Source organism: Giraffa tippelskirchi, chromosome 4 (genome assembly GCF_054371585.1).
Source record: "Giraffa tippelskirchi isolate mGirTip1 chromosome 4, T2T-mGirTip1v1.2.pri, whole genome shotgun sequence".
Lineage (NCBI taxonomy): Eukaryota > Metazoa > Chordata > Mammalia > Artiodactyla > Giraffidae > Giraffa > Giraffa tippelskirchi.
Genome location: NC_137278.1, coordinates 176,416,947 through 176,705,304, shown reverse-complemented (window position 1 = coordinate 176,705,304; position 288,358 = coordinate 176,416,947). Strand labels below are relative to the sequence as shown.

The 288,358-nt window shown below is 38.8% G+C and overlaps 2 long non-coding RNA genes and 1 other non-coding gene across 3 annotated transcripts; 2 read left to right on the top strand and 1 right to left on the bottom strand.

Annotated features, from left to right (window-relative positions):
• The first annotated feature begins 65,099 nt into the window (after positions 1 to 65,099).
• Positions 65,100 to 65,172, top strand: TRNAS-UGA (transfer RNA serine (anticodon UGA)). The gene has a single exon. It is a non-coding gene; the product is annotated as a tRNA-Ser (tRNA).
• Positions 65,173 to 77,537: 12,365 nt separating this feature from the next.
• LOC145546036 (uncharacterized) lies at positions 77,538 to 104,055 on the bottom strand. The gene is made up of 3 exons (XR_014082438.1): positions 102,451 to 104,055; positions 78,835 to 80,987; positions 77,538 to 77,792 (listed from the first exon to the last, which is right to left on the bottom strand). It is a non-coding gene; the product is annotated as an uncharacterized LOC145546036 (long non-coding RNA).
• Positions 86,444 to 186,020, top strand: LOC145546037 (uncharacterized). The gene is made up of 3 exons (XR_014082439.1): positions 86,444 to 86,903; positions 97,175 to 97,242; positions 184,207 to 186,020. It is a non-coding gene; the product is annotated as an uncharacterized LOC145546037 (long non-coding RNA).
• The last annotated feature ends 102,338 nt before the right edge of the window (positions 186,021 to 288,358 follow it).

Genomic DNA, 288,358 nt, shown 5'->3' with positions numbered 1-288,358 from the left:
GAAATGGCAACCCACTCCAGTGTTCTTGCCTGGAGAATCCGAGGGGCGGGGGAGCCTGGTGGGCTGCCGTCTATGGGGTTGCACAGAGTTGGACATGACTGAAGTGACTTAGCAGAAGCAGCAGCAGCTCTTTTATATCACACTCTTTTCATTGATAATGTAACATGAACATTGTCCCATATCATTATTCATTCCCTGAAAATATGCACCATGATTTATCATACTATTCCCCAGTTGTTAGACAATTAGATTTTTCCTTGTTTTCAGCATTTTACATAATGTTGCAATTAACATTCTTATATAAAAATTTGTCTAAATCTCTAATTGTTTCCTTACTATCTTATGGTGCTGACGATATGAAATTTACAGTCTAGCTTTAAGGTTTCTTTTTTTTTTTCCTTCAGTTTAAAGTTATTAGGTAGCAAAGCATAAAAACCTTTTAGACACTTTCCAGTTACTTAGGATATGAACAAGTCTTCCCTAAGTTAAGTTACCACAAGAACTTTTAGTCCAGGACTAAAGACTCTGCTTATTAAGAAGTATAAACACTCAGGGGCAACATTCAGAAAATAGAGTTTTGAGACACTATCAATGTCTGTGTGGCTACATACGGTGGTGGGGGATGAAGATGGCAGTGTAGTCTAACAGTAGTGGTGGTAGCACTGCTAGTGGAGGCAAAGGCACTGACTGTGGTACTCACTGGGGATGTGGAGGTGATGCTGGAAGGTGGTGGTAGCAGTGGAGGTGGTGGTAGTGGTAAGGGAAATGATGGAGGTGGTTGTGAGAAAGATAGATGGTGGTGAAGGACTGGTAAGGCTGGCTGGTAGTGGTCGAGGTGGTGGCTAGAGATGGTGAAGATATTCTCGTTATAGGCTATTTCATATGCACCTTTCAAATCCTCCCTCAGAGTTAACTTCTTTACTGCAACCAGCCACTGTTGTAGCAATAAGTTCCATGGAGGCTTTAACACCCTACAAGTATAACTTGATGTAATTCAAGAGTACTTTGTATAGGATCTTCCTGCCTACTTTGACTTTCTGTCCTGGAGCTTCTCTGATGCTGCTGCATGGGATGCTTATTAACCCAGGCTTGGTATTTCTGTGTGTAGACTCCAGAAATGCAAGGAAGTTAACATCCGTGGAGTGATCCTTGATCAAAATGGGATATGAACTGATGGGATAAATGCTTCCTAACTTTGCTTCTTGGGCAAGCCACCCAGATATGTATTTCATGAAGCGCCTTCAGAGAATTCCACAGAATCAAGTTTCATTTTCCCACACTGGGGGCCAACTCAATAATACATCCTTCAGTTGATTTTTTTTTCTCCTTCCTTGCTCTCCTTTATTCCTGCTTTTTATTGCTACAGCCTAGGATCACATCCCATAATTTAATACCTGATCATAAGCCTTTGTTTTAGGTTCAGTTTTTAAGGGAACCTGGTTAAGGCCAGGAAAGCTATTTAAAGAAGGGCTTTACAGAATGACACTACCTAGGTTGATCATCCATGGTTCAGAAATGTATTTTTATTTATTTAAGTATTGCAAATTTGATCCATGGGAATTTATTGCACTCGAGACAGTATATCTCCAGGACCTAACATATTATTTAACACAAAGCAGATGCTCAGTAAAGCACCAGGAATGAATAAAAGAATGAATTAAAAGCAGCCAATTTTAAAGCCAAAGGGCCAAGCCCACACCAATACATATATCTCAATCAGAATTGGTATCTACTAGTGAAACCAAATAAAATTAGAAAATTATTTGGTGAATCAGAATTAGAAGAGAGTTAGCTAATATAAGAAATAAGCCTGTGAAGCAAAAGCTAACTAAAAGACCAAGCAATCTGACAAGCACAGTATGACTCATTCTGGGCCTCTTCTCTGGAAAAAACTATATCAATCTAAAATTTTCTTACTCTCAAATGCTCTGTTTTATTTTTTCTATTTTACAACTCCATCAACCAATCATGTGTTTTTGCTGCCCAGTGGTAGTAATATCAAAATTTTCAAGCATAAATTGACCTTCCTTAACCTTGGCTACATTTTAAGGACATCTCTGTTGGTCTCTATACAGTGTATGGGGTCGCAAAGAGTCAGACATGACTGAGCATCTAAGCACAGCACACTGCATCATAAGGTGACTCCAAGCCACAATACAAAATGGCCTGTCTGTAGGTCCACTCCTGCAGAAAGCTCATCCTATAGACCCTACTTGGGCTTTTGTATCTTGCCCCAAATTTTGACATAAAGCTCACTGTTGAGTCCTCTGTAACTGATAGTTTTAGTCTTATAGCCCTGAATCACCCTAAGCTGAAGGGGATAAACTCTGTGCTTTCAATTTTTTCCAAGCATAGAGCATGAAGATTGGGCAAACACCCATTGGACCACCTACTCTACCACCACACACACATACAAATCATGAGAAATCTTTTCTCAAATTAATAATCATTGCTGAGGTTACAATTTAAAAATATTGATTCTTACATTTTGATTTAAAAGCAACAAGCAAACTAAATTTGAAACACGAGTTTAGGCTGATTTTTAGAACATATCTGTAATTGGCCACAGGACCACCTAGGACATAGAGGACCACCAGTGGCCCTGAGATCACAATTTGAGAACCATTTATGTATACCACAGCAAATGTACATCCTGGCAGAAACTGAAATGAAATAAACATGTTTAATTTTTGCTAATTTCACTTTCATCTTTAGAAAAACAAACTCTTTTTTACCCTTCTTGATTGGGTTGCAAGGAGTCAGACTTAACATTGTCACCTCCTTCCGTTCTGGGAAAACAGAATCTAGAAAAACAAGAAAAAGTTTAACAGTAGGCTTAAAGATCCAGTTTATAGCTGACTGGTGAATCTGAGAGTAGTGACTAAATCATCTCAGGGAGCTGGCTGAGGCAATTTGCTGTATATGTTTCTGAAGGTGATAAGATTTTTTTCCAGTAGGTGTGTTACTGCACTTCATATATGTTTGCTCATTAAAATACTCTGAAAAGTGTTAAATGAGTTGTGGCCAGGAGTGGTATGTGCTACTCTAACATTCATTTTCCCATTCCTTTTGATATTTTGCCTAGTTGAAAGCCTAGATTTCCCAGCATCGCTTTCCCCATTCGGTTGGGTGACTGTGGACCCAATAAGAAATACTAGGTCATGTTGTGTGGGGGTTCCAGGAAGTCTTCTTGAAAGGAAAAAAAGAGCAAGAGAACTCCTTGATCACCTCCTTTCTCCTCCCTGAAATATGAATATAAAAATTAAAAGGTGAGGATCACAAGGATATACTCCTGAACCTTAAAAGCATGTCCAAGGATGCTAAGGATGATGGAGAAGCAAGTAAAAAGGAACAGAGTGCTAGTAAAACCACTAGTAAATGGGAGGGAAACTTTTATCTGGTTTCCCTATTTCAGTTTTGTTGACCTATGCAGTCAAACATAATCCTACAAAAGACAGTGAATTTAGAACAGTCTTATGGACTCTGAGGCAGAAGGTGAGGGTGGGACGGTGATAATTTCAACCAAATTCAACCAGGACTTCCCTGGTGGCTCAAGCGGTAAAGCGTTTGCCTAATGTGAGGGACCAGGGCTTGATCCCTGAGTCAGGAAGATCCCCTGGAGAAGGAAATGGCAACCCACTCCAGTATTCTTGCCTGGAAAATCCCATGGACAGAGGAGCCTGGTCGGCTGTAGTCCATGGTATCGCAAAGAGTCTGACACGACTGAGCGACTTCACTTTTACTTTCAACCAAATTTGGTTGATAAGATTGAAGAAAGGAGGGTTCACTCTTGATAGGATACTGTCAGAACCTGGGGGCAATTCTGTGATGGTCTCAGTAAATCTTACTCACAGAGAGGGCAGACCAGAGCAAGGATAAAGCTGTAATCAATAACAAAATAGTAGGTACTCATTCAGCCAAAGGGGAGATATTGGGTATTTTGTGCTGCACAGGGACCTTGCCTGAGAAGGCTTTACTGTGAGCAAACAATATGCTTTAATTGTGCACATCAGATCAGATCAGTTCTCAGACATCAGGGACTGCTTGTTTCTTGTGAGCAGTATCTGATGTCAGCAGTAGCAGTGGTAGAAACTGTTGTAGCATCTGGTGTTTGGTGCAGTGTACTAAACAGACAGATTCTATTTTCACCATGGTTTCTTCTTCCTGCCCATTTCATGAGGCCAGTTTCCTAATCTTCTTCATAATTATGTGAAGTACCCAATACCCTATGAATAACTTTTTTTCCTACTTAAATCAATCAGAGCCAACTATGACCCTTATCATTTGCAAAACTCTTTCCTTGTGTGTAATAAAAGTTATTTTTGCAACAGAAAATGAAAGTAACATAGCTATAAATTGCTTTAGAGCTATTCCCTATGTAGGAATATATCTACATATTATTTTTATGCTAAAACCATTTTGCCATTTTAAAACTACAGTTATATGATTCTGGAAAATGTCTATCTTCATATGAATGATGAGTCTTTCAAGACAATCTGGGTGTGTATTTGGGACTATTAAACCGGAACTGATCCATCTGGGTTTCAAGGAATGTCCCACTAACCCCTGCATTAACAGCAGACACTATGCCTTAGACAGGAAATACCAGTGTAGAGTATCACCCTTAAAAGCATGCAAGGATTTGAGTAAGAAAGATTTCAGAGTTTGTTCCAGCTTTTAAAAGCAAGTTCAATGTTATAAAACTTATATTTCCCTGTGCTGTACCTGCAGTCATGTTACTCCCACGTAAAGTGTGTTAGTTGCTCAGTCGTGTCCAACTCTTTGTGATCCTAGTGACTGTAGCCCAGCCCAGGCTCCTTTGTCCATGGGCTTCTCCAGGCAAGAATACTGGAATGGGTAGCCATTTCTTTCTCCAGGGGATGTTCCCCACCTAGGGACTGAACCTGGGTCTCCTGCATTGCAGGCAGATTCTTTATCATCTGAGCAACCAGGGAAGCCCACTCCCATATAACCTTGCCCACTAATCATGACTACTGGTACCAGGATTCAGCACTGGTAGTGGTCTCAGTCAGTCCACAGACTGGATGGAAATACCAGAGATTCCTGTTCTTGGAATCTCATGGGATTTCTTTTTCTTGTGTTGCCTCATCTGAAGCTGTATAACTTCCCATACTTTATTTGAGTTAGCTTAAGTGGTTTGTTCTGCCAAAGCAAAACAGTTAACTAGAATCCCCTACTATGGGCCAGGAAGTGTTCTAGGACTGGACTGGCACCCTTGAGTGAGGGGAGGGGAAGACCATCTCCTTGCTTACCCCTCACCCCACCCCTACCTGCTTACAGGCCAGTGGGTGAGGAGGTAGAGGACAGATGACAAGGCCATAAATACAATGAAGTGACAGAAGTGTCAGGAGCTCTGTCATTCAGTTCCCCCATCTTCCTAAGTATGAAGCTCCTCTGCCCCGGGGGTTGCCCTCCCCTTAGGCGTATGGCTCTGGGACTGAGGTGAGAGTGCAAAGGCCTATAAAGGATATATCGTCCGATGAGGTCTGTGTGGATTTTGGAGGCCCATCCGGCAGTCATGGCCACCGACCCGGCAAGAAGAGGGGATGTGGAGCCAGGCCCTCCTCTCTGCTGCTGGGGCAGGCTCACCTGGAGCAGAGCCAGAGCTCAGGATGGACTCCATTTCCCGCCAGTCCTTGCTGGGTGATATGGGGCACCGTAGCCTCCAGGGTCCTCCAAGGATGCCTCTCACTTCCTTTCTTCTGGGCACAGCTCCCTTCCTTCTTGGGCAACCTCCTGGGCTCTGCTGGAATCCTCTGTCATCTCCTCAATTCTTTTCCTTTCCTCTGATATTGGGGAAAAATTCCCCCAGCCTGCCCTGCTTCCTCCTTGCAAACCTTCCTTTATCTTCTGGATCTTTCACAAAAGATTTGAAGCCTGCCCCAAGCCTGAGCCACATCTGGGGCCAATGGAAACCTGCTTCTCTTTACTCTAGGCCAAGGAGGGCTGGTTTTTCTAGTCTTCTCAGGAGGTCAGAAAATAGTTGTATTCCATCATTCAAATGTAGAAAAGAAATTCAAGAAAAGCAAAAGAGCTTCATATATATATATATATATGAACTGGAACATATAAATAGTAGTTACAGGAACTACCATAATGGTAACTGCACCATGAGGACCTAAAGAGAGGACGCCAGGTGAACTGACCCATGTAGAAAGTGATGATTGAATGGAAGAATGGCTAGGTGTTTACAGACAGGAAAACAATCTAAGAAATTTCATTACAGGAAGAGAAAAGATAAAACTGCATGTTTTTAAGCAGAGAGGCTTAATGGAATGGACATTAGCTCATGAGAGCACAGTATAAACTACTTTGGTTGAAAACAAAGAAGCTAGAAAATATGAGTTCTGTTGTTACCAACTGTGTAATCTGATTTGAGAATGCACAAGCACACAGACATAACAACTAACATTTGTTAGGCATTTACTAAGCATTTAAAAATATTGTCCTTTCTCTTTTGCACAGTTGAATATGTGTAGTTGTGTTTTATGTCAGGCACTCTGCTGCAAAACAGTAAAATCAAGACACAGACAAAAATATATATAGTCTTAAGTATAAAAGATGCTCTATCTCCCTTAATCCCCACAGCAACTGAGATGGATGCTGTTTATTATAGCTATTTTACAAATGAGAGAACTGAGGCTGGAGACAGTGGGCCCTGTGGCCATTCTTATAAGGATGGCAAATGTAGAAATTACCTCTAAGTGATCCACATGTTGACAGGTGAATCAGGGCACGTTTGAAGAACATTTGGCTTTACTGAACTTTCAGATCATATTTCAAAGGATGCAGGCAAGATAGAGAACTTTGGGGGTCCCTGAGGAGCTGGCTGGACACATCAGGGTAACTTGGCTGACAAAATGTGTCCACATGGTATTTGCTAGTTCATTTCACCCTTGCTGGCAAGGTTATGAGGAGAGGTCACTGAGTGTGAAGGCCACAGAGCCTGGCACGGGAGCAAAGTTTCAACCATTAAACACAGAAATGTGTTTCAGTCTTCTGGCTCTGTTCACAAGCTGTTGCTGTTTTTCAGTCACTAAGTCATGTCCGACTCTTTGCGACCCCACGGACTGCAGCATGCCAGGCTTCCCTGTCCTTCACTATCTCCTGGAGTTTACTCAAATTCATGTCCATTGAGTTGGTGATGCCATCCAACCATGTCATCCTCTGTTGCCCCTTCTCCTCCTGCCCTCAATCTTTTCCAGCATCAGGGTCTTTTCCATTGAGTCGGCTCTTCACACCAGGTGACCTAAGTATTGGAGCTTCAGCTTCAGCATCAGTCCTTCCAATGAATATTCAGGGTGCTCACCTTTAGGATTGACTGGTTTGATCTCCTTGCAGTCCAAGAGTCTCTCAAGAGTCTTCTCCATCACCACAGTTTGAAGGTATCAATTCTTTGGTGCTCAGCCTTCTTCATGGTCCAACTCTCCCATCCATACATGACTACTGGAAAAACCATAGTTTTGACTAGATGGACCTTTGTTGGCAAGGTAATGTCTCTGCTTTTTAAGATGCTGTCTAGGTTTGTCATAGCTTTTCTTCCAAGGAGCAAGCATCTTTTAATATCATGGCTGCAGTCACCATCCAGAGGGATTTTGGAGCTCAAGAAAATAAAATCTACCACAAGGCAATCAACCAACTCTAACATTAGGTTTTTCTCCTCAGTCCTGACCAAGAAGGAAACAGTTGTGGCCAAGAGTCATGGAAATTCCAGCTCTTTAGACTGGCCTTGTAGAAGAACAGCTAGACTCGCTCTTTAGGGGAAGTAGAGTGGTTGATACCAACACTTTCCTTGAGCACACCTGAAAAAGGATACCCAGGAGCTGAGGATCTCAGGATAAAATTTAAGATGGGTTCTACCTGAAGCACACTCTGGCCCTTGAAGACCAGTCAGATACAGACAAGCAGGGGAGCTGAGGAGACTAAGTATCTGCCTCATGGGAGCTTTCTCTGTTCAACACTGTTTTTTCCATTTAGTGTTTATACATTATAATGTTAGTATGATAATAATAACAAATAACAACAACAGCTGCTACTATACTATACTTACTGCATAAGGAAGGTGGTGTTCTAAGCAGTTCTCACAAATTAACACAATCTTCAAAATGAATTCTTGACATTATCATTATAATCCCCATTTTGCAAATGAAAAAACTGAGGCATAAAGCAGTTAAATACTCTCTTGTGTTCACTCATCTAATGTGAAGGCAGAATCTAACCCAGGCATCCAGGTTCCAAAGCTGTCAACAATGCCTCTTTTTAAATACTTTCTAAGTATTACTCAAGTAATACTTAAAATTCTTAAATACTTTTAAAGTATTACTCCGGGGACTCCAGGAGTAAATACAACCATAATGGAGACAGTTTCCTTTCTTATAATTCAGGTTTGACTCAGTTTCCCCTTCCTAAAATGGGTATATATTATATATAATATAAGCACCATCATGGGTGATTATATTATATATAATATATAATATTATTTATAATCCATCATGGGAGTTTTGGAAATGTATTTAATGTTGGTATAGCACTTGGAGGCCCATTAAATGTGCTATAAAATGTAGACAAAGAAACATTTTCAAATTGCTTATTGATGATGGCAGTGGAAGTTGAAGTTTCCTTCAAAGTTTCCTACTTTAAAGGTTCTCCAGTGGTTCCTTCTTTGTGGTATTTCCTATGGCCCCTTTTTCTAGCTCTCCCATGGAGAAGAAAATAGAATGGCAGAAGGGAACTGCCCACCCACATCAAGTCAGCCACTCATAATTAGCTTCCTTAATCAAAGGCAATCCTCCCTTTTTGATTAATCATCATTTTACAGTACAATTAAGAGGAAAAAGAACCAAATGAAAATATTAAGTTGGAGGCAATGCAAACTCATTTGATAATATTGCCATTACACTGAGCAAAGAAATACACAGAGCTCCCCTGGAAATATTTTCCCTGTCAAAATTTATGTCTTTTCTAAAGGGTGTGTGCGAGGGGGTGTTTTTCTTCACTCACTCTATGTGGATGTAATGAGTAAATGTTAGCTTTGTGTCTTAGTTTGGCCCATTAAGGGTTATGCACCATGGCAATTTACAAACAAGAGTGTGACCAGGTAAGCAGAGCCAACAGAAGTTTGATGAATCAGGAGAAAAGGACAAATTATTGACAAAACATAATCTAGGAGCTGAGATTGCCATATTGCACTTTAGGGAAAGGCAATCAACCCCTAAGTAGCCACCACGACGATCAGGTTAGGTTGGCTCTTATCTTTAATGACTAGGGGCCATGGATTCACCCACCATTTGCAACAAAGCACACCAATATTTTTCAGGAGCAAAAGCACTTTTCACTGGATGTTCCAGAGTAGCTCATTGAAGTAAGAGCCAGGCGTGTAAACGACCTCCTGAAAGAACTGGCAGGCTTGGGGAACACTGAGCCCCGGAGCGAGAGTTGTTTGTGAGGCGCTCCTCCAGCTTTAACTGGGGAGGGGAGGCCAGCAGGCAGGGAGGCAGGCAGAGGTGGGCGGCTGAATGAGGGCGGAGGCGAAGTGTTTACACACAGCAAGTTAAAAGGTGGAGAGCAGACAGATCGCTGTGTGGGGCTGCTGGAAGGGTGAATTCTGGCGATACCTACTGGGCTTCCAGGAGAAAAGGAGAGATGCTAATGCTAGCTGCGTTGCAACCTAAACTCATCTTTCCCATCTGGGGTTAAAATCTTTGCTTCTTCGCAAAGAAGGCACAGGCTCTCCTGCCCCCAATCCCCCTGGGCACAGGGAGTGCAGAAAGTTTTCCTTGGTAGGTAAGTTGTTTTTATGTGAAACCATTTTGGCCAAGGTGGGGATTTTTCACTTGGGTGTCAGTGGTGCCCTTCTGATGTTTATAAAACGTAGCAAATGTACAGTTTGAACAGTTATTTTAGGTAAAAACGTCAATTTCTTCATAGAGTCAGGCACTCTAAGTTCTGTGTTTGAGACAAATTCTTAGATTTTCCAGTGTTGAGAAAACTTTCACCTTGCTTCACACGGTTCTCAAGTTGAGTTATGACCCCGACAGCCCTCGGCTCTCGAAAGTGCGCTGATGGGGGTCAATTAAAAACAACCGAAAAGAAGAAAATGTAATTTTCTATCTCATGAAGGAGGGGGAACGATACAGACCCGTTCGAGGTGGAATTTCTGCTGTCAACTGATCTTAGCATTCATTTCTCTTTGAGACTTGGTCCCCTTGCTAGGAGCCCCCTTGATGGGGGTGGAGTGGGATGGTGGTCACTGCCTCAATGCTGTGTCTTAAACCTAACTTCCAAATCTCTCTCCACCTCAACTTCTACCTACTGAAATGCATTTATAGTCACTAAAATGTCCAGATAAATTTGATATAAGGGGATATTTGTCTGAATCATGACCATTATCCCTCTGGGTTTGTGGTTTGTGACCTCTTTCCTTCCACTTTGAATGCCTTTGTTGGTCTCCTGATTCTCACTTCCTTTCCTTTCTCTTTTCACTTCCTCCCAAAGCTGTTCAAAATCACCCTAATTCAATTGCATGATTATCTTGGGACTTGAGCTGTTTTAGCATAGAACTCTGCAAACTCCATGCCATCAAGACTAGAGATGTCAATCTATTCAGTATTTCAAAAATTCCTGAGAGAATTATTGCAAGGCATCACTCATTCCTATGACTGAGAGCTTCTCATATTCAGAAACTCAGGTGTTCTTTCTAAGCGTAAATCTATTTTCTCATAAGGATTCATGGAATGGTTTTTCATTCCTTTTCCCATACCATTTATAAATTTTGAGAGTGATTAGAGTTCTTAATTAGCCTTTTTCACATAGAATGATTCCATTTTCTTTTTTCCTTTTACCACATAATTTATTTCCTGCTTCAAACCTTGCAGTATATTTTTAGAGAATCTAGACAGGTGTTGAATAAAGGGTTGTATCTCACTTGATCTTTTAAGTTTAATTTTTATTTTATATTACAGTATATTTGATTTCCAGTATTGTGTTGGTTTCAGGTGTACTGCAAAGTGATTCAGTTATATGATATATATATCCACTCTTTTTCAGATTCTTTTCCCATATAGGTTATTACAGAATATAAAGTACAGTTCCCTATACTTACACAGTAGATCCTTGTTGATTATTTTGTATAAAGTAGGGTATATCTGCTAATCCCAAAGGCCTAAGTTATCCCTCCCCCTACCTTTTCCCCTTTGTAACCATAAATTTGTTTCTGAAGTCTTTTTTGTCTTGTAAATAAGTTCATTTTTATCTTTTTAAAAAAAGATTCAACATATAAGTGATATCATATATTTGTCTTTATTGGTCTGACTTACTTCCCTTAGTATGATAATCTCTAGGCCATCCACATTGCTGTAAATGGCATTATTTCGTTCTTTTTTTATGGCTAATATTCCATTGTGTGAGATATATATATATATATATATACATACATATATTTATTTATCCATTCCTTTCTCAGTGGACACTTTTGTTGCTTCCATGTCTTGATTCTTGTAAATAGTGCTGTACTGGGGTGCATGAATGTTTTCAAATTGTGGTTTTCTCTGGATATATGCCCACTTGATTTTTTAAATCTTCCTCCTTCTTTTTCAAAGAGGTTCTCTATAGGAATTGTTGCCATTTACTGATTATCTTCTCTGTTTTTATATTTAAGGGCTTCTTGGGTAGCTCAAATGGTAAAGAATCTGCCTGCAATATGGGAGACCTGGGTTCAATCTCTGGGTCAGGAAGATTCCCCTGGAGAAACGCATGGCAACCCACTCCAGTATTCTTGCCTGGAGAAGTCCATGGACAGAGGAGCCTGGCAGGCTTGAGTTCATGGAGTCACAAAGAGTTGGATACAACTGAGTGAGTAACACACACACCATTTACTGATGATCTTCTCTGTGTTTTATATTTACCACCATATTTGCTCCTCCCAACCGTTCCTCAAGATATATGTAAAATATAGCTATTTTGTAGGAGAAGAAATGTGTTCAAAACGCTCAAAGTACTTACCAAGATTCCTGGCTAGAATGCAGTGCAGTGGGGGTCACAGCCAGACCTGCCCACCCCCAGTCTCTGCTTCTGCGCACTTGTAACGGATAAGACTCATGTGTGACCAGAAATGTTTATAGGCAAGAACTCTTCCCCTGAAGTTCAGTGGTGACCCTCTGACCTTCCCCCAGACACTTGAGTGATTCCAGCTGTATTGTCTCTCCTACTGTATAGGTTTTTACTTGGCTGCATTTTTCTCTTATTATCTTTCTTTGGTCCTTAATTGTTCACTTTACCAATCGGTCCAATTTGATGTCTCATCTTGTTCTCAGAAGTGAGGAGAAAAATCAAATACAGGGAGAAAAGTCTACCTTGTAGCCTTTTAAAGTTTTCAAAAATTAAAATCCCAAAGTAGTACATGAGTACATGCCCTTTGTACAAATTTCAAATAACATCGAGGCAAAAGGAAGGAAAACATGAAGTCCTTCTTTACCAACCTGGGTACCCATGTAGTTTCATAAGGATCATTTTTCTATGCCCTCAAATTATTTGTGGAAATGAGTAGGGAATAAACAAACAGCAAATACTCCATTTGAACTTTCCAATCAAAACTAACCACAAGAGATTTGAGGGGCCTCCAGAGCTGTTTTATTCACCTATTAAATGAGAAACCAGTAATGTCATCTTTGACCACTTGCTGAGCTTCTTTACTTTTGGTTTAAAAAAAAGTCTGCTTTGCTGCTGCTTCTGGAAGTTCTAGGACACACTTTTTCCAAACTCATCCTTGGTTATCTCTCTGATCCTGTCCCACCACAACTGATTACCGATGTCTGTGAGTTGGATGCTATAGTTGGAGACCTATGCCTTCCAGAAAATGGTGGGAAGGCTTCTGAAGGGATGTTCTTCAGTTTTCAAATAGAATGAATAGTCTCTGTATTAGAAAATCATGACCAGCCTTCATCTCCATCTTTGCTGCTGTACTTTCTTGTTTATTCTTGTCTTTACTCTGAGTGCTCCTCTGTTGATGTCCCCAATCATGCACACACTCGCTTGAATTGTATTTGGACTCATGTCTTGTTAGAGCTTCCCTGCTGGCTCATATGGTAAAGAATCTGCCTACTTTAAATGTGGGAGACCCGAGTTCAGTCCCTGGGTGGGGAAGATCCGCAGGAAAAGGAAATAGCTACCCACTCCGGTATTCATGTGACCCTTCCCGTGCCTTTCTTTACAATTGCAGAGTCTAAGTTTTAATATGAGGCCAATAAACATTGCCATCTACACAGTGGTAATTTCCCCCATTGCTTTGTCTCTTTGAAACCGTACAATCTCCAGAGAAAATGAAACCAATTGTTCACTTTGCAGTGTAAACAGCATTCAGAAGCTGTGGCCGTATATTTTCTCTTCGCTATATAGTTACTTCCTATGATAACACTTCATAGGAAATAGATTTATTCTTCACCCTTGTTGTATCAGTGAGGATAGGCCCAGTTTTGCTGCAGTGATGCGCAACCCCTATGTCTTAGGGGCTCAGAGAAACAAAGGTTTCTCTCTTGCTCATGCTGCATGTCTATGTAGGACCATCTAGGGACTCCTATCATCCACTAGCTCTCCAAACACCTGCTTTGGTTGTGATAATTTTATCTAAAAGGAGTAGAATGTGGACTGCTGTGGTGATTCTTGTTGGAGATCTTGCGCTTAAACTTGCAAATAGCTTATATAATCTTACTTTTGCAAAAGTTGTTTCCTACACCCTATCCCTTAGGATTCCCTCATTCAGCAGTCATTTTATTAACTTTTTCTCATAACATAAATACAGCTATAAAAGAAAACAAAAACTCCAGTCTTGCTTTGTCAGAATCTTAAATGTTTCCTTGTCTCTCTTTTAAGGCATTTCCATATTCTTCTCTATCTGGTTTATTAAAGTCATGAAATATTTTGACATTATCACAATTTTTGCTTTTCAATCTTTTTATGCATAAATACTTTCTCATTATTTATACCCTTATGAGGATACATGTCTTGTTTTATTTTTTCACATTCTTGTTCTAATTGGAACAAGTTTTTCTTATGTCCTGAATATCGTGCCATTGAAGAATATTCAGCTAGTCTAAAATCTTTTTTGACACTTAGACTTTTTCCTCTTGAAATGGTTTCCATTTCTTGGTATTATTGTTTGTTCCTATTTCTTTCTTCATGATCATTAATTTTTCTTGTTTTAGAAATTATTCTTTCTTTGTAGCCAATGTTGTTTCTTTCCAACTATAGACTGTCATAGTGTCATAAACAGAATGATGTATAATAAGTGTTATGTGTGCATAAATATGGGCTTCCCTGGTGGCTCATATGGTAAGAAATCGCCTGCAATGCAAGGGACCTGGGTTTGATCCCTGCTTTGGGAAGATCCCCTGGAGGAGGTCATGGCAACCCACTCCAGTATTCTTGCTTGGAGAATCCCATGGACAGAGAAGCCTGGTGGGCTACAGTCCATGGGATTGCAAAGAGTTGGACATGACTGAACAACTAAGCACAACACAGTGTGCGTAAATACTTATCTTGATATTCTCAAAGATATGCACATGTACCTGGCATGTTCCGAGAATGGTTCACTCAGATAAATATTTGGGGTGATAGTTAAAATATTTATAAATATTCCTTCTCCTGGTCATTGTCTCTACTTATACTTCCAGTTCTCAATGAAGTAGAACTTACAGTTTGATCACTTGTATTTTATTTTGTAAAAATGGCATCAATGTATTAATTATATAGTCGTGAACCAAAGACAGAACATCCCTGCCTGGAAACTGAAACATTAGGCCAATGACATGAAGATATGTCGCTGCTGTAATTTGCTGATTAAAAAGTTATATTAGAATAATATAGATCACTTGGCTATTTTCAGATTATATATATATATACACACACATATATACAGCTAATATTTATTTTTCATTTAATACATGCTTCATAATATGAATAAAATATTAAGGCTGAACAACTGAAAGGTGTTTTGAATTCATTGCCAGTCCACTAGCAGGAGTTTAGGCCTTCTACTGAAGAATACATGTGGGATAATCAAACACAATTTAATCAAACACAATTTATGCCCTTTATGTGCTTTATTGTATAATTCTATACATGTATAACATACACCAAGGCAGAGAGATAAGTAGGTGTGATTGCAAGAATGTCGAGCATGGGTTAATAGCTCCATCATAGCATAATGTCCTCCTGCATAGCAATATACATAGTATGCTCTGTGTGTGTGTGTTAATTTGGAAATGCCTGAGGATGACAGATGGAGACCAGCTACAGAGCAGTAGTTATTGCTCTCATGGCCAGAATGATTACTGAAGATGGTGCCTAGTGGGAAGTTGGTGGTCGGGGGTCATAAGAGGTAGGATCTTCAACGTGCATCACATCTTTTATCATCATCATCCATCAAGACCACTGTGTCACATATGACATTTTCCATTCTTTTTGCCTCTGTGTTCTGGTTCTGCTCAACAGCAGCAACCTGTTGATTCTGGACTGCTAAGTGCTCCTGGCTGGCATAGGAGGCTGCAGGGTGACTTAACTGTGGGAGACAGACAGAATTGTTTCCAATGTACACCTAAGGAGGCCCTCAGCAAAGCAAACATTGATTTTGGAGGAGCAGTTTTTTTTCTGTATTTGCTTGCTGCCAGGAGCCTCTAAATAGGATCCCTATTTTTTTTTCCTGTTAATATTAACCCATTTAAAGGCTGGACGATAAAGTTCAAGCCAATAAGTCTCGCAGGATGTTGTAAGACACCATCAGCTCCCTAGACAGAGCACCTCCTGGTGAGGATTCAGTAGGTGATTGAACATGAACTAAAACCTTGGAGGCCACCCTGAGTGCCTGGGTGGCCTCTGGTTTACTGCTGGTTCACTGGGTTCCTTCTGCCTCAGTGGGCCAACTCCCAGTATTATAAATCATATAGATGTGAACTTCTTCCTGAAGTAACTTGTTTGCTTTATTTATTTGGAAAATTTCGGTAACTGCTCTCTGAACGGCCAGGCTGTTGAACTTGCCATAACTGAGGCTTACTCAAGAATGTTTAGTCTTAACACTGTGTGGTTTCCTTTAGTGACTCCCGGGCCACATTTTGAAGAGAGACGTGCTGGTACTAAAGTATGGTGAATTCACTTCCAGGTAACCCAGGGGCACCTCAAAATACCTTGGGTTTTGAGACAGAGTGGGTGGCAATGGTGAAGTGGAACCTCTCCCTAAACAAACCAGGCCCACGCAACCACAAACACACCCACACCCACATACACCTTGATGTTCGAGGGGTTGAATATGCAACAAATGAATGCAGTTCTCAATGGGAGTTTTCGACAGAGTAATTTTTAATATTTTTCATGTCAAGGTCGTCATGTAAGTCTGCCTCCTGAAATTAAACCTCTTCCACTTCCTCTTGGGGCACTGCATGTCTTAAAAAGTGTATTTGAATAAAAAAAAGAAAAGAAGTACCTAAAAATGAATAAAATCATTCATTGGTAGCAGTGATGTGAGTTTACATTTGGGGCTCCCAAGCCAAACTGTCAGAAAAGACCACATTATTCTTTGTAATTTGCCAAACAGCTTTCTGGTGGAGAGCAGAGTAAGATGCAGGGGTAGAGGTCGGGGGAGTGAGGGCTTTACTTGAGGATGTGTCTGAAATGCAGTAGCTACTCACATGGCTTCTTGACTTGGGATTAGGACATAAATGAGGACACCTTGGAAAACACTTTAAGTCTATGAAAAATGAGGTAGTCAGTTTTTAACTTCATGTGGAGGCATAGTGACATTTTTTTGGTGCCTGGATTTGGGACTTTTTCATGGATTCAGTTGCGTTAGGAAAGCAAAATGAGTGTGAAGGAGGGAGGGATTTGGTGCTTCCCAGAGAAGGAGATCTATTCCAAAGGACGTCACAAGGACATGCCTTTTGTTAATTTTTATGGTTAAGGATAGGGAGTGCTGCTGCCCTTCTCCTCACACCCCCCAGTACCCCCAGCAGCCTGCAGTTTTTTTTAGATGATCTATTTGTATTGTATGCTCAAAGACTGAGTATCTTTATAACTGCTTAAATCCCTTCCCTAACTCTTTTAAAATGCATATTGCTGTCCAAAATGCTATGTTCTAATAGCCAAGAGCACAACATGGAGAGAGTTAGAAATGCCAACTTTATGGTTTATCAAGCTCTGTTGGGTTCCTGGCGGGGGGGGTAGATTGTGTTACACAAAATATTCTTTGTTTTAAGTATATAGGATGACAATAAGAAGGCAGGGCATACATGGCAGAAGAAATGAGGATTTTTTTAAAAAAATGACTTGAGAGGATTCCTGCAAAGAGTGGAAGATGGCAGTCCAATCAAGAGTAATGGCTTCCATTACTTATGCTCAAATGATGCAATAAAGTGAAAGTCAAAGTCACTCAGTTGTGTCTGACTATTTGCGACCCCATGGACCACACGGTCCATGGAATTCTCCAGGCCAGAATACTGGAGAGGGTAGCCTTTCCCTTCTCCAGGAAATGATGCAATGAAAACTGATGAATGACTCAAGGGAAAAGAGAATTTTCTCTTGTGTGATCCCTTGGATTTTCACATGTATACATGTTTGTCCAAGGGTGAAATTTTCTTTCAGAAGATGGCTACACTTTTCAAATCTTCCTACTACTAAGAGCATAATTAAGGAATTACAGAATACAAATGGGGCTCTTAAAGAAATAGAATAGCTCCTTGGCCGAGTGAGAACTATAACCTGTTTGAAAATATTAACATCTATTCTCGTTATAGGCAAAGATATTAAAACAACTTAAAACAGCAAGTCTAACTTTACTGTGCCTAAGAATCATCTGGAAAGCATGTTCAACACAGATTCTTAGTTCTATTCTTGAGCTTTTCAGTCAGAAGTTTAGCAGTTGCAAAGGTTAGCAGCACTTCCTTGTGGTCCAGTGGCTGAGACTCAGAACTCACAATGCAAGGGGCCTGAGTTCAATCCCTGATAGGGGAAGTAGATCCCATATGCTGCAGCTAAGACCCAGTGCAGCCAAATAAATAAATAAAAATAAATATTTATTTTTTTAAAATGAAGGTTACCAATTAAGCAAGAGAATTTTCTACAGACTCCTAGGTAAAACTAACATGCTGTGGGTACTTGGACCACACTCTTAATAGTGCGTCTTTAAAATGCTTTTGTTCAAGAAAATGAAAGGAGGAGGTGTAATGGAGTGGTGATGGATCAATAGTTGGGGTTAAGTAGTATTTGTTTTGGGCTTCCCTAGTGGCTCAGATGATAAAGAATCTGTATGCAATGCAGGAGACCTGGGTTCCATCCCTGGGTTGGAAAGATCCCCTGGAGAAGGGAATGTCTACCTACTCCAGTATTCTTGCCTGGATAATCCCATGGACAGAGGAGTCTGGTGGACTACAGTATTTGTTTAGGTGTGTAACTCAAGCTCACGTCATGATACAAAGATTTAACAGAGGGGCCCAATTTTAGCATAGTGTGTGTCTAAGGCTGGAAGACTCTCCAAATTGTCCCCCACAATGACTGTTCTTGGGGAATACGTCGTTGAGCTCTGGTTTGTGAATTTAAATAGTCTTCACCCTTTATGGGCTCTTATGCAGCCTGGGTGTGAACCTTCCCTTGAGTATGCAGCAATAATGGGCATATTGACTGCAGGACCACTTTTGGATTAGGGCATCACAAGGCAGCCAGAAACAACAGCAATGATGACCTCTAGTTCTTTCGATGGCTTGCATTGTTTTTGGAAGCAAATTAATTGCATGGAGTGAGCCCCAAAGGTCTTAAATTCTTAGATAATTTGCAAATGAGTAGGAAGAAGAAAAGTCTTCGAAGAATGACTTCCTGCTAATAAGATTGGGGTTTGGGACAATAAGTTGAATTATTAGTTGGAATTCAATGTGGCCTTGTTTGCACCCCGAGTTTGCAGAGCATAGCATTCAAATTTGGAAGGGATCAACATGTCAGTCAGATGGGAGATTAGTTGCCATGGAAGAAAAGAAAAGAATAGAGAAGCAAACATGAGCATAGCATCTTCAGTGGTGTCTGTAGAAGAAAGCATGACCTGATCTGCAAGTAACAGTATTTGTCCCTTCTGGAAATGCTTTTCCCAATGTAAGATAAAGTCATCAGGTAATTTCAGATTAATAATGCCTGCCATTTTGATAACCCAGTTCTACCCTCTGACTCAGACTGCAGACTCATCAGCAGTTTTGCTAGTCTCCTTAAAGGGCTTGCTGAGATGTTTTTAAATTGGAATTGCATTAAACCTATATATCAGTTTGGGCTTCCCTGGTGTCTCAGTGGATAAAGAATTTGCCTTCAATGTATTAGATGCTGGAGGCATAGGTTCAATCCCTGGGTTAGGAAGATCCCCTGGAGAAGGGCATGGAAACTCCTCCAGTATTCTTGCCTGGAGAATCCCATGGACAGAGGAGCCTGACAGGCTACTGTCCAGAGGGTTGCAAAGAGTCAGACACGACTGAAGTGACTGAGCACACATGAACACATAGAGTATTTGATGATAATCTAGGTCTTTTTTTTCTTTCTTATTGAAGTATAGTTGAGGTACAATATCACATAAACTACAAGTTTACAACATAGCAATTCACAGTCTCCAAAATTATACTCCATTTGTAGTTACCACAAAATGTAACTATATTTTGTGGTAACTATAAATTATAAACTATAAAAAATATACCTTGTGTTGTACAGTGTATCCTTGTAGCTTATTTAATAAGCTACATAATGGTTTCTACCTTTCCCTAATTCCCTGTCCCTGTATCGCCCTTCTCTTCTTCCCTTTCCCCAGTGGTAACCACTAGTTTGTTCTCTACATTTGAAATGTTTCTGTTTTGTTTTATTCACAAGTTTATTATATTTTTTAGAGTGCACATATCAGAGAAATCACACAGTATTTGCCTTTGTCTGTCTGACTTATTTCATTTAACAAAATACCCTCCAAGTCCATCGATTTTTATCACTGAGTAGAATTCCATTGTGTGTATATATATATATATATATACATATATATATATATCTTACATCTTCTTTACCTATTCATCTGTTGTTGGACACCTAGTTTGATTCCATATCTTGTCAATTGTAAATAATGCTGCTATGAACATTGGAGTGTATTATCTTTTTGAATTAATGTTTTTACTTTTTTCAAATATACACTCAGGAATGGAATTTCTGGGTTATATGGTAGTTCTATTTTTAGCTTTTTGAGAAATTTGAATACTGTTTTCCACAGTGGTTGCACCAATTTACATTTCTACCAAGTGTGTATGAGGGTTCCCTTTTCTCCACATCCTTGCCAACATTTGTTATTTGTGTTCTCTTCAATGATAGTCACTCTGACAGGCATGAGGTGATATCTCATTGTGGTTTTGATTTACATTTCCCTGATGATTACAAATGTTGAGCATTTTTTCATGTGCCTGTTGGCCACCTGCAGCTATCTTTAGAAAATGTCTGTTCAGGTCTTATGCTCCCTTTTCAACTAGGTTGTTTGGTTTTTATGATGTTGATATCCTGATATTAGCCCCCTATCTGTCGTATCATTTGCAAATATTTTCTCCCAATAAGTAAATTGTCTTTTTGCATTGTTGATGGTTTCCTTTGCTGTACAAAAGCTTTTAGGTTTAATTAGGGAAAAAGTTGACTTAAAACAACATTCAGAAAACTAAGATCATGGCATCTGGTCCCATCACTTCATGGCAAATAGATGGGGAAACAGTGGAAACAGTGACAGACTTTATTTTAGGAGGCTCCAAAGTCCGTGCAAATGGTGATTGCAGCCATGAAATTAAAAGACGCTTGCTCCTTGAAAGAAAAGTTATGACCAACCTAGACAGCATATTAAGGAGCAGAGATATTACTTTGCCCACAAAGGTCCATCTAGACAAAGCTATGGTTTTTTCAGTAGTCATGTATGGACGTGAGAGTTGGACTATAAAGAAAGCTGAGCACTGAAGAATTGATGCTTTTGAACTGTGGTGTTGGAGAAGACTCGAGAGTCTTGTGGACTGCAAGGAGATCCAACCAGTCCATCTTAAAGGAAATCAGTCCTGAATATTTACTGAAACGACTGATGCTGAAGCTGAAACTCCAATACTTTGGCCACTGATGTGAAGAACTGACTCATTGGAAAAGACCCTGATGCTGGGAAAGATTGAAGACTGGAGTAGAAGGGGACAACAGAGGATGAGATGGTTGGATGGGATCAACGACTCAGTGGACATGAGTTTGAGTAAACTTCGGGAGTTGGTGATGGATGGGGAGACCTGCCGTGCCGCAGTCCATGGGGTCGCAAAGAGTTGGACACAACTGAGTGACTGAACTGAACTGAATTAAACTCTATAGTTTTGCTTTTATTTCCTTTGCTTTAGGACAAAGATTAAAAAAATATATTGCTATGATTTATATCAAAGTGTGTTCTGCCTATCTTTTTCTCTAGGAATGTTATGGGTTCTGGTCTTACACTTAGGTCTTTTGTATTCTGAGTTTGTTTTGTATATAATGTTAGAGAATGTTCTAATTACATTCTTTTTATATGGAGCTTTCCAGTTTTCCCCGCACCACTTACTAAAGAGACAGTCTTTTCTCCCCTGTTGTATATACTTGCTTCTTTTGTTGTGATTAATTAACCATAAGTACATCTTAACAACATTGAATAACCATTAACATGTAGCATAGCAGTTTCGTTCATTTTCCCCAGTAATGTTTAGCAGCTTACACAGTGGTGCTAGTGGTAAAGAACCCGCCTGCTAATGCAGGAGACGTGGATTCAGTCCTAGAGTTCCAGGCATGAGGTGATATTTCATTGTGGTTTTGATTTGCATTTCCCTGATGATTAGAAATGTTGAGCATTTCTAATCTCCAAGGAAGATGCCTTGGAGGAGGGCATGGCAACCCACTCCAGTATTCTTGCCTGGAGAATACCATGGGCAGAGGAGTCTGGTGGGCTACAGTCCTTGGGGTAACAGAGTCAGACATGACTGAAGCAACCTAGCACACACAACATATACACACACACACAACTTGCACAATATAAAGATCTTTCCATTTTCGTCATTGGGTTTATTCTATGTTTTGATGCCTTTTGATGCTCTTATAACTAGCAGTCCTTTTACATTTCCTTTGTATGTTTTTTGTTTGTTTGTTTGTTTTACTGGTACACAGAAATATGGGGCTTTCCAGGGGGCTCAGTGGTAAAGAATTAGCCTGCCAATGCAGGAGACTCAGGAGATGCGGGTTCAATCCCTGAGTCAGGAAGATGCCCTGGAGGAGGAAATGTCATCCCACTCCAGTAATCAGTCTTGCCTGGAAAATCCTAAGGACAGAGGAGGTCGCAAAGAGTTGGACATGATTGAGCACCACACAGCAGCAGTATATATAAATATGATTGATTTGGGTTACTTAACGAAGTCTGACTCCATGTTTTGATGTTTGCCTCCTGACTTCTTATAAGCCCCAATTCCCTCTTCCCCTTCTGTTCTACATCAGCACAGAACTGAGAGAAAGCCCAGGTAAGCACCTTCTTTTGGCACATGTGGCCAATCCCTAGGCCTCTCCTTTGTTCCCTTGCCCCTAGAAAGGCCCACCCACTCACTCTGCTATGCTTAAGCATGCTTGGACCTGTTTGTGCCCTACCTGCTCTTCACTGCAGTTGCTTGCGGGAGTAATGCACTCTCAAATTCGCTAGGTATATGGAATGTCATCTCTCTCAACATCCTATCTGTTCTTTGGGAAGAGTTACATCCTGCCTCTCTGGGGTAAACATAAAGAAGGATATAGTTACCTTGTATCCAGCTTTCTTCCTAAATATTCATTATTTCTAATTGCTTGTAAATTATTTTAAATTTTTCATACACACAGTTATATCATCTGTGAATAACAGTTTTGCTAATTATTTTCCAACCTCTTGTTCTTAAAAGCATCTTTTTATATTGCTTCTCTGAACTAGTTAAGACCTCCAATTTTTAATGAAATTGGTGGTTGTGGATTTCTGGTCTTGCCATTCTCAGTGTGTGGGGAAATGGTCAATATTTTACCATGTTATATTAAAATTTCATTTTGTAGATACCTTTTACTAGATTAAGAAGATTCCTGGTTATTTCAGGTATGTCAAGAATTTTTCTTTTTAATAAATATGTATGTTTACATATTTGTACACATATTTTCTCTATTTTCTGAAGTAATCAGATGGCTTATCTCCCTTGTTCACCTACTAGATGAATTGTATTGATTGATTTTCAGATTTTTGAAAATAGTTTCACCTAGTTTTGATGTACTATGCTTTTATATAAAACTAGTTTCTGTTAGCTAAGGTTTTAATATATTCATATTTATATTAATAAGAAATATTGACTTATATTTACCTTTTGTATAAGTCCTTTTCAGGTTTTGGTGTAGGATTTTGCTGGCTCATAAATTGAGTTGGGGGTTGGTAAGTTGCCTATTTTTCTATTCTTCTGGAGAATTTATGTAAGATTGATATTGTTTATTTTACTAAACGGAATAATTCACCAGTGAAATAAATCATCAACATCTGGAATTTTTAAGAAAAAATATTTTTATAATGAGTTTGATTGATTTAATATAGGACTATAAAGATGCCTCATTTCTTCTGGGTCATATTTTTGGTAAATTATATTTTTTCAAGAACTTGCACACAGTATTGCCATTTGTTGACATGAAGTCATTTATAATATCCTCTTATTATTCTTTTGATGTGTATGGAATATGTAGGGATGCCCTTTTTTTATTCTTTTATTAATTATTTGTATTCTCTTTCTCTTACTAAGAGTTAATCAGTATTACTAACGTGCTCAAAGAACCAACGGAGAAGGCAATGGCGCCCCACTCCAGTACTCTTGCTTGGAAAATCCCATGGACGGAGGAGCCTGGTAGGCTGCAGTCCTCGGGGTCGCTAAGAGTCGGACACGACTGAGCGATTTCACTTTCAGTTTTCACTTTCATGCCTTGGAGAAGGAAATGGCAACCCACTCCAGTGTTCTTGCCTGGAGAATCCCAGGGACTGGGGAGCCTAGTGGGCTTCCGTCTATGGGGTCACACAGAGTCGGACACAACTGAAGCGACTTAGCAGAAGCAGCAGCAGCAGCAAAGAACCAAAACCAAAGCTCTGTTGATTTTTCTATTTTATTGATTTCACCACTTTTTTCATTACTTTTATCCTTATTTCTTTGAGTTTAATTTGAGTTAGAAGTATAGTTAGTTTAGTATAGTTAGTTTGAGTCGCTCAGTCATGTCCGACTCTCAGCGACCCCGTGGACTACAGCCTACCAGGCTCCTCCGTCCATGGGATTTTCCAGGCAAGAGTACTGGAGTGGGGTGCCATTGCCTTCTCCGTTGGTTCTTTGAGCACATTAGTAATACTGATTAACTTTTAGCAAGAGAAAGAGAATACAAATAATTAGTAAAGGAATAAAAAAAAGGGCATCCCTACATATTCCATACACATCAAAAGAATAATAAGAGGATATTATAAATGACTTCATGTCAACAAATGGCAATACTGTGTGCAAGTTCTTGAAAAAATATAATTTACCAAGGGTTTGAAATCTTCCTGCTTTTCTAATATTTACATTTAGAGCAATAATGTATGTTTACCCTTCGAAGCATTTTTTTTTTGTATCCCACAAATCTTGATATGTTGTGTTTTTATTATCACTTAGTTCTTTACATTTTCTAAATTTTTTATTTCTTTTAAACCTGTGGGTTTTTAAAAGCATGTTGCCTAATTTCCAAACATTTGGAAACTGTTGAATGTAATGTTCTCTGTTTTAAGTTAAGTTGGTTTTCTTCAAATCTCTTATATCCTTACTGATGTGTGTGTGTGTGTGTGTGTGTGTGTTTCATCAGTTACTGAGGTGGTGAGAGTCTGAGAATTTATTCTGTTTGCAATCCAACAAGGTAGCTTTCCACAGTTTCATGCATAGGATTATTGGCTATTTGGATTTCCTCTTCCATAAACTGCCTGTGCATATTCTTTGTGCATTCTTTATTAGGTAATCTCTTTTTTTAAATGAGTTTATAAGGTGTTGTTTTGTTTTATATTGAATACTGTTCTTTAACACATATATGTACTATAAATTAGCTTTTTTCCAAGCCATGATTCATTTTAACTTTTCTTAAGATGTCTTTTATTATTTTTTAAATTATATTTCAATCTATTTAGCTTATTTAAATTTTCCTTCATGGTTTGTGTTTTCTGTATCTTATTTAGGACCTTCCTCCTTTATTGTAACATAGTTATGGCTATTTGTTTTTCTAACATTTTAAAGTTTGCTTTTAATTCTGTCTAAAATCTGCCTAGAATTTATTTTTGCATATCATGTGATTTAAGGTGTTTTTGAACATAATCAACCACTTTTAATAACTTTTAATAATCTCTTTTCCATTTGTAATGATTGCACCTCTGTAAAAATTGTTTAATTTATGCATAAATCTGGAACTCCATATTCTGTTGCCTTGGCCTTTATATCTATCCTTCAACCCTTTATGCACTGTCTTAATTACTAGGCATCTATAATAGTTTTTCATATCTGCAAAGTCTTTTCATTTTTGTTCTTAAAAATCTGTTTTTAGATATTCTAGTCTAGGTCTTTCCACATGAAATTTTGGATCATCTTGTCAGATTTTACACAAACAATGATAATTTACTGGAATTACATTGGTTTTAAAGACTAGTTTGGGAGAACATTTACATCCTTAAATTATCAAGTAGGACCATAGCTTACATCTCCATTTATTTGGGCTAATCTGTGTCCCAAATATACATCACCCAGTGTAACTACCCATTTTCCTCATTATTTTGCAATACAGGTCAAAATTCTTATTCAATCATTTTGTCTTCTGATTGATGTGTCCACAGAATTGGTCCACTGGAGAAGGGAATGGCAAACCACTTCAGTATTCTTGCCTTGAGAACCCCATGAACAATATGAAAAGGCAAAAAGATAGGGCAGTGAAAGATGAACTCGCCAGGTCGGTAGGTGCCCAATATGCTACTGGAGATCGGTGGAGAAATAACTCCAGAAAGAATGATGGGATGGAGCCAAAGCAAAAACAACACCCAGTTGTGGATGGGGCTGGTGATACAAGTAAGGTTTGATGCTATAAAGAGCAATATTGCCTAGGAACCTGGAATGTTAGGTCCATGAATCAAGGTAAATTGGAAGTGGTCAAACAGGAGATGACAAGAGTGAACATTGACATTCTAGGAATCAGCGAACTAAGATGGACTGGAATGGGTGAATTTAAATCAGATGACCATTATATCTACTACTGTGGGTAGGAATTCCTTAGAAGAAATGGAGTAGCCCTCACAGTCAGCAAAAGAGTCCAAAATGCAGTACTTGGATGCAATCTCAAAAATGACAGAATGATCTCTGTTCTTTTCCAAGGCAAACCATTCGATATCACGGTAATCCAAGTCTATGCCCTGACCAGTAATGCTGAAGAAGCTGAAGTTGGACAGTTCTATGAAGACCTAAAAGACCTAGAAGACCTTCTAAAACTAACACCCAAAAAAGACGTCCTTTTCATTATAGGGCACTGGAATGCAAAAGTAGGAAGTCAAGAAATACCTGGAGTAGCAGGCAAATTTGGCCTTGGAGTACAGAATGAAGCAGGGCAAAGGCTAATAGTTTTTCCAAGAGAACGCACTGGTCATAGCAAACACCATCTTCCAACAACACAAGAGAAGACTCTACACATGGACATCACCAGATAGTCAACACCAAAATCAGATTGATTATATTCTTTGCAGCCAAAGATGGAGAAGCTCTATACAGTCAGCAAAAACAGGACCGGGAGCTGACTGGGGCTCAGATCATGAACACCTTATTGCCAAATTCAGACTGAAATTGAAGAAAGTGGAGAAAATCACTAGACCATTCGGGTATCACCTTAATCAAATCCCTTGACTATACAGTGGAAGTGAGAAATAGATTTAAGGGACTAGATTTGATAGACAGAATGCCTGATGAACTATGGGCGGAGGTTTGTGACATTGTGCAAGAGACAAGAATCAAGACCATCCCCAAGAAAAAGAAATGCAAAAAAGCAAAATGGCTGTCAGAGGAGGCCTTCCAAATAGCTGTGAAGAGAAGGGAAGTAAAAAGCAAAGGAAAAAGGAAAGATATACCCATTTGAATGCAGAGTTCCAAAGAGTGCAAGGAGAGATAAGAAAGCCTTCCTCAGTGATCAATGCAAAGAAATAGAGGAAAATAATAGAATGAGAAAGACTGGAGATCAGTATACTAATGCATATATATGGAATTTGAAAGATGGTAACGATAACCCTATATGCGAGACAGAATAAGAAACACAGATGCGTAGAACAGTCTTATGGACTCTGAGAGAGAGGGTGAGGGTGGGACGTTCTGAGAGAATAGCATTGAAACATGTATATTGTCATATGTGAAACAGAATACCATTCCAGGTTCGATGCATGAGACAAATGCTCAGGGCTGGGGCAATGGGATGACCTAGAGGGATGGGATGGGGAAGGAGGTGGGAGGTGGGTTCAGGATGGGGAACACATGTAAACCCATGGCTGATTCATGTCAATGTATGGCAAAAACCACGACAATATTGTAAAGTAATTAGCCCCTAACTAAAATAAATAAATTAATAAAAAAAAATAAAATTGGAGATACCAAGGGAACACTTTATGCAAAGATGGGCTCAATAAAGGACAGAAATGGTAGGGACCTAACAGAAGCAGAAGATATTAAGAAAAGGTGGCAAGAATACACAGAAGAACTGTACAAAAATATCTTCACGACCCAGATAATCATGATGGTGTGATCACTCACCTAGAGCCAGACACTCTGGAATGCGAAGTCAAGTGGGCCTTAGGAAGTATCACTATGAACAAAGCTAGTGGAGGTGATGGAATTCCAGTTGAGCTATTTCAAATCCTGAAAGATGATGCTGTGAAAGTGCTGCACTCAATATTCTAGCTAATTTGGAAAACTCAGCAGTGGCCACAGGACTGGGAAAGGTCAGTTTTCATTCCAATCCCAAAGAAAGGCAATGCCAAAGAATGCTCAAACTACCGCACTATTGCACTCATCTCACATGCTAGCAAAGTAATGCTCAAAATTCTCCAAGCCAGGCTTCAGCAATATGTGAACCATGAACTTCCAGATGTTCAAGCTGATTTTAGAAAAGGCAAAGGAACCAGAGATCAAATTGCCAACATCCACTGGATCATCGAAAAAGCAAGAGATTTACAGAAAAACATCTATTTCTGCTTTATTGACTATGCCAAAGCCTTTGACTATGTGGATCACAATAAACTGTGGAAAATTCTGAAAGAGATGGGAATACCAGACCATTTGACCTGTCTCTTGAGAAACCTGTACGCAGGTCAGGAAGCAACAGTTAGAACTGGACATGGAATGACAGACTGGTTCCAAATAGGAAAAGGAGTACGTCAAGGCTGTCTATCGTCACCCTGCTTATTTAAATTAGATGCAGAGTAAATCATGAGAAACGCTGGGCTGGACGAAGCACAAGCTGGAATCAAGACTGCCAGGAGAAATATCAATAACCTCAGATATGCAGATGACACCACCCTTGTGGCAGAAAGTGAAGAAGAACTAAAGAGCTCTTGATGAAAGTGAAAGAGGAGAGTGAAAAATTTTGCTTAAAGCTCAGCATTCAGAAAACTAAGATCATGGCATCTGGTCCCATCACTTCATGGGAAATAGATGGGGAAACAGTGGAAACAGTGTCAGACTTTATTTTTTTGGGCTCCAGAATCACTGCTGATGGTGACTGCAGCCATGAAATTAAAAGACGCTTACTCCTTGGAAGGAAATTTATGACCAACATAGACAACATACTAAAAAGCAGAGACATTACTTTGCCAACGGTCTAGTCAAGGCTATGGTTTTTCCAGTGGTCATGTATGGATGTGAGAGTTGGACTATAAAGAAAGCTGAGCACCGAAGAATTGATGCTTTTGAACTGTGGTGTTGGAGAAGACTCTTGAGAGTCCTTTGGACTGCAAGGAGATCCAACCAGTCCATCCTAAAGGAGATCAGTCCTGAGTGTTCATTGGAAGGGCTGATGCTGAAGCTGAAACTCCAATACTTTGGCCACGTGATGCGAAGAGCTGACTCATTTGAAAAGACCCTGATGCTGGGAAAGATTGAGGGCAGGAGAAGAAGGGGACAACAGAGGATGAGATGACTGGATGGCATCACCAACTCAATGGACATGGGTCTGGGTGGACCCCAGGCGTTGGTGATGGACAGGGAGGCCTGGTGTGCTGTGGTTCATGGGGTCACAGAGAGTCGGACACGACTGAGCGACTGAACTGAACAAGAAAGACTGGGTGCAACTTGGATGATTTACATTAACTGAGGTTTTATGGTAATCATACTTTTATATATAAAACAGAATTTCTTCAACTGAGTAATATATTCTTGTAAAATTTAGAGAGTATTGCTATCATACTATATAATCACATTTTCATAAAACAGTTTCCAGGCAATCAGTTAGTTATAGTTAATTGGACTGTAAACATGGAAATGAGACAAGATCTGGAAAATGAAAGATGAAGTGAGTGGTAAGGCAAAGCTAATTGCCAGCTGGGTATGTAAACAAAATGAGCAGTCTTAAGAAAAAATGACATCTTCTTGATTAATATTCCATTACCAGAAATAAACATGTCAAAATTAACTCTGGAATCTGTTTTGATGAAAAACCACTATAAACCAATATGACTAAGTTAGCAGACATTTAAATAATTTGCTCCTTGGCCAAAAGGGATGCTGTTTCCTTTCTTTGATCCCCAAATATTTATGATTCAAATGTTCTCATAACAATGATATGTTTATTTTTTCTTAGACATTTTATACCATTGTCCACATTATTTAAGAAGATAATTTCTAGGTTACTATTTTCTTCCAACACTGAGATAGGGCAATCTCTTCCTCTTCATCAAGATTCCTAACCATAAAATAATTCCAATTTTTTCAGCCCTTAAATACTGTCTGGGAGTACATGGTACCAACTTTGCTCATAGTCTACAAGAATTCCCTGAACGACCCTGAAAGCATATTATTAAAAATGAGTTAGAAAGCTGGCTATTTAACACTTTTGTATATAAACCCTCAAAGGATTAGATGAAGTTCTTTCCTACTCATAGATTTTAGGCTTCTAACAGATAGTAAACACGAATTTACTCTCAAAGGGAAAAGTTGGAGGTCGTCATAGTATCATTTATCTGGCGGGTGACTGAGCTTTTAATTTATACAGTCATATTATTATTTTAAAAGAAAAGTATTTGGTTGACCAAAAAGTTCATTTGGGTTTTTCTGTAAGATATTATGGAAAAAGTCAAGCAAAATTTTTGGCAAAAAACCCAATACATTGAATAATCTTTTCTATTCATCTGCTTTACATTTATTACCTTCTTATACTTTTCTATTATTTTGGCTTCTCTTTTTCATATCTGTTCCTCTTTTTATTACATTTTGCCCCCATTTTAATGCTTTCTCATTATTGTTCTCCTTTTATTGTCTATTTGGATGAATTTTCCTTTGGAAAAGAAGGTGAAAAGCATTCTTTGATTTTCACTAATGTTTGCAATATGTGTCTTCCTAGACAGTTTCTATAGAATGGTATTCTGTGGATAACATGTGGGAAAACAACCCTGGGTAGAATTGGTGTGCTCTTTCTAGGTAATGGTTAAGTCCTGTCTCTGCTGGTTGCTGGCTGTATTGTTACAGCTTAGATTATTTAACCCCTTTATTCTGCAGATGATGTTAGTGATTATCATTTGGATCACTAAGAAGGATAAATAAGTTAACATATGTAAAGCGTATATTCGCCATGCAGCCAGGTTTTGATTAATCATGTGTACAGAGATATTCCTAGCTTCTTAAGTTAGCTGATGGAATTGAAGATCTTTCACCCTCATAATGTTGACACCTTCAGCTTTAAGCAAAAAATTCCACCTCTCTTCTAAAAATCCTTGGAATTCATTTCTGCACATATTCTCCAGTTTCTCCTCTGATATGAATAAGTAAATCCTTAAAATTCCTTTAGAGTCTGAACCTTTCCTCCCAAGTTTGACTTTCAGATTGGTCCTCTGAGGAATGCTGAGGTCTGACTCTCAGCCTAGATGTGGAGGTGACAGGTGGAAGGATGAGGTCCTGGGGAAGTGGCATTTCCTTGGAAGTAATAATCTCCAGTGAGATTGGTCTGTGTCTTCTAGTTGGGAAGGACTTGTTTCATTAGACAGCACCAGGGAGACTCAGTGGATTTAGAAATTGAAGATACTCTCTGTCTTCCACATCTGGCAATATTTGTAATTCTATTTCTTGGGGTTTCATTTTTTCCCAGTGTCCTAATTTTCACAATTTTCAGCTGATTAAATCTCCATTGTAAGTTAGGTATATGAAAATTTTTTTCTGACTGATTTTTTTTCAACTTTTTATTTTATACTGGGGTATAGTCAATTAACAATGTTGTGATAGTTTCAGGCCGACAGTGATTGGGCTTCAATCATACATATGTGTATCCTCGGTCACTCAGTGTCTGACTCTTTGTGACCCCATGGACTGTAGCCTTCAAAGCTCCTCTGTCTGTGGAATTTTCCAGGTAAGAATACTGGAGCAGTTGCCATTTCCTACTCATGGGGATCTTCCTAACCTAGGGATTGAATTTGCGTCTCAGGTCTCCTGCATTGGCAGGCAGATTCTTTAGCACCCCTGGGAAGCCCCAAGCATACATATACATGTATCCATTCTCCCTCAAACACCGCCCCCCCCCCACCACCAATCAAGGCTGCCACATAACATTGAACAGAGTTCCATGTGCTACACAGTAGGTCCTTGTTGTTTATCCATTTTAAATACAACAGTGTGTACATGTCCATTCCAAACTCCCAAAGTATCCCTTCCCCACTTTCTTCCCCCTAGAAGCCATAAGTTCCTTGTCTGTGATTCTGTTTCTGTTTTGCAAGTAAGTTCATTTGTATCATTTCTTTATAGATTCCACTCATAAGGGACATCAAATGATATTTCTCCATCTCTGTCTGACTTACCTCAGTATGACGACTTCTAGGTCCATTTGTGTTCCTGCGAATGTTATGCCTCTGATTTTTTATTACTCCAACACTGGGTCATTAGAGATAGATTTTTCTGGACAGTCATAAAAGCTTCCTCATTTTCTGATCATTCTTGTTACTAAGAATTTAAAACCCCAATTCTGCAATTTAAAAAGTTTCACTGGGGGTTTTGGAAGTGACCACTCCATCTCATAGTCCTTATACTCCACATGCCATATGTATTATGTAAAGGCCATCACCACTTGACTGGCCAACAATACCACACTTTTAATTAGCATTTTATTCCATATGAACACAGGTAATGCTTTAAATTTCCTTAGATTATCTGTATCTTATCCTTTAATGCTACCCAGATTGCCACTGCTCAAAATCAAAAGGTGAGATATAAATAATCTAAACAGATTTTCAACCTTAAAAATCTGTTTCCTACAGCCACTTCTTAGTATCATATACTGTATGTGTTAAGGTCAGCTGCAGATAATGGATGTTTCTAGCTAGTTTAAGATATAGAATATTAAATGTTTTCAAAATAACTGAATGATCTAGAAAAAGCCAATAGGCTGGGCTTCTATGAAGGATTCCCAGGAGAACATTACCCTATTGGCCCGCCAAGGAGGCTGTTGCTTCTACTGTGGTTAGTTAGTTGGGAAATCAGAAATCTGCTGCTACAAGTGTTGCTCCAGGATTTCAACACTGCAACTATGGCCCATGCCGGAAAATCAGATGCCCTGATTCACCTCTTAATAGGCATAAAGCCCTGTGACCAGACACTGGGCAGACAATGCAAATATCTCAGTCATTGTGCTTGCAAGCAGGAGGTGCAGAAGTGGGATCTCACTTCTACCTTCTACCTTTCAATAAGGTACTTTACCCCTATGTCCACGTAATACATTTAGGCCAATGGCATTTTTTACAACCAATGTGGAGCAATAAACTAGAGTTTATTTAACTACTCCCCTTAGATAGATAAAGTCTGCTAGGATAGACAAAGGTCCCAAAGGATAGACAAAGGTCCCAAAGGATAGACAAAGGCCAACAAAGGTCCGTCTAGCCAAGGCTATGGTTTTTCCGTAGTCGTGTATGGATATGAGATTTGGACTATAAAGAAAGCTGAGCGCCGAAGAATTGATTCTTTTGAACTGTGGTGTTGGAGAAGACTCTTGAGAGTCCCTTGGACTACAAGGAGATCCAACCAGTCCATCCTAAAGGAAATCAGTTCTGAATATTCATTGAAACGACTGATGTTAAAGCTGAAACTCCAATACTTTGGCCACCTGATGTGAAGAACTGACTCATTTGAAAAGACCCTGATGATGGCAAAGATTGAAGGCGGGAGGAAAAGGGGACAACAGAGGATGAGATGGTTGGATGGCATCACCAACTCGATGGACATGAGTTTGAGCAAGCTCTGGGAGTTGGTAATGAACAGGGAAGCCTGGTGTGCTGCAGTCCATGGGGTCACAAAGAACTGGACACGATTCAGCATCTGAACTTAACTGAATGAATAGACATTTAGATTGTTTTTTTTGTTTTTAACTAATATAAAAAATACTGAAATGAACGTCTTTGTACAGACCACCTCAATCACATATTGAAAGCTTTTATCCAACATAAAAACAACCAAGTGCAATCACAGAGAATACTCATCTATAGTTTTAATAGATAGTATATGATTATTAAATGGCTTTCTCAAGTTGCCATATCAACTTACTCTCTCACCCATAATATCTAGCAAGCCTAGACAAATTTTGTAATTCTGTTTCTTGAGATTTTATTTTCTTACCAACATTTTATGCATTCTTGCCCAACACTTGATATATTAATTTGTTAAAACTTGTTAGTTTCAGGAGTAAAATGTTCCACCTTATAGACTGAATTTGTTTGAAGTGTCCAACTCTTTGTGACCCCATAGACTGTAGCCCTCCAGGCTCCTCCTCTGTCTATGAAATTCTCCAAGCAAGAATACTGGAGTGAGTAGCCATTCCCTTCACTAGGGGATCTTCCCAACCCAGGGACTGAACTCATGTCTCCTGCATTGCAGGCAGATTATTTACCATTTGAGTCACCAAGGAAGCCCCTGAATTTGTATATTACTGATCATATATGAGATTGAGCATTTTTTGCTTATTTAATATTTTACTTTTACTATGACTTTCCCAATTTACATCTGTTGCTTCTTATTTTTTGTTGGAATGCTTTCTTTTTCCCCCTTGATTTAATTTGCCTTTAATCTGGACACTAGTTATGTATACCTTTTAAGTTTTATAACTTATTTAAGCAGGCCCTATATACCCTGATGTCATAAACATTGTCTGTATTTTCTTTTTTTTTTTTTTAACACATTTATTTATTTTAGTTGGGGGCTAATTACTTTACAATATTGTAATAGTTTTTGCCATACATTGACATGAATCAACCATGGGTTTACATGTGTTCCCCTTCCTGGTCCCCCCACCCACCTCCCTCCCCATCCCATCCCTCTGGGTCATCCCATTGCCCCGGCCCTGAGCCCTTGTCACATGCATCGAACATGGAATGGTGTTCTGTTTCACATATGATAATATACATGTTTCAATGCTATTCTCCCAGAACGTCCCACCCTCACCTTCTCCCTCAGAGTCCATAAAATTGTTCCATGCATCTGTGTCTCTTATTCTGTCTCGCATATAGGGTTATCGTTACCATCTTTCAAATTCCATATATATGCATTAGTATACTGTATTGTTGTTTTTCTTTCTGGCTTACTTCACTCTGTATAATGGGCTCCAGTTTCATCCATCTCAGTAGAACCGATTCAAATGTATTTTTTTTAATGGCTGAGTAATATTCCATTGTGTATATGTACCACAGCTTCCTTATCCATTCGTCTGCTGATGGACATCTAGGTTGCTTCCATGTCCTGGCTATTGTAAACAGTGCTGCAATGAACATTGGGGTACACGCGACTCTTTCAATTCTGGTTTCCTCGGTGTATATGCCCAGCAGTGGGATTGCTGGGTCATATGGCAGTTCTATTCCCAGTTTTTTAAGGAATCTCCACACTGTTCTCCATAGTGGCTGTACTAGTTTGCATTCCCACCAACAGTGTAAGAGGGTTCCCTTTTCTCCACACCCTCTCCAGCATTTATTGCTTGTAGACTTTTGGATAGCAGCCATTCTGACTGGTGTGAAATGGTACCTCATTGTGGGTTTGATTTGCATTTCTCTAATAATGAGTGATGTTGAGCATCTTTTCATGTGTTTGTTAGCCATCTGTATGTCTTCTTTGGAGAAATGTCTGTTTAGCTCTTTGGCCCATTTTTTGATTGGGTCGTTTATTTTTCTGGAATTCAGCTGCAGGAGTTGCTTGTATATTTTTGAGATTAATTGTTGGTCTGTTGCTTCGTTTGCTATTATTTTCTCCCATTCTGAAGGCTGTCTTTTCACCTTGCTTATAGTTTCCTTTGTTGTGCAAAAGCTTTTAATTTTAATTAGGTCCCATTTGTTTAGTTTTGCTTTTATTTCCAATATTCTGGGAGGTGGGTCATGGAGGATCCTGCTGTGATTTATGTCGAAGAGTGTTTTGCCTATGTTTTCCTCTAGGAGTTTTATAGTTTCTGGTCTTACATTTAGATCTTTAATCCATTTTGAGTTTATTTTTGTGTACGGTGTTAGGAAGTGTTCTAGTTTCATTCTTTTACAAGTGGATGACCAGTTTTCCCAGCACCACTTGTTAAAAAGATTGTCTTTTCTCCTGTCTGTATTTTCTTATTTTATTTTCGTAGCTTTTGCTTTTTCATTTTGAGTTTTAATTCAGATAAATTTTTAATGTTGTGAGGTGACCTAACCTTATTTATTTATTAAAAGAATTAGCCTTTTGCCCCAATAGCTTTTATTGAATAGTCCATGCTGACTTAAATGCTACATTATCATAAATTAAACTTTTATATACACAGCCATATTTTCTTTGGTTTGTATTTTATTTCACTGAATAATCCTACAAAATCATAGCCCTGTATTAATTTGCATAGCTTTAAAGTACAGTTTTATATCTGGAGGGTAAATGTTCCCCCTTCTCAGTCTTTTCATAATTATCTATTTAATTCTTGTGTACAAATTTCTTATTTAACATTAAAATTTTCATAATATATTACTTTGAGATTTTGATTGGGATTGTATGGATTTATATATTAATCTTTTATTAATTTTGTATTTTTTAAAATATAGAATCATTGTATCTCTAATAGGCTATAGCTTTTTGAGTAAGTTTTTAAAATTTTATCTCAATAAATATCTTCTATGTGTCAAGTTAGTTTATGTGTTGGTGAAGGTTAGTTACTTTAACTGCTACAACAGACAACCCCCCAGTCTTACACACATCACGGTACAACACGGGCCAAGTAAGGTAGTGTTCTGCTTCATTCAGTCATTTTGGAACCTAGACTGACATAAGTGCTGTGTCATCAATGAGAGACTCCAAGGTTGCTCTGAGTCTTATCATCCAATAGCCAAATAGAGAAGAAAGAATGTGAAAGATAATTTGAGAGATTTATGACCAAACTTAGAAGTGGTGGGCATAACTATTTTCACATTCAAAACCTGGTCAATTGCCCAACATTGCTGGAAGTGAGGCAGGGAAAGTATTCTCCATGTGAGCCCAGGGGATAAATAAGATGATTTTGGCAATCTCATAAAATTGCCTCCCCACTTGCTTGCAAAGTACAAGAGAGTCAACTGAAAATCTATTCAAATTTGTAAGAGATGAGAAGAGATCAAGATGACAGATTAGAAGGACAAAGAACTTACTAGCTCACATGAACACTCAAGAAAACATCTACATGTGAAATAATTCTTGCTGAAAACTAGAGACTGGCAGACAGACTCCCGTACTACAAGGGTTGTAAGAAAGATTCACACAGAATCGAGTAGGAAGGGAAGAGAAGCAATCAGGTCAGAACCAGGGCCTCTGGGAGGGGATTCAGAGAATGGGGGAGATTACACAGACGGAGATACTCCTTGGCTAGCGAATTGTTAGAGCCATATATTGGCTGTCCCAGGTCTGGCGTCTGACACAAGGAAGATGGGCCTCCTTGGCTGGTTGCAGGACAGGTGGGATTAACAGGAGGGCTATGGGTAGCCTAGACTCTGCTTATGAAGAGCACACCACATGCTTTCTTGTTCCCAAAGCAGGACAGAGAAGGTGGGTTGAAAATTGTATGGGTAGTTGGATGGTTTCTCATGACTGCACTGCCATACACGCCACTCTAAGCCAAGTAAATTATCTAGCCCTGATTGGGAGCTCAGCTGTAAGACATGGAGGTGGCTCAGACCTGAACTGGCATCTGAGCAAGATGGGGCAGCCATTGCTGGCACTTTAGGGGCAGCACAGGAGAAGCATCCCAGATCTCTGTGGCCAGAATATCACAACCTGTGCCCACACAGGCCCCACCTGCCCTGCGGGGCAGTTCCATACCAGGGTAAGGACAGCAGGGGTTTAGGGGAGAGATATGCTATAAGGTACAAAGTAGAATCTGAGCAGGTGGAAGCAGTCATTGCTGGCACTTACACAGGTAGTGCATCAGGGACAGTCCAGATCTCTGGCCCTATCTGAACAGCCGTATCCTATACCTGGGCCTGTCCTGGGTACCACTTGCCAGATCCTGTTGCTATAACACTTCTCCTCCCTGGGACTAGAGTGTCACTACTGGGAGCAGGGGATAGGAGGGAAGCACACACTTAATAGGAACTGAGCCAGCTCAGATCCAACCTTCAATGTTTTTGCTTTACTAACTGACCATGCCACCAATAGGACCATAATGGCCACTGAGCAGAGAAGCCACAGCTCATACTTGGTTTTGGCCACAGCCCCTCCATCTCCAGCCCATCTACCACTCACAGGATAGCTGCCAGTAGACCCTGAGGAAAGACATGACCTGTTTTCATGTCGGATCCATACCTCCCACCAAAGCCACTGGGCACATGGAGACTATATAGGAATGCTCCCACATAAGGATATCTTTTCAAGACAGCAAAAGGTAGCAGTTTCACCTAATCTCATAGAGAGAGAGAGAAAGTTAATCAAAATGAGAAGACCTGAATTTTTCACAATTCAAAGAACAAGAGAAAATTCCTGAAAAATACAAAGAAAACTTAGATAATTTACAATATAAAAATTAAAAACTTTAGTAATAAGAATGCTAACTGAATGAGATAAAAGAATAGATTAAAACATTGAGAATTTTTAACTAGTAGATATAAAAAAGAACCAGTCAGCACTGAAGAATACATTATCTGAGATAAAAGACACACTGGAGGAATTATTAACAGACTATGTGACACAAAGAATGCACACATGATCAAGAACATAGAATAATGGAAATTACCCAATCAGAACAGAAAAAAAAAAAAAAGAAAAGAAAAGAAAAGAAAGTAGCTTAAAGAAACTCTGGGACAGCATCAAGCTTACCAACTTTTAAATTATAGAAGTCCCAGAAGGAGAAAAGAGAGAGAGAGGTGTGTATTTGATGACATTTTGGCTGAAAAAGTCTCAAATCTGAATAAGTAAACAGATATTGAAGCAACAGAGAAAGAACAGTTTCAAACAAGATGAACCCAAACAGACCCAAGCCAACATGTGATCATAACTTAAATGGCAAAAGTTAAAGAGAGAACTCTAAAGGCAGCAAGAAGAAAAAAAAGTCCTGCAAAGGAATACCCATGAGGCTATCAGCTGATTTTTCTGCAGAAACCTTGCAGGCCAGATGCAAGTGGCATGATATATTCAAACTGCTGAAAGGAAAGAGCCTGGAATCTAAGACACTCCATCCAGCAAAATTATTATTTAAAATTTAAGATAAAGAACTTTTCAGACAAGCAAAAACAGAGTTTATCAATACTATAAAAACTAAGAGTTTACCATAAAACTAAAAGAGAAGAAATAAATAAAGAACAGAGAAGAAATACAAAAACAAATGGCAAACCAGCAATCAAATGGCAATAAGCACATGCTGCTGCTAAGTCACTTCAGTCGTGTCCGACTCTGTGCGACCCCACAGACGGCAGCCCACCAGGCTCCGCCGTCCCTAGGATTCTCCAGGCAAGAATACTGGAGTGGGTTGCCATTTCCTTCTCCAGCGCATGAAAGGGAAAAGTGAAAGTGAGGTCGCTCAGTCGTGTCCGACTCTTAGCGACCCCATGGACTGTAGCCTACCAGGCTCCTCCGTCCATGGGATTTTCCAGGCAAGAGTACTGGAGTGGGGTGCCATTGCCTTCTCCAAATAAGCACATAATTATCAATAATTATAATACTTTAAATGTCAGTGGATTAAATGCTCTAATCAAAGTCATAAGATGGCTGATTGGAAATAAAAAATAAGATATTTCAATATGCTGCTTACAAGAGACTCAGTTCAGAGCTAAAGAGACACTCAGACTGAAAGTGAGGGTTTTGAGAAAGATATTTCATATAAAGAAAAATGACAAGAAAGTGGGGGTAGCCATACCCATATGAGACAAAATAGAATTTAAAACAAAGTTCATAACAAAAGACAAAGAAAGGTATTATGTAATATAAAGGAATCAGTGTAAGAAGAGGATATTACACTTATTAACACATATATGCAACCAATGAAGGAACACCAAAATATATACAGCAAATATAGACATAAAAGGAGAAATTGACAATAGCATAATAAAAGTAGGGAACTTTAACACTCCACTTACACCAATGGAGAGATCATCCATACAGAAAATCAATAAGAAAATAGTAGTTTTAAATGACACAATAGATGAGTTGGACTAATTATATATCTACAGAACATTCCATCCTAAAACAGAATACACATTCCTTTCAAGTTCACATGGAACATTCTTCAGGATATATAACATGCAATGTGACAAAACATGTCTTAACAAATTTAAGAGGATAGAAATGATATCTAGAATTTTTTCCCAGCAATAACAGTATGAAACTAGAAGTCAATTACAGGGAAAAAAAATGGGGAAAAAATCCCAAATACCTGTGAACTAAACAACATGCTATTAAAAAAAAATCAATGGGTCAATGAAGAAATCAAAGAGGAAATCAGAAAATACCAAAATAGATGAAAATATAAAAATGACTTACCAAAATTTATCAAATGCAACAAATGCAGTCCTAAGAGGGTTTATAGTAATATAGACAAGAAACAAGAAAAATTCCAATAAACAATCTAACTTATCATCTAAAGGAGCTATAAAAAGAAGGACAAACAAACCCTTAAGTTGAGAAAGAAGGAAGTAATATGGATCAAAGAAGAAATAAATAAAATAGAGACTCCTCCAAATAGAAAAGATTAATGAAATCAAGAGCTGGTTTCATGAAAAGATAAACAAAATTGATAAGCCTTTAGCCAGAATCACTAATAAGAAGAGAGAGGACACTTATAAAATAAGAGATGAAAGAAGAGAAATAACAACTTACACCACAGAGATACAAAAGTTATAAGATAATACTATAAATAGTTACCTGCCAACAAATTAAACAAACTAAAAGACATGGACAAATTTCAAGAAAAATACAACCTTCTAAGACTCAATCAGGAAGAAATAGACAATCTAAATGGACTGATTACTAGTAATGAAAATGAATTTATAATAAAATATAAAAATTCTCAGCAAAATAATTCATAACAAAATATAAAAATCCCCAACAAACAGAGGCCAACATTATCCTGATAGCAAAACCAGACATAGAAACTACAAATTAATAAAATTACAGGCCAATAATTGTGATGAATACTTAACACAAAAATCCTCAACAAAGTATTAGCAAACTGAATCCAACAATATATCAAAAGACTCATACACTGTGATCAATTGGGATTTATTCCAGGGATGCAAGGATTGTTCAATAATTGCAAATCAATCAATGTCATACACTACATTAATAAAAAGAAGGATAAAAATCAATCATCATCTCAACAGACTCAGAAAAAACATTTGAAAATTCAGCATCATTCATGAAGAAAACTATCATCAAAGTTGGTATAGAGGGAACATATCTCAACATAATAAAGAGCAATTTATGATAAATGCATAGCTAACATCATATACAATGGTGAAAAACTGAAAACCTTTCCTCTAAAATCAGGACCAAGACAAAGATGCCCACTTTTGCCACTTTCATTTAATACAGTATAATGTTGGAAGTCCTAGCTACAACAATTAGATAAGATAAAGAAATAAAAGTCATCCACATTGGAAGGGAAGAAGTAAAACTGTCACTATTTACAGATGACATGATACCATATATAAACCCTAGAGTTTCCACCAAAATACTATTAGAACTAATAAATGAATTCAGTAAAGTTGCAGAATACATGATTAATATACAGAAATCTATTGCATTTCTATACACTAATAATGGATTATCAGGAAAAAAAAAAGCAAGAAAATATTCTCATTTAAAATCATATAAAAAAATACTTAGGTAAAAACTTAGCCAAAGAGGTCAAATACCTGTACCCTGAAAACTGCAAAACATTGGTGAAAGAATTTGAGACTTCTACAAAGACATGTAAAGATAGTCCATATTCTTACATTGGAATAATTTAAACTGTTAAAATATTTATACAACCCTCAGCAATCTACAGATTTTAAGCAACCTCTGTCAAAATACCCATGGCATTTTTCACAGAACTAGAGTAACTAATCCTTTTGTGGCATACTGGGAACCGCAAAAGAACCTGAATAGCAAAAGTAATCTTGCAAAAAAGAACAAAGCCAGAGGGTTTGTGCTCCTTGACTTCAGACTAAAACACAAAGCTTCAATAATCAAAACAGCATGGTACCGGCACAAAAGGAGATATACAGATCAATGGAACAGAATAGAGACCCCAGAAGTAAACATATGCACTTATGGTCAATTACTCTATGCCAAAGGTGGCAAGAACAGTGGAGAAAACACAATCTCTTCACAAAGTTGTGCTGGGAAATTCTGACTGCTTCATGTAAAGAAATGAAATTGGAACATTTCCTCACACTATATATACAAATAAACTCAGAATGAATTAAGACCTAAATATAAGAACTGAAAACATAAAATTCCTAACAGAGAACATAGAACAGTTTGACATAAATCAGCATTTTTTTTTTTTTTTTTTAGTTTTGTCTTCTAAGGCAAAAGAAATAAAAACAAAAATAAACAAATGGAAACTTCTCTGGAAGTCCAGTTTTTAAGACTCCATGCTTCAAATTCAAGGGGCATGAGTTTGATTTCTAGTCAGGTACTAAGATCCCACATGCTGCACAGTGTAGCCAAAAACAGTATAAAAAATTGGACCTAGTTAAACTTAAAAGCTTTTCTATAGCAAAGAAAACCATTGACAAAATGAAAAGACAACCTGCTGAATGGGAGAAAATACTTGCAAATGATATGACCAATAAAAGGTTAATATTCAAAGTATAAAAGTAGTTTATACAACTGAATAGCGACAACAACAAGAAAAACTAACACCCCAGTGAAAACCTGTATAGACATTTTTCCAAAGAAGACATGCAAATAGCCAACAAGCACATGAAAAATGCTCAACATTGCTAATTATCAGAGAAATGCAAATCAAAACCACAATGAGATATCACCTCACACCTGTCAGAATGACTATCTTCAAAAAGATCACAAATAACACATATTGGTAAGGATGAGAAAAAAAGGGAACGTTTGCACACTGATGGTGGGAATGTAAATTGACATAGCCACTGTAGAAAAATATTCAGGTTTCTCAAAAATCTAAAAATAGAATTACCATATGGCCCAGCAATTTTGCTTCTGGGTATATATCTGAAGACAAAAACACTATTTCAAAAAGATACATGAACCCGATGTTCATTACAGCATTATTCACAATAGCCAAAATATGGAAGCAATCTGTGTCCATCGACAGATGAATGGATAAAGATGTATATATACACACAATGGAATATTGCTCAGCCATAAAAAAGAATGAAATTCTGCCATTTTCAGCATAAGTGGACCTAGAAATATGTCAGACAGAGAAAGACAAATAGTCTATATTATCACTTGCATGCACGTATTCTTAGTTGCTCAGTCATGTCCGACTCTTTGTGACCCCATGCAGTCCACCAGGCCCCTCTGTCCATGGGGATTTTCCAGGCAAGGATACTGGAGTGGATTGTCATGCCCTCCTCCAGGGAATCTTCCCAATCCAGGGATTGAACCCAGGTCTCCCACATAGCAGGCAGATTCTTTACCATCTGAGCCACTAGGGAAGCCCATATGATTATCACTTACATGTGCAATTTAAAAAATTAAATTGATGCATATTAAAGAATAGAAACAGACTTGTAGATAGAAAACAAACTAGTGGCTGCTAGTGGGGAGAGAGAAGGAGAGGGGCAAGACATACTTCTATGTATAAAATAAAGAGGCAACAAGGATGTATTGTAATATTGTATAGCACTGGAAAATATAACCTTATTTTTTAAAATAACTTTAAATATAATATAACCTATAAAAATAGTTGGATCTCTAGTTTGTACACCTGGAACTAATATAATATTGCAAATTAGCTATACTTTGATAGAAAACAAAACAAAAAACTGGTAACAGATTTTTAGCAATGTAATTGGAACAAAGTTTAGCTTATAAAAATAAACTTGCTAAGCAATAGCCAGTAAGAATTATAATAGTTAATATGACAGAATTTTCTTAGTTTTTAAATATTGTCTCCAAATAGTGATTATTTTAGTTCTTTCTTCCTAGAATTTTAAATCCTCAGTTTTGTTTTAAATTTCAAGGCTGGAACATTTCATGATATTGAATTAAATGGGACTAACTCTTGTTTGCTGTAATAAAATTTAAATTGTTAAAGAAAAAAAATCCTGGAATGCCGCTGGCTGGATTTCTGAAGTGTCTGTCTTGTTGGAATTTTCTCTCTTCATAACAAGTCATGATTTTTAGATCATTCACTTGATAATGAACCCCTACTTGTGTGGTTCTGAGCTTTTCCTCTCCAAAAAGACAATATTCTTATTGTTGAAGTAAATTTAACAGTGATTTTGCCTAAAGGTTTCTGGAAATCATTTTTCTTTTCTTGGGTGGTGGGGGGAGTATGGTTTTAGAAACTAACATTAGAACAAAACTAACAGTTGAGTGATAGTTTAAATATTGACTGTCTATCAGAGTTACTTCTGCATTTTAGTTGCCCACAGAGCCTATAGTTCACTCAACTATATTGTTATTACTATTTATTATTTGAGCAAACTCCAGGAGTTGGTGAAAGATGGGGAAGACTGGCCTGCAGCAGTTCATGGGGTCACAAAGAGTCGGACATGACTTAGCAACTAAACAACAAATTGGTGGTGGAAATAGCAAAATTTATAGGATTCAAGCTCTTCTTTAATAATTTATTGTTTTTTGGGGGCCAGCTACATTTTTTACCTTGACTCACTCCATTTTTAAAAGGCATTGAAAATATATTTCCTTCTGAACAACGTGAACTGGACAATGTCATTCTTTGTTTTCTATTATTACTTCATCTTTTTCAAGCTTTTTTACTACCCCTTTTAACACTGATGACTTATCAAATTATGTCTTCAGCATTGATCTCCCTACAGAGATCCAACTCATATTTCAAAAATCCCTATTGGCATCTCCATTTGAATGAAGGACTAACACCTTAAATATACTTTCTCCAACATACAACACATTATCTTATCCCTCAAACTTAATCTTTTCACTGTGTTCTCAAATTTTATATATAACATTACTGTTCAAGTGGCAATGTTGTATATAAATATTTTCCTAAATGATCCTATACATATGAAATACTTTCTTTATTTTTCAATTAAGTAATGTTTACCCCATGCTCTGGCAAAGCTGTTTTTAAACTTTTTCTCATACACATTTTGAGGTATTTTTTTTTTTCTCAATAAGCCTGGAGAATACTCTCAATCTTGATGACTTACAGTTATCAAAATCAAACCTTTCTGTAATTGAATTCATGAGCCAGAGATGCATGATATATTCATTGTTAACTGAATAGTTAGGTTAATCATCCTAGGTCAAGCTTCTTCTCTAAGCATGTTCCCTCTTGTGAAATGACTTTTATCACAGATATAACAACAATCTACTTCATAAAATTATTCTCTTCTTTTCTCACTCCATTTATTCTCCATGCATGATACTGTCCTCTCCTAAAACTTTAATTACTGTGTGCTTACCAAAACGTTCCAAATTATTTCTCCAGCACAGGTCACTCTGACCGCTAGATCAGCATGACCACATGCTGACTGGACACTTAGATGTCCCATAGTTATTCAAGGTATTCATTGATTCTTCTACTCCATTTACTGGATGCTAAAACCAGAAGCTTTCTTGTCAATCTTGACTCTTTAAATAATCCACTCCTTATATCAAATCAATCACCAAATTCCAGTCATCTTTTTCTCACCAGCTTGGAATCAGGCTACTTCTCTCCATCTCACTGGTATTAAATTAATGTTATCATCTTGTCTCATTCAGACTTTCGTAGTAACCATCTAACTGCTTTATTTGGCTCTGATTTGATTCACCTTCAATCCTGTCTCTAAATCTCTCTTCAAGCAAAATGATCTTCTGAAAACTAAAATCTGGTCAAGTTATTTCCCTGCTCAGAGTCCCCAATCCTTCACGTAGCTTATACGAAGTTTTTTATTGTGTCTTCAGATTTTCTTCAAAGCCACATTTTTTACCAGCAACTTAACACATTTTACTAGGTCTCCAAATGTTTTGTGGTCCCTCTCACCACAGGGGCTTGGCTCCCTGAGCATGGCCTTTCTAATCCCCTTCCTCTCATCCTTCATATTTTTTCACTTTCTTTCAATTCAGTTTCCCTGACCAGTCTTTTTGACCCCCTCTCCCAGGACTTAATGTTTTCTCACTCATGTCATCTGAGTATCCTTTATTCAGTCTCTAGTTTAGTATGTATCACACTGTAGTATATAACAAATTGTGATATCAAATTGTGATAACTGTAAACTTGAGTTTCTCTTTTATCAAATTGTGGGACCCTTGAGGAGAAAGAGAGGATTGTATTTTGCTCATTTTATAAACTTAGTGCTAAGGACTTCGCCTGGCATATAGTATTCATTAATTACTTACTAAATAAAAAAATTAATAAGGACTACCTAAAACATTTGCAAACTATTCTATGTAAATATTTCAAGTGGTGGTAATATGAAGTATTTTTTAAAATAAATGAAATTATCAATTTTTACTTATTGCTGCCCTTGCCTAATTTTAAATGAAACCTATGAAAGGGCATGTTCTTTTGGAGTTTTCTCCACTGAATTTCATGAACTTTTTCTCTTAAAGAAGATTTGTAGACTTGAATTCCAACCAAAAATGAAGCATTAGCTCTTTCATGTTTAAAATAACAACTAAATATGCAAAGAAGTTCTGTCATAACTCTTAGGCCAGAACACACAGATTCTGCTAATAAGACTATATTTTTGTAGGGAATTATTAAATGAGAGGAGAGACATCATTTTCTCTTTAAAACCACTGTTTTATTTATATTCTCTGTTAAGGTTCAGAATTTTCATTGGCAATTTTTTCTTTACATATACTTTTATTTTCTATGCTGCTTACATTTCATTTAATTTCTCATCAACAACATGTTGAATTATCTATTTTATCTTGAGTAGAACATACAAATAAAATATGGCCTTTTTATTGCCTAGTATACGAAGTGTTTGAAAGGCATCTAGAGGCTGTATAAAAGGATATATTCCAAATAACCACCTAAGACCATTTTTATCAAATTTGCCATCAATAAAGAAGTGAATGAATATTCCCTTAAATAAGTGAAGTCATTGCTTTTGAATATAAAGCAAAGCAAAAGAAAACAAACCAAACAAGTGAAATCACCAAATGCTCTCCCTGTCCAGTCACCACACTGGGAACCCTATTTGTAGACATGCTCTGTCCCAGAGAGTGTCCACTCAACCTCTTGCTACTTTACTTTAACATAATAGAAACAAAAAGAAGCTTTCAGAAGAAAGGACAAAGTTCATGAAGCAGAATATTTTTGTTTTAAATTTACTTTCATCATGGAGGGAACAGTAGTTATTACATCCAAAACATAGGAGCAGAACACCATGCAAGAGGAATATCTGGGGAACAAGAACTCTTGGAAATTGAAAGCACAAAAGCAGAAAACTTTTTAGAGGAGTTTGGAAGATAATTTGAAGAGATTTCATAGAAAATAGAAGGAAGAGACAAAGATATGAAAACTATGAAGTCTGATATTTAAAATGGAGAATTAGAGAGGTGTGGACCAGATGGCAAAACAAGAAAACTGGAGCTCACCTCCTGCTACAAACACACCAGAATTACAACTATTTACAACATAACTATGTATGCAAATGAACTGAAGACTAGCAGAGAATATTTTCTACAACTAAAGATATAGAGAAAGAATCATAGCAAGACAAATAGTTGGGGCAGAGGTACAGTATAGTCAAGACTCATACTGCTAGTTAGGTGACCCACAAGTGGGAGGATAATCACAATAGCAGATGCTCACAGGAATGAGAGTTTCAAGCTCTACACTGGACTCTCCAGCCCAGGAGAACTGCACCAAGATGAGACCCCTGAAAGCCTGGCTTTGAAGGCCATCTGGGCTTGCATAGGGGAGAACCAGAAAGCTACAGGAAAAGTGACTCCAGCCTTAAATGGCACACACAAAATCTCCAAGTCCCAGAACACAGAAGTAATTTGAAAGGACATTGGGTCAGGCACATTTGGTGATTTTGGAGAGTCTCTGGGAGACTCTGGCAGAAGGTAACTGGGACTCTCCCTGGGGACATAGACATGAACAGCAGCCATTTGGGGGCGCTCATTTTACCACAAGGACACTGGTCCTAGCAGGAGCCATTTTGGAAACTTCCCTCTAGCCTGTTAGCACTGGAAGCCTTCCAACCCATCAGAGGGCCAGTATCAACTCTGAATCCCCCCTTGGCCATGCAGTCAGCTGCCCTGGAACCAGGTTCTACCCAGCAGTAGACAAATACCAGCCTCAGACCCTGTGACCAGCTGCCTTGGGACACAGCATCACCCGGAGGTGGGCAGACACAAGCCCTAAGACTGCTGAGCCACACAGCTAACCACTCTAGGACTGGGTCCTGCTCACCAGCTGGCCAGCAGCTACTACTTAAGGCACACCCTGGCAGCCAGCCAGGCCAGGGACTAGCCTCACTTAGCAGAACATTGGCAGTAGTCCACCTACCATAATAGGAAGGCCCATGAAGCTCACATAGGGAGCAGCCCTAGAGCACAGGGCTCTGGTGACCAGAAGGGAGTGTACTATTGAGCCTCATAAGATGTCTCCTACATAAGGCTTGCTTCTTCTCTGAGACTGGAAAATGTAACTGACCTACATAACACTTAGATGTAAACAAAGAATATTAGGCAAAATGACGAGACAAGAATATATTCCAAATGAAGGAATAAGACAAGACTGTGGAAAAAGAACTAAAGGAAGTAGAGATAAGCAATTTACCTGATAAAGAGTTTAAAGTAATGATCATAAAACTGCTCAATAAACTAGGGAGATGAATGGATAAATGACAATGAGAATTTCATAAATAGTTGGAAAATATAAATAAGAACCAAACAGAGCTGAGGAATACAAAAACTGCAGTTAAAAAATACCCAGGAGGGAATCAACAGTAGACTAGATGATACAGAGGAACAGATTAGTGAACTGGAAGACAGAGCAGTGAAAATCATCCAATCTGAACAGAAAAAATATTTTTTAAAAAATGAAGATTGTGTTTACGAGACCTCAGGAACAACATCAAGCATATTAACATATGCCTTATAGAGGGGCCCAGAAGGAGAAGAAAGAGCTAAAAGGGCAGAAAACTTATTTGAAGAAATAATAGTTGAAAATTTCCCTAACATGGAAAGAAAACAGACATGTAGGGAATTCTGAGCATAAAGGTGAAGGCTGATCCTAGATAACACAAATGGATCAGATTTTCAAAGCAGCCAATCCACACAGTCAGGAAAAGGGACTCTTGTAGGGAAGAAAAAAGAACTTAAAATAATAAACTTTCTAATGTGTAGAGATAAGTTAGAAATCTATCATTTTTTCAAGAGTTTGGGGTAATAATTGTGATAGAACTTCAGTTAAGGTTTCAGTCAAGTTCAGTCACTCAGTCGTATCCAACTCTTTGCAGTCCCATGGACTGCAGCACACCAGGCTTCCCTGTCCATCACCAACTCTGAGGGCTTGCTCAAACTCATGTCCTTCGAGTCAGTGATGCTATCCAACCATCTCATCCTTTGTTGTCCCCTTCTCCTCCCACCTTCAATCTTTTCCAGCATCAGTCTTTTCCAATGAGTCAGTTCTTTGCATCAGGTGGCCAAACTATTGGAGTTTCAGCTTCAGCATCAGTCCTTCCAATGAATATTCAGGACTGATTTCCTTTTGGATAGACTGGTTTGATCTCCTTGCAGTTCAAGGGACTCTCAAGAGTCTTCTCCAACACCACAGTTCAAAAGTATCAATTCTTCAGCACTCAGCTTTCTTTAGAGTCCAAGCCTCACATTCATACATGACCATTGGAAAAATCATAGCTTTGACTATAGAGACCTTTGTTGGCAAGTTAAGGTTTAGAGAGAGAAGAACACCAGTATGATATATGTTCAGGGATAATTACTGGAATTAAGACACACATATTGTGAGACAAACTGGAAATGTAAAATCTAGAAGGGGCATTAAAGATTAGAGAGGAGATCTTCCCAACCCAGGAATCAAACCCAGGTCTCTTGCATTACAGGCTGATTTTTTTTACCATCTGAGCCACCAGGGAAGCCCAAAGAACTAGATAATTAAGCTACTAACCAGCTCTCCTAAAACCCTGGTACATGTGAACAAGTTGGAGCTTGTAGGAAAATCTAACAGGCCAAATATGTCTAGCCACTGAAGTGGGTCCCTGAGAGGGGAGCTCATGGAGACATCTGTGGGAAATTCTTGTAGACACTGTATCTGGTGGTGGACATGCGGTCAGTAAAGCCTGTAGTCTAGAAGGAGAATTGGACAGGGAGCAGAGGAAAGTAAACCCAACCTGTAGCTGCTTGGCACCTCTGTGTGTATCTGTTGTTGTTCTATACATGTAAAGACCTTTGAAAACCAGTGCTTAGAGCTGCATCTCCACCTTCAAGATCTTGCACAAAGTGTTATTTTGGAGGATGATAATCTGTAACCATGCAGAAAAATGAATTCCAGAAAACAGTTTTCAGACATGTCAAGTTAACAGAGGAATCCAACATAGGTAGGAAAAAGAGGTTTAAAAAGCAATTAAGGAAAAAATGTCTTAGGCAACTATTAACTCCAGAGGAAGAAACGTTAATACAGGAAGCAAATATAATCAGAGCATTTCACTTGGCTCATCTATGAATAATAATTACATAATCATCATGAAATTATCTGACATATTGATTTAACCAAAATTCATAGCTATATTGAATGCATGGGAGGGAGGAGAACATTAGTGTAGAGAATGAGGTAGAAAATAAGATTGAAGGCTATTAAATCCTTATATTCCATAATAGGAATTCCAAGTATAATGAGTAAAGTTTTTAAAATCAAGATACAGTGGTATTATCATGTTATATAGACTTAAGCATATAAATGTAAGGAACCAACTAAAAAAGTTGAAGTTGTTTTGGGGGAGGTGATGAGGGGTGGGAGACGAGACTACTTGTTTGTTTTCATAAGGGTTAGAGAACCAACTGACATCTTAAACTTGTACAGATAATACTGTAACAAATGAAACATTTTACAGAAATAATTAGGGAGCTAATGCTGTAATAATCTATATATGTAAACAGGGTTAAAACTATAATGAGATATTTCTAGGAATATTTTAAGATACAATCCATGGAGAAGGGATCTCTATTCAAATCTGTGACGAGGATATCACAAAAAAAGTACATATTAATAAAGGTATAACAGCTAAAGAAATATTTCAGATTCTTGAGGAAAAAATTGCCATGTTCAGGTGCCATTAAATTTTTAAAAATTTATTTATTTTAATTGCAGGCTAATTGCCATTAAATTTTAAGGAGAAACAAGAATTTCATCCAACCAATGAGCAAAATCCATTTAGAACTCAATGGTCAGAACCTAACTTATTCTGTAAAACAATAGCAGACACCATCATAACTTAATTTAAAAAGTATTTTTATGATTTTGCTAGAGCTCATTATTGATAATTAAACTTAAATTACTTAATTGCCTTAAAACAGCAGCTAGCATGTAAATAGGTAATACATTGTTTTGTTCGGTTAGCAGTTTTGAGGATGACCTTTAACTAACACCGAATACATTATGTTTTAATTAAACTCAACTAACCACTTGAAAAATTCTTCTCACAGTGAGAATTTCAGATATGGAAACAAATTCTTGGGTCATCTGTCATTGAAATAATCACAATTTTAGCCCAAATGTTAAGAGATTTGAAGCCAATGTTTTTGAAAAAAATCCTTTACCTCATCAAATGATTGTTCTAGGTTGAATTGCATGTAATGTTTAAAAGTATTCAGGATAACTTAATAAAGAATTAGAACATGTCTGAGAAGAAAGAAGTATTTCCATTTAAGGGCACTTAAAAATTCACTGAGCAGGAAGTTATTACCACAGTATTCAGTAGCCTTTCCTCAAACCATCTGATCAATAAATACAATAATTGGAGTACAGTTTCATATTGTGACCTATGAATTTTGAGACAGTTATGAGCATTTTTAGGATTCTAGTCATTGGGTTAAGCAATGTTCCTAGAAAGACATTAGAACATATTTTTTTGCTTGAGATTCTTGAAGATTATATGTTATAAGGCTATGTACCTCTAAATTCCTTTAAGCTACATCCTTAGTAAAAAGGTATAAGGATGAAAGAATAAACTAATCCGTAGACCGAGTGAGGGAGAGATGGAAAAGTAGAGGAAGAAGGGTAATGGAACATACAGTTGTCCTTCAGTGTCCCTCAGTGGGGGATTGGCTCTAAAATATATCCCACCATGGATACCAAAATCCCCAGGTGCTCAAGTCCCTATTATAAATGGTGTGGTATTTGCATCTAGGTTACTTCCAAGTCCTGGCTACTGTAAATAGTGCTGCAATAAACATTGGGATACATATGTCTTTTTGAACTATGGTTTTCTCAGCCTCTCATATGAAAATGAAGTGAAATGAAACAAAAGTTGCTCAGTTGTGTCTGACTCTTTGTGACCCCATGGACTGTAGCCAGCCAGGCTCCATGGAATTCTCCAGGCAAGAATATTGGAGTGGGTTGCCATTCCCTCCTCCAAGGCATCTTCCTGACCCAGTGATCCAAACCATGTCTCTTATGTCTCCTGCATTGGCAGACCAGTTCTTAAACACTGGCACCACAGGCAGAGATGGGTTAATTGTAAGTAAATAAAGTAATTCAGATTGAGATGATCCATATCAAAAGGAATTTTCCTCAATGGGCTAATCATTAGAGTATATTGCAATTTTCAACTTCTTCTAAATTATAATATTAGGTCACAGAGTGCTTTTAGAATACAAATGTTATCAAACAATGAACTATACTGAAATAATGGTCTTTTTCTTTTCACACTCTGATAATAAAGTCAATCTTTTGCTCTTAACCCATATATATATGCTTCATCAGGGAAGTTGTGCTTTCTAAATTGGTTTTCTGCCCTCAAAATAATTTGACTATCAATATTTGCAGCTACTACAGTTTAATAACTGTAGTATGATCTGCAGGAGAGGTCATCAATGTGAGAGGTCAAGGTCATAAAGAAGCTGATGAGATGATTCCTTAAGAAATGACAGCAGCATCAGCCTAAGCAGCAACAGAAAGACCACCCAAAGAGGCCGCCTTTCAGCCAAGGCTCCCCCAGCCACACCCATGTGAGAAAGAAATGCTGACAGCCTAGTTAAGCGGCACAGCCCTCACAAATAAAAAGACTGTCATCAGCTTTGCAGATGGGCTCAGAAAAACATCTTAGCCTATAAAACATTGATCTTTCCCCAGATATCCCTAGCTTTCTACACCTTTATTACGAGTCGTAAGTAAATGAAGAGCAATGGAGCCTGAAAAACTGTTTTCTAATGTGAATACCTTGTGTCCAGATCTTTCACGAACATTTTATTTGACCCTCTCAACAAACTATAAGAGAGGCAATGGAGTTATAATTGTTCTGTTTTGTTGATTAGCAACCTAGAGACCTCTATTGTTTAGCTCACCTGATTAATGCCACTGTGTTATTACATGATACAACATTTTTACAGCAGTTATGTTAGGCATTGTGGGTTAAGCACTTTAAGTGAATTATCTCATTTCACCTTCACAGAACCACTTTAGAGTAGATACTTTTAAACTGTGGTGTTGGAGAAGACTCTTGGGAGTCCCTTGGACTGCAAGAAGATCCAACCAGTCCATCCTAAAGGAGATCAGTCCTGGGTGTTCATTGGAAGGACTGATGTTGAAGCTGAAACTCCAATACTTTGGCAACCTGATGTGAAGAGTTGCCTCATTGCGAAAGACCCTAATGCTGGGAAGGATTGGGAGCAGGAGGAGAAGGGGACGACAGTGGATGAGATGATTGGATGGCATCACCGACTCGATGGACATGGGTTTGGGTAAACTCCGGGAGTTGGTGATGAACAGGAAGGCCTGGCGTGCTGCGATTCATGGGGTCGCAAAGAGTCGGACACAACTGAGCGACTGAACTGAACTGACTGAATGTTTCAACATTCAGAAAACTAAGATCATGGCATCTGGTCCCATCACTTTATGCCAAATAGATGGGGAAACAATGGAAAAAGTGACAGATTATTTTGGGGGGCTCCAAAATCACTGCAGATGGTGACTTCAGCCATGATTTTAAAAGATGCTTGCTTCTTGGAAGAAAAGCTATGACCAACCTAGACAACACATTAAAAAGCAGAGACATTACTTTACCAACAAAGTCCGTCTAGTCAAAGCTATGGTTTTTCCAGTAGTCACGTATGGATGTGAGAGTTGGACTATAAAGAAAGCTGAGCACTGAAGAACTGATACTTTTGAACTGTGGTGTTGGTGAAGACTCTTGAGAGTCCCTTGGACTCTTCAGTCCATCCTGAAGGAAATCAGTCCTAAATATTCATTGGAAGGACTGATGCTGAAACTGAAACTCCAAAATTTTGGCCACCTGATGCAAAGAACTGACTCATTGGAAAAGACCCTGATACTGGGAAAGACTGAAGGTGGGAGGAGAAGGGGACAGCAGAGGATGAGATGATTGGATGGCATCATCAACTTGATGGACATAAGTTTGAGCAAGTTCCGAGCGTTGGTGCTGGACAGGGAAGCCTGGTTTGCTGCAGTCCATGGGGTCACAAAGAGTTGGACACGACTGAACGACTGAACTGTACTGAATGTTTCCTAATTTAAAGGTGAGAGAACCTGGGTCCAGGGGGTTTACTTGTGCAAAAATGTCAGAAACTAAGCCTGGAGTCTAAAATACATGCTCTTCACGTAGTCCTGACTTGAATGTCCATTGCTTGAATTATTTTACTTAAAAAAATGGTGGTGGGGGGGGCGGGCTGCCAATCTAACTGGTGTTTAACTGTTGTCCTATGAGCTTAATTATTTCAACACTTATTGAATGGGTATATGCTAGGCACTATTATAAGTTTTGAGAAAATATTAGCTTTAAAAAGTCATGTTTTTTCTATTAGCATGGTTATACTTGCTTTTCTTCAATTTTTCTTATAATTATTTATGCAAGGATGATGTCTTCATTTTCACATGTGGTCTCCCATATGGAATAGTAGGACAGTAGTAGGAATCTTGGGACTTAAACAACACTGAAAGGATGTTTGCAGTTAAGAGACCTTCATTAAATATGCAAAAGGTAACCGGAGAAGGGACTTGTCTGTCAGTAAAATGATTGCTATTTGGGAGCGCACTTTTCTCCTGCTCTTCACAGTTCACTGTAAAAGAAACCCACACTGGAGTAGCTCTTCACCTCTCTCTGCCTCTTCACTTACCCTTTTCTGAGTTTAGTAGGAGGAACTGAAATGCCTAGCTCAATATCTTCTGCATTTGGTTTGGTTAGGTGCAGATAGTGGTAAAAAATCCGCCTGCCAATGCAGGAGACATAAGGGATACGGGTTTGATCTGTGGCTCAGGAAGATCCCCTGGAGGAGGGCATGGCAACCCACTCCTGTATTTTTATCTGGAGAATCACTTGGACAGAGGAGCCTGGCAGGCTATAGTCCATGGGGTCGTAGGAGTCGGACACAACTGAAACGACTTAGAATGCACACATGCAAATAAACACATACAACTCTGTGTATGTAAAACTAATAAAATTTGAATAAGATTAGTGGATTGCGTTGATGTCAGTTTCCTAGTTGTGATAATGTTCTATAGTTATACAAAATGTTACCACTGGGGAGACTAGGTGAAGGGTACACAAGATCTCTTTGTATTGTTTCTTACAACAGTATGTGACTCTACAAATACTTGAAGAAGGAGTTTAATTAAAATAAAAAGACCCAAATGCAACTTTCAACAAATAAGTATTGAGAGACTGCACTGCTAAAGAATGTTAAAGAACATTCTTCTGGAAATAAAATGATACTATGTAGAAGCTTGGACCTGTCTAAGCATGAGAATTAATTGTGTCAGAAATTATAAATTTATGGGTAAATATAACATTTTTTCTCATCTTTAATTTTTTATTAAAATGATATTTGAATGCTTAAAGCAAAAGGAATAACAGTATGTTGTGGAATTAACAGTATATACAAGAGTAAAAGGTATGCCAACAATAGGATAAAGACCAGAAGGAAGAATTGAAAGTACAGTATTGGGAGATTCTTCTCTGCATGAAGTTAAAATTAGACTCTGATAAATTAAGTATGTATATTTTCAATTTGCAACCACAAAGGCGACAAAATAAGTAAAAAGATAAAGCTAATAAACCAATGGGGCTTCCCTGGGTGACTGAACAACAACAATCTTTACTTTTAAGTAGAGTGTTTTAATAATTTATATCTTATTTATTATTGATAATGTTGAGTTTAAATCTTCAGTCTAGTTTGTTTTCACCTTGCCTCATCTACTCTTTGCTTACCTCCTTTTACCTAATTCCATGCTTTCTTCTGGATTATCCAGAAAACAAACTAGATTGCAGATTTAAACTCAACATTATTAACAATAAATAAGATATAAATTATTTAAGCACTCCACTTAAAAGTAAAGATTGTTGTTCTTGCTATTGTTCAGTCACCCAGTCATGTCTGACACTTTGTGACCCCATGGACTGCAGCAGACTGGGCCTCCCTGTCCCTCACCATCTCCTGAAGTTTGCCCAAGGTCATGGGACCCACAGAGAGAGACTAGAGGTGCACCCAGAAGAAAGACCATGTAAGGACACAGAAAGAAGGTGGCCATTGGCAAACCAAGGCTCTGTGCTCAGTAATATCTGACTCTTTGTGACCCCATGGACTATAGCCCACCAGGCTCCTCTGTCCATGGGGTTTTCCAGGCAAGAATATTTGAGTTGGGTGCCATTTCCTACTCCAGGGGATCTTCCCAACCCAGGGATAGCATCTGCTTCTCTTGTGTCTCCTGCATTAGTAGGCCGATTCTATAGTTGGATTTAAATCCACCATTTTGCTTACTGTTTTTTGTTTCATCTCTTCCTTGCTTGAAATTTACTACCTTCTCTTGAATTAGTTGATTATTTTATATTATGTTATTTATCTTCATAGTGGACTGTGAATATGTGTATATATATGTACTTATATGGTCTTCCCAGGTGGCTCAGTGGAAAAGAATCTGCCTGGAATGAAGGAGATGTGGGTTTGATCTCAGGATCAGAAAGATCCCCTGGAGGAGGGCATGGCAATCCCCTCCAGTATTCTTGCCTGGAGAATCGCATGGAGAGAAGCCTGGTGGGCTGAAGTCCATAGGGTTGCAAAGAGTTGGACTTGACTGAAGTGACTGAGCACACACAGACACACACACACACACAGACACACACACACACGTTTTATATATACATTCTTTTCCAGATTCTCTTCCCTTATAGATTATTACAAAATATTGAGTATAGTTGTCTGTCCTTATTGGTTCTATTTTATATATAGGAGTGTGCATTAATCACTCCTAATTTATCCTTCCCCTCATTTCCCCTTTGGTAATCATAAGTTTGCTTTCTGAGTCTGTGCATCTATTTCTGTTTTATAAACAAGTTTATTTGTATCTTTTCCTTGGCTCCACATTTCAGTGATCATATGATATATGTCTGTATCTGTCTAACTTCACTTAGTCTGATAACCTGTAGGGCCATATATGTTGTGGCAAATGGCATTATTTCATTCTTTTTACGACTGAGTAGTATTCTATTATATATGTGTATCACATCTTCTTTATCCATTCATCTGTTGATGGATGTTTAGGTTGCTTCCATGTTTTAGCTGTTGTAAATAGCGGTATAATGACTATTTTGGAGCATATATCCTTTGGATAAAGTTCTCTCTGGATATATTCCCAGGAGTGGAATTGTAGAATCATATGGTAACTCTGTTTTTAGTTTTTTTAAGGAAGGAACCTTCCTTCTGTTCTCCATAGTGGTTGTTCCAATTTACATTCCCATCAACAATGTGGGAGGGTTCCTTTTTCTCCATACCCTCTCCAGCATTCATTATTTGTAGATCTTTTGTTAGTGGCCATTTTGACATGAGTCAAGTGATACCTCATTGTAGTTTTGATCTGTATTTCTCTAATAATTAGGGATGCATTTTCTTAGTGACTAATGATATTGGATATCTTCTTATGTGCCTTTGACCATTTTGTATTTTCTTTGATAAAGTTCAAATTTTTTGCCCATATTCTTATTGAGTTTCTCACTTTCTTATAGTTAATTTTGAAAGATTTAAACAATATATTCTCAATACAAATCCGTGATCAGATATGTTTATTGCACACATATTCTTCCAATTTGTGGCTCATCTTTGCAGTTTTTTCATTGTCTTTCAAAGAGAGTATTTCTTAAAGTTGATGAAGTCCAATTTATTATTTATTTCCTTTAAAAATTATACTTTTGGTGTTGCATCTAATAACTTTTCTCCTAACTAAAATATATCAATTCATTCTCTCATGTTTTCTTCTCCAAATTCTAGTTTTACAGCTAGGTCCATAATTCTGTCCAAGCTATTTTTTCTGTAAGATATATGCTTTAGATTGAAATGGATTGTCTTGCTATGGACATTTAGTTGTTCAGTACTATTTGTTGAAAAAATTGTGATAGTAATTTTGTATATCAATTTGACTAGGCCAAGGGATGTCCACACATCTAAATAAAGATTTTTTTCTGGGTGTGTCTGTGAAGATTTTTATGTAAAAGATTAGTATTTGAATTGGTGAACACAGTAAAGCAAATGGCCCTCCTTAAGGTAGGTGGGCATCATTCAATCCTATGAGGGCCTGGGAAAAGAAAATTGAATTTTTCTTCCTGCCTAACTGGTTATTCTGGGATACCAGTCTTCTGCCCTCTTTTGGGACTATCCACCCTCTGGTTCTCAGGCCTTCAGACTCATAGTGAACCACACTACCAGCTTTCTGGATCTCCAGTTTTCAGGTGACACATCTGAGCTCTCTTCTGTTTCATTAGCTTAAAGATTTACCCTTTCTCCAATATGACTTCTAGTTAATTATCCATTACAATGACAAAAATAAGAAAAATATAAATATTTTAAATACATTCATCTTAAATACATTTGTGAACCCTCATGTCTGTGAGCAGCATCCAAGTCTAGTGTCATATTCCTTTTGGCTGAAGAATTACCTTTAATATCTCTTATAGCACTGGTTTCCTTGTAATGAATTTAGTTTTTGTTGTCTAAAAAAGCATTGTGTCTTTATTTCTGAAAGATATTCACTGAGTATAGAATTCTCCACTGATAAGTATTTGTTTTCATTTGTTCCTATCAGTATTTTAAAGATATTTCTCACCGTCTTCTTGGGTACTTTGTTTCTGATGAGGAATTTTCTATAATCCTAATCTTTTTTTTATGTTTGTTTTTTCTTTCAGTACAGAATGTATCTTTCCCCTCTATCTATTGTTAAGATTTTTTAAATCATTGGTTTTCAGCATTTGATTAAAATATGCCTTGGTATATTTTTTTTATATTTTATTTTCTTTGTGCTTGATATTTGTTGAGTTTCTTGGATCTCTTGGATTATATTTTCCATCATATTTAGAAAATTTTCAGCCATTAGTTTTTCAAATATTTTTTCTACCTTCTTCCTTCCGTAGAAACTCCAATTACATGTATATTGGGTTAGTTGAAGTTATCACACAGCTCACTGATACTTAGTTTTTTAAATTCTTTTTTCTGTATATGTTTCTTTTAGTGTAGTTTCTAAAGCTATGTCTTCAAGTTAAGTAATCTTTTCTTTCACAGTGTTTAATTTGCCATTAATCCTATCTGGTGTATTTTTCACCTCAGATATTATAGTTGTCAACTGTGGAGGTTTGAGGCCTTGTCAGTACTCTGTCCTGCTGACTCTAGCTCTCTTGGTTTCCTCAGACTCTCAGCTCTGCATCCTCAACTCAGAGGTGGCCTGGACTCTGCTGCTGTTTTCTTTCCTTGCTCTGAAGCATGTAAACTCATTAAAGGTACTGTGTTAGTCAGTCAGTCACGTCTGACTCTTTGTGACCCCATGGACTGTGGCCTGCCAGACTCCTCTCTCCATGGAATTCTCCAGACAAGAATACTGGAGTGGGTAGCCATTCTCTCCTCTAGGAAATCTTCCCAACCCAAGGATTGAAACTGGGTCTCCTGCATTGCAGATGGATTCTTCACCATCTGAGCCACCAGGGAACTAAGCCCAGGCAAAAATAGTATCCATCTCATTTGTTTCCCATTTTTCATGGATCATTGTCCCTTGTTACCCAATCTTCAGACAATGTTTTGAAAATGTTATTTCATAAATTTAGCTCAGTCTGTGGGGTTACTTTTGGGGAAGGATGATAAATCTAATTTCTTTCAGTTCATATACATTAGAAGTGGAAGTCCCCTCTGTTACTTTAATAACTTCAAGTTATATTGCCGTTTCCATCATACATCATGTTCTCTCCAGCCTCTGGCCTCTGTAGATTTTGGCTATTCCATCTCTATCAAACCCTTCCTTCTTTTCTCATATGACACATTCCTTATCATCTTTCACATCCTACTCCTGAAATCTCTTCATTTACTTATTCAGTTGATTGCTTTTGAAAGCTTACTAGATGTTGTCATTTTATTTGATCCTCACAGCATTCTCAATTTGACTTTCTTAAATTTATCCAGTCAATAAGTGATGAAAGAAGGGTTTGAATTCTGATCACTCTGCCCATGTTCTTTTCATTATGCAATATTTTCCTTCATAATTTTTGAGCTTTTGCAACTTTTCTAGCCTTGAATTTTAGAAGTGATTCTAGTTCCAGAAAACATAGTACCTTTATCCTCAAGTATCTTAAAATATGATTGGCATTAACACACTCAAAACAAAAAGATAATCATGTTAAGAGATTTAGGAAAAACAGTTAAAATGAGTGGCACAGAGAATCCTTGAAGTGCTTCTTAAGAGATCATAATAGACTACAATAGTTGATAAGTGCTTCATGGATGACTTGGGAGAGGAATAAGATTTTGATGGTTAATGGAGATTTGACCAGATCAAATATTCCTGATTGATTTGCTGAGTTTCAATAGCATTCCACAAAAAGATTAAAGATATGTCTAAGATACTGGATCACTCAAGCTCAGGGTGCCTGACCATGACAAGAAATCATCCATTTATCCCTTCAGTTCAGTTCAGTTCAGTTGCTCAGTCATGTCCAACTCTTTACAACCCCATGGACTGCAGTATGCCAGGCTTCCCTGTCCATCACAAGCTCCCAGAGCTTACTCAAACTCATGTCCATTGAGTCAGTGATGCCATCCTTAGTGTCTAATAAATATTACAATCTTTTATAAAGTAAAAAGATTGTGATGTTCTGGGATAGACAAAGGGAAAATGAAATACCAGAAAAGCAAATGAGAACAATACTCAGAATAGAGGGGACAGAGGGACAGTTTGTGATGAACAATCATGAAAAAACTCAGGAAGTCAAGAGTTGTGAGACTGTGGAAAGGCATTTAGGCCAGTCACTGTACAAATACAGTGCCTATTTGTGATACCATTTGCTCAAAAAGAAAAGAAGGAATGGAGAATAGAGGGAAAAAAAGAGAAAAACTGGTACAGTATAGAGGAGGTCTTTCAAATAAAAATAATAGTCAATGAATTCTTGAATTCATCATTTCCAGTCGGTGTCCTTATCTTGTCTCCTTATTTTTCCGTAGTGTTTTATGACATTATTTCTTCGAGGAAAGGGAGAATAGTTAAGTATTTGATTTTTATTAATGACTTTACACCTATGGAATGGCAGTGATGTGAAGTATTAATTAAAATATCTAAGAATATGTGTTTGACAAGTACAAACTAGTTATCATCCCTTTGCCCAACTCTTCAATGAGATCCTTCAGCTTTATTAAGGGGAAGAATAACTAGACAGGAAGAAAGACAATAAACTTCTTAAGCAGATCTTAGCCAGAACTTCACCCTATTATATCCTACCCTATTTCCAATGTCATCTCTGGGAGTGGAGAATGGGCAAGCTCCCAAGTTCTCTGCTCTATTGTGGCATGGGAGGGACAGGAATGTGTCTGAGGAAGATACACATTAGGAATTCTCTGAGTCCCTGAGATGCCCCAAATATTTTACCATGGTAAATGGTCAAATGTGGTACTGAAAATTGAAAGACCTAGAGGGTCTCATGGTGAGGATAAGGGAATACCTTCAGCAGCCGGGAATTCAGACATCTCAATGGATGCAAAAATGGAGGAAGAGTAATAAGGATGGACTAGAATCAATAATGTACATCTCAGCAGATGACACATAACTCTCCTGTCCCACCCATATTCCTTTGACACAACCTGGAGTACACCATGGAACTCAGGTGCCATCATCCGAGTGATGAAATGGGTGGGGAGATGAAATCATAAGGGTAATTCTGAATTTACAATGATAAACCTTATATTACTCTATTTATTTGCAATTGATCAAGACTGTATTTCCTAACACCAGGTGAAATGGGGATTCAGTAGATATTGTACTGATTTGTTAAAAAGATAAAATAAAGTTTTGCACACCTAAATTCAGTTCAGTTCAGTTCTGTCCCTCAGTCGTGTCCAACTCTTTGAGACCCAATGGACTGAAGCACACCAGGCCTCCCTGTCTATAACCAACTCCCAGAGCCTACTCAAACTCGTGTCTGTTGAGTCGGTGATGCCATCCAACTATCTTATCCTCTGTCATCCCGTTCTCCTCCCGCCTTCAGTCTTTCCCAGCATCAGGGTCTTTTCAGGTGGCCAAAGGACTGGAGTTTCAGATTCAACATCAGTCATTCCAATGTATATTCAAGACTGATTTCCTTTAGGATGGACTGGTTGGATCTCCTTGCCATCCAAGGGACTCTCAAGAGTCTTCTCCAACACCACATTCAAAAGCATCAGTTCTTTGGTGCTCAGCTTTCTTTATAGTCCAACTCTCACATCCATACATGACTACTGAAAAAGCCATAGCTTTGACTAGATGGACCTTTGTTGGCAGAGTAATGTCTCTGCTTTTTAATATGTTGTCTAGGTTGGTCATAACTTTCCTTCCAAGTAGTAAGCGTCTTTTAATTTCATGGCTGCAATCACCATCTGCAGTGATTTTGGAGCCAAAAATAAAAAATCTGTCACTGTTTCCACTGTTTGCCCATCTATTTCCCATGAAGTGATGGGACCAGATGCCATGATCTTAGTTTTCTGAATGCTGAGCTTTAAATCAACTTTTTCACTCTCTTCTTTCACTTTCATCAAGAGACTCTTTAGTTCTTCTTCACTTTCTGCCGTAAGGGTAGTGTCATCCGCATATCTGAGGTTATTGATATTTCTCCCGGCAATCTTGATTCCAGCTTGTGCTTCCTCCAGCCCAGCATTTCTCATGATGTACTCTGCATATAAGTTAAATAAGCAGGGTGACTATACACAGCCTGACGTACTCCTTTTCCTATTTGGAAGCAGTCTGTTGTTCCATGTCCAGTTCTAACTGTTGCTTCCTGACTTGCATACAGTCTTAAAATTTGGTGTCCTCTATAACTCTACTCTGACTAGCTGATAAAGCTACCAATGTAAGGAGATGAAGAACAGAGAACCCTACGTTGTTATTCCAACTTTTTTTTTTAATCAGTTCTTTATGATGTTTTGCCTCAACTTCTCTATTCAAAAAAGCAAATTTGGCATGTTTCCTTCTCATAACTAATGGTACCTGGGGTAAGGATACCATGTGGTTTCAATTTTTCAGAGTACAAGTTCAGCTGTATAAGTTTCACTGTCAGCTTTAAAGATAGGAGGGAATTTTAAGTATGACTTTTCCTGAACTTGGCATTCATTTTCCTAATTTTTGCTTACTTGGTGACTTATAATATGGTAATGTATTCCTGTGACCTTGGGAGAGATGTATATTCAAGGTAGAGGCTTGTGTGGAAAAGATCTTTGATTTTATTTTTTAGAAACAGCATAGTGCACTGATTCACTTTTATAATCTGAATACCCTCAATGTGCTGAGTCCTCAGGGTTGAAAGACACTAAACTGGTCCACTTGGGCACCTGCAATTAAAAGCTATTAATGTCTAACATATATCAGATGCTTCAATTGACTTGGTTAGGATTGGCCCCTAGTTTAAAGAGAAAAGATTTCCTTGTACAGAACCTTCCCTGCCTCCACTCAAGTGGGGAGGCCAGCCAGGAGAACAGGCTGTTTATTTTTGAGCCCATGTAAAAGGAGCTCATGAGTAGACATCTCCTGCTGTAGACCAAGCCTGTCTAAGAGGTCATCTTTGTTGCAAGTGTCTGAGGAATTGCCTCCCCTGCTGATGATTGGGGATATTTTTAGCTACAAGCCGAAACTTTTCATTCTTGAAATTGTTTTCATTTCTACTCAAAGAGGCAAACTTCATGAGTTCAGGGGGAAAAAAAAACAAAAACAAAATAAGAGGCATAAGCACTAAGAGGAACCGTGTGTCTGTGTAAAAAGAAACCCGATGAAATTACTTCCCCTGGTGCTGACAATTTCGTCCTGGCACCAGGGTGGTTCTAATAGCTGTAGGCTAAAAGAATCATTTCCATAGTTCAGCTCATAAGGATAATGTAAATTTCACTTAAGTATACATGATTACAGAAAATTGCACAGAATTGCAACAGACTTTGTGCTGTACTGTTTATGGAGCAATATAGATTTACCAATTTTTTTTTCTAAATTCAATGTGAAACAAACTATTTTGACTTCAGGAGAGGATAAAGGTCTACAGCACTGCATTGATGTGTATTAACATTCTAAATCAGGCTTGCCACACATTCTACTAATGAGTTGGGAAGTGGTAGGACTCTACTACCCTACCAGCTCTGAAGTATTTCATGAAATCACCAAGTGTCCTCTCTCTCTATGGGTTCATGGCATATGGGAACTCTCCTAAGGGACTCACCATTCAAGAGTTGCAGGAAGATTCACGTAAGGCATCTGCTAGGCCATGTGCACATATCTAGAGGCACTTCCTTGTCCCATCACATATCACCATGGTTGATATACATGCTGGGCATCTCTATACTTTCTTGTATGTTTCTAAAGAACAAGACAAGCATTGTGTTTTTCTCATTGAGCTCCAGTTCTGTATCTTATCCCTGGTATATCTTCAATAACAATTTGTCAAATTAAATTGAACTGAATGAGATGATGCCTTCCATTAAAAACATAGGCACACTTGTGGTATGAACTATTTAAATCATTATTAATCTTATTTGACTTCCCTGGTGGTCCAGTGGCTAAGACTCCTTGCTTTGAAAGCAGGGGGCCCAGGTTCAATCCCTGGTGAGGGAACTAGATCCCACATGCCACAACTAATAGTTCACATGCCACAACTAAAGATCCCACATGCAGCAACAAAGATCAAAGATACTGCTTGCTGCAACTAAGACCTGGCACAACCGAATAAAGAATAAATATTTAACAAATATTATTGTATTCTTACAATAGCAGGGCTGTTTGTCAGATGTGGCAGAAAGATGTGCTTATGGAGTGTTTTAGCAGGGAACTAAAACCCAAAAAGAAAGGGAAAGGAACTAACCTTATCAAAAAGGATTAATGCTCATTCACTCATTCAATCCTCAGCAATTCTGAAGGAGATGTTTTAATTCTCATTTTATAGATGAGAACACTGAAATTCAGAGAGGTTAAATACATTTTCCAAGCTCATGTAGCTGAGATTTGATTTCATCTCAGAATAAATAACCATTCTAAGAATCCACCATCTTTATCCCACTTTCACTGAAAAAGAGGACTAACTTACCTGTGACCAATGACAGAACCAAGCTTCCATTTCCATTCCAAGTTACTTTCCCTAAAATGCTATTAATCAAGTAAGGTATCTTCAGAGAGAGGATTATAAGATACTGAATCATATTTCAGTCAAGAATCCAAGATGAATCCCATCAACTCCTCTCCCTTTATTGATGATTTGTTCACATTATGGGTGATTCCTGGGAGTCACAATGGCCTGTTGCTCATAGGTGACTGACTCTTCCTCTTCCCCATGAGTTTGCTTTTGGGATTCAACTGCTGTTCCCGGATTATGGTGAATAACAACATTCCTTGGTGGTAATAGCAACAGACAGGGATGCTGAAGTTAGGCAGAAAGCGTCCCTGTGGGTTTGGTGGGATTGAAAAACTCAGGGAGAAGTAGATGAGAAAGGAGCATCATGTAGATTATGTATAGGAGCCTGCTGTAATAGAGAAAGATGACTCCTTGGCCATGAGTGATCTTTTGGAAAAAAAGAAAGGAGAAATGCCAAAGGAGCACTTTCTCCATTCCAACACACATCCCACTGCTCACCTACATACAGTAGTTAGTATGTTCATTTTCCAGGTACAGAAGCAAAGGCCCTGTTTAATTATTCCATAATTAGCTGGAAATTATGTCTTAAGTGAATTTCTATAAATATTTCTAGGATGTTCAACTTGCTTGTAATTAGACTTAGAATCCTTAAAAGAATCTTGGGTCTTTGAAAATGCTTTCCCCTACTGTTTGTTACTGGTGCCATATGAAACAGAGTACAACTGAAATGTACTATGACTTTTTGGTTTTTAGATACATGTATGTATGAGTGTTTGACAGCAACCTAGCTTGTCCCTTGTTTTAAATGAAATCAATAATATTACATATTGATTTAAAATAGTACAAATTTGAGGTATGGAAATGGGACAATATATTCTTCATGATCATAGTAGACACTTTACTTCCTTCTGCATGTGACTCATGCAGAAACCAGTAGAGGTGACCAAGTGCCAAGTGCAGTACAGAGAAGGGGTTTGTGCCAGCCTGTCAGTGATTTTGAAAAGCTTGAACACAACGATAAAATGGATTTATATTCATTTTTGCCCTGAAAAGTTTCAAACTTAAAGACCATCTCTTACTCATCTTCGTATGTATTCTTTGCTAACCATTATACAGTTCTTGCAACCCTGTGATTTCTGACTTTACTAATTTTTACATTTCTCAATTGAGACTAGTTGCTCAATAAATAGTTTTGCAGTGAAGAAAGGAAGGGAAGAAATGAGATGATCAAAAGCAATCCCATTATTTATAATAGGGAGATTGGTATTCTGAAAGTCAATAACTTAAGCCTTTCTAATTTTCAAATGAGAGTTAAAGGTTAAAAGCTTTGCAAAATGTATGAAATGACAAAAAGCAGAGAAGTATCTCTAATCCCATTTTTCTGAGAGTGAAGAATTAAGGAGGGATTCTTTTCTAGAATACCTCATTACTTTTATTTGAAGATAGGTTTCCTGTATCATGTGTATTAGATGTTTCAAAACATTTATTATAAGATCTTAAGTTGAAAATTATGTGCAAATCAGAATCTGACAGGTAATTACATTTGATTATTATATTATTACCAATGAATTTTAGGCAGTGATTCTCAATTTGCTGGTTTGTTTGGTTGAATTACATGGAGTTGGGAAGTTGGAGTATTTTACAAACGTTTCAAATAATTATAGGCATTCTTTGATACTATACCAAAATTTTTTAAATTAATTTATTTATCTATGTTTTACTTTACAATATCGTATTGGTTTTGCCATACATTGACATGAATCCACCATGGATGTACATGTGTTCCCCTTCGAGAACCCCCCTCCCATCTTCCTCCCCATCCCATCCCTCTGGGTCATCCTGGTGCACCAGCCCCGAGCACCCTGTATCATGCGTCGAACCTGGACTGGCGATCCGTTTCACATAAGATAATTTACATGCTTCAATACCATTCTCCCATATCATCTCGCCCGCTCCCTCTCCCATAGAGTCCAAAATACAGTTCTATACATCTGTATCTCTTTTGCTGTCTCGCATACAGGGTTATCTTTACCGATTTACTAAATTCCATATACATGTGTTGCTGCTGCTGCTGCTAAGTCACTTCAGTCGTGTCCGACTCTGTGCAACCCCATAAACAGCAGCCCACCAGGCTCCGCCGTCCCTGGGATTCTCCAGGCAAGAACACTGGAGTGGGTTGCCATTTCCTTCTCCAATGCATGAAAGGGAAAAGTGAAAGTAAAGTCGCTCAGTCGTGTCCGACCCTCAGTGACCCCATGGACTGCAGCCTACCAGGCTCCTCCGTCCATGGGATTTTCCAGGCAAGAGTACTGGAGTGGGGTGCCATTGCCTTCTCCGATAAACATGCGTTAGTATACTGTATTGGTGTTTTTCTTTCTGGCTTACTTCACTCTGTATAATAGGCTCCAGTTTCTTCCACCACATTAGAACTGATTCAAATGTATTTTTTTAATGGCTGAGTAATATTAATACACAATATTCCATTGTGTATACGTACCGTACCACAGCTTCCTTATCCATTCGTCTGCTGATGGACATCGAGGTTACTTCCATGACCTGGCTATTATAAACAGTGCTGCCATGAACATTGAGGTACACGTGTCTCTTTCAATTCTGGTTTCCTCTGTTTGTATGCCCAGCAGTGGGATTGCTGGGTCATATGCCAGTTCTATTTCCAGTTTTTTGAGGACTCTCCACACTGTTCTCCATAGTGGCTGTACTAGTTTGCATTCCCACCAACAGTGTAAGAGGGTTCCCTTTTCTCCACACCCTCTCCAGCATTTATTGCTTGTAGACATTTTGATAGCAGCCATTCTGACTGGCGTGAAATGGTACCTCATTGTGGTTTTGATTTGCATTTCTCTGATAATAAGTGATGTTGAGCATCTTTTCGTGCATTTGTTAGCCATCTGTATGTCTTCTCTGGAGAAATGTCTGTTTAGTTCTTTGGCCCACTTTTTGATTGGGTCATTTATTTGTGTGGAATTGAGCTGCAGGAGTTGCTTGTATATTTTTGAGATTAATTTGTCCGTTGCTTCGTTTGTTATTATTTTCTCCCATTCTGAAGGCTGTCTTTTCACCTTGCTTATAGTTTCCTTTGTTGTGCAGAAGCTTTTAAGTTTAATTAGGTCCCATTTGTTTATTTTTGCTTTTATTTCCATTACTCTGGGAGGTGGGTCATAGAGGATCCTGCTGCGGTTTATGTCAGAGAGTGTTTTGCCTATATTTTCCTCTAGGAGTTTTATAGTTTCTGATCTTATGTTTAGAACTTTAATCCATTTTGAGTTTATTTTTGTGTATGGTGTTAGAAACTGTTCTAGTTTCATTCTTTTACAAGTGGTTGACCAGTTTTCCCAGCACCACTTGTTAAAGAGATTGTCTTTTCTCTATTGCATATTCTTGCCTCCTTTGTTAAAGATAAGGTGTCCATAGGTGCGTGGATTTATCTCTGGGCTTTCTATTTTGTTCCATTGATCTATATTTCTGTCTTTGTGCCAGTACCGTACTGTCTTGATGACTGTGGCTTTGTAGTAGAGCCTGAAGTCAGGCAGGTTGATTCCTCCAGTTCCATTCTTCTTTCTCAAGATTGCTTTGGCTATTTGAGGTTTTTTGTATTTCCATACAAATTGTGTAATTATTTGTTCTAGTTCTCTGAAAAATGCCATTGGTAGCTTGATGGGGATTGCATTGAATCTATAGGTTGCTTTGGGTAGTATACTCATTTTCACTATATTGATTCTTCTGATCCATGAACATGGCACATTTCTCCATCTATCTGTGTCCTCTTTGATTTCTTTCACCAGTGTTTTATAGTTTGCTATATATGCTGCTGCTGCTGCTGCTGCTGCTAAGTCGCTTCAGCCGTGTCTGACTCTATGCGACCCCATAGATGGCAGCCCACCAGACTCCCCCGTCCCTGGGATTCTCCAGGCAAGAACACTGGAGTGGATTGCCATTTCCTTCTGTAATGCGTGAAAGGGAAAAGTGAAAGTGAAGTCTCTCAGTCGTGTCTGACTCTTGCGACTCCATGGACTGCAGCCTACCAGCTCCTCCGTCCATGGGATTTTTCCAGGCAAGAGTACTGGAGTAGGGTGCCATTGCCTTCTCCGTTTCTATATATAGGAGTTTTGTTTCTTTAGGTAGATATATTCCTAAGTATTTTATTCTTTTCGTTGAGATGGTGAATGGAATTGTTTCCTTAATTTCTCTTTCTGTTTTCTCATTGTTAGTGTATAGGAATGCAAGGGATTTCTCTGTGTTGATTTTATATCCTTCAACTTTACTATATTCATTGATTAGCTCTAGTAATTTTCTGGTGGAGTCTTTAGGGTTTTCTATGTAGAGGATCATGTCATCTGCAAACAGTGAGAGTTTTACTTCTTCTTTCCCAATCTGGATTCCTTTTATTTCTTTTTCTGCTCTGATTGCTGTGGCCAAAACTTCCAAAACTATGTTGAATAGTAGTGGTGAGAGTGGGCACCCTTGTCTTATTCCTGACTTTAGGGGAAATGCTTTCAATTCTTCGCCATTTAGGATAATGTTTGCTGTGGGTTTGTCATATATAGCTTTTATTATGTTGAGGTATGTTCCTTCTATTCCTGCTTTTTGGAGGGTTTTTATCCTAAATGGATGTTGAATTTTGTCAAAGGCTTTCTCTGCATCTATTGAAATAATCATATGGTTTTTATTTTTCAATTTGTTAATGTGGTGTATTACACTGATTGATTTGTGGATATTGAAGAATCCTTGCATCCCTGGGATAAAACTCATTTGGTCATGATGTATGATCTTTTTAATATGTTGTTAGATTCTGTTTGCTAGGATTTTGTTAAGGATTTTTGCATCTATGTTCATCAGTGATATTGGCCTGTAGTTTTATTTTTTTGTGGCATCTTTGTCAGGTTTTGGTATTAGGGTGATGGTGGCCTCATAGAATGAGTTTGGGAGTTTACCTTCCTCTGCAATTTTCTGGAAGAGTTTGAGTAGGATAGATGTTAGCTCTTCTCTAAATTTTTGGTAGAATTCAGCTGTGAAGCCATCTGGTCCTGGGCTTTTGTTTGTTAGAAGATTTCTGATTACAGTTTCAATTTCTGTGCTTGTGATGGGTCTGTTAAGATTTTCTATTTCTTCCTGGTTCAGTTTTGGAAAGTTGTACTTTTCTAAGAATTTATCCATTTCTTCCAAGTTGTCCATTTTATTTGCATATAGTTGCTGATAATAGTCTCTTATGATCTTTTATATTTCTGTGTTGTCTGTTGTGATCTCTCCATTTGCATTTCTAATTTTGTTGATTTGATTTTCCTCCTTTTGTTTCTTGATGAGTCTGGCTAATGGCTTGTCAATTTTATTTATCTTCTCAAAGAACCAGCTTTTGGCTTTGTTGATTTTTGCCATCGTCTCTTTTGTTTCTTTTGCATTTATTTCTGCCCTAATTTTTAAGATTTCTTTCCTTCTACTAACCCTGGGGTTCTTCATTTCTTCCTTTTCTAGTTGCTTTAGGTGTAGAGCTAGGTTATTTATTTGACTTTTTTCTTGTTTCTTGAGGTGAGCCTGTATTGCTATGAATCTTCCCCTTACCACTGCTTTTACAGTGTCCCATAGATTTTGGGTTGTTGTGTTTTCATTTTCATTCATTTCTATGCATATTTTGATTTCTTCTGTGATTTGTTGGTTATTCAGCAGCATGTTGTTTAGCCTCCATATGTTGGAATTTTTAATAGTTTTTCTCCTGTAATTGATATCTAATCTTACTGCATTGTGGTCAGAAAAGATGCTTGGAATGATTTCAATTTTTTGAATTTACCAAGGCTAGATTTATGGCCCAAGATGTGATATATTCTGGAGAAGGTTCTGTGTGCGCTTGAGAAAAAGGTGAAATTCATTGTTTTGGGGGGAAATGTCCTATAGATATCAATTAGATATAACTGGTCTATTGCATCATTTAAAGTTTGTATTTCCTTGTTAATTTTATGTTTATTTGATCTATCCATAGGTGTGAGTGAGTTATTAAAGTCTCCCACTATTACTGTGTTATTGTTAATTTCCCCTTTCATACTTGTTAGCAATTGCCTTACATATTGTGGTGCTCCTATGTTGGGTGCATATATATTTATAATTGTTATATCTTTTTGGATTGATCCTTTGATCATTATGTAGTGTCCTTCTTTGTGTCTTTTCACAGTCTTTGTTTTAAAGTCTATTTAGGAATAGTTTCTTAAAGTTAGCACAATGTGAAATCTGAAACCATATCAATGAAATCCTCCTTCACTATCATATTAAAATCAAGTGGCCACTCTTGTGCTTTTTTACAAATTCATGATTTTTTTAATCTTTTGTAGTCATTTGCAGCAGATTGGTTTATTGAGTTAAGCAGATTTTCCAGAGGTGACAGATTTTATTACATAAGGTAAAAAACCACACTGGTTAATAACTTCAACAATTTCATCAGAAAAGTCAAGTTAAAAAATGCTGTTTAATTACCAGTGGTGAAGAAACATTTGCTGGCAACAAAACTATCTATTGTTTTCCTTGTTGTGATAGGCTCACTTGTTTTTCATTTTTGAGAGATTGTCAACCGAATGTCCAAATGTGAATAATCATAGTTTGTCTGTAAGTTGGTCTTTCAGGTAAAAATGGTGTTCCATGAAAAAGAGCTACTGATTCAGTTCACCATTTTAAACATATTTCACAGAAAAGCTTTTATTTTAAGCAACTTTCCTATTTCTATATGTCTATATGTCAATCCTAAAGGAAATTAAACCTGAATATTTACTGGAAGGACTCATGCTGAAACTTCAATACTTTGGCCACTTGATGTGAAGAGCCAGCTCATTGGAAAAGACCTTGATGCTGGGAAAGATTGAGGGTAGGAGAAGAAGGGGGCAACAGAGTATGAGATAGTTGGATAACACCACTGACTCAATGGACATGAGTTTGAGCAAACTGTAAGTGTTGGGCCATAAAGCTGAGCATCGAAGATTGGTGCTTTTGAACTGTGGTTTTGGAGAAGACTCTTGAGAGTCCCTTGAACTGCAAGGAAATCCAACCAGTCCATTCTAAAGGAAATCAGTCCTGAATATTCATTGGAAGGACTGATACTGAGGCTGAAATTCCAATTCCTTGGCCATCTGATGTGAATAACTGAATCATTGGAAAAGACCCTGATGCTGGAAAAGATCCAGGGCAGGAGGGAAAGGGGATGACAAAAGTTGAAATGGTTGGACGGCATCACCGACTTGATGGACATGAGTTTGAGCAAGCTCCGGGAGTTGGTGATGCACAGGGAAGCCTGGAATGTTGCAATCCATGGGGTCACAAAGAGTCGGACATGACTGAGTGACTGAACTTGCAACATGCCATTTTGTTTGCAAATGTCAACCTGATGAATAGGCAAATCATGTCTTAGCATCATCATGAAAATAGTTTTTAACCTTGTAGACCCTCAGAAGACCCAAATTTACTTTGAGAACAGCTGTTCTATAACAAATAAATTTGAATTCACCAAATATGTTTTTGGTTTGTTTTCCATAGAGCACACTGGATTATCAAAGTGAGATTGAGAATGGGCTCTGCTGAGCTACACTTTTATTGAAAGTCACATCAGCTTTATTATTTTTCTTTTCATGACACAAGGAGCTCAAACTTGGTACACTGTGACAACCTAGAGTGGTCAGATGGGGTGGGAGGAAGTCTCAAGAGGGAGGGGACATATGTATGCCTATGGTTGATTCATATTGATGTATGGCAGAAACCAACACAGTATTACAAAGCAATTAAAAATAATAAAAAGAATAAAATCACATTACCTTTAAATCATAACTTTCTTAAGAAATGTTTCTTGGTTTATTGGACTTATGCACAGTGAAGGACAGTGAGGTGAACACAAATATTTAGTTGATGTAGTTTTTGAGATGCTCATGGTTGTGATAAGCCAGACAGCCCCTATAGAGGTAACATGGTATGTGATACATTTTGAAAAAAAGACCCATACAAGACACATCGGTCATCAGGAAAAAAATCATCAGTGAAAGATGGATTGAATGAATTCTTTGGAAATGATTCTGCCCAAAGGACGTAAGGGTTGCCTCTGCAAATCAACCCTTTGCTCTATCCTTATCCCAGGCTGTCTTAGTTATCTCTCCTGTCTCCACCAACTCTGCTCATTCCCTCCCTCCATCTTCACCTCCTCTTTTAGCTGTAATTCACTCTTTGTCTAAACAATGAAAAGAGCAGTGTACTTTTTTCTTTCTCAGTAACCTGATCTTATGCACATATACACACCAGACAAAGTAAGTGGAATTGAGCTTCCAAAACTATATTAAACTCCATTACAGCCTTTCAACACAGTGCTCTCAGAAAATATTCCCTTCTCTATATTCTTCTAAATACCATGGAATAGCTATGAGGCAGTAGGACACAGTTATTTACATCAATAACAAAATAAAGGTTATCATTTGTTTATTTTCATTCCAATATTTAAAAATTAAGATATATTGAAGGAAGATATATATTAAGATATATACAAAGGAAGATAAACTAAATATTAGAATATTCTTTATTTTAAATTGTGATGATTTATTCGGTTTATATAATTACGTATTTCTGTCTTTACTAACTTCTTACACTTTGCTATCTACCTGGTAACGGCAGGCAATTATTTAGAGACTGCCATGGATCTATTATAACAGCAAATACAGATACAAAAAAACATACTTATGTGTATTTCTACATATGTACATAAATAAGGCTTCTCTGGTGGCTCACATGGTAAAAAATCTGCCTGCAATGTAGGAGATCTGTATTTGATCCCTGCGTTAGGAAGATCCCCTGGAGAAGGGAATGATTACCCACTACAGTATTCTTGCGTGGAGAATTCCATTAATAGAGGAGTCTGGTAGGCTACAGTCCATGGGGTTGCAAAAAGTTAGATATTAAGCAACTAACACTTTTACTTTTCATGTATACAAATGGATGACAAGATGATTCATGGCAGTTGCAATGTAAAGCACAAGAAGTAGGTACTCTGTTGAAGATTTTTGTGGATTGAAACTTTAGATATACTTTTTTCTAAGTAGGAAGATATCAATATCACAAAGTCATCAATGTAATTTGGTGATGTTGTTTCTGGGTCCCCCGTGAAGTTTATTATTTAAGAGACTCAAATGGTCTTTACCTCTAAGGGCCTATCTCTGGTTTTTTTGAGATAGACATGGATGGGGAAATTTCCTTGGTTGCTTCTTATCTATTTTCCATTCTGAATAAGGATACATCTAAGATTCTGTTACTCCAGCCAGTGCTTTGTATTTTGAATATTTCTTTTTTAATAATAGAGGCAGATCATGGACAGATGAAATGCTCACTGTAATAATATGAGCCAATATTTTTACTCCTTCATTATACATTTATATTCCCCACCCAACTCGCTTTCTCAAGGGACTGGTCAAGATCATTCACAGAAAAACAAAACTTTGATTGTTGAATTTGGCTTATTTGACTGCTTAGAAGGTGCGACAATTTTATTCCTCAAATGAAAGAGACAGACTTTGTAAGCCAGAACACACAAGGGAAATCCACTTTCCTTGAAAAGTCTGGCTTCTTTTTAACCTGGCACTGAAGTCAGTTCTACAGAAGGTCTACTTTCCATTTCTACACAGTTTCAAAGAAGTTTAAAGTTGGTTCAAAGGCATAACTGTATAGAATGGACTAGGATCATCAAGAAATGAAGAGTATTTGCTCACTACTTAGATGTCCGTAGGAACTTTCTGTGTTTACCTGGCACTCCCTTTGCATTAGGTGTGGAATAGAGATACCGTATGTTTCAACCCCAAAACAGAACATAGGCCTTTATCTTTGTGTGATATTTCAAGACAATTGGATGAGCCTTATTGTCTACCAATGCCAACATTCTTTCCCCAGAAAATTATGCTACTTCTAGTTTTTAAATCTGGCAGTGCTGTGGGGTTTTCTCAAACTTTATTTGATAGATTATTATAATATATTCAAATAGTAGAAGATAGATACTAAAAATCTACCTTATATTTTTATAGCACTTCAAAGGTTGTTGAAATATTCTTAACATTAAACCATAAAATAACTCTCAAAGCATCACTAAAACTTTTATCTGCAAATCCCTGAAAATGGTGATATTTAATAAAGCAACCTCTGTTATCTATCCAAATAGCTCTGAATCTTGGTTTGAAAAACAGTATTTCAAATAAGTTTTTAGTCTGTTATACAAAATAACGTATCAAAGATCTCTTATTCAAATATATAAAAAATATTCATACCCAAACATACTTTAGACACCTTGCCACTTACATATGTGAGGTCAAACAATCAGAAATGTAAAAAGTAACTAAGCTCTGTAGGCATTTGTACTGAGAGGCTATGAATGTTTGTTGGATAACAACCAATGAGGCAACCATTCTTACTAGCATCCTTTTGCAGGAGTATGGAAATTCAATTAAGATTAAAATGTCAAATAGTTTGCTTCCTATTCAAATTTCATTCTTTGTAGACATTTGATTGTGCTAGTGTCTATGTGACATGAGTGCAACTAGTTGAAAAATGAGCTAGTTGCCTGTTTCAGGGCTAGACAACTTGTTTGATGGACACTCTTCAAGTGAATTGACTGACTTGGCTTGTTATTTGGCCAACTTCTTTTTCATGTAGACACAGGCTAAGAGAAAAATAGCCTCACTTATTTCCTTTGGCACTTATCAGGCAAATAGGTTCCTGTAGTCAAGTTGTTCTCAAGTAATAGAACAGCTAATAAATCTGACCTGAAGATTCTTCTTGGGATACCAATTATCCCTGAGTATTTGCATCCTGTTTTTATCCACTCACAGTTTATAGCAAACTTGGTTATTCTACCATTCGTAAATCCCTACTGTTCTTGGCTGTATAGGGATAGAATTTGGTTCTCTCTGAAACTTTAGAGTCTTAAAGAAGAAAATACAGTTTCGAGGAATTGAACATTCACTATCCTAATGGTTTAATTGGTTGGTTTTTTGGTTTGTTTGTTTGTTTGTTTTTTAACTCTCTTGCACTCTCCTTTAACCACTATGCAAAAATTCTCAGTGTCACTTGCTAACTCACCAACCAATTAGAACAATGCAGAAGCCAACTTTTTGTTCTAAATGGGAGTTTTAAGAGAATAACTTTTCTTTTGTCTTAATGTTCCCAAAAGAAAGAAGTGCAAACTCAGCCTGGACAAAGCTCATCTATCAGGAGTCATAGTCTATAAAATATTATATTAAGAAAAGATGAGTTCTGAGAAGCAGAAGTTGCACTTTTAAGGCATTCTGCTTTCCTCATAGTCACTGTCTTAGGGAAATCTAGCATCACAGTGATAATATCAGAGAGCATTCTATTGACATAGTGATTCTACATACCAACAATTGCCTCCGTTTTTACATTAGAAAAGAATTCCATATGTGAGTCTACCAGTTATTTCAATGGAAAGACCAAGTGGTTTGGATAAAATAAGATCTTAGTTGAACCTTTGCCTTAAACTGAAATTGAACCTGAATCTTGTTTGAGGTTCAAGAAGTTGAGTTAACTTTTTCCCCTTTATTTTAATTTTTCGTGCATCTCTTCACTTCCTGATTTTGGTTGGGAGTAGAAACCAAAATACCGCAAGAAAAGCTATTCTTGTTGCATTTCCAGCCTTTCAAAGCCAAAAAGCACTAGAAATTTCATGAAGAAAACAGTTCCCACCTAATTTCTCACCCCAAAAGGTTCAGATAAGTTTGAATAAACTTTGGATAATGTTGTATCTATTACTCTGAGAATATCTAAGATAAGCAGTGATAAAAAGCTTTAAGATATAGAAAGAAGGAAGGAAATCAGATGACAACAAATTGGACGTTTATTCAAATTCGAGTAAGGACGTTATCATAATCAAACCAGACTCTTTTTTGCTTCATGGCACAAAAGTCAGAACGTTATAAATTTTGGATGAAAAATTTGAACTCAGCTTTCTAACTTCTTGATTGTTGACATTCACAAAATACTCTTCCCATTGAGATTATTACCTTTCAACCATTTAAAACATAATCACCAAAAGCCATTTTAAAATAATTTCATTTGTCAGCATATCAAGGATCTGTGGGAATAAGGCATAATGTATAATTACAATGTTTTTTGAGCTTAATTGTCCGACTGTCCACTGACTCATTCAAATCTATGCAATATCTACTCTTTTACTCAACAAGTATTGATTGAGGACTCCCTATGTGTGAAGTGCCTTAGGAAGCGCTAGGGAGATGATGATGAGTAAGATACATACTATGCCCCAAGAACTCACACTCTGGTGGGGTTTACAGGCACCTTAACTAGCCGGGCCTAACAGAGCTTGCTCACTGCTGTGACAGGAATAGGCAGGGAGGATTTGGGGAATTGAACGGAGGTCCCTAATCTGTTTTGAGTGCTCATGCAAGGTTGCCTGAAGGAACTGGTTTTAAGGAGGATGTAGTGAATGGAATAAAGAACTGTTGCTCTGCTCAAAGTCTTTTTTTTCAGTTTTTTTTTTCTAGAGATAACTGAGAATCGGGACTTGGTTGGCAGCCAAACAGAAATGATAGAACTGTGAAGGCAAAATTGAAACTCTGGGAAGGAGTCTGGGGAGGCCAAAGGTCAAGCTGGGGAGAGGGAGAAGCATAGTGTTAGGAACATCTGGCAGTAGGCAGCAACACCGGATAGCAGGGTGGACACTGGGGAGAGGGCAGGGCCGGTGCTAAGAAGGCTGACCCAGGGACAGAGGTCCAACTTCCTTCTGGACACTGCAGGAGCAAGATTGTTATTATGATTATTGATATTCTTATTTAATACAGTTTGGTGTTAGGGAAAATAATGGGTTTTGGAATCAGACAGACAATTGTAATTCCTGGCTCCACATCTTATAAGTTCTGTGGCTTTGGATAATTTACTTAACTTCACTTAGCCTCTGCATGATGGAGATGATGATATCCTGTCCTAAGGTTAATGTAAGAATCAAGTGGGAGCTGTTACAGGAGTGGGCCTGTCATGATCTCTAGGAGACAGCAGTGCCAGTAAATGAGAGTTTCCTTCCTTCTTGCTCCAAGGCCCACCCATTTGGCCTTTGCACAAAATTCCTCTTTGAGCTGCAGAGTTCCCAGTTTACCTACCTCTAGCTATCTGTCCTTAGGGATAGCATTTTCTCTTCTTTTTCACTACAGCATTGGTTCTTGAGGATTCATAGTCATTTCTATTCCCCCAAACACCATTTTAGAATGAGGAAGCAGGTTCAGACAGGTTAAGCAAGTTGCCCCAGGGTACAACTGATAAATTATGGTGTTATCTTCAGAACTGAGCCTCTGTGAATCCGGTCTGTATTTTTTCCAGAAATTTTCTCCTTGTATCTATATAACATGTAAGAGGTACACTTTATTGGGAAATTGCTTTTGTAGTTCAGTGTCTGTGCAGTGAGCTAGACTGCAAGGGCATTCATACTGAGAGGTCCCATTTAGGGAGAAGTCTCCATACATTTCCTTATTTTACCAACCAAGTGAAAACAGGATAAAGAAAATTTTCATAATCTTTACTAACCGGTAGGGATTGAGAATTAAATGATCCACTACACCTTTATCCAGACGAGTGAGTGCTTTAGTCTTTGAAGATAAATACATATCTGTTTAAAAACATTCTGTATAAGTTGGTTCAGATATTAAAAATATGCAAGGCAAATAATCCTAGTCAGTATTCTTGCCAAAAAAAAGAAGGAAAAGAAATGATTTTACCCTAAATACAGACAGCTCATATGTTGGCCACCAAGGCAGATCTGAAATTTAAGTCTGTCTGAATTCATTGCATGAATGTGCAATTTTTGCCCTGGATTTCTCAGCTCCGTTTTAGAGAAGGAGAGAGTTTATCACCCATAGCATGAGGGCTTGCCGTTTTTTTCTCACAGTGGATGGATACTTTGTCCAAGGAACAACATTTTAATTATCTGTGATTTTGTGGCTGAGAAGCTGCCCCAATGGAAAGACATATTCCTAAACAAAGGGTTTGATATACATCTTTAGTCTTCTTCATATATTAATATAGCCCATATTTTTTAATTAATCTTCTCCTATGAGAGAACTCATTCACTCTTGCTAAGGAAAACTTTGTAAGTCAAGAAACACTCATAGTTGTCTGTTTGCCAGAAACTGCCGTTTCAGGTTTCTCCTGGGGAGGATGACCACAAATGCCACTTACCAACCTAAATTAAAGTACTCATCTATAGCTGGTGTTTGAGGTTGAGCCATATACAAATAGAATTAAGGCCAGCCTTTACCAAGATGACTCAAGAGAAATGGCCTGTTTCTGCACTAGGCAGGGACTCTCATCTATAGTGGCCTTCCTCGGTTTTGTGGTATCCCAAGCAGAGTGTTTTGTGGACAGAAGGGGAGATGGTGAACAAATTAAGGGAGGAAATTGCTCCACATATGCAAAAGTCTCACATCTCCAACATTTTTTTTCTGGAAACAATTATAATTTAATCAGATAATAGGTTATAGACTATTCAGTAGTGTGAAATCATGAATAAAGGAAGATCAGATCTCCTATTCTTTTCTCATACCGTAGCCTGTTTTGACTTAAAACAATAATTTCCTCCATTTCTTGGGAACATTTGGAGAAAATAATAATAGAAGGTACTTGTTATGGGTTGAATTATGTCCCTTCAAAATTCATATTGAAGTGTTAAGCCTCAGTACCTCAGAATGTGACCTTATTTCAAGAAAGGGACTTTATGGAAGTAATTAGGGTAAAGCAATATCATCATCCAATACGGCTGGTATCTTTATAAAAAGGAGAAATTTGCAAGCAGAAATATGCACAGAGGGAAGATACAGAGAAAACGGCAAGCCAGGAAGAAAGGTTTGGAACATTCTTCCTCATAGCCCTCAGAGGGAACCAATTCTGCTGACACTTTAAACTTAGATGCCTAGCCTCCAGAACTATTGCTCTTCAGTTGCTGAGTTCTGTCTGACTCTTTGCGACCCCATGTATTGCAACACACTAGGCTTCCCTGTCCTTCACTGTCTCCCAGAGTCTGCTCAAATTCATATCCATTGAGTCAGTGATGCTATCCAACCATCTCATCCTCTGCTCCCAGCCTCCTCCTTTTGCCTTCAATCTTTCCCAGCATCAGGATCTTTTCCAATGAGTCAGCTCTTCGTATCAGGTGGCCAAAGTATTCTGAGCTTCAACTTCAGAATCAGTCCTTCCAATGAATGGATATTCCAATGAATATGCAGAGTTGATTTACTTTAGGATTGGCTGGTTTGATCTCCAACTGTTAAGACAATAAATGTCTGTTACTTAAGCCACCCATTTTGTGGCACTTTGTTTTAACAACCCTAACAAATGAATACAGTACACTTATGAGTTAAGTATTGTCTTACCTGATTCATACACGTTGCATGCGTGTGTGCTAAGTCGCTTCAGTTGTGTCTGACTCTGTGCGACCCTGTGGACTGTAGCCTGCCAGGCTCTTCTGTCAATGGGTTTCTCCAGGCAAGAATACTAGAGTAGGTTGCCATGCCTTCCTCCAGGAGATCTTCCCGACTCAAGGATTAAACCCATCTCTCTACCTCTCCTGCATTGACAGGCAGGTTCTTTACCACTAGCACCACCTGGGAAGCCCTCACATTTAATTTTCATGAAACCTTTTAGGAAAAACTGTTCCTGCTTAAGGAAAGTTGTTACTAAACCGCTTAGAAGTGTAGAAACTGAGGTGCAGGAAACTAAATAATTTGCCCAAGGTCACATATTGGAATTATATGATAGAACCAGGATGTTTCTAAAATCCCTTGACTTCCACTATGCCACGCACTTCATATGGCAAAAGACTGATACTAGATTAGAGGGTGGCAGAGGATGAGGTGGTTACATAGCAACATCAACTCAATGGACATGAATTCGAGCAAACTCCAGGGGATATTGGAGGACAGAGGAGCCTAATATGCTGCAGCCCAAGCGATAGCAAATAATCAGACACAACTTAGTGACTGAAAAACAACAAAGATTACACATATCAAAATAGCTTTACATATCAAGTCGTTTGCGTGCTAGGGAAATTGGTGTTAAGTTCTGAGGACTTGGGAACCACAATTCCTTTGAACTGAAAGCCTGTGATAGTTCTCCAGATTTATTCCCTGATTGGTATTTACCAGCACAGGTTGGTTGATATTAGGGAAGCTATAGTAAAATAATTCTCTAGTTTTAAGTTTTTCTTCTCTTTGCCAGACCTCTTTAAATGCAATACAATTGCTACCTTCCTAAAGGAAAAAATTAGTATATAATACCTTTTTTCCATAAGTTTTCACTGCAGTTACTTGTTGATTGATCCTTTTGAATTTCTGGTTTGCAACTGTATTGAGGATAATGATTAATAGTTGGTTTGGATTTGCTTGTTTACTTTCATGTGATTTCAAGTACAAATTTTCACTCACTAAAATACAGTTAAACTTCTCATTGCAGATCTAATAAACTATACACATGTGGGCATATATAAAAATATATTTGAACTCAATTGCACTTATTGTAATTAATGATCTGTTTGGCTTTATTCCTGACATTGTGTTTTGTGTCTCCTGTTTTCTATGGTTTCTTATTGTGCATTTTTCCATCTTTTGTTGGAATACTTGAGTTTTCTTTGTTCCATATTATTTTTGTTCTAGTGGTTTGGCAGTTGGTATATCACATTCCAGCTATTTTATAGATATATTCAGCATTTAATAAAATATTTATTGAGGATACTGAGGGAGCCTAACCCTTCATCCCTTTTCCTCTTTGGATTTTAGACTCACTGAGAAATAGATAGAGCAGCATGTTAGAAATTAAAACATAGCATTTACCTCAGTGCTAGTAAAACTGGGTTAGAAAAGGAGTGAGTCTGAGTTTGAAACAAAGCTTCCTACTCCTTTCCACACAAATGGAACATAGCTTGCTGTAAGAAGGAGAACAAGGAGCAAGCGACTTGCCCCTATGTACTAGCCCCAAGCCAGTGGGAAGAAAAGTCATGGGCAACTTTCCCCAGGCCAAAATGAAGGGGACAAGAGAACAAGAGAGCAGAAGCAGAGCAAGAGTCCCAAAAGGCTCATTCATGAAGAAACAGTTGTTGGTGACCTCCACCCAGACTCATGAATCAAAAAAATGACTTCTGGGACTGTCCTAAGACCTGTGCAGGTCCTGGCAACTTGTATTCTAAAAGGTCCCTATGTCAAAACAAGTGTATTTATACACATTCACACTACTATATACATATATTTTATGCTTTTGGAAAGTTTTTTGTGATTTTTGATTGTGAAAGTATTTAGCTCTGAATAAATCTTAATTTATGCTCGGGTATGATGTCTTTGTAATTATCATGAAGACTCAGATATTCTGATTAAGTAAAAAAAAATTAATCTATAAGTTGTTTCCCAAAGTGACTAAATTCAAATACCATATTTAGCAGTTAAAAAGGTTAATATGTGGCATGTTGTTAGGAAAATGATTCCATATCCATATCTTTTTAAATACTAAAATCTCAACTTTTCAGTGTTTTTTTGGAGAAAATAGATTTTTTAAAATTACTTTCAACATATCCATGAGTTCTAGACACTGGGTCTATAGTTCCTTATGGGTAACAGTGTGATACACAGTTCTGTGGGGAGGAGCAGTCTGAGAGGGGAGTGGTTTGCATAATGAACATTTTCTAGAACTTCCTAGAACAATTTCTAGAACAATTTCCTAGAACTTCTCTGAGGAGATCAAAAAATTTAGTTTTAGGAACTGAGGATAGGTTAATTGAAGAGTTAGAAAACTTCCAGAGACATCCTTATATTTCTGTATTATCCATTGATTTAATCAGTATCTATTTATTATTGCTCAGATGCTCAGTCATTTGCAGGAGTCCTGCATGGACTGCAGGTTGCCAGGCTTCCCTTTCCTTCACCATCTCCTTGAGCTTGCTCAAACTCATGTCCATTGAGTTGGTGATATCATCCAACCATGTCATCCTCTGTCATCCCCTTCTCCTCCTGCCCTCAATCTTTCCCAGCATGAGGGTCTTTACAATGAGTTAGCTCTTTACATAAGGTAGCCAAAGTATTGGAGCTTCAGCTTCAGTATCAGTCTTTCCAATGAGTATTCAGATTGATTTCCTTTAGGATTGACTGGTTTGATCTCCTTGAAGTCCAGTATATATAGTCTTCCATATATACATCAAAAAAAAATATGTACTTTACTTCTACTCCATTCTGAGAACTCTAGTGTTGAAATTACTTATGATTTTCAAATAAAATGCTATATTTTATTTTTATGTTTTGCATCACCAATTATTTAGACAATGGGAAGATTTACTGAAGGACAAATGGATAAATAGAACATTAGACATATATATGTATATATATATATACATTATATATATATATAGAGAGAGAGCTGAGCTTCCTAGGTGACTCAGAAGGTAAAGAATCCGCCTGAATGCGGGAGACCTGGATTCAATCCCTGGATTGGTAAGATCCCCTAGAGGAGAGCATGGCAACCCACTCCAGTATTCTTACCTGGAGAATCCCCAGGGACAGAGGAGCCTGGTGGGCTACAGTCCATGTGGTCACAAAGAGTCAGACACGACTGAGTGACAAAGCATATATGTGTATATATATATATATGGACTTCTCCCTGGAGAAGGAAATGGCAACCCACTCAGGTACTCTTGCCTGGAAAATCCCATGAATGGAGAAGCCTGGTAGGCTACAGTCCATGGGGTGGTAAAGAGTCGGACACAACTGAGTCACTTCATTTTCACTTTATGGGCTTCCCTAATGCAGGAGATGTAAAAGACCCTGATTCCATCCCTGGGTCAACAAGATCCCCTGGAGGAGGAGGGTATGGCAACCCACTCCAGTATTCTTGCCTGGAGAATTCCAAGAATAGCCTGGCAGGCTATTCTCTTTTTGACTAGTACCACCTGAGAAGCCCATATGTGTGTGTGTAGACGCACACACATACCCACATACCTGAATGGTCTAGTGGTTTTCCCTACTTTCTTCAATTTCAGTCTGAGTTTGGCAATAAGGAGTTCATAATCTGAGCCACAGTTAATTCCTGGTCTTGGTTTTGCTGACTGTATAGAGCCTCTCCATCTTTGACTCCAAAGAATATAATCAATCTGACTTTGATATTGATCATCTGATGATGTGCTTGTGTAGAGTCATCTCTTGTGTTGTTGGAAGAGGGTGTTTGCTATGACCAGTGCATTCTCTTGGCAAAACTCTATTAACCTTTGCCTTGCTTCATTTTGTACTCCAAGGTCAAACTTTCCTGTTATCCCAGTGTCTGTTGACTTCCTACTTTTGCATTCTAGTCCCCTATGATGAAAAGGACACCTTTTTTGGGTGCTAATTTTAGAAGGTCTTGTAGATCTTCATAGAACCATTCAACTTCAGCTTCTTCAGCATTACTGGTTGGGGCATAGACTTGGATTACTGTGGTATTGAATGGCTTGCTTTGGAAATGAACAGAGATCATTCTGTCATTTTTGAGACTGCACCCAAGTACTGCATTTCAGAACTGCATTTCAGACTCTTTTGTTGACTATGAGGGCTACTTCAGTTCTTCTAAGGGATTCTTGCTCATAGCAGTAGATACAAAGGTCATCTGAATTAAATTTGCCCGTTCCAGTCCATTCTAGTTTAGTGGTTCCTAAAATGTTGATGTTCACTCTTGCCGTCTCCTGTTTGACCACTTCTAATTTACCTTGATTCATGCACCTAACATGCCAGGTTCCTGTGCAATATTGTTCTTTACAGCATCAGAATTTACTTCCATCACCAGTCACATCCACAACTGGGTGTTGTTTTTGCTTTGGCTCCATCTCTTCATTCTTTCTGGAGTTATTTCCCCACTCTTCTCCAGTAGCTTATTAGGCACCTACTGACCTGGGGAGTTCATCTTTCAGTGTCGTATCTTTTTTCCTTTTCATACTGTTCATGGGGTTCTCAAGGCAAGAATACTGAAGTGGTTTGCCATTCCCTTCTCCAGTGGACCACGTTTTGTCAGAAGTCTTCACTATGACCCGTCTGTCTTGGGTTGCCCGACATGGCATGGCTCATAGTTTCATTGAATTAGACAAGGCTGTGGTCCATGTGATCAGTTTGATTAGTTTTCTGTGATTGTGATTTTTATTCTGTCTGCCTTCTGATGGATAAGGATAAGAGGTTTATGGAAGCTTCCTGATGGGAGAGATTGACTGTGGGAGGAATTGGGTCTTGTTTTCATGGGCGGGGCCATGCTCAGTAAATCTTTAATCCAATTCTGTTGATGCACGGGCCTGTGTTCCCTTTCTTTGGTTTTACCTGAGACCAAACTATAGTAGGGGTAATGAAAATAATGGTGACCTCCTTCAAAAGGACTTGTGCATGCACTATTGTATTCAGTGCCTGTGATCCTTCAGGACACCACTCTCAACCCACACTTCCACCGGAGGCTCCTGGACACTCAGAGGCAAGTCTGGGTCAGTCCCTTGTGGGGCTTCTTTCTCTCGGGTCCGGTTGTGCACAAGGTTTTGTTTGTGTCCTTCAAGAGTCTGTTTCTCCTGTCCTGTGTAAATTCTATAATCAAATCCCACTGGCCTTCAAGGTCAAATTCCCTCGGAGTTCTCAGTCCCTTGCCAGATCTCCAGGTTGGGAAATCTGTTGTAGGTTCTAGAACTTTCTTAACAATGTGAGAATTTCTTTGGTATAATTGTTCTGCAGTTTATGCGTCATCTGCTGAGTGGCTCTATGGTGGGGTTAATGTCGACCTCTATGAAGAGGGCTTATGCCACATGCAGTGTGACCCAGGTCTGCTGCATCTTGATCCCCTGCCAGTGTGTCAGGCCACTGCTGACCCATGCCTCCACATGAGACACTCAAACACTCAAAGGCAGGTATGCCTCAGTCTCTGTGGTATCTTTGGGTTCTGGTGAGCACAAGGTTTTTCCTGAGCCCTCTGAGCATCTTTGACAGGTATGAGGTTTGATTCTAAACACGCTTTTGCCCCTCCTACCATCTTACTGGGCCATCTCCTTCGCCCTTGGATGTGGGGTATCTATTTTTGCTAGGATCCAACATTCTCCTGTCAATGGATAGAGAGTTACAATTTTGGAGTTCACGCAGGAGAAGATGAGTGCATATCCTTCTACTCCGCCATCTTGCTCCATATATTCCACTAGACCATTCAGGTATGACCTAAATCAAATCCCTTATGATTTTACAGTGGAAGTTACAAATAAGATTCAAGGGATTAGATCTGACGGACAGAGTGCTTGAAGAACTATGGACAGAGGTTCATGACATTGTACAGGAGGTAGTGATCAAGACCATCTCCAAGAAAAAGCAATACAAAAAGGCAAGATGGTTGTCTGAGGAGACTTTACAAATAGCTGAGAAAAGAAGAGAAGCTAAAGGAAAAAGAGAAAAGGAAAGATATACCTATCTGAATGCAGAGTTTCAAAGAATAGCAAGGAGAGATAAGAAAGGCTTCCCCGGTGACCAATGCAAAGAAACAGAGGAAAACAATAGAAAGGGACAAACCAGAGATCTCTTCAAGAAAATTAGAGATACCAAGGGAACATTTCATGCAAAGATGGACACAATAAGGACAGAAATGGTATGGACCTTACAGAAACAGGAGATATTAATAAGAGGTGGCAAGAATATACAGACCTATACAAAAATATCTTAATGACCCAGAAAACCATGATGGTGTGATCACCAGCCTAGCACCAGACATCTTGGAGTGCGATGCCAAGTGTGCCTTAGGAAGCATCACTGTGAACAAAGCTAGTGGAGGTGATGGAATTCCAGTTGAGCTATTTCAAATCCTAAAAGATGATGTTGTGAAAGTGATACACTCAATATGCCAGCAAACTTGGAAAAATCAGGCATGGGCACAGGACTGGAAAAGGTCAGTTTTCATTCCAATCTTAAAGAAAGACAATGCCAAGGAATGCTCAAGCTACTGCACAATTGCACTCATCTCACATGCTAGCAAAGTAATGTTCAAAATTCTCCAAGTGAGGCTTCAATAATACTTGAACCTTGAACTTCCAGATGTTCAAGCTGGATTTAGAAAAGGCAGAGGAACCAGAGATCAAATTGCCAACATCCATTGGATCATAGAAAAAGCAAGAGAGTTCCAGAAAAGCATCTACTTCTGCTTTATTGACTATGCCAAAGTCTTTAACTCTGTGGATCACAACAAACTGTGGAAAATTCTTCAAGAGATGGGAATACCAGACCACCCGATCTGCCTCCTGAGAAATCTGTATGCAGATCAATAAGCAACAGCTAGAAATGGACATGGAACAATGGGCTGGTTCCAAATAGGAAAAGAAGTATGTGTAGACTGTATATTGTCACCCTGCTTATTCAACTTACATGCAGAATACATCATGCAAAATACTGGGCTGGATGAAGCACAAGCTGGAATCAAGATTGCCAGGAGAAATATTGATAACCTCAGATATGCAGATGACACCACCCTCATGGCAGAAAGCAAACAAGAACTAAAGAGCCTCTTGATGAAAGTGAAAGAGGATAGTGAAAAAGCTGGCTTAAAACTCAACATTCAAAAAATGAAGATCATGGCTTCCAGTCCCATCACTTCATGGCAAATAGATGCAGAAACAATGGAAACACTGAGAGACTTTATTTTGGGGAGCTGCAAAATCACTGCAGATGGTGACTGCAGCCATGAAATTAAAGGACACTTGCTCCTTGGAAGAAAAGTTACGACCAACCTAGACAGCATATTAAAAGGCAGAGACATTACTTTGCCAACATAGGTCTGTCTAGTCAAAGCTATGGTTTTTCCAGTAGTCATGTATGGATTCGAGAGTTGGACTATAAAAAAAGGTGAGCATTGAAGAATTGATGCTTTTGAACTGTGGTGTTGAAGAGGACTCGAGAGTCTTGTAGACTATAAGGAGATCCAACAAGTCAATCCTAAAGGAAATCAAACCCGAGTATTTATTGGAAAGACTGATGCTGAAGCTGAAACTTCAATATTTTGGCCACCTGATGCAAAGAACTGACTCATTGGAAAAGACCCTGATGCTGGGAGAGATTGAAGGCAGGAGGGGAAGAGGATGACAGCGGGTGAGATGGTTGGATGGGATCACCGACTTGATGGACATGAATTTGATTGAGCTCTGTGAGTTGGTTTCAGACAGGGAAGACTGTTGTGCTGCAGTCCATGGGATCACAAAGTGTCAGACAGGACTGAGTGACTGAACTGAACTGATACAATGAGATTTTATTCAGCTTTTAAAAAGAAAGAAATCCTGCCTGTTGCAACAACATGAATAAACCTGGAGAATATTATGCTGAGTGAATTAAGTCAGACACAGAAATTCAAATATTGCCAGACTTTACTTATATGTAGAATATTTTTTAAAAAGTCAAACTCATAATAATACAGTTTAGGACACTAATTACCATTGTCTGAGTTTTGTGGGGAAAGGGGAGATTAAAAAGAGAGAGAGAAAAAGAGAGGAAGTAGAATGGTACTTGCCAAAGTTTGGAGGGAGAGAGTCATGGGAAATTATTGTTTCATGTGTACAGAGATTTATTTTTGCAAAATGAGAAGCATTCTGGAGATGGATGGTGGGGATGGGCTTGCCTAGCACTATTAATGTACTTTATACAATTGAACTATACATTTAAGAATAGTTAAGATACTGAAGCTCCAATACTTTGGCCACCTGGTGCAAAGAGCTGACTCATTGGAAAAGACCCTGATGCTGGGAAAGATTGAGGGCAGGAGGAGAAGGGGATGACAGAGGATGAGATGGTTGGATGGCATCACTGACTCAATGGACATGAGTTTGAGTGAACTCCAGGAGTTGGTGATCGACAGGGAGGCCTGGCGTGCTGCGGTTCATGGGGTTGCAAAGAGTCGGACACGACTGAGCAACTGAACTGAACTGAAGATAGTCAAGTTCATGTTCTATATATTTTACCACGATAAAAAAAGAAAAAGTGTTTTATTTGTAAATTAATGGATTTGGTTTACTAACATTTTGATTGGAACTTTTGCATATATGTTACAAATGAAATTGGTCAGTAGTTTGTCCTTTCTTACAATCCCCTTGTCAAATTTTTGTATAAAGAATTGCCTCAAATAAGCAATTGATAATACAGCAATATTCCTACATATAACAATAATAATGATGCTCCTACATATGATAATACATAATAATACTCCTACATATAATGATAATAATAATACCTATGTACCTTCAAGTTAGGAACTTCCAAAGATGCGAACATGCATCTGGTTCCAGCAAGAAACCCAATACCTGTGCCATTAATGTCAGGCATGAGTGAAATGGCAGCTGGTCCTCCATCTCCTATGACTGATGGTCCTTCAGCTCTACCATCTCCCACCACCTCTCTCTCCTCCAGGCAGTAGCTCTTCTTGCCTATTCACTCAATGCTAGCCCCTGTATGCCAGCTGTTAGACTGTACTACTGTACTTTGCAAGGTACTGTATTATATGATTAAAAATGCTTTATTTCTTGTGTTTGTTTTTTATATGTTATTTGTGTGAAACATATTATAAACCTATTACAGTACAGTACTATATAGCTGATTGTGTTAGTTGGGTACCTGTGCTAACTTGGTTGGACCTGTGAACAAATTGGACTTAGGAATGCGGTCTCAGGGGACTTAAATGTTTCATATTGGGAAAGAAAAGATTTCCTGAACTTCTTGCTTTTTACACTAGATTTATTCTTGGGTTTACCATTTGTTCTGTAATTCTTTTATAGAAGGTAGATAAAATTCAGAGCACACAGACTGGGTTTAAAGCTATAGATTCAAAATTACATTTCTTTATGGAGAAAAAACAAATGTTCTGGTGTCTTTTGTATTCAGTGTTGCTAATTAAAAGACTGGTTGTCAATCTGATTTTTCAGTCTTTGGTATATAACATATATTTTGTTTTTCAAGACTTTTAGGATTTACTTTATATCAGTATCTGAAGATGTAAATATTGGTTAATTCCTCTTGCTCAATACTTGGTGGAACTAGAATATGAAGTTCTGGGCTTTCTTTTCATTCTGGTGGGTTTTTCTCTTGTTTCTTCATCTTCAAGTCTTTCTGTGCTCTTCTTTCAGAACTACTGTGAGATGGGTATGGATCATCCTCTATGTCTCCTGACTCCTCATCCACATATTCTTTGATGTCCTTATGCATCAGAGAATTATTGGGCTAAATATTTCATTTATATGTTTTCTCTTTATATCCATTCTGATAGTTAGACCACCTTTGGAAAATTTTGTTAACATTAACAAAACCTTTTTATTTCTGAGATCTCATTATCCTTTTTATAACTTTTAATTGTTGTATTATAAATGTGAGATCTCTTATCCTTCTAAAGATGTCATTCTTTAAAAAATTTTACATGGCTTTATTGGCATAGAATTTAAATGCCATAGAATTAATCTGTGTGAAGTATGCAATTCAGTGGTTTTTGGTATATTCAAATAGTCATGCATCTGTCACCTCAGTTGTTCTGTGGTTATTGTGCAGCATGGTCTATTGTTGTCTCTTAGCCCCAGTTGGTTTATGATGTTGTTCCAGTGTTCCATAACTTCGTTGGTCTTCTGCCTAGTTGTTCCATCCATTATGAAAGTTGCATTGAAATCTTGGGTTATAATTGTTGAATTGTTTACCTCTCTCTTCAATTCTGTCAGTTTTTGCTTCATATATTTGGGGTTCTTTGTTTTGCTTTGTGCATATTTACAGTTATTACATCTTCCCAATAGATTGACAATTTTGTCTTTATAAAATGTCCTTTGTATGTAGTATGACTACTACAGTCCTATAGTAGCTTTCTCTATTCTAGTTCTCTTTTTCTTGTTGTTTGTATGGAAACAGATATTCCATATTTTATATATATATATATATAATATATATTATATCATCTATATGTTATCTCATATTCCATATTAGATATTAATATTAGCTTTCCTATTAGAGGGAACATCACTTTCCATACTTTAGTTTTCAACCATTTTCATCTTTGAATCTGAATTATTCTCATGTAGACTGTGTACAGTTGGATCTTGGTATTTTTTAATCCAACCTGACAAAGCCTACCTTTTGATTAGATTGCTTAATTCATTTACATTTAATGTTGATATTGACATGGTTGCTTTACCTGTAGTATTAATACTGTTTTGCAAGTTATTTTCTATATGCCTCATGTATTTTTTGTTCCTTTATTAGTCCTACTGCTTTCTTTTGCATTAAGTGAAAATTTCTAGTGTAATATTTTAATTCTTTTATAGATTTTTTTCGCTGTACTCAGTTCAGTTCAGTCTCTCAGTCGTGTCTTACTCATTGTGACCCCGTGGACTGTAGAACACCAGGCTTCCCTGTTCATCACCAACACCCGGATCTTTCTCAAACTCATGTCCATTGAGTCGGTGATGCCATCCAGCCATCTCATCCTCTGTCATCCCCTTCTCCTCCTGCCTTCAATCATTCCCAGCATCAAGGTCTTTTCCAATGAGTCATTTCTTCACTCAGGTGGCCAAATTATTGGAGTTTCAGCTTCAGCATTAGACCTTTCAATGAATATTCAGGACTGATCTCCTTTAGGATGGACTGGTTGAATCTCCTTGCACTGCAAGGGACTCTCAGGAGTCTTCTCCAACACCACAGTTCAAAAGCAGTAATTCTTCAGTGCTCAGCTTTCTTTATAGTCCAACTCTCACATTCATACATGACTACTGGAAAAAACCATAGACTTGACTAGACAGACCTTTGTTGGCAAAATAATGTTATACAATTATATTTATATATACTACACATCCAACACCATATTATTAAAATTATCATTTTATTTTAAATTTATTTGTTTTAATTTGAGGCTAATTACTTTACATTATTGTAGTGTTTTTTGCCATACATTGACAAGAATCAGCCACGGGTGTACATGTGTCCCCCATCCCAAACGCCCCTCCCACCTCCCTCCCCATTCCATCCCCCTGGGTTGTCCCAGTGTACCAGCTTTGAGTGCCCTGTTTCATGTATCAAATTTGGACTGGTCATCTATTTCACATATGGTAGTATTTATGCACGTTTCTATTTATTCTCTCAAATCATCCCCCCCCCCCACCACTTGCCTTCTCCCACAGAGTCCAAAAGTCTGTTCTGTATATCTGTGTCTCTTTTGCTGTCATGCATATAGGGCCATCGTTACCATCTTTCTAAATTCCATATATATATACACGTTAATATACTGTATTGGTGGAGAAGGCAATGGCACCCCACTCCAGTACTCTTGCCTGGAAAATCCCATGGACGGAGGAGCCTGGTAGGCTGCAGTCCATGGGGTCTCGAAGAGTTGGACCCGACTGAGCAATTTCACTTTCACTTTTCACTTTCATGCATTGGAGAAGGAACTGGCAACCCACTCCAGTGTTCTTACCTGGAGAATCCCAGGGACTGGGGTGCCTGGTGGGCTTGCTTCTATAGGGTCGCACAGAGTCGGACATGACTAAAGTGACTTAGCAGCAGCAGCAGCAGCATACTGTATTGGTGTTTTTCTTTCTGACTTACTTCACTTTGTATAATAGGCTCCAGTTTCATCTACCTCATCAGAACTGATTCAGATGCATTCTTTTAATTGCTGAGTGATATTCCATTGTGTATATGTACAACTTCTTATCCATTCATCTGCTGATGGACATCTAGGTTGCTTCCATGTCCTAGCTATTGTAAATAGTGCTGCGATGAACACTGGGGTACACTTGTCTCTTTCAGTTCTGCGTTCCTCAGTGTTTATGCTCAGCAGTGGGATTGTTGGGTCATATGGCAGTTCTATTTCCAGTTTCTTAAGGAATCTCCACACTATTCTCCATAGTGGCTGTACTAGCTTGCATTCCCACCAATAGTGTAATAGGGTTCCCTTTTCTCCACACCCTCTCCGGCATTTATTGCTTGTAGACATTTTGATAGCAGCCATCCTGACCGATGTGTGATGGATACCTCATGGTGGTTTTGATTTGCATTTCTCTGATAATGAGTGATGTTGAGCATCTTTTCATGCATTTGTTAGCCATCTGTATGTCTTCTTTGGAGAAATGTCTGTTTAGTTCTTTGGCCCATTATACGATTGTGTCATTTAATTTTCTGGTGTTGAGCTGCCTGAGATGCTTGTATATTTTTGAGATTAATTCTTGGTCAGTTGCTTCATTTGCTATTATTTTCTCCCATTCTGAAGGATATCCTTCACATTCCTTATAGTCTCCTTCATTGTGAAAAAGCTTTTAAGTTTAATTAGGTCCCATTTGTTTATTTTCGCTTTTATTTCCTTTACTCTGGGAGGTGGATCATAGAGGATCTTGCTGTAATTTATGTCAGAGAGTGTATTGTCTACGTTTTCCTCTAGGAGTTTTATAGTTTCTGGTCTTACATTTAGATCTTTAATCCATTTTGAGTTTATTTTTGTGAATGGTGTTAGAAAGTGTTCTAGCTTCATTCTTTTATAAGTGGTTGACCAGTTTTCCCAGCACCAATTGTTAAAGAGATTGTTTTTTCTCCATTGTATATATTTGCCTCCCTTGTCAAAGATAAATTGTCCATTGGTGTGTGGATTTATCTCTGGGCTTTCTATTTTGTTCCATTGATCTATATTTCTGTCTTTGTGCCAGTACCATATTGTCTTGATGATTGGCTTTGTAGTATAGTCTGAAGTCAGGCAGGTTGATTCCTCCAGTTCCATTCTTCTTTCTCACGATTGCTTTGACTATTCGAGGCTTTTTGTATTTCCATACAAATTGTGAAATTATTTTTCTAGTTCTCTGAAAAATACTGTTGGTAGCTTGATAAGAATTGCATTGAATCTATAGGTTGCTTTGGGTAGTATACTCATTTTCACTATATTGATTCTTCTGATTGATCTCATGGTATATTTCTCCATCTATTTGTGTCATCTTTGATTTCTTTCATCAGTGTTTTATAGTTTTCTATATATAGGTCTTTTGCTTCTTTAGGTAGATATATTCCTAAGTATTTTATTCTTTTCGTTGAGATGGTGAATGGAATTGTTTCCTTAATTTCTCTTTCTGTTTTCTCATTGTTAATGTATAGGAATGCAAGGGATTTCTGTGTGTTGATTTTATATCCTTCAACTTTACTATATTCATTGATTAGCCCTAATAATTTTCTGGTGGAGTCTTCAAGGTTTTCTATGTAGAGGATCATGTCATCTGCAAACAGTGAGAGTTTTACTTCTTCTTTCCCAATCTGGATTCCTTTTATTTCTTTTTCTGCTCTGATTGCTGTGGCTAAAACTTCCAAAACTATGTTGAATAGTAGTGGTGAGAGTGGGCACCCTTGTCTTATTTCTGACTTTAGGGGAAATGCTTTCAATTTTGCACCATTTAGGATAATGTTTGCTGTGGGTTTATCATATATGGCTTTTATTATGTTGAGGTATGTTCCTTCTATGACTGCTTTCTGGAGGGTTTTTATCATAGATGGGTGCTGAGTTTTCTCAAAGGCTTTCTCTGCATCTATTGAGATAATCATATGGTTTTTATCTTTCAATTTGTTAATGTGGTGTATCACATTGATTTGTGAATATTGAAGAATCCTTGCAACCCTGGGATAAAACCCACTTGGTCATGATGTATATAATCTTTTAATATGTTGTTGGATTCTGCTTGCTAGAATTTTGTTGAGGATTTTTGCTTTTATGTTTATCAGTGATATTGGCTTGTAGTTCTTTTTTTTTGCGGCATCTTTGTCAGGTTTTTTGTATTAGGGTGATGATGGCCTCATAGAATGAGTTTGGGAGTTTACCTTCCTCTGCAATTTTCTGGAAGAGTTTGAGTAAGATAGACGTTAACTCTTCTCTAAATTTTTGGTAGAAGTTAGCTGTGAATCCATCTGATCCTGAGCTTTTGTTTGTTGGAAGACTTTTGATTACACTCTCGATTTCCGTGCTTGTGATGGGTCTGTTAAGATTTTCTATTTCTTCCTGGTTCAGTTTTGGAAGGTTATACTTTTCTAAGAATTCATCCATTTTTCCAAATTTTCCATTTTATTGTCATATAGTTGTTGATGGTAGTCTCTTATGATCCTTTGTATTTCTGTGTTGTCTGTTGTGATCTCTCCATTTTCACTTCTAATTTTGTTGATTTGATCCTTCTCCCTATTTTTCTTGATGAGTCTAACTAATGGCTTGTCTATTTTATTTATCTTCTCAAAGAACCAGCTTTTGGTTTGTTGATTTTTGACATAGTCTCCTTTGTTTCTTTAGCATTTATTTCTGCTCTAATTTTATGATTTCTTTCCTCATACTAACCCTGAGGTTCTTCATTTCTTCTTTTTTCTAGTTGCTTTAGGTGTAAAGTTAGGTTGTTTATTTGATTTTTCTCTTGTTTCTTGAGGTAAGCTTGTGTTGCTATGAACCTTCTTCTTAGCACTGATTTTACTGAATCCCATAGGTTTTGGGTTGTGGTGTTTTCATTTTCATTTGTTTCTATGCATATTTTTATTTCCTTTTTGATTTCTTCTGTGATTTGTTGGTTATTAAGAAGCATGTTGTTTAGCCTCCATATGTTTGTATTTTTAATAGTTTTTTTTTTCCTGTAGTAGACATCTAATTGGAGAAGACAATGGCAACCCACTCCAGTACTCTTGCCTGGAAAATCCCATGGAAGGGGGAGCCTGGTGGGCTGCAGTCCATGGGGTCACTACAGGTTGGACACGACTGAGTGACTTCACTTTCACTTTTCACTCTCATGCATTGGAAAAGGAAATGGCAACCCACTCCAGTGTTTTTGCCTGGAGAATCCCAGGGACGGTAGAGCCTGGTGGGCTGCAGTCTATGGGGTTGCACAGAGTCGGACATGACTGAAGCGACTTAGTAGCAGCAGCAGCAGACATCTAATCTTAATGCACTGTGATCAGAAAAGATGCTTGAAATGATTTCAATCTTTTTGAATTTACCAAGGCTAGACTTACGGCCCAGGATGTGATCTATCCTGGAGAACGTTCCATGTGTACTCGAGAAAAAGGTGAAATTCATTGATTTGGGGTGAAATGTCCTATAGATATCAATTAGGTCTAACTAGTCCATTGTATCATTTAAAGTTTGTGTTTCCTTGCTAATCTTCTGTTTAGTTGATCTAGCCATATGTGTGAGTAGGGTATTAAAGTCTCCCACTATTATTGCATTACTGTTAATTTCTCCTTTCATATTTGTTAGTATTTGCCTTATGTATTGAGGTGCTCCTCTGTTGGGTGCATATATATTTATAATTGTTATATTTTCTTGGATTGATCCTCTGATAAGTATATAGTGTTATTCTTTGTCTCTTTTCGTGGCCTTTATTTCAAAGTCTATTTTATCTGATATGAGTATTGCTACTCCTGCTTTCTTTGGGTCTCCATTTGCATGAAATAACTTTTTCCCACCCTTCACTTTCAGTCTGTATGTGAATCCATTCGTCCAGTCTTTGTCTTTTGGCTGAGGCATTCAACGCATTTACTTTTAAGGTAATTATTGATAAGTATGATCCCATTGCAATTTACTTTGTTGTTTTCGGTTTGAGTTTATAAACTTTTTCTGTGTTTCCTGTCTAGAGAAGATCCTTTGCTGCTGCTGCTGTGTCGCTTCAGTAGTGTCCAACTCTGTACGACCCCATAGATGGCAGCGCACCAGGCTGCCCCGTCCCTGGGATTCTCCAGGCAAGAACACTGGAGTGGGTTGCCAGTTCCTTCTCCAATGGATGAAAGTGAAAAGTGAAAGTGAAGTCACTCAGTCGTGTCCGACTCTTAGTGACCGCATGGACTGCAGCCTACCAGGCTCCTCCGTCCATGGGATTTTCCAGGCAAGAGTGCTGGATCCTTTAGTATTTCTTGAAGAGCTGGTTTGGTGGTGCTGAATTCTCTCAGCTTTTGCTTGTCTGTAAAGCTTTTGATTTATCCTTCATATTTGAATGAGAATCTTGCTGGGTACCGTAATCTGGGTTGTAGGTTTTTCTCTTTCATCACTTTAAGTATATCCTGCTATCCCCTTCTGGCCTGAAGAGTTTCTATTGAAAGATCAGCTGTTATCCTTATGGGGATCCCTTTGTGTGTTATTTTTCACATTTCCCTTTCTGCTTTTAATATTTACTCTTTGTGTTGGATCTTTGTTAGTTTGATTAATATGTATCTTGGGATGTTTTGCCTTGGGTTTATCCTGTTTGGGACTCTCTGGGTTTCTTGCACTTGAGTGGATATTTCCTTCCCCATTTTAGGGAAGTTTTCAACTATTTTCTCCTCAAGTATCTTCTCATGCCCTTTGTTTTTGTCTTCTTTTTCTGGGACTTCTATGATTCAAATGTTGGGGTGTTTAACATTGTCTTAGAGGTCTCTGAGGTTGTCCTCATTTCTTCTAATTGTTTTTTCTTTTTTCCTCTCTGCTTCATTTATTTCCACCATTCTATCTTCCATCTCACTTATCCTATCTTCTGCCTGTTATTCTACTGTTGGTTCCCTCCAGAGTGTTTTTTTATCTCAGTTATTGCATTATTCATTATATATTGACTGTTTTTTTTATTTATTCTAGATCCTTGTTAAACATTTCTTGCATCTTCCCAATCCTTGTCTCTAGTCTATTTATATGTAACTTCATTTTGTTTTCAAGATTTTGGATCATCTTTATTATCATTATTCTGAATTATTTTTCTGGTAGACTCCCCATCTCTCCTTTTGTTTGGTCTGGTGGGCATTTATAATGTTCCTTTAGCTGCTGAATATTTCTCTGCCTTTTCATTTTGTTTAGATTGCTGTGTTTGGGGTGCCCTTTCTGTAGGTTGGAAGTTCATGGTTCCTCTTTATTGTGGATGAATTCCTGCTCCCTGTCGGTGGGGTTGGGCTAGTGGCTTGTCAAGGTTTCCTGGTTAGGGGAGCTTTCGTCTGCCTTCTGGTGGGTGGAGCATGATCTCCTCTCTGAAGGGCAATGAAGTGTCCAGTAGTGAGTTTTGGAGTGTCTATGGGTTTGGCATGGCTTTGGGCAGCCTGTCTTTTAATGCTTGGGCTGTGTTCCTGATTTGCTTGGGAATTAGCATGGTATGTCTTGCTCTGGAACTTGTTGGCTCTTGGGTGGAACTTGGATTCAGTGTAGATGTGGAGGCTTTTTTGTGAGCTTTTGTCTATTCATGTTCCCTGGAATCAGAAGTTCTCTGATGTTCTCAAGTTTTGAAGTTAATCCTCCTGACTCTGGCTCTCAGTCTTATTCTTACAGTAGCCTCAATACTTCTCCATCCATACAGCACAGGTCATACAACATCTTGATTAATGGTGAAACAATTCTCTATGGCGAGGAACACCCAGAGAAGTTCATAGACTTACATGGAGAAGAGAAGAGGGAGGAGGGAGATAGAGGTAACCAGGAGAAGAAGTTTAGTTCAGTCGCTTAGTCGTGTCCGACTCCTTGTGACCCCATGAACCGCAGCATGCCAGGCCTCCTTGTCCATCACCAACTCCTGGAGTTTACCCAAACTCATGGCCATCGAGTCAGCAATGCCATCCAACCATCTCATCCTCTGTCGTCCCCTTCTCCTCCTGCCCTCAATCTTCCCCAGCATCAGGGTCTTTCCCAATGAGTCAGCTCTTTGCATCAGGTGGCCAAAGTATTGGAGCTTCAGCCTCAACATCAGCCCTTCCAATGAACACCAAGGACTGGTTTCCTTTAGGATGGACTGGATGGATCTCTTTGCAGTCCAAGGGACTCTCTGCAACACCTCAGTTCAAAAGCATCAATTCTTCGGCACTCAGCTTTCTTTATAGTCCAACTCTCACATCCATACATGACTACTGGAAAAACCATGGCCTGGGCTAGAGGGACCTTTGTTGACAAAGTAATGTCTCTGCTTTTTAATGTGCAGTCTAGGTTGGTCATAACTTTCCTTCCAAGGAATAAGCATCTTCTAATTTCACGGCTGCAATCACCATCTGCAGTGATTTTGGAGCCCCCCAAAATAAAGTCAGCCACTGTTTCCTCTGTTTCCCTATCTATTTGCCATAAAATGATGGGACCAGATGCCATGATCTTAGTTTTCTGAATGTTGAGCTTTAAGCCAACTTTTTGACTCTCCTCTTTCACTTTCATCAAGAGGCTCTTTAGTTCTTCTTCACTTTCTGCCATAAGGGTGGTGTCATCTGCATATCTGAGGTTATTGATATTTCTCCCGGCAATATTGATTCCAGCTTGTTCTTCTTCCAGCCCAGTGTTTCTCATGATGTACTCTGCATATAAGTTAAATAAGCAGGGTGACAAAATACAGCCTTGACGTACTCCTTTTCCTATTTGGAACCAGGCTGTACTTCCATGTCCGGTTCTAACTGTTGCTTACTGATCTGCATACAGATTTCTCAAGAGGCAGGTCAGGTAGTCTGGTATTCCCATTTCTTTCAGAATTTTCCACAGTTTATTGTGATCCACACAGTCAAAGGCTTTGGCATAGTCAATAAAGCAGAAATAGATGTTTTCCTGGAACTCTCTTGCTTTTTCAATGATCTAGCAAATGTTGGCAATTTGATCTCTGGTTCCTCTGCCTTTTTAAAAACTAGCTTGAACATCTGGAAGTTCACAGTTCATGTATTGCTGAAGCCTGGCTTGGAGAATTTTGAGCTTTCCTTTACTAGCATGTGAGATGAATGCTATTGTATGGTAGTTTGAGCATTCTTTGGCATTGCCTTTCTTTGGGCTGACCTTTTCCAGTCCTGTGGCTGCTTCTGAATTCTCAAAATTTGCTGACATATTGAGTGCAGCCCTTTCACAGCATCATCTTTTAGGATTTGAAATAGGAGGAGAAGAGGGGGAGTAAAAATGGGAGAGGCCAGTCTAGCCAGTAATCAGTTCCCTAAGTGTTCTCCATAGCCCAAACACCCAGAGAGATTCACAGACTTAAGTAGAGAAGAGAAGGGGGAGGGAGGAGGTAGAGGTGACCTGGGGGAGAAAAGGGAGAGTCAAACGGGGAGAGAGCAATCAAGCCAGTAATCACACCCCTAAGTGAAAATGGATACTGAAGATTAGATTCTTAAAGGTACAAAATTGATTTAAAAAAATTCCAAAAATAAAGATTAAAAATCTAGAGTAGAGGTTAGACTCTGAAAAACACAATATTAAAAATACAAACCAAAATCAATGTCAAAAATTATAAAAAATATATACATATGAAATTTGTTTTAAAATAGGGTATTTTTTTGCAAGGTATTAGTAGGTTACAAAATTGAAATTTAAAGGAGTGATAAAGGACTTAAATTAAAAAAAAATTAAAAAGTGATAATAGTAAAAATATATCTAAGAATTTCTCTGGAGCTCTTGTGGGCAGTGTGGGGTCAGTTCCTTTTCAAATAGTTCCTTGTTCCAGCTTAGGGGTCAGTTCCTTTTCAAATAGTTCCTTGTTCCAGCTTCTCAAGGTCTATAGGCCCCCTCCAATGCTGACTCAATGTTAACTACAGGGTTTTAATTTTTAGTACCTGTCACTTCCAGAGCAGTTCCCTCTTCTTTATTTTGGCTACCTCTGTTTGCAAGTCTCTTTGGTGTCTAATTTCCACCCTCAAACAAGGGGGCAAAGGTGGTCACTTACTTAGGCTTACTTGTTCAGTTGTGTTGTGGGGAGGGAGGGACACTGCAAACAAATATCACTGGCATGTGTGGGGAGTGCTTGCAGTGTATGGACCACACTGGGTTTTCCCCAGCTCAAGAAGGTGTGTGCTTCCCAGGTCTACACTGCTCAGGCTCCAGGGTACTCTGCAGGGGCACTGTCCAAAGTGGGGCCTGCATTTCATGCAGTTCCCTGGTCTAAGTCACTCAAGTTCTTGGGTACTCCGCAAAGGCACAGACTCGGTTGGGTGTGCGTTTTGTGCCCTTTCCAGGCCCACGCAGCTCAGGTGATAAGGTGCTTCGTGAGCGCACTGTCCCAGGTGGGCTGTGCATCTTAATCGCCTCACTGGTCCCAGCCACTTGGTTTCCCAATTGTGCCACAAGAGCACCGTTTCAGGGGTGCCGTGTGTCTCCTCTGGGGAGCTGATCTCTGGCTGTGATGTCAAACATCCAGGATCCCAGGAAAACATGGTTAGCAACTGGAAGCCTGATCACAGTTTGGTGGAGAATGCTGGTCTCTGGGGCTGAGATTGCAGCAGCCCCTTACCTTCTGGCTCTCGTTGTCACACACTTACCTCTCTGCCTCCCGCGGTGGGGGGTGGGGTGGGGGGGTGGGCCTGTAGGCAGCCAGCTAGCTCTCCTTTGGTATTCTCTCAATCCTTTGTTCTTTGAGCAGGCCGGGCTGTGCCTTAATGTTTCACAGGAAAGTTCTCTATTTTTTTTCTCTCTATTCATTCCGCAGTTTGGGTTGCTATCTCTTGTTAGCTCCCTCAGATTGTCCTCAGGGCATTCAGGCCTGGTCCTTAACCTAAGCATGCAGCCTGCGCCTCCGTGTCCAACCCCCACTCTCGCTGGTGGCGGAGGCAAGCCTCTGAGCTACTTCTCTGCTAGTAGCTGCGGTTAGGTGTGTATTCTGTGGGGTTTTTTTTTTTTTTCCCTTTTTCCCTCCCAATTATGTTGCCCTCTGAGATTCAAAAACTCCCCACAGACCCCCTGTGAGAGAATTTCCTGGTGTTTGGAAACTTCTCCTTCATGACTCCCTCCCCGGGATGGGTCTCCACCCTAACTCTTTTGTCTCTCTTTTTGTCTTTTATATTTTGTCCTACCTTCTTTCGAAGAGAATGGGCTGCCTTTCTGGGTGCCTCATGTCCTCCGTCAGTGTTCAGAAGTTGTTTTGTGAAGTTGCTCAGCATTCAAATGTACTTTTGATGAATTTGTGGGGGAGAAAGTGGTCTCCTCATCCTATTCCTCCACCATCTTGGGACCGCCCCCCATCACTTTATATCATTTTATCATTTAAAGAAACCAAGAGAGAAAAGGAGTATAAGTGCATCCTTATATGTGTGTGCACATGCGTGCTAAGTCACTTGTGTCCAACTCTTAGCGACCCAGTGGATCATAGCCCATCAGGTTCCTCTAGCCATGGGATTCTCCAGGAAAGAATACTGGAGTGGGTTGCCATTTCCTCCTCCAGGGATCTTCCCAACCCAAGGATGGAACCTGTGTTCTCTTATGTCTCCTGCATTGACAGGTGGGTTCTTTACCACTAGTGTTACCCTGGAAGCTCATGTGTGTGTATAGGCTTCCCCAACTCAACAAGCAATTCTTGGACAACAGCAGGGTGTCTGACTTTTCATACTGTTCAGGGGGTTCTCAAGGCAAGAATACTGAAGTGGTTTGCCATTCCCTTCTCCAGTAGCCACATTTTGTCAGTGCTGAAGAATTCATGCTTTCGAACTGCATGCCTGGAGAAGACTCTTGAGAGTCCCTTGGACAGCAAGGAGATAAAACCAGTCAATCCTAAAGGAAATCAACCTGGAACATTCTTTGGAAAGACTGATGCTGAAGCTGGAGCTCCAATACTTTAGCCATCTGATGCAAAGATCTGACTCACTGGAAAAGACCCCAATGCTGGGAAAGATTGGAGGCAGGAGGAGAAGGAGTGATAGAGGATGAGATGGTTGAATGGCATCAGTGACTCAATGGACATCAGTTGGAGCAAGCTCCAGGAGATGGTGAAGGACAGGGAAGCCTGATGTGCTGCAGTTCATGGTTTCACAAAGAGTTGGACATGACTTAGCGACTGAACAACAACAAGCAAGTTGCCTGAGATTCAACTCAATTCTGAAACTATCTCCCTGGAGGTAGAATCATATTCCACAGATAAAAGGCTCAATCCCACAAGACTTGTCTCCACTTCAGACATTAGTTGCAAGCCTGGGTTGTTACCTGTGCTCCTGACTGATCAGCTACAAATTAGATTCCAACAATCCTCCCTTACTCAAGATGCCAACTGAAAGTCCAGATTGTTACCTGTACTCCTGATTGACTGGGTATAAATCAGAGGTCCCCACAACCCCCTCCTTGGGTTCTATTAACTTGCTGGGACAGCTCACAGAACTCAGGAAAACTTATTTACCCTCAGATTAGCAGTTTATGACAAAGGATGTCAAAGGATATAAATCAATAACCAGAAGAAGAGAGAGCTAGGGAAGGACCTGAACAAAGGAGTTTATATCCTCATGAAGCCTGGCTCCAATGTGGAAGCTCTCCAAAAAGGCCAAAACACTGTCCTTTTGGGTTTTTATGACAGCTTCATTACATAGCCATCATCAACTCAGTCATGGGTGAATGGCAATTGGTTCAATCTCAAACCCCTTCCCCCTTCCCAGAAATCAGGGGGTGGGAATGAAAATTCCAGCCCTTTAGTCACCTGGCTGATTCTCCTGGCAACCATCACCAGGGATGGAATTCAAAAGTCACCTTCATTAACATAAACCTGACTACATCGGAAAGAGCTTGTTATGAATAACAAGACACCCATTTACCTTTATGGCCCTGAAGAAACTGAGGATAAAAGAACAAATATTATAATAAAGATGCTCCCATTGCTCTTATTGATCAGAAAACTCCAAGGGTTGTGTGAGCTATGAGCCAGGAACTGTGGAAGAAGACCAAATTATCTGAAACTATGTTTTAGTCATCTGAATGACTATATATATTTCTTATAAAAAACAATATCACAAGTATTCATGCTTCTAATGAGATACATACTTAGACGCTCAGTCATGTATGACTCTTTGCAACCCTTTGGACTGTAGCCCACCAGGCTCCTGTGTCCATGGGATTTTTCAGGCAAGATTACTTGAGTTGGTTGCCATTTTCCTCCTCCAGGGGATCTTCCTGACCTAGAGATTGAACCTGTGTCACCTGTGTCACCTGCATTTGAGGCAGATTCTTTACCTGCTGAGCCATTGGGAAAGCCCCACTTATCATGAAGTTAGTTATTAATACTGCTGGGGTTCCTTTGTATGTGCTGAGTCATTTTTCTTTTCTGCTTTCATGATTTTTGTTTTTGTCTTTTAGCCTTTTGACAATGATGTATTTTTATGTGGATCTCTTTGTATTGATCATACTTAGAGTTCATTGAGCATCTTTGACATTTAGATGAATGTTTTTTGTTAAGTGTGGAAAGGTTTCAGGCATTATTGCTTTAAATATTTTGCCATCTCTTTTCCTTTTGATCCTGAAAACTCAGCTTTTCTCTACATCAGTACCAAATGGAATCTTGGAGACAGAGTTTTGGGTGAAGTAGAAAAAGATAACTATTACTTGGCTAGACAAAGGGGGCCACAGCAAGCTAATGGCCTCAAAACCGTGTGTCCCAATGCAGAGAAGATAATAGAGAAGTTTTATATTAATTTTTCAAAGAGGGTGTGATCAGTTCATGGACATTCTTCTGATGGGCTGGTGTTGAGGTAAGTAGAAGTCAATATCATCAGTCTTCGGGTCCAGCTTCTCTGGGGTCTACATGATTGTGAGCAGCATACCATCACCAGTCGTTAACTTCTCCACCCAGAGGGGTTTTCAGTATCTGCAAAATGGTTCAAAGATATTGCATGTATCCATTAATGAGGAAACAGGACCTTGCCCCAAGACTGCTCTTGACTGCTTGTTTCTTCTGATTTCTAATCCCTTCCCTTCCCTAACTAACAGTTCCTTAAATCTGCTCATTGAAACAAAGGGAAGATCATGGAGACTGAATGAAGGCTGTTTCCTGTAATCAAAGAAATGGGGGTAACAGAAAGTCTTTGTGCCCAGGAGCTCCACAGGGCCTTGCTTGGTATCACTGCTTCTTCTTCTCTTGATACTCCCATAACAAATATGTTGGTCCACTTAATATTGTCCCATATTTCTCTGAAATTCTTTCCATGCTTATTTTTTAATTTCTATTCTTCAAGAATATATACTCTTGATCACTCCAACATCAATTCACTAATCTTTCTTCTACTGGCTCAAATCAACTGTTGAGCTCTTCTAGTGAATTTCTCATTTCAGTTATAGTTTCCTGCTATAGAATTTTCCTTGGCTTCCTTTTTATATAAAGTTCCTTTCTTTTTTAAAACTTTATTTATTTATTTATTTATTTTGGGCTGTGCTGAGTTTTACTGATGCACACAGCTTTCTCTAGTTGCAGTGAGCGAGGGCTACTCTTCACTGAGGTGCATGGACTTATTGCAGTGGTGTCTCTTGTTGCAGAATATGGGCTCTAGGAGTGCAGGCTTCAGTAGTTGTGGCCCACTGGTTTAGCTGCTCTGTGACATGTGGAATCTTCTCGTACCAGGGATCGAACCTGTGTCCCTTGCACTGGCAGGTGAATTCCCAACCACTCGACCACAAGAGAACTCCCTTTTGTTTCTTTTTAAAGTTTTTCTTTCTGTTTCTTTTATTTCTTTATATTTTCTTGCTTGTTATTGCCCAAATCTTGGCTTTCTCTGCCCACTGATGCCCAATAAAAAATATAGAGATAGAGTTTGGAGGAAATAGAAAAGTTGGCTTTAATGCTCAGCCAGCTAAGGGGAAAACACAGCAGGCCTAGTGCCTCAAGAACTATGAGTTAGGGGTGATAGGTGCAGGATGTAATTGCATAGTGTCGGGGAGTGAGTGATTAATTCTTTCAGCCCTGTTCATGTTCTTCTCCAGCCCGTTCACTGTTCCCTTTACTTTCCTTGTTCTCAGGAGAGGAATAGCTTCATTTCTGTTTTTGCTGCAACACTTTTATTTGCTATTTTCTATCCATTGAGAAATTATCTTCATATCTTCTTCCACTTATTTTGAAATGTTTTCCTTTTGTTCTTTGAACATACTGGAGAGGATTTCCATTTCCTTCTCCAGAGGATCTTCCCAACCCAGTAACTGAACCCATGTCTCCTGCATTGCAGGCAGATTCTTTACCAACTGAGCTATGAGGCAAGCCCGAACATATCTGCAGTAGCTACTTTTAAGTATTTGTCTGCTAAGAGTGACATCTGGGCTCTCTCAAAAACAGTTTCACTTGCTTTATGTGTATGGATCACATTTCCCTGTTTTTGTATATATTCCTTCTCTCACTCTCTCTCTCTTTTTTTTTTTTGTAAAAACTGAACACTTTAAGTAATAAATTTAACAACTCTAAATGCTGATTTCTGTAACCTCTACCCTTCCCTGGCTTATTCTTATTGTTTTTCTGGCTTGTTTATTTTTTAGCAATTTGGCTGGACTGACTATTTCAGTAAATCTATTTCAACATCAGTGTTTAGCTTCTTCTCTCGCTCCTCAGAGGGCCGAGCCCATGGCCTGTGCCCATTCACCATGACCTTTTCCTCCAAGAGATGACAGTTGTTTTCACTGGGCTGTCTTTTACTGTATCTTTTCTTGATCTTTCTATTAAGTTTCCAGATGTTCTGCCACTATTGGTGTCATACTGACAACAGCCTTTGGCATAAATTGTTTCTCCATTTGATCCAATCAAATGTGGCCCCTCTGCAGGAGTAGTCTTCCAGGGCAGTCTTTGAAGCATGGCCTGACCACAATAGGGCTCTTGTTAGCTGCATTTTCCCCTGGTTTTCTTGATTAAACTCCTCACTTGTCTACTATTTTGCCTATGTCTAGCTGGCAACTCACTCCAGTATTCTTGCCTAGAGAATCCTGTGGACAGCGGAGGCTGGTGGGCTGCCGTCTATGGGGTCGCAGAGAGTCGAACACGACTGAAGCAACTTAGCAGCAGCAGCAGCATGGAGCTATAAGTCTCTTCTTAATTGCTTGCCACCAAAATCTCCATTTCTTTTAACAGTGCCTGGAAGTTTGCACTTCCCTATGCTCTCTTCCTTGTAACATTATACCTTTAAGGGGAGGTACAGAGTTTTCTTTTTTTGTGAATTGCCTTTCCCCTTTAGAAACAAACTTTGTGCCACTGCTCTGAAGCTGGTGATGAGGACAATATTGACCTCATCTCTGCTCCATAAGCAGAAGGATGTGTAAGACCTTTGACCCTCGTGACCCACCTCTCCCATTAGAGAGCAGTCTCTGCTCTGCAAGTGAACTGGAACAAAGGTGAAGAGGGGAAAGAGTGACTGCATCTTGGGTAGAGCTTCCACAAATATGGTCTGGGTGGAAGAAGGGAGCTACAACCCTCTCAGCCACAACTGCTCTTCTGTACACAGAGCTAGGAATAGTAAGAAATCCTGACAATCTGTTTCCTATAAAAGAAGCTATAGCTCTAGACTGGAAACTATGGGGAGAGGAGCCCCATGTTCTTGACTGTACCCTCCTGGAGTAGAGCTACTGTCATGTGGAGCTGAGGGTGGGGGAAAGGGTAGGTTGTGATTCAAACGCCACAGATTTTCCCTGTTCTTACTAAGAGTTAGTGGAATTTCTTGAATAAATATTTCTCCATTTTCTGTATACCCTTAGGACACGTTAAAAAGACTAAATCTTTTTTTTTTTTTTTTTTTTTTTTATAATTTTCACCAGTTACTGTTGTTTTGCTGAGGAGAGGATCCATGAGTTCCTCATGCCTCACAACACCATTCTGGATTGTTATTCTTTTTTGGAATTTTCATATTGTTATTTATGTTTCTCTGTTTTTAGAAGAAATCATTCTTAGGAGAGTGATGATATACCCATGTGTTTGAATGTATAGAGACCACTGGCCTCATCTGTTTGGTTGGTTGTAAAATATACAGAAAATATAAAACAAGAAGGTAATACAAATGTGAGAAAGTAGGTATTTATTAGACAATTACATCCTTTAGGTAACAAGAAATGGTGTTTACCTTATACAATTAAGAGATCTATTTTCTTCATTTTCCGAAAGACTAGGGGAGAAATGAAAGGCTAGCCAGATTGGAAGAGGAGAACCAGAAGTCTTGCATACTACAGACCTAACAATTGTTACTTTTGAAATTCAAACTCTCCTTGGAGTTTAGAGCTTAAAGGGCAATTGGCTGAAACAAAAACAACTTTGGTTAAAAAACAAGTGGTGATTCAGTTTAAATGCTGAGCAAAATTTAACTTCAGGTCTTTTGAGACCAAGCTTAGGCATGTGGGACAATTTGGATATATTAGAAACCTGATCAAGGTCTCTGGTCTTAACCAAAGGAGATCAATCTAAAGAGTTTAACTCTCACCATCCCACTAATTCCCTTGACAAAAGGCAGTGGAGAAATGGAGATTTAGCCAATTTTATGGCAAATAAAATGTTCAAATAGGTTTTGAAGCTATTTATAAAGGCTCAGATTGAGTTTTGTTTGTCAAGGTTGTGAAAAGCATTTGTCTTTTTATTAAAACCTCATGGAATTAAAATGAATAATGGTATTCAGAATCTGTCAGTGGAAAGTTGGGGTGGATAGAAGTTTCTTTTACTATCCCGTATCACATAATTACAAGTTAACCACTTTAGCATTGTGTCTAATAAGTAATGACCATTCAACACAAAAAACTTTGTTAATCTAAACACAGAAATAAATAAGGTTAAGTAGTTGGAAAAATTATGAAATAAATGATATAGTCTTTTGTATGTTCATCTAATTTGTCTGTATTCAACAATTCAGTTTGCTTCATATTCTCCATTTGCCCCATAAGATCCACATTCCACCCTGTTCCATTTTCCTCTGTGCCCAGGACATTGATTTATCTGGAATTAATCAACTGGAATGCTTCCTTGTTCTTTGACTTTGACTTGCATTTGGCCAATGAAAGTCACTGGCAAGAGGTCAGAGGGTAAGATGAGATTCTGGAGTATTTTCCATGCAACCATCTTTCTTCCTGGCCAGTGGCTGACAGGCAGTCCTTTACTGAAGGTACTGTTTCTATCAGCAGCCTCTTCTATAGCCTCAGCAATAGCCACAGTTCTGTCTGGAATTCCCTTTCCCTTTCAGCCCTATGTGACTGTGTCATCTATTTCCTGTCATGCTTGGATGATATCCCACTTAAATGGTACCTCCTATTGCAGACTTAGTAAGTGATCCAGTACTGGTCAAACTGTCCTTGAAATCTGACTTTCACCATTCATCATCTATTTTGTAATTTTGTTCAGGTTTAGTATATAAGTATAGTGGTTTCAGAATAGTTGACTCAGCTCCCATGGTAACAACTCTACCAGCTGAAGTAGAGTGCTTAGGTGTAGTTCCTTTTGTCTTTAGTCTTAATGTCTTCATTCATTTCTCAAGTTATTTAGGTCTTGCTAATTTTAGTGTGTTAGTCATGGGCTTCCCTGGTAGCTCAGATAGTAAAGAGTCTACCTCCAATGCAGGAGTCCTGGGTTCAATCCCTGGGTCGGGAAGATCCCCTGGAGACGGAAATGGCTACCCTCTCCAGTATTCTTGCCTGGAAAAGCCCCATGGGCTGAGAAACCTGAGAAACAGTCCATGGGGTTGCAAATAGTTAGACATGACTGAGTATATATGTGTAGTAGTTTTGCAACAGTTAACTCATGCTCTCCGGGGTGACTCTACCAACTGAAATAGAGTGCTTAGGTATAGTTCCTTTTGCCTTTAGTTTTACTGTTTTCATTAATTTCTCAAGTTAGTTAGGTCTTGCTGATTTTAACTAATCTTTAAAACTTTTTTTTTATTCAAGAAATCTTATTGCACGCCAATTGTGAGTCAGGCATGAAGTTTATAGTCTAGTGGGAGAGATAAAATAATATACCTAACCCTTAACTTTGTGGCTCATTCATTCTCCAAAATTCTGCCATTAAGTCCAAAGCTGTTAAATAAAAAAGAAAAGATTTTCATCTATTTTAATGGAAAATTATTTGCTGCATCTTAACCACAAATGCATAAAAAGTTTTCACAGCTGGAAACACTTACCATTTGGACAATTTAATCAAGTTATATATGTAAACACATAAAGTGAACAAGTGAAGTTTATTTATAAAGTATAAAGTTATAAAGATCTATTGTTCTTGCCAAAGTAGGAATATGAGACTTGATGGCATATGGTGACTTGTAGGGAAGAGTCTTCTTCTAAGATTCTCTAGAGTCGGGTGATGCTCTATCACACGTGTATTTATTGAATACTTAGAACTTTTTAATCTTTCTGCATCATTTTTCACCAAATTCTTCAACTTTCAGATACTTCTACAGTTTTCTTGCTCTTAAATCACACAACTATAAAGTCAAATCATAGAAAATCACCTTTAGGGAAAAATAAAGGCAAAACATGAAAGGATGTCAAAACACATGACAAAAACTCTTGCATACAACAGACTGAAGGGCCCTAGATGATGCCACCTCTTCGTTTTTTTTTTGAAATTATAACACTGTGTAATGTTTTCATCCACTCCTAGCTTCTTTTTTTCATCCTTCCTGCCCCTCCTACCCCATTTTTATTTATTTATTTTTTTTTATTTTTTTTATTTTATTTTTTTTTTTTTAATAAATTTATTTATTTTAGTTGGGGGCCAATCACTTCACAACATTGCAATAGTTTTTGCCATACATTGACATGAATCAGCCATGGGTTTACATGTGTTCCCCCTCCTGGACCCCCCACCCACCTCCCTCCCCATCCCATCCTTCTGGATCATCCCATTGCCCCGGCCCTGAGCCCTTGTCTCATGCATCGAACATGGAATGGTGTTCTGTTTCACATATGATAATATACATGTTTCAATGCTATTCTCCCAGAACGTCCCACCCTCACCTTCTCCCTCAGAGTCCATAAAATTGTTCCATGCATCTGTGTCTCTTTTTCTGTCTCGCATATAGGGTTATCGTTACCATATTTCAAATTCCATATATATGCATTAGTATACTGTATTGTTGTTTTTCTTTCTGGCTTACTTCACTCTGTATAATGGGCTCCAGTTTCATCCATCTCAGGAGAACCGATTCAAATGTATTTTTTTTAATGGCTGAGTAATATTCCATTGTGTATATGTACCACAGCTTCCTTATCCATTCGTCTGCTGATGGACATCTAGGTTGCTTCCATGTCCTGGCTATTGTAAACAGTGCTGCGATGAACATTGGGGTACACGCGTCTCTTTCAATTCTGGTTTCCTCGGTGTATATGCCCAGCAGTGGGATTGCTGGGTCATATGGCAGTTCTATTCCCAGTTTTTTAAGGAATCTCCACACTGTTCTCCATAGTGGCTGTACTAGTTTGCATTCCCACCAACAGTGTAAGAGGGTTCCCTTTTCTCCACACCCTCTCCAGCATTTATTGCTTGTAGACTTTTGGATAGCAGCCATTCTGACTGGTGTGAAATGATACCTCATTGTGGTTTTGATTTGCATTTCTCTAATAATGAGTGACACCTTATCTTTAACAAAGGAGGCAAGAATATGCAATAGAGAAAAGACAATCTCTTTAACAAGTGGTGCTGGGAAAACTGGTCAACCACTTGTAAAAGAATGAAACTAGAACACTTCCTAACACCGTACACAAAAATAAACTCAAAATGGATTAAAGATCTAAATGTAAGACCAGAAACAATAAAACTCCTAGAGGAAAACATAGGCAAAACACTCTCCGACATAAATCACAGCAGGATCCTCCATGACCCACCTCCTAGAATATTGGAAATAAAAGCAAAAATAAACAAATGGGACCTAATTAAAATTAAAAGCTTTTGCACAACAAAGGAAACTATAAACAAGGTGAAAAGACAGCCTTCAGAATGGGAGAAAATAATAGCAAATGAAGCAACAGACAAACAATTAATATCAAAAATATACAAGCAACTTCTGCAGCTGAATTCCCGAAAAATAAACGACCCAATCAAAAAATGGGCCAAAGAACTAAACAGACATTTCTCCAAAGAAGACATACAGATGGCTAACAAACACATGAAAAGATGCTCAACACCTACCCCATTTTTAGAGGTGAAATTCACATCACATAAAATTAATCATTTTAAAGTAAACAATTCAGTAGTATTTTAGTACATTCACAGGAGCTTCCCCGATGGCTCTGTGAATAAAGAAACCACCTGCAATGCAAGAGATACAGGAGACATGGCTTTGATGCCTGAGTTGGCAAGATCCCCTGGAAAATGAAATGGCAACCCACTCTAGTATTCTTGCCTGGAAAATCCCATGGACAGAAGAACCTGGCTGGCTACCACCCAAAGGGTGGCAAAGAGTCAGATATGACAGGACTAAGCACACATGCACATTCATACTGTTACATATCCACTACGTTTATCTAGTTCAAAAGTATTTTTATCAGCCCTAAAGGAAAACAGCCCTAAAGGAAAACTTGTACTCATTAAACAGTTCCTGCCTCTCCTCCTCCTCCTCAGACCCTAGTAGCTTTCTATCACTGTGGATGTACCTATTCTGAATATTTGATAAAATTGGAATCATATAGTGTATGACCGTCTATGTCTGGCTTCTTTCACTTAGCATAACGTTTTTAAGGTTCTTCCACATTGTGTTGTGTATCAGGTCTTTATCTGTTTTTATGGCTGAATAATACCCCATTGTATGTAATACCATACATACCTTTGGGCTGTTTCCACCTCTTGGCTATTGCCAATAGTGATGCGATAACATGCATGTACACGTATTTGTTTGAACACATGTTTTCAATTATTTCAAGTACATCCCTAAGAGTGGAATTTCTATGAATAGATATAATATGAATATTTTATGTTTAAGTTTTTGAGTAAGAATGAAACTGTTTTCCACAATGGCTGAACCATTTTACATTTCTGTCAGCGGTGTACAAGCATTCCAATTTTTCTACAAGTTCACTGACACATTATTTTTCATTATAGCCATCCTAGTGGGTGTGAAGTGGTATCTCATTATGGTTTTGATTTGCATATCCCTAATTATTCATAATATTGAGCAACTTTTCATGCAACTGTTGACCATTAGTATACCTTCATTGGAAAAATGTCCACTTAAGTACTGTATTAGTTTATTTGGGCTGCTATAACAAAAATACCATAAACTTGGTGGCTTATAAGCAACAACTATTTATGTTTCATAGTTTTGAAGGTTGGGAAGTTCAAGATCATGGTGCTGGCAGATTCAGTGGTGAGGATGCACTTCGTAGACAGTCATCTTTTTGCTGTACTCTTACTTGATGGAAAAAAATGAGGGATTTCTCTGGGGATTTTTATATAAGAGCACGTATCTCATCCATGAAGGCAGAGCCCTCCTCAAAGTCCTACCTAATACTACCACTTGGTGAGTTATGAATTTTGAAGGGACACAAACATTCAAATCACAGAGACCACTTTGCCCATTTTTCAGTTGGGTTGTTTGTCTTTTTCTCATCAAGTTTTAAGGATCTTAATATATTTTAGACCTTTATCAACTATAAAATTTTTCAAATTATTTTTCCAATTCTATAGGTTGTCTTTTCAATTTCTTGATAATGACCTTCAATGTACTTACAGCCAGGTAAGTTTGTCTAGACAGACTCTCATCTTGGTGTGACCTAAAGCATAAGTAAGAGTTAACAGGAAAATAATGAGTTGATGGTTTAGAGGTTCCACTGAGCTTTGTTACAAGCAGAGGAAACAGCATAATCAAAGGCATCAAAATTAAAGATCATGGGACAATAGAAGCAAGTGTGTTGATCTAGAGAGGACGAGAGTCAACAGACTTCAAGTCAGATTAAAAGGTTTGATCTTTATGCTGAAGACAGTGGGGAATCACCAAAATGTTTTGAACAGAGAATCAACATAATCAGCTAGTGGAGAGGACAATATATACAGTTAGGGGAGAGTAGACAATTGGGAATTCAACTTATCCTGTGGAGAGATGATGGAAGCAGTAGTGAAGGAGAGATGTCAGTATATAAAGCATATTTAAGAGCTAGAACTGACTGGCCTAGATGGCTGATTTGATCAGAAGCCTAAGGAATAAAACATTAGAAACCACTTGAAACATTAACAACCCAAGAGTATCATTGATGCTTGCAGCAAGGACAGAGTTGGGACTTGACTCTCAGCTATTCATTTACCAAGTAGTTACTCAGGACTTAAAAAGTCATATACTCTTCTAGGCACTGGGGATTCAGCAGTTGGCAAAACAGACCAGATCGATGCCTTTATGGGTTTTTCAGTTTATCGGCATAATATAGTGGAAGAAATGAAAAAATATGACTAGAATGAAAACAGCATGAATGACAATAGTACAAGAAGGGTTAAAGAAAGAGGTGGGGATCAGACTGTGCAGTGAATTCTAGGCCATCAAGGATTTTGGACTTCCTCCTAGAAAAAGTAGCATTTGTGGCAGATGCTGTTAGTTAACCACTAAAATCTTCTTACCTTCTTCCTTAAGATTACAGTTGCAGCTGGACTTGGAGCCATCTTGGAAAAGGCCATATTTCCAGTGTCACTTGAACCTAGGTATTGCTAAGTTATTGCCAAAGCCAATGCCAAGTGATATGTTCAATTTCCAGGTCTGAGCATTAAAATGGGTGCAAATTCCTCCATGTCCTTTCTCTTCTCATGAATTGGAAAACAGAAGAGCCCATGACCATAATTCTCTAGTGTGCAGATAAGAAAAGAGCTCTAGAGTTGAGGTTAGCAAACTATCCCCCATGGTCCAAATTTGGCTGACCAGTTGTTTTTGTAAATAAAGTTATGTTGGAAAACAACCCCACTCACTCATTTGCATATAATATATAGCTGAATTTTTTGTTCCTGTTATAATGGCAGTGTTGAATAGTTGCAACAGAGACCAAAGACCATAAGGCTAAAAATTTGTTGGACCTTCCCTAAAGGAAGGAAATTTCCTGTTTTTTTTTAATATAAAATAAAAGAAACCTCAGCTCTGAATGATTCTGTGAAACCAAGTGGCCTGCCCATCTAGACTTCTCTCTTTGAAGCTGTTATATGAAAGAGAAATATAACTTTGATGTTCTTTAAGCCACTGTATTTTGAAAACTTTCATATACAAGGTTAGTCTTTAATAATTATACTCTTGAACTAAGTGGGAAAATGATAAGCTCTTCTGGTTTTTGTGTAGAAAGGCTTCAGGAAGGATAAAAACAGGTAGGAGTTTGTTGCAATCTTGCAGATGAAACATGAAGTAAGTTAGGTTAAGCTGATGATGGTAGAGATGGAGTGGATTTGTTGGACACAAATAAGTAAATTCATCAAACTTGGGTATACAGGTACTCAAATAACATTCATTGTACAGAACAATGGGGATATCTCAAGAAACTATATGCTCAGATCCTGATGGCTGATCTTGACAGCTTTTTTTCTCTGTATCAGGGAGTTATTGACTATGGGCTGCCCAAGGTGGGCAAGTACCTCCAGTTTGCTCTATAAGCAAGGCAAAGTGACTCAAGCAGCCCAGGGGCAGACCTCCAAAGACAGTCTCTGGTACAGGACAGGACTGTTAGAAGAAAACAGTGCAGAAGCTTGGGGTGTGGTATGTAGAAAGGGAAAAAAAGAGATCTCAGCTGAGCAGTGGAGGTGTTAACTGTACCCTGACAGGTAGGATTAAGAGAGGCTGCAAAGGAAGCATTGTTTGAGGCAGATCTTCAAAGATAACTGGGGCTTTGTGAAGTGGATAATGAAGGAATACATAAACCAAAAAGTTGCAAATATGTGGATATAGGTGCAGATGGATGCATGTGTGTTCAGTTGTATCTGACTCTTTTCAACCCCATAGACTGTAGCACACCAAACTCCTCTGTCCATGGAATTTTCCAGGCTAGAACGCTGGAGTGGGTTGCCATTTCCTTCTCCAAGGGATCTTGCCAACCCAGGGATTGAACCTGTGTCTCTTTTGTCTCCTACTTTGGCAGGCAGATTCTTTACCACTTCACCACCTGGGCTTTGACCACTTGATGCAAAGAACTGACTCATTGGAAAAGACCCTGATGCTGGAAAAGATTGAAGGCAGGAGGAGTAGGGGACTAAAGAGGATAAGATGGTTGGATGGCATCACTGACTTGATGGAGTAAGCTCCGGGAGTTGTGATGGACAGGGAACCTGGTGGGCTGCAGTCCATGGGGTCCCAAAGAGGTGGACATGACTGAGTGGCTGAACTGAACTGAACTGAACACTTGGGCTTCCCCATATAAGTACAGTGAGGACTAACAAATGTTTATACCTGATAATTATACAGTAAGGCTGTAACTTACAACACCCTGTTATTATTTTGAAGCTAGTCTCAGATATCACATAATTTCATCCATAAATATTTCAGTGCTGTGCTGTGCTTAGTGCTCAGTTGTGTCACAGTCTTTGTGACTCCATGGACTATAGCCCCCCAGACTCCTCTGACTGTGGGGATTCTCCAGGCAAAAATACTGGAGTGGGCTGACATCTCCTCCTCCAGGGGATCTTCTCAACCGAGCAATCAAACTCAGGTCTCCCACACTGCAGGCAGATTTTTACTGTCTGAGCCACCAGGGAAGCCCAAGTATACTGGAGTGAGTAGCCTATCCCTTCTCCAGGAGATCTTCCTTATCCAGGAATTGAACCATGGTCTCTTGCATTGCAGGCGGATTCTTTACCAGCTGAACTACCAATAAGACCTCTTTAAAAAATATAACTAACTGTATCACATTTGAAAAACTGAACAATAAATCCTTAATGCCACCAAATATCTAGACAAAGTTCAAATTTCCCCAAGTATACTTTATATATATAGGTATGTGCTGCTGCTGCTGCTAAGTCGCTTCAGTCGTGTCCGACTCTGTGCGACGCCATAAACGGCAGCCCACCAGGCTCCGCCGTCCCTGGGATTCTCCAGGCAAGAATACTAGAGTGGGTTGCCGTTTCCGTCTCCAGTGCATGAAAGGGAAAAGTGAAAGTGAAGTTGCTCAGTCGTGTCCGACTCTTAGCGACCCCATGGACTGTAGCCTACCAGGCTCCTCCGTCCATGGGATTTTCCAGGCAACGGGACTGGAGTGGGGTGCCATTGCCTTCTCCATATAGATATGTAAAACGTATTAATTGATACATATCTACTTTTATACATAAATATATGTATTTGTTTTCAGTCAGCTTGTTTGACTCAAGATCCAAACGAGGTCTACGCATCAAATTTAGTGTTTTCTAAATCTCTAGTATTCTAATTGGTTCTTTGTCATCAATTCTCCTTGCTTTCTTGCAGTTTGTTTGTTAGAGAAGCTAGGTTATTTGCTACAAAGAGTTGTCTGTATTTTGTATTTTTCTAACTGCATCCCTGTATTATCATTAACATGTTCCTCTATTCTGCATATGTGTGTGTTAGTCACTCAGCTGTGTCCAACTCTTTGTGACCCCATGGTCTATAGCCAACTGTAGTCCATGGAAATTTCCAGACAAGAATAGTGGAGTGGGTTGCTCTTTCCTTCTCCAGGGGATCTTTCTGACCCAGAAATTGAACACAGGTCTCCCACATTACAAGCAGACTCTGTCGACCACGGAAAAGAAAGTGGTAGTTGTGTCAGACTCTTTGCGACTCCGTGGACTGTAGCCTGCCTGGCTTCTCTGTCCATGGAATTATCTAGGCAAGAATGCTGGAGTGAGTATCTATTCCCTTCTCCAGGGGATATTCCCAACCCAGGGATCGAACCCGAGGCCTATTGCATTGCAGGAGAATTCTTTACTGTCTGAGCCGCTTTCCTATTACAACCCTCTAAAGACGTGATGAGATTTACTTTTCTTATTGTTTGTTCATTTATTTTACAATAATACCTCCTAATAGCTGGATTTTACAGTATCTTGCCAAATTAAATATGCATTTACTTCTTGCTTTAGTAATGGTACTTTTAGGAATTATCCTCAAAAACACTTCCCAAAATATATAATAACATATGTAGAAGGCACATTTCCAACAGCAAAATATTGGGAACAACCTAAATCACCATGCATAGGAAATGTGTTGACTAAATAATGATACCTCTACACAATAGTGAAAGTGTGAAAATGTTAGTCACTCAGTTGTATCTGACTCATTGCAACCTGATGGACTGTAGCCCGTCAGGCTCCTCTGTCCATGGAATTCTCCAGGCAAGAATATTGGAGTGGGCAACCCATTCATTCCATTCTCCAGGGGACCTTCCCAAACCAAGAATCGAACCCGAGTGTCCTGCACTGCAGGCAGATTCTTTACCATCTGAGCCACCAGGGAAGCTCCACACAATAGCACGTGTCATCATTTTTTTTTTAATGAAGATCTTTATGAATGATATGGAATCATTTTCAAGACTTATTTAGTAAAAAAAAAAAAAAAAATCAAAGAGCAAAACAGTAAATATACTTTGCTAGAGTTTGTGTAAGAGAGAGAAATATATATGCTTTTAAATTTTCATATAGGCTTCCCAGGTGGCGTTAGTGGTAAAGAACCCACCTGCCAATACAGGAGATGAAAGAGACATAGGTTTGATCCCTGGGTCGGAAGATCCTCTGGAGGAGGACATGGCAAGCCACTCCAGTGTTTATGCCTGGAAAATCCCATGGACAGAAGAGCCTGGAGGGCTACTGTCCATAGGGTCACAAAGGATTGGATACGACTGAAGCGACTTAGCACAGTACAGCATACCATATGTTCATATACTTACATGCTTATTTTTACAAAAAAGAAGCAAAGGGCTAATAAACCATAAATTAAAGAAAAGAATATTACCTTTAGGGTGGAAATAGAGTGATAGAGTAGGAAAAGGGCTGACTTCTCAGAGTATATATTTTTTAAGCATATAGCTTTGACTTTTGAATAGTGTAAAGGCTTTACATATTTAAGCATGCCACATGTATACTTTAAAATAAAACCAAATAAAATATATACTATAGAAATGCCTTCTCATGACTGCATAGAACTTTGCCCAATATCCATCCTTTCAGACTATGGTGAAAACAGTTCATATTAAAGCTAACATGTCTTCAGTGATTTCCCAAAAGGGAATATTTGCTTTAACTCACTGTATAAAAAACTTAGAGTTATCTAATAAATGGGTAGCCTTAGGTTGCATGTGTGTGTGTGTGTGTGTGTGTGTGTGTGATTATGATCATTATTTTGTCAACTTGATTAGTGCTCCCAATATCCTAAACTGCTATTTTGACTGATGGTGTTGTATTTTATGATTTTTTAAAAACTGATCTGACATGTAATAGTATCAGTCCAATAGGTCTTATCTGAAAGAACCTTAAAACCACATAGGTGAGGATATGCATATAAAATATAACTTGGTCAAACACTTTAAAACCTCATGCTCAAAGTAGTGCTTTAGGGGACCTCAAAAGGAAGATATTTGTAAATTCAGGCATTTCTTATAGCCCATATTAGCAAGATATTCCTCATAGACCTAAAAGGAAAAAAAAGTCCTAAAACAAAATGAATAGCGTAGCAAAATTAGTGTTGCTTTTCTCTTCTGGATGGTCAGGTCTGTTTTGTGACTGCATTAGGAAGGCATTAGTCTAAAAAATGGACTTCCCTGGTGGCTCAATTGGTAAGGAATCTGCCTGCAATGCAGGAGACCCGGGTTCGATCCCTGGGTCTGGAAGATCCCTGGAGAAGGAAATGGCAACTCACTCCAGTATTCTTGCCTGGGAAATCCCGTGGACAGAGGAGGCTGGCAGTCTACGGCCCATGGGGTCGCAAAGAGTCAGACACAACTGAGCGACTAAACTGCCACCACCAGTTTAAAATTTGGGGAGCTTTAAAAAGTATTCTTAGATAATCTGGACAGGTAGCTAGAAGGAGTAATTTCTTCTTTATAGATGAACATGGAAAAAGGCATGTAAAGATGAAGAGTGATACCATAAAGGGTTTTTTGTGAGCCTACTTTGAAGAGGAAAAAGAACTGCTCCAGTGAAGGAAAAACACAGTGTGAGTATCTCTGAGATGCCTTGAAATGTGATTGAAAAGTTTAGTTTCTGGGACAAGTATGCAGTAGTCAAACATGCCACTTCAGAGATGCAAATGATTTCTGCTCACCTGGGAAAGTCTGTACTTTAGCATCAAAAGTCTGTAGACTGCGGAAAATGTTTTACCCACTTGTTGGCATCTGTGACCTACAAGATGAAAGAATTCTTCGTTGAGGTTATAAAAAAATAAAATATTTGGTTCCTGACTGGAGAAGAGGCTTCTGCCTGTTTGCCACTATCCAACATTTAAGACATCAGAAGGATAGGGGTCTGGCGAAGGATAGGGTTTTGGAGAAGATGTTGGGTCTTTCACATCCAGGGGTTTTGGGTAAACTTGGACCAAGTACTAGTAGCACCAGTAGTTTTTATTCTCATGATTTTCTACAGCTTCTAAAACTAAAGGGCTTCCTTGATAGCTCAGTTGGTAAAGAATCTGTCTGCAATGCAAGAGACCCCAGATCGATTCCTGGGTTGGGAAGATCCCCTGGAAAAGGGAAAGGCTACCCACTCCAGTAATCTTGGGCTTCCCCTGTGGCTCAGCTGGTAAATAATCCTTCTGCAATGGGGAAGACCTGGGTTTGATCCCTGGGTTGGGAAGATCCCCTGGCTATTCACTCCAGCACTTTGGCCTGGAGAGTCCATGGGGATGCTAAGAGTCAGACACAACTGAGCGACTCTCACTTTCACTTTTTTTTCTAAAACTTGCTTATGACTTTTCTTTGAAAGCTTCCTTAAATTTGGCTTTCATGGTCTGGCACTGTCTTGGTCCATTTCTCTCCTCCTTTACTTTTGTTTTTTAAGTGTTTATTCTTTTACTCCCATATTTTATATCTGGTCATATAAACTTTATCACTTTTGAAAATCCTCTGTCAGTTACTATTATGGGAATTTCAGAGAATACAGTCATATGAAATGCAAGTGATAGATTTTTGGTCTTGTTTTCAAAACCGTTTTTCTCTTTGTTGCTCTATTTCTGTGTTATAGAATAGTCTTAATAGAGTTGGGAAGTTTGAAATTCTACCATATTTCTGGTGGAGTGAGACCCACTGCTCCCTGCAGCGCCCCAGCAATTACCCAGAGGTATAGACAACTGTGGAAGGTCACAAGGAGTCCCTGCACCTTAGTAATGCCATAGTCAGCTTCTGCAAATAGCTTGGAGGTGGGGGAAAGTTTGGAGAATTCCTCGTAGAGACCTTCTTTCTAGTGTCTGAAATTCCTGAGTGAAATTCCCCAGCGTTATTAAGGACGTTGCAGAGTGAACCACCGGTGGGAGGGAATCTCTCCAGGAAACTCCAAGTTGGCTCAGCCTCCTTAACACTGAAATGCTGAGTCATGGGTACATGACACAGGGCACCCTCCCTCTGTGTGCTGGGTTTCAGGGAAATTCACAGGATAAACCTCCCACTTGCTCTTCTTTCTAACTTACTCTGCCTTATCTGAACTCTTTACTGCAGATTTGACTCTCTCATCTGTTTGTCACTTTGATACTTTGCTTCCTGAGATGCTGTTTGCAAGTTGCTTTTTTGCTCTGTGTCCTGCAGTCTGGACATGAGAATCAGGACCTTCCCTCCCCACTTCCCTCTCCCAACTAATAACCATTAGGTTGTTTCCTGTATCTGTGAGTTTGTTTCGTTTTTGTTTTATTCACTAGTTTGTGGTTTTTTTTTTTAAATTAGTTTATTTTCTAAAAGTCTGCATATAAGTGAGATCTTACAGAATTTGTCTTTGTCTGTCTGACTTATTTCAGTCAGTGTATCTCCAGGTCTATCTATGTTATTGCAAATGGCAAACTTTTACGTTTTTATGGCTGAGTAATATTCCATTGTATATATAGGCCACATCTTCTTTATTCATCTGTTGATGGACATTTATTTTGCTTCTGTATCTTGACTACTGTAAATAACGTTGTTATAAATATAAAGGTACATGTGTCTTTTCAAATTAGTGTTTTTTGATTTGTTAATATTTTATTTATATTTGAATCTATATTCATTAGCGATGTTGGTCCATAGTTACTTTCTCATAAAGAAGGTTCTATCTTTGTCAATTTTGCTGGCCTTCTAAAGTGGATTATGCTTTTAATCTTTTTCTATAGCTTGGGATAATTTTAAAAGTTTTTAAATTATTCAGTAGTGTGCTGATGTTTGCACACAACCAGCTTTAGGAGCTGGCTGGGTGGCATTGGGGAGAATGCCCTAGTTTGTAGGGAGTGAATGTCAATATCTGTGATGTCAATACTTCCACAGTGTCTGTACTTCCAGTTAGGAAGAGATGCTCAGAATGGGCTCTCACCCACTGGTGCTAAGAAGCTCTGGTGCACCACAGGGATTATCAATTCTTAATAAGAAGTTGTGGAAAAAGCCTCTTTCCTTATTGGGATATATATTAAGATATTAGAATATTGTGGCAAAGACTTGCTAGTTGTTCACTGCAGACTTTCCCCTTCTTTCCCTGCCCATGCTTGTGCTCAGTCACTCAGTCATGTCCAACTCTTCGCAACCCCATGGACTGTAGCCTCCCAGGCTCCTTTGTGCATGGAATTTCCCAGGCAAGAATACTGGAGTGGGTTGCCATTTCATAATCCAGGGGATCTTTCTGACCCAGGGATTGAACCCGGGTCTCCTGTGTCTCTCATATTGGCAGGCAGATTCTTTACCACTTAACCAGCTGAGAAGCCCCTTCTCTCCCTGCCACACAATTATGTAGCCACTTTTGCCCATTCCTTTAAGCATGGCCTAAGACCAGGTTCTGGTCTAGGAAATGTGGAGAGAATTTATGTAAGTTACCCCAAAATCTGCCCAGAGCACAGAGCATTCTTTCATCCAGTCCCTTCCTGCCAAATGCAGAGAGTGGGTCAGCAGAGTGCTCCAAACCTCTAGAGAGTAGTGAGTTCACATGGTAGAAGGGCATATGTCCCTGAAACACTGCTTAGGGGAGTCAGTCACACCTATTCACACTTGATGCAAATAAGAAATAAGCTTCCATTTATTAATATCACCATTTGAACGCAGAGTTCCAAAGAATAGTAAGGAGAGATAAGAAAGCCTTCCTCAGTAATCAATGCAAAGAAATAGAGGAAAACAATAGAATGGGAAAGACTAGAGGTCTCGTCAAGAAAATTAGTGATACCAAGGGAATATTTCATGCAAAAAGGGCACAACAAAGGACAGAAATGGTATGGACCTAACAGAAGCAAAAGATATTAAGATGATGTGGCAAGAATACACAGAAGAACTGTACAAAAAAGATCTTCATGACCCAGATAATCACAGTGCGGTGATCATTCACCTAGAGCCAGATATCCTGGAATGTGAAGCCAAGTGAGCCTTAGGAAGCATCACTACAAACAAAGCTAGTGGAGGTGATGGAATTCCAGTTGAGCTATTTCAAACCCTAAAAGATGATGCTGTGAAAGTGATGCACTCAATATGCCAGCAAATTTGGAAGACTCAGCAGTGGCCACAGGACTGGAAAAGGTCAGTTTTCATTCCAATCCCAAAGAAAGGCAATGCCAAAGAATACTCAAACTACTGCACAAACTATTGCACTCATCTCCCACACTAGCAAAGTAATGCTCAAAATTCTCCAAGCCAGGCTTCAACATTACGTGAACTGTGAACTTCCAGATGTTCAAGCTGGTTTTAGAAAAGGCAGAGGAACCAGAGATCAAATAGCCAACATCCGTTGGATCATCAAAAAAGCAAGAGAGTTCCAGAAAAGCATCTACTTCTGCTTTATTGACTATGCCAAAGTCTTTGACTCTGTGGATCACAACAAACTGTGGAAAATTCTTCAAGATAGGAATACCAGACCACTCAACCTGCCTCCTGAGATATCTGTATGCAAGTCAGGAACCAACGGTTAGAACTGGACATGGAACTATAGACTGGTTCCAAATTGGGAAAGGAATATGTCAAAGGTGTATATTGTAATCCTGCTTATTTAACTTATATGCAAAGTACATCATGAGAAACACTGGGCTGGATGAAGTACAAGCTGGAATCAAGATTGCTGGGAGAAATATCAATAACCTCAGATATGCAGATGACATCACCCTTATGGCAGAAAGCAAAGAAGAACTAAAGAGCCTCTTGATGAAAGTGAAAGAGGAGAGTGAAAAAGTTGGTTTAGAACTAAACCTTCAGAAAACTAAGATCATGGCATATTGTCCCATCACTTCATGGCAAATAGATGGGGAAGCAATGAAAACAGTGAGAGATTTTATTTTGGGGGGCTCCAAAATTACTACAGATAGTGACTGCAGCCATGAAATAAAAGATGCTTGCTCCTTAGAAGAAAAGCTATGACTAATCTAGATAGCATATTAGAAAGCAGAGACATTACTTTGCCAACAAAGGTCCATCTAGTCAAAGCTATGGTTTTTCCAGTAGTCCTGTATGGATGTGAGAGTTGGACTATAAAGGAAGCTGAGCACTGAAGAATTGATGCTTTTGAACTGTGGTGTTGGAGAAGCCTCTTGAGAGTCCCTTGGACTGCAAGAAGATTCAACCAATAAGAGATCCTAAAAGAAATCAATCCTGAATATTCATTGGAAGGACTGATGTTGAAGCTGCAGCTCCAATACTTTGGCCACCTGATGGGAAGAACTGACTCATTGGAAAAGACCCTGATGCTGGGAAAGATTGAAGGTGGGAGAAGAGGGGGATGACAGAAGATAAGATGGTTGGATAGTATCACCGACTCAATGGACATGAGTTTGAATAAACTCCAGGAGCTGGTGATGGACAGGGAGGCCTGGAGTCCTGCAGTGCATGGGGTTGCAAAGAGTTGGACACTTCTGAGTTACTGAAATGAACCGATATTAATGTCACAGATATTGATATTAATATCCATCACAGATATTGACATTCTCTCCCTACAGGGATTTCTACACTTTACAGTAGTTAGCTTATACTGACTAACACAAATACAGCAACTATTCATTTATTTCAAATGTCTTTCTAGGAAATTGATCTATGTTTCTATTTACTTCTTCATGGATTGATTTTAGTGATTTATGGTTTGCTGGAGAGTCAGTCATGTTCTCTAGATTTTTAAACTTGTTACCATTAAGCTAAATATTTGCTTTGAATTCTTTTTTAACCTGATTTGTTTTTATGTCTCCTTTTTTAAGGGCTCCATTCCTGAGTTGGGAAGATCTCCTGGAGGAGGGCATGGCAACCTAGTCCAGTATCCTTGCATGGAGAATCACTATGGACGGAGGAGCCTTTCGGGCTTCAGTCCATGGGGTTGCAAAGAGTAGGACATGACTGAACAACTAAGCACAGCACAACACAGCTCCTTTTTTAAAATTAAATTTCAATTATATTATTATATTTTTGTCTTAATTTTTCTCCTAAAGATTTTATCTATCTTCATTTCATTCTTCATCTATTTCATTCTCTTCAAAGAAACTGACTTAGGATTTCTTATGTGTTTAATGCTGCTTTTGTTTTATTTTTCATTAAATTCACCTTTTAACTTAGTACTAAGGTTCTCCTGCTTTTCACTCTCTTTTATATGGTATTCTCCCTCTAATATATCAAAAAGAATACTAAGAACCATTATTGCTACCATCTCCTGAGGTCATTCAGCGCTGTTCATTTTCTTCTCAGTAAGTTTTAAAATTTATCCTACAGGTTTTTTCATGGATTTTCACTTTTCATTTCTTTTAGATACTTTGTAATTTCAGTTTTGACTTGTTTGGTCTAGGTCTTATTCAGGAACATATGTCTAAACCTCCAAAATATAACTTAATAAATGTACTTTTTAAATTCAACTTATTGTCATTTTATTTTGGTCAGAGAATGTGACCTGTAAAATCATTTTTTCTTTTTTTAAAATGGAAGGCCAGTACCAGATTGAGTTTTCAAAAATAGATGAGAGAAAAGTTTATTCCCAATTTTTGGGATATATATGCTCCCCCAACACAATTTTGTTTATCATATTATATATTCCTTCTCAATTTGTCCATGTCTGATAAAGGTATAATTAAAAAAAAAATCTCACAAAAATAAAGTTTTAAATTAAGTTCTTGATTCTAACAATTTTACACTTTTGGTGCATTTGAGTTTATTTCTGGTGAATTTTCTTCTTAAAAGAAAGTTTTGCCTTTTATCAATAGTCGTATCTCTTTGACCTCCTTAAAGCATTAAACCTTGGAGAAACCAGCAGTGTGATCTTCTTTCTTTTGGCTTGCTTTACTTAATATTTTTTTGCTTTACTTATCTTAATATTTTTCAGTTATATCCCTTAGATTTAAGAGTTTCTGTTTTGAACAATATAAAGCTAGCTTTTGTTTCTTTAGTGTATCTTGATTATATCTATCTTTCAAAAAGGTGATTCAGACCACTGAGATATTTGACTTATTCCCACCTTATTACCTTAACCTTAGTCCTTCTATCACTTAGACTGTTGTTAAAAGTTATTCATTTCAACTTTACCACTGTTTTAGAAGATATATTGTGCTTTTTGGTATCATTAAAGTGGAAGTGGTTGCCTGAGAAGGCTTTACAGATGTCTACAGAAAGAAGAGAAATGAAAGGCAAGGGAGAAATGGAAAGACATACCCAACTTAATGCAGTGTTTCAGAGAATAGCAAGTAGAGATAAGAAGTCCTCCTTAAATGAACAATGCAAAAAAAATACAGGAAAACAGTAGAATGGGACAGACTAAAGTTCTCTTCAAGAAAATTGGACATGTCAGCGGAATATTTCATGCAACTATGGGCACGATAAAGGACAGAAATGGTAAGGACCTAACAGAAGCAGAGGAGGTTAAGAAATGGCAAGAATACACAGAAGAACTATACACAGAAGGTTTTAATGAACTGAATAACATGACAGTGGTGTAGAGTCAGACATCCTGGAGTGTGAAGTCCACACTCCAGGGCCTTAGGAAGCATTACTATGAACAAAGCTAATGGAGGTGATGGAATTTCAGGTGAGCTATTTAAAATCCTAAAGGATGCTGCTGCTAAAGTGCTTCACTCATTATGTCAGCAAACTTGGAAAACTCAGCCATGGCCACTGGGCTGAAAAGGTCAGTTTTCATTCTAAATCCAAAGAAGGGCATTGCCAAATAATGTTCAAGCTACCATACAATTGAACTCATTTCACATGCTAGCAAGGGTATGCTCAAAATCCTTCGAGCTAGGCTTCAGCAGTACATGAATTGAGAACTTTCAGATGTATAAGCTGGGTTTAGAAAAGGTAAAGGAGTGAGAGATCAAATTGCCTACATTCATTGAATCATGGAGAAAGCAATGGAGTTTCAGAAAAACATCTACTTCTGCTTTGTTGTTTATGCTAAAGCCTTGACTGTGAATCACAACAATCTGGAAAATCCTTAAAGAGATAGGAGTACCAGACCATCTTACCTATCTCCTGACAAACCTGTATGCAGGTCAGAAGCAACAGTAGAACCAGACTTAGAACAATGGGCTGGCTCAAAATTGGGAAAGGAGTATGATAAGACTGTATATTTTCACCCCGCTTACTTAACTTATGTGCAGAATACATCATGCAAAATACTGAGCTGTATGAATCACAAGCTGGAATCAAGATTGCTGGGAGAAATATGAGAAACCTCAGATGGGTAGATGATACCACTCTGTTGGAGGAAAGTGAAGAGAAACTAAAGAGCCTCTTGATGAAGGTGAAAGAGGAGAGTGAAAAAGCTGGCTTGAAACTCAGCATTAAAAGAATTAAGATCATGGCATCCTTTGTCAGTTGTTTCATTTGCTATTATTTTTTCCCATTCTGGGGGTTGTCTTTTCACCTTGCTTGTAGTTTCCTTTGCTGTGCAAAACCTTTTAAGCTTAATCAGGCCCCACTTGTTTACTTTTGTTTTTATTTCTGTTATTCTAGGAGTTGGGTCACAGAGGATCTTGCTTTGATTTATGTCATCAAGTGTTCTGCCTATGATTTCCTCTAAGAGTTTTGCTATTTTATTTTATTTTAAACTTATTTATTTATTTTAGTTGGAGGATAATTACTTTACAATATTGTAGTGGTTTTTGCCATACATTGATATGAATCAGCCATGGGTTTACATGTGTTCCCCATCCTGAAACCCCCTCCCATCTCCTTCCCCATCCCATCCTTCTGGGTCATCCCAGTGCACCAGCCCTGAGCATTTGTCTCATGCATCGAACCTGGACTGGCGATCTGTTTCACATATGATAATATACACGTTTCAATGCTATTCTCTCAGATCATCCCACCCTCGCCTTCTCCCACAGACTCCAAAAGACTGTTTTATATATCTGTGTCTCTCTTTCTGTCTCGCATATAGGGTTATCGTTATCATCTTTCTAAATTCCATATATATGCATTAGTATACTGTATTGGCATTTTTCTTTCTGGCTTACGTCGCTCTGTATAATGGGCTCCAGTTTCACCCACCTCTTTTTAATGGCTGAGTAATATTCCATTGTGTATATGTACCACAGCTTTCTTATCCATGCGTCTGCTGATGGACATCTACGTCCTGGCTATTATAAACGGTGCTACAATGAAGACTGGGGTACACGTGTCTCTTTCAATTCTGGTTTCCTCAGTGTGTATGCCCAGGAGTGGGATTGCTGGGCTAAGAGTTTTATAGTTTCTAGTCTTACATTTAAGTCTTTAATCCATTTTGAGTTTATCTTTGTGTATGGTGTTAAGAAGTGTTCTAATTTCATTCTTTTACATGTAGTTGTCTAGTTTTCCCAGCACCATTTATTGAGGAGGCTGTCTTTGTCCCATTGTATATTCTTGCCTCCTTTATCAAAAATAAGATACCCATAAGTGCATGGATTTATTTCTGGGCTTTCTATCTTTTTCCATTGGTCTATATTTCTATTTTTGTGCCAGTACCATCCTGTCTTGATGACTGTAGCTTTGTAGTATAACCTGAACCCAGGAAAGTTGATTCCTCCAGCTCCATTCTTCTTTCTCAAGACTGCTTTGGCTGTTCGGGGTCTCTGTGTTTCCATATTAATTGTGAAATTTTTTGTTCTAATTCTGTGAAACATGCCATTGGTAATTTGATAGGGATCACAGTGAATCTGTAGATTGCATTTGGTAGTATAGTCATTTTCCCAATATTGATACTTCCTACCCAGGAACATGAAATACCTCTCCATCTGTTTCTGTCATCTTTGATTTATTTCATTAGTGTCTTATAATTTTCTGTGTACAGTACTTTTGTCTCCTTAGGTAAGTTTATTCCTAGATATTTAATTCTTTTTCTTGTAATGGGGAATGGGATTGATTCCTTAATTGCTCTTTCTGATTTTTCATTGTTAGTATATAGAAATGCAAGTGATATCTGTGTATTGATTTTGTATCCTGCAACTTTCCTAAATTTACTCATTAGCTCTAGTAATTTTCTGATACTATCTTTAGGGATTTCTATGTACAGTTTCTTGTCATCTGCAAACAGTGAGAGCTTTACTTCTTTTCTGATCTGGATTCCTTTTATTTCTCTTTCCTGATTGCTGTAGCTAGGACTTCCAGAACTATGTTGAATAATAGTGGCAAAAGTGGACACCCTTGTCTTGTTCCTGATCTTAGGGGGAATGCTTTCAGTTTTTCACCATTGAGAATAATATTTGCTGTAGGCTTATCATATATGGCCTATACTATGTTGAGTTAGGTTCCTTCTGTGCCCATTTTTTGAAGACTTTTAATCATAAGTGGATGCTGAATTTTGTCGAAGGCTTTTTCTGCATCTATTGAGATTATCATATGGTTTTTATCTTTCAATTTGTTAATAATCTATGTTCATCAGTGATACTGGTCTGTTTTGTGTTGTCTCTGTCTGGTTTTGGTATCAGGGTGATGGTGGCCTCGTGGAGTGAGTTTGGAAGTGTTTCTTCCTCTGCAATTTTGAAAGAGTTTTAGAAGGATAGGCATTAGCTCTTCTCTAAATGTTTGATAGAATTCTCCTAAGAAGCCATTTGGTCTTGGGATTTTGTTTTTTGGGTGATTTTTGATCACTACTTCAATATCAGTGCTTGTATTTGGGCTGTTCATAATTTCTATTTCTTCCAGGTTCAGTCTTGGAAGATTGAAGTTTTCTAGGAAAATGTTCATTTCTTCCAGGTTATCCATTTTATTGCCAGATAGTTGTTCAAAATAACTTATAATCCTTTGTATTTCTGCATTGTCCGTTGTAACTTCCTTTTTCATTTCTAATTTTGTTGATTTGATTCTTCTCTCTTTTCTTCTTGATGAGTCTGGCTAAAGGTTTGTCAATTTTGTTTATCTTCTCAACAACCAGCTTTTAGTTTCAGTAATCTTTATTATTGTTTCTTCCATTTCTTTTTCATTTATTTCTGCTCAGATCTTTGTAATTCCTTTCCTTCTAGTAATTTTGGGGATTTTTTGTTCTTCTTTTTCCAGTTGTTTAGGTGTAAAGTTAGGTTGTCTATTCAATGTTTTTCTTGTTTCCTGAGGTAGGATTGTACTGCTATAAACTTCCCTCTTAGAACTGCTTTTGCTGCATCCCATAGGTTTTGAGTTGTTGTGTTTTCATTGTCATTTGTTCCTAGAAACTTTTTAATTTCCCTTTTGATTCTTCAGTAACCTGTTGGTTATTTAGAAACATATTGTTTAATCTCCATGTGTTTGTGTTTCTTGCAGTTTTTTTCTTGTAATTGATATCTAGTCTCATAGCATTGTGGTCAGAGAAGATACTTGATACAATTTCAATTTTATTAAATTTACTGAGGTTTGATTTGTGACCCAAGATGTGGTCTATCCTGGAGAATGTTCCATGTGCACTTAAGAAGAAGGTGTATTCTTCTGCATTTGGATGGAATTCCTAAAGATATCAATGAGATCCATCTCATCTAATGTATCATTTAAGACTTGTGTTTCCTCATTAATTTTCTGTTTTGATGATCTGTCCATTGGTATGAGTGGGGTGTTAAATTCTCCTACTATTATTGTGTTACTGTCAATTTCTCCTTTTATGTCTGTTAGTGTCTTATGTATTGAGGTGCTCCTATGTTGGGTGCACAGATATTTACAATTGTTATGTCTTCCTCCTGGATTGATCCCTTGATCATTATGTAGTGTCCTTCCTTATCTCTTGTAATCTTTATTTTAAAGTCTACTTTGTCTGATATGAGGATTACTACTCCAGCTTTCTTTTGCTTCCCATTTGCATGGAATATATATTTCCATCCTCTCACTTTCAGCCTATATGTGTCTTTAGGTCTGAAGTGGGTTTCTTGTAGACAGCATACATATGGGTCTTGTTTTTGTATCCCTTCAGCCAGTCTGTGTCTTTTGGTTGGAGCATTTAATCCACTTACATTTAACGTAATTATTAATATATATGTTCCTATTGCCATTTTCCTAATTGTTTGGGGTTGATTTTGTAGATCTTTTTCCTTCTCTTGTATTTCTTGACTATTTAAGTCCCTTTAACATTTGTTGTAAAGCTGGTTTGGTGGTACTGAATTCTCTTAACTTTTGCTTGTCTGAAAGGCTTTTTATTTCTCCATCAATTTTGAATAAGGTCCTTGCTGGGTACACTAATCTTGGCTGTAGATTTTTCCCTTTCAGTACTTTAAATATATCCTGCCATTCCCTTCTGGCCTGCAGAGTTTCTGATGGAATATCAGCTGTTAAGCATATGGGGTTTCCCTTTTAATATTCCTTGTTACTTCTCCCTTGCTGGTTTTAATATTCTTCCTTTGTGTTTAGTCTTTGTTAGTTTGATTAATATGTGTCTTGATGTGTTTCTCCTTGGGTTTACCCTGTGTGGGACTCTTTACGCCTCTTGGACTTGATTGACTATTTCCTTTTCCATGTTGGGGAAATTTTCAACTATCATCTCTTCAAAAATTTTCTCATACCCTTTCTTTTTGTCTTCTTCTTCTTGGACCCCTATAACTTGAATGTTGGTGCCTTTGATATTGTCCCAGAGGTCTCTGAGACTATACTCAGTTCTTTTCATTCTTTTTACTTTATTCTGCTTTTCAGAAATTATTTCCACCATTTTAACTTCCAGCTCACTCTTTCATTCTTTTGCTTCATATATTCTGCTATTGAGTACTTCTAGAATATTTTTAATTTCAGTAATTGTATTATTTGTCTCTGCGTGTTTATTCTTTAATTCCTCTAGGTCTTTTTAAATTGATTCTTGCATTTTCTCCATTTTGTTTTCAAGGTTTTTGATCATCTTTACTATCATTATTCTGAATTCTTTTTCAGGTAGTTTGCTTATTTCCTCTTCATTTATTTGGACTTCTGTGTTTTAGTTTGTTCCTTCATTTGTGTAATATTTCTCTGCCTTTTCACTTTTTTTTAACTTACTGTGTTTGAGGTCTCCTTTTCCCAGGCTTCAAGAAAACTTGAATTCTTTCCTTGAAGAAGGTTGAATTCTTTTTTCCTTTTGGTTTTTGCCCTCCTAAGGTTGGTCCAGTGGTTTGTGTAAGCTTCCTATAGGGTGAGATTTGTGCTGAGTTTTTGCTTGGTTGTATGTTTTTCTCTGATGGGCAAGGCTGAGTGAGGTAGTAATCGTGTCTGCTGATGATTTGGTTTGTATTTTTGTTTTCTTTGTTGTTCAGATGAGGCATCCTGAACAGGGTGCTACTGGTGGTTGGGTGATGCTGGGTCTTGCACTCAAATGGTTTCATTTGTGTGAGTTCTCACTATTTGATACTCTCTAGGGTTAGTTCTCTAGTAGTCTAGGGTCTTGGAGTCAGTGCTCCAACTCCAAAGGCTCAGGGCTTGATCTCTGGTCAGGAACAAAGATTCCACAAGTGGCTTGTTATGGCATTAAGTGAGATTAAAACAAATACCCCAAAACGAGAAACCAAAGATGAACCCCAGACAAATGGCAGTTACAAAATCAGGCAAATAATAATTAAAACAGTGGAGTATACACATATACATATACACTCATGCGCAAAGTCAAAACAGTCCAACAAATATAAAGTACAGGAGATTCATGCAGCGAACAAAGGAAATCAAAAATTATATTTACCAGTTAAGAACAAATCTAACTAAAGCACAAATTAGAAAACAAAGCTAAAGCAAAGTGCCAAGTGGGGAATAAAGCAATGAAAACAAGGCTAACAAATATGTTGAGAGGAAAGAAGGAAATAAAAGAAAGAAAGACTAGATATGCAAATTTAAATAGAGGTAGATTAAGATTTATATACATTAAAGATTAACTGCAAGGGGAAAAGAAGAGTAGGAAATGCAAACAAAGGAATAAATGTAGAAAAAATGTAGTAGCTTAAAAAATTAAAATTATAAAAAAGAGAAAAGAAAAACAAAAAACAAAATAAGAAAGATAAAAGGAAAACTCTACAGAACTGCTAAAGCTCAATGTAGAGGTGGAGGTTTATAACAAATAAAAACTGTGACTGATTATACACACATACATATACATATACACCCATAAGCAAAATCAAAACAGTCCAACAAAAATAAAGTACAATAGAGTGACCCAGCAATGAAAGGAAACCAAAAATTATATCTACTAGAACAAAACTAATGAAAACACAAACTAGAAAACAAAACTGAAGCAAGGCACCAATTGGTGAATAAGGCAATGAAAATAAGACTAACAAATATGTTGAGAGGAAAGGAGAGAAAGAAAAGCAAGAAAGAATAGATATGTGAAGTTAGATAGAGGTAGATAATGTAGATTTATATATGTTAAAGATTAAGTGCAATGGGAAAAGAACAGCAGGAAAAGCAAACAAAGGAATAAATGTAGAAAAAATAATAATAGATTAAAAAAAAATTTTTTTAAGAAAAAACATAATAGAGGAAAACTCCACAAAACTGTAAGAGCCCAATGTAGAGGCAGAGGTTTATAACAACAATAAAAAATGTGACTGAGGGGAAAAAAGCTCAAAAGCTTAAATGGATTTCATAGTGCCCATAAAATTGACAACTACAACTGAAGGGGAAAAAGAAAGAGCAAAAAAAGAAAAAAAAAATCCAAGAGAATCTACAGAACAAGTTAAAAAATAAGAATAATGAATGTTTTTCTTGAGTTACTGCTGTCAGAGCCCTTTCCCTCGCTGGGAGTCACAGTCAACCTTACCTCCCTAGGATGCCTTCTACTACTCTGCTGATCTCTGAACCTGCTGTGGGAGAGCTCAGATTCTAATCTGGTCCCACTCCTGTGTGTTCTTGCTTCCAATGTCCACAGCTATCAGAACTAGTGCATTTTCTTTTGTGGGAGCTCTCAATGACCTTTTATTATTCCATAGACAGAGTCCGCCTAGTTGATCATATGGATTTAATCTTCAGCTTGTACAGCAGGTGGAAAGGTTTTGGATCTTCTTCCTTAGCCACACTGCCCCTGGGTTTCAGCTGTAGTTTTATTTCCACCTCTACATGTAGGTTGTCCACGGGGATTGCTTCTGACTCTGCCCTGGAGGACTTGGGTTTGCCCCTGTGAGAGCCAGCTGTGGAGGTGGTGCAGCTGCTGGGGTCACAAGGATTCAGGCAGCACCACGTACTCAGGGGAGTTGGCAGCTAGGGCAGCAGGAAATAGCGCTCTAGTAGGGTCACCCAAGACAGATGGGTCATGGTGAAGAGTTCTGACAAAACGTGGTCCACTGAAGAAGAGAATGGCAAACCACTTCAGCATTCTTGCCTTGAGAACCCGATGAACAGTTTGAAAAGGCAAAAAGGTAGGACACTGAAAGATGAACTCCCCAGGTTGGTAGGTGCCCAATATGCTATTGGAGATCAGTTGAGAATTAACTCCAGAAAGAATGAAGAGATGGAGCCAAAGCAACAACAACACCCAGTTATAGATGTGACTGGTGATGAAGAGTCTACACATGGACATCACCAGGTGGCCAACACTGAAAAGAGATTGATTATATTCTTTGCAGCCAAAGATGGAGAAGCTCTATACAGTAAGCAAAAACAAGACTGGGAGCTGAATGTGGCTCAAATCATGAACTCCTTATTGGCAAATTTAGATTAAACTGAAGAAAACAGGGAAAACCACTAGACCATTCAGGTATGACCTAAATCAAATCCCTTATGATTATACAGTGGAAGTGACAAATAGATTCAAGGGATTAGATCTGATAGACAGAGTGCCTGAAGAATATGGACAGAGGTTCCTGACACTGTACAGAAGGCAGGGATCAAGACCATCCCCATGGAAAAGAAATGCAAAAAGGCAAAATGGTTGTCTGAGAAGGCCTTACAAATAACTGTGAAAAGAAGGGAAGTGAAAGGCAAAGGAGAAAAGGAAAGACATACCCATTTGAATGCAGAACTCCAAAGAATAGCAGGGAGAGATAAGAAAGCCTTCCTCAGTGGTCAATGCAAAGAAATAGAGGAAAACAATAGAATGGGAAAGACTAGAGATCTCTTCAAGAAAATTAGAGATACCAAGGGAACATTTCATGCAAAGAAGGGGTCGATAAAAGACAGAAATGGTATGGACCTAACAGAAGCAGAAGATATTAGGAAGAGGTGGCAAGAATGCACAGAAGAACTGTACAAAAAAGATCTTCACGACCCAGATAACCACGATGGTGTGATCACTCACCTAGAGCCAGACATCCTGGAATGCCAAGTCAAGTGTGCCTTAGGAAGCATCACTATGAACAAAGCTAGTGGCGGTGAAGGAATTCCTGTTGAGTTATTTAAAGTAATAAAAGATAATGCTGTGTAAGTGCTGCACTGAATATGACAGCAAATTTGGAAAACTCAGCAGTGGCCAGAGGATGGGAAAAGTCAGTTTTCATTCCAATCCTAAAGAAAGGCAATGCCAAAGAGTACTCAAACTACCACCCAATTGCACTCATCTCACACGCTGGCAAAGTAGTGCTCAAAATTCTCCAAGCCAGGCTTCAACAGTACGTGAACTGTGAACTTCCAAATGTTCAAGGTGGATTTACAAAAGGCAGAGGAACCAGAGATCAAGTTGCCAATAGCTGTTCAATCATTGAAAAAGCAAGAGAGTTCCAGAAAAACATCTATTTCTGCTTTATTGACTATGCCAAAGCCTTTGACTCTGTGGATCACAACAAACTTTGGAAACTTCTTAAAGAGTTGGGGTTACCAGACCATCTGATCTTCCTCCTGAGATGTCTATATGCAGATCAGGAAGCAACAGTTAGAACCGGACATGGAACTATAGCCTGGTTCCTAATTGGGAAAGGAATATGTCACGGTTGTATATTGTCACCCTGCTCATTTTACTTATATGCAGAGTACATCATGAGAAACACTGGGCTGATTGAAGCACAAACTGGAATCAAGATTGCTGGGACAAATATCAATAACCTCAGATATGCAGATGGCACTACCCTTACGGCATAAAGAGAAGAACTAAAGAGCTTCTTGATGAAAGTGAAAGAGGAGAGTGAAAAATTTGGCCTAAAGTTCAACATTCAGAAAACTAAGATCATGGCATCTAGTTCCATCACTTCATGGCATATAGATGGGGAAACAATGGAAACAGTGAGAGACTTTTTTGGGGGGTGTGGGTGGGTCCAAAATCACTGCAGATGGTAACTGCAGCCATGAAATTAAAAGATGCCTGCTCCTTGGAAGAAAAGTTATGACCAATCTAGACAGCATTTAAAAGGCAGAGACATTACTTCGGCAACAAAGGTCCATCTAGTCAAAGCCATGGTTTTTCCAGTAGTCTTGTATGGATGTGAGAGTTGGACTATAAATAAAGCTGAGCACAGAAGTATTGATGCTTTTGAGCTGTGGTGTTGGGGAAGACTCTTAAGAGTCCCTTGGACTGCAAGGAGATTCAACGAAGAATAGATCCTAAAAGAAATAAGTCCTGGATATTCATTGGAAGGACTGAAGCTGAAGCTGAAGCTGAAGCTCCAATACTTTGGCCACCTAATTGGAAGAACTGACTCATTTGAAAAGACCCTGATGCTGGGAAGTATTGAAGGCGGGAGGAGAAGAGGATGAAAGAGGATGAGATGGTTGAATGGCATCACCAACTCAATGGACAAGAGTTTGAGTAAACTCCGGAAGCTGGTGATGGAGAGGGAGGCCTGGTGTGCTGCAGTCCATGGGGTCACAAAGAGTCGGACATGACTGACTGAGCGACTGAACTGAACTGAAGAAGGGCATGGCAACAAGTATGTCCAATACGCTCCAGTATTCTTGCATAGAGAACCCCCCTCCACGATAGAGACCACTGGCTGACCGCAATGTCTACAGGACCGCAAAGATTTGGACACAACCAAAGTGACCCTGCAAGCATAGACACAAGATATCTTTGCCTGTGTCACTCTGCCCCAATGAGAGTTGAGCATGAAGGTGGCGCAGTTGCTTGGCTTGCAGGGTCCCTGGCAGCACCAAGTGAGCAGGGACATGGACTGCCTACACTGCAGGAGTTATGGCCCTATCAGGTCTTTTTTCACGCCTCTTGTAGCTGACAATCAGAAGGCCTCTTTGGCCAGTCTTTCTCTGTAGCTCTTCCCATTCAGGCACTTACAGGGTTCCTTTGCCTGGGGTCCTTCTGTGTTGCTTGATGTGTCAGTCACATAGAGGCACCCCCACCCCCACCCTGGCTGGGGTCCTACTCTGTAGTTCAGTTCATCATGCATTTGATGGGGCAGCCTCTCTATTGTTCAGGTGCCGATTCTGGCATGTGGGGAGAGAGAGGCTATGGTGATGGCGCCATCCCCTATGCGTGACAGCAGTACTATTTTGCTTCCATGGCTGCCTGGCTTTCCTCCACTGACATTTCCAACCACAATCTCCTCCCTCACATACCCTTCACCCGTCTCTCTGCAGTCAACAGCATCCCTCACCCTGGGATTGCTCCACAATCCCTAAACTCCAGCTCCCAGCCGCTGCGCCTTCTAGGGGACCAGTGTTCTTGTCTGGGGTATGTATGGCTGCATCAAGGGCTGTCTGATTCTCATTCCATTTAGGCTGCCACAGATAAGCTGTTTCACTCTCAGCCTTAAATGTTTCTCCTCTGACTCAGACAATTGCCCTGATGAGGGGATCAGATCCCTGCTTCAGTTCCCCCATCCACCCAGTGTAGGTCCAGTCCTACTAACATTCCTTTTTTTCCCGCTAGGTCCTTGGTCCTACCAAGTTTGGCATGGTCTATATATTCTTTTCCATTTGTCAGGTACTTCTGTCCACTCTCAGCTGGTGTTCTGCATGCACTTCTGTGTCTGAAGGTGTATTCCTGATGTATCCGCGGAGAAAGGTGTACTCCATATCCTCCTACCCCTCCACCATCTTGTTCTCTCCCTATGTTCTTTTTTAAAGAATTTAAACCTTGGGCCATTGCTTCTGTGTGTGCTATTATTTCAATCTACTTGTTTTTAATGGATCCTAATCCAACTTCTGATAGCTCAGTTGGTTAAGAATCCACCTGCAATGCAGGAGGCCCTGATTTTGATTCCTGGTTCGGGAAGACCCCCTGGAGGAGGGATAGGCTACTCACTCCAGTATTCTTGGGGTTCCCTTGTGGCTCAGTTGGTAAAGAACCCACCTGCAGTGTGGCAGACCTGGTCTCAATATTTGGGTTGAGAATATCCCCTGGAGAAGAGAAAGCCTACCAACTCCAGTATTCTGGCCTAGAGAATTCCATGGACTGCATAGTCCATGGGGTCTCAAAGAGTGAGACGCGACTGAGTGATTTTCACTTTCACAATTCAATTTCTTAATGTGTTATTTTAGGTCACAGTGAACATGACTTGTATTTTTTTTCCCTCTTACACAGTTATTATTAAAAGTGCAGTTTTCTAGGTCATTGTTCTCAACCAATGGTCATTTAATTCCCCATCCCCATGGGACATTTAGCAATATATTTTTTGGTTTTGCAGGCGGCACAGTGGTAAAGAATCTGCCCAGCAGTTCAGCAGACATAAGAGATTCGGGCTTGATCTGTGGGTTAGGAAGATCCCCAGGAGTAGGACATGGCACCCCACTCCGGTACTGTTGCCTGGAAAATCCCATGGACAGAGGAACCTGGTGGGCTACAGTCCATGGGATCTCAAAGAGTCAGACACAAGTGAGCATTCATGGAGATATTTTTGTTGTCACAGCTAGGGAAGGGTGCTGCTGGCAGCTGTTGAATAGGGCCAAGGATGCTGCTCAACACCCTACAATATGTACAGGGCAAGATCCTTTGTAGAAAGTGAATCTATTTTGCAGATACCAAGGATAGGAATAATTGGGAACCAGGGGGCAGTTTGTAGTGGACAGACTCTTAAGGTGGCTCTCTGTATTCGCTTCCTCATGTTCTTGTCTTTGTGTGATTCCTCCCTTGGATGTGGACAAGAACTATAACTTGTTTCTAACTATTAAAATATGGCAAAGGTGAGGATGTATGTGGCTACATTATACAGGATAGTTGCTCTCATTTCACTGGCATCTCTCTCTACTTTGCTGGCTTTGTGAAGCAGAGTCATCTTGGAGGATCTCACATGGCTGGAATCACAGATATCCACGGAGAGCTGAGAGTGGACTCGCAAAGAGACAGCAAGAAGCTGAGGCTTTCAGTCCTACAACCAGAAGGAACTAAATCTTGCCAGCAACCTAGTGAGCTTAGAAATGGGTCCTTTGCCAGCTAAGCCTCAGATAAGAGAACAAGTTTTGACGAATACCTTGATTGCTGTCTTGTGAGGCACTGAAAAGAGGGCCCATCTAAGACATGCCTGGACTCCTGAACCATAGAAACTATGAGATAGTAAATATGTGTTAATTCGAGTCATTGAGTTTGTGATAACATTGTTACACAGCAACAAATAATTAATACATTAGCGTTTTTATTTTTATGTATTTTGAAATATTATCATTGTTTGTAATTTTATATATATATGTGTGTATATATATATATATACTATATAACATTGAATTATAATTTTTAAATTTTCAAGGATCTTTTTCATTGAATTTCTACTGCTGTCTTTTTGTGGGCTTTACTTATTTTCTTAATTTATTTGCCAATGCTTTATTGAGAAGAAGTCCCTTCAGGCCTGGGATTTGCTGTCAGAGTAGACAAATGTTCTAAACCAATTCTCAGTTTCCATCATTGTCTGTTCTAATGAGGAATTAGAAGCTCCATCCACCTCCATCCCAGGATATCTCCTGACATTAAGGATGCTTTTTACCACCTGTTCAGTGTGATGCCCAGTAGGCATTCACATGTTGTGAATGTGCAGCTCTTAAGTAGGTAGGCAGCTTATTGTACTCACATTGCCTGGCCCTATTACTAAGCTAGAGATTCTGATGCAGCTGACAGCAGTCTTTTAAACAATATATAACTTGAAATACTTCACCCCAGCACCTGCTATGCTCAGTATGCTTCCTCTTTACATCCCTTCTTATAATACTTTTCCTAAGATGACTCAGTTATCCTGACACCAACCAGGGTTCTTGGCCTTCCCCAATCAATAGAAATTGGTAGGAGTCTAGTTAAGAAATTCAGGCAAGACTATATTGGAGCTTCTGTGGCCACAGGAGAGAGTAAAAATGACTAACATGTTCCCTTGCTTGCTCCTGGATGCAGGGTGGGAGTAGTGAGCTGGTGTCTTATATAGGGTGATGGTATGGGTGTGTTCAGGGATTAGGCCACTGGGGTGGCTTAGGCAAGTTTAGGGCTTGCCAACCCCTTTGGTGGTGTTGAGTGCATATGTCATGCACAGTACACTGCTTTTTCTCCCAATATCCTGTTTGTGCTCCAAGCTCTTCAGAAGTCACAGTTGGGGACTTTTTTCACTCTTTTTGTATCTTGTTGTCCAGAATTTGCCCCAACTGTGCTTGCACACAGTTATTTTTAGTCCTTTATAGTTTCTTTGTATTTGTTGCTCAAGGAGATGTTTGTCCAGGTGCAATCTGCAACAAAGGATTCCAGGACCCAGGTCCCAGCCTCTCTCAATCCCAGGATATAGACTTTCTAACAAGGAAAATTTGCTGTTTTGGGAGAAGGAATGAATAGAATGGGGGAGCAGAGAACGATGATTTTGCCTGACACACAGTTCCTAAGCATTTGTTGAATGTGCTGTTGTCTTCCTGAATTTTACATACTCTCACCCTCTGTGTTGGGGCAAAGTTTTATTACCTACTTGGGGCCCTCTGTTTAGTTCTGATTCAAAGGGTGGAGAATATGTTGTGTAATCTGAGAATTATGCAAGTTATTGAAGCCCTTCACCACAACAAGGCTGTGATCCATGAAGGAAAAATAAGAAATATTCTTGCAATGTGTGTGTGCTCAGTCGCTCAGCTGTGTCCAAGTCTTTGTGAACCCATGGACTATAGCCCACCAGGCTCCTGTTCATGGAATTTTCCAGGCAAGAGTGCTGGAACAGGTTGCCATTTCCTACTCCAGGGGATCTTCCTGACCCACAGACTGAACCCGTGTCTCTTGCATCTCCTGAGTTGGCAGGTGGATTCTTTATCACTGCACCACCTGGTAAGCCCCAAGCTATGAGCCATACCATGTAGGGCTACCCAAGGTGGATGAGTTATAGTGAAGAGGTCTGATAAAACATGGATCATTGGAGGAGGAAATGGCAACTCACTCCAGTACTGTTGCCTCAACAACCCCATGAACAGTATGAAAAGGCAAAAAGATATGATACCAGAAGATGAGTTCCCCAAGGTCAGAAGGTGTCCAATATTCTACTGGAGAAGAGTAGAGGGCAATTACTGATAGATATCATATTGATTATGTTCTCTGCAGACAAAGATGGAAGAGCTCTATACAGTCAGTAAAAACAAGACCTGGATCTGACTGTTGCTCAGATCATGAGCTCCTTATTGCAAAATTCAGCCATAAATTGAAGAAACTGGAGAAAACAACAAGGCCTTTCAAGTATGACCTAAATAAAATCTCTTATACAGTGGAGATGATGAATAGATTCAAGGGATTAGATCTGGTAGACAGAGTGCCTGAAGAACCACAGTCAGAGGTTCATGACATTGTATAGGAGGCAGTGACCAAAACCATGCCAAAGAAAATGCAAGAAGGCAAAGTGATTGTCTGAGGATGCCTATCAATAGATGAGGAAAGAAGAGAAGTGAAAGGCAAGGGAGACGGGGAAAGATATATCTAACTGAATGCAGAGTTTCAGAGAATAACAATAAGAGATAGGAAGATCTTCCTAAATGAAAAAAAAAATGCAAAGAAATAGAGGAAAACAAAGAATGGGAAAGACTAGAGATCTCTTCAAGAAAATTAGTGATACCAAGGGAATATTTCATGCAACAGTGGGAACAATAAAGGAGAGAAAGAGCAAGGACCTAAGAGAAGCAGAAGAAATTAAGAAGAGGTGACAAGAATACACAAAAGAACTATACAAGAACCATGTTAATGACACAGATAACCATGATGGTGTATCACTCACCTAAAGCCAAATATCCTGAAGCATGAAGTCAAGTGGGTCTTGAAAGTCAAGGAAACATTACTATGAACAATGTTAGTGAAGGTGATGGAACTCCAGCTGAGCTATTTCAGATCCTAAAAGACGATGCTGTTAAAGTGCTGCACTCAATAAGTCGGCAAATTTGGAAAACTCAGCAGTGGCCACAGGACTGGAAAAGGTCAGGTTTTATTCCAACCCCTAAAAACCAGTGAAGTTGCTCAGTCATGTCCGACTCTTTGAGATCCCATAGACTGTAGCCTACCGGGCTTCTCCATCCATGGAATTTTCCAGGCAAGAGTACTGGAGTGGGTTGCCATTTCCTTCTCCAGGGGATCTTCCCGACCCAGGGATCGAACCCAGGTCTCCCTCATTGCAGGCAGACGCTTTACCATCTGAGCTACCAGGGAAGCCCCAAAAAAGGGCAATGCCAAAGAATGCAGCTAGGCTTTAGCATTACTAGAACAGAAAATTTCAGATTTACATGCTGGGTTTAGAAAAGGCAGAGGAACCAGAGATGAAATTGCCAACATTTGCTGGATCATAGAGAAAGCAAGGAAATTCCCGTAAAACATCTGCTTCATTGACTACACTAAAGCCTTTGGCTGTTTGGATCACAAGAAACCATGGAAAATTCTTAAAGAGATGGGAGTACCAGACCACCTTACCTGTCTCTTGAGAAACTTGTTGTCAGGTCAAGAAGCAACATGAACAAATGACTGGTTCAATACTGGGAAAGGAGCATGACAAGGCTGTATATTGTAACCCTGCTTATTTAACTTCTATGCAGACTACATCATGAGAAATGCTGGGCTGGATGAATCAAAGGCTGGAATCAAGATTGCTGGGAGAAATATCAACAATCTCAGATATACAGATGATAGCCACTCTAATGGAATAAAGTGAAGAGGAACTAAAGAGTCTCTTGATGAGGGTGAGAGAGGAGAGTGAAAAAGCTGGTTTGAAACTCAACATTAAAAGAACTAAGATCATGGCATCCAGACCCATCACTTCATGGCAAATAGAAGGGGAAAAAGTAGAAGCAGTGACAGACTTTATTTTCTTGGGCGACAAAATCACTGTGGACTGTAACTGCAGCCATGAAATTAAAAGACATTAGCTCTTTGGAAGGAAAGCGGTGACAAACCTAGATAGCATATTAAAAAGCAGAGACATCACTTTGCCAACAAAGGACAATATAGTCAAAGCTATGGTTTTTCTGGTAGTTACACATAGATGTGAAAGTTGAACCTTAAAGAAGGCTGAGCATGGACGAATTGATGCTTTTGAATTGTGGTGCTGGAGAAGACTCTTGAGAGTTTCTTGGACTGCAAGGAGATTTAACCAGTCAATCCTAAAGGAAATCAACCCTGAATAGTCATTGGAAGGACTGATGCTGAAGCTGAAGCTGCAATATTTTGGCCACCTGATGCAAAGAGCTGACTTATTGGAAAAGATCTTGATGTTGGGGAAGAGTGAAGGCAAAAGGAGAAGGGGACGGCAGAGGATGAGATGGTTAGATAGCATCACTGACTCAATGAACTGAATTTGAGGAAGCTTCAGGAGATAGTGGAGGACAAAGGAGCCTGGTGTGCTGCATTCCATGGGGTTCCTGGTGTGCTACATTCCATGGGGTTGCAAAGAGTCAGACGAGACTCAGTGACTGAGCAACAAGCTGAGAATATGAATTTCATTCTATTCTTATGGATAATCCATTCATTGGAAATTCTCCCTTCACTCTGAGCTACAGTCTTTTCTTATTTTTTATTTATAGCATCAGTCCCCAACCTTGTGGCACTAGGGACTGTTTTCATGGAAGACAATTTTCCCATGGACCAGCTTGGTGCATGGTTTTGGGATAATTCAAGTGTATTACATTTATTGTGTACTTTATTTTTATTATTATTACATCAGCTTCACCTCAGATCATCAGATATTAGATCCTGGAAGTTGGGGGCCCCTGATTTACAGTGCTGTCTGTTTTGTTTAAACCCATGAATGTTTTAATTTAATGGGAAATCTAGAAAAGTTCTATTAGATATAGTGTTTACTACAATCTTAACTTGTAAATTTATATTTTTTGCTTGTTTTAATGAACAACTATGGGATTGGAAGGACACTGACACACATTTTCCACTGAATCTAGGTTTGCAGCTGTCACTTTTTTTCTACCTTCTTCTTTTGAAAGACAGGTATGAATGAAATGGAATTCCCTAAACATTGAGTACCTCATATTGACTGAAATGGCACAAAATAGATCCACATACATCGTTGAATTTAATCTCACCTAAAACCTTGTGAGTAGGTGTTTTTCCATTTCAATGAGGAAACAAATTTTAGAAAGTATAAAACCTTTTTCTTAAATGCATATGTTGAAAGGGCTTCCCTGGTGGCTCAGATGGTAAAGAATCACCTGCAATGCAGGGACCTGGATTCACCCTGGGTCAGAAAGGTCTCCTAGAGAAGAGAATGGCTATCTACTCCCACATTCTTGAACAGAATTCCAAGACAGAGGAGCCTGGAGGGCTACAGTCCATGGGGTTGTAAAGAGTAGGACACAACTGAGAGATTAACACTAAATTTTCACTTTTGTATGTTGAAAATGGCATTCAAACCAAAATCTTTTGACCTCAGGTGTTATAGTCAGGAAAATCAGGACCCCAGGTACTTGGACAACTTTGAGTTATTTCATCAGCTTTCACATTGATCTTCTATGGATACCATCTTGCCTCTTATGTAGTGGGGCTTTTGAGTATCTTGGTTCTTTGAATTGGGATTATACAAATGGAATAGGATGAATAAGACCATGAACTACATCTGTGGCTCATGTGAGCATTAAGATGAGCTCCACAGAATCTGGATACCTCCTTCATTTGGACACAATGAGGCTGTTGGCCCAGTTAATCTTTCTCAGTGCTGGTATATTTTGCCCAATCCAGATTTTGGAACATAGTTGGCTTGGTGGATTAGAGATATCCTTTGGACATTCTTACATCTGGAAGGGCTCTACCTCCTCCCTTTGTAGCATGTCCAGTTCTGTTTCACATGGACTCTGGCTCCCAGGTGCTTTACCTTATGAGCTTCAAATCATGAGTCCTTCTGGATACTGTTATTCTTCTCTTTCAGCAAGTTCTCATTTAATGTTTAATACAACTTTTCTTCTATTAGGGTTCTTTAAGTCTCAGTCAAATTCCTATCTTGGTAATCATTTTTAACTTGTTACCCCTACCTCCTTTTCCAGTCACATTTTAACAAATATTTAAATCAGGCCACATCTTAGCTATATAGGACTTTTTTCCCCCATTTTTTAGGGAGAAAATTGTTTCTTAAAATACTAAAATTGATTCATCTGAAGCTTCCTGTAAGGTCTATATCAATGACCTTGGTGTTTGTGCTACTTTTGTGTCAACATAGTCCAACCTTCTCAAGGGGAAGGTTTCTATTATGTTATTTTTTTGGTTTTTATTTTAATGAAGATTTCTGCCAGCTTTCCCTCTACTCTTGTCCAAGTGCAGGTTATATCTATATTATGGCATGATAGAGACTCTCATTTCTTACTTGCTCCACAGTAAAATCCTCTTCCTTTCTGTGGGTAAAACTGCAATATAGAGCTCCAAGATTCACATGTGTAATTAGCACATGGTAGTTAAAAAGCAGATGTCACCCAATTTTTGGGTTAATCCTGCCTGGCCCAGGATAAGGTTCAATACTTGATATTTCAAGGCCAAAATCTCCTAATGGTTTACAAAACTGGCTGAGAAGTACAGCAGAGGGTATAAGACTATTCAACCCATTAATCCATGGGTTGATAAACTTCTCTGTAATGGTCCAGACAGTAAATATTTCAGGCTTATGGACCATATATATATGGCCCATTACTGCATGGCAAATGGAAGGGGAAAAGGTGGAAGTAGTGACAGATTTCCTCTTCTTGGGCTCCAAAATCACTGCGGACAGTGACTGCGACCCTGAAATCAGAAGACAATTGCTTCTTGACAGGAAAGTGATGACAAACCTAGGCACTGTGTTGAAAAGCAAAGATATTACTCTGCCAACAAAGGTCCATATAGTCAAGGCTATGGTCTTCCCAGTGATCACATATGATTGTGAGAGCTGGACCATAAAGAAGGCAGAACACCAAAGAATTGATGCCTTCGAACTTGGTGCTGGAGAAGACTCCTGAAATGCCCTTGGACAGCAAAGAGGATAAACTAGTCAATCTTAAGGGAGATCAACCCTGAATATTCACTGGAAGGACTGGTGCTGAAGCTGAAGCTCCAATATTTTGGCCACCTGATGCGAAGAGCTGACTCATTGAAAAAGACCCTGATGCCAGGAAAGATTGAAAGCAGGAGAAGGGGACGAAAGAGTATGAGATGGTTGGATAGCATCACTGACTGAACTGACATGAGTTTCAGCAAACTCTGGGAGATAATGAAGGATAGGGAAGCCTGGTGTGCTGCAGTCCATGGAGTCACAAAGACCCGGGAACCACTGGGTGACTGAGCAACAATGGGCCATATGATTTCTATTGCGACCACTCAACTTTTCCATTATCATATGAAAGCAGACAGAGACTATATGTAAATAAATAGACTTAGCTGGGGGTGGTCCTAAGATGGCTGAGGAATAGGATGGGGAGACCACTTTCTCCCCCACAAATTCACCAAAAGTATATTTGAATGCTGAGCAACTTCCACGAAACAACTTCTGAATGCTGGTGGAGGACACCAGACACCCAGAAAGGAAGCCCATTCTCTTTGAAAGGAGGTAGGACAAAATATAAAAGACAAAAAGAGAGACAAAAGAGTTAGGGACGAAGACCCATCCCGGGGAGGGAGTCGTGAAGGAGGAGAAGTTTCCAAACAGCAGGAAATTCTCTCACTGGCTGATTCTGTGGAGAGTTTTGGAATCTTAGAGGGCAACATGATCATGAGGGAAAAAAAAAAAAAACCCCACAGAATACGCGCCTAACTGCAACTATCAGCGAAGTAGCCCAGAGGCTTGCATTAGCCACCAGCGAGCAGGGACTGGACAGGGAGGCACGGGTTGCATGTTTAGGGTAAGGTCCAGGCCTGAATGCCCTGAGGACAATCTGAAGGAGTTAATGTGAGATGAAAACTGACCTTTACCAGTCCTGTGGCCACTTCTGAGTTTTCCAAATTTGATGACATATTGAGTGCAACACATTAACAGCATCATCTTTTAGGAGTTTAAAAAGCTCAGGTAGAATTTTGTCACCTCCACTAGAAAAGTGAATTTCCTAGTATGGAATTCCAAACTTAGGCATTCTTATCAGCCAAGAAATTTTGCTTCCTGTAGGCAGCTATCATTCCAGAAAATGGAAGAAGGAAGAGCTCTGCTTACATTTCTGTCCACATTTACCATCCAGATAAATAACTCCACCTGGCCTGGGTAGGCGTGGGAGACAGAGACAAGAAAGTCTACAAACGCTGCACCAACTGGTTGAGGTTTTCTGCAAAGAGGGAAAGAAGTATTCTCCACAAATAGTGTCAATTCAATGCATGAGTTCAAAAGGACTCTTTTGGATAAACAGCAAGGTCCTACCATATAGCATAGGGAACCATATTCAGTATCCTTGATTAAATCATAACGGATAAGAATATTAAAAAGAATGTTTATCTGTGTACAACTAGGTCACTTTGCTGTACAGCAGAGATAAACACAACATTGTAAATCAACTATACTTTAATTAAAAATTTAATTTAATAAAAAGACTCTTTTATGTTGAGACTAATAAGGCAACAGATGATTACACAATAACTGATGGAAAAATCCAGTAGAATTTTTAGGCTGAATGACATCCACAGAGCTATTTTAAGTCATCATGTTTGAAACAGTGGTCTTGTTTTGTTGCTCCCCAAAGGATGTGGAAAAGTCAAGAAAATTCTCAAAATAATTTGTTTGATGAAGTTCCAGGTTTCTTATCATTAGAGTAATTTCTTCTATGGTACCCAAAAGCCTTGAGGACAACTCTTATGGGCCTGCAGCAACCCTTTCTCTCCCCTTCTGTTAACACCTAACACAGTGATGGTCAAATAGAAGTCCTTAATAAATATTGTTTAAATAAATGAATAGATGCAACCTCCTGAGTTCTTTATTTCCTACCCTTCATCATCTTGTTTGAAGAGTTAGTGATAAGTTTCCCATTCGCAGTATTTGTCAGTCTTGGAGACTCTGGTTCAATTCCTGGGTCGGGAAGATTCACTGGAGAAGGGATAGGCTACCCACTCCAGTATTATTGGGCTTCCCTCATGGCTCAACTGGTAAAGAATCCACCTGCAATGTAGGAGACCTGGGTTCAATCCCTGCGTTGGATCCCCTGGAGAAGGGCAAAATGGCTACCCAGGCCAATATTCTGGCCTGGAGAATTTCATTGACCTTATAGTCCATGGAATCACAGAGTCGACTGAATGACTTTCACTTCATCTCATAGAAATTTAGATTCATCTTACTATCCTGCTTTTATGATTGTTTCTTGAGAGCAAAAGATTGAAAAGTAGCACCAGTACCCAATGCACAGAATATAGCAAGAGTTGACAGTATATCTGAAATCTGATGATAAATTTCATATCAAAGAGGCATCTACTGATTTGTTTTTATTTCATATTTTGAAATCGGTGTTGTCTCTGAGGCCTTCAGTGAGGTCAGGAAAATATAGAGGCTCCTTTAAAAAGGGAAAATGAAATAAAAAATGTTTCATATTTTCTTTGGTCTGTTGCTTAAGAAGGTTACTGTAGGAAATGTAAATAGACCACAGGAAGCTTTAGAAACTCAGCTCCTTGATTGGAAAAATGGAAATTCTGTTTTTTACGGAAATAAAGTAATTCTATGAAAATACAAAATGCAGTTGGTTATCATTTAAAAAGGGTTAGTTTTTTGGATTATGGTTTCTTTGATATAGTACAACTCTGGCACAGGCCTTTCCAAGTATATTTCTGAAAGCAAAATAAATGGAAAACTGTTTTCCCTCTTCATTAATGTCTTACTCTGTTCTATTTGTGGAATGCCAAGACAAGTAGCACACAGAATTTCCCTGGATCCCTTTCAGAGAGGGAAGGATGAATGGACTAAGGGAGTTGACCTTGAAAGAAAAGAATCACTCCATTTGAAGAAATAATGCTTCTTCAGACTATAGCACATGTAGATCCTCCAGCTGGGAGAAACCACAGTTTTCCTAGACCTTCAATCCCATTCCCCTTGAGTGAAAAGAACCCAAAGAACATGAAAAGTGGAGGAGAAGATATTTGCTTGTTTTTTACTGTTACAAAGTCCTCATGACCCTATCAGGCTTACAAATTATTCTTTTTGGATGATTCTTTATTTCCTTTCCAAAGACACATTTCCTTTCCTCTCTTGTTCCCTATTTGCCTTGAACTTTTGTATGTCCTTTACCTGAAATTCAACTTAACTCCTTTTCTTTCTTGCAATAAACTTTAGTGTGAACATTGCAATATCTTGAAGAAGACATTTTTTAGTAGGCACTCATTTTTAATCAATATCTTTTGATTAGTGACTACCTGCCAGGGCCTGGAGCCACAGTGGAGAATAAGTCAAACTTCACCTCTGTCCTTATGGGACTTATCTGGCTTTCTGGAGCCTCAAAAGCAAAGAAGAGCAGAAAATTGCTTTTCTTTCCAGAGAAAGCAGCAAGCTACAGCTCACAGAGTAAATCTAGCTGATTGCCTGAGTTTTGAAAGAGTTTTGAAATAAAGTTTTATTGGGACAGAATCATGTTCATTCTGTTACATTTTGCCTATGGCCGTTACCATAGCAGAGCTGAGTAGCTGCAACTCAACCATCAGGTCAGCAAAGCCTAAAATATTTATTCATTGATCCTTTACCCAAACTGTCAACTACTGCTCGGGAAGGAAAACTAGTTCCTAAAATATTTGAACTAGAGAAAAGGATAGTCAGGAAAGGATTTGTGTGGAAGGATATGTCAAAGCTTACAAGCTGACTCACAATATTCATTTTGTACTTACTTCTCTGAAGAACAGATCTAATTTTCAGTGGGGGAAGGTATCACCTGGAATATAGACTGCATTTCCCAGTCTCTTTGGCAGATGGAGATGGCTTTGCGATTAAGTTCTGGTCAATGGGATGTAAGCAAAAGTGTCAGGCGAACTTTCTGGAAGTTTCCATAAAGGAGAGAATGGATTCTTCTTTAGCCCTTTCTTCTTCCTGCCAGTTGCAGCACAGCCATTTGGGACCACGGAGCCCAGGAATAGTGAAGCAACAGAGAAAGGACTACTTTTGGACAACCTTCTTCTGAATTTCATTAATGTGAACGAGAAATAAACTTGTATTGTGGTTAAGCCACTGATGTCTTGGCTTTTCTGTCAAATTTAATTAATCTCTAGAAAAATTTGAATCTAATATCCATTTTTTTACTCCCCTACTTTGGTGTAAACTTTGATAATTTTTTAAATCTTTTTATTGAAGAGCAGTAACATATAGAGAAATGTATTTGTCATGAGTATACAGTTCAACTAATTTTTACAAACTGAACACAGAAACATAACCTGTAGCAAAATAGTAGAATGTTACCAGTACCCCAGAATGCCCCTGCCACTTCCCTACCAATAGCTTATATCCCCACTCATGAATAACCGTTCTCCTGAGTTCAAATTGCACTGATTATTTTTAACTGTATTTGTTTACTAGACACATGGGTTGACACAATAAGTACTCTTTTATGCCTGGCTTCTTTTGCTCAACATCATGTTTGTGAATTTTATCCACATGGTAGAATGTAGGTATCTCACTGTTATATAGTATTTCGTTGTGAATATACCACAACTTGTTTATTCATTCTACATTGGATGGGCATTTGAGTAGCTTCTCATTTTTAACTACTACAAGCAGTTCTACTGTAAACATTTTAGGACAAATGTTTTGGTGAAACAGAATATGCTTTTGGTGAAGACATATCCTCCACTTTTCTAAAGTTTGTTTTATACCACTTTGCTTTTACAAAAGATCTACTTTAGTACCTGCTTTTGCTAACTGAAAGAAATTAACAGGGTTTTGTTTTTACAAAAAAAAAGTCAGAAGTGAAAACTGTATTCAACATCTCATAATAACCTACAATGGAAAGGAATCTGAAAAAGAATATATATAAATGTGTGTGTGTGTTGATGTTGTTCAGTTGTTCAGTCATTTCTGACTCGGTGCATGCTAAGTTGCTTCAGTCGTGTCCGACTCTTGCTAAGCAATGGACCATAGGCTGTCATGCTCCTCTGTCCATGGAATTCTCCAGGCAAGAATACTGGAGTGGGTTGCTATTTCCTCCTCCAGGATATCTTCCCAACCCAGGAATCGAACCTGCATCCTTACATCTCCTGTACTGGCAGACAACATTGTAAACTAGCATGCACATAAATTAACTATACTTTAATAAAATAGTGAAAATAGCATTGGGTTATTTTATTTTATTTTTTTTGAGGAGAGATGTTATAGGGGCAGCATGTACCCTGAACTGTGAGAACAGCCTTTCCCTGGGAAACACATTTAACATCTCAGCATCAAGTTTAAACTGTGTCTCGGAGCATCTGTGCCTTATCTTGACTTATTTTGTGCATCCATTAGCAAGATGTGTCCTAAGGTAATTGCTTCTTCTTTTTATGCCATCTCAGTTTATGAAAGTTTTCATAGAAATGCTCCACTTTCATATGGCTGGGGAAACCTGTATCTGTTTCTGTTTGTTAGACACCTAGGGTGGAATAGCTGGATCAAAAGGTATGTGTAGGATCAAAAAGTATGTGTAGGTTCAACAGTAGTAAATGTTGTTACAGTTTTCCAAAGTGACTGAACTATCTGACATTTCCACCAAGGATGTGTGAAAGTTTTTATTGCTCTAAGTGCTTGCTAACACTTGAGGTTTTTCTTATTTTTCATTTTAGCAATTTCGGTGTGTATCTAGTAATATTGCATTGAGTTTTTATATATTTGCATCTTTCTCGTGACTTACAGTATCAGTTATCTATTGCTTCAATAATGCTGCATAATAAGTAACCACAAAATGTCAATGCATTCCACAATAAGCATGTGCTGATCCCAAGAACTGAGTTGGCTATGGGCTGGTTTGGCAGTTCTGTTGTTCTTGGCTGGCATTGTTCACATGTCTGGGGATGTCAGCTGACTGACTGGCTGCAGCTGGAGCGATTGGTTTTACTGATCTCTGTGTATCTCTCAGTTTCCAGCAGACTAGCCTCAGTATTCTCATGGAAAAGGAACAGGTGCAGAAGAAAACAAGCCCAGTTGTGCAATTATTTTTCTGGCGTTTGTTTGCATGACATTTGCTAATATTCCGTTGGTCAAAGTGAGTCACAAGGCTAGCTGAGATTCACAGTCAGTCAGTACTACAAAGTAACATGGCAAAGGGCATGGAGACAGGGATGGAAGAAGTGAGCCATTTTTGTGATCTCTCACACCCATGAAGTTAAACATTTCAAATTGTTATTGTCCATTTAGGAATCATCTGTTTTGATGTAGCTACTTAAGTCTTTCCCATTTTTTTCTTAGGTTGCCAGTCTTCTTCTTAATGATTTATGGGTCTTTATATTTATAGATATGTCTTTTATTTGATATTTATTGTGAATAACTTCCTTCCTCTGCATGTATGTGTGTGTGAAGTTGCTTCAGTTGTGTCTAACTGTTTGTGACCCTATGGACCATAGCCCGCCACGCTCCTCTGCCCACGGGATTCTCCAGGCAAGAATACTGGAGTGGGTTGCCATGTCCTCCTCCAGGGGATCTTCCTGAGCCAGGGGGATCCAACCCTCTTCTCTTATGTCTCCTGCATTGGCAGGTGGATTCTTAACCACTAGCGCCACCTGGGAATCCCTTCCTCCTCTCTATGAGCTGCCTATTTCTCCCTCAATGATGTCTTTTGAAAAAGAAATAGTACTTCATCATTTTAATTTGGTCAGTTTATCAATTTTTTTTATGTTTAATGCTTTCTGCGTTTATTAAAAAAGTCTTGTCTACTCCAAGGTCATAAAGATGTTTCCTTCAGTTTTTCTCTAACATTTTTTATTTAATCTCTCATATGTAGATCATTATTCATTTGGAATTTATATTTGTGAATAGATTGAAATAGGAATAAAAACACTTTCTTTATAGTTCTTTAATTAACCAGGTAGAACTTATTGAAAAACTCATCCTTTTCTTACTGAGTTGTGGTCTCATGTTTGTGTCCGAGATGCCTATGCATGTGTGTCTGTTTCTGCACTCCCTTTGATATAAGTTTGAAATGCCAAAGCCTCATTTTGACCATGTTTTGGGAGTTCATATCCAGTCTTGTTTCTGTGCCTAGAGAAAAGTGGTCAAGGTCAAGTTGAATGAACCTGTGGATTCTTACCTGCAGTGAATTTTCAGAAGAGAATCTACATTTGAACAGTGCGAAGTTTGTTTCATTCCCATTATTGATTGATGAGGGATAAGAATAAATGTGTCATGAGAAAACATTTTTTTCCAGTTTAGTATATTAGACAAACTATTTTTGAAGTATTTATAGCCCACAATATTTCTCTCAGTCTAATGCACAAGCTTCAGGTATGATATCTGTTCCTAGGTGATAGCTTATGTCTATCACAGCTTTGATGATTTTCACACCAGGATTTTGGTGAGCACCAGTGTGTAGAAGATTTGCTTCCTTTCCTTCTGCCCAAGGAGAATTGCATAATAGAATGATTATTATTTTGTATGAAAACAAGAACTTTCTTATTTGTAGAATGATTAAAAAAATGGGTTCTAAATTTCTTGATGGAGAATTGGGAATAGTGAATGACAGTTCATATTTTCCAGGCCATTTGAAATTGAAGCCTAGTGGGCCAGAAAGAGAGATTTTCATCGTGATGTACCTGAATTAATTTGATTCTATTCAGCCCAGAATGCAAAATGTTTTGTTACTTTGTATTTTCTGCCAGGAATGACTGTATATCAGAGATGGTACAGTATAAGTCTAAATGCATGCTGAGTCACTTCAGCTGTGTCTGACTGTTTGTGGTCAAATTGACTGTAACTTTCTAGGCTCCTCTGTCCAAGAGATTATCCAGGCAAGAATACTGGAGTGGGTTGCCATGCCCTTCTCCAGGTATTGAATCTGTCTCTCTTAAGGTCTCCTGCATTGGCAGAAGGGTTCTTTAACACTACGGAAACCCATAAGTCTACATAAATAACAATTTTAAAAAATTTATAATCTAGTCAGGTACTTAAGGCTATTTTGTCAGAGAAAGACATGGTTAAAATTGACGGTGGCTGATTTACAGTTGCAGATGAGTAAATGAATATTTCAGTAAGAAAAACTGGGAGTTTTGAAGATCCCAGTCTAATTCATCTGGGAGATATTTTCCTTGCTATAGTAGGTTTCTCTTTTTATATAAATGTAGGGATGATATGTTTTAAAGTATTTTAACAAACCCAGAAAGACAGCTTTAAGTTATTTCTACTACAGTGAGGAACTGTGAAAATGAAAAAGAAGTGGTACTCAAGGCTGAGTACAACTTAGAAAATGACATTTTCTTCATATAATTTACCCTTTGTGCCTCCATTCAAGGGAAGAGAAGGCAAAGCTACTTGTCTATTTGTCTGGTGGCTTAATGTTTGTCCTCTTTATCCATAGAAGAGGTATTATTTATTTAATAACTACATTCAGTGGGTGTTGTTCAGTGGCCATGGTCAATCAGGAAATAATTCTGACTTAGATAATTTCTCCAAAATTTCATACATTTATGTTGCATCTGTCTAACTTGTTTATCAGCTTTCAAGAGGTAGAAGCTGTACCTTTGTCACTTGTGAATTCTGTTCTATGTTTAGGATGCTACTGAGCAGAGAGCAGAATCTCAAAATCTGTTTAGAAAGACGGAATTCCAACAATCAGGATTAAAAAGTCCTAGTGTTCTTTCCAAGCTATATTTATATTCAGTATCTAAGTTTGAGATGTATAATGAAAAATTGTGGAGACTTGTATTAGGACTGTAGGAAGTAGCATTAGAGCCTGGATCCTCATTAGAGAAGACAAAATAATTAGTAAAAGAGTAAGAGGGGAAACTGGAAATAGTATAGTTTAGAATCAAAGGAAGAAAAGAGTTTCAGAAAGAAAAGAGTCGTCAATGATGTCAGTGTCACAGGGAGGTCAAGCTGATGGAAGCTCGAAATAGATCCTGAAATTTGGTAACTAGAAGGTCACTTGTGACTTCAGGGAAAGCCGTTTCAATAGAACGGCCAGCAGCCATGAGGTCAGCTGTGGTGAGCTAAGGAGTGAGTAAGTGAAGGCAGGGGAAGCGTGAGTAAGGGCGTTCTCTCAGGAAGTTTAAGTGTTTTGAAGAACAATTAGTGTTGAAGGAGTTCAGAGAAAGAAAAGAGCACGGAAACTTCATGGAGAAGGTGTTATGAGGGGAAAGGGAATTCATGACTCATTTGGCAAAAGAACAAAAATAATGGCTTGGAGTTAAAACGGCACACCGAGGAGTGGCAACGGGAGACTCAAAGAGGAGAAAGATACTAGAAAATCGTCATGATGGAGGCCATGTGACATGATAATTGGTTGAGTGCAGGGAGGTGGCTCATTTGGAAATCTCAAGTTCGAGTTATTGACAGTACAGTGGTGCCATGGACAGAAATAGGGCATTCCAGTGTTTGGATTCCCAGCATTTGAGATGTACAACCTCATTAAGTCACAATGTAACTTCATTCTTGCTGCTACTATTTATCAACCAATTCTAAGGCACATTTTCTAGTCTATGTCACTAATAATCTTTATTAATAGTTCATCTAATAATCATTTACTATCTAAAAGGACCTTTCTTCTGTAGCATGGTGCATGAAAAGCACTTAACAGGGTACCTTGTCACAACAAATGTCATGTTCCCTGACTGCAAGAACCTCATTAGCCCCTTTCTCCCATGCAATCTTTGTATCGGTTTTCTATTTCTGTTGTAACAAATTATCAAAAATCTAGGATCTTTAATAGAATAAAATTCATTTTCTCACAGTTCTGGATGTCAGAAATGGAAGGTATGACTTGCTGGGCCAAAGCAGAGGTGAATTCCTTTCTGAAGGGGAGAATCTCTTTCCTTATCTTTTCCAGCTACTAGAGACTCCCTATGTTCCTTGTCCTGTGATCCCCTACAATTTTTAAATTAGCAGTATGAGTCTTTTTTATATCACATCACTCTGACACTGACTCTTCCTCTGCCTCCTGCTTTCACATTTCAGGATCCTTGTGATTCCATTGAGTTTATTCATATAATCCAGGATAATCTCCCCATCTCAGGGTCAGCTGATTAGCAATCTTAGTTTCATCTTCACTCTTAATTCTTCTTTTCCATGTAAATACCCTAGTCACAGATTCTGAGGACTAGGATGTAGATATCTTTAGGAGGTATTGTTCTACCTACCACACCCCGAAAAGTCATAATTAGGTGTCACTGTAGCCTGTCAGGCTCTTGTCTTTGGACTTCTCCGAGCAAGAATACTGGAGTGGGTAGCCATTCTTTTCTCCAGGGGATCTTTCCAACCAGGGATTGAACCTTGGTCTCCTGTATTGCAGGCAGATTCTTTACCATCTGAGCCACCAGGGAAGCCCTCCACACTTAGTGGCTACCTCTTATTTTAGCAAACTGTGCTGTGATTATTTGTATAATAAACTTCACTCCAGAGAAGTGAGGTCTTAGTGTCTGGCAGAGTGAGCTCTGACTGAAAACTGTTGAATTAACAAATGTGGAGGAGGTAGATAGAATCTTGGTAGGGTTCTTTAAGCAAGGCAAAGGCTTTATAATTGGGACAAGGATTTCAGGGCCATTTGGTAATCAGATAGGGATATGTGAATGAAAATCAGATAAATCCATGCATTTAGAGACAAGGCTGAGCCATCTGTCTCAAAATGGGCACAGTCAACTAACAACAGGCAATGACTAGAAGCTGCATAATTTTGTCTTTCATTATATTGCAAATTAGGGACAGCTTGTTCATGAAATCTTACAACATTAGGAAAGGAGCCTAAAATGAAAGAAAGGCTGTATGTAGTAACATGTCATAAAGAGATGCCATAATGACACAAAATCTGAAAAACCAATGTGTTCCTTTTTTTAAGGTATAGAAAACTGACACGAACAAGTAAATAATAACAATAAGAAAAGAACGATCCTTTTTATCCATCACTCTCCTGGGAAAGTGGTGATTTGATTTAAATGATAAGGATAGTTCTGTTTCTTAGTCTGAGCTATCCTTTGGGTGGAGAAGGTTAACACTGGGTTGTATGAGTGTGACGCATATTTCCTTCAGGCAACAATCAATTTCCTTTTTCCGATTCTGTGCTCCCCACACACCAGCTGATAAATAGTCTAGTCTCCCTGGAGGAACCACTCACCAGGAAGGGAGTGCCTGGTTACCATCTGACCAGTCCTGTTCCCAGGCCTGATGGTGGTTGGGCCACTGCAAATTAATAAACTGCACCTTAGTTTGTGTATGTTATTAGAGTGAATCAATTTTCCAGGGTCTAGTTGGAAGCCTAATAAATATAATGCATCTAAAAACATGTCGAAGACCAACCCTTGATCACAGCCAGCCCCAGAGGATGTAACCTTCTCTGCGGTCTGTCTGGGCATGCTGTCTGTGAGTGAAACTGTGATGGTTCATTTTGACTCATCCACCTCCACAGCCTAGGTGGTGCTCTGCTTCCATGCAGTGGACAATAGGTAGTCACTGGAGCATCTTAAATAATGAGGGGAATAAAATGGTGAAACTAGAGCTTTAGAGAAAGTAATCTGACATTGCTTTGCACAAATGATTAAAAGATAACAAAAGAAAGGTCGGTCAGGAGGCTGTGAAAACGCTGCCCAAGTGAGTAGGCAAGGGTCTGTACTGGAAAATGGACAGGGGAGTTCTATTAAAACATTGTAAAGAAAGAAACTGACCACTGCCATGGCTATGAAAAGGAAGTAGTAACCTAAGATAAGTCTTTGATGTTGATTATGGATACCAGAGTGAAGTTTATCTGACAGAACCTGTACTTGAGATATTTAATACAACTTTTGGTGGTCTCTGAATTAAAAGTGAGAAATAATTTCAATATAACTTTGTTTTTTGAAAAAGAAAAAAAGTCAGGTGATTTTTTTCAAAAGATGTATTAGCACCAACTTATATAAAAGATTGGGCTTCCCAGGTGGCCCTAGTGGTAAAAGAAACTGCCTGCCAATGCAGGAGATACCGGTTCGATCCTTGGATCAGGAAGATCACTCTTGGAGGAGGGCATGACAACTCACTCCAGTATTCTTGCCTGGAGAATTGCATGGATAGAGGAGCCTGGGGGGCTACAGTCCATGGGATTGCAAAGAATCAGACATGACCAAAACGATTTAGTATATAAAATGTTAGTACCCACATATATTGTTGAACTACAAGAACAGTTTCTTTGTTTCAAAACCTTAGCTCTTTAATGCTTTTCCTTTTATTAGTAATGACTAATAAGTTATTTCAGGAAATAAGTATAAAGCTAAAAAATATTTTTTGAACCATAATGCTTAATTTTCAGAAAATGATAATGGCATTGTCAAAAATTCAGTTGCCTGCAAGGAAAGCCAATCATAAGTGACGTGTAAGTACCAAGCCTCTTCTTAAATTATTCCAATTGCCCAGAATCATGCAAGAAATATTTTGCAGAGCCAGCTGGAATTCTAACCCATACCTAGGAAACACAACTTGTAGGGGAAATCTGAGCAGATTTTTAGAGCCCGTGATTTTATAAAGCCATGCAGCATCTTCAGGAGACTTGCCTTTCATTTACAATCAAGGTCATATTAAATTTTGTGTAAACACTCTTTGGCTGACTCCATATCCAATACTCCTTTCAAAAATCATATCAACACAACAGTAAAACTAAGATAAATAAATAAAATTCATAAAGAACAAGAGCCTCATTGTCTGGGCTGGTAAATTTACCTGACTCTGTTCTCTCTCTCTTTCACACGCATACACACTTTAAAAAAAATCCTTAATTGAAAAATTAAGCCTCCAGGAGCCAAAACATACACTGCAAAGCTAAAGACGTTTGGGCACTGGCATCTCCAGAAGCCTGGCACTTGTGAGTGCTGTAGCTAGTTTTCGCACTGTGAGACCGCTTTTGATTTATTGCTGTCATAAAACAGAAATAGGTGTAGCATTATGATGATTTGTGATTTGTTCCTAACTCAAAGGACTCTGGTGGCCTCTTAAATTTATTATAACAACTCATAATAGGAAAATGGAACTAACTTGACAAGACTCATACCTTCAGGTCACAAGGAAATTGTGTGGGGGTTGCCCCTCTTGTTTGGGGGGTTTGAGGAAAAAGTGAGGACAGAGAGGTGGGGAGAGGGAGAGAACATTGGCATTTGATGCCCTTGGGCTAAAGCAATCAACTTAGAGGTGGAGGGGCTGAATATTAGATTAAGGTTTCTACATGGACAAATAAACATTTCTCAAAAAAAAAAAAATTTAGGTTTCCATTTTACTTGCTCGTCTTTACATTTTTCACTCCAATGTGAAAGTCCCAGTTTGGTAGGTTTCCTGCCAACACTTGAGAACAACATCCATGCTGGCTCAAGGTGGTTTGATGGGGCATCAGTGAAAGAACAGCTCAAATGAGCTGCCCAAGACCTCAGCGTGATTGCAAAGGCTCCCCACCAGGTGTGTTAATACTTGGCAATACAGAACTCAGTGTCAAAACTTGACCTCTCTCAAGAGCACTTAGATCTGACCGTGGAGGCTGGAGATGACACCGCACCAGCCTGGACTTGAGGAAGGAAAGCGTATGTTACCTGTTTTAAGTCACTTGTTAAAAATGAGTTTTTCTTGAACTCTCTTCTTTGGGGAGAAAAAAATATGAAAGAGTTTTTGGTATTAACTGCTTTGCCTTGGCACTGAGTGGCATGAACTATGAACACTGGGATGGGGTACCCAGAGCAGAATGGCAAGTACCTACATTATTACTCAAAAACAAAGCATGTGGAGATAAAAGACTGGGCAGGAGTCCTCATTCAACAAGCAGGAATCCTGTTCTAATCCTCAGAAAATCTTCAAAACTTCTCTTAATTACAGGTTTCTCATTGACAAAGGGGGATATAATCTTTGTCTACCTAATGGACTTGCTATAAGGAAGAGTGAAGCTTGTCTTAGACATGTGTGTGTGTTTGTGTGTGTTGGAGGTGAAGAGGAGGCTTTGCCTTGTGTAAAGTAGAGTGGATTTAGTGTAGTTGGAAAGGGATGCCATGCTTCCATACCCACGGAGCTAAGTCAATACCCATGGTAAAATCTAGCCCCTGCTGGAATATTAACTATCATCAGAGGAGGCAGAAGCATTAAATCCTTGCAAGGCTGCCATAAATAAGCAATTGTTTAAGGTCTTACACCACAGATTCTTCTGCAAAAGAGCAGTTAAACTGTAGGAAAGGGATAACTGCAGCGCTTTTACTTTTCTTCCCAAAGCCTTTCCATTGGTTAGTGTGGCAAGAGAAGGGATAGTGCTGTTGGGAAGCTATAATCACAGTCCTGGGTAGTCTGAACTCCTTCTATACACTTCAGAGGTGATACTCCATGATGGGCTGCACAAAGCCCTCTGCAACCTTGATCAATGCCTCCCCCAAGATAAAGTGGCTTACCTCGGCTTAGTTTCATGGAAATGGCACATATCCGGAGTCAGAAAAACATAGTTCTAATCCTGACTCTGTCACTAACTCTGAGAAAAATCACTTAACCTCTCTGAGCCTGCTCCCTAATCTGTAAGATGTGATGGTCAGGGCAGGAGAGCTGGATGAGGGAGTGGGCAAAGTGGTCAAGTTTCTTCTCAATTCAGCCATTCCTGATAGTGATGTTTTAACACAAGGTTATCAGATGGAAGAGCTAGAACATGCTTAGTCTAGTAGATGGAGAATAATAGAAATAGCTGCCTGTCATATAGGGTCTTCCAAGTGGCTCAGTGGTAAAGAATCTGCCTGCCAATGCAGGAGACACAGGAGACTCAGGAGACGTGGGTTCGATCCCTAGGATAGGAAGATCCCCTGGAGGAGGAAATAGCAACCCACTCCAGTATTCTTTCCTGGTATCCTATGGACAGAGGAGCCCGGCGGGCTACAGTCCATGGGATCACAAAGAGTCTGACGTGACTGAGTGACTGAGCATGCACATCGGTCATTTAACTCTTTCCAGAACACCTGGTCCAGACCTTTCATACCACTAACTATATTGTGCGATTTATAGCCAGAGTCTCCCAAAGGCAAGTTCAGTTCAATTCAGTCACTCAGTCGTGGCCGACTCTATGCAACCCCATGGACTTCAGCACACCAGGCTTCCCTGTCCATCACCAACCCCCAGAGCTTGCTCAAATTTATGTCCATCGAGTTGGTGATGCCATCCAACCATCTCATCCTCTGTCATCCCCTTCTCCTCCTATCTTCAATCTTCCCCAGCATCAGGGTCTTCTCTAGTGAGTTAGTTCTTTGCATCAGGTGGCCAAAGTATTGGAGCTTCAGCTTCAGCATTAGTCCTTCCAATGAACATTCAGGACTGATTTCCTTTATGATTGACTGGTTTGATCTCCTTGCAATCCAAGGGACTCAAAGGCAGAGACTGTCTCTAATTCATCTGGAGGTTCCTCAGGGTCCAGCACAATGCCTAGCATATAAAACATATCTTTGTCAACATCTACTGTAAAAATGCTCTGTAACCAATCACAGTAAAACTCATTGTCACACAAAACAGCATTTATACTGCATAACATGGTTCTGAGGTAAACTATGGACCAGAAGATCTAGGCTAAGATCAACTGGGAGATTCTAATCAAGTTGTGGGTCCCGTTGGCTTGACTCCTTGGTGTGGGCTATGTTACTGTCTGTTCCTAGAACCCTAGGATGAAGGGACAGCAGCTAATCAGAAGAAAGTATTCCCCTGACTGACTGAAGAGCATGAAAGGGTAAAAACTTCACTGCACACAAACACTTCCAACATGTGATTCTGTCACTTCTGTTAGTATTTTACTGACCAAGCAAGTCACATGATCAAGCTCAGCCTTCACTGAATGGCAAAATATACTCCATGGCTAGTGGAAGAAACTTCAAAACCACACGACAGAAGGTGTGGATATAGGTACGAATGCAATCTACCACCATAGGTGGAAGCTTAGAGAATTAATGAGTTCATGTTAGTACCCAGTCTTTTCATACCTTTTTTGAGTTCTTAACTAATGACTACATCAAATACTCCAGCGATTTTGTCAGAATAGTATTAGTGGTTGGTAAATATTAAATAATTGGATGTCTAGAAATCATTCCCATGTGATCTGAACTGCTGCTGCTGCTGCTGCTAAGTTGCTTCCATCGTGTCTGACTCTGTGCGACCCCATAGACGGCAGCCCACCAGGCTCCCCCGTCCCTGGGAGAACTAGAGGGACTTAATAGGTGTTGCTGGTGCTCTGTAAATACTCTTTCTGGCAGTGTATAGCATTTCTTTTCATGATCCCAGTCTGAGGCAAAAGGAAAAAAAAAGAGAGAATCAAAAATAGAAAAAAAATTAGGGAAATGGTCTCTAGGATTTGAGTATATAAACCTGTGGGGTCTGTTGTTTTTAGTTCTTTTATTTGAAGATGATGGTTTGAACTAGTTGGTTGAACTCCCCTATTCCTATCCTAGGCATAACTAACAGATCCTTCTTTGCAAGACAATGGATACTTATGTCATGTCCATCTAGAACCCTATGAGCAAAGGCCCTCCAAGAAGTTGCTACCCTGCTGGGACCCTCACCTCCTTCCAGAACCACTGAATGGCTTCTGCCACATTTCTATGGGGCCAGCACACCTGCTCTGAATATCAATTTGCTTGTGCCTCTGGATTTCCAGGTGGTGATTTTTATTGCTTTCCAAAGCATGAAATTTGAACTTAGGTTTTCCCTGATGTCAGATTAGCCAAATCACCTTAACAATGAACTTTTTAAATAAAGCGGCTATTTCTGGTGGTTACCTCATATTTTAAGAGCCCATTAGAACTACATAGAAAGTTTGCTAAAAGGCAGGAAGAAAAGTGTTGAACATTTAAAGTTTCAACTGGTCATCTCTTCTGAAATATTAGGTGTAGACTAGCTTACATACATTTTTAAATGTTATAAACCACACATCTGAAGATAGAATAATAAGCTTCGGTGGCTGAAGATGGAATTTCCTTGTCTATTTTTCAAAGAAACAGAATCTTTTATGTTAGGGGAGGGGTATGGAGAAAAACAGTCCTGGATGGCACAGCAGTCTGCTGGTGGCTTCAGTGTGAGGTCATTTCACACTACAAGTCACAGAGCAGAGTGTGATCCTTATAAACTCATACCCCATTTTAGCAAACAGAAGTAATTACAAACAAAACACCCACCAGTTGAGACTTTACATGGTATCCCATTCACCAAGGCTAAAGTGTAAAGCAAACCAAATAAAACTCTGCCTCACTCGCCATGTGAATTGGTTGCCTAAGGTATAATTATCTGAACACTCCTTGCAAACTCTTGCTTGTATGGGCACATTTGATTCAGAGGCCTCTCACTAGAGGATAGCTAATCACTTTGTGTCAACACTGACTCTACTGCCCAGAGTCCAGTGCTGAGATACCTTGGCAGATCTGTTGTGGCTGCTTTGTCGTTGGTTAGTGGTTCAGTCATGTCTGAATCTTTGCGACCCAAAGCCTGCCAGACGTCTCTATTCATGGGATTTCCCAGGCAAGAATACTGGAGTGGGTTGCTTTTTTCTTCTCCAGGGGATTTTTCCTGACCCAGGGATTGAAACTGCATCTCTTGCATCTCCTGAATTGGCAGGCAGATTCTTTGCCGCTGAGCCACTAAGGAAGCCCATAAGCAAATGGAACTTGTCGAAATAAGGGCTACAGCTATAAGCACATGTATACCCTCTACTAACTCAATGAAGCTATTAGCCATGCTGCGCAGAGCCACCCAAGATGGAAGGGTCATAGTGGAGAGTTCTGACAAAATGTGGTTGGTCCACTGGAGGAGGGAATGGCAAACCTCTCTAGTATTCTTGTTGTGAGAACCCCATGAACAGTATGAAAAGGCAAAAAGATATGACCACAGAAGATACCCCCACCCCAGGTCAGAAGGGGTCCAAATGCTACTGGGGAAGAGTGGAGGACAGCTACTAATAACTCCTGAAAGAATGAAGCAGCCAGGCTAAAGCAGAACTGATGCTCAGTTGTGGATGTGTCTGGTGATGAAAGTAAAGTCTGATGCTGCAAAGAACAATATTGCATAGGAACTGGAAATGTTAGGTCCATGAGTCAAGGTAAATTGGAAGTGGTTAGGCAGCAGAGACATGACTTTGCCAATAAAGGTCCATCTAGTCAAGGCTATGGTTTTTCCAGTAGTCATGTATGGATGTGAGAGTTGGACCGTAAGGAAAGCAGAGCGCTGAAGAATTGATGCTTTTGAACTGTGGTGTTGGAGAAGACTCTTGTGAGTCTGTTGGACTGCAAGGAGATCCAACCAGTCCATCCTAAAGGAGATCAGTCCTGGGTGTTCAATGGGAGGACTGATGTTGAAACTTAAACTCCAATACTTTGGCCACCTGATGCGAAGAACTGACTCATTGGAAAAGACCCTGATGCTGGGAAAGATTGAAGGCAGGAGGAGAAGAGGACAACAGTGGATTAGATGGTTGGATGGCATCACTGACTCGATGGACATTAGTTTGAGTAAACTCTGGGAGTTGGTGATGGGCAGGGAGACCTGGTGTGCTGCAGTCCATGGGGCCGCAAAGAGTCAGACACGAATGAGTGACTGGCCTGAACTGAGGCAGCAGATAGCAAGAGAGAACATCCACATCTTAGGAATCTGTGAACAAAATTGGATGGGAATGGGCGAATTTAATTCAGATGATCATTATATCTACTACTATGGGCAAGATTCCCTTAGAAGAAATGGAGTAGGCCTCACAGTCAACAAGAGTCTGAAATGCAGTTCAGTTCAGTTCAGTCACTCAGTCGTGTCCGACTCCTTGCGACCCCATGAATCGCAGCACACCAGGCCTCTCTGTCCATCACCAGCTCCCAGAGTCTACACAAACCTATGTCCATTGAGTTAATGATGCCATCCAACCATCTCATCCACTGTCGTCCCCTTCTCCTCCTGCCCCAATCCTACCTAGCATTAGGGTCTTTTCCAATGAATCAACTCTTCGCATGAGGTGGCCAAAGTATTGGAGTTGCAGCTTCAACATCAGTTCTTCCAATGAACAGCCAGGACTGATCTCCTTTAGGATGGATTGATTGAATCTCCTTGCAGTCCAAGGGACTCTCAAGAGTCTTCTCCAACACCACACCTCAAAAGCATCAATTCTTCAGCACTCAGCTTTCTTCACCGTCCAACTCTCACATCCATACATGACCACTGGAAAAACCATAGCCTTGACTAGACGGACCTTTGTTGGCAAAGTAATGTCTCTGCTTTTAAATATGCTATCTAGGTTGGTCATAACCTTCCTTCCAAGGAGTAAGCGTCTTTTAATTTCATGGCTGCAGTCACCATCAGCAGTGATTTTGGAGCCCCCCAAAATAAAGTCTGACACTGTTTCCACTGTTTCCTCATCTATTTCCCATGAAGTGATGGGACCAGATGCCATGATCTTAGTTTTCTGAACGCTGAGCTTTAAGCCAACTTTTTCACTCTCCTCTTTCACCTTCATCAAGAGGCTCTTTAGTTATTCGTCACTTTCTGCCATAAGAGTGGTGTCATCTGCATATCTGAGGTTAGGTTTTTCTAGTACTCATGCATAAATGTGAGAGTTGGACCTTAAAGAAGATTGAGCACTAAATAACTGATTATTTTGAATTGGGGAAGACTCTTGAGAGTCCCTTGGACTGCAAGGAGATCCAACCAGTCCATCCTAAAGGAGATCAATATTCAGTGGAAGGACTGTTGCTGAGGCTGAAGCTCTAATACATTGGCCACCTGATGTGAAGAACTGACTCATTGGAAAAGACCCTGATGCGGGGAAAGATTGAAGGCAAAAGAAGAAAGGAGTGGCAGAGGATGAGATGGTTAGATAGCATTTCCGACTCAATGGACAGGAATTTGAAACAATTCCAGGAGTGAAGGACAGGGAAGCTTGGTGTACTGCAGTCCATGGGGTCACAAAGAGTCAGGCACAGCTTAGCAACTGAACAACAACAACATATACCCTCTACTGCCTGTTTTTTACTCTCCTAGGAAAGTATACATTTGAACCATTATATTTCTGATCTGTCACAAAACCTTTCCTGCAGAAAATCCAAAGATTTTCTGGTACTTCTTTAAAGCTTTATCTTCAATCAGTAGATTTCTAAGAATTTTATTTCTGTCTCTGTGAAGCAATAATACTGATTTAAAAAAAAATATTTGAATTAGGTCTTATCAATTGGATAGGAATGTAAAACATTGTGACCAGGTGATGCCCTAGTGTTTGTAGAATTCTACCTTTTGTTTTGCAGATAAGAAAATTAAAATTGAGAGAGAAACAAAACACCCAGACTAAATTCCAGGTCAGCCCCTTTCTGTAAAATGACCTGTTCACCCTCCCAGGTTTGCTCCTCAATAAAACCATAGTGCGATTTGAATTGGATTTTATTGACCCACAAACTGAAACTGAGAAGCATATAATGAATGCAACTGGAAATTAAGACTATGAAAGTAATCTTCCCCATTCTTCACTCAAACTATTCCCTTCAAAGAATTTATTTTTGCTCTTTCCTTGAAGATAGGAAATTAAGGGTATAAGAACATCTTTACTCCATTCCACAGCTCTAGACCCAAGATGGTAGGCTCTAGGTATGTGTGTGTGTGTGTGTGTGTGTGTGTGTGTGTGTGTGTGTGCGCGCACACGCGTGTGCGTGTGCACCTGTGCTCAGTTGCTCAGTTGTGTCTGACTCTTTGCAACCCCAGGGATGGGGTAGCCCACAAGGCTTCTCTGTCCATGGAGATTTCCTAGGCAAGAATACTGGCGGGGGTTGCCATTTCCTTCTCCAGGGGATCTTCCTGACCCAGGGATTGAACCCATGTCTCCTGCATTGGCAGACAGTTTCTTTACCACTATGCCACCTGGAAGCCCAGCCACTAGCTACATGTGGCTATTTAAATTTGAGTAAAGTAAAATCAATAACTAATAAGGACCTACTACAGCACAGGGAATTCTTCTCAGTACTTTTAATGAACTATAGGGGAAAAGAATCTAAAAAAGAGTGGATATATTAATATGTATATGCATAACTGATACACTTGACTGTACAGCAGAAACTAATGCAATGTTGTACACGTACTATACACTAAAAAATTTTTAAAAAAAGGATTGTTACCCTATTCAATACCAGGAAATAAAAAAATTTAAATAAAATGAAAATTTAAAAATCAGTTTCTTAGTTGCACTAGCCACATTTCAAATGCCCAGTAGCCACATGTGGCTGGTGGCAACTGTATGGAACACCATAGCATATAGAGCATTTCCACTGTCACAGATAATTCCATTGGTTGGTTTTGCTCTGTTGTCAGGAAATAAAGTTTTCTTCTTTGCACTCTGAACTACACCATTGCTGAGAACATTTTGCAGAGTTATTGGCAGAGAGAAAATTCCTTCCTGGGAAAGTCCTTTGTCTTAGTCTTTTCAGCCTATTGTAAGCAAATACTGTAGACTGGGTGTCTTATGAAATACAGAAATTTGTTTGTTATAGTTTGAATTGGATTTTATTGACCCACAAACTGAAATTGAGAAGCATATGATGAATGCAACTGGAAATTAGGACTATGAGAGTAATCTTCCCCATTCTTCACTCAAACTATTCCCTTCAAAGAATTTATTTTTGCTCTTTCCTTGAAGATAGGAAATTAAGGGTATAAGAACATCTTTACTCCATTCCACAGCTGGGCTGTTCAAGATGCAGGCAGATTCTGAAAGAACACTTTCCAGTTCACAGAAGGCCCTCTTCCCACTGTGTCCTCACAAGGCAGAAGGCGTGAGGGAGCTCTCTGGAGTCTCTTTTATAAGGGCACTAACCTCTTCCCTGGTGGCTCAGGTGGTAAAGAATCTGCCTGCAATGCAGGAGTCCCAAGTTCAATCCCTGGCTTGGGAAGATTCCCTGGAGAAGGGAATAGCAACCCATTCCAGTATTCTTGCCTGGAGAATTCCATGGACAGAGGAGCCTGGTGGGCTACTGTCCATAGGGTTGCAAAGGGTGGGACACAACTGAGAGACTAACGCACACACAAAACCTCATTCACGAAGGCTCCACCCTCATGACCTAATCATCTCCTAATGCTATCACACTGGGGATTGGATTTCAATATATGTATTTGAGAGAACACAAATATTTGGTCTATAGCATCCTGATTTCTGTCTCTGTGTCACAACCTTACCACCACCAGCCTGTGAGGCTGATTCTTGTACGCAGGATTTTGTGTTTTCAGGTTATCAGGTTCATAACAATATTTTTTTTTTAACAAAGACATTTCATTCAGTAGGATTTCTAGGGGAAAAATTAGGTGCTATATTAAATTGGAAATATCTATGAAATGAAAATTTATCACTTTTATTTTTACCTTCTAGCAAAAATAATCAATGAATACAAAGAGATGTTAATTTGAGCTTAACATGTAAGTGTGAGATCATGAGAAAGTAAATTTTTATCTCGTCTTACAGATGAACTAAATGCTATTGAAAAAACACTGAGTACAGAGAGAGTATGTTGTCATCAGTATTGCATATCACAAATATCAAATGTCACTGGATATATTGGTATTTCTAATTAAACAAGTTTTAGAATTCTTTGGGCTTCTAGCACTGCCTCTCTGACAATGTAACTTGTGTTTGATCTTTCAGGTTTTAAAAGAAAAATCAATCATGCAGTGATAGACCAGAGTAAAAGTCTTTGTAAGTTAAGGGAAATTAGTGACAAAAATAACAGGATCACTACCAGAACACTAGGGTATTACAAAAGCATAAAGGTAATAAATATAGTGATTTGGTAGAGGAAATGATGAAAAATATCCTCTTTGGAGCAGTATGTGTAGTGATTAAGAAGGCTATCTCCTAAGCCCATACCACTGACTAGATAGATTCCAAAACCCAGTTCTATGATTTTCTGACATTGTGTGACTTTGAAGAATTTAATTAACTTCCTTGAGCTGAGTCTAGAAAAGCCCTTATAAGGAGGACACTTACTGAAGGGCTGAATTTGTGAACTAACCCCAAATTTCCATTCATCACAGCCTCCTCATGTTTCTGATCCCTAGTTGTTAACTCTTAATTCATATTTTTCTTTTTCTCTCTACTCTGTCATCTAGCTTATCGTCTACAAGGCAGCTTCTCATTTTTGAGAGTTAGATCATTTGTGCTGTATGTACAGTGTGGATCTGCCCTTTTGAATCTGACACCTCCAGCAGCTTTTCCTGGACAGTAGCTAAGTGTTTGCCCTCCTGAATAACGTGTATTTCAGGATCTGTGACAGGATCCCTTAAGCGGATATGCTCATAAACTAGACCTGTTTCTCACAGCTCAGATGCCTCCCTTCCTCCGTGCACTGCTGCAGGGTAATCCTGACCTGCAGAGATCAGTCCTGACTGCCTGTCTTTTCCTCTTTCTTCCAACACCCTGAAGACTGGCAGAGACTTCATGTAATTAACCTGCCACCCTTTGCCTGGCCCAAACAAGGATGTGATCAATGTTAAATGAAGCAACAGTACTCAGAGGAGTCTGATCTGTTACTCCTTACAGAGTTCTTTATGTGTGTAGTAATTTGTGCTGTGCAGTTTGGAGAGTGGAAGTCATTTAAAAAATGTTCTTCAAAGAAGTAACCTATAATTTATTTTGGGAAGTCAATCATATAATTAAAAAGTGTGTTGCAATAGTAAAGATAGATTTCTGGATTCTGTAGCTCTTGGGGGAAGTTTCCAAAAACTGGCCTACATGAAATTTCCACCATCTTTCTAGGAGTGAATATTTCCTTCCTGCGGCAATAAAACCTCATATGTGTTTATGGTTATGGGAGATTTAAGTCCAGCCCAGGAGGAGGTCTGGTTCCCAGGAGATAAGCTGCGTTTGTGATTGTAAGGAAGGGAGTGAATGTAGCTAGTTTTCCTGGCACCAGAGGAAGAAGGGTGAGAAAAAAAAGCATTCTCTTATTAATGTCAACAGGGCTATACAAATGGCCAAGAGCAAATGTTCCTAAATTGATTCTGTCAATAACTTATTAAAATTTTCATTTATTAAAATCTGTGGTCATTCAAATAAATGTCATTACCTTCTTGCTAATTTGTGGGTGATTATATTCTTTAGTGGAGAAGGTCACTTAATTATTTCAAATTTCTGACTCCTAAGTCTGACTGTAGGAACTGATCCTGATCAGTTGGGAGAATTAGCTGAGCAGCTATGCAAGGTGGCTGAAATGTAAAGGACCCCTGATGTGGGAGACACAGCCTATTGGTGGCACAAATGGTGAATCTAAAAGGAGGAAGTCAGCTAAGCATCACAGTAGTTCAACAAAGTTTATCAAACAATTGGGTGCTGGAGAATGGCATTGTATTTTACAATGAAGGGGATATAATGTAAAATGAAGGGAAACAAAATTGGAGAAGGAATAGGTGGCACAAATCCCCACATTGCAAGGTCTAAATTTCTTTAGTGTCTTGCCACCGTCTACTTCTGCCTGGAGCTCCCATCGCCTGGGAACCCACCGCCCGACTCCCTCTCTCACCCCTGCCTTCCACAGCAGATGTCCTGGTCACGCACAAAGAATGGGAGAGAGTGGGCGGGGGAGGGGGGGAGGATGATGTCACCCTGTGTATGAAAGTTTGTATGATTGCCGTAGTATTCTCTGGATCATTTTCCACAGCAGTTTCCTTAATGGCAAGATAACATCGCCAAGTACCAGTCTCACATATGGACTGTTCTGGGGTCAGATGGCTGTGGGAAGTTCTATCAGTTGAGGCTGAGCGGCTGAAACTGAACAAGGCCAGAATTAGGGTGAAAAGGAGGAAGCCCTCCCCATGGGTATGCTATTTAATAGGATGCCAAGAGAATCAATACTTAAATACTATTTTCATATTTCACACCATATTTTAAGATCAAAATTCATGCAAAAATCCACAAGGAATGAAATATTGTTATTTTAAATGAAGAGAGGGTGGTGCTGCCTGCTTGTTTTGATTCTGTTATTGTGTGGTGAGAGTGTCATTTTCAATCAACCTTGGGGTCCTGAACCCTGAGGCCTTTTCCTTCCTCACCAGGAGGGTTGACAAGGACATGCGAGCAAACTGCACAGTGCAGAGTTTCATATGCGGTCCTGTTTGATGGGAGAGAGTTTATTAACTTTTCCCACTTGGCTCCACTTACAAAGGGTATTTTGACAAATGCAAGTAAGGGCACACATTTGTTTTGCCTTGTGTTTCAGTATGACTGAGAGGGGGCTGATACTGAACAATGCATTCAGTTTTAAAGAGGGTGGTGATTGGGGCAACTTTCTACAGAAGAAGCTAAGGGTAGGACAGCTGACAGTAGAGTCTCTAGCACCTCACTCACTGTTAAACACAGGGGCACAGTAACCTATGTGGATCAGTGTGACGAGCGGCAGGAGTAATGCTTGTGACGCAGATTTGAATTGAAGGTGAAGTATAGCGGGACAGAACTAGGCCCTCTTGGCTAGCCTACCCTTCTACATTTGGCAATTCCTTTTCTAATGCTACCTTATCAAAGGGGCATATTGTTTCATTGAGGATGATCCAGGACTAGAGGAGATTGTGAATCAATGTTAAGAGATACAAAAACATCGAACAATTTCACAAATTTCAAATGAATAATAAGAAAAAGCCTGGAAGAGGAAACCAGGGCCAGATTTTGAAAGACTTTTTCTTTTTGAAAAAGATCAGAATCAGTTCCTACAGTCAGACTTACGAGTCAGAAATTTGAAATAATTAAGTGACCTTCTCCACTAAAAAATATAATCACCCACAAATTAGCAAAAAGGTAATGCCATTTATTTGAATGACCACAGATTTTAATAAGTTATCATTGACATCATCAATTTAAAGAACATTTGCTCTTTTCTTTTTGAAAGACTTAAAATGCTGATATGAGAAGCATTTTAACTCTTATTTAATTCTTAATTTTAACTTTCATTCTAACTCTAACTTAGGACTTCTGGTTTAACACATGCACCTGGATGGTCAGTCCAATGCAGTAAAAAGGGCACAGGGTTAGGAATCAGAGGTACCAGATTTGAATCCCAGCTGTGATGCTTATTGACTGTGAAACCTTTGGCAAAATATGTCTTCTCCAAATTTCAATTGCAACATCTATAAAGAGAATGCTTAAGCCATTGATTATTATACAAATAAAATAAGTACAATACATGGCTTACAAACATCACTCCATAAATATTAGCTACTATTATTGACAAGTTCAAGCATATCAGATTTAGCAATCAAATGTTATGGAGTAGTTCAGTTCAGTTCAGTCGCTCAGTCTTGTCTGACTCTTTGTGACCCCATGAATTGCAGCACGCCAGGCCTCCCTGTCTATCATCAACTCCCAGAGTTTACCCAAACCCACGTCCATCGAGTCAGTGATGCCATCCAACCATCTCATCCTCTGTCGTCCCCTTCTCCTCCTGACCCCAATCCTTCCCAGCATTAGGGTCTTTTCTAATGAGTCAACTCTCCACATGAGGTGGCCAAAGATGACGCCACCCTTATGGCAGAAAGTGAAGAAGAACTAAAGAGCCTCTTGATGAAAGTGAAAGAGGAGAGTGAAAAAGTTGGCTTAAAGCTCAATGTTCAGGAAACTAAGATCATGGCATCTGGTCCCATCACTTCATGGGAAATAGATGGGGAAACAATGGAAACAGTGCCAGGCTTTATTTTTTTGGGCTCCAAAATCACTGCTGATGGTGACTGCAGCCATGAAATTAAAAGACGCTTACTCCTTGGAAGGAAAGTTATGACCAACCTAGATAGCATATTTAAAAGCAGAGACATTACTTTGCCAACAAAGGTCCGTCTAGTCAAGGCTATGGTTTTTCCAGTGGTCATGTATGGACGTGAGAGTTGGATGATGAAGAAAGCTGAGCACTGAAGAATTGATGCTTTTGAACTGTGGTGTTGGAGAAGACTCTTGAGAGTCCCTTGGACAGCAAGGAGATCCAACCAGTTCATTCTAAAGGAGATCAGTCCTGGGTGTTCATTGGAAGGACTGATGGAGTAGTTAGCGATCTAATTTAATTTAATTCCAATAAGACTGAAACTGTAATGCTTCCATGGATACTAACTGGTATCAAGTATATTGGCATCCTATACTGCATAGTAAACTGAACAGCTTAAAACAATGCCTAAACATGTATTATTTCACAGCCTCTGTGGTCAGGATTCTGGGGTCTTGTCTGGGTTCTCTGTTAGGGTCTCACAAAGTGCAACCAAGATGTAAGTTGAGCTGTGTTCTCTCTGGAGGCTTGACGGGAAGACTCCACTTCTAGTTCATTCAGGCTGTTAGCAAAATTCATTTGATTATGGCTATATAACTGGCGACTCCTGTATTTTGCTGGCTGTCAGTTTGAAGTGGCACTCAGATCATAGAGGCCACTGCAGACCTTTGCCATGTGGGCTTCTTCCACATGGCTGCTTATTTAATCAAGTAAGCAAGGCTCTTGGTCCATCTGCTAAATTAGAGTCCTAATATGATAGCATCACAAGAGTACTGTTCCATCAGCTCTGTCACATTCTCTTGGTTAGAAGCAAGTCACAGGTCCTTCCTGCTCCTTCAAGGGGAGGCACTATGTAAAGCATGGACACCAGCCGAGGGGAAAACACTAGGGGTCACCTTCAGGTGTGTCTGCCCCATGCTGAGTGAGTAGGGAAATCAGAAGGAAAAACCAGTGCTGAGCTTCACGTGAAGAGTTGGTTCTTAGATATGTTCTATTCCAGGTTGCAGCTGGAAGAGCAAATAACACAATCCCATTAAGAGTTGGAAATAGAAAATCAAAATTCAAAAACAAAGTCGGGGCAGACTATCAATCAAGTGGTTATCCAACATAAGCAATCACTGAAACTGCACAGATTCAATTCCAGGGAAAGATAGGATACAGAAGGAAGGATAAAAGAATGAGGATTAAACCTTAGCCTAGATGTCTGGTATGTGGGAGTAAGAGGAATAAGGCAAACAGCAGAGCAAACTGTCACTTAGAAAAAAATAGAATAATGAATAACAAATAACAATAATAAGATATCAATAAGAAACTTACTTCATGAGAAAAATCTTCTTAATGTATCAGGACTGTACCAAGTCCTTACACATATTGGCTCATATAATTGTCACAAAGCCCTGTAGCATAGTAATACTCTCCCCATTTTACAGAGGTGGAAGCTGGGTCACAGAGCATTTAAATAGCCTGTGGGAGGGGACACAGCTAGGCTGATACTAGAACCTGGCATTTGGCTGCTGGAGAGAACAGACAGGGCAACGTCAGAGAGGCCCAGTTCTCACACAGGATCAGTGACTCACCTTGTCAGGATGACTGGGATCCAGTGATGGAGTGGCCATTGTTAGGAAATGTGTAAATAGGAACGGAGCAATAAGTGCCGCAGGCAAAGGCAGGGCTGGGAGGTGATGAGGATCAGACAGTCGAGGTTTTAAACATTATGGGTTTAACCACTCCCTTCAGAAAAAGGGACAAAAGAGGGCCTTCCCTGGGAACCCCAGAAACTTCTCAACTTCATTTTTTTCTTCTTACAACGATGATCTTTTTAAATTAATTTTTATTGGAGCATAGTTGTTTTACAGCGTTGTGTTAGTTTCTGCTGTACAGCAAAATGAATCAACCGAATTATTCCTGATTTATTAGGAATATATATATCCCCTCCCTTTTGGACTTCCTTCCCATTCAGGTCACCACAGTGCATTAAGTAGAGTTCCCTGTGCTATACAGCATATTCTCTTCAGTTGACTGTTTTATACATAGTATTGATACATAGTATCAATAGTGTATATTTGTCAATCCCAACTTCATTTCATTCTGGATGCTTATACCACATAACAGTATTTGGTAATTTGCATGACTGTATTGCTTATGCACAAAGTAATTTATGATATATCTTCAATCACTCTCATTTGTACAGTGGGCACAGTACAATATAGTGGTTAAGTTAGACTGCCTTTCAAATTGTGGTTCAGTTACTTAACTAGCAACTAGTTAAGCACTTTTTTATTCAGTTTCCTCATCCAATAGTGTAGATCATAGTACCACAGGATGTGGTTGTGAGCGCTAATTTAATTAGTACATAAAAAGTGCTTAAAGGCTTGTAAATGCCAACTCTTAGTGTTCTCATATCTTCCTCATTTGCAGGTGAGCAACCCATGAAGAGAAGCATGTCTTCTATTATTTGTTGATACCCTCCCCTCACATATCAAGTAAACCAGCATAATAGAAGGCATATGGTGGTTCCTGGAAAAATTATAGATAAAGTAAAAGAAATATCTCCAGGAGGAATGTAGGAGAATCACAGGTGGTGGAAGAGGTGAAAAATAAAAGTGAAATGTTAAAAGAAGAAATAGGATGTGTTTTAGAGGAAAAAAGGACATTGAATGGGAAAATATCGTGCCAATGTGTCACTTGAATTAAGACTCAAACACTGGGACCTATGGGCATGAGGCAGTCTTTCCAGCTTCTGCCCACAATATGTGCATAGTATTCTTTTTATTTTCTTTATTTTTTGCTGTGTTGGGTCTTTGATGCTGCAGGAGCTTTTCTCTAGTTGCAGTGAGCTGGGGCTACTCTCCAGTTGTGGTGTGTGGTCTTCTCATTGCAGTAGCTTCTCTTGCTATGGCTCCTGGCTCTAAAGCACAGACTCAATAGTTGTGGTGCATGGGCCCAGTTGCTCTAAGGCATGTGGGACTTTCCCAGACCAGGGATCCAACCTGGGTCTCCTGCATTGGCAGGTGGATTCTTTAGAAGACATTTGTAGGTGAGGTAGTATGAGAGGCCCTGACCTGGTAAGTTGTGCTAGGATTGGCAGACACCATCTGGACTGTCCAGAAGTCAGATGTGGCTTGGTATGAGCCTTCTGGAACATAGATTTAGGGTCAGTTCTTAGCTTAGCATTGGAGAAGGCAGTGGCAACCCATTCCAGTACTCTTGCCTGGAAAATCCCATGGACGGGGGAGCCTGGTAGGCGGCAGTCCATGGGGTCACGAAGAGTCAGACATGACTGAGCGACTTCACTTTCACTTTTCACCTTCATGCATTGGAGAAGGAAATGGCAGCCCACTCCAGTGTTCTTGCCTGGAGAATCCCAGGGACAGAGGAGCCTGGTGGGCTGCCGTCTATGGGGTCGCACAGAGTCAGACACGGCTGAAGCGACTTAGCAGCAGCAGCAGCTTAGCCTAGCATCACCAGCTGAAGAAGAAGAAACTTTGAGGTCTTAAAAAATAGAGAGTTTACCTCCAACTTTTTTTATAGGATCAGGACATACCCGAGGTTTATTCCCAAGTATTAGCTACTGTTTGGATGTCAACAAATTCTTAACCTAATGAGAGTTCCGCCTACCCCCTTAAATGTAATTGCACAATTACACAAGAGTAGATCATGCTTGGGGCTCTTCAAAGGATGCTCAAGGCAAATGGGCAGTCCTAGAAGACAGATCTTGTTCTCTTGGGACTGGCATGTTGTCTGAGTGATCTGAGCAGAGGATTAATATGGGAAAGACTATCTGCTCCTTGAGCCTGGGACAGTTCACTTACAGTAGGGTTCTCTCTCAGGTCCCCAACATGGAGAATGGGGTAAATGCCACTGGGAAAGAAAATGGTGTAGAAGTTTCCATTACTGCTTGTTCATTGTTACTGTTACTCTAGTGGGCTTTTTTTTTCATTGGAGAAGATCCCCTGGAGAATATATGGCCAATGCAGGAGAAATAAGAGACTCGGTTTTGATCCCTGGGTTAGGAAGATCCCCTGGAGGAGGGCATGGCAACCCGCTCCAGTAATCTTGCCTGGAGAAGTCCATGGACAGAGGAGCCTGAGACTACAGTCCAGGGGGTCACAAAGAGTTGGACACAATTAAACAACAAACACTTTCACCTTTTTTTCATAGTTGCTTCACAATATTCTGTTAGTTTCTGCTGTACAATGAAGTAATCAGCTATTCTGATTACAGAAAAGTAATCAGCAGCAAAGTAATCAGCAATCTGCCCAGGTTTAATCCCTGGGTTGCGAAGATACCCTGGAGAAGAAAATGGCTACCCATTGCAGTATTCTTGCCTGGAGAATTCCATGGACAGGGGAGGCTATAGGCCATAGGAATTGCAAAAAGTCAGACATGATTGAGCAGCTAACTGGGAAAACAGTAGCTTTAACTATACGAACCTTTGTCAGCAAAGTGATGTCTTTACTTTTTAATACACAGTCTAGGGTTTCTCTACTGTCCGTGGGGTTGCAAAGAGTCGGACATGACTGAAGCGACTTAGCAGCAGCAGCAGCAGCAGGTTTGCTGTTGCTAAATCGTGTCTGACTCTTTGCGACCCCATGGTCTGGAGCACACCAGGCTTCCCAGTCATTCATCTCCCGGAGTTTGCTACAATGCATGCCCATTGAGTCAGTGATGCTACCTAACCATCTCATCCTCTGTCCGTTCTCCTTTTGTCTTCAGTATTTTCCAGCATCAGGGTCTTTTCCAGTGAATCAGCTCTTTGCATCAGGTGGCCAAAGTATTGGAGCTCCAGCATTAGTCATTCCAATGAATATTCAGGGTTGATTTCTTTATGGTTGACTGATTGGATCTCCTTTCTGTCCAGGAGATTCTAAAGAGTCTTCTCCAGCACCACAATTGGAAAGCATGAATTCTTTGGTGTTCAGCCTTCTTTATGGTCCAACTCTCACATCCAAACCAGTATGAATTGTGGTGCTGGAGAAGACTCTTGAGAGTCCCTTGGAAAGCAAGGGGCTTCCCTGGTAGCTCAGATGATAAGGAATCTGCCTGCTATCTGCCCAGGTTTAATCCCTGGGTCGCGAAGATACCCTGGAGAAGAAAATGGCTACCCATTGCAGTATTCTTGCCTGGAGAATTCCATGGACAGGGGAGGCTATAGGCCATAGGAATTGCAAAAAGTCGGACATGATTGAGCAGCTAACTGGGAAAACAATAGCTTTGACTATACGAACCTTTGTCAGCAAAGTGATGTCTTTACTTTTTAATACACAGTCTAGGGTTTCTCTACTGTCCGTGGGATTGCAAAGAGTCGGACATGACTGAGTGACTTTCACATTCAGGTTTTTCATTGCTTTCCTTTCAAGGAGCAAGGGTCTTTTAATTTCATGGCTGCAGTCGCCATCAGCAGTGATTTTAGAACCCAAGAAAATAAAATCTGCCACTGCTTCCACTTTTGACCCTTCTATTTGCCATGAAGTGATGGAACAGAATACCATGATCTTAGTTTTTTGAATGTTGAGTTTTAAGGCAGCTTTTTTAAAAAAAAATTGTTTATTTTAATTGGAGGCGAATTACTTTACAATATTCTGGTGGTTTTTGCCATACATTCACATGAATCAACCATGGGTGTACATACGTTCCCCATCCTGAACCTTGCTCCCACCTCCATCCCCATCCCATCCCTCAGGGTCATCCCAGTGCACCAGCCCTGAACACTCTGTCTCATGCATTGGACCTGGACTGGTGATCTATTTCACATATGATAAGATATATGTTTCAATGCTATTCTCTCAAATCATCCCAGCCTTTTTACTCTCTTCTTTCATCCTCAGTTCAGTTCAGTTCAGTTGCTCAGTCATGTCCTACCTACTCTTTGTAACCCCTTGGACTGCAGCACACCAGGCCTCCCTGTCCATCACCAACTCCCAGAGTTTACTCAAACTCATGTCTGTTGAGTCTGTGATCCCATTCAACCATCTCATCCTCTGTCATCCCCTTTTCCTCCTGCCTTCAATCTTTCCAAATAGCAGGGTCTTTTCAAATGAGTCAGTTCTTTGCATCAGGTGGCCAAATTATTGGAGTTTCAGCTTCAGCATCAGTCTTGCCAATGAATATTCAGGACTGATTTCCTTTAGGATGGACTGGTTGGATCTCCTTGCAGTCCAAGGGACTCTCAAGAATCTACTCTGGAGAAGGAAATGGCAACCCACTCCAGTATTCTTGCCTGGAAAAGTCCATGGACAGAGGAGCCTGGTGGGCTGCAGTCCATGGGGTTACATGAATGAGCATGCGTGCATGAGGGTGGAGGGAGATGGGTTGGTAGCAATAAACTGGTAGAACTAAAAAAATTAAAAAAAGACTCTTCTCCAACACCACAGTTCAAAAGCAGCAATTCTTCAGCATTCAGCTTTCTTTATAGTCCAACTCTCATAACCATACATAACTACTGGAAAAACCATAGCTTTGTTGGCAAAGCAATGTCTCTGCTTTTTAATATGCTGTCAAAGTTGGCCGTCTTTCATCCTCATCAAGGGGCTATTTAGTTCCTCTTCAGTTTCTTATAATTGTATCTTCATTAGTATTAGGTTATATATCATGTCTTCACTAGTATTAGGTTACGATAGTACATATCCTCTGGAGGGTGGGGAATGCACATGATTTTATGTGCATGCTTTTATTCAAATATAAGTAATAATAATATAAGCTCTACCACTGAATTCTGCCATATATTGACTTTTAAATTAAAACTTTTTATTAATTTAACAACATAACTTATGTAAATCATTTTCTAACTATTTCAGCTTAGATGTATTTTTAGGCACACTAAATGTCCTGTTGAGATATCACTAACTTAACTGCTCTTCACAGTCTATGAAAGTAACCAGATTTCAATGCAAAAATGTACTGCTTTACATAATATATCAGTGGAGACAATTTAGATTTCTTCAATATTGAGAGTGAATTTAGCTTGGCTAATAAATTATAACTCATTAACATAAAAATTCATGCTAAAAGACATCAGTTCAGTTCACTCACTCAGTTGTGTCCAACTCTTTGCGACCCCATGGACTGCAGCAAGCCAGGCCTCCTTGTCCATCACCAACTCCTGGAGTATACTCAAACTCATGTCCATCGAGTCCGTGATGCCATCCAACCATCTCATCCTATGATGTCCCCTTCTCCTCCTGCCTTCAATCTTTCCCAGCATCAGAGTCTTTTCCAATGAGTCAGTTCTTCACATCAGGTGGCCAAAGTATTGGAGTTTCAGCTTCAGCATCAGTTCTTCCTATGAATATTCAGGACTGATTTCATTTAGGATTGACTGATTTGATCTCCTTGCAGTCCAAGGGACTCTCAGGAGTCTTCTCCAGCCCTACAGTTCAAGAGCATCAATTCTTCAGCACTCAGCTTTCTTTATGGTCCAACTCTTACATCTGTACATGACTACTGGAAAAGCCATAGCTTTGACTAGATGGACTTTTGTTGGCAAAGCAATATCTGTTTTTTAATATGCTGTCTAGGTTGGTCATAGCTTTTCTTCTAAGGAGCAAGTGTCTTTTAATTTCATGGCTGCAGTCAACATCTGTAGTGCTTTTGGAGCCCAAGAAAATAAAGTCTCCCACTGTTTCCATTGTTTCCCCACATCTATTTGTCATGAAGTGATGGGACTGGATGCCATGATCTTAATTTTCTGAATGCTGAGTTTTAAGCAAACTTTTTCACTCTCTTCCTTCACTTTCATCAAGAAGCTCTTAAGTTCTTCTATAAGGACCTTTCTGTCATAAGGGCTGTGTCATCTGTGTATCTGGGGTTATTGATATTTCTCCTGTCAATCTTGAATCCAGTTTGTGCTTCATCCAGCCTGGCATTTTGCATAATGTACTCTGCATATAAGTTAAACAAGCAAGGTGACAATATATAGCTTGACCTATTCCTTTCCCAATTTGGAAGCAGTCTTCAGTTCCATATCTGATTCTAAACTGTTGCTTCTTGACCTGCATGCAGATTTCTCAAGAGGTAAGTCAGGTGGTCTAGTATTCCCATCTCTTTAAGAATTTTCCAAATTTAAGTTTGTTGTGATCTGCAGAGTCAAAGGCTTTGGTGTAGTCAATAAAGCAGAAGTAGATGTTTTTCTGGAACTCTCTTGCTTTTTTGATAATCCAACAGATGTTGGCAGTGTGAGCTCATAGATGTTAAAAGATACAGTCCTGCTGTTATTAAATTTGCAGACCCAGTGACAGTATATGCCATGGTTACTTTTATGTATCAACTTGATTGGGCCATGGGATATTCAGATATTTGAGTAAACATTTTTCTGAGTGTTTCTATGAGGATCTTGCTAGATGAGTTTAACATTTAAATCTCTAGACTGAATCAAGCAGATTGCCCAAGTGGGTCTCATCCAATTAGCTGAAGACCTGATTCAAAAGAAAAGCTGTCTTTTCCCTAAATAAAAGGGAATTTCTCCTGCCCTCTTGCCTTAAGACTTGAACTGGGACATCATATGCAGACTTTGGACTTGCCAGCCTCCATAATTACAAAAGTCAATTCCTTATAACAAATCTCTTTCTATATATATTCTATTTGTTTTGTTTATTTTTCTGGTCCTCAAAAAGAACCCTTTTTAATAGAACACACCATAGTTGATATTTTCCTATTTATTGAGATATTATATCTAGTGTGTAAGTGGTGGCACTTGGGATTTTAGATAGCGATCATACTATACATACCCTGGAGAAGGAAGTGGCAACCCACTCCAGTATTCTTGCCTGGAGAATCCCATGGAGAGAGGAGCCTGGTGGGCTACCGTCCATGGTATTGCAAAGAGTCAGACATGACTAAAGCGACCTAGCACATGCTACATATACAGAATTATTTTCATTGTTTTTTTCACTTTACATTAGATCGTGTTTTTTTTTCTTGTATCATAGTTATTAGAAAAGAATTGTAAACGTCGTGTATTATTTCATAATATGGATAAGTTATTTTTCTATTATTGGACTTCAGGTTATTTTTGCTAACATATATAAAACTCAAATGAAAATCTTTGAATACAAAACTCACTCATCATTTCTGATTCTTTCCTTGTGGTAGATTCCTTATAAAGGAATTATTTTGTCTGGTCCAGATTCTAGCTAGCACTGTCTAGAAGTATTTGGGTCACCTGAACAATGTATCAGGCTCTAGTAACAGAATAATGCTTCTAATAGAGAGGAAGATTAATTTAGATATAGTGAAGTGGCTTAAACAAAGATGCTTTCCATCATCAGAATCTGCTAAAAATAGAGCCCAAGCATCTGTATTTATGAGACCTCTGCAAGGGTTTTATGGTTGAACATGCCTAAGGACCTTCTGAAAGCTTCATACATGTTTTTGAAGTCTAGACAATATACATATTTGTCTTTTCTCATCAATTACAGCCAGCTACAATCGAATTCATCAGTTATTCAGCTTTAAAATGGCTTCAGTCTACCATTCATATTAAGCTTGCTTCTCTGACACTCCTGAGCTCCAATACGATCATTCTTTTCAACCTTTACTTTTCTTATAACCATGACCTTGATACTATTTTGCTCTGCCAGCTTATCCTCTTGGTGTTCATTGAGTGTCAAGTTGGTTACAGCGTCCCACTGTCCAAAATCCTTTGGAACCATATTGGATGTGTTTTGCCACTCTGCTCAGAGGTTGAGTCTGTTGGTCTTAAAGAAAGACTCTGAGTCAAGACTCCCTTCTTTCAGAACTAAGATGTCTTTCTTCTCCTTTCCTGTCCTATAATTCCCACTGTTGTGGTCATTGTATCATGTAAGACCACTCCAGTCCTTGTCTTGAGCAACATCTATTTAAGAACCTGTATCCTTCTCTTTATCAGTCTCATGAAAACAACTAATGGTCAGTATCTTTCTAGAGTCTGAATGAAGATTATGTCTTTTGTTAATCAAGAATAAAGTTATCTATTATAGTTAGAATTATTCTTTCCTCTCTGTTAGGGGTATTTGCATTTCAAAGAGATGTTACTAGGGAAACACATTTTAAATCTAAGGAAATAAATCTTTACAGATGCTATTTCACAAACTGTGTGGTGGTCTGGTAGGGATTTGGGGGAGATTTTTGATAAGAGTAACCCATGAAATGTCATCAAGAAATGGAAGCATTATGCAGTAATGGGTGACAGGGTCTTGAATTACAGTCATACTATTCACATTTTTCTAAGCAACTTTCAACATTTGAATGCTATGCTTTCACGTAGTATGCAATTGAAAATTCAACAACCCACTACACGGCTACAAGATACTAGTAATGGGAAACTGAGGGCAGTGGAACTCCATATATATCCTGCTCAATTTTTTTTTTTTTGTAAAGCTAAAACTGTCTTAAAAATAAATTCTATTAATTAATAAAAGTTCAATGACACCATGAGACAGAAAATGTCAACTGTATTTTACAGAATTCCAGATCTGTGACTCAAAGCCTGAGGTAATGATCGCCACCTGGACTGCTTCATTTCCTCCCCCGTGGAAGGACAACCCTGAGCTTGCCTGCGTACACTTTTGCTTCACGTTCATCTTCAAGGACCTTGGACAAACTTGTCCCTCCTTTAGGAAAAAACAACAACAATAACAACTACCCAACCAGCAAACAAAACCGGAAAAAAGTGGGCCCGTGAACCTGCAGAGGAATTGAACAAGCTGCTAGAACCCGAATCTCCTTGTATTTATTCTTTTCCTTCAAGGGCAAGAGCATGACAATGTTTTATAAACTCTCATCACTCTGAGCTAGTTCTAAACTACTGAAAGCTTGGTTTAAGAGATTTTCTTATGCCAAGAATAAAGAAAACCATTTTTCTCAGAACCCAAAGGTGTAATCAGTGAAGAAGATGCCAGGATCTGTGTTGAAAGATCCACCATTTGTGTTTGTGATGGCATGGGAGGCATAGAAAGCTTCTGAGAGCCTGTGATACTTTTAGCAGGCGCCTGGCATTTGAGGCAAGACCATTTACCCAGAAAACTGCCTGCTCTTTCAACTTGGTAACCATGGACTCTAGCCAGAAGTGATTTTTGGCTCATATTTGTTCTTTCTGAATTCCTCTAAAGAATGAGGAAGAGAAAGGAGAGATTTTTTCCCCCCTTTTCAGCAAATTAAATTAGAGTAAATAAAAACATCTACTTATATAGTACAAAGCTCTGACTGTATGGATAGAAAGCTAGCTATTTGATAAATGTAAACACACACGCGGAAAAACTTTTTTGACTTTTTAACATGGATTGAGACCTCATAGTTCTGAAGCCAGGGCACACAGACTTTCGCTTACCTTCTCTGGTCTGGCAACTTCCTTCTGCTGGCAATAACTTTGGCTTGTACAGTGAGATTTTGAAGAGAGGTCTGAGTTTGATTAACTGTGCCTTTATGAATAACATCCTCAGAGAATTCCAGGCTATGTTCAGACTCTCAGCTACAGCAGCCATGGAGCGCTGGTGTATGGCTAAGCTGTTCCTTGCAACAGAGGATTCTGACAGATCATAACTCTTCCAACCTATGGTACTCATCACCTTTATGGTAGGGTGATATTCCTAACATTTTCTTTTTACTCACACTCTTCAGCTGATTTGTCAGTTTACTGGTAAGAGTTAAATCCATTTTGATATGCAGTTTGTTCCCTGCTGGGAAGTGGCTACTCAGAGATAGACTCAGGATGCTCTCAAAAGATGAAGCGATACCTCACAGGAGGGATAAGACAGATAGTACAGAAGGGGAAAACTTCTAAAATTATTTATAGCTAGTGTATTTCCTACAACTATAAATAGTCTCCAGATAACAAAATTTAGTCTTAGAGTCTCCCTTTGGTAAGAGTTGCTGTCTGTGGACTCTTCAGTTCATGGAGAATCAGAAGTGGTAATAACATGCCAGGGCTATATCTATGGTGAATAAGCTACTGGATGGAGGAACTTGACAGGTTGGTCTGTCTACCAGTTGGTAAATGCCATTGAGTGGAAAATCAACTGGCAACTAATGTTTTTCCTCCTTAACAGAGACCACCAAAGGGAGGAAAAAAGCAATTAATCTTTCCTGTGTTAATTGAGAACACTGGATGCCATTATGAAACCATTTCCTTTGGAGTCACACTACTCATCTGAATCTTGGTTTGAGTTTGTTGAAATTGTAATGGTAGTAGGCGTTATCATGTCACAGGGTGCCATATTACAGCATGATTGCTTTTCATTCTATGTGGTCCATAAAGCAAAATAAATTTTGAATAACCAATGGTGAAGATTTTAATTGGTATATGAGCATATATTTTCAGGAGAACAAAATGTTCCAATTATACTATATTGCATTGGCAATTCAGTAAGTTTTCTCTTCACTGTTCTCGTAAAGATGCAAGATACTCATGTTCTGATTTTCTACCTCTTTTCTGCAGAAAAGGCAAATGGTTCAATACTCTCATATATCACATGTGTTTTGGAGAGTGAAGAGAATTTTGTCTTACTGATTTAAAAAGAATCAACAATATGTCTATGAGAATCATTTTTAGGAAAAGAGCCATCTTTACATAGTTCAATATAGTGTGGGAATCCAGAGTGACTAAGGAATCATTGAGCAAACCAGTTTATTTATAATTCCTACTCAATCTTCTTTCCTTTTAGAAATTTCTCTCCTCCTACCCTTCTATGCTACCTTCTGCGCTAGTACAATATCTCTTGCCAGCTTCTTTTAGACAGTATCTCTTGCTCTGAACTTTATTCTCTACCCCTTCATCAAACTGTATAAATTAAAACAGTTATTATTTACTTCAGAAACAGTAACCAGAAGAAAAAAACAAACAAAAAACACAGGATTCCATTCAGCACCAAGCATCACACTAACAACAATCGATAAAGACTTCAGACTGCTATATAAAATATTTTCAACTCAGAATTTCATATTTGCCAAACTATGAATCAAATGGAAGTGTATTTTAAAAGTCTTTTTCAGAAAAGCAAGGCCAGGACCCCAAATGTTTATCTTCCAGAGACCTTTACTTTGAAATTTACTTGGACATGTATATATATTGAAACAATTTTGTACCAAATTCCCAATTTGGGGGAGTAGGGTGCAATTTCTCATGCCACAAAGCACTTCTCAAACACGAGCTAGGTACCCTACAATTCAATTCAATTCTGACACTTTCTACCTGGAGATGGCATCAGATTCCATAGGTTAAAGGTTCAGTCTTATAAGACTGCACCACCACACACACACATACACACTTCAGATGCCTATCAGTTCAGTTCAGTTCAGTCACTCAGTCGTGTACGACTCTTTGCGACCCCATGGACTGCAGCACGCCAGGCTTCCCTGTTCATCACCAACTCCTGGAGCTTACTCAAACTCATGTCCATCGAGTCGGTGATGCCATCCAACCATCTCATCTTCCGTCATCCCCTTCTCCTCCTGCCTTCAATCTTTCCTAGCATCAGGGTCTTTTCCAATGAGTCAGTTCTTCACATCAGGCGGCCAAAGTATTGGAGCTTCAGCTTCAGCATGAGTCCTTCCAATGAATATTCTGGACTGATTTTCTTTAGGATTGACTGGTTTGACCTCCTTGCAGTCAAAGGGACTCTCAAGAGTCTTCTCCAACACCACCGTTCAAAAGCATCAGTTCTGACTGGTGTGAAATGGTACCTCATTGTGGTTTTTATTTGCATTTCTCTAATAATGAGTGATGTTGAGCACTTTTTCATGTGTTTGTTAGCCATCTGTATGTCTTCACACCAGTCAGAATGGCTGCTATCCAAATGTATACAAGCAATAAATGCTGGAGAGGGTGTGGAGAAAAGGGAACCCTCTTACACTGTTGGTGGAAATGCAAACTAGTACAGCCACTATGGAGAACAGTGTGGAGATTCCTTAAAAAACTGGGAATAGAACTGCCATATGACCCAGCAATCTCACTGCTGGGCATACACATCAAGGAAACCAGAATTGAAAGAGACGCATGTACCCCAATGTTCATTGCAGCACTGTTTACAATAGCCAGGACATGGAAGCAACCTAGATGTCCATCAGCAGACTAATGGATAAGGAAGCTGTGGTACATATACACAATGGAATATTACTCAGCCATTAAAAAAATGCATTTGAATCAGTTCTACTGAGATGGATGAAACTGGAGCCCATAATACAGAGTGAAGTAAGCCAGAAAGAAAAACACCAATACAGTATACTAATGCATATATATGGAATTTGAAAGATGGTAATGATAACCCTATATGCGAGACAGAATAAGAGACACAGATGCATAGAACAGTCTTATGGACTCTGAGGGAGAAGGTGAGGGTGGGACGTTCTGGGAGAATAGCATTGAAATATGTATATTATCATATGTGAAACAGAACACCATTCCATGTTCGATGCATGAGACAAATGCTCAGGACTGGGGTAATGGGATGTCCCAGAGGGATGGGATGGGGAGGGAGGTGGCAGGGGGGTCCAGGAAGGGGAACACATGTAAACCCACGGCTGAGTCATGTCAATGTATGGCAAAAACTACTACAATATTGTAAAGTAATTAGCACCCAACTAAAATAAATAAATTTATTTAAAAAAAACACAAAACAACAACAACAACAACAAAAAGCATCAGTTCTTCAGTGCTCAGCTTTCTTTATGGTCCAACTCTCACATCCATATATGACTACTGGGAAAACCATGGCTTTGACTAGACAGACCTTTGTCAGCAAAGTAATGTCTCTGCTTTTTAATATTCTGTCTAGCTTGGTCATAGCTTTTCTTCCAAGGGGCAAGCATCTTTTAATTTCATGGCTGCAGTCACTATCTGCAGTGCTTTCAGAGCCCAGGAAAATAAAGTCTGTCACTGTTTCCATTGTTTCCCCATCTATTTGCCATGAAGTGATGGGACTGGATGCCATGATCTTTATTTTTTTAATGTTTAGTTTTAAGCCAACTTTTTCACTCTCCTCTTTCACTTTCATCACGAGGCTCTTTAGTTCTTCTTCACTTTCTGCCATAAGGGTGGTGTCATCTGCATATCTGAGGTTATTGATATTTCTCTAGGCAATCCTGATTCCAGTTTGTTCTTCATCCTGCCCAGCATTTCACATGATGTATTCTTCATGTAAGTTAAATAATCAGGGTGACGATATACAGCAAGTAAACAATATACTTGCTTTTTCAATGATCCAACAGATGATGGCAATTTGATCTCTAGTTCCTCTGCCTTTTCTAAATGCAGCTTGAACATCTTGAAGTTCTACTGTTGAAGCCTAGTTTGGTCAGATGCCTATAGAAAACCCAGACTGTTACTTGTAGTTCTGATTGACACATCATACATAAATCAGAGGGTTGGGTTTGAGACAGGAAGGAAGAGGGCAAAACATAAGCATTGAAAAAATGGCACAGTCATTGAGAAAAATAGGATATGACAAAAAGTGGTTAAAACCTACTAGGCCCAAGATGGTGGAAGATTCATCTTCCAGTAGACCTTAAACTCTGGTACATGTCTCTGATATGTTAGCATAAGCTGAGTGACATGCCCACCAGTGCCATGACAGTTCCTTCCAAAACTGACCATAAAAGGTCAAAAAGTGGAAAGTGGCCTAATTCCTGGAAATCCCTTCCCCTTCCCCAAAATATTTGGACTGGTCCTCCCACTCAACAGTGTATAAAACTACCCAGCCCATAAAAACTTACCAGCTCATAACCCAAGGTTGCTCTAGTTGAACTGCATTCAGCTTGTGGAATGTGTATCTTTCTCTTGAGTTCTTTCCCGTGCTAAGCCAGGGATCCTCACTTGGCAGTCTGCCCTAGGAGCTCACCTGAGACCTTGGATGTGATCATTCTCTCACTGTCCCCTTCTCCTGCAACGGGTTAACTTGCTGATTTTCTCACAGGACTCACTAGATTGCTGGTTTATTACAAAGGATAAGAATCAATAAGCAAATGAAGTGATATACAGGGCAAAGTCTTGAACAAAGAGTTTGTATTCCAGTACTGTGGTACATGGAAGTCTTCTGCTTTCCTAATCTGAAAGTTCTCTAACTTACTCCCTTAGATTTTTGTGGAGGCTTCATTATATTGACTAATGGTGATAGATTCAATCCCTAGGCCCTCTCAATTACTCGGTGGGAATGAAATTTCCAAGTCTCTATTCAAGGTTTGTTCCTCTGGCAACTAGTTCCCATCCTTAGGTGCTTTCCAAAAGCCACCTCATTACCATAAACTGAAGTGTGATGAAAAGAGGCTTGCTATGAACAAGACACCCATCTCACTTTTATGGCTCTGAACTGATCTCAGGAACCAAGGATGAGAGACCAAGTATTAAAACAAAAGATGCTGTCATTGCTCCTATATTATATCTTATAAATTACACTATCACACCTATAAAACAAGGGAGCAAATCAAGAAAAACAAACTGTGGGTTCCAGGAACCATTGGTTTAAAAGCAGGAAAGGTGGCATGTTATCCCTTTGACTCATTGATTCGTAGAAGCTCTAGAAAATCCATGTTGGAACAAAAGTATAGAGCTCTCTAGCTATAGGAGGAAAAATCTGAGGTTCTCTTAAAGGCAAAAACAGATTGTAAAAACAAAGACAATTCATTTCAATTAGGCTGCACCATCATGTTCAAGTGGCAAAGGATTATGATGTTGGATTAGCTATTTGGACAAAAGTGGTCCCATGCCATTCTGGTGGGGCGGGGGGGGTGGTGTCATCTTTCCCTCCCCCCTTGGACACTGGTAATCAGAGCATGCCCAGAGATCCTTCTTCTTCTGGTCATATGAAAGTGAAAGCGTAAGTGTTAGTTGTTCAGTCATGTCTAACTCTTTGCAGCTCCATGGACTGTAGCCTGCCAGGTTTCTCTGTCCATGGGATTTTCCAGGCAAGAATACTGGAGTAGATTGTCATTTCCTTCTCCAGGGGATCTTCCTGACTCAGGGATCGAACTCAAGTCTCCCACATTGCAGGCAGATTTTCTGCCATCCGAGCCACCAGGTCGTTCTAGTCAAGGACCACCACTAAATTGAAAGCCTTAACAGAACTAAGTAGGATAAAACTGCCAACACAGATTTGGCACAGGCACACCAAGATAAGATCTAAAAGTGATTCGATGTAACCAGGAACCTTTATTCAGTAATTATAATGAATTAGCCTTAATTTTTTTGCTCCTTCCTCCCCCCACTACCATGGGTTTCAACTGCGTGCTTATGGGTAAGTGCCTGCCCAGTAAGGGAAAGGTTATAAAACCCAACCTAAAACTGTCAATCAACTTGTCAGTCAAATGACATAGGACACAGGGAAGGATGGCCGCCACTGTTAAAACGCCCAGCCCTACCCTCACTGAAGGGCGCTCCTGGTTTCCAGAGCACTTATTCTCATTCTTTTCTTGAGAGTGCAACTTCACCTTGCTTAATAAAACTGTCATACTAAAAACTGGTCTGTGTGTCTTGACTAAATTCTTTCCCTTGAGAGGGCAAAAAGTGAGGAATTCCCATTTTGCTGGTAGCATATATAAGGCATATAACAAAGAAATGTAAACATAGTACACTATGCTCTCAGAGCTGACTACTTTTTATATGGGCACAATATAAAGACTGTTCATTGATTTTCAACTTCTAGAATCAACTTATAAACAAAACACCGAAGAGAGATATAATTATAGAATGAGATAGAAATATTTTTATTTTAGAAGGCAGGCAACATGCAAGCAAGTACTGGAGTACTAATATCCTTACTTCACAAAATGGGAACTTGATGCACTTTTTGTGCGGGATAAAGGCAGTGATCACTTAAACATGCTTCTTTCTTTTTTTTTTAATAAGTTCATTTGTTTTAGTTGGGGGCTAATTACTTTACAATATTGTAGTAGTTTTTGCCATACATTGACATGAATCAGCCATGGGTTTACATGTGTTCCCCTTCCTGGACCCCCCACCCACCTCCCTCCCCATCCCATCCCTCTGGGACATCCCATTACCCCAGTCCTGAGCATTTGTCTCATGCATCGAACATGGAATGGTGCTCCGTTTCACATATGATAATATACATGTTTCAATGCTATTGTCCCAGAACGTCCCACCCTTACTTTCTCCCTCAGAGTCCATAAGTCTGTTCTATGCATCTGTGTCTCTTATTCTGTCTCGCATATAGGGTTATCATTACCATCTTTCAAATTCCATATATATGCATTAGTATACTGTATTGGTGTTTTTCTTTCTGGCATACTTCACTCTGTATAATGGGCTCCAGTTTCATCCATCTCATAAACATGCTTCTTAAAGTTAAAAAGTAACCAGCAGAGAATCTGAGAGCAGTAGCTGTCTCTGTCTGGATTAGATAGTTTGTCAATAAGGATTCTTATTTGTTACCAACAGAAACCACCTTTGACTGGCTTGAGAAGAAAAGGAAAGCCTCCTTTAGAGGACTGGCTTAGTGGCCAGGAGCAGTTTTAAAAAATCACAGAGAAAAAGTTATCTAGTGGCAGAATTCATTTGTTGGCTGAGCAAAGCATGACAGTTTGTATTTTAAACACAGTTGGCATGGGAGGCTGGTTGTCCTGATTAACACTGATGCCACCACTACCCAGGAATTTAATCTTACCATGAATGTGCCTCTGGGGCCTCATCTTACTTTCTGAGAACAACAGAAGATCTGGACTTTCTGAATGCTAATGTTTCTTGGTAGAGTACTGGCAACCTTGTGCCTGGCAGGGATGGGTGGAGCAGGTGAAGTCATCCTTGTGTTGACTGGGTGATGGATCTTGGGGGTGGAAGGAACTGCCAGTGCCATGCTTATGATTTTCCAGTTTGGACCTCAGGGCTATGACTTTAGCTTCCTAGCCTATCACTAGGGAACATTTCTCTCTTCTGTCACTCACCATGAGCTGAGCCATAGCCTGGGAGGGGAAGGTGCAAACTCTCTTTCATCAGAGCCAGGATTATGTAACCTCTTTTATCACCACAAGGGTGTGTCTGCTGAAGCTGGCAAGGAAGGCAATAAATAACTTTCAAGTGTTTCATTTTAAAAATCTCAAATAAATATTTTTTCTTTTATTTCTTTTGTTTTGTGAGGCTTTTGAGATTTTTTTCTAACTTGGAAACAGAACATTTAAACCCATCAGCACCAGAATTCAGGAGAGACACACGATCTCAAGTAAGTCATGTAATTTTTTTCTGGAACTCAGTTTTTCTTACTTGTAAAATGGAAAAGTAGTTGTATTTAGCAATCTATGATTCTATGATTGAATGCAGTAAATCAATTTTTATATTCCTGTGTATTGTCTGCATTTTTTTTTTCTGTCTTCATGAGAGATGTTATCAACAGCTTCAGGATTTTGGTAAAAACAAAAATTTTAATTTTATGATTATTACCTCCTAACCTATGAAAGAATCTCTTGATTACATACATTTATGAATCAGGGAGAAGGATGAAGAGAAAACTTGTTATCTTTTTAGGGGCTTAAAAATAAGCCTGCACATTATTCACAATAGCTCCAATGTGAAATCAGTTCAGTTCAGTTCTGTTCAGTCAGTCAGTCGTGTCCGCCTCTTTGTGACCCCATGGACTGCAGCACGATATGCTTCCCTGTCCATCACCAAGTGCCAGAGATTACTCAAACTCATGTCCATAGAGTCAGTGATGTCATTCAACCGTCTCATCCACTTCTGCCCCCTTCTTTTGCCTTCAATCTTTACCAACATTAGGGCCTTTCCCAATGAGTCAGTTCTTCGCATCAGGTGGCCAAAGTATTGGAGCCTCAGCTTCAAAATCAGTCCTTCCAATGAACACCAAGGACTGATCTCCTTTAGGATGGACTGGTTGGATCTCCTTGCAGTCCAAGGGACTCTCAAGAGTCTTCTTCAACACCACAGTTCAAAAGCAGCAATTCTTCAGTGCTCAGCTTTCTTTATAGTCCAACTCTCACATCCATACATGACCACTGGAAAAACCATAGCTTTGACTAGATGGACCTTTGTTGGCAAAATAATGTCTCTGCTTTTTAATATGCTGTCTAGGTTGGTCATAACTTTCCTTCCAAGGAGGAAGTGTCTTTTAATTTCATGGCTGCAATCACAATCTGCCCAGTGATCTTGGAGCCCAGAAAAATAAAGTCAACCATTGTTTCCACTGTTTCTCCATCTATCTGCCATGAAGTGATGCGACCAGACGCCATGATCTTAGTTTTCTGAATGTTGAGCTTTAAGCCAACTTTTTCACTCCCCTCTTTCACTTGCATCAAGAGGCTCTTTGGTTCTTCTTCACTTTCTGCCATAAGGGTGGTGTCGTCTGTATATCTGAGGTTATTGATATTTCTCCTGGCAATCTTGATTCTAGCTTGTGCTTCCTCCAGCCCAGCATTTCTAATGATGTACTCTGCATCTAAGTTAAGTAAGCAGGATGACAATACACAGTTTTGATGTACTCCTTTTCCTATTTGGAACCAGTCTGTTGTTCCATGTCCAGTTCTAACTGTTGCTTCCTGACCTGCATACAGGTTTCTCAGGAGGCAGTTAAGGTGGTCTGGTATTCCCATCTCTGGAAGAATTTTCCACAGTTTGTTGTGGTCCGCACAGTTAAAGGCTTTGGCGTAGTCAATAAAGCAGAAGTAGATGTTTTCCTGGAACTCGCTTGCTTTTTCAATGATATTGGCAATTTGGGCTCTGGTTCACCTGCCTTTTCTAAATCCAGCTTGAACGTCTGGAAGTTCATGGTTCACGTACTGTTGAAGCCTGGCTTGGAGAATTTTGAGCATTACTTTGCTAGCGTGTGAGATGAGTGCAATTGTGCAGTAGTTTGAGCATTCTTTGGCATTACCTCTCTTTGGGATTGGAATGAAAACTGACTTTTTCCAGTCCCACGACCACTGCTGAGTTTTCCAAATTTGATGGCATATTGAGTGCACCACCTTTAGGATTTGGAATAGCTCTACTGGAATTCTTTCACCTCCACTAGCTTTGTTCGTAGTGATGCTTCTTAAGGCCCACTTGACTTCACATTCCAGGTTATCTGGCTCTAGGTAAATGATCACACCATCATGGTTATCTGGGTCATGATCTTTTCTGTATAGTTGTTCTGTGTATTCTTGCCACATCTTCCTAATATCTTCTGCTTCTGTTAGGTCCATACCATTTCTGTCCTTTATTGTGCCCATCTGTGCATGAAATATTCCCTTGGTATCTCTAATTTTCTTGAAGAGATCTCTAGTCTTTCCCATTCTATTGTTTCCCTCTACTTGTTTGCATTGATCACTGAGGAAGGCTTTCTATATCTCCTCGCTATTCTTTGGAACTCTGCATTCAGATGGGTATACCTTTCCTTTTCTCCTTTGCCTTTAGCTTGTCTTCTTTTCCCAGCTGTTTGTAAGGCCTCCTCAGACAACCATTTTGCCTTTTTGCATTTCTTTTTCTTAGGGATGGTCTTGATCACTCCCTCCTGTACAATGTCATGAACCTCCATCAATAGTTCATCAGGCACTCTGTCTATCAGATCTAATCCCCTGAATCTATTTGTCACTTCCACTGTGCAGCCATAAGGGATTTGATTTAGGTCATACCTGAATGGTCTAGTGGTTTTCCCTACTTTCTCCAATTTAAGTCTAAATTTGGTTTTAGGGAGTTCATGATCTGAGCCACAGTAATCTCCCAGTCGTTAACTGATGAATTAATAAGTTGTGTGATATATCCACACAATATAGTATTATTTGACAATAAAAATAAATGAAGTACTGATAAATGCTACAACATGGGTGAATCTTCAAGACATTCTGAATGAAAGAATCCAGACACAGCAGACCACATAGTGTATGATTTCATTTACATGAAATATCAAGAATAGGCAAATCTATAGAGTCAGGAAGTAGATTAGTGGTTGTCAATGTAAAAGTTAAAAAACAGTAACCTCATTAAAATAGTCAGGAGGCTAGTAGGGAAAGCTCTTATACTCTATGGTGATACCAGAGTCCAACAGAGAGAAGAAAGACTTCCTCTCCTTGCCTGGCAAGAGTTCAGCCAATGAGAGACTGTCACAACTCAGCCAATGAAAAGCCTCTACATTTTGAACTCTCAATTCCTCCAATCAGTTCTTTGCTTGCTAGAACCCTCCCAACTCCCCTTGCCATTCCATTCCAACTCTCCATTTAAATGAGCTCTTTCCTGGCTGTGCAAGGGCTAGCAGATGACATGCCGTGGTGGCAGATCTTGAATTGCAATTCTTTGTTGATCCTGAATGAACCCATTTGAGTTGGAGCAATAACTAGCAATCTATCTTCTTTATGTCAACATTTTGGTGATCAGTATGGGGATCCATAGCAACCCTTGACAACTCTGAGACTGGTGAGCAAGCAGGCACTATACCCACAGTGAATCCATTTTTACTCACTGCTTTTCTCACCAACCTGAAGTTTCAGGGTGATTCTTAATCTTGAATCCAAGTTTCTTCCCTCTTTTCATTTTGAAACTCTCCAGGTTTTATTTGGGATCATCTTAGAGCTTTGTCCTTCCCAGTTAAGGCCTTGTTCTGTGTTCAAGTATTCATTTGATACTTTGAGTTGACTCTGAGCTCATGCTGTTTCACTGGATCTCTGCCAACCTTCAGTTTGACCACTTTTGTTACAAGGGCTATTCCCACTGAAGTCTTCATCCTGCTCCTTAAGAACTAGACTGTTCTCTTAAGACTTGCTGGTATTAGGTCTGAAGGCTGTTTGAGCTGTTTGGGTTGTGTGAAATTTTTTCTTTCACTCTAGAGAAAAACCTCTGGGAAAAAGAATCTCAGTTATCTAAATATTTTGGATGCACCCACCCCCCTTGCTACAGTGATCCCAGTTGATTTTAGCTTTAAAAATCATGGTCCTTCCTCATGTGCATATCTAACTAAATGGATTAACCTAACCAAAGGCAATTTAGAACATCAATAGCTACTATGGAGAACTTCTGAACTGCCCAACTTATTTTTCATATAACTGAATTGGACAATCACAGCTTTAAAATTTCCAAAACTGAATGATATGCCAATTTTGATAAGTATTCTGAGGCTTCCAAAGATTGTTGTTTAGTCATTCAGTCATGTTCAACTTTTTCGAGACCCCCACAGACTGTATCCCACCAGGTTCCTCTCTGTCCATGGGATTCTTCAAGCAAGAATACTGAAGTGGGTTGTCATTTCCTTCTCCAGGGGATTTCCCCCACCCAGGGATCATTATCAGGAGGCTAAAATTTTCTCTCAGCAAAATAAAATCTTAAAACTAACTTAAGCCAATAAATGATTAAAGAAAGGTAAAATAATATCCAAAGCCCCATCCTCCACTGTCCTAGCACCTCTGTCTCAGATTATACCTCCAGCACCATCTTTCCCTTCCCTTCTATATCACCTATACCTTCTCTATATCCTCAATTCCCCGACAATGATCCTCTCACTGAACTTCCATTTTCCCTTAAAATTTTCTCTACTCCCTTTTCTTCTGAACTTGTCAGAACCTGTCCCTTTAAAATCAAGCCTTCAGAGGACCCAGAGGCTAAGCCCTTAATTTCTTACAATTCCTGTACTAAGTCTGAACTACAAGTCATACTCAAAGATTTCCCCCAAAGTAACTGAAGATCTTCACAGGTTTGCTGAGCAATTAAATATAGTCATTTAAATGTATGACCAGGTTTCTCTGACTTTTATCAACTAATTAATACACTTGTTGGCAAAGGTCAGACTCAGTAAGCCACTCAGAGAACTGTTAAATGGGAAAATCCTGAAAGGTCTCTAGAATTACAACTGGGAGGCCAGCCCACTAATTTATATGATCAGGCTCAAGCGATCTCTAAGTGACTTCTTTGGGAAATTCCTAGAGCTTTTCCAGGATCTGTCGATTGAAACAGAATTCAGGCTTCTACACAAAAATTGGATGAACCTGTTCATGACTATTATATTCAATTTTAGATTACTATTATCTCTAGATTCTGGGCTTCCTTTAGAGGTTGATTCCATCTAGGTAGCTTTTAACTCTGTTTATTATGGACTGGAACTTTTCCTTCTAGTAAATAGAGCCAAGGTTGAGTGGGAAACTGTCCTCTCCAGATTTAGTTACTCTGATTAATAGGCTCTCAGAGTCACCTAAAAGGAAAACTGCTAAAATTCTTCAAGTTCAGCAAATGAAAGTCCCTGCTGCTACTGCTAAGTCGCTTCAGTCGTGTCCGACTCTGTGCGACCCCATAGACGGCAACCCACCAGGCTCCGCAGTCCCTGGGATTCTCCAGGCAAGAATACTGGAGTGGGTTGCCATTTCCTTCTCCAGTGCATGAAAAGGAAAAGTGAAAGTGAAGTCGCTCAGTCATGTCCGACTCCTAGCGACCCCATGGGTCTGCAGCCTACCAGGCTCCTCCACCCATGGGATTTTCCAGGCAAGAGTACTGGAGTGGGGTGCCACTGCCTTCTCCGTGAAAAAGGGATTTTTACAAATTTAAGCATCTCAGAATTTTACTGAGAGTTTTTATTTTTCACAAATCCTGAAAGCTGATCTGGATGATATAAAGTTCCCCAGAGGTTCTCCTTTGTTGCAGTATGTGGGTAATTTGCCTTTTTTCTCTCCTCCTCGAGATTCCTCACAGGAACATAGCATCCACTTGTTAAAACTTTTAGCCTTAAAGAGACATTCAGTTTCCTAGAAAAAGTTGCAGTCTGCCCAAAGCCAGGCTCAATATTTAGGGCATCAGATATCAAAATAAGGGATACAGCTAGATCCAGATAGGTTACCTGATGTTGTAAGTTTCCCTAAACCCAAAACTAAGTGCTAACTGCAAGGTTTTCTTGGACTAGTTGGTTATTGCCAAAATTGGATTGTAAACCTTTCTCTTATGGCCAAGCCTCTGGATGTTTTACTCAACAACAATAGCCCCCTCCCCAATTTTATGAAAAGAACACAACAGCATAGATTTCAAGACCTGAAAGGAGAGTTTGATGAACTTATCTGTCCCAGGGCATCCCAATTATCCTTTTTTATTTCTGGTTTAGGAAAAAAAAGAGAATGCTAGTGGACTACTCACCCCCAAACATAGGAACCACCATTAACCCACATAGAGTTATAGATAGTAACTGAACCGTGCAGCACAAGAATACACCCTTAGGCTTAGTGCCATTACGATCACTGCCCTTTAGGTTAAAACCAGCAAGAAAACGCACTGTGGGATCCCCTTTAACTAATTTTGTACCTCTCCTGAATTCTCTTCCCACTCAACATTTCTCAGTGAGACACCTCACCTCCTTTGAAGTCTTTTAGATAACCTCCCCTCACATGACTCTTTTATATTGTAATAAACTTAACCTTGCTACTCTTCTCTCTGTCATCAATGAAGTCCCTTAGAACTACTTCAAGCTGATGGATAAAATCCTGACTTCTTGTGATAATCGGCAGGAAATTCCTTTGGGTAATACTGACTTCTCATGGTTCACTGATGGTTCTTATTTAAAAGATGACAATGGCAAATATTGTGCTGGTATGCTGTTGCAGTTCCTTTTGGTGTTGTTGAGACGGTATATTTACCTATAACTGCTTCAGCCCAACAAGCTAAACTATATTTTATCCAAGGACAAAACTGCCAATATTTACACGGTAGTACACGTACTTTGAGAGTAGCTCATGATTTTGAATATTATAGAAGCAATGTGGCTTCCTTACTTCCAGTGGAAATGAAATTTAAAATGATCATGAAAAATGCCTACTTTACTCATGCCATTTGTCTAAATACAGCCCATGAAGACTCTTTGTTGCTGCTCTTGGACATTTTATTTATTTATTTTTTTAATCAAAATCATTTACTTTTATTTTACTTTGAACTGCTGTAATTACATTTACCCTGGTTGTAGTTGTTGTTCAGTTACTAAGTCACATCCAAGTCTTCACGACACCATGGACTGCAGCTTTCCAGGCTTCCCTGTCCTTCACTATCTCCCGGAGTTTGCTCAACCTCATGTCCACTGAGTCGATGATGCCATCAACCATCTCATCTTCTGTCATCCCCTTCTCCTGCCTTCGATCTTTCCTAGCATCAGAGTCTTTTCCAATGAGTTGGCTCTTCAGATCAGGTGGCCAAAGTATTGGAGCTTCAGCTGCAGCATCAGTCCTTCTGATAAATATTCAGGGTTGATTTCTGTTAGGATTTTAGGTTTAATCTCCTTGCAGTGCTCTTGGACATTTTAAACAGCCTAATGAACAATTTGAGATCTGGCAATTGTATTTCATACAACTTTTTTTATTTCATATGTGTGTATATATACACATATGAGATATATACATATATTCATATATATATATCTTTTAGTCATGGTATATGCTTTTACACTGACTTGAAGCCTCCCCAACATATAGGGTACTGCCTCTTTGGAAAAGATTATCCCTATCTGAGTAATTTTTCTCAAACTTCATAATCAAGGAACCCATTTTATTGGACAGATACTTCAACAAGTATCTGTTTGACTGGTTTTACAACACTTTTACTGTGCATACCAGTACCAGTCATTTTTGACCCATAACAGATAGAAGGAGAGATACTCTAATATTGGAGAGGATCAATTGCTTCTATTCAAAATAACCATGCTTTGGTGGAACAATCTTTTCAAGTGAGCTTTGGAAGATGAAGACCTTAATATCACACCTTGCAATCTGAAGATTTTGTCTATTGGAAATGATACTTCAAGAAGAACTGTTTTCAATCTCTCTGGAGAAGGCCCTATCTGGTATTGCTAATCAATACTTGTCTTGTCAAGCTCCAAGGAAACAGACTCTTGGATTCACATGACATACGTAAAGAAAGCACCACAGGACTTCCCTGGTGGTCCAGTGGCAAAGAATATGCCTTTCAATGCAAGGGATGTGGTTTCAATCCCTGGTTATGGAACTAAGATCCCATATACCTGGGGGCAACTAAGTTCACATGCTGCAACTGCTGAGCCTACACACTCTAGAGCCCACGTGCCACAACTAGAGAAATCCCCATATGCTGCAATTAAAGAAAGCCCTCATGCTGCAAAGAAGAGCCAGGACCAAAAAAAAAAAAGGAAGCCTGACTAGGCCTGTACATCATTTTGTGACTTGAAAGTAAAGATTTCCTTGAATTTAGCAAGTGACAATTGATAAGAAAGCTTTCCCAGGGTATCTGTACCAAACTTCTTGGATATTTGTCTGTCAACCTTTGATGATGATAAAAAAGTTAAGATGATCACCAGTGTCTGTGACCTTGATAACATAAGGATTTTAAATAAAAACTGCCTGACAGTTCTCCCTCCTACCACTCCTTGTTGCTGCAATGTGACCTTAATAGGTTTTCATATGTGAACTTTCTCTTCTGAAGGCTGCCACCCTCAGGAAAAGCCCTTCCTGACACAGAAGGACAAAAACTTCTGGAACTGAAAATCTGACTCAATCAGTGATGTTTTCAGAGAAAGACTTTGATCAAAAGGGGGAAATGTAAAATTTAATGAACATAAACCCCAATTAAAATAGAGTCAGGAGGCCAGAAGGGGGAGCTCTCATATCCTATGGTGATAGCAGAGTCCAATAGGAAGAAGAGAGACTTCTTTTTCCCTGGCAAAACTTCAGCCAATGAGAGACTGTCACAACTCAGTCAATGAAAAACCACTATAGTTTGAATTTTCAATTCCTCCAACAGACTCTTTGTTTATTATAGCCTTCCCAAAGTTCTTTTTCCCTCTTTGAGAGAGTTAGTTTCTCCTTGCTGTGTGTGTGAGTGGAAGGAGCGGACTTGCATATGGCTTGCCTTGGTTACAGACCACAAATTGCAATTCTTTGCTAATCTTGAGTAAACCTATTTTTGCTGGAGAAATAGCAAGCAGTCTATTTGTTTTATGTCAACATCCAGGACTAGGGGTAGAGAGGGTTGAGGATAATGTGGATAAACTGCTAATGTGTACAGGGAAGTTATTATTAAGGTGACAAATATGTTCTAAGATTGATAGTGGTTGTATAACTGTGAGTATACTAAAAAATCAGTGATTTATATAATATAAATAGGTGAATTTCTGGCAAGTAAATTTTATCTCAATAAATATGTTATATAAAAACTAAGTAAAAACAAAAACTGCCCCCCCAACCACCACCACATCTTTAATCTCTCAATAAAGGGTTGGCTTCTGAGAGAAAGAAATTAATATTTGAGGGTCTGTGTTATGGAGCCTCAGGAATCATCTCCTCAGATTTTTTTTGCATCTCACTAAGTGGCAGCACATGTGAATTAAAGGAACTTTGACCAAGAGCTGTAATCCTTAGAGTTCAAGTTTGTTAGAGAGTGTCATTCTCACTGAGAAGTCACTGCAGAGGGAGGTTCTACTTTGACCTCACATAAGATACAGTGGGGTGAAGTTGTCCTCTGGGCACAGTCTCTGGGGCTGGCTTTATTGACATGACTGGATTTCTCCCTCTGAACTGTGTCCTGCCTCACAGAGATATCTCTGCCACTATGCTTCTGAGTAGTCACGTGTGCCCCAGACACAATCAATACCATATTTCCAACTCTTCTCACTTTTCTCAGTAGCATTGGATCTCTTGTCTTTGAAGAAAAACTGCAATAGGGACAAAGTCTCCCCAAAACTGTTACTGTTGTTTGGTTCTCATCCCACTTTCTGATATGACTCATTAATGTTGATTTCCACAGGATGGCCAATGCCTCTGTGTCAGAACACTGCACATTCATCAACTCTCAGGGCTTCCTGAATTTATATAGACTTGAAAGAAGTTAGAATGGACTTTTACACATTGCTGCTGTCACTGGAATAGGGGGACACTGAGCACGGTACTAGGGGGCCATCTGGGGAATTCTGCTTGCTCTACAAAGTAAGTAGAAGTCTTCGGTTACGCATTTCCTCATTCAGTCATTTATTCAGTTAATTTTAGTTGAACATTTACATAATCTGCTACATTCAAGGGGGCCACAGGAAAAAATGTTTCACACATTGGAGCTGCTCAGGGGCTACTAGGAAGTTAGGCATGAACCTACACAGCTATAACAGAAAGCAGAATCTGGGGCATTTTGTTTTCAGAGTAAAATGCCTACTTAGATAAGGTAATTCTTAGTTACTTAATGATTAAATTAATCCGTACAAAGAATTTTTATAGAATATCAGCGACAGGATGTGAGGGCAAAAACAACAGTATTTTATTTAAAAATTCACAGAAGACTCTAATGTATAGCCAAAGTTAAGAATTATCACTCTCATCGATTTATTAAAAAGTAGAGGAATAATACGGCTGTCAGTTCAGTTCAATTCAGTCACTCAGTCGTGTCCAACTCTTTGCGACCCCATGGACTGCAGCACGCCAGGCCTCCCTGTCCATCAACGACTCCCAGAATATACCCAAACTCATGTCCATTGAACCAGTGATGCCATCCAACAATCTCATCCTCTGTCATCCCCTTCTCCTCCTACCCTCAATCTTTCCCAGCATCAGGATCTTTTCAAATGTGTCAACTCTGCACATCAGGTGGCCAAAATATTGGAGTTTCAGCTTCAGCATCAGTCCTTCCAATGAACACCCAGGACTGATCTCCTTTAGGATGGACTGGTTGGATCTCCTTGTAGTCCAAGGGACTCTCAAGAGTCTTCTCCAACACCACAGTTGAAAAGCAGCAATTCTTCAGCGCTCAGCTTTCTTTAGACTCCTACTCTCACATACATACATGACTACTGGAAAAACCATAGCCTTGATTAGACGGACCTTTGTTGGCAAAATTATGTCTCTGCTTTTTAATATGCTGTCTAGGTTGGTCATAACTTTCCTTCCAAGGAGGAAGCGTCTTTTAATTTCATGGCTGCAATCACCATCTGCAGTGATTTTGGAGCCCCCCAAAATAAAGTCAGCCACTGTTTCCACTATTTCCCCATCAGTTTGCCATGAAGTGATGGGGCCAGATGCCATGATCTTAGTTTTCTGAATGCTGAGCTTTAAGCCAATTTTTTCATTCTCCTCTTTCACTTTCATCAAGAGACTCTTTGGTTCTTCTTCACTTTCTGCCATAAGGATGATGTCATCTGCATATCTGAGGTTATTGGTATTTCTCCTGGCAGTCTTGATTCCAGCTTGTGCTTCGTCCAGCCCAGCATTTCTCATGATGTACTCTGCATATAAGTTAAATAAGCAGGGTGACAATATACAGCCTTGACTTACTCCTTTCCTGATTTGGAACCAGTCCATTGTTCCATGTTCAGTTCTAACTGTTGCTTCCTGACCTGCATACAGATTTCTCAAGAGGCAGCTCAGTTATTACATATTCTGCAAGCAAATTTGTGCTACATAGAGTAACAGAATTATTTTCTAACTTGTGAATTTTTTATACAGAAAAATATTTGTCAAGCAATTAATTTAAACCAATAAGTTTCAAGCTGTTTTGTTTAGGACCCATTACACTTTTATATATTATTGAGGATCCAAAGAACTTTTGTTTATGTGTGTTATATCCATAGATATTTACTGTATCACTGTTTTATAAATTAAAACTGAGAAAATTTAAATATACTTTGTGTTAATTTATTTGAAAATAACATTAACAAAACCATTACATGCTAACCCCAAGAGCATAGTTTTTATAAATAATAACTATGTTTTCAAAAACAAAACAGTTTCATGAGAGGAGAGGCACTCTTTCATTTTGTAAATCTTTTTAAAAATCTGACTTAATAACAGACAGCTGGATTCTCATCTTTGCTTGGCATTCAATCTGTTGTGACATCTCACATGATTCAGGCTCTGAAAAACTCTGCTGAACTCTCAAGAGAGAATGAGAACAAAGTGAATGATGTTTTAGCATTATTATGAAAATAATGTCAATGTCGGGGACTCCACTGAAAGGTTCTCAGGGATTCCCACATTATATTCATTCTTATAACAAGTCTGTTGCTGAAGAAAAATGAGGAAATTGAAGCTTGGGAAAGTAAGGAACCTCCCCAAAAATCACATGATGGTGGCAGCAGGGCTGGGACTCTTTCCAGGGGGCTGGCTGTGAAGTGGGAGCTCTGCCATCACTCATGTCACCTCTCAAATGCTCACTCAGTCCTTAACTTGATTTCTTCACTCATCTACTGATGATGTCGATAGGATATTGTTCCCCTTGGACTTGTTTGAAGAACTTAACAAACTCAAGAAAAGCTTTGCTTCATTTTTTTCAAATATCTCAAAGTAACTTTCCTAATCTTTCGGATTAATAAGAGATATTAAACAAGTTATCAAATGACTTTTCTCATCCACACAAATTTTAAATCATTGGAAATGATAATACTGGCAACAAGAACTTGATTTATTTTATTTCTTCAGTTTTAAATACAGTCTGTTCTAACTCAACCATTTAATATCCTAATAAACTTTGGTTAAAAAAAAAAGTTTCAGTGAAGTGCAACCTAGAACCTAGAGAGTTTCAAATTCACAATAAAAGCTTTTTTCATGCAGGGATTTGAATGAAGTTTTTTTCAAACCACAAGTATATAACTGTAAAAGCTACAATTACTGAGCAAAATCAAGCTCTGATTACATCCTCCCTTCCTAGAAGAGCAATGTATGCATGTGTGTGCTAATTCACTCAGTTGGGTTTGACTCTTTGCCACCCCATGGACTGTAGCCTGCCAGGCTCCTCTGTCCATGGGATTTTTCAGGCAAGAATACTGGAGTCGGTTGCCATTTCCTCACCCAGGGGATTTTCTTGACCCAGGGATTGAACCCATATCTCTTGCATTGGCAGGTGGATTCTTTACCTCTGAGCCCCCTGAGAAGCTCACAAGAGTAATGTCATTACCTATTAAGCATCAACACTAATCACTGTTTCTTTATTGCTTATAATTCTCCTTTGTCAAGGTAAATAAAGCCCCAAATTACAAACAAAACAGCTATATTGGATAACAGATTTTTGTGTGGATGTTTTTGTTTTTATATTTATTTTTGTTTTGGTTTTTGCCTTTTTTCCCCCTGAATGTCAATTGCAAGTCTTAGATCCCTATTACCATACAGGTAACAGAATGCCCCAGATAATGTAATATGTGCTTACTATTAGGTCTACTGATAAGTATTCAGTGGAGAAATAATTCCAGAAAGGATGAAGGGATGGAGCCAAAGCAAAAACAACATCCAGTTGTGAAGTGACTGTTGATGGAAGTAAAGTTTGATGCTGTAAAGAGCAATATTGCATAGGAACCTGGAATGTTAGGTCCATGAATCAAGGCAAACTGGAAGTGATCAAACAGAAGATGGCAAGAGTGAATGTCAACATTCTAGGAATCAGTGAACTAAGACGGACTGGAATGAGGGGATTTAACTCAGATGATCATCATATCTACTACAGTGGGCAGGAATCCCTTAGAAGAAATGGAGTAGCCATCATAGTCAACAAAAGAGTCTGAAATGCAGTACTTGGATGAAATCTCAAAAACAACAGAATGATCTCTGTTCATCTCCAAGGCAAACCATTCAATATCATGGTAATCCAAGTCTATGCCCCGATGAGTAACACTGAAGATGCTGAAGCTGAACGGTTCTATGAAGACCTAAAAGACCTAGAAGACCTTCTAGAACTAACACGCAAAAAAGATATCCTTTTCATTATAGGGGACTGGAATGCAAAAGTAGGAAGTCAAGAAACACCTGGCGTAACAGGCAAATTTGGCCTTGGAGTACAGAATGAAGCAGGGGAAAGGCTAATAGAGTTCTGCCAAGAGAACACACTGGTCATAGCAAACACCCTCTTCCAACAACACAAGAGAAGACTCTACACATGGACATCACCAGATGGTCAATAACAAAATCTGATTAATTATATTCTTTGCAGCCAAAAATGGAGAAGCTCTATACAGTCAGCAAAAACAAGACCAGGAGCTGACTGTTGCTCAGATCATAAACTCTTTATTGCCAAATACATAATTAAATGGAAAAAAGTGGGGAAAACCACTAGACCATTCAGATATGATGGAAATCAAATCCCTTATGACTATACAGTGAAAGTGAGAAATAGTTTTAAGGGACTAGATCTGATAGACAGAGTGCCTGATGAACTAGGGATGGAGGTTCATGACACTGTACAGGAGACAGGGAGCAAGAACATTCCAAAGAAAAAGAAATGCAAAAAAGCAAATGGCTGGCTTAGGAGGCCTTACAAATAGCTGAGAAAATGAGATAAGCAAAAAGCAAAGGAGAAAAGGAAAGATATACCCATTTGAATGTAGAGTTCCAAAGAATAGCAAGGAGAGATAGAAAGCCTTCCTCAGCGATCAATTCAAAGAAATAGAGGAAAACAATAGAATGGGAAAAACAAGAGATCTCTTCAAGAAAATTAGAGATACCAAGATAACATTTCATGCAAAGATGGCCTCAATAAAGGAGAGAAATGGTAGGGACCTAACAGAAGCAAAAGATATTAAGAAGAAGTGGCAAGAATACACAGAAGAACTATACAAAAAAGATCTTCACGACCCAGATAATCACGATGGTGTGATCACTCACCTAGAGGCAGTCATCCTGGAATGTGAAGTCAAGTGAGCCTTAGGAAGTATCACTATGAACAAACCTAGTGGATGTGATGGAATTCCAGTTGAGCTATTTCAAATCCTAAAAGATGATGCTGTTAAAGTGCTGCACTTGATATGTCAACAAATTTGGAAAACTCAGCAGTGGTCACAGGACTGGAAATGTCAGTTTTCATTCCAATCCCAAAGAAAGGCAATGCCAAAAAATGCTCAAACTACTGCACAATTGCACTCATATCACACACTAGGAAAGTAATGCTCAAAATTCTACAAGCCAGGCTTCAGCAATATGTGAACCATGAACTTCCAGATGTTCAAGCTGGTTTTAGAAAAGGCATAGGAACCGGAGATCAAATTGCCAATATCCGCTGGATCATCAAAAAAGCAGGAGAGTTCCAGAAAACCATCTATTTCTGCTTCATTGACTATGTCAAAGCCTTAAATTCTGAAAGAGATGGGAATAACAGACCACCTGACCCACCTATTGAGAAACCTTATGCAGGTCAGGAAGCAACAATTAGAACTGGACATAGAACAACAGACTGGTTCCAAATAGAAAAAGGAGTACGTCAAGGCTGTATATTGTCACCCTGCTTATTTAAGTTAGATGCAGACTACATCTAAGAAACACTCGGCTGGAAGAAGCACAAGCTGGAATAAAGATTGCCAGGAGAAATATCAATAACCTCAGATATGCAGATGACACCACCCTTATGGCAGAAAGTGAAGAAGAACCAAAGAGCCTCTTGATGAAAGTGAAAGAGGAGAGTGAAAAAATTGGCTTAAAGCTCAACATTCAGAAAACTAAGATCATGGCATCTGGCCCCATCACTTCATGGGAAATGAATGGGGAAACAGTGGAAACAGTGGCAGATATTATTTTGGGGGGCTCCAGAATCACTGCAGATGGTGATTGCAGCCATGAAATTAAAAGACGTTTACTCCTTGGAAGGAAAGTTATGACCAACCTAGACAGCATATTAAAAAGCAGAGACATTACTTTGCCAGCAAAGGTCCATCTAATCAAGGCTATGGTTTTTCCAGTAGTCATGTATGTATGTGAGAGTAGGAGTCTAAAGAAAGCTGAGCGCTGAAGAATTGCTGCTTTTCAACTGTGGTGTTGGAGAAGACTCTTGAGAGACCCTTGGACTGCAAGGAGATCCAACCAGTCCATCCTAAAGGAGATCAGTCCTGGGTGTTCATTGGAAGGACTGATGCTGAAGCTGAAACTCCAATATTTTGGCCACCTGATGCAAAGAGCTAGCTCATTTGAAAAGACTGTGATGTTGGGAAAGGCAGGAGGAGAAGGAGATGACAGAGGATGAGATGGTGGATGGCATCACCGGTTCAATGGACATGAGTTTGGGTATACTCCAGGAGTTGTTGATGGACAGGGAGGCCTGGCGTGCTGTGGTACATGGGATCACAAAGAGTTGGAGACGACTGAGTGACTGAACTGAATAGTTATTCATGTTGTAAAAGTCAAATAGTAGAAGAAAAAATTATTGTTTTATGTTGTTGTGCACACAAGAATATATGAAAATGCATGTAAGCACTCTGATAAATAAACATATCCTCTTTGATCATTTTTTTAGCCTTTAATTATTAAACTAAAGCTGTGAACCCAAGTTTATTTCCAGGATGACTGCAGAAAAAAAGGAAAGCTCACTAAAAATATTTTCCTTTCTAAGAGTATCCCATTTAATCTTTTTTTCTGCATGAATCTTAGAATAAATGATACAATTAAGATTATTTTTCCAAAAAATTTAAATTGGATAGAGTAGACAGTTTACACAGCAATAGTCTACAGGTTACAACAGGTTCAAAAAGCTGTGCATACATTATTAGCCATATTTACCCTAAAATCTTTTACTCTGAGTTGAAAAATTTTAGAATTTTTTCTTTCTTCTAAATTTTTTATGAGTATTCTTATTTTGTATAGACTTTCCATTTTGATATTATATTACACTTTGAAAATAGTCCCATGGAAGAGATTGGTAACATTTTAAGAATTGGAAGGAAAATTCTAAAATATAATCTTCAATAACTCTTAATAATGAGGGTGTTTCAACTACAAAAAAAAAAAAGCATATAAGGATTTGATCATTATTAGTTTCCTGTCAAATGTGGTCAAGTTTCTCAGAAACCATATGTTTACAGAAAACGTTTCCTGTATTTTGCTTGAATAAAATTTTTAAAAATGATTTATGTATTTCTTTTTGTATAACTAGATTTGAATATTTTTCACATTTAGTAGAATAAATACAACTAGATTAACACAATTTTTAAAATATAAACCATCTAATTTCCATTAAAGTACAATCACAATTAATAGATTTTTTAAAAGAGCCTCAGAACATTTATTTTTGTTTTCTTGAGCTCATCGTTATTAGTCAGTATGCTAATAATTATATCATCAGGTCTGCTATTTCTTAGAATGCCAGAAAGCAAAATCTTTCACCTTGCAGGGCATTACATTAATTCTAGAACTTTTATAGAAATATCTCAGCAAAATATGAAAAAATGGCCCTTTTATATTTGTGGCAAATGAATCTGCTAAAATAGTAAAACTTAAGAGTTTTTTCCTTAAGGGGCTTCCTGTGTAGCTCAGTTGGTAAAGAGTCTGCCTGCAAGGCAGAAGACCTGGGTTCAATCCCCAGGTCAGCAAGATCCCCTGGAGAAGGAAATGGCAACCCACTCCAGTATTCTTGCCTGGAGAATCCCATGAACACAGGAGCCGGGCAGACTACTGTCCATGGGGTCGCAAGTCAGACACGACTAGTGACAAGCAGTGACAAAAGCACCACCACCAGAGTTTTTTCCCAATCCTTGTTGCCAAACTGTTTGGGCTTCTATAACATCAAGAAAAATTATTTCAATTTTTGTTTGAGTAAAGTAAAATTGTCAAAGTGAAAATTTGCTGGTGGGTCAATCTGTAGATATGAAATGGTAAGCAGGCTTACTGGCAAGATACGCAACTTCGGTTTTCTCTGCCACAACTTCTATTTTAATCCAGTTATCTTCCCTGAATCAGTCAAGCAAACTAAAATTGAGCAAATATTTGTAGCATATCATATGTGCTAGTAAATTCTCAATAGATTTCAAGCATAAGGAGCAGTTTACTTACTAATTTGAATGTCAGTGTTACCTGGGGGCTATTACATTTCTTTTTAGAAGTAAATTTTTTATAGCTTCATTTACATAATATGAAAAAGAATATATATGCATATATATATACATACATATACATATATACATATATATATATATACATACATATACATATATACATATATATATATATATATATATAAACTGAGTCACTTCGCTGTACATCAGAAACTAACACAACATTGTAAATGAACTTCACTTCAATTAAAGTAATAAAAATATAATATACTTAAATTGCCTTTAGCACTTATTTTATCACTAAAATAAATGCTTACCATTAATTTCAAACATACCTCAAACAATTGCAAACCATAGGCAAAAATTTGCCTTAATGCCTAGAAACACACCATCATTTTGACATCCCATCAGATTTGCTTTCTTACAATTGTATAGTCATTTATCTTTTAAAGCAAAAAATCTCATGTATTATATAAGTTAAAATACATTTTGGGGAAGTTTTCTTAATTTTATTTTTTTAATAATGTTTGTGTATATTTAAGATGTACAACATGATTTGATGTACACATACACAGTGAAAGGATTAATGTAGTAATCCTTGTTAATCCTGGTTAGTTTGTTAAATGTCAAGCTAATTAGCATATAATCTGCTCACATATTTACCATATATTTTGATGATCAGAGCACCTGAGTTTTACTGTCTTCGTAAATTCCCAGTATTCAATACAATATTTTTAACTATAGTCATCATATTGTACCCTAGTTCTCTAGATTTATCCATCCTACATAACTGCAACTTTGTATCCTTTGACCAACATATCTCCATTTCCCCCACCTCCTCACTCTTGGAAAAGTGAAATTTGCTCAGTCATGTCCCACTCTTTGGGACCCCATGGACTGGCCTGCCAGGTTCCTCTGTTCACGGAATTCTCCAGGCTGCTATTCTACTCTCTGCTTCTAAGTACTCAACTTTTTTAGATTTCACATATAAGTAAGATCATGTGTCTTTTTTCTGTATCTGGCATATTTCACTTAGCATAATGTCCTCTAGTTTCACTCATGTTGTTACAAATGGCAAGATCTCTTATTTTAGGGCTGAATAATTTTCCATTGTGTTTCTTTATCCACTTAAACATTAATGTACACATCCGTATCTTGACTATTGTGAATAATGGTGCAATGAACATGGGAGCACAGATATCTGTTTGAGGTACTCAGATTCATTTCTTTTGGGTAGATACCAGGGGAGAGATTGCTGAATCATACAGAAAGTCTATTTTCAGTTTTTTAAGGAACCTCCATACAGTTTTCCATAATGTCTGTACTAATTTATATTCCCACAAGTAGTGTATGAGGGTTCCATTTTCTCTACAGTCTCCCCAACATTTATCTTTTATTTTAATATTTTTAAATAATAGCCAACCTAACAGGTGTGAAATGCTACCTCATTGTGATTTCAAGCTGCCCAATCTTGATGATTAGTGATGTTGAACACTTTTTCATGTATTTGTTGGTCATTTATATATTTTATTTGGAAAATATGTCTAATCAGGTCCTTTGCCTGTTTTTTAATTGGGTTATTTGTTTTATCACTACCAAGTTGTATGAGTTACTTACATATTTTTTATATTAATCCCTTATGAGACATGCAGATTGCAAATATTTACTACCATCCTATTGTTTATCTTTCTATTTTGTTGGTTGTTTGCTGTATATAATTTTTTCTAGTTTTATGTTGTCTCACTTGTGTATTTTTGCTTTTTTGTCTGAGCTTTGATGTCATTCCAAAAAGTTATTGCTAAAACTAACGTCTAGGAGTTTTTCCCCTGGGAGTTTTATGACTTCAAGTTTTATAGTTAAGTCTTTAATCTATTTTGAGTCAATTTTTGTCCATGATATACAAGTTCAATTTCATTGTTTTATATGTGTATCTTTGTTTTTCCCACCACTATTTTTTGAAGAGGCAGTCCTTTCCCCATTGTGTATTCTTTGAATGCTTGATAAAAATTAGTTGACCATATGTGCTTGGATTTTGGGGCTCTCTCTTTGTTCCATTGGTGTGTATATATATGCCAGTACCATACTGCTTTGATTACTATATCTTTGTAATTTATTTCAAGTCAGAAAATATGGAGCCTTGAACTCTGGTTTTCTTCTCAAGATTGTTTAGCTATTCAGAGTTTTTTGTAGCTCCATATAAATTTTAGAGCTGCTTTTTTTTTCTATTTCTGTGAAGAGTAACTTTGGAATTTTTATAGAGGTGGTATTGAATCTGTATATTGCTTTGAGTAGTATGGGCATTTTCACAATATTAGTATCAAAAGTTTATACACCAGAATCAAGTAGGATTCATCCATGGGATGCAAGGTTGATTTAACATTTGCAAATCAATTAATGTAATATATTGTATTAACAGAATGAAAGATAAAACTACATGATTATTGAAATAGACACAGAGAAAGCAGCTAACAAGGTCAAGTGTCCATTCATGATAAAATCTCTCAACAAAATAAATATAAATGGCCATTCTTTCCTTAACACATAAAAGCTGTTTATGAGAATCCCATATCTAGCATCATGATCAATAGGGAAAATTGAAAGTTTTTCCTTTAATACAAGGATTTGTTACAAGACAAAGACATCCACTCTTGCCACTTTTATTCAGCATAATACTGGAAGTACTAGCAAGATAAATCAGATAAGAAAAAGAAATAAAAGGCATCAAAATCAGAAAGGAAGAAGTAAAATTATTTCTGTTTGCAAATGACATTATTTCTGTTTGAAAATGCCTATATGCATAGACATTTATTTTAGCAATGTATTGGAGGTCCATTGATTCGGTGATTTCAGTGAAAATTGAGGGGGGGTGGTCACGTGGCAATATTTATATGTTATCTTAAGACATGTAATTCTTTGTGTTAACTTCCTGCTTTTTATTTTACTTTTGCTTTGATTTCATTTTTTTTTATTTTATGTTATTGTGTTATAGCCAATACTTGTTGTGTGTTTACTGTATGCCATGTTCTGTGCTAAGTGCTTACCTCTCATGTACTTGCAAAAGCTTTCTGAGATGGGTACTTGTTTTATTGTAAGTCATTTTATAAGCATCCTCAAATCTTATGGTATGGGTTAAAGATACAAATACACAAATTAATCTCATAGACCCATTTATTTTATTCATAAGTCAAGAATAGTCACAGTCTACAGTACAAATAGTGACACAAGATAGTCCATAACTATTTATTGATCTGGTGTGCACAGCAAACTGATATCTAACTACGTTCATGACAGAACCCTCATATAACTGAATGCTATATCTTTTTTTTTTTAATGAGAATAATTCAGATTTTCAACTTTTAGAATTACTAAGGAGAAGGATTTCTTGAGACAAAATGTAAAAGAAAAGACAGATTAATTTAGATGAATCAGGGTTGTCTTAATAAAATCTTAAAATAATTCCAGGAAATAAAGGAGCCTAGGTTTTTAAAAGGCGTTCACAAAGTGAATGCTGCTGCTGCTGCTAAGTCATTTCAGTCGTGTCTGACTCTGTGTGACCCCATAGATGGCAGCCCACCAAGCTCCTCTCTCTCTGGGATTCTCCAGGCAAGAACACTGGAGTGGGTTGCCATTTCCTTCTCCAATGCATGAAAGTGCAAAGTGAAAGTGAAGTCGCTCAGTTGTGTCTGACTCTTAGTGACCCCACGGACTGCAGCCCGCCAGGCTCCTCCGTCCATGGGATTTTCCAGGCAAGAGTGCTGGAGTGGGGTGCCATTGCCTTCTCCACACAAAGCGAACGTTACATGGCAAAAAGGAAGACGTTACAAGGGGGATGCCTTTGGGACTGAGTCTAAGAGAACAAAGACACCCATAAAACCTGGCCAGATTTGATGTAAACTATGTTTTAGAAAGGCTAAAGGATGTCTACCAATTTCAAAGAGGATCTTTTCACATAAAGTGAGAGGATCAACACCATAAGCCACATTTAAACAGTCCCAGGGCTTGTTAGTCAGTTTGATACAGCAGCTGACCTTTTGCCTTTCCTTGGGTTCTTAAAGTTTAGCCTGCTTCATTCATTCTTTTAAGGACCTGTTCCCTAAAAGCAGGAAGAGAAGTTTATAGGAAGAGAAGCATATGGGCTTATAGGACAGGATGGTATCTTTCTCCTTCCTTTTCCTGTACTTTTCCCCTCAATCACACCCCACCACTGGCTGCAGTTTCTATGGGTCTATCAAAATTCTATCTGAGGAATAAATATATGAATAATCAGTTCTTCAAAAAGGCGAAAAAAAGAAATATAAATACCCTGCATATGTGTATACTCAATTAATAGCAGAGAAATGTCAAGGAGATAATAATTTTACCAATCAGATTGGCTAAGTGGAAAGGAAAGATAATCCTCAGCGTCCATGTGAATGTAACCAAAAAGGCACAAACTTTTACTGCTGGAGAAATTGATACAATTATCTAGAAGGCAGACTGGAACTAAATGACAAAATCCTGAAAAAATGCAAACTTTTTATCCTAGCGATACCATTTCTAGGAGTTGATGCTCAGAAGTAACTAAAGAAGACAGAACACTTGACCATAGTAAGTAGCAAGGAGTAGAGACTAGAAAACAGTTATATCTAAAGGTTATCAGGTTGAAAAAAATGCTGTAAAGACCAAATTGAATATCATTTTTCCACAATTTGTTTATCATAGCCAAAACTTAAATGCAATCTAAATGTCTAAAACTATGTGAATATGTTAACCTAATTACAGTGCAACTATCCAGCAGAGCACTACTTATGTGTAAAGTGGAAACTTGTTGTAGTTGCTCAATCACTCAGTCGTGTCCAACTCTTTGTGACCCCATGGACTGCAGCGTGCCAGGCTTCCCTATCCTTCACTACCTCCTGGAGTTTGCTCAGGCTCAAGTCCATTGAGTGGATGTTGCCATCCAACCATCTCATCCTCTGTTGGTCCCTTCTTCTCCTGTCCTCAATCTTTCCCAGCATCAGACTCTTTTCCAATGAGTCAGCTCCTCGAATCATGTGGCCAAAGTATTGGAGCTTCAGCTTAACTGTATGCCTACACAAGGGGCTGAACTTCAAGTGTGGATGGATCTAGACTTTTAAATAACAACATTTGTCACAACATGGATGGATTTAGAGATTATCATATTATGTAAAGTCAGGTAGAAAAAGACAAACATCATATGATATCACTTATATATGGAATCTAACAAGAAATCATACAAATGAACTTATTTACAAAACATCAACAGAATCATAGACATAGAAAACAAACTTATGGTTACCAAGTGGAATAATGGTGAGAACGGTGAGTTGGAGGAGAGGTAAATTAGGAGTTTGGGATTAACAATTTCACACTACTACATATAAAATAGGTAAACAAGGACCTACTGTATAGCACAGGGAATTATACTCTATCTTGTAATAACATATAATAGAAAAGAATCTTAGAATAACTGAGTCACTTTGCTGTACACTTGAAACTAACACAACTTTGTAAAGTAATTATGCATCGATTTTAAAAATGTTTTAAAAAAGAACACAAGTTTTTCTCTCCCCTAGTTCTATTTCTTCTTTCCGTTGGCTTTATTCTCAGGCAGGAGCTTTCCATGCTGTGGTGAGATGTCCAAGTGTAAATCCTACCAGTTTTGCAAACTTCTGTGAAATTAAATGGCTCTCCCTGTTTCTACAAATATCCTAAGTATGGCTCTTCGTTTGGAAAAGGAAATGGAAACCCACTCAAGTATTCTTGCCTAGAGAATTCCATAGACAGAGGAGCCTGGCAGGCTGCAGTTCATGGGGTCACAAAGAGTTGGACATGACTTAGTGACTAACACACACATGCATGCACACACACACACACACGGCTCTTCATTGGCCCAGCACTTGGTCACATGGTAACTCTGAGCCAATCACTGTGACTCAAACTGGCCAACCTTGGGTCAAGAAACCAAACCTGGAGGTAGTGGTTCTAGCAGCTAAATCCATGCCATGACAGTGGGGGATTTCCCTAAATAAAATCAGAATGTTATATTCAGGAGAAGGAAGGCTGAATGCTGGGCAAAAATAGCAGATGTTGACTGTAGTAGATATCAAATCATCTCTTTAGCCTTCTGACAGAATCTGATGTATTGTTTTGAACACATGTACATAGAAGGGTCTCAATAAGCAGGTGTTTTCTCATGTTTAAATATTGCCAAGAACCCACAAGTATGTCCTTTGTTTGTTTTTTTTTCACCCTGTAGGTGGATGTCATTAATACAGGTGTGCAAAGTGCAAACCTGAATGTTAACAGAAAACCTCTTCTTGGCTCCCTTGTTTATCCCTACAGCACTATTGCAAATTGTTGCCATGAGAATATGGGTGTTCTTTAAAGCCTGTTATCATCACCTGCTGGTTGCACAATATGCAGTAATAAACATCATCCTAATTGAAGTCATAGAGTGCAGTAAATGCTTACAGCAGCCTCTCCAAATACATATAACTAGTTAAAGATGAAAACATAATTTTACATGGACACATTTAAACAAAATCACAGTCATCTTTTAATAAGGACAGAGCAGACACTTGCCTCAATCCAACTAATTGCTAGGCTGACATAAGTACATACATGTTCAATATAAAGGGAAATAATATTCTTGTATGGAGAATGCTCTAGGCAATACTTTTTTCTTTCTTTTTTGGAACATAACTTCATTCTGTGGTGTATTTTTCTAGTAGTATAATGATAAGCCAATTTTAGGGGAGATGAAAGCAGGGAGAATGACAGGATTGGCTCCGAGGACTTCATTCTTGCAGATTTCCATCATTTCTACCATGACATTCCTTTTGTTAACCTCAAAAGATCATGCATGATCCAGTTTGGGGGCGGATGTTTTTGCTCCCTTGCGTAGTCTACATAATGAGCCATTTGTGTCATGAATTTCTGGTCCCATCCTCCCAACCAGTATGATTTAGTGTCTTCCTAAAACACTAACCTTATCAACTCTTATTGTGTGCAGGAGGAAGGAATGCCCCTTTCTGGCATTTGGCAAAATTAAAGTCTGTGAGGCCTTAGACAATGAGTTCTACCTTTTAGAAACAAAAAGCAAATAAACATACACACATATTCAAAGCCGAAATAAAAGCCCTAGGAATGTTCTTTGTGCTAAGAGAAAGTCCCTCTGAGCCCCCTTCCCCTTGTCCCCAACAATTCCATTAAATTTTCTTCTATACCAGCTGGTTGTGGCCTTGTGCCTAAGTTCTTTCTGTTGCTTCCTCCCTTTTTTTCATTTCCCTGCCTGCCTCTGGAATAATGAAGATTTGAGGGTAAGCTGTTGGACCAGGCAGAGAGGAAAAGACTTGAGCAGTGGTGGAGAAACAGTCAGAACAAGCCTGGGTCTTCGCAGCATCATAGAGCAGAGCTTCCTTATCAGTTTGAATTTATATATGAAAGAGAAACTCACATCTTCATTCTTCTATGTTTCTTTGTATCCCTGCTCCACCAAAACCCAAGGACTCACATAATCTAATCTATCACTAGAAAAGGAACTGGAACATAGAAAGCACAAAGTATTATTGTTGTTTAAAAATACTAGGGGAATTCATTTCAGTCAGCACCTGCACTTGCCTAAAAATACATAAAACAATAATGAAATTAATTTCTGGTTGAAGATATGTATTTCTGGTTAATGTTCCTTCAAGTCTTCATCAAGTAAAACTCAAAGTCCAGCTAAATGTTACATTTTGCTTTAAAGTTTGCCAAACTGCATATATCTAAACTTATTCCTCAGGGAAATTACTGCCTTGTGGTTTAAGATACAAACTAAAGCAGTGCTTCAAAAGGGTTCTTTCTTATCCACGTTACCCAGATGTCAGTGTGGGTCACCTTGCCCTTAAGAAGGATGACACCCTTCCAAGATTTGTTCAGTCTGTAAGGTATTTAGAGTCAGTTACATCTGGCTCTGGTTTCTGGCATCTACCAGGGTTGTCCAATCTGTGTCTTGCAGCTAGGTCATTATCTCTTCCCTGTACAACCCCTTTCCCTGGATTTCCTCCTTCCCAAATACAACTCATAAGTAAAGCTGTGTGTGTCACCTAGAGATAAAATGACGATGGTCAAAGGATATAGAACAATCTAGCTGTTGATTTCAAACTGTATTAGGCCACCCTGTTCTTCAAAACTTTCTTGGCCATTCGTCTTAACTTACATTCCAGCCAGATAGCATTTTATCTGGACTTTACTTCATTCTCTTATGTTTTACCCAACTTAACTCACAGATGCCTTCTTGGACAGATTGGTTTAGTTTTCTCATTGTCAGGAGTATATAATCCCTATCCTTAGGGTCATCTTTTTTTATCTAAATATTTCATCACAATATTTTCCTTAATGAGTACTCTTTCCCTAAAATGAACTCTGGTGCCTACTGACAGCATTTGGACCCATCAGCTCTTCTCATACGTACATGCTCAGTCGCTTCAGTCATGTCTGATTTTTTGTGACCCCATGGATTATAGCCCGCCAGGATCCTTTGGGATTCTCCAGGCAAGAATAATAGAGTCGGTTGCCATGCCCTCCTCCAAGGGATTTTCCCACCTCAGGGATCAAACCTCTATTTCTTACATCTCCTGCATTGGCAAGTAGGTTCTTTGTTCTCTCCCAATAGTGCCACCTGGGAAGCCTAGCTATTCTCATGGGGGACATGAAATTCAATCAACCTTATTTTGTGGTTAGATACTTATTTTTTTTGGTCTGTGACTTCATAGCTTATATTTTAGGAAAATTCTATAATGTTCTAGATTCTTTTAAAAATTAGAATAGAATCTAGTGAAGTATATTAAAGTCTCAAACTGCTCTTGCACTGTCTTAATATTATTGCTTTTCTCTCATGTACAATCATGCTTGTCAACTCCTCTACTGTCTGTATTCTCTGAAGGATCATTTTTATGAGTGATAGAAGGTCTTCAAGATCTTAACCTTGAGTGCTCCCCTGTAGCCTCAGGCTTAGATTTCCTACATCTCTCATGTCCCAGGAATATTGCTGTGTACCTCATCTGTTACTAACCACTAGCTCTCCTTTCCCATTCCCTTATGTCCACTTTGCTCACCTCTTTATCAAGCCTTACTCCATACATTTATTGAAATGCATTTAGTACAACCTCAAAATTCCCTGCTCCTTTAAACACTAGAAACATATTCTGTTTATTGCCTCCCATGTCTCCTGTAGTAGTGGCTAGTACAAAATATCCTTCAATAAATATTTGTTATATTAAAAGAAATATAAAAAGCGTTTTTTTCCAGTGATAAAAAATACTTTAATTATCAGTTTTTAACTTGTGAAAGAATGCAATTTTTTTCCCTCCCTAGCAGATCCCCAGAGAATTCAAGGCCAGATCAGAGAGTTTCTGGCTATAGAATACTGTTTAGTGTAAAATCTATTCCTCTCTTCTAGCCAAATTTCAGTTCAGTTCAGTTAAGTTGCTCAGCTGTGTCCGACTCTTTGCAACTCCATGGACTGCAGCATGCCTGGCCTCCCTGTCCATCAACAACTCCCGGAGTTTACTCAAACTCATGCCCATTGAGTCGGTGATGCCATCCAACCATCTCATCCTCTGTCGTCCCCTTCTCTTCCTGCCCACAATCCTTCCCAGCATCAGGGTCTTTTCAAATGAGTCAGCTCTTCAAATCAGGTGGTCAAAATATTGGAGTTCCAGCTTCAACATCAGTCCTTCCAATGAACACCCAGGACTGATCTCCTTTAGGATGGACTGGTTGGATCTCCTTGCAGTCCAAGGGACTCTCAAGAGTCTTCTTCAACACCACAGTTCAAAAGCATCAATTCTGCAGTGCTCAGCTTTCTTTATACTCCAACTCTCACATCCATACATGACTACTGGAAAAACCATAGCCTTGACTAGACGGACCTTTGTTGGCAAAGTAATGTCTCTGCTTTTTAATATGCTGTCTAGGTTGGTCATAACTTTTCTTTCAAGGAGTAAGCGTCTTTTAATTTCATGGCTGCAATCACCATCTGCAGTGATTTTGGAGCCCCACAAATAAAGTCTGCCACTGTTTCCACTGTTTCTCCATCTATTTGCCATGAAGTGATGGGACCAGATGTCATGATCTTAGTTTTCTGAATGTTGAGCTTTAAGCCAACATTTCACTCTCCTCTTTCACTTTCGTCAAGAGACTCTTTAGTTCTTCTTTGCTTTCTGCTATAAGGGTGGTGTCATCTGCATATCTGAGGTTATTGATATTTCTCCTGGCAATCTTGATTCCAGCTTGTGCTTCCTCCAGCCCAGCATTTCTCATGTTGTACTCTGCATATAAGATAAATAAGCAGGGTGACAATATACAGCCTTGACGTACTCCTTTTCCTATTTGGAACCAGTCTGTTGTTCCATGTCCAGTTCTAACTGTTGCTTCCTGACCTGCATGCAGATTTCTCAGGAAGCAGGTCAAATTTAGGTACTTATATAAAAATGCAAAGAGCCAACTCATTAGAAAAGACCTTGATGCTGGGAAGGATTGAAAGCAGGAGGAGAAGGGGACAACAGAGGACGAGATGGTTGGATAGTATCACCGACTCATTGGACATGAGTCTGAGCAAGCTTTGGGAGATGGTGAAGGACAGGGAAGCCTGGCGTGCTGCAGTCCATGGGGTTGCAAAGAATTAGACATGACTGAGTGACTGAACAGCAAATACGTTTCTTGTATTCTCATTAGAACTTGAGAGATTTATTTCATTTTCCTTCTCTTTTTCACTTGGCCCTCTGGAGGAAGAGGTCAGATTTAGGATAGAATGTTAAGGCTGATTTTTTTAACATGTTCAAAGATTTGGTCAATTTCTTACTTTTACCCCTCCCAGACCCCAGGGGTCTATAAGACCCTATCACTCTTGAGTTCCTTCTCGAGTTCTGTCATGTTTGATTTTGGAAGACAAAGAATTTTAGAGAGTAGATTTTTTTTTCAGCATTCTGGTATATGTAGAAACTTTAAAATTATTAATATTTTATAAATCTTAATAAGGATTTAATAACCTTAAAAGGTTATTAAAGTCAAATATTTAATTGATAATGGGTTTTTCTTATTTGTTTACTTTTCCAAGTAAGAATTCAAAGAAGAAATTATTTTGTCCAATCCTTTGCCAAGAACCACCTCCCTCCCCCCTGCCACAAACACACACACACATTGCCATGGTACCTTTGGAGATGGGAGTGTGTCCCATTGTGCTTGTAATCACTGAAAGAAACACCTGTCAGTCTGCAGTCCAATTAAGAACAGCATGTGGATTCTTAGGAGTTGTATATATAAAGAAAAAGGAATTACAACTCAATGTTTCATATGCTCTCTTTATATCCTCAGTTTTGAAGCAGAAAATATTACAGCTTTGCTGCAGACTGTGGGATTTATAGCAACCTTCACAGGAAAGACTTTAAGGGTTAGTCTTCGACACTAGTTTGGGTTACTTGGTTCTTCTTCCAGTCAATCTTTCAGTCTTTTCTGAAGAATTTAGCTGGCACTAGACTCCCTTTCTTCTGAATTTCTATAGTCATTTTAGTTTACCACATGATTTAAACCTCAATTATATGCTCTTTGTGTTAATATTGTTATAACTGTGTAGTGCTAGGGGTTTTCATGACATTGGAAAGAGAACAGAAAAACTTAAATTTGAATGTTGACTTACTATTTACTATGCATTTAAATTTGCCCAAATCACATCCTCTCTGAACCTTTGTTTCTCATGTGAAAAATGGGAAAAGATGCTTACTTTGCAGAATTTAGGGAATGGTTGTGTGCAAATGCACCTCTAGCAAGTAAGTAAGTGTTAGTTGCTCAGTCGTGCCCGACTCTTTGCAACCCCATGGACTGCAGCCCACCAGGCTCCTCTGTCCATGAGATTTTCCAGGCAAGGGTACTGGAGTGGGTTGCCATTTCCTCCTCTGGGGAATCTTTCCAACCCAGGGATCAAACTCGGATCTCCTGCACTGCAGGCAGATTCTTTAGCAACTGAGCTACAAGGGAAGCCCACCCTTAGCAAAGTATTCCCTAAATAAATATTAACTGTTATTATAAGTTACCATATATTTTATTGTTTATATCCTCCAATATAAATGTAAATGGTTACATTCAGCAAGTATGTATTAAAAATCATGGAAGGTTTAAGATTTTACCATACTTGCAAACTATTTAGTCTATCACAATTTCATGGATGCTAACAGAAGACATCATACTCTTGGGTCAGAGAGAGAAGACAATTTATTATCGATAGCAATGACCATAGACAGGACGTGGGCATTTTAAAACTAGTTCTTCAAGCTACAGTTCCTATAGTGAAGAATGCCAGAAGATGCCTGTAAACGCAGTTAGTTGCTTTATAAGACACAGGCTTATAAACTGAACTTAAGGAACTCAGTTTTGTTTTGTTTTTGTAAAGGTAAGTAAATATGTCTGCCATTTGTTCCAGGGGAAAAGTGAAAGTGAAAGTCAATCAGTCTGTCCAGCTCTTCGTGACCTTATGGACTATACAGTCCATGGAATTCTCCAGGCCAGAATACTGAAGTAGGTAGCCTTTCCCTTCTCCAGAGGATCTTCCCAATCCAGGGATCAAACCCAGGTCTCCCACATTGCAGTCAGATTCTTTACCAGCTGAGCCACAAGGGAAGCCCAAGAATACTGGAGTGGGTAGCCTATCCCTTTTCCAGTGGATCTTCTCAACCCAAGAATCAACCCAGGAATCGAGCCGGGGTCTCCTGCATTACAGGTGGATTCTTTACCAACTGAGCTATCAGGGAAGCCTCTGATACCTCCAGGGAAAGGTATCTTCCAAAGCTGTAAGGAAACTTGTCCTTTGCCTGAGGGACATTAAGTTTATATTTCAAGACTGTTTGCTACACAAACAGCCTTAAAAATACAGCTGAGAACAAAGAGCAATCAATGCCTGCTCAGAGTGACATACAAGAAATATCAGGGACTTATGGAAAATTGTCTTCCAACAGTATAACTTGTGGGATAAAATCAAAAGACAGTTTTAAGGTTTAATTAGTGATTTTCAGCTATGATAGAATAATTGGGATTGGGCTTATTTCCTTATAGTAGACAATTAGAAATATGGAAATGGTTTTGATACATTGGACAACAAATAATAAAGGCATCTGGTTCCTGAAAGAAGAAAAGTGAGTGAAGGGAGAACTCTGAAATTGCCTTGACTTTCTGCTTAGGGGCTTTTTCTGGACCTGAGTGCAGCTGGAGAGATTCTAAGCAAAGCATGATAGACTCGCTGAGTTAGGGTGATAAAGAAAAGAGTTCAGAGAAGCTGAAGCATCTGGCATTTTTAGGAGAGACTGTCCAAAAAAAGGGAGATAGATAAAGAGAAAGCTCCAAAAATCTGCATGAGTCCATTTTAGATGGTGTCTGAATATTATGCATTTGCATAATACAAACCCTATGAGACTAGGTAAAAATATATATATATCGAAATGATCTAATATACATAGGTCCTAGAATTTACACAGATCTGGAAGACATTCAAGTCTAACTACTCAAAAGACAGAATCCTTGGTAAATACCCAAGCCATAGGTAGAGATACAAGAAAAGCTTTGCTCTATTAGTGGCACTAAACTATCATTAGATCAAAGCTACTCTAGATATTCTCTTAAAAACTTGAAAACAAGCCTCAAAAGGATAAATTGATCACAGAAACTTACTATTTGCTGAAACAAAAGCCAGTATTTTTAAGAAATAAAATCCAGTACTTGAAAACATAAAAATCACACTTGAAAAAAAATTTACTACATGTACAAAGAAGCAGGAGAATGTGACATATTAACAGGAAAAATATAGAAACAATGTAATATATTACCAATCAATATAAATATATCCAGAAATGACAGAGATGGAATTAAATGAAAAGAACTTTAAAGCATCTAATATAACTATTTTTAAATGTTCAAGATTTTAAAAGAAAGTATAAGCATAATAATAAAAAAATGAAAAAATTTTTAAAGTTCCAAATGAAACTTCTAGCTAGAGATAAAAAAATATAATATCTCAAAATAAAATTTCACTTTAAAGGATTAAAAGTAAGCTAGAAACTGTGAAAGAAATGATCAGTGAACTTGAAAATATAACTGTAGTAACTACCCCAAATAGAGCGAGGAGGAAAAAAGGATTAAAAGTTTTAGCAGAGCATCTGTAACCTGTAAGAGGCAATATATGTAATTGGAAATCCAAAAGAAGAAAGAGAGAAGAAATATTTGAAGAAACAATAGCTTAAGATTTCTCAAATTTACTGTAAACTAAGCACTTACAGATTCAATAATCTCAACAGACTCAAGTAGGATAAACACAGAGTTTTGAAAGCTACTAAGAAAGGAAAAAAATTAAAAGCTACCAGTCAGAATAAAAGCTACATTATACACAAAAAAATAAGGTTAAAAATTAGGACACATTTCTTGCCTGAAACTATGCAGAACAGAAAATAACAGAAATTTTAAAATGATAGAGTTAACCTAGAATCCACTGCCAGCAATTATGTATTTTAGAAATTAAAAGTAAAATGAAAAGTTTTGCAGATTCATAAAAGTTGGGAAAATCATCTTCAGTAAACTTGCACTATAAAAATATTAAAATATTTAGAAGGAAAATGGTATTAGTTGGAAATTTGTTGTTGTTTATTTGCTAAATTGTGTCTGACTCTTGTGACCCTATGGACTGAAGCCCACCAGTCTCCTCCATCCATGGGATTTCCCAGGCAAGAATACTGGAATGGATTGCCATTTCCTTCTCCAGGAGATCTTCCTGACCCAAGAATCAAACTTGTGTCTCCTGCTTGGCAAGCAGAGTCTTTACCGCTAACCTACCCGTTAGAAATTTATAATCTATAGAAAACAGAAGAGCAAAGAAAATAGTAAATAAGTGGATAAATGTAAGAAAATTTTACCTTACTTTTAAAATTTCTCTCAAATATAGTCAACTAGAAACTTCCTAGGTGGTAAAGAACCCATTTGCCAATGCAGGAGACATAAAGATGCAGGTTCTGTCTCTTGGTCGGGAAGATCCCCGGGAGGAGGGGAGAGCAACTCAGTCCAGCATTCTTGCCTGGAGAATCCCATGGAGAGAGGAGCCTGGCAGGCTACAGCCCATAGGGTCACAGAGTCAGACATGACTGAAGGGACTTGGCACTTGGTCCTCAGACCCTCCAACACATTAAGTAGCTTTCAGTGTACGTGTCTTGCACATCTTATTTAATTTCTAAGTATTGTTTTGTTTTGGTGTTATTGTAAATGGAATTATTTTCTTAATTTTATTTCAGACTGTTTATTGTGTGTAGATACACAAGTGATTTTATGTATATATAACATGTATACAATAATTTTATCCTCAAATAAAGATGGTCTTACTATTTCCTTTCCAATCTTATTGCCTTTTATTTATGTGTTTTTTTTTATTGCCTAATTGCCTTAGCTAGAACCTCCAGTACCATGTTGAAAAGAAGTGGGAAGAGCAGAATCTTTGTTTTTTTTTGTGTTCTGCAGAATAAATTTTCAGTTCCCACTATTAAGTATTATGTTAGCTGTGGGTTTTTTCTAGATGTCCTTTGTTGGGTTAAGGAAATTCACTGTTCTGTTTCTGGTTTGTCGTGTAATTTTGTCATGAAAGAGTATTGGATTTTGTCAAATGCTTTTCCTGTACCTATTGAATTGATTGTATATTGTTTGACTTTTATGTTAGTATGAAGAATTACATTAATTTATTTTCATATGTGCAGCCAACCTTGCATCCAGAGATGAAGCCTACTTAGTCATGGTATATTATCCTTTCTATATGCTATTGAATTCAATTTGCCTGTACTTTGTTGAGAATTTTTTAAATTTATAAAGGATATTAGTCTATAGTTTTCATGTGATGTCCTTGTTTTTAGTCTCAAAGTAGTACTGACTTCATGGGATAAGTTAGAAAGTGTTACCCACTCTTCTCTTTTTGGAAGATTTTGTGAAGAACTGACAATAATTCTTCTTAAAGCATTTGGTAGCAATCACCAGTAAAGTAGTCTCTTCTTGAGCTTTTCTTTGTGGGAAATTTTGTAATTATTAACTCAATCCTTTTACTTATTATAAATTTACTCAAATTTTCTATCTTTTGAGTAATTTTTAGTAGTTTATGTCTTCCTACAACTTTGGCCATTTTATCTAGGCTATCTAATTTCTTGGCATATAATTGTTCACTATATTCCATATTTTTGTGAGGTCAGTGGTAATCTCCCTTCTTTCACTTATGATTTTTCTCCCATGGTTTATGAGACACACTTCTACCTAGTTCTATTTATGTTTATTTCTTTTAAGTTTCTAGATAACTTCTCTTTTTTGTCTGTTTCTTAAATATTGGTGTTCTCCAGGACTCTGACGAGACTTTCTTCTATTCTCATTCTACAAAGCTTTTTCTACTCAGTATCTTCTACTGCCATGGTGTAAAATGTTACCTATGCTGACAGTTCTCAAGGCTTTATTACCAGAAGAAATCATTCTTCTGAGTTCTAGACAATGTTTATAACTAGAATATTTACCTTAAGGTGCTAAAGTCACCCCAACATATCTAGAAGTAAAGGTATCTAATTCTCACACTAAACTTGATCTGTGTTACATGATTCAGTTAATGATGTGTCCATCAAGTCTAGCACCTAAGATAAAGGCCTTTAAATTTCACATAATTTCTCATATAACCCAATCACCAAAATCTAATAATAGTACTTCCTTATATCTCTCTTAATACTCCTGAAGTCTTTTCTGCCTGGAATTCTCTCCTTTTATCTTCCCCAAGGTCCATTTGGTAAGCACATTCATTTTTTGGAAGCAACACCTGATTTTTCTCTTTCCAATCCATCAGATAACATTCATCACTCCTTCCTTTCAGCCCACATTTTATCCTAGCCTCATTTCAATATTTCTAACACTTTATTGAATGTATTGAATTACATTTATTTGTCTCTCTCCTATAATGTAAGATACTCAGGGGTATAGGGTCTAATTCTCCTCTGCATTCTTGTTGTTATTGTTGTTTTTCAGTTACTAAGTCATGTCCAACTCTTTGTAACCCCATGGACTGCGGCATGCCAGGTTTCCCTGTTCTTCACTATCTCCCAGAATTTGTTCAAACTCATGTCCAATGAGTTGGGGATGCCATTCAAACATTTCATCTTCTGATGCCTCCTTCTCCTTTTGCGTTCCATCTTTCCTAGCATCAGGGTCTTTCCCAAAGAGTAGGCTCTTTGCATCAGGTTGCAAAAGTATTGGAGCTTCAGTTTCAGCATCAGTCCTTCCAAAGAATGGTCAGAGTTGATTTTCTTAAAAATTGACTGGTTTGATCTGTTAATTACTGCTGATGGTGACTGCATTCTTATCTGGGAATAACAAATGTTTGAAACATATTTGTTGAATGAATGAATAAGTGAGTGCAATATTGATAGATCTCAGTCCTCTCAGACTAGCAAGTTGTGGATCAGGATTTCAAAGTGTTTGGAAGGAAGACATTCAAACTGAGAGATCAGAGTGTGCAAGATCTCAGAGCCATGAAATCATATGGAGGATTGTAGGAACTACAAGTTTAGAAAATTAATGACAGAAAGAAAGTGACCTAACAAAGCAAGGTCTTCTGCACCATATTGAAAATCTTGAACTTTATTCTAAAGGCAGTGGAGACATGATTCAAGGAATTGTATCTGAGACTTACCCAGGTCCTCCAGGACATGTCCTAGAGGAGTTCCATCCATCTTATACTCAAATCATTAAAATTTTCTTTAAAAGCTATTATTTGCACAGTATAACAACCAAAACTTGCTAACCATAAAAGTCCTGAAACAGAGGATATATATTCTAAAACTAAGCTATTTCCATTGTGATAGAGCTAGATATCACTGCTTATTGTTAACTGAACCTTGTAAATCTGAAGTAAATGTGAAGTCAAGTGCATTTGCCTTTCTTCTCTTTCTAGACACCAATTCCTCTACATATGCATATACTTTTAAAACTCCATTGTCAGTGGTTCTTGATGAAATCACATCTTCCATCATCTCAAAGTTATCATCAAAAAGTCAGTGCTTGACTACTAAACATGAACCTATGCATAATTTTGTAAATAGTGCTTATATAGTCACTAAATTTTAACTGAATGGATTTTTTTCTTTTTTTCCTGTAATATTTCATTTTCTGTTTATCTCTCTATATATCTGTCTATCTATCATCTATCTATCTACTTATTTACTTGTTTATCTACACACCCATTCATTCACAGAGGAAAGAATTAACTTAGAAATGTTCCAGGTGTCTCAAGAAGAATGTCATCTTGGAATTTTGTTAAATGTCCACCTATCTACTCTTGAGCCATCATTGAACAGTAGCAACGAAAGGAATCCAGTACAATCAGCACCTTTAACATTTAGAAAAACTGAGATCTGAAGAGGTAGCATGGCTTCTTTGGGATAAAACAGTAAGTCTGGAGCAAAGCTGAGACTGGATGGTCAATATCCTTCTCTATTGCTTTGTTCACTTCACTATACATAGTAGAATAATTTTATTTGTATGATGTTTCACCTCAAATTTCATACTTTATAATAGCTCCAGAAGAAATAGTGGGAGTTCCAAAAAAAAAAGTTAAAAGATGAGTTCCTAAAAAAAAATTTATTTAGCCAAATTTTAATTTGATTTGAAAATGATCAAATTATTTCTTTTGTATTTTGGATTATAAAGTTTGGGTCAATTGTTTAACACTCTTCTAGTATATGGGCAACTTAAAACAGCAGCTCCCTGGTATCTAACCCTGTGGTTAGAAAAAGAAGAAATGAATGTCATACCAGGGGATTTGGGCTGCAAGTAAAGAGCTTTCTCATTCTAAGCGATGGAGAAAATACTAGTTTCTTTAAGTAAGATCATAGAAGTCCATTCCTTGGAGGTTTTTACAGAATAGGCTACCATATCCATCATGCAGCCCTATGCAGAAGGATAAAGCTGGATTTGGATGACCTCTTGAAGACACTGATTTTATTATTCTGTAACATTGCCAATTGCAAAGAGTAAATTCCCATGTAGAAACTTTCAGGCAACAGCTGAGCCATGACTAAAGTTATGGAATACTGCCAATAGTTTGCAACCCATCTTATTAAGTTTTTTGATTTTTTTATATTAAACACTTTTTTGCATAGGAGGATAAAATCATTATCTAGTCGGTAAAAATAAATAATATAAATTTACATCTCTCTTTTAGTTTTTAGCCTTTGTGTATTTTAAAGACTGAAATGCAATGATCATATGCAGAACTATAAAAATATATGAGAAAAATAAAAATAATTCTAATAATTTTAAGTGACATGTTACTATTTACAAATGCTCTCGTCTATACCAGAATGTGTTTTTAATCCACACGGGTACTTACGTGGTAGGTAGGGTAGATACCATCCTCAGTTTCCAGGTGGTAAACAGGATCAGTGTGACAATGGTGCTTTTTCAATTCCCAGAGTCATAAACCATTGAGTTGCTACATCTGGTTCCACACTCCCCAAATCTATATGTTCTAAATAATTTACTGGTTCTCTGAGGCAGGTACTCCCAGCCAACTGAGTGTTCCTTAAAATTTAAAATTAATTCCATATTCTTGAAATATTTATAGGCTCAGTTATATCCAACAAGATTTTTAGTAGACACCTAACCTATGGGAAACACTGGCATTATAAAGATGAATAAGATACAGTCCTTGTCTTCCAGAAACTAGCCATGTAGAAGAGGAAAGAGATGCATATGCACTGTTATTGCATCTAATGGAGATAAAAAAGAAAAGTGGGGGAAGTTGGGGGAAATACATAATCTTGATTGGGTCATGAGATCATTGTAGAAAGCTTTACAAAGGAGATGACATTTGATGTGGACATTTGAGACTAAGAGGAATGTCACAGGCAATAAAGTATACTATTTTCCTTCACTAAGACAAGAAAAACTTGTATGAAAACAAATTCTAATGAAGGGAAATGTTTTTACTACTTATAAGGGAAACATAGCTACAAGCTAAAGGTCTCCTTCATTCATCCCGAGGTGAATTTGCTTAACATCTATCACAGACCATTCTTTGGATATTCTCTTTCTTATTATGCTTCATCTGGGAATTCAAGGAGCTAAGAACTGCACTGAATATTTAAATTGGTGTAAAGAGTTCCCTTTATTCTAGAGAGAGTGCTAAGTGCAGAAAGAAGAAAGCCTTTGGAGGGTTGGAAACCTGTCACATAATGCAATGTAGGGAAATCATTTATAAGAATGGAAGAAACTTCTTAAAGGTGTACAAGGTCACTATATTTCAGAGTGAGTTCATACATATTATTCAGATTTTAAATGAGGAGAAATAATAATCTGTCGAATTTAAATGTCATATCCTTAAGTAAAATAGTTAAACTGACTGGCACAACCTGCTTCAATAGTCTGGAGTACTTACAATGTCATCGGGCAGTGACATCCCAAGAAGACCATTCTTCTCTCCCACCTGCTTTCTCCAACACACTCAAGAATCTCCTTAGATTCTTACTCATGTCCAAAGAATCAGCTCAGATTGCTGACACCTAATTAGAGGAGATGAAAAGATGATGGCCCCTTTGAGACTGGAAGAACCCATCTTTACCACCCATACTAGGTGATCCATATGCCCTGCTCAACTATAATTGCTGTCACTTAAGTCAGAGACCAGGGGGCACCATTGAAATTCATGCCTCCTTCCCACTTGTTGCTGGCACCACTTATAAGGTCAAAGCTTGTTGTTTCCTCCTAAAATTCTAGCATTCCTGGGTCTGCAACCACAAGTTCAGAGAGTCCCTGGCACCCACTTGCTGCGGTTGTGAAAGCTAAAGCCACAGCTTGGTGTGGTGCTTCCACTAACCTTGGCTGCCCTCGGAAATGTGGTTCCATAGCAGTCCAGCACTCAGGTCACTGCCATTGAAAAAGAACTCTGCTCAGTGTGTAGCTGTTCCCTACAGTGTTGAGAAGGCAGCTCCTTTTCTCTGTGGTACACTAAGCTAGGAACACTCTGGATCAAAACTGTCCTGGATTCCATGGGTTCCACAGCCCAGCCACTTCCCCAGTACAAGTTGACTCAAGAATGGCTGGGCCAGACATGCTGGTCTGTGCAGCTGTCTTTTTTCCAGGCCTTCGATGCCAGGCTTCTCTATTGCTGCACCATCACGGTAGACTGTTTCTCAGGTGAATTCTGTCTCAGTGACCTCATCTCCCTTTCTGCTTGACCTTAAACGGGGTCACTTCAGCTTAATCTACATGTTTTAATTACTTTGGATTTTAATGAAGAGGGTCTCAGTACTTTTCCTCCTCAGAGTATCTCGATAATTTTCTATAAATTAATTTATCTACCTCTCAGAAATTGCAAATCTTATATATAAGTGGCTCTGTCAGGATTAAATTAAAGAGGTCATCCACATACTAAATGTCTTTTTATAGACTGAAGAACTATTTCCTGTAAATCTCTAATGAAGTGCAGTTATTTTAAAAAGAGCTTGCTTGGCACATGTGTGTGTGTGTGTGTGTGTGTGTGTGTGTGGTATGTGTGTTAGCACTGAAAAGGAGAGAGGTCAGCACAGGGTTCCTAGTTTGGGCTGCATCACTAACAGCTGCTGACTTTGGATAACTCACCTAAAAATCTCTGTGCCGTACTTCTCTCATGAAAAAAAAAAAAATGGAAGAGTGGAACTTCATAGCTTCTCTGGTTACTTCCAGCTCTAGATAATTCTATAATTCTTTGCGATGATCTAAACATAATTTGTAGGCAAACACACCCTCATGTGTTGTTACAGAAGCCTTATTCCTAACCATTCGGTTCATGTTTGGTCATCAGCTTGATTGAGCCAACTCCTGCTTACCCATCCACAGATGCTAGTGGATTATCCATGGGTGGTCTGGGTCTTTACAAGCAATAGGTTAGATTGGGGGCTGCCCCAGGGCCCACTATAGGCCAGATTCATCTAAATGCAGAGATAGAGATAAGGCAGCCTCCACAGGTTCCTGGGACAAGGTACTCCCAGTCCTGCTTCAGCATGTTCATGTCAAACTGTCTAAAAATTGTCCACAAAAACACAAACTGCTATGGCAACCGAACAAAAAAGGATCAAAAGAAGAGAGAAGGTTTCATGAAATTCCTCTAGGCTCTGGATGGGGACTGCTTTGCTGACTGTCGGAAGACTGAAGGCAAGGGTGTAGCCCTTTTGTAAAATTACCCAGCACTGTTTGTGTTTTCCTGATGTATGGTGCTCGCGTCAAATCAGAAATGAATCCAAACCTTCACCCTCAGACACAACGTGAGTGTTTTGGGAGGTTCCAAATATCTTTGGTTTGTTTTTCAATTTTAATAAGTTCAGTACTTCCTGGGTTTGGCCAGACCAGACACACCACAGGACGTTTCCAGCCTTAAACCAGAAAGCGTGCAGGCACTCACAGAGGACACTGATGCAGCGAGCTTTCCATCTCACTTGCCAGACCTAAAAACATCTCGTGTGGTTAGCTGCCTCGTGGTTGTACCTACCCAGAGCACATAATATATGAAGGGAGAGTTTATGTATTGGCTGAGTGCTCATGCCCATGTGTGTGCTAGCCCTTGTGTGTTCACTACCCCTCATAACATTTTAAGGGAGGAAGGAAGACTGGTCTTTTCATTAAAGAGATGAATGTGAAAATTCTTGACAGCAAGGACAATGTTTCCATGTTCAATTTACTATTAAAAGAACTCAAATAGTAATTGCTGCTGATGAGCAGGAAATGGAGGCACTGACATTTTGAATAATCCAGTTCAGTGTTGTGAGTCACCTATCCACAGTATTCAACAACTATTTAATTGAATGCTACTGCCTCAGTACCAGGATAATTATAGACACTGTGGAGGATTAGAAACTTGTAAAATTTTAGGGCTTCGAGAACCAAGTGGTCATCCAGGAAACCACGACACAGTATCTGGCCTCAAAGATGTTACACTTCACTGTGAGAGACAATATTGACTCCCATGAATGCCATGGCAAAATAAAAGGTGCAGTACAGGTGCCTCTTGTAGCCACCAATCAGCTTGTCCACTTACTTTCACAGCTAAGCTTACTTCCAAGGAAGTTCATGTTATACTAACAGTCACTGCTTTCTTCTTCGAAGCTTCTGGGAGGAACACCCAAACCTAACTGTTAAGTTAAAAATGGGCACTTTTGAGTCTGCCTCTAACTTTCCTCTCTGCAGCGTCTGATGTTCTTGACAGCTCCTTTCTGGAAACTCTCTATGTGTCCAATAATCAGTGTACTGTCTCTCCTTTCATCCTCATTGCCCAGCAATCTTCTGAACAGGTCTTCTTCCTGTGTTTCCTATCTTAGTAAAGAACATTACCATCTACCCATCTGGTCAAGCCAGGAATGCTGGTAAGTAGAAGATTTGAGGGATTGGGGAGATCACTCACTAGGTGTTCCTTTTATTCACCATCATGTTCTGTCAGTCCCAAAATCTTATATTTCTTTATTAACATTATATGTGTCTCTTCCTCTGGTTCTTAACACTATTGCATAGGCTCAAACCCTTATTGTATATTACCTGTATTATTGAACCATCTATTATTAATCTGGCTTCTGGCTTTTAGGCTTATACTCTGTCGATGCATCCAGCAGGCTAATGCCAAATTTACTTTCTGCCCCACCCCCAGAATTGTAATTAAGCTACTGACACCATAATCCTATAGGAACAACTCAAAGTCCATGGCATGATCTACAAGAGTATGAGTAATGCCAACCCCGTACATGTCTCCACCTTCACCCACACCCTTGTCATATTCAATGACCTGTGGTACTGGAACAGCAAAACTGCTCTTCCATACTTCCGTGCCTTTGTTTATTTTGCCCAAACTCACCTTTCTATTCTCAAGAATCCTTCTTTGCATTTTAATCCACTTGGTCCATACCTTTATCATAGCACTTACCAAGCTGTACAACTTTTACAAGGGCAAGTATTAAAACAAATAAACAAAAACAAAAACAATAAGGCATGTTTGAGAGACCATGAATAGATTCACTTAATTGAACTCCGGTTCTTGGCAGACCTTGACGGTATGGAACACAAAGTGAAATGGGTAGTCATTTACAGATTTTTATTAGGGAAGTTAATTGGTCAGACTTGCATTTTAAAACCTTTGTTCCAGGTATCTGTAAGATGCATTACAAAATTGGCATAATTTTTAGAGTCTGAATGAGGGCAGGCAATGTGGTTGAAGAAAAGAAAAAGAAATCATTCCAGAGATACTTACGCAGTAGAATTAGCAAGTCTGATATATCGATTAACTGAAGTAGACAATTTACCTGTTGAAACAATAATTACTGACCACTAAGAAAATTCTTTAAGAGATGGAAATACCAGACCACCTTACCTGCTTCCTGAGAAATCTGTATGCAGATCAAGAAGCAACAGTTAGAACTGAACATGGACCAACAGACTGGTTCCAAATAGAGAAAGGAGTATGTAAAGGCTGTATATTGTCACCCTGCTTATTTAACTTATATGCAGAGTATATCATGTGAAATGATGGGCTGGATGAAGCACAAGCTGGAATCAAGATCACTGGGAGAAATATCAATAACCTAAGATATGCAGATGACACCACCCTTATAGCAGAAAGCAAAGAGAAACTAAAGACCCTCTTGATGAAAGTGAAAGAGGAGAGTGAAAAAGCTGGCTTAAAACTCAACATTCAAAAAATGAAGATCATGGCATCTGATCCCATCACTTCATGGCAAATAGATGGGGAAACAATGGAAACAGTGACAGACTTTATTTTGGGGGGGCTCCAGAATCACTGCAGATGGTGACTGCAGCCATGAAATTAAAAGACGTTTGCTTCTTGGAAGAAAAGCTATGACCAACCTAGACAGCATATTAAAAAGCAGAAACTTTACTTTGTCGACAAAGTTCGGTCTAGACAAAGCTATGGTTTTTCCAGTAGCCATGTGTGGCTGTGAGAGTTGGACTATAAAGAAAGCAGAGTGCCGAAGAATTGATGCTTTTGAAGATTGGAGAAGATTCTTGAGAGTCCCTTGGACTGCAAGGAGATCCAACCAGCCCATCCTAAAGGAAATCAGTCCTGAATATTCATTGGAAGGACTGATGCTGAAGCTGAAACTTCAATACTTTGGCCACGGGATGCGAAGAACTGACTCATTGGACTGACTCACTGACTCACTGGCGTGCTGCAGTCCATGGGGTCACAAAGAGTCGGACACAACCACGTGACTGAACTGAACTGAACTAAAAAGTTGTTATACTCCCTAGAAATACCAAAAAGCATAAGATAATGTTCCTACTCTTGTAGAAAATCAACATAATGCAATACAAAGCTCAGAAGTAAGCTCAAATATAGACAATGCAGTATGAAAGTGAAAGTGTTAGTCACTCGGCTGTGTCTGACTCTTTGCAACCCTGTGGACTGTAGCCTGCCAGGTTCCTCTGTCCATGGAATTCTCCAGGCAAGAATACTAGAGTGGGTAGCCATTCCTTTCTCCAAGAGATCTTCCTGATCCAAGGATCAATCCTGGGTCTCCTGCATTGCAGACAGATTCTTCACTGTCTGAGCCACTAGAGAAGCCCCAAATATAGACGAGTTTAGTAAATGATAACATTGTAGTTCTAGAACAACTGACGAGACATTTAGGAAAAACATAGGTAAAGTTATATTTTCCCTATGCCTTACTCACCAAATTCAATTCCAAATGAACTGAATGTAAATCTAAAATAATAAAAACAATAGAATAATCAGAGGTAAATATATATGTAATTCTCTGGCATTTAAACCTTTCTAAACAAAGCATCGAAGAAAGTAAATAAAAGGCAATGAATTTGACTACATAGCATTGAAAATATGTTTATCAGAAAAATACAGCAATAGAAAAATTGTTGCAACATAAGAGTAAAGGATTAATATGACATAGGCACTTTTGTTGTACCACTTTGGCTTTGGCCTGTTTCAAAGTCTGTCAGGAGAAAAGCCTGAGGATCTATTCGATTACTTGATTTTTGAGATTATTAATTGAGTACCTCTAAATTGGTAACTGCCCAAAGAACTCTAGAAACTATGAAGAAGCAGAGAGATTAGACTCCTCCATCACACTCTTTCAGAAAAAGGAAAATACTTGAGCCTTATCAAATGTTTATACTCTGAAGTATTCTGATGATATACCTTTGTTTCCTGATACTTTAGTTTCAGGGGTCAAATAATTTCCATGCATCCAATAAGCACTTCATGAGAAGCCTTTATGTTCTAAGGCACTTTGCCAGATACTGTCCTTTACTCAGTCAGAATTATCTTCTCAAAGATGAGTAAGACAATGTCCTTGTCCTCAAGAATTTCATGGACAGACATTTAAAGAAGAAACAATGTTTACAGTGCAAGCTACATTTACAGATTCCACAATGCATTTGAATTATTCCATGATCCCAACCTGGCTGGGTTGAGTACATTGTGGAGGACATGGGAGAGAGAACATTTAACAGCTCTAGCACAGACTTTCCTTTTTGGTTAGATGGAGCCTCAGTTTGTGGGGCTGTCAGCACAACACCTTCTAAAATGTCACATTCCCCTTCCATGATGTTTAAGAAGCAAAGGAATGTGGATTTAAGAGATGAAGAAAATGATGCTTATTAGCTTGAATGAGGTCATCTGAGTTACTCTGCGGGATACTTAAAGGAAGAGAACAGACTCATGCTAGTTAAAGCAACTTCAATAAAGTCAAGCATCTATATAATATACAGAATGTTATTATGTTTTCCTCATGTTCTTTTCCATGATAAACCCTAGAGACTTCCGATTTTTGACTTGAGTGCATGAAACATATACTATGGCAAGAAGGCTATAACCATCTCCATGTGGGTGTCTCACTGCCATGCAAACTTCACATTCCTGAGCCCATCCACACCCTGCCAACTCCTCTTCTTGGTTTCCCTTTGCCAGACTTGCCCCTTCCCACTCCCCCTCAACCCCCTGATTTTCCAATGACCTCTGAGCCTTCTTGTTTGGCGATTCTTCTCCCAGATTCTTTTTCAAGGGTTCCTTTGGGGCTCGATGAACTGTGTCCTGGCTTTTGACCAGCTTCCTTGCAGCTTCTTTACTTCACCCCCTCCTTGTGCTCCTCCCACCCCATTCCCAGGCTGCTGCGTCATCTCCAAGGTTCTATTCTACAAACATATTTTGAAATGTCCCTCTTTCACTCTTCATTCAGAAATTCTCTCAAGACTTACCTCTTTCTGAGACTAACTCTCAGAATGTTTGGTAAAGTAAAGCAAAACAAAGTTAAAAAATATCAGCCATCTGCAAGCCTTTCAAATGAGGGAAAGGGCCCACACTGCAGCTCTGTCTTTAATTGGCTTCATGGCTGAATGCTGAACAGAGACCTGTGAGCAGCGTTTGGGAATACATACTGTGTTTCCTCTCTCATTATCTCTCCACCCCTTCCAGATTGGAGGTAAGCTAAGGACACAGATTCTGGGATGCTTGTGGGTTCTCTCTGACCCTCAGTGATTATTAAATAGCATATTTGGGTTCAGTTTTTCCCCTGCATTGTGGTTTCTGTGATTAAGTGATGCGCTGAATAATGTTCTTGCAACTCCAACTGGCTAACATATTTTCACTCTTTATGTATATTCATTTTTTATTTTTCTGCAGAAAGAGAAAAAGTGGTATTTGAAAAGCAGATAGAGATTTGTTCTTCCCTTTCTTTTCTCCTTTGTGAAGATTTGACAAAATCTTGAATGTTCTTGATGGGACTTTTTCCAAGAGACCAGCACCACTGTAAGTTATCAAAGGGAAACTATCTTTCTATTGTAAATCATCCTATACTCACTGTACCAGGGAATGAAACAGAATTTCCAAAGTTTGCTGACTGGCAAATATGAGGGGAAAAGGAGAGGGAGGAAGAAGAGAAAGAAATGAGCAATGAGAGCAAGAAAAAGAAAGATAAAGAGAAGGAAAAAAGGAGGAGGTGACAAGGAAGCATTTGAGTATTGAATGAGTCTGAGTTAATCGAACATCTTCCTTCACATGTTGGCTCCTGGGTTGGAAAGGTGGCTAATTTCCCATCTTGCTCTCAGCCACAGTTTGGTTTCACATTATATCTATTACTTTTTCATTTTGAATTTTAAAACAACAGTGATGCTAAATATTTTGACACTGAGCTTTGAAAAAAAAAAAGACAGAGCTAGAACTTTTTTTTTTTTTGCAATGGTCAATTTGTATGATTCCTAGCACAATTTAAAGTGATTCAGTTTCAAAAGGGTAGTGTGGTCTCATTCAAAATATGCTTTAAAATATACAGATCTGATTGTAAGAAAAAGATCTCCTTAAGGTGACATATTTTGCACGAACATTAAAACAAAACCAGGTAGGGCTTTGTTTTTCAGAGATTATTGAAGAAAAGAGAGTTCTGCCAAACTAAACAAAACACAGAACCATTTCTTTGAACCTGAGAATTCTCCCACACCCAATATGATTAAAACGCATCTTGGTTAGGCCATTTTGATCACTGTGCCTGTTGTAAAACCTGTTCAGAGTCCCTGGCAATTTTGTTAGCTTATCTGTGTTGTCCTTTTCTTCAGTCCTAAATGGCTTTGAACATCTAGCACAATGCTGTCCTGCTGGAGCTCAAGTAAATGCTTACGGAGGATGTGATGTGGAGAGCTCAAAGCCCTTTGAGAATGATGCCATACACACACCCATGTCCCTCAGTAAACCCATTATAACTTGCCTTCTTATCTCTCTACAAAAGGGACTTTCTGAGAAGAGAAAGGGAAAGACTGGAAGGAAGTTAAGTGAGTAACTTCAGGACAGCATAAAGAAATATGCAGACAGATGCTTGGCATTTTTGGAGTTTTCTTTATTAAAGACTTTAATTGAATTTCTTTGACGGCAGTTGAGAGCCATGTCTAGAGCACACTGCAGATCTGTTACTTTCCCATTCTATTTATATGTCTATGAAGTAGATCATTGTAATGAATACAGATGGGCAATAAGTACAAAGTTATTGCATAATTTTTCAAAATTTTATGATTGCTTTTCCTACTTCCTCTTAGAATAATGGCCCCTCTGTGTAGCCTGGAGACCATTCACTATATCTTCAGTACATTTTACCATTTCAGCAGATTTTAATTTATTAGAGACACACAAGAAGTGGTGTGTAAACAATCCACAGAATGAAACTGATTTGTAAGACATGGATGACCTGAAGCAGTATTAAGTTACTTCTGAGATCACTTGGTGAATGCAAGTGCATATGTATTTTTTCCCCTTCATCCCTTCCCTGCCTGCTTTTTGATTTGGCAAGGGTTGGCAATTGGGGACTGGAGGGAAAACCAAATTAAAGCCACACATCAGTTCAGTTCAGTTCAGTTCCACACATCAGCCCATAGCAAATAGAACAGAAAATGTCAGCCTTATGATGGGATAGGTAACAAGATGGAAAATTTCTCCATGCCTTTGCATCTCTAAACCTGGCTTAGGCAAGAATGCAAAGCTGCCAGTTCTGTGTAAACAAACACAGCTTTACAAGATGAAGTATGCTAATGGCTGCTCCAGCATCTGTGGGGTTGCTTTGAATGGAGAACTGTTCAATTACTATTCCTTTTGCATCATTACTCTTTTCTCTTTGCTTGAGCTTCTCTCAAGATATGATCACCATGGGAAAAGTTTTCTGACATGACAATGTTAGGACCTGCCAAGCTGAGCCTGCATCAACAACCATTCTTTGTCAAGTTGTGTCCGGGATTGTGGTCTTCGCCTCGCAGGCTGTTTCCTCCAGTTTAGGTTTCCCATTGACTTTGAACTCACAGCCACAGTGACTTTGATCGACTATATATTTACTGCTCTAGACCAGAGAATGATGGATGAGGGGATCATATACTATGGAAGCTCCTTAGTAAAAATGATTGACTTTGCCTGAGAGTGCAGGAGAAGGGTTCATAGAGGAACCGTATTTGCACTCATCCTTGAAAAACTACTTGAGGCTGTAGAAACCAGAAGCCAGAATATTGTAGCTGATGGACAAGCATACACTCATTATGAATCGCCATATAGGCAGAGCTTAAAAGCGTGTGTGTGCTTTGATGGGGATACCGATTTTCTATAAATTTGCCATCTGCAATTTTAAATATGAATATTCACATACAAGGGGAATATAGAAAACTAGGATTAATTGCAGGAAATACATGATCTCCATATTTCTCTTGGCTTAAAGAGAACAGTTTAAATCTACAGTGCAAAGAATTTAAAATTTTAATTTAACAAAATTTTATGATATAGATTTAAAACTACCAAGGCTGCAGTGAAAGACTAGGGAAAACCATAGTAAATTGGGCTTGTGAAGTGAAGCAGCGGTTCTCAATCCATTTTTCTTATTTATTCCCTAAAAATACTTGGAAAAACCATGTACCCTCTGACACATTTTCAAGTTGACATCTAAAAAATTTCAACATAAGTTTTAATAGTTTCCAAGAATGTAATTTATGATGCTTTTCACATTGATCTTTTAGATGACGTTTAAATTAATCAAATGGAATCTAAAAAGCATAGTTGGTTGATAAATACTATAATTCATGAAGTTTTTTTCTCTTTTCTAATGAACAAATGGCTTTTCAGTAGTGGAAATTTTCTCTCCTTGAATTTATATTTCTATTCCATGTTTCTCACAGTCTTTGTCTTCTAATGTAATGTTTTTAGACTTAATATAACTTTATTGGTCACTCTATCATATTTCTTTGCAACCAAAAAAGTATATAAATCTATTTTTAAAAATTTACTTTGACATAAAATTCTAAATTCAAAATGCTTTCTTTTGGACTGAGTTACTATAATTACTTTTATTACAAAATTGGGCAAACTGCAAATATATTATAAATTTTGGAAAAATTTTTGAATGTTAAAATTTTATTGAAAATGCATTTCTATTTGAGATGGATAGGACTTTTCATTTTTCCAATAAGTTTATGTGTGCTATTATGTACTGTTAAAATGAGCAGTGTTCAGCATCTCTTCTATTCCTTTCTTTTTATTATTATAGCTGCTTTAAGTGCTGAAAAAGTTGCTCTCATAAAAAAGAAAATGAAAGAATTTAGTACAGCAGCATCATTCGTTTTAAACTCATGAATTTAATGCCAAATATCACATGGTGATATATCACAGAAATACTTTTTCATAACTATCTGAAGGCTGAGTACCAAAGAATTGATGCTTTCAAATTGTGGTACTGGAGAAGATTTGAGGGTCCCTTGGACTGCAAGGAGATCAAACCAATCAATCCTAAAGAAAATCAATCCTGAATATTCTTTGAAAGAAAGGATTCTGAAGCTCCAACACTTTGGTCACCTGACTCACATAGCCGACTCATTGGAAAAGACCCTGATGCTGGGAAGGATTGAAGGCAAAAGAAGAGGGAGGCAGAGGATGAGATGGTTAGCATCACCAACCCGATAGACATGAATCTGAGCAAACTATGGGAGATACTGAAAGACAGGGGAGCCAGGGGAGTCGGACACGACTTAGCGACTGAACAACAACAACTTGATTCATTGACACTGAAGTGCTGAAAGAGAAAAGTGAGGTTGTTCAGTCATGTCTGACTCTTTGCGACCCCATGAACTGTAGCCTAGGAGGCTCTTCCATTCATGGAATTTTCCAGGCAAGAGTATTGGAGTAGGATATCATTTCCTTCTCCAGGGGATCTTCCTGACCCAGGGATCAAACCCAGGTCTCCCACATTGCAAGCAGACGCTTTTACCATCTGAGCCACCTGGGAACTGCTCTAGGATTAAAGAACTTAGTCAAAGGAAAAAAGATTTCTAAGTTAGAATCCTGATAAACACTTATCTGAAGAGTCAAATGATGAAAAGTAGCAAGTAAACATATCATGAGGAATCTAGGACCCGGGAAGTACAGTGTTGTGGTAGTAAAAGAAGAGAAATTTTCAAGCAAAAGTACTTAGCAGTGCCAAAATAGTTCAGAGAGGTAAGCCTGAGGCAGACTAAAAGAGGCCATTATTTTTCTGAGGTTTCAAAAAGAAGTCAAATTTTTCCTGTACATGAAACCATGAATTTTGGCATTGCAATAGCATTATACAGGATCTTGGATTTAGGACACTGAAGCATTATTTTTTCTTTTTTAAAAAAATTGTTTTGTGTATGAGTCTCTTTTTAGGATATTTATTCTGATCCAACTGTCTATTTGTCTATTCCTGAACTGACAGCAGGTTAGGTTGGCAAGCATTTGGTCCTGTCCAAAATGTCTGTAAGAGTTTTGGTCTATGCCAGAAGGTCCCTTAAATTTGGTCCTGTCCAGAACGTCCCTGACTGTATTGCTCATGGACAGATGGTTTTGAACAGAACCAAATATCAAGTACCTTTTGGCAGGGACCAAATGTCTTGTAGACCAGCTGTCTATGGATGTTTTGGGCAGGACCAGATGTCCTGCAAGGGTAAGTTATCATACTATTGCTTTACACAAAGTATTTACTTTAGATATGACAAGTCCTCTCACTCTGTTCTTTATTAAAATTTTCAAATTACATCTTTATAATCATGAATTTTTACCACGAAAATATTATATCTACTTTTTTTTTTTACTTTTTTCAGTAATGTTTTATAATTTTCCTTATAAAGGTGTTGTATGTCTCTTGTTATTTATTTTTAGATACCTTAAGTTTTTGTTGGAACTGTGAATGTAAATTATTTTTCCATTGCATTTTTGAATAATGATTTTTTTCACATTGATCTTTTAATGAGTAGTAATGTAGAGTTCTCTTAGTTCTTAAAAATGTATTGGCAGTTTCTCTTGGTTATACCACATAGACAATCATATTAGTTACAAATGAAGATGCTTAGACCTTTCATTTTTAATTTTTCCTCATTTTATGCCACATTTTGTCTTTCTGCATTAGATAGAAACTGCAGTAGAATGTTGACTACAAGTAGCAACATAAGAATCCCATTTTGTTCTTAATGTTGCATGAAATACTTCTAAAATTTCACCATTAAATTTAGATTTTATTGCAAGTCTTCAACAAATATCTTTATCAGATGAAGAAATTTCCTTTCTATATTAAGCATGCTCAGGGCTGTATCACACATGTAAGTTGAATTATCAAATGTTTGCATTTATTAAAAGAATCATATTTTTATCTTTTAATTTTTAATTGTGATTTATTACTTTAATAGATTTTTAGTGTAGGAACACTATTTGATTTCTGAGAATAATGCTATTTGGATGTGATATAATATTTTAATATTCACTGATGAATTCTACTTACTAATATTTTATTTGGAGTTTTTGCAGGTATACTGGAAGTGAAATAGATCTATAGTTTTACCTTCTTTTAGTTCCCTTTTCTAGTTTTGGTATCAAAATTATATAAGCCATATAAATTGCTGTATGTAGCTCTTTATTTCTGTACTTGGAAGAGTTTGTACATGATAGAAAATATTTATCTAATGATATTTGTGAAAATTCACCTGTAAAACTATCTGAGCCTTTTGTCTCTTTTGTGAGGAGACTTTTGAGGATCAATTCAATTTATTTAATGACTAATTCAATGGTACTCATATAGACTGTGCTGTAAATTTCTGGACATTTTCAATATTATTTTCTTATTATTTAAAAAATTTCAATTTTCTTTAGTTATCCCTTTCTGATCCTAGTATTACTTTTTTATGATTTGTTTCTTTTTTAATCTGCCTTACTAAGTTTTGCCTAATTCATCAGTTTTTAAATAACCACATGTTGATTTTTATTTCATTTTCATTGATATTCACTGTGCCTTTGAGTTCTCATTCATGTCTGCCTTTATAGTTTCCTTCCATCTAACTTTCTTAGATGTACTATATTTCTTTTCAATTTATTTTTTCTGCCTTTTTAAAGATTTTTTAAGGAAATTGACCTCAGATTCTCAGTTTTTTTTCTTTAGTCAATGTCTCCTCTCTCTGATAGCTTTTTGTTTTCTTTACTATTTGTAGTCCTTAATTTCACAAAACTCTGTGTTGGTTTATGCTTATTTGTTTTAAATATTTCCTCTCAGTATTGGAATGCTCTTTCAATTACTTAGCCATAAAAAAGAATAAAATTCTTCCATTTGAAGCAGTGTAGATGAACCTAGAGAAATAAAGTCAGTGAAATAAGTCAGAAAGAGAAAGACAAATATTGTATGATATCATTTATATATGGAATCTAAAAAATAAAACAAATGAATTATATGCAAAACAGAAACAAACTCACAGAGGCAAACAAACTCACTAGTTTGTTAACTAGTGGTTACTAGAGGAAAGAGGGAAGTGGGGAAGGGTAAGATAGAAGTATGGGATTAAGAGATACAAATTAATATGCATAAACTAAATAAGCAAAAAAGATTTAATTGTACAGCAAAATAAAATATAGTCATTAATTTTTAATAACTTTTAAAGGAGTAACACCTATAAAAATACTGAATTACTATGCTGTAAGCCTAAAACTAAGTTAATATTGTAAATCAATTATGCATCAATTAAAAGAAAACTAACGTTTCAATGCAGAATAATTCTTGGTCATTATCTTTACTGACACCCTTCATTCTCTCATTGATTTTATTAGAATTTGGATTTGCAGAATGAATTTCAGTGAGAAAAGATTTTTTTGTCTTTTCCTTTTCCTTTACTTTATCTTTGTTAAATTTCCTTTCTCTTCTCTCACTTTAGCAGTTTTCCTGTTTTGTATGTAAGTCTGCCAAGCCTTTTAGTATCAGGTCCTAGGATGGTGTTCCTGTCCTGCAGTGACATTGACTATTCCACATGCAGTCATAAGGCTAGTTAGCAGTTTGGCTTAATTCCTGGTCATAAAGCTGTGTCTTAGTATTTCTTAGTATTTCTGTCTCTTAGACAGAATAGCAGGTTGACTGCTATTTTTGAAACCTACCTTGATATAGGGGAACCTCTCTTCAGGTATCAGTTTCAAACAACCAATACCTCTACTGAGCATGGAGACCTTATAGGATAGGTTTCCCTTGAAGAGGCAAGTCTTGGTTACCATGACAAAGGCTGGGCATGAAAACTAGCAAGACTACATCTTCTATCATGCTTACTGACTTGCACATCAATTCTGTTTTTAGTTTACTAAAACGTTTATTTTGTTTTTGAATATGCTATGTCTTTTTAGTTATTGCTTTTAAAACATTTTAATTAGTTTTGTTATATGGATTAGAGGAGAAAAAAAACTTGTTAGTAGACTTGGGGTCAACTTATAATGAAAATAAAATGAGATTTTAAGACATTATGTACATTGAGCATGCTGATTTTAAGTGTTTCTTCATGTTAGGACTACCAAGAATGTTTAAAGAAACCCCTTTGATAATAAACCTTTTGATACAGGGTATGTTTACTTGACCTAAAAAACAAACCCATTAAACATCAGGATATTTTTAAATGACCAAATAATATGCAAGATCATTGCTATCACCTCAATATCAGCGACCTTGGTTCCACTCCATCCCAATTCCTACCTACTAGAGAAGGTGTGGTATGGATCAGGTAGGGTTACCCACAACCTGCCGATAAACCACCCAAAGCACATATCTTTATCAATCCTTTTAAATGGATGAAACTTTAAAATACAAATGTAGTCAAAACGTGATAAACCAAGAATGTCTAACATTCAATTATAAGAAATATAAACAGTATAAACATTAATGTGGTTAGTTGATATTTTAGGGAAGTTTTAGGACCTGATGAAAGGACCTGAGAAAGAAGAGAAGGTGACTTTCATTTATTCAGTAAGTATTAATTAAGCAAAAACTATAAGAAAAGAGGAGCCTTAGACAAAAAGCTACAGCCTTTGAAGAGGAAAAACTTACCGAAATTTTGGCTCACAGGCTGAGAAATTCAAGCAAAAAGCTATGAGCAAGACACTTTTATCTTGTTTATTCTTCTGGAGCAAAATACTCTTTAAAATTACTTAAAATGGAAATTTTTCTCTATATGCCTTACTTCCAGGAAATTCAAAGCTAAACTTTATATTTAATTGTATTATTATCTAAGATTTGAAAATTATTTTGATCTTCCATCTGTTGAATTTTGAATCCTTTTTTCAAACATTATTTCAACTACACAGTTCTCTTAAATTATTTTAGGAATTAAGATATTAGTGAGTGAACTGAAAAAAATGAATTAACAGTATTGGAGCTGTGAGGGGAAAAGCTATTAGAACTGATTGAAAACTGAGATCAACACTCTCTCCTCCCTCATAAACAGGAAATTGTTAAATGTATTTGTACATTTAGGTGATGTGTGAGCTTCCAAGGTGGCATGGTGGTAAAGAATCTGCCTGCCAGTGCAGGAGATGCAAGAGATGCAAGTTCAGTCCCTGGGTGGGGAAGATTCCCTGGAGTAGGAAGTGATAACCCACTCCAGTATTCTTGTCTGGAAAATCCCATGGATAGAGGAACCTGGCAGATTAAAGTCCATGGGGTTGCAATAAGTCAGAAACAACTGAGCAATTGAACACATGTATGTGAATAACTGCTATATTCTTAACATTTCACTTCCTTCCCGGGAACTCTTCAAATGGAATTTATGTCTGGTTAGGAATAATACAATTTAAGAAGGATGTGGATATACTGGAGAGGTTACAATGGAAACTACTTAAAATGATGGGCATTCTAGAAATCATGGTTTGTAAAGGAAAATGGAAAGAAACATTAGACTAATTCAGCAAAAAGAGAAATAGTGCTAGGTTAGGAAGAAGACAAAATTACAGGGAAGTCATTTTTAACTGTAGCAAAGCTGTGCTGTGCTGTGTGCTTTGCTTAGTTGCTCAGTTGTGTCCTACTCTAGATTGCATTTTTTGAAAGATCTGTTATTTTACTTAAATATTGAGAGTACTTACAGAGGTTAAAAAATTTTCTAAGTGGAAGTTCCTCTCAGTACTCCTTTAGTTCTTTGGTCTCCTCGACAAAGAAACTTTAGTCAATTTTCTTTAGTAATAACACAAGAAATGGGGCATAGAGAAAGGACATACCCACATCCCTGGGCAGGAACTGTGTCTTTGACCCTGGAATTGCTGCCAACTATCTTTGTGGGTGATTTAGAGATTAAAAATATTTCATCCTTCCAAGAATTCTGCAGGAGATGCCCACAAGAATTCAGTGAGGTGTGGATGGGACAGTGGAAAAGATGCGAAACCCCTTCTTTAAGCACCAGGAAAACTAGGTTCCAGTCTGAGCTCTTTCATTAGCTGGTGATTAATCACTTAGCCTCTTTAAACTTTGTTTCTTCATGTCTAAAATTAGGTGGACGTGGGGATAAATCTCTGTGGGCTTTAGGAGTTCTGATCAGCTATGATTCCGTGGAATTCTGGGACTTGACATTACTAGAGTCAAGCAGGAGCAAAGAATAAGGAATATAGTTTTTCTCTAGCTACTCTCCTCGAAAATTTTTGCATAAGTTTGCCCTCTGAAACAAACAGCTTTGTAGATAGCATGGTGTCCTCATTGCCACCACTATTGAGTTTTGTCATGGCTAGACAGAATGCTGCCATCACTGGTGAACTTTGACCTCTGCCCTTTCCAAGTGGAAAGAGAGACTATCGAGAAACTGGTTGCCTCTGACCCCAGTCACCCTGCTTGGCTGCCATCATCACCTTCAACACTGAGACCTTTATTTATACTCCAATAAATAATGCCTTTTAGATACTCAGCTAGCTTTGATTGCATTCAAGCCTTCAAAGCACAAGGACTTGAATTTTTTTTCCTCTTTAACTTTGGCACACTCTGGTCCTGCCCAGTGTGGAAATGGCTTCCACCTCCTTATCCCCTGTTCACACTTTCCCCATCAATCTGATGACATGAAACCGCTTGACTCATAAACAGGACTTAGAGAAACAGAGGTTAAACCACGGGCACCAAAAGTGGTTGTGAGCCTGCAAGTGTGGAAAGAGTGGGAAAATCCACAAGCATGTGGTTGTTACCATCTGCCCCGAGTGCTGAGCTGTAGAACCAAATTCAGCAAGAGCCTGCTATTTAAGATAATGCAAATACCCTGCCCCCTCTTCTTGGTAAAGACCAGTGTGCTTTGCCACAGAGAACCTCCTTTTCGGAAGTTTCAAATGTGGAGACGGATGTGTCAACTTCCTTTCTTTTTAATTAATGATAAAAACACTTCTATATCTCTGTGTTACTGATCTCCTCCTTATACCTTTTGTGCATTAGCTGATGACCCAATAGAGTAATAACTATTGCAAATGTTTATATGTGTATACTGTTTAGAGGAAACAGCTCTAAGGACTTTGTATATATTAACACATTTAATACATACAACAACCTTGTGTCTTGGTATTTTTATTATCTCTTATGTAACATACAATGTACCAAGTTGTGCCAAGTTTTGCCAAGTTGCTTCAGTCTTGTCTGTCTCTTTGCAACCCTATGGATTGTAGCCTGCCAGGCTCCTCTGTCCATGGGATTCTCCAAGCAAGAATACTGGAGAATTCTTGCCATGCTCTCCAGGGATCTTCCTGATCCAGGGATCAAACCCACATCTCTTATATCTCTGGCATTGGCAGGCATGTTCTTTACCACTAGTGCCACCTGGAAAGCCCATTTAACACACAAGGAAATCAAATATCGAGAGATGAAATGCCTTTTCCCAGGGCTAATGATTGGCAAAGCTAAAGATTGGCAAAGGATCTGAATTTGGGAGTTCAGTCTCCAAAGTTTCCATCATGTTCTTCTGAGAAAGGAAAAGATGAAAAATGAGAAAACTGATGGTGCCACAGTGATGACGCCAAGACACAGGAAGCTTCTGAATAGACAGCTGGGTCAACCGTTCCTAGGAGAGTACACCAGGGACAACCAGGTTCCAATAAAAATGATTTATTTCTTTAATTTTTGTTGTGATCTTGTAGCACCTACAGAATTGCTATGCACTGAGCAACTGCTTTGGATCTTTAAGTTAACTTTAAGTGTTGCAGTGGGTGGACTGGTAGGACAGCTGGACAACTTCAGGTATCAAAGACAGTTTTGTGGTAATTCTCAGGTTCATAAGGGAGTGGAACGTGATAGTTAAACTGAAGTCACTTGAAAGGTTTAAAACTAAACTTCTATTATACAGAGTGAAGTGAGTCAGAAAGAGGACAACAAATATTATATGTTAATGCATATATATGGAATCTAGGAAAGTGGTACTGCTGAACCTATTTGCAGGGAAGGAATGGAGATGCAGATGTAGAGAATGGACTTATGGACACAGTGAGGGGAGGAGAAGGGGGATGAATGGACCAAGTAACATTGACATGTATACTCTATCGTGTAAAATAGATAGCTAGTGGGAAATTGCTATACAACACAGGGAGCCCAGCCTGGCATTTTGTGACGACCTGGAGGGGTGGGATGAAGGAGGGGAGGGAGGCTCTCGAGGGAGGGTATATGTGTATACATATGACTCATTCACATTATTATATGGCAGAAATCAGCACAACATTGTAAAGCAGTTATCCTCCAATTAAAAAAAAGAATACTTTGAAAGAAAAACCAAAAACACTGGCATGAAGATAACTGGAAAACAAATGAAGATATAAATGTAAAAAATAAAATAAAATCTAACTAAACCTCTGGCAGATACCATCATGTAACTGGACATTTTCAAGTGCTCTCCTGAGGACTTCTCAACAAGGTCAATGTAAACAATCATGTGTATCAAGATGATTGTGAACAACTCTGTGCAGTGAAACACATTATAATGTAACCTTTATTATAATATACGTGTTGTGACTGTATTGCATCGAATCTCTTTCATTTGCCCTCTTACCCCTCCACACCTTTCTGATTTATAGTAAAGAGGTCTCTATTTTACTTCATCATGAGCATCCACTCTGTATCAGGATTTCCTGTCACCAGAAGCTTATTCAGAACAACTTCCCTGGTGGTCCAGTGGTTAAGAATCTGTCTTACAATGCAGGGGACTCAGGTTCAATCCCTGATTGGAGAGCTAAGATCCCATATGCCATGGAGCAACTAAGCCTAAACACTGCAATCCACACGATGTGATGAAGCTGATCCCACAAGACCAAATAAGTAAATAAATATAAAAAAGAAGCTTACTCAACAGGTTATATTCTTATCCTTTTAGTGATCAAGCTCAGTCATTTCTAAATTTGATACTGATTTAAAACTATCAACATAAATAAAATACTTTGTTTTGACTGGTAGTATGAAAGAGCATATAAGAAAATCCATTTTTTTCTGTGAATTTCAAAGGCAGTGCACTAGAAAGTTCATCTATTTTTCTTCTGTGATTCATCATCAATTTGGAGATTTTCTTTTTTTTTTTTTTTTTTTTGTGGTACAAATGAAATCAGAATATTTCCTTCCCTTATGTCTTCTCGCATTGTGTGGGTTTATTAACTGCGTGAGTCATATGGTTGAAACTTCTGAAAATTTCTGATTTAATAAACAGTAAGAGAACAGACCTCCTTTATCTCTGGGGCTGGGTCTCCCATGTTTTTCAGACAGTTGCCCAGAGCTATGAGATGTGGAGCAAGTGAGTGACTGACTGGGGGAGGTAGGTGGGGCAGACACTCACTCAGTCTCTCAGGATAACACTTGTCTGAGCCTGTTTATCTTCTACATTTAACCTCAGCAAATCTGTCTCCGGACCTGAGAGATGTGGGAGAATTCATGGGGATGTGGAAATATTTTTCCATGAAAAAATAAAAAGCGAGTTGATTTTATAAGAATATGAATTAAATGGACATGCTAGGATTAATGCATGAGTTTTCTAGGGCTGCTATAACAATGTACCACAGACTAGGTGGCTAAAACAACAGAAGGTTATTGCCTCATAGTTCTGGTGTCTAGAAATCCAGAATCAAGGTGTCGGAAGGTTAGTTCATCCTGAAGTTTTGAGGAAGGATCAGTACTACGATTCTCTCCTGGATTCTGGTAGCAGCAGGCATTCCTTGGCTTGCAGACAGCATTCTCCCTGTGTCTTCACACTATCTTCTTCTATGAGTATCTGTCTCTGTGGCCAAATTTCCCACTTCATGTAAGGATACCAGTCTTACAGGATTAGGTTCCACACTACAGATTTCATTTTAACTTGATTACATCTGTGAAGACTGTATTTCTGAAAAAGTTCTTATAAAGTAACTGGGCTTGCATTATATCATTTTTTTTTTTTGTGGGGGAGGAGACAATTCAACTCATAATGCTCACCAAGAAAACAAAATTTTGTACAGACTTAGAAGTAAACCTTCCAAAGAAGACATTCAGATGGCCAATAAACACATGAAAAGATGCTCAGCATTGCTCATTACAAGAGAAACACAAATCAAAACTACAAAGAGGTATCACCTCACACTAACCACTCAGAATGGCCATCATCAAAAAAACTATAAACAACAAATGCTAGAGAGGGTGTGGAGAAAAGGGAACCCTGCTTCACTGCTGATGGGAATGTAAATTGACACAGCCACTATGAAGCACAGTTTGGAGAGTCCTGAAAAAACTGGAATAAAACTGCCATATAACTGAGAAATCCCACTACTGGGCATATACCAGAAGAAAACCACAATTCAAAAAGACACATGAACCCCAGTGTTAATTTCAACCCTATTTACAATAGCCAGTACATGGAAGCAACTTAGATGTCCATTGACAGATGAATGGATAAAGTTGTGGTACGTATATACAAAGGAATATTCAGTCAGCTCAGTTCAGTCGCTCAGTCATGTCCGACTCTTTGTGACCTCATGAACCGCAGCATGCCAGACCTCCCTGTCCATCACCAACTCCCAGAGTTTACCCAAACCCATGTCCATTGAGTCGGTGATGCCATCCAACCATCTCATCCTCTGTTGTCCCCTTCTCCTCCTGCCCCCAATGCTTCCCAGCATTAGGGTCTTTTCCAATGAGTCAACTCTTCTCATGAGGTGGCCAAAGTATTGGAGTTTCAGCTTCAAGGTCAGTCCTTCCAATGAACAGCCAGGACTGATCTCCTTTAGGATGGACTACTTCTTGACCATAAACAGGAATGAATTTGAGTCAGTTGTAGTGAGAAGGATAAACCTAGAACCTGTTATACAAAATGAAGTAAATCAGAAAGAGAAAAACAAATATATTAATGCATGTATGTGGAATCTAGGAAAAGAGTACTGATGAACCTATTTACAGGGAAGAAGTGGAGATGCAGACATACAGAACAGACTTGTGGACATAGTGGGGGAAGGAGAGGGTAGGACAAATTGAGAAAACAACATTGACATATATACACTATCCTGTGTAAAATAGATAACTAGTGGGAAGCTGCTATACAACATAGAAAGCCCAGCCTGGTATTTTGTGATGACCTAGAGGGGTGGAGTGAGAGGGAGGAGGGAGGAACAAGAGAGAGGAAATATATATATATATATATATATATATATACCTAAATACCTATATACCTATATATATATATAAACCTATATATATATATAGGTTTCCCAGATGGCACTAGTGGTAAAGAATCTGCCTGCCAATGCAGGAGACATAAGAAACGCTAGTTTGATCCCTGGATATGGAAGATCTCCTGTAGGAGGATATGGTAATACACTCTAGTATTCTTGCTTGGAAAATCCCGTGGACAGAGAAGCCTGGCAGGCTATGGTCCATAGGGTCACAAAGCGTCAGACATGACTGACGTGACTTAGCATGCATGCATGATATATATAAAAAATTATGACTGATCATGTTGTTTGGCAGAAACCAAATCAACATTGCAAAGAAATTATCCTCCAATTAAAAAAGAAAAAAAAAGTGAACCTAGTGAACCTGCAATCTTTAAGTAAAACCCTTCTGACTCTCTTCCTCATACAGCATTTCTTCCTGACTTAAATAAGAAGGACTGTTCCTTCCCTAGAGGCTCAGATAGTAAAGAATCTGTCTGCAATGAGGGAGACCTGGGTTCAATCCCTGGGTTGGGAGGATCCCTTGGAGGAGGGCACGGCAACTCACTCCAGTATTCATGCTTGGAGAATCCCCATGGACAGAGGAGCCTGGCAGGCTACAGTCCGTGGGGTCACAAACAGTCAGACATGACTGAGCAACTAAGCACACTATGTCGTGTGAACATAATTTTCCACCTCTTGAAACTCTGAATACATTTTGAAATCAAACCATGGGTTTGCATCCATTCTATGGAAGATCTGGGGCAAGAATTTTCTCAAGCCACTTTTTTTTTTTTTTTGAGGTTCCATTTTCTGATCTCTCAGATGGACATTAGTATGCATGCTACAAGTATCATACTAGAATATATACACCCTGAAGTGTCGAGACTTGAGTCTGTGTGTTCACTGAAAAGAGTCAAACAGCAGCTGGAACCGTCCTGACACATGATAGACCGTTACTACTTGTTGAACTCATGAGTGAATGAACAGACATGCTGTATAAACTCAAGTTCATTTTATGCATATAAAGAAATTATAAGTTAGAATGTTCTATATTGGAGAGAGTTGGCAGCAGAGAGGAAGAAGCATGGCCGTGAAAGTCAGGAATGGGGTTTCTATTCTCAGCAATGCTAACTCACTGTGTGCTAACTATGACGTAGTGAGATTAACCACTCAACTCCCTTTCACTCAAAAATTCTAAATGCAATGTTTTGTGGGAGAAGGAAATGGCAACCCACTCCAGTACTCTTGCCTGGAAAATTCCATGGATGGAGGAGCCTGGTAGGCTACTGTCCATGGGGTCGCAAAGAGTCGGACACGACTGAGCGACTTCACTTTCTTTCTTTCTATAGTTCCTTTTGGAGAAGGAAATGGCAACCCACTCCAGTGTTCTTGCCTGGGGAACCCATGGATGGAGGGGCCTGGTGGGCTACAGTCTGTGGGGTTGCAAAGAGTCGGACACAACTAAGCAACTAACACAATGTTTTGTGACATGCAATGTAGTGTTAACATATGTTCCTAAATCCTGTGCAGTAGAAGTAAGCCCCATGGTGTACGCTCTCAAGTTTTCTTGGGACTATTACTAATTTCAGCTCTTCCCTTTGTGTGTCCTGCCACACCCTTGAGAACCAGCTGAAATGGAACCACCTCAAGTGTTTGGGGTGGAACCATGCAAGGGGAACAGATGTAATATTTAGTCAGGATTTCTCTCACGTGTATTCTTCTCCACACTTGATGTAGAATTTCAGAGAAGTTGCATGAGCAGGAAACAACCAGCAATGAAAAGTAGTGGGTTTGGATTATTTTCCCAGAGTAGTAGGAATTTAGAATTCTTATAATGCAAATCAATACAAAGCCCATTTAGAATCAGACAAAGTGATGATTATTTTATGTTTCTGGGCCCAGAGCGAAGCCACTTCCAGCTAGTCTAGTACCTAATAACGTTTACAAAGTTCTTTCTAGCAAAACACAAGTCTTTGGGGAATAGCTCATGCCTAGCTATTTTATGCCTTTTCCCACTTGGCACAAGCAGGTCTGGGATTTGATGTGGAAATTCCTCCTTGTTATAAGAATTTTGATTCTTAAAATATCTCTTTTCCTCTCTTTCATCCCCTAAAACTACCTGATAGTGAAAGAAGTCATTGGGGAATAATTCACTAAGTATCATGAAAGTTAGCCTGCAAGTGAAATCAACTCTCTTGTTGGAGTGATGTCTCAGAAGACAGGCCCAAGCTTCCTCTGCCTGGGATGACAGCTCCTGTTAGTTCCATTTATTCACACTCAGTCTGTCCAGTGCATGTCTTGGGCACCACAAGTTCTTTTCTTCTACATGTTTCTAATAATGTTAACTGTTCAATTTCCTCTGCCAATCTTATTCTGTAAACAATGCACCTCCTCAGAGTGAGGACACTGACTCAAATAGGAATTACCTATCTTACATTTACCAATACCCTTGACTATGGAGTCCAGTGAGAAGTGTTGGATGGATAGTTATAAATAAAAATCCTTTCAAATTTCAAATCCTTGAAATAACCATGGTATCTTATGGAATATAGACTCTGAGAAATCCTGATATGATTTATTGATGGTGTCCTCTTCCTTGTCCAGAGAAGCATCCATGTAGCATAAACTGTAGCAGGTTCTAAAGCAGGTGAACATCATGTGGATTTGCACTTAGAAATCTCATATTGCCAATGGAGAATATATAGATAAATAAACAATAGCAACACAGTTATAAATGATAGATGATAGATGATAGATATAGAGCTAGATAGATAGGACATTTTATCTAGGGGAGGATTTTTCTATCTAGAGTCCCTGAGATGGTTGGTCAAAAAAGATCATAACCGATCTGGCTTTGAAGAATGGGAAGGAGACAGTATTCCTGGATGAGAGAGAAAAACATGAACAAAAGCAAATGTGGGTATGGTAAAGCAGTGATAAGCAGTTCTGCATGACTGAAAGATTTAAAAAAAAAAAAAAAATTAGGAGGAGTGGTCAGAAGCAAACTGGAAAATCTGGACCAGGTCTTGAATCTCCCACCAGGCCTGAAAGAACCTCTCTACTGCCTTGTCGTCTTTTGGCAGCTCAGCAGCTACCCCTACTGGCAAGGCTGAGTTGGTATCCAGACTTTTGAATACTCTCTCCCCTGTCTTTTCTCTAGAAAAGCATTTCTGATAATATGTCCTATATATCACCATATGGCTCCCAACCTTCACTCTTCTCCCCAAGCTATTCTATTAAAAGGGAGTGTGAGGGCTAGTGCTGCACCTGTGTGTATCACAGTTCACCAGCAAGGGATCGATGGCCAAAGCCACATGCAGCAACATAGACTACATAGGGATGTATTGTTTGAGTCTGTTCCACAATTTTGGGCTCTGTCCAAGTAATTCTACATTCTGTCACATCTGTGTGTGTGTGTGTGTGTGTGTGTGTGTGTGTGTGTGTGTGTTTGGTGCTCAGACATATCTGGCTCTGAGACCCACAAACTGTAGCTGGCTAGGCTTCTCTGTCCATGGCATGGAATTCTGCAGGCAGGAATACTGGAGTGGATTGCTACTCCCTTCTCCAGGGGATCTTCCTGAGCCAGGGATTGAACTGGCATCTCTTATATCTCTTGCACTGGCAGACGGGTTCTTCACCATCTGAACTACCAGGTCATTAAAGCAAATATGAAACAGAGACTCCCACAACAGAATCTGTGGAGTCCTAATCCAACTGTTTGTGTTTTCTATAGTTTTTACTTCCAGAAGAATCACAGTACAGCATGGTCTCCTGTCTTCTTTGGTTGTCTCCATCCCATTGATTGATTCCTTCAATTTTTAATGCCAGTTATGTGCCAGGAATGACCACAAACTTATCCCCTACAGAAAGGAGGATTTCTATTTTCAGAATTGCAGATGAGTATAACACTCCTGAATTTTGTTCCAACATTCTATCAACTAGCTTCCCCAATGTTTCCAAAGATAAATTCTACTTTTCTCCTGCAGAGAAATTTTAGCACATGAAGGTGAAGGAACTTCAATCCTTCAAGTTAAAGAATGGTGGCAAGAAGTAAGTCAATGCAGTGTTTCTCCTTATACAGTGGGGGTAGGGAGTTGGAAGAAGGAGTCTGGGATTACAGGATTACTTCGGGGCTTTGGCCATCCTGGTAAAATCCAGTTTTGATCTCAATTCTTCTTCTCTAGGAAGGTTGGGAGTCCCAGTTTGCTCCATTTCTGGGGCACAGGAGATACCACTCCAGTTTGAGTGATGTACTTCTTCTCCAGAGGAAAAGGGGACATTTACAGGAGTCACTGCTCCCCACCATCTCTTCAGGAATGATGTCCACCATTAGGCTAAGTTCTAGAAGAAACAGAGAATGGGGCAGAATAACAGTCACTTGAGGTTGGGTTTCTGGTTGTTCCCAATGTCAGGTCAAGTTCCCAGCCATCTTTCTGTCTATAAATGGTGTAGCAGACCAGCCTGGGTCAGACTCTGGGGTCACTCAAGCATGTCACAACATGGCTCAAATCCATATACTATGAAAGCATCTAGCTAAGGGGTAATAAAGAGCAGGTGTCAGCAGCTTCATTGTAATAGAAAGAGATGGAGTGAGAGAAGGAAAATAGGTTTAGTACATCCCAAATTGTAACCCTTCTTAACCAACCCTTGTTGTATTAATCTGCTCAGGTTGCTATAGCAATCGCATAGACTGGGGGCTTAAACAATATACATTTCTTTCCTTACAGTTCTAGAGGCTGAAACTTCAAGATCAGGGTGCTGGCCAATTTGGTCATCAGTAAGAGCTCTCTTTGTGTCTCTTCCTGGATTGTCGAGAGCTGTTTTCTTGCTATATCCTCACGTAGTAAACAGAGATCTCTCTTTCTCTTCTTCTAATTATAAAGCCACTAACTAATCCTCTCATGAGGGCCCCGTTCTCAAGAACTCATCTAAACCTAATTATCTCCCAAAGGCTTATCTTCAAACACCATCACATTGGGGGTTGGGGCATCAACATATGAATGGGGGAGGGCAAAATTTAGTCCATAGCATTGCTTCCCTGGTGGCTCAGTGGTAAAGAGCCAGTGGTAAAGAATCCATCTGCCTGCCAATATGGGAGAGGTGGGTTCAGTCCCTGGATGGAGAAGTTCCTCTGGAGAAGGAAATAGCAATCCATACCAGTATTCTTGCCTGGAAAATTCCATGAACAGAGGAGGCTGGCAGGCTGCAAGGCTGCAGTCCATGGGGTCGCAAAGAGTTGGACATGACTGAGCAACTGAAAAATGAATGATACTTGTGTAACAGAGAAGACTCAGCATCAAGAGGGAGAGGAGAGAAGAATCTGGCTTCTTAGAGTAATGATGCTGAAGCTGAAGCTCCAATAGTTTGGCCTTCTGATGCAAAAAGCCAACTCATTGAAAAATACCCTGATGCTGGGAAAGATTGAAGGCAGGAGAAGGGAACGACAGAGGATGAGATGGTAGGATGGCATCACTGACTCAGTGGACATGAGTTTGAGCAAACTCAGGGAGAGAGTAAAGGACAGGGAAGCCTGGTGTGCTGCAGTCCATGGGGTCACAAAGAGTTGGACACAGTTTAGCAACTGAACTGAACTGATTGAGGGTGGAGTTGAGGTTCTGGTTTGAGGTCAATAAATGGAAATCATTCTTAGTCTTTCAATGTGAAAATTGATATAATAAAGGGAAACGTGGGCTTAGAAACCTGGTGGAAGAGATGAAAGAGCAAAGACTGGAGAGGGTTCACTCATATCCCTTCCTCTCTAGTTCAGTGTCAGGAAAATATTGCTGCACCCATAGGTCTGGAGACTTCAGGAAATGGCCACCAGTATAAAAACTGATCTTACATCTGTTCAAAGGTTTTTTACCACTTAATTGTAGTAAGTCTGTAGGTGAGGGAGTCTGGGGAAACACATTTCTAAGGCTTCTGGTCCCTGTGATGGAAAAGAGGATATGAAACAGGGTGGAAATGGGTACTGGATGCCGGTGGATGATATTCAGCAAGCTCTCCCCTGGGATGTTTGCCTGCTACTTCATTGTTCACAAATGCTCATGTCTTGACCTACGTTGGGATTCCACACAAGCTGATGGAGCAAATGAGACTCAACCATCTCCTGCAGTCAAGAGAAAAGGAACCCAACTTGTCAAAAATACGTGTTTGTATTCATATTAAGTGGCACACTCATGGGGGCTTGCCTTGATTTCACAACTCAAAAATTTAGAAATTTTCCCTGCAAACCTGCCTCCCTCCCTCCATCCCAAGCTTCAATAAAATCAAATGAATTCCTACTCATGCAAAAATATTATTGAGCAATTTCTTTCTTGCTGGAGGCTACAAGTCATGTCAAGTACTAGATAATGTTAAAGAAAAAAGGTTAGTAAGGAGACAAGGCAAGTAAAAAGAAGCTGGGTAAAAATGCACAACAGTATTAATTTAAATATGTCAAACTGTCTGGAACTCTCTATAAGTGAAATGGGAGAGCAGAGGAGCAAAGATCCGTTGAAGGCTTGTGCATGCACAGATGACTTTATGGAAAAAGAGAAGAATCAATATGAGCTGGGTTCAGAAGGAAGGATTTGGTTAGAGGGAAAGAGGAGAAGATATTGCGAATATCTCTATGTATATGGCTCAGGTCAGAGGCAGTGAAGAAGCTACATTATTGGAGCTGAAAAAGAGAGGGAGTTGTATCAGGGAGGATCTACAGAATTTCTTGAAGCATTTGTGCTCCATGCAGTGAGTAACAGGACCTAGTGAGGTTTCTCTACTGTTACTACCCTCTACTTCTAGAGAAATATCCACCCAATATTTTGGTTCCCTGTGGAATCAAGAAATACATTAAAATAATACTAAAAGAGGATATTAAGAATTTCCAGGTAGACATGAAATTAGCTGTCATCTCTGCCCTTCACTAGATGTGATACCTGAAATAAACTACTTAACCATATCTTAATGTCTAGATACATGATAGGGAGAGTCAATCCTAAAGGAAATCAATCCTGAATATTCATTGGAAGGACTGATGCTGAAGCTCTAGCAGTTTGGCCACCTGATGCGAAGAGCCAACTCATTGGAAAACACCCTGATGCTGGGAAAGGTTGAAGGCAGGAGAAGAAGAGGATGACAGAGGATAAGATGGTAGGATAGTATCACTGACTCAATGACCATGAGCTTGAGCAAACTCTGGGAGATGTTGAAGGACAGGGAGTCCTGCTGTGCTGCAGTCCATGGGGCCACAAAGAGTCAGACATGACTTAGAAACTGAACAACAACTATATATATATATATATATCTCCTAGGATTATCATAATAAAGAAAGAAATGGGGCAAATGGTGCATTTTTCATGGTGCCTAACATATAGTAAGTATTCAAAAATTGTTAACTCCCCTTTTTCACTTTAATAGGTAGAGAAACTAACCACTCAGTAACCACATCTAGGTATATGAGAACTTCTAGATTCCAGAATAATCTCAAGAGTTATCCTCTTTTAGTTCTTTTAAAAAATCCCAAACTTCCAAAATAAAATACACTAGGTAAAGTTTCCAGAGTTTGGAATTTTACAAAGCGTGCCTACGTGCCAGAACTTCACATAAAGTGTCTGGGTTTTGCACTTAGGGAATCGGTGTCTCCATGATGCACATAAAATGTGAAGAGTTTGCCTCTCATCAAGCCATGAAAGAATGACTGATTGTAGAATGCCAGACAAGATAATTAGATGGTACAGACAATAGCTATTATTGCAAGCACTAACACATGGTAACTTGCATGTTACCATGCCAGAACTGTCAAGAATCCTCAAACTATATATCCTGGAATACACTGAAAGTATCACTTCATAGCCTGAGCATCTGCATGAGCAAATGAGGGGCCAATTACTTCACCCTCCAAATACAGAGAGTGATTTGATTGCTTTAACTTACACTTGCTTAACCTTCTTGGCTGAAGGATAGCATAGCACAATGTAGAAGTGCCCTCTAACGTTACTTTAGGGACAAAAAATTGACTAAGGGTGGGGAAAACCTGGCCCCTGATACTTGCAGGTGTATTTTTCTTGGGAAGCAAGATTGCTAGAGAAACAAAAGATTTGGTTCGTTTGGCTTGGCAAGTCAAAAATGCAATCCTAGGGGAAGACTTTATTTAGAAACTTTATTTTTCCCCTGTTAACTTGAATAGTTAGTGGAGGGGAAAAAAGAACTATAAATGGTTCATAAGTTCGCAATTATTTTTGTTTTGGTTCTAAAAACAAAATGCACTATCCCCACCCAGGTAGATCTTGCTATAGATTAATTTCACTTTTAATTGGTTACTATTCAGTTCCTCACAAAGTTGCAGTTTGGGCTGGAAGATATTTTAGAGCATGTGCACATATAGGGAGACTTTTGGTTATTACTACTGTCTCCTGAATCTACAATGATCCTCTCTCCCCTGGGCTTTCTCCTAAGTCTATGAACATGCTTGTCTCTCCTTTTAAATACAGCCTTTCATTGACCTTGCTCTACCTCTTTCCATAATCTCCAAATCATTGAGTTTTGGCTTTTCCCACCCTCCATTCACTGTTCAACCCCTCATAGTCTGGTTTTTTCCCCACTACAATCATCAAACTGAATTTCCAAAATCACTAGTAATTACAAAGTTCAAAAGAGACAGTCTGTCTTTATTTACATGATGTCTCTGAGTAATTTTATACTGTTGATCACTCCTTCCTCCCTGAAACTGCTCTTCCCTTTCTTGGTCCTTCTTTCCCATGACTCCTCTTCTTCTATCTCCTTTCCTGGCTTGCCTCACACACTTACAGAGTACATTTCCTCTTCCCTATGCTTTGCTGGATGATCAGATCCACACCTGTATCTTCAATTTTCTCCTATATTCTATGACCACCAAAACAATATTCCTAGTCCCATTAGCACGCATCACCTCTAGTCTCATATTTCTAGTTTCCTAAAAGACAAGTCATCCTGGCTAACCTACTCCATGAACCTTCAAATCAATTGTTTAAGACTTAATTGTCTGTGTTCCTGATGGTTCTAACCATATCTCAGGTCAATGGATGGCAACATCCAGTTGCTTACATGCTAAGTCACTTCAGTAGTGTCAGACTCTTTGCGACCCCATGGACTGCAGCCCACCAGGTTTCTCTGTCCACGGGAATCTCCAGGCAAGAATACTGGAGTGGGTTGCTATGCCCTCCCCCATAGGATCTTCCCAACCCAGTGATCAAACCCGCATCTCTTATACCTTCTGCATTAGCTGGTGTGTTCTTTACCACTAGACCGCTAGCGCCACCTGGGAAGCCTGTCAGTTGCTTAGGCTAGAAATCTTTGGGTTGCTTATGATTTTTTTTCACCTACAACATTCACATTCAGCCAGTGACATATCTTGTTAATTATATCTCATCAGTGTATCTTGAGGGAGCTTCCCTGATAGCTCAGTTGGTAAAGAATCCACCTGCAATGCAGGAGAGTCCAGTTCGATTCCTGGGTCAGGAAGATCCACTGGAGAAGGGATAGGCTACCCACTCCAGTATTCTTGGGCTTCCCTTGTAGCTCAGCTGGTAAAGAATCCTCCTATAATGCGGGAGATCTGAGTTTGATCTCTGAGTTGGTAAGATCCCCTGGAAAAGGGAAAGGCTACCCATTCCAGTATTCTGGCCTGGAGAATTCCATGGACTGTATAGTCCATGGGGTCACAAAGAGTTGAACATGACTGAGCAATTTTCACTGATTTTCACTCAATGTATCTTGAATCCTTATTCTTTTCTCTATCTGTTCTGCCACAACATTAGTTGAAAGTCTAAATACTTCTCATCTATGATGATTACAGTGAATTGGCCTTTTTCTATTACTGCCATCTTCTTTCTAATCCATTCTGCATGTCGTATAAGAGGTAGCCCTTTAAGTCACAATTTTCATGTTTCTCAAGTACAAAAAAAGTGTACAAAATTAAAACTATACAGTAGATCCTAATGTATAAGACATAAAGTCCAAAATCCTCAATTTGGTGCCAGCCTATATTTCCACTCCATCTGACCATCTTCCATTTACATTCCCACACACACTGTGCTTCAGCAACTCCATTGCCATATCACATTAAATTCATTCATGTGCTTGCCTTCTTGTCACCAGAAAGGGCACATTCCCTTTACACCTGGTGAACTCCTGCTCATTTCTTGAACTATAACTCAACTGTTGGCACCTCTGTGAACTAACACTTCTGAGCTGAATGAACTAGGAGTGACTTCCTTTGAAATTCCATTGCGATTTTCTATACTATTATTACCAATTGTCACCATATGATTATTATATTTAAACTGTGCACATGTAAATCCTCTGGCTAAGATCATTAAATCCCTGAAATCAGAGCATGTGTCTGATTTATTTTATACCTCCAGCATTTACTACATTGCTGCCATTTGGGAGTTGGTGAGTCTTTGGGATCAATGAATGAATGAATGCCTTCTATAAAAGTGTAGCACTATAATCTTTGGTTAGACTCATGTTTTTAAAAAACCCAAGACATTTCTAGTGTTCCAATTCATAGGTCTTTAATCTTTCCCTTTGAGAATGATTTCTCAAGTGGCTTTTTTCTTTTTTAATTATGCAAATGACCACCTTGTGGTACTTTTATATAATCTATTTATTTGGCTTTATTTAGACAGTGAATAAGAGCATTGTACTTACTCAATAGAGCCGCAGAGGATGAGATGCTTAGATAGCATCACTGACTCAATAGACACCAATTTGAGCAAACTCTGAAGATAGTGGACAGGGAAGCCTGATGTACTGCACTCCATGGGGTTGTAAAGAGTTGGACATGACTTAGTGACAGAACAAAAATAGCTAATGAGTACTAATGGATTCTATTTGGCTCTAAATTGCAGAGCAGAGAAAGTAATTTAAAAGATCCTAAATTGAAGTATTGACCAGTCTCTCTCTAATAGTCTCTGTATATCCTACATAAAATAAGTCTGAATTAGCATCCTTAGAGGGTCTTAGGAATTAAAAGAAAAATCCTAAAAGATCTAATTAACCGATGAAAGCAAAGGTAAGAGGAAGTTACAACAAGGAAATTTTCTGAGACTGATGCATAAATTTGGAGAATGACCCAGAAAGAAAGAGAGATTGCATTAAAGAATGTTATCAAAAAGCAATTTATGCTATTAACCAGGAATTGGGACATATTTTTATTTATTATTGATAGGAAATAATATGCAGCCAGGGAATGTAACCTGTGGCATCCATCTTTTAGAAGTAGTCTCTGTATATCCTACATAAAATGAGTCATGTCTTGTAGCCAGGAAACATATATTTTTGTGCCAACACAGAAACAGCAGAATTCAGTGAAAGAATATTCCATGCTGCATAGTTGATCAGATGCCATGGTGAAAGACATGGGCCTCATCAAGTCACTTTACAGGACTCCCTCCCTCAGACTCTGAGTCAAGCCCCCTGGGCTTTACTCGAAGTTGAGCCATCACTGGTTTTCATTTCTTCCCTTTCATTTTTTTTTAACATATGATTATTTTGGTAGCATCATTAAGAATTTCCACTAAGAGAAATAGTCATCCATATTATATATTTGGTATGGATTTAAGTCCCTTATACATATTTTTCTCACTTAATCCTTATGACAGTGATAGTGAATGTCGCTCAGTCATGTCCTACTCTTTGCAACCCCATGGCCTAAATACTCCATGGAATTCTCCAGGCCAGAATACTGGAATGGTTAGCCTTTCCCTTCTCCAGGGGATCTTCCCAACACAGGGATGAAACCCAGGTCTCCCCCATTGCAGGTGGATTCTTTACCATCTGAGTCACCAGGGAAGCCCATGATACTGGAGTGGGTAACCTATCCCTTCTTTAGGGGATCTTCTGGACCCAGGAATTGAACTGGGTCTCCTGCATTGCAGACGGATTCTTTACCAGCTGCATATTACACTTCTATTAATGGATGTTCCCACTGGTACTGTGTTGTGTTTAGTCGATCAGTTCAGATCAGTCACTCAGTCATGTCCGACTCTCTGTGACCCCATGAATTGCAGCACGCCAGGCCTCTCTGTCCATCACCAACTCCCGGAGTCTACCCAAACCCATGACCATCGAGTTGGTTATGCCATCCAACCATCTCATCCTCTGTCGTCCCCTTCTCCTCCTGCCCCCAATCCTACCCAGCATTAGGGTCTCTTCCAATGAGTCAACCCTTCGCATGAGGTGGCCAAAGTATTGGAGTTTCAGCTTCAACATCAGACCTTGAAATGAACACCCAGGATTGATTTCCTTTAGGATGGATTGATTGGATCTCCTTGTAGTCCAAGGGACTCTCAAGAGTCTTCTCCAACACCACAGTTCAAAAGCATCAATCCTTCGGCGCTCAGCTTTCTTCACCATCCAACTCTCACATCCATACATGACCACTGGAAAAACCATAGCCTTGACTAGACGGACTTTTGTTGGCAAAGTAATGTCTCTGCTTTTAAATATGCTATCTAGGTTGGCCATAACCTTCCTTCCAAGGAGTTTAGTCGATCAGTCATGCCCAATTCTTTGTGACCCCATGGACTGTAGTCCATCAGGTTCCTCAGTTCATGGAATTTTTCAGGCAAGAATACTGGAGCCTGTTGCCATTTCTTACTCCAGGGGATCTTCCCAACCCAGGGATCAAACCTATGTCTCTTGGGTCTCCTACATTCCCAGACAGGTTCTTTACCACTGCACCACCTGGGAAGCAATAACATGTATTACACCTCTATTAAGAGTTGAGAAAACTTCCCTGATGCTCAGTGAAAAAGAATATGCTTGACAATGTAGGATTGCCCAAGAGACGTAGGTTTGATCCCTGAGTCAAAAAGATCCCTTGGAGAAGGAAATGTCAACCCACTCCAGTATTCTTGCCTGGGAAATCCCATGGACAGAGGATGGGCTACAGTGGTGGGCTACAGTCCTTGGAGTTGCAAAAGAGTCTGACATAACTTAGTGACTAAACAACAACAATAAGAGTTGAGAGCACAGTTGTGGATGGTAATAAGTCACCTAGTATTTAAGATACTCAAAATGCTTTTCCTATGCAATCCAAATGTTCAAAATTGAGGAATGTAAGTAGAAGTCCTTTATCTATTTTTTGTTTTATCTTATGCTTCAAGTCAAGTTTAGCCAAAATTGGTAAAAGAGCTACTTCTCTTCTTTTAAATGCCCTTGAATTCATGAGTCAACTCTTGAAAAATTAATGACAATTTAATAAATCAATATATCCCAATTTACTATTATAAGCAAGGCACTGAACATTCTCATCATTAAAATACATTCATCAGTAGGCCTGACTCAGACTAATAAATGCTTATTTTTTTTAACAAAAAGTTAAAAGGGCCCAAGTGAATTTTTCCAATAGCATGTTTCCAAAAATCCATATAATACTATAAACAGATTTTCACACGTGAAAACACTTGCATTAGATGAGAAAACCTATATAATACAGCTCTTTCTTGGATATTAACAAAGTATATTTTGAAGATTCAGAGAAGACCTACATTAATGAGACTTACATAACTTTGTTTAATCCAATATTTGCCTAACTGATTTAATGAAGGAATATCTCATGGTCTTAATATTATGATGAGCAGAGTTTGGAAAATACTACAAAGGCTATGAAATAATTCCAAACATGTATGGAAAGATAGATTTCCTATTGTTAAATGCAATTTAAAACAAATTGTACTGAAAAGAGTTTAACCAGAATTTCATAAAGATCAGTTAAAGTAGAGATGACTATCTCTTTTTGAAGATAAAATTGTCAGACTGAGAAAGTATTAATAAATAACTTCCCTGAAGTCATATTGAAGAATAAATCTAAAAGACTTTTAACACAGTCTTCTGCCCTTTCTACCGATCAATACATGGAACGAGAGCTTGCTTGAGATCTATCAAAAAAAAATAGTCAATTCAAACAATTTTTAATTTTTTTCCATAGAACTCACCAGTAGATCTTATGACACAAAGGGTCAACTCTTCACAGATCTGACAGAAACTGATTACTCAGATATATAAACCAACTAGCTGACCAAGCCCCAAATAGTGCTCCAGATATTAAGACTATTTCAAAAGAACAAAAATAACAGTAAAAAGCAGATTAAGTCTGTTTTTTACCCATAGAAGAAGCATTAAGTATTACCTGCTCACCCCTACCTTGTTCTATAGGAAATTCATCCTCCTGAATTTCCATACTAGGAATTCTGGGAGTCCTCTAAACGATTCCCACAGATACTCTTGGTCCGTCATCATTTGTATCCAATTTTCCCACCATGGTGCCAAAGTAAAAGTGCAACTTAGCTACCAGATGCCAAGTAAAGGCATATGAGATGATATTGATGCTACTGATAACTGACATTGATATCAATGTCTAAAACCAAGAGAGCTGATGTTTTAGACTAAGTGTTGGCACTCTGTCCACCACAACACATGCTACCACCACCGCTGCTGGCCACCCACTGCAATGGAGGCTGCCAATGCCAGGTCTGCTGACATCTCTGCCATTTTTACCTTATATTCTCAATATCTCACAGAGATGGTAGAGAAAAAGCAATTTTTAATTTTTATTTGCTTTTTAGTACAACCCCTTCATTCAGTGACTCAAATGGAAGACAACAGTGACAAGGCCACAGGCAATATTCTCTCTCCCTGATATGGTTAATGGAACTTGATCCAAGTGAGCGCATCTCAGCTTCTTTTTCCCTTGGAATGAGGTCTTTCCTGAGTGGCTTCTCAGTCCTCTTTGGCTTTTCCCATCATTTATTTGATTTTCTCAGACACAGGTCAGAATCCAAGGATGGACACAGAGAATCTGTCTAGAGCTCTGACTGTAACAGCCTACACCCAGCTGTTCTCATCCAAAGTGAGAAGGAATTGCTCCTTCACTGACTGTTAAACAGTGTGCAGCCATTATGGGATGGACAAACCCAGCTGCAATGAGACTATCATTTTCCTAAATAAACATCAGCGTTAAAAATAAGAGGTTCCATGAAGTGGTGAAAAAGCCCTGGCCTCAGAAGCAAGACATCTGGACTTTGCCTTTTATTAGTTATTTGGCCTTACTTGAGTCCTTTAATCTCTCTGGACTTCAGCTTCCTAGTTTGGAAAACCCACTGCTCGCTCTGGTCACTAAGCTTCTATGCAGCCCTGACATTCTCCACTCTAGTAGGTAAATCTAGGTCACCAATTTTCCACAAAGAAGGCATCTGTTTGCTTTATCAAATAAAACATTTATTATTACTGTTTCAACTAAGAGATTATTATTCACCTTATTTTATTTTTAGATAAAGACATTGAAGTCCAAAAGTTTTATGTTAATATATATACAACACCAGTATAAGGGTTGTATTCAGAAAAAAAATGCATTATTCCAATTTAGAGCTGATTGATTATTCTCTTCAACATTGTTTATTAATGGTTCCTTATTGTCCTTGTTTTCCATAACCAAGATCAGTCAATATTTTGAAAACAATACCCTTGGCACATTTTCCTCTTTTTCATTCTCATTGCTAACTGCCTGATTTGGACCTTCTTTGTCGTCAAGTAGTTCATTGCTGAAGTAGCTTCTTACATGGCATCTCTTCCACCTTCCTCCATCTCTTCCTCCTTCATAGTCTGTCATGTGATTTTATTCACAAACCTCCAGAGATTCTGTATAGATCACAGAATGATATACAAACTTTTTAACCTGGCATTCAAAACTCGTACAATATAGTTTCAACATATTTCTATTTTTATTTTTCTAATCATCTTATCTTAAATTATGCAAATGAGTTTACCTTGAATTCCCCTGAACAGTTTTAAATACTCACTCTTTCATTAACCTTGTTCCTTGGCTCCTGCTGTCTGCATCCTCTGTCTGAGACAACTTTCCCTCCTATTCAGTAGGAGGGAATCCTATTTAAATTAAATCTTATTTGTTAAATTAAATTAAATCTTATTTGTCGCAAAATTTGAGCTCCAATGAGCCCCTTAAAAAACTTCTCCATACCATGCACTGGAAGTAGTATTTCTCTCTGAATCATTGAGCACTTTATAAGTATCTCTACTTTGTAGCCCTTATAAACATTGTGATTTTTTGTTTATTTATCAATATCTTTCTTCTCCTTCTAGACAATAATCTCTAAAAGGGCAAGAACCATACCTATTTATGTGTATCATTCTGTTCCCAGAGTCTGACACCAGTATCTGTCACATTGTAGATGCTCAGTAAGTAGTTAGCAAACAAGCAGCTGAATCAACATCTCTTAAGATCCATCATTTTTTAATTCGTGAGAGTAGATATTTGTATCCATGTCTTGTCTTTCACAATAAACCATTAGCTTGTTGAAAACAATAATTCTGATTCTGTTTGGTATCCCACAAAGAAAAATGCCTTCCATGTTGAAAATATTCATTTACAAATATTATTATTAAGCATTATTCATAGAAATATATTTATTAATAGTCACTGACAGGGCAAATTTAGGAAAAGACACAGCTTTAGAGTCCTATAGGCCTATGTTCAAATCCTGGCTTTGTAAAGTTATATAAAAAATATTCAGTAATATTTTCCAATTAAAATAAGCATTATATTTTATATCGTTCAAAGAATTTCACATATATCTCAGTTGATTGCCAAACAGGGTTAGATAGTATTACAACCCCTGATTTACAGATTAGGCAACAGAGTTGTGAAGATAAGGCAACTGAGGCTTGGAACAGGGATTCAAACTAAGGATTTTGGAGGTCAAAGTCTCTGTCTTTCCCATTTTCTTTAGTATATTGGCAGCATAGATGCAGATCAATGGATGTGTGCCTTTGAGTAATAACTTTTTTTTCCTAGAATTCAGGCCTCCTTTAGTCCTCATCCACTGTTATGACCTCTGAAGGAGCACATTTGGAGTTTCTGTTGTCAGGATAAAAAGGCAGGAGAATATGTGTGGTAAGTTTTGGAAACAAAGCAGATTAGGTCCATTTTCATACTTAACAGGAGGCAACTACACTAAAGTCATAAAATACTTTTTTTCCTCTCTGAAGTCTTCTTCACCAAACAGGTACAAAGTGAAAGCTCATTACTTTTATTTAAACCAGAGATCTACTTTTCTTTCTATAAAAGCACTTGATCCCTGTGATGAAGCCCAAATCCAAATCAAGAGAAAAACAGGTCTTATTTATTACGCAGTTTGTTCTTATTATGTTCTTCCCAGAAATGAATCCCTGTCCCTCTCGGACTTTCTTTCACAGGACGCTCTGATCTGGCTCTGCCTCTAGCACCAGGAGGGTTGTTTTGCCTGGCTTATCCCATCAATAGAAGGCTCAGCTCCCTTTTCTCACATTCACAATCCAGCAGACCGTTTTCCTTGGTCATCAACAGAGAAATGGGGAGTCTTCTCTTAACAGACTGCACTTCTGCCAAGTTCCAAAGTGCTCTCGCCCTTCCTTAAGGATGCAGAATATTTGCTTTTTACCCAAAACATCTGGATACCTTGTGTGAGTAACCCTCTCCTGAGGGTGGTGGGTTGTTTGAAAGCAGATCATTTCAGTAAAAAATGTTTAGGCACTTTCAAACAATTCTGATATAACTTCGTAACAAAACAAAACAGATATCTTCCCCACTGCAGTTTCTACTCAATAGCAGGTGAAACAATAAAAATATTGAGCAAGCAAAATTAATCTGTATCCAGAGAATTTTAATAATAAAATTTCAAACAATTAATTCCACATAGATCCTCTGGGGTTTTGCCAGTAAGTTTTCAACAATCTGTTTTTAATAGACAGACAATATACTACAGCAGCAGGCATTGAAGAATAATGAAAATACTTTGTAAATAACAAATAAAAGTGAGAATGATGCTCAACACAATTTCGAAAAAGAAATAAAACAGTGACAGCAAACATTTTGGCTGAACCACATGGAATACCAGATATTACATGGATTAAATAATATCTATCAACTGGATGGCTTAGTATGACTGTTTCCATTCTTAATCCAGACCAATGTGAAGAGATGTAGCCTGACTACAACTTCCTCTGTGTGAGTCAGATGTGCGTGCTCAGTTGCTCAGTCATGTCTGACTCTTTGTGACCCCATGGACTGTAACCTGCCAGGCTCCTCTGTCCATGGGATTCTCTAGGCAAGAATACTAGAGTGGGTTGCCATACCCTTCTCCAGGGAATTCTCCTGACTCAAGGATCAAACCCAAGTCTTCTACATTGCAGGCAGATTGTTTACCATCTAAGCCACCAGGGAAGCCCTATAAGCCAGACAGCTAAGGGTTAATACAGATCTTATTAACAATTGTATTGGAATCATGGAATTTGGTAAGTTTTTCCTTTTCTTTTATTCATAGCCCAAAAACTGTCTCAAAACATCAGAAATAAAAAATAAGTTTTAACAAGACAATTTTTTGGTAACCATTATTTCTCTAGTTAGTGTAACACCTCATTTGTCCATCACCAGTGAGGGAACACTTATTCTTTGTAAATTAATTTTCCTATAAAAGAAAGCAAGTTTCGTGTTCAAAGGAATAAATTTCATTTAGATATTTTTTCTGGAACTCTTTCTAAGAGATATTACATATTGAACAGGATTTGACCTTTTCTGATGATTCAGAGATATCATCGTGAGCATCAATCACTGTGAATCACCACCAACTCCTTTCTCTAAAAACACACACACTGGAATCTCTCTCAAGCTGAAAGAAATGTTCATTTTGATCTTATCTACCTTGAATTACTCCCGTTATGGTCTTTTTAAAGATAACTTTATTGAGATATAGTTCATATACCGTACAATTCACGCATTCAAAGTGTACAATTTAATGGGGTTAGTATATTTATGGATCTGCAACCTTTATCATACTCAATTTCAGAACACCTTCAAAAAGAAACTCATACCCTTTAGCTATCATCCTCCTCACCTCTCATCCCCTCCAGCCCAAAGCAGTATTAATCTACTTTCTGTCCCTAGATTTCCCTATTCTGGACTTTATATCAGTGGAATCATATAGTACAAAGTTTTATGTGACTGACTTCTTTCACTTGGCATAATCTTTTCAAGATTCATCCATACATCAGCACTTCATTCCTCTTTATCATCAAATAATACTCCGTTGTGAGGATATAGCAGATTTTGTTAAAAAACTCATTTGTCTGTTGATGGACATTTGGGTTGTTTCTACCTTTGACTCTTTTGAATAATGCTGCTATAAACATTCATGTACAAGTTTCTGTGTGGGTGTATGTCTTCATTTCACTTGAGCATATACCTAGGAATGTTATTCCTGGATCATTTTTCTATTATGTATTTAATTGTTTAAGTAACTGCCAAGTGGTTTTCCAAAGTGACAGTACCATTTTACACCCTCTCCTTCAAACCCCAGCAGCATACAAGGCTTCCAATTTCTCCACATCCTTGACAACTTCTGTTTTCTGACTTTTTGTTTCCAGCCATTCTGTGGGGTCCCAAAGAGTCAGACATGACTGAACATCCCACGAGTGCACACACACACACGCACACACATACATTCTAGTGGATATGAAATGGTATTTCATTACGATCTTGATTTGTAGTTTCCTGGTCACTAATGATGTCAAGCATCTTGGCCATTTGTGTGTGTTTGTGTGTGTGTGGGGGGGTGGTGGTGCACGTGCTCGGTCATGTCCAACTCTTTGAGATCCCATTGACTGTATGTAGCTCACCAAGCTCCTCTGTCCATGGGATTTTCTCAGCAAGAGTACTGGAGTGGGTTTCCATTTCCTTCTACAGGGGATGATTTGCATATCTTTGTAGAATTGTCTATACAGATCCTTTGCCCACTTTTAATTGGTTTGTCTTTTTACTATTGGGTTGTAAGAGTTCTTCATATATATATATATACATATATATGTATATATATGTATATATATATATATAAACTTCATTATCAGATATGTGATTTGCAAATATTTTTTCCCACCCTGTGAGTTTTTGTCTTTTTTTTTTGATGGTGTCCTTTTCCCTTAATTTCTTTCTGCTCTTATTGCCCAGCTACTTGAAAGAAGTTCCTCATAGTCCTTCTGGTATGCTACATCTCACTTCTCATTCATTGCTAAAATCTACTGTAATGTGGTGTCAGCACCCACTACTCCTTTGAAACCCTCTTACTAAGGCCAAATTGTTCTTATTAGGGCCAAAGAGACTTTTTTTTTTATTGTTAAATCCAAAGGCATTTTTCTTAAAGCCCATTTTACTTGAATTTTGACTCTTGGCAATGGTCAATCTTCTTTTCTTTTAAGGTGTCTCCTCCCTCACTTCCATGCTACCATTTTCTCCAGATTTTACTCTTATTATGTTAACAATTCCTTATTTTATTTCTCTGGTCCTTTAATTCTATTTACACTTAAATGTTGATGTTCCCCAGAGTTTAATCCACCATCATCTTTTCAGAATATATATTCTTCTTAAATGATCTCATGTATTTCCATGCCTTCAACTTCTATTGATAACTCCCCAAATAAAACTTCAGCCTCCACCCTGTTTCAAAGTTCAGAATTATGTTTTTACTAAGTATGACTAGCTACCTCTTAATCACTTAGAGATCCTGCAGGCAGCTAAATGTTTTCAAAATACCAAATACATTTTCTCACTCATTGCTTATCTTCTCTTATTCTCATAACATTGAGGCAAGGATGCTTGGAATCATTCTCCATTAATCTTTTTCTTTTATGTTGGTTTCACATTGGTCATCATGTTGATTTTACCTACTCAATGCTTTTCTAATCTTCTCCTTTTATTTCCTCACTACTGTCATTGTCTTTCCAAAAACTTTCAAAACCACTTATTAGGATTATTTTAGTATAATCTAATTCCCTTCTTCCATCATGTCTCCTGTTCAATCCATCTTTCTCACTTTGGTCAGCATTAACTTTCTAAAATCCCCTTTGCATTAGCACCCTTTATGGTAACCAGTTGACTTCCTGCGACCCACAAGATAAATTCAGATGACTTTTTTCATTATATATCATTATATATTTAACAGCTTAAAATGACATTAATTTATTTTCTCATAGATTCTGTGAATCAGGACACTGGAACACTTTAGCTGTGTCTTCCACCCAGAATCTCACTAAGATGAAATCAAGGTGTCACCCATCTGTGTCTGCATATGGAAGCTTAACTAGGGAGAGAGCCAGCTCCATATTCCTTCAGGTTGTAGCATTTATTTCCTTGCAGTATGACTGAGGTAGTCATTTTATTACTAGTTGCTGTAGGGGCCACTGTAACTAGGAATCACTCTCAACTTCTTACAGGTGACTCTCGGTTCTCCATCACAGGTTCTGTCTGCACTGTGGCAGTGTGCTTCTTCAAGGTCAGTAGGAGATTCTCTCTCTTAAATCTTTTAGCCTCTTTGAAGAGCTCATCTAATTACATCAGACTCACCCAAGATAATATCCATTTTGATTGACTAAGAGTCAACTGATTAGAGACCTTCATTCAATCTGTAAAATCCTTTTGACATATAATGCAAAATAATCGTTGAGTGATAGTCCATCACATTCACAGGCATATCCTGCTCACACTCATGGGGAAGGGATTATACAGGGCATATTCAGCAGGGATGGGAACCCTGGGGGGTATCTTAGAATTCTGCCTGTTGTACACAGCATGCTCTTTCATTACTTTTCATGCTGCATATTCTATCCTTTCTTTCTACTATATCCTTCATTACATTTCTTCATTATCAATTTGGAAAGTCCCTGATGGCTTTTAAGAGCAACTTCAGACCTTACTTTTCCATTAAGCCTTCAAGACAAATCAGTTTTCCCTTCTCTAAGTTCTTACTGCATCTTCTCTTTCTCTTATAATTGCCTGTGTTTCTGCTTTCCCAGGTGAACTGTAAATCTCAAGGGCATGAGCTGTGTTTTACTTGTCTTTGCTTCCCAAACCCCAGACATGTGTTAAATTCTTAATAAATGGGTGTTAAATGAAATAATCCATCTCTCTGTTGTGTAGTAAGGCCATGATAACCTCATGGTCTGCAGGAGTGAATAGAGCTTTTAAGCACATAGCAAATGTCCTCATATTGACCCTTTTAAGCCAGTTTTTTGTTTCATTTTGTTTTGGTTTTCTCTATTTCATTGTATTATCAGATTGTCAAGTGTTATTTCTTCTTGGAATCAGGGAGCCTGGCTGCAAAATCACTTCTGATTTTTTGTATCCAAATGATGTAGACTAGGAAACAAGCTAATTGAATATGTTAGAATTTAAGAACAAAGTATGAATACAAAGGCTTTCATTGGTTGTCAGAAAGTCTCTTTTGTGGGTGTAGTACCTGACCATTGGCACAGAGACTGCAGAATCAATTTTGACTGTTTCTGTAGGAATTCTTCCAGGTACTTGAAAATCAGTTAGCAAAGCTTTCTGGGTAAATAATCTTTAAATAAGTCAGGGCCAATTCAGTGTTCACAAGATCGACCATTTGGAAAGTTAAGTTTTTATACAAGATACCTAAAAGCAAGAGAATTTATCCACACTTTTACTGTTTTGTCTATAAAATTAACAAATGAAAGTTTTCAATGAGCTTAACAGAGTCTTGACATGGGAAAGTTCAGTCCAGTTCAGTTGCTCAGTCGTGTCCAACTCTTTGCGACCCCATGAACCACAGCACGCCAGGCCTCCCTGTCCATCACCAACTCCCGGAGTCCACCCAAACCCATGACCACAGCATGCTCCTCCTCCTGCCCTCAATCTTTCCCAACATCAGGGTCTTTCCAAATGAGTCAGCTCTTCGCATCAGGTGGCCAGATATTGGGGTTTCAGCTTCAACATCAGTCCTTCCAATGAACACCCAGGACCGATCTCCTTTAGGATGGACTGACTGGATCTCCTTGCAGTCCAAGGGACTCTCAAGAGTCTTCTCCAACACCACAGTTCAAAAGCAGCAATTCTTTGGTGCTCAGCTTTCTTTATAGTCCAACTCTCACATCCATACATGACCACTGGAAAAACAATAGCTTGACTAGACTCACCTTTGTTGGCAAAGTAATGTCTCTGCTTTTTAATATGCTGTCTTGGTTGGTCATAACTTTCCTTCCAAGGAGGAAGCGTCTTTTAATTTCATGGCTGCAATCACCATCTGCAGTGATTTTGGAGCCTAGAAAAATAAAGTCAGCCACTGTTTCCACTGTTTCCCCATCTATTTGCCATGAAGTGATGGGACCGGCTGCCATGATCTTAGTTTTCTGAATGCTGAGCTTTAAGCCAACTTTTCACTCTCCTCTTTCACTTTCATCAGGAGGCTCTTTAGTTCTTCTTCACTTTCTGCCATAAGGGTGGTGTCATCTGTATATCTGAGGTTATTGATATTTCTCCCGGCAATCTTGATTCTAGCTTATGCTTCCTCCAGCCCAGCGTTTCTCATAATGTACTCTGCATCTAAGTTAAATAAGCAGGGTGACAATATACAACCTTGACGTACTCCTTTTCCTATTTGGAAGCAGTCTGTTGTTCCATGTCCAGTTCTAACTGTTGCTTCCTGACCTGCATACAGGTTTCTCAAGAGGCAGATCAGGTGGTCCGGTATTTCCATCTTCTTCAGAATTTTCCACAGTTTATTGTGATCCACACAGTCAAAGGCTTTGGCACAGTCAGTAAAGCAGAAATAGATGTTTTTCTGGAACTCTCTTGCTTTTTCAATGATCCAGCAGATGTTGGCAATTTGATCTCTGGTTCCTCTGCCTTTTCTAAAACCATCTTGAATATCTGGAAGTTCACGGATATGGGGAAAGTGAGCTCATAATATTTCCTTCAAACTTAAATACTTTATTTTACTTGTTTTTGTCATTTCATTCATTAGGTCTCTCTAGTATAGAGATATGATCATGAATGTATGTTTTAGAATCAGACATTGAGTTCCCAGAGGACCACAAAAAAAGCAGAAATCAGTGAAACAGACTTCAGTGGAAATAACTATAAATTTGGAGCTGCCCAAGTTCTATACTACAAGGAATACAGTGGCAATTTGCCAGGAGCTTGAGGGCCATGTTTAATTTGCACAGAAATTTATATAAAATTTTAAATTTTGAACATGCATGCACAAGCTTAGCACTTGTTTACAGGGTTAATATTTTGCTTGTTTTCATCACTTATGAAAACTGCAAGATAGGTAAGCTTTGTTCTCATATCACTGTTATGCAAAAATGGCAGATCTGGAATTTATGGTAATTGTTTTAAAATAAATATGCTGGTTCTAAGCCAGGGTCTGCTTATTGCTGTGCTTATTGCCCTTTTAATATAAAATATGCTTCATAGATAATATTAATGAGACACCCCTAGAAACCAAATATTAATATAACATTCATAGCAGGTTCGATGCAAAAAACAGTGATTTTCTTCCAAGTACAGACAGACTTTCAGTTTGTTTTGATGTTATTCTGAAACCACAGCCTCTCAAAGACACAAATTTATTGAATGAGTTCTTTCACTGTTTTTTGTTTTTGGTGGGTGATGGCTTAAACTGTGCATTGACTATGTGCAGACAGTAGTGATATGTATACAGAAAAAGGTTTTTTAATAACAAATCTATTAAAGAAAGCAAATACTCAACTCTTACAATCATCTGCAGTCAAGAAGATACAGAACTTGGGAAACAAAATATAACCATAATATAAAGGGCTTGCATGGAATAGGGAGAAGATAAGTCAAGAATATCCAATTTGGATTCTACTCTTTTTCCTGCAATTTGGGAAAATCTGTAAAACCCTGTTCATCTCAGTAATCTAGTAAAGGAAACACTTGATCACAAGAGTTATATGAATATACTCCCCAGAGGAGAGAGTAAGCCTCCAGTATTTCAATAACTAATTGCTTGTAACAGTACAAAATAAGAATAAAAATAGTTGAAACAACACAAAAGAATGGATGATGACCAAACTGAGCAACTATAAACATAAAACCCAGTAACTCTCTACAGTCTGTAGGTCTGAAAAGGATACAGTCAGTAAAATGTGAGCACTATTAGAGTGAGAATCATGTTCAATGAATGATCTCCACTGACTGGTCTAGTTTCAACTCCTATAGTCACCACTGATGTCTTTATTGAGCTAAACAATGATAGAGGATCTGTTATGTAACACTATGACTTTGAGTCTTGGATTAAAATTTGTGGTCTTAGAGATGCTAAGTCGCTTCAGTCGTGTCCGACTCTGTGCGACCCCATAGATGGCAGCTCACCAGGCTCCGCCGTCCCTAGGATTCTCCAGGCAAGAATACTGGAGTGGGTTGCCATTTCCTTCTCCAGTACATGAAAGGGAAAAGTGAAAGTGAAGTCGCTCAGTCGTGTCCGACTCTTAGCGACCCCATGGACTGGAGCCCACCAGGCTCCTCCGCCCATGGGATTTTCCAGGCAAGAGTACTGGAGTGGGGTGCCATTGCCTTCTCCGGTCTTAGAGATGAACCAGCACATAATAGATAGTCAGCATACAGAAGGTTGGAGAAAACTCTGACACAAACCTGGAGAGATGTTTTCCTATTCCTAGTGAAGTACTTCATCTTCTTTAACAAGGTGGTACTAATGGTGATTGATAAACCTGTGCCAATGATGCCTCTAAAAGTATCTATACATATCACATACATATATATGTATGTAATATATATGTTTGTTTACATTAAGAGTAGAATATTCTATAATGTTACTCTAGTCTTTTTCAAATACACATAAAATCTTGAAGTCTAACCACACTGAAGTTGAGAATCAAATCCCACTTTTCTGGGGATTCTACTGGCCAGAATATAAAGGCAGAGTAAGAATTTAGGATGACTCATAAAAAGGCACCTGTTCTTGTTTGGTACAACTTTGTATAGCCTGATGCCTTCAAGTTTAAGAAGAGTAACATAAGCAGAACAGATCTATAGCAAAGGACCTTATGGTATAGTATTAGTGGAAACAATTGAATAATTGAGTTTCATTGAGTATTTTGGGGAATTTGGGAGTAAGTTAGACAAACATAGCTAGAGTGATCTTTTAACAAATATACAATAGCAAGCCATCACTTTATGGTAAATAGACAGGAAAATGGAAATAGTGACAGACTTTATTTTCTTGGGCTCCAAAATCACTGCAGATGGTGACTGTAGCCATGAAATTAAAAGACACTTGCTCCTTGGAAGAAAAGCTATGACAAACCTAGACAGTATGTTAAAAAGCAGAGACATCACTTTGCCGACAAAGGTCTGTATAGTCAAACCTGTGATTTTCCCAACAGTCTTCTATGGATATCAGAGTTGGATTATAAAGAAGTCTGAGTGCTGAAGAATTGATGCTTTCGAACTGTAGTTCTGGAGAAGACTCTTTAGAGTCTCTTAGATAGCAAGGAGACCAAATTAGTCAGTTCTAAAGGAAATTAACCCTGAATATTCATTAGAAGAGTCTTCTCTTGTGTTGTTGGAAGAAGATGTTTGCTATGACCAGTGCGTTCTCTTGGCAGAACTCTATTAGACTTTGCCCTGCTTAATTCTGTACTCCAAGGCCAAATTTGCCTGTTACTCCAGATGTTTCTTGACTTCCTGCTTTTGCATTCCAGTCCCCTATAATCAGAAGGACATCATTCTTGGGTGTTAGTTCTAGAAGGTCTTGTAGGTCTTCATAGAACTGTTCAACTTCAGCTTCTTCAGTGTTACTGGTCAGGGCATAGATTTGGATTATCATGATACTGAATGGTTTGCCTTGGAAACGAACAGAGATCATTCTGTTGTTTTTGAGATTGCATCCAAGTACTGCATTTCGGACTCTTTTGTTGACTATGATGGCTACTACATTTCTTCTAAGGGATTCCTGTCCACAGTAGTAGATATAATGGTCATCTGAGTTAAATTCACCCATTCCAGTCCATCTTAGTTCAATGATTCCTAGAATGTCGATGTTTACTGTTGGCATCTCCTGTTTGACCACTTCCAGTTTGCCTTGATTCATGGACCTAACATTTCAGGTTCCTATGCAATATTGCTCTTTACAGCATCTAACCTTGCTTCTGTCACCAGCCCCATCCACAACTGGGTGTTGTTTTTGCTTTGGCTCCATCTCTTCATTCTTCCTGGAGTTATTTCTCCACTGATCTCCAGTAGCATATTGGGCACCTACCGACCTGGGGAGTTCATCTTTCAGTGTCCTATCTTTTTGTCTTTTCATACTGTTCATGGGGTTCTCAAGGCAAGAATACTGGAGTGGTTGGCCATTCCCTTCTCCAGTGGACCACATTCTGTCAGACCTCTCCACCATGACCCTGCCTCTTGAGAAACCTGTATGCAGGTCAGGAAGCAACAGTTAGAACTGGACATGGAACAACAGACTGCTTCCAAATAGGAAAATGAGTACGTCAAGGCTGTATATTGTCACCCTGCTTATTTAACTTAGATGCAGCGTACATCATGAGAAACGCTGGGCTGGAGGAAGCACAAGCTGGAATCAAGATTGCCGGGAGAAATATCAGTAACCTCAGATATGCAGATGACACCACCCTTATGGCAGAAAGTGAAGAAGAACTAAAGAGCCTCCTGATGAAAGTGAAAGAAGAGAGTGAAAAAGTTGGCTTAAAGCTCAACATTCAGAAAACTAAGATCATGGCAACCGGCCCCATCACTTCATGGCAAATAGATGGGGAAACAGTTGAAACAGTGGCTGATTTTATTTTTCTAGGCTCCAAAATCACTGCAGATGGTGATTGCAGCCATGAAATTAAAAGACGCTTCCTCCTTGGAAGGAAAGTTATGACCAACCAAGACAGCATATTAAAAAGCAGAGACATTACTTTGCCAACAAAGGTGAGTCTAGTCAAGGCTATTTTTTTTCCAGTGGTCATGTATGGATGTGAGAGTTGGACTGTAAAGAATGCTGAGCACCAAAGAATTGCTGCTTTTGAACTGTGGTGTTGGAGAAGACTCTTGAGAGTCCCTTGGACTGCAAGGAGATCCAGTCAGTCCATCCTAAACGAGTTCAGTCCTGGGTATTCATTGGAAGGACTGATGTGGAAGCTGAAACTCCAATACTTTGGCCACCTGATGCGAAGAGCTGACTCATTTGGAAAGACCCTGATGCTGGGAAAGATTGAGGGCAGAAAGAGAAGGGAACGACAGAGAATGAGATGGTTGGATGGCATCACCGACTCGATGGACATGAGTTTGAGTGGACTCCGGGAGTTGGTGATGGACAGGGAAGCCTGGCGTGCTGCGGTTCATGGGGTCACAAAGAGTCAGACACTACTGAACGACTGAACTGAACTGATTAATTAGAAGGACTGATGCTGAAGCTGCAGCTCCGATACTTTGGCTATGTGATTCGAAGACCTAACTCACTGATTAAGACCCTGATGCTGGGAAAGATTGAAGGCAGGAGGAGAAGGGGACAATGTAAGATGAAATGGTTGTTGAATGGCATCACCAACTCAGTGGACGTGAGTTTGAGCAAACTCTGGGAAATAACGAAGGACAGGGGAGCCTGGAGTACAGCAGTCTATGGGGTCACAAAGAGTCTGACATGACTTAGCAACTGAACAACATAGTAAGTCAAATGATATACCAAAAATCCATCAGGTTGAGAATCAGGAGACCTCTGCAACTAACTGTATAACTTTTACAGAAGAGTCACCTAATCTCAGGAAGGCCCAGTTTTCTTGTAAAAGAATACTGAACTACATGATCTCTAACCTCCCTTTCTAACTCTAACATTCTAAAACTCTAAGCCTGATTTTCTGTTGTTGTGTTCTACTCCTATTCCATTCAATAAATCTACGATGTTGTGCCGTAATTTTCTTGCATTGATGATTGGAAAGAATGCTTTAGGACAGGATTGTTTAAAGGTCTGGATTGTTTTTCACACATTTGATAACAATAGCATATTGATTTATTTTGTGTGTGTGTGTTTGTGATCATATAGTTTGTCTAGACCATCAAAGAAGAGGCATGAACAAAAACTGGGCAGACGCAAAAATAGGCATCCAGTAAGTCTGGTTGATGATGGCGTAATAATGCTATCTGTATTGGGAAGCTAGTGAGAGATTGGGAGCCAGTGTCTATATAATATTATCAGATAGATAATGAATATAATATGAATTGTTGAATATAAGATATTGAACAGGTCTGTCTGTTGACTGTAAAGATTGAAACCACCTCTGAAATCAACCTTATATACAAGAAAAGCAGAGAAGAATGTCAAATGTCTTTCTTCTTAAATATATGTAACTTGAAAGAAAATTTGTACACTGTGGAAGTGATTTCAATACTTTACATACTTTCTAAAATACATTAAAAGCAATAAGTACCCTGGGTGAATAAAGATGACTATATCATGGAAACACTTAAGACTAAGAGTTCTGGATTCAGAGATATGGTTATTCTTTAGGCCTTCATCCTACTGAACAGATTTCAACACTATATATGGTTATTTCATCAAGGACCTTGAAAAAAACATTTAAAGCTTCTAAAAATGCTTTGTGTACTCTGTGAGTATTTCATTAGGAAATTCAGTTATTACTTGGGAATGGATCAACTTCTGAAATCCTAATGATTTTGATAATATTCATATCATCTCTTTGAAAGCTGAAAGAATGATTTATTTTTTTTCACCAAATTCTAGGAGAAATGGCCATCAAATAACGAATCCTCCCGTTAGTTTTGCCAAAATGAGTTCCACCTTCAGAATGACTAAGGTTTTAATTTATTGGTAGCAGTCTTCATGCTCACAGATTTTTAGCAGTTGCCATTCATTCTATATTTTCTGGTTAAGCACACCATCCAATATAAAACTCCCATCTAAAAATATAGTGTAAGTGAGATCTCAATAACTTACTCAAGTTAAATTGAACTGCACATCTTTCACTCCAGCAGAGTACACATGGTCCTTCAGTAAACTGATCTGCCTTTTAAAATGATTTTTCCTAAACCTCCTGCTTTAATTAGTTCTTGCCCTTCCCTCAGGAACCATTGTTAGCAAAAGACAATAGCAACCTTTTAGATATTTATAAACTATGTGTGTAGATACAAAGAACTTTTGGTACAGTCAGCCAAATAATGTGCAACCATCTGCCATATCATCCACATTCTGACCTTGAATGAGATGTTAGATACTAAAAATTCTGAAGAAGAAAAAAATTTGTTTGCTAATATCCCAAATAATTTATCTAAATTAAACTTAGGGAGTAACACCTTTATTTTATGAAGTAGTGTGAAGGCATTTCTCATACTAAAGTGAAATATCTTGCTGTGAGCTCTAAGGTGTTTTGCGGAAAACTGGTCCTGACACTTCCTCCACAAAAATGGAAGAGAAACATTAAGAAATGTTGCATAATAAATTCTCTTCTTTCAGTACCACAATGCATATTAGTATGCTAAAAACTCTGAGAAGTCCTGTTCCAAAGAGACCCACTTAACTTTGTTAAAATTTCATAAAAACTTATTTTCCTATTTTTCCTCATAACACCTATTTTTTGCTCTCAAGGAAATATTTTTTTTCAAATTATATCCCAGGAAATGCTGTGTTTCCCTTTGTGGAAATGAAACATAAGAGGCCACAATTTTCCCTACTTGGCCAAAACACTATTAAACTGGCACAAAATAATGACACATAACTGCCCATGCTTTTCATGACTTAGATTGCCTCTTTCTCCTAAGGGAAAAAATAACAGATATCTCTGTTCTAAGTCCCTCCATTCACCCACCAACCACCTGATTAGGAATTGCAAGTGTTTACCACATAGTCCTAGAACTTCTAAGCCATTTTGCCTTTTCCAAAATTCTGCATACAGGTGTGATTTTTAAGGATGTTTCATTAATCTTGGGTTTCATCATTAACGAATGATAGCTCAGTTGGTAAAGAATCCACCTGCAATGCGAGAGACCTGGTTCAATCCCTGGGTTGGGAGAAGGGAAAGGCTACCCATTCCGGTATTCTGGCCTGGAGAATTCCATGAACTATAAAGTCCATGGGGTTGCAAAGAGTCAGACACAACTGAGTGACTTTCACTCATCATTAATAACAGTAGAAATAATTACAATATGAAAAGTAATAATACAGCTTTAAAATAAATTGTCATAGGGAAAATGGAGGATATGTGAAAAAGTATCCATAGAGTATTCTTTTATCTTCCCTGGAAAGGGTATAGTCAGAATATCAAAATGATATCTGAAAAAAGACTAACAGTTTAAGATGTATCTAAAACAATAAAGTCTGCCTCTTGGAAAGGTCCAGTTACCACTTTGGTTCCTGTGTTACTACTGTGTTACTGCAAGTACATTTGAACAGATTTCCCATTTTCTTCACCTCCAATTCTTTCTAATTCCTCATGTATTATGATTGTTGAAGGTCTGAGTGAGCCATAATGGTTTATAGGAAGCTGCTTAGCTGGAAAAATAAATTTGACTTCATGGTGAGAGGAAGGTAAATTAAAATTTCAGTCATTGCTAAAATTTTGAGAGCACTCCTGTATCTTCCTTCTGAAGTTCTTAACATCTAGAAGCCTCTAGATGTCCTCTAGAATTCCTACTATAAAAACTAGTATTTGGACCTTTGAATAAAATCAATAAAATGAAAGTAATAAAATATAATCATTATTACAAAGTGGCCTTAGGGACAATAAAGTCTAGGACTCTTTTGAAGGTAAATTGCTATGTTTGAGGATGCAGAAGTCAAAAATTCTACCCCTTCTTAGGCCCTCCATTTTTAAAAGTGACACTTGAATACTTATATATTTGGTTGCCTGACTTTGAAATTAAACCTTGGTTGTAGGTTTTGCTGACCCAGCAATCCCACAGCTGGCATACACTCCAAGGAAACCAGAATTGAAAGAGACACATATACCACAATGTTCATTGCAGCACTATTTAAAATAGTCAGTCCATGAAAGCAACTTAGATGTCCATTAGCAGATGAATGGATAAGGAAGTTGTGGTACATATATACAATGGAATATTACTTGGCTATAAAAAGGAATGCATTTGAGTCAGTTCTAATGAGGTGGGTGAATCTGGAGCCTATAATATGGAGTGAAGTAAGTCAGAAAGAGAAAAACAAACACTGTATATTAAGACATATATATGGAATTTAGAAAGACAGTACCAACGATCCTACATGCAGGGCAGCAAAGGAGACACAGATGTAAAGAGCAGACTTTTGGACTCCGTGGGAGAAGGCAAGGATGGGATGATTTGAGAGAACAGCAATGAAATGTGTACATTACCATATGTAAAATAGATGACCAGTGCAAGTTTGATGCATGAAGAAGGGCACCCAAAGCTGATGCTCTGGGACAACACAGAGGGATAGGGTGGGAGGGAGGTGGGAGAGGGCTTTAGGATTGGGGAAGACACATGTATACCTGTAGCCGATTCATATTGGTATATGGCAAAAACTATCACAATATTGCAAAGCAATTATCCTCCAATTAAAATAAATAAATTTTTTTTTTAAAAAGAAATTAGCCCTTGTTGGATAAAGGCACAGGCTTCTGAGATGGGACTGGTAGTAAAGAACCTGCCTGCCACAAAGATAGAAATATAGATCAATGGAACAAAATAGAAAGCCCAGAGATAAACCCACGCACCTATGGACACCTTATCTTCGACAAAGGAGGCAAGAATATACAATGGAGAAAAGACAATCTCTTTAACAAGTGGTGCTGGGAAAACTGGTCAACCACTTGTAAAAGAATGAAACTAGAACACTTCCTAACACCATACACAAAAATAAACTCAAAATGGATTAAAGATCTAAACGTAAGACCAGAAACTATAAAACTCCTAGAGGAAAACATAGGCAAAACACTCTCCAACATAAATCACAGCAAGATCCTCCATGACCCACCTCCCAGAATATTGGGAATAAAAGCAAAAATAAACAAATGGGACCTAATTAAAATTAAAAGCTTTTGCACAACAAAGGAAACTATAAGCAAGGTGAAAAGACAGCCTTCAGAATGGGAGAAAATAATAGCAAACGAAGCAACAGACCAACAATTAATCTCAAAAATATACAAGCAACTCCTGCAGCTGAATTCCAGAAAAATAAACGACCCAATCAAAAAATGGGCCAAAGAGCTAAACAGACATTTCTCCAAAGAAGACATACAGATGGCTAACAAACACATGAAAAGATGCTCAACATCACTCATTATTAGAGAAATGCAAATCAAACCCACAATGAGGTACCATTTCACACCAGTCAGAATGGCTGCTATCCAAAAGTCTACAAGCAATAAATGCTGGAGAGGGTGTGGAGAAAAGGGAACCCTCTTACACTGTTGGTGGGCTGCCGGAGTCCTGCTCCAGCTGGTCCAGGGATTCCCTCAGGATGGACGGCATCGGCGATGTGAATGAGAAGACACAGCGAGTCTCGGTGTTTCCAAGTGTCTCCTGCCTTTATTGTTTTTTAAGACAGCTTTTACATCTTTAGTGGTACATAGAAACAAATGTATAGAGTCATATCAAATCAGCTTAATGGGTCAACAGTGTTGACCTTTACCGACATCGTTTGCATATCTTAGTTCATTTTGTTTACATCATCTTCTGGCCTGGGGGCCTGCCAACATCTTGTGACTTTCCTATTGATAAGGGTTGATCAGTCAGAACACTTTTGTATCAGGCACAGCAGGAAAGAATCCATCAATAGAAAGTTTCAAGGCAAAACCTGTTTTCGGTAATTTACTTTACGCCTTGAGCTTAACAGAAAAGAATGTGGTCCCATAAAGTCATAGAACAGCAAGCTGAAGGTCAGCTCTAAGTAAGAATCTTCAGTCAAATCAACAATTGTCTCACTATTTGTATTACAGCTAAACTTCTATTTATATAAATCGTCAACTATTATGCTTTTATTATATAGGCTAAATAGGTTAAGAGTAAAAACATAGCGAGTAAATATAGACTAAGAAACAGCTTCACAAAGTAACATTTCCTATATTTCCCAACAAGCCTTTTTTCCTGCGAAGGGTTTTGTGCCCATAGGGGCTTTCCGTGTGGAGGCTCTCAATGCTGTTTTATTATTAAGGAACAGTCATGCACATTAGCTCCAAAGGCACAGGTACATTTATTAAACAAACCAATATGTTAGCAAAAGGAATTTAGATCAGCATACTCTATATCCCAGATAATTTTATTTAGGGTGCTACCGTTCAGGGGCCTTGTTGATTGGGGTTTCAGACTGGTCTATTTCAGAAGAGAATCAGGAAAAGCCTTTTGTCCAAGTCACAGAAGACAAGAAGAGGTCTATTATAGCAAGCGTCAGAAAGAGAGATCTAATTTTTAAGGTGAGCGCTGAGGCAGCCTCTCGAGAATCCCCGAGGCCTGAGAAGTCGTGCTCAAATCAGTCCTCTTTCTCATGACTCTGTCATGGGTGGGATCTCGTGAGCTGGCTCCCAGCAGTGGGCATGCAAACTAGTACAGCCACTATGGAGAACAGTGTGGAGATTCCTTGAAAAACTGGGAATAGAACTGCCATATGACCCAGCAATCCCACTGCTGGGCATACACACCGAGGAAACCAGAATTGAAAGAGACACATGTACCCCAATGTTCATCGCAGCACTGTTTACAATAGCCAGGACATGGAAGCAACCTAGATGTCCATCAGCAGACGAATGGATAAGGAAGCTGTGGTACATATACACAATGGAATATTACTCAGCCATTAAAAAAAATACATTTGAATCGGTTCTATTGAGATGGATGAAACTGGAGCCCATAATACAGAGTGAAGTAAGCCAGAAAGAAAAACACCAATACAGTATACTAATGCATATATATGGAATTTGAAAGATGGTAACGATAACCCTATATGCGAGACAGAATAAGAGACACAGATGCATAGAACAGTCTTATGGACTCTGAGGGAGAAGGTGAGGGTGGGACGTTCTGGGAGAATAGCATTGAAACATGTGTATTATCATATGTGAAACAGAACACCATTCCATGTTCAATGCATGAGACAAAGGCTCAGGGCTGGGGCAATGGGATGACCCAGAGGGATGGGATGGGGAGGGAGGTGGGAGGGGGATCCAGGAAGGGGAACACATGTAAACCCATGGCTGATTCATGTCAATGTATGGCAAAAACTACTACAATATTGTAAAGTAATTAGCCCCCAACTAAAATAAATAAATTTATTAAAATAAAAAAGAACCTGCCTGCCTATGTCGGAGATATAAGAGATGCGGGTTCAATCCCTGGGTTGGGAAGATACCCTGGAGAAGGGCATGGCAACCCATTTCAGTTTTCTTGCCTGGAGAATCTCATGGACAGAAGCTGCACTCCTTACAATCACAGAATCAAATATGACTGAAGTGACTTAACACAGCACAGCACAGGATAAAGGCACAGAACAAGATAGGATATATTAAATATCCTGTTTCAAATGTATGTCTGTGGGGCCTACATTAATTTAAAATATTTTCAAATAAATAAATTTACTATAGATTATTTGTGCATTCAATGGTCCTGAAAGAATACATGCTCAGAACTTAGAAACCGCGTGCCTACCTTCAAATCAGTTTTA